Source organism: Protopterus annectens, chromosome 13.part0 (assembly GCF_019279795.1).
Source record: "Protopterus annectens isolate FY-2018-M chromosome 13.part0, PAN1.0, whole genome shotgun sequence".
NCBI lineage: Eukaryota > Metazoa > Chordata > Ceratodontiformes > Protopteridae > Protopterus > Protopterus annectens.
In genome coordinates this window covers 1,025,788,636-1,026,076,993 of record NC_056747.1, presented here as the reverse complement: position 1 = coordinate 1,026,076,993, position 288,358 = coordinate 1,025,788,636, and positions in this window count along the sequence as shown.

Below are 288,358 nucleotides of genomic sequence, written 5' to 3'. Positions count from 1 at the left end.
TTTAGCCTTTCTAGAACAAGACAGATTATTATTTGTCACATTTTTATTATAAAAGCATATCCATACAATCTGTAGCACAGATTCATGCACAACCTGGCTTAGGCAGAAGGTTGAAGTCTAAACTTACCACCTCATTTATATTATTGATCCTGATACTAGGAAACAAGCACTTGAACTCTTGCAGAGAAGCCAACTAAAAGATAAGCTGTTTTGCAAAATCCAAGATGGCCACCAAGTAGCTGCTTCTTTCAGATGCTCTGCATATAATTGAGGAATTTGTCAGGAAGGTTTCCTATCACTCAGCTAAAAAAATAATCACATCATCATAAGAAACTAATCTAACTGAAATATTTGGATCACTGAAATATTTTCCACTGAAATAATGTTGCTTTACAGACTTTTCTTCAATACATCACTCTGTAGCAAATCAAAAAAATGAGTGCTATATTGTCTCATTATAATATGTCTTTAAAAAGGATTTCCAACAGATAACTTCCATTCAGGAATTATCTAAGAAAACAAACTAGTTTTTCATTAAAATTGTTCTTATTTAAGAGCACTGTAATAAGCAAACACAACTCATTAAATCCACAATTTCAAGAATAAGGAATTCATATTAAAGGCATCTGTTTTGACATAGATGGCAAATTTAAAAGAAAGAGGAGGAATTGCATACTAAATTCTTGTCAAAATGCAGTACATAACTAATTGATTAAATGGATGCTTTAGAGAAAAGGGAAAATAAAAAAATCTCAGAATTTTTGGAGTTCCATAAAAAGTTGAGAGTGCAGCTATGGGAAACTTCTTAGCCACCTGGCTTACAAAAAAATATTATATTTTCAGGAAGAACTATATTTTGAAATATAGAGAGCTCATAGTACTAATGAGTATTGTTCACCTCAGAGCAATGGTTAGCTTGTCACATCCAGTTTCAGAATTACTGTGATTTCAGAAGGGAGGATTAGAGCCTCCAAGAGAAGGAAAACTGATATTAGTTTTAAAATTTCTTAGCCTTTTCATATTTTAAATAGTTTATAGTTATCTGTATGTAAAGTAAATGAATGTTAGCCTGTTAATGTGAGTGGATGAAGTATAACAGAGTGTACGTTAATAAGTAAAAGAAAAGTAAAAGAAAACAGTGGATGTTTTATTTTAGTTTCACTCCATCTGTTATATGTTAATAACAGATAGAAGATATATAGTGTTGTTTTAAACACATTTGTTTAAGAAAAATTAACAAGTAATAGATATGCTGCTGAATGTATTTATAAGAATTAACATGTCATGGTGCAGACATCTTTTGTTAAATTGCTTTTTTATGTGGTTTCATTGCAGAGTCTGCTTTTGCTGGACATTATGTGCATGTTGGTTCTTACCCCAGTGAGCAGATGTTATGCTATAAAAAAGAGAGCATTAGGTTATATGTGGGACATTGAACTTTAAATGCAAAAATAAAGGAAGGAAATGCATGTACCTTTTCTTCATAACTGGGAAGGCTGGATATAGTAATGTTCTTTTATTTAACCCCTTTTGGATACCAGCTGGATAAATTTAAACAGTTTGTGTACTGTTCTACTCAGCTTGCAAAGGCAGTTTTGTAGCGCATGAATTGTCATGGTTATACCCCATGATCGGGAAAAAGACAGACTTTTTATGCACCTTTTAGATGTCAGAAAGATGCTTAACAAGGTTGTGTTGAACACTTCTAAGTATTGTTAAATTTAGTTTTACAGTAGAGTGCAAAAGCAATAACTGCTGAGCACTAGTGAACATCAGCAATGGCAGATAAAACAGCTTTGAAAGCTGTTAGATACTTCACTCTGCTGTACTTTTAAACAAAAATTGAGGCAGAGCAAAATGTCTAGTGGCTTTTGAAGTCCTTAGCTCCTCAGAGGGCACATTGCTTCCGCCAACTTTCTGTAAAGTAGTTTTTAGTGTTTCATGGCTTTCAAAACTGTAAAACACTTTGCACGCCTACACTTTATTTGTAACTTGTAATACATGGAACAGATGAACCTCTTGAGCTTTGCTTCACTCCACTGTTACAGAAAATTTCTTGCCATCCATGTCTCAAACATATAATATGTTATGATTATTTATATTTTAATGCAGCTGCTATATTTAAATAAATAGGAAATGGCATGTGTTGTTAATTGGCAATGTAATACTCTGTTCATGAGATTCTATGTAGAACAAGTGAGTTCATTTTTTCTGACAAGATATATGCGATCAGAAACCAGAGTACCTTTACTTCTATTGAATATTTACTGCAGTCTGTCTCTTTTAACATTTACATATAAGAAGTCCTAACTGGAATGAGAAATAATATAGCAGAAAGAAGATTAGAATTTATTTAAAAAAAAAATGAACAACAAATAGCTTGAATAATTAGCTTAAGGGAATGAATATAAAGAAAGAATGAGTGAAACCATTAAACATCTGTTTTACAATTAAAGTATTATTATGAATGCAGATGGGGAGTGGAACAATGGTATTTGTCTTGTATTTATAAATGTTGTATAGGTCCTTGGTTATTGGTAATGGGGAATGTTATTAATAGACTATATAACTCAATTCTAGTAATTAATAAGTGGTTGAACCATGTTTTGTTCAGTGTATTATGTGTATAATAAGGTCACTTATGAGCTATGGTATAGTTTGATTAGTAGTAGTTGTACTAAAGGTGTTTTGAAACTATTACGTGCAAAATGTGTTTTGCATCAACATGTAACTTACATTCTGCATAAAAAGCAAGACAGCATATTGCCATATTTTTACTCACAGTTCACTGGCACTGGTAGCACTAATGAGAACACTTACAGCAGATGAGTCAATAGCATGTATCATATCAGGATTAGGAGAAAGAATGTTAAATAATATTTGCAGCATCATCATGAAATCAAAATATAATATGTCATTATATTTCACCATATGAAATGATTTAAAATAATGTAGTTGTGCTTTGCCCTAGAGGACAAATATGTTATTGAGACTTTTATTCTAGTCATGCCTTTCATAAAATGACTTGTGTTTGTTTTCAGAAGATATAATGTTATGACATAATGATTAGTCACATTATTTCCAACTTCATGTCTCTTTATTTAAAACTAGTATATGTTTAAATGTATAACATCTTGCTTACCTATACTTTTGCTCATAATATACTTCTTTTCAGAATAAGTATTAGTTACAACAGATGAATGATAGTTAAAAGTTAATTAAAACTCCTACATGTATGGTAAAATTTAAAGAATTAAAAATTAGTTTGATATTAAAGAAGATTATTTCCTAATATTTGACAATATGCAGTAGGTGAATTGGGCTCTCTTAATTGGACATAGGTATGAGTGTGCATGTCAGTGTGAGGTATGAAAGAACAGTCATGGCAGAGCTAGCCACCTGGTGGTGTGAACTTTGGCTCTAGATGATTGTCACTGTTGAAGTGACACCTTAACTTCCTGTGCAAAAATGGGAATAGTGTCTATAGATGGATGGATGGATTTGATAATAGGGAATAAATGATACTATACAGTGGAACTCTTTTGGATGTTGTCATAAACTAAAAAAATATTACCAAGAGGACTTAAATTTTGTCAAGTTAAAAATCTTTCTAGACCTGGTTAAGAATTAAATAAAAAATATCAAATAATTTTAAATTATAAAATGATAATAGAAAAGGCAAACCTACAGTTCTATCCAGTTGTATTCGGTGGGTCTATATCATGAGATCGACATCTTAAAATGTCGACTCTCATTTGTTCAATACTAGAATGTTGAACTCCAACTTTCCCAAATGGACCAATTTTAGTTGGCCATTCTGTTACACCTCCCCTTTCCCTGACTGTAGTGCAGTCTCGGAGTTATAATATTTAGTTAGGGGGGTGTGGGAGGCACAGCCCCCCCCATGTTGGGGGTGTGGGGGGCAAAGTCCCCCACTTAAATATGCTTGTTTTTGTGTGGTGCTGGTGTTTGGCCAACCAATTTCTTTCTGTTGGAAATAAATCGGTGATTTGACCATTTAGGAAAGTTGGAGTTCGACATTTTCGTGTCGAACAACTGAGAGGCAATATTTTAAGATGTCGATCTCATGATATAGACCCATATTCGGTAACCACAAAGGGTTTGTAAAGAATACCATCCAAGTCTGGAATTCTAGACAGGTCAAATTAAATAAAATCCATTAAACCCCAGGAAGTAATAATAATGTTATTGATATAAATTATATTTAATGGCATTTAGAAAATATTATGAACAATTTTATAAAAAAGGTAAGGAAGAACCAGATGAAAGTTTACTGCCTTCTTTTTTAAATTGGGCCATAACAAACACATTTTCAAAGAAGAACATTAGGAATCACACAAAGAATGTTACTGACCTAGAAATAGATGAAAATATTAACAAAAATTAAAAGGTACAAAAAGTGATGGTACAGACAGAATCAGTGCCAGGAATTATAACATCCTTCCAAAAATGTTATTCCCCTTTTTTAAAAAAGTATTTATTAAAATTCAATATAAGAATATTTTGTACATTTTCTTTAAAATATACATTAACAGTTCCTTTATAGAAACTGTCTTTTGTTTATCTTATAGGATACCTTATTATTACATGAAGCTTATAAAATAATACTGTTTAATATAGATTAAAACTATTGCTGCCAACCCTTATAGATAAGGTTTAATGCTTACTTATTATTAGAAGAGAAATACATACTAATATTTAAATAATAAAAGTAATTAGGGAAATATGGAAAACATGGATTTGGCAGTCATCAACATAGATATCAAAAAGTTTTGGTTAATTTAATTTGGGAGTACTTTTTAAAGCATTTGAGCAATTCAGTTTTTGAGATTATTATATAAAATTAATAAATACCGTTTACAAAATTAATTAAGGTACAATAAAATAGGATTCTATATCTCCAGATCACTAGCATTAACAAAAATAAGCAAATAGGGCTATCCTCCTCGACATCCTTATTTCTTTTAGTGATGGAATCAATAGCAGACTCCTTCAGACAAAATAGTAGCAAAATCCTCAAAGTAGGGTGTAAATGCAACTCAAAACTATCTTTGTTGCAGATAATGTATTATTATTATTCAGTATTAACTTATCCATAGTACATATAGAGCATGCATTTAGAAGCTATGAAGGTTACATTAAAGTAAACATCTAGTGACTATAAGACAATATGTATTTATTATTTATTTATTGCATTTGTTTACTGGGAAAATCCACTTGGCCTAAAAGAGCCCATTTTCAGTGGAGGGCCGGGAAGAAAAGCTCCAACGAGATACAGAAAAAATATAAACATTAATTAGTACAGAAGTAGAAACAGTGTTACAGACAGTAAATATAGTAACATATACAGAATATATACATAAAAGCAGGAATCTAGTTTGCTTGATTACAGTAATATATACAGAAAATATACATTAAAGTAGAAATCAATGAATTCAATCAGAGTGGTATAAATAGAGATATATTAATCAGTATTATTGCACCAGTATCAACAAGTGAAGATAAAAATAAATATGGAGAAAGTATCATCAGTTACTAGTAGCAAAAGACATGGGAGTTTAGTAATCATATAAGGAGAGTGAAAAGGTTAGGTTATAGAGCAAGAACATAGCCAATAAGAGCTGAGATGATTTTTCAGTATTTGTTTGAAGGTGGTGGTGCTGCCTGTGTTTCTTATAGAAGGTGGAAGTGAGTTCCATAGTTTGCCGATGGTGAAAGAATAGAGGAGTTGACCAGCAGGTGAGGTTGGCTTATCTACTTTTAGAAGTAGTTGATTTTCAGATCATAGATGCCTGCTGGGCTGCTATTTGGCAAGTAGAGTTGAGAGAGCAGGACAGTCTGCGGGTCTGTAAGATTATTTTGTGTACAGTAGTTAGTTGGGTGAATGAGAGATGGTGGGGGAGTTCCAGCCACCCTAATTGTTTCAGTGACTTACAGTGGTGGGATGAGAAATTGGATCTATATATACAGTATAAAAAATCGTAAGGTATATTGTAGACATGTATTGATTGCAAAATAATAAAATATCTGGAAATTCTTTAATTAGTTTTGTTTGGGTTTAGCATGAAAATATTAAAGATTTAAAAGATATAATTTCAAATTAGAATAAGATTTAATTACATTTGAAGATAGCCTAAACATGATCAAAAACGACTGGTTAACCAAAACTAGTGTATATGTGTATATATATATATATATATATATATATATATATATATATATATATATATATATATATTTTTTTTTTTTTTTTTTTATTTCCCAAAAAGCCAAAATATTGATGACCACAAGATCAAGATGAAAATCGCCAAATACAGAATCATGAATAGCGTAAGTATTCTCAGGGCAAGTGAATACTTGTCCAATGGGGGAATTATGCCATTTCTCCACTGTAGTGTGATCTTGGAGTTAGTATATATAGTTAGGAGGGGTGTAGGGGGTATAGCCCCCCACCTAGGTGGGTTTTAGGTGGCGCGCTATTTACTGTTGTTTTGGGCAAGTATTCACTTGCCCTGAGAATACTTACCTGATTAGTGATTCTGTGTTCTGTGATTTTGTTTAATAAAAGTAATATATATATATATATATATATATATATATATATATATGTATATATATATATATATATATATATATATATATATATATATATATATATATATATATATATATATATATATATATATATATATATATATATATATATATATATATATATATATATATATATATATATATATATATATATATATATATATATATATATATATATATATATATATATATATATATATATATATATATATATATATATATATATATATATATATAAATATTTATATATATATAAATATATATATATATATATATATCCACACACACACACATATATATATATATATATATATATATATATATATATATATATATATATATATATATATATATATATATATATACACATATATATATTTGTGTGTGTGTGTTAAATTACATGACTTATGGGTTCATAGGTTCATAGGTAGGTACTAGGCTATTGGCCCAAGAGCCTAAGTAAGCCTAGCCAGCAAGGTTCCCCTGGCTTACACCACCCAAGAAAGTTAATTTCCTGTGCCCCTGTTGAGCAGAGCCACAGAAGTGATCTCCGGGGTGTATTTCATATTTCTCATTCACTCATCAAGATTTTTCTTGAAGAGTGCTAATGAGGAACTTTGCTAGACATAGATGGGTAACTTGTTCCAGAGTATAGGAAGTCTCTGGGACAGGAATCTATCCCTTCAGCATGTCCTGTTTGTTGTGGTGACAAGGTTTAGGTCCCTAGAGCATATATCTTGGAGGGATTGGGATTTCTTTAGGTGTAGCATGTCCAACAGCTCTGGTTTAACATAGCTTTATATGTTAGGCATAAATCTCCTCGGAGTAGGAGATATGCTGCAGAGTAAAGCTGGAGTTTGTTGAGATGGTCAGTGTAGAGCATCTGTTTGAGGCCAGTAATCCTCTTTATGAGGTACTTCCTTTCCAGCTGCTGCAGATGTCTTGTGAGGTACATTCCAAAAGGGGCGTTGTACTCTATAATGGGTATAATGAGTGCTGAGTAGAGGGGAACAATGACCTCTTTTTTACTGGATGAGAACCCTTTTATGATGAGGTGTGCCACATAGAAGGATTTCCTGACTACTGTGGTGATGTGATTATCAAAGGAGAGACTACTGTCCACCTGGGTCCCAAGGTCTCTTATCACACATTCGGTGTTAAGTAGACTGCCGTTTATGTGGTAGTTTATTTATTTATTTATTTTATTTTACATTTGTTGACAGGGAAAGTCCAACTGGACGCAGGTCCATTTTCAGCAGAGGCCCAGGGAGATTAGCTCCAAACAACACATACATAGAATAACAGGCAATTAAATGGAACATTCGTTTCATGTTATGAGCGCTTTCATTGCATACACACAAGGAGATGATACATACAGTATGGAGTACATTAAATTAACAGGTCATACAAAAGTCAAACATTGAGGTATAGAGTAGCAAAAGACATCTACTCAAAAGACCTAAAAAGTGGCAGAATTTCGTATTCATGAAACAGACTGTCTGAGAGTAGTTGGGGTACAGAGGAGTTAACCTTTATAAGAGTTAGCCTGGTGAATGGCATGAGCATAGCCAAATATTCTGAAAATGTTTTTTCAGGAGTTTTTTAAACTGAGTAGTGGAGGTGGTAGAGGTTGTATGGCTTGGTAGGGTTTTCCATGTTTTGGCAATGGTGCTGGCAAAAAGGGATTTGCCAGAATATTTTCTGTGCTTGATGACTTTTATGAGGTTTTGGTTGCTGGATCTAAGAGTTCTAGTGGGGATGTGTGGTTGTATGAGTTCCTGTAGTGCAGGGGTTAGGTTGGGAAAGTAGTACAGTTTGTGAGCAGTAGATAGTTGGATGAGTAGTAGCATATGAGGTAGCTCATGATACAGAGTTTTTACCAAAGGGGATGACAATGCACTTTTTGGCATTGAGCTTGATACCATGTCTCTGACACCAGGCATCTGTCTCAGTGAGGCCTTTCTGTAGGATATCCACATCATTTGGGGACTCTACTATGGCTCCTAGTTTGCAGTCATCTGTGAACTTAGCCAGAGGCCTTCTGTGTTAGCCTATACTTCAGAGAAGTAGATATCAAACAGGAGAGGTCCCAGGACTGAACCCTATGGTACTCCAATTGTCACTTGTTTGAAGTCAGATTTGGAGTCTGCAATTTTTACAGTGTGGGTTATGTCAGTGATCCAGTTGGCAACCCATCTTGTGACATAGGGATTTATATCTAGTTTAGTGAGTTTAGCTATAATTCCAGAATGGAGGATGGTATCAAAAGCCTTGGCAAGGTCAAGATAGGCTGTAGGAACCATCTTACCTTCATCTGCAGCTTTGGTGACTGCTTCAAAGAAGTCGATCAGGTTCAGAAGGCGTGATCTACCTTTCACAAACCCGAATTGGGTGGGGTCCAGAGTTTGGAAGTTACCAATGTCTTTGTTTATGAGTTCCATGATGATACATTCCATGCCCTTGCAGACCAGGCTCATCAGGCTAATAGGGCGATAGTTCCCAGGATCAGTGCTGGCTCCCCCTTTGTGGAATGGGATAACTGTTGTTGTGCGTCATTCAGTGGCCACAAAGACTGATGTGAGACTATGATTGAACATGTTGCTTAGGTGGGGAGCCAGTTCATTCTGAAGTTCATGTAAACGCAGCCTGGGATGTTGTCCAGTCCCATGGATGCTGTGTTTTTGGCTTTAGAGAGTGCATCTTTTACCTGCATAGTTGTTATACAGTGACGATTTAATTTTTGTTACACTAGACATCCAGGATTTGTTCAACGTCATACCACACAATTTAGGACTTGAGTGATTTGAAGAAGTGCTTAGAATCATGAGTAGTATTGACATTGATACCACACTAGTTGTTGCAGAGCTTATGGATATAGTGCTTAAACATAATTTTTTGTTTTTCAAAGGGGAGTTCTACAAGCAAACTAGTGGTGTGGCCATGGGGGCCAGTTGTGCCCCCATGTATGCCAATTTAGTTTTGTCAACATGGGAGGGAAAATATTTATTTCATTCGGAATACTCTCAGTACTGGAGTCATTATAGACGTTATTTGGACAACATCTGCATTTTTTGGAAGGGACTTGAATGAATATTACATGCATTTATTACATATGTGAATAATACCACAGAATTTTTGAAGTTTACCCATGTTATTTCCCATGAGAAGATACAGTATTTAGATGTGGTAATAAAAAAGGTGCCAGGGGCAAAAAATGTTTAAATCAAAAGTGCATAGAAAGGAAACATTCTCGAACTCATACTTAGATTTTACCAGTGCCCAGCCTTTTAGTCAAAAGAAGGGAATAGTGAAAGGGTAGTTTATCAGAAGTTGTAGAATGACTTCATTGGATGATGATTATATGGGAGAAAGTAGTAAATTGAAAAGAATGTTTTTAGAAAGGAAATACCCTTTGGTGTTAGTGGAAGAAATCGAGAATGAAGTTAAGAAGGAGAGGAGAGGTATATTTAGTCCCATTTTAGGATCACCTGAGTTGGTGGATGTCCATGTTAATGGCCTCAAATAAATGCCCTACACTGACCACTTAAAAAAACTCCAGCTTTACTCCGTAGCATATTGCCTACTCCAAGGAGATCTCTGCCTAACATATAAAGCTATGTCAAACCCAGAGCTGTTGGACATGCTACACCTAAAGAAATCCCAATCCCTCCAAGCTACACACTCTAGGGACCTAAACCTTGTCACCACAATAAACAGGACATTCTGGAGGGATAGAATCCTGTCCCAGAGACTTCCCATACTCTGGAACAGGCTACCCATCTATGTCATGCAATGCTCTTCATTAGCACTCTTCAAGAAAAATCTTGATGAGTGGATGAGAATTAGGAAATACACCTCGGGGATCACTTCTGTTTATCTGCTCAACAGTGGCACAGGAAAATAACTTTCTTGGGTGGCGTAAGCCAGGGAACCTTGTTGGCTAGGCTTACATAGGCCCTTGGGCCGATAGCCTAGTACCTACCTATGAACCTATGAACCTATAAATCTCCACTAACACTTCTAAGAAAATCCCAGGAGTCCTTAAGGATGCCCACCTTCTCAGACCACACCTTTTTAAGCCTTAAATCCAAATACTTATCGATGAGGTAGGTTTTGGATCCCGTAGCTGCCACAATTGGTCTGAGAGGTGGGTCGTCCACATCCTTATGGACCTTGGGTATATTGAATATTGAAGAAATTTTAGGTTTGTCTAAGACTAAATATTGGTATACCTTTTGACTGATGATGTCATCCTTAACCATTTCTTTGAGCATAAAATCAATTTTTCGATATGCCACATTAATTTCATTACACAACACTCTGGAGTACCTATCTGTGTTGTTTAACATGTCCAATGTTTTACCTGAGTAAGTAATACTATCCATGATAACCAATCCTCCTCCCTTATTGGGTTTCATAACCCTAATGTTGCCATTGTTCCTCAGGGAATTTAATAATTCTTTTTCTTCTTTGCTTACTTTGTATTTCCTCTTAGAGTTACCAAGGCAATGCCTAAACTCTAACTCAACCTGAGTCTCAACATTTTTTAATTGGGGATGGAGGGGTGGGTTGCAGGTACTCTTTTTCCTGATACCATTTCCATTCAACTCATAATTATGTAACATAAGTTCTAAGTTCTTTTTTCTCAAGCATACTTTCAAATCTATAAGGACATTGGAAATACTACTCACAGTACCGGGTACAAATTTCAAACCTTTACTAAATAAACTGAAATACACAGGTTCAATACCCAAACAGCTATAATTAAATATGCTGAAGTCATTATATGTGTGAATAGGCCCATCTACTACCATGTGTCCTTCATTACTCATGTCTCGTGTTATCCTAGTATTTTGGACCATTGTGTTTAAAACCTCCTCCCTCTCTGTTGTCCCCCCCCCTGGGATACTGGTAATTCACAAGTGTCTGTTGTTTGATTCTCTCTGACCTCCTTGGGGGGGGGGGAGCTAAAGGGTCTTCAAGGACATATTCGCCCTGACTCCCTACACCTTGAAAGTCTGTATATTGACCTTCAGTGTTCTATTCTGTGTTGTCAGTCCTCTCCCAAACTTCATCACCCCTTACATTTTGGATGTTATTCCAGTGTTGCCTCCTAAAGTTAATCTTAGGTTTGGGGTAAGAACGTTCTTCCCTATACTCAGCCAGGTCCCTTTCCAATTTTTTACATTTCCTATCATAAATATATTTACATTTGTCTTTTATCTGATCCTTCACTTTAAAATACTTTAATTTTTCAGCCTCTACTGTAAACAAAAGGTCTGTCACTATGTCATGATTTATTATGTCTATTTTCAGCATGTTCATTTCTCTTACATTGTTGTTAATGATAGCTCTCATAATATTTAGTCCTGCATTATTAAAAATATTAAGCAACTCCTTATGGAATTCACTGCCCTCCCCCACATTATTGGGATACTTGTAAATACGCAACCCTTTAGGCACGATCTCCCTCCCAATACATTCATTTAAACAGCAGTTGTCCATGTACAAAATTTTGTACCTAAGCATTAACTCATATAACAAATTAACTAACTTTTTCATTATTATAAGTCCTGCCGAACTCCAAACAACCATCGGCAAAATTGCAATTAGTTTTCAGCCATTGACCCACAGATTGAATACCTCCCCCCCATTGCACAGTCTCAGAAGCATGACTGGTGTTAAGTACACCACCAGAAACTGAATTTGAACAGTTACCTTGTGTTTCATTGTTGAAAATATCCTTCCTTCCACTCGGACCGCCATTCGTTGTCCCCGACGTGGAGAGCATTTCGCCTCCATCTCCCTGGATCGAGTGACCTGTTTGTGCACTCTTCAAAACAGAATTCTCACGCCTCTGTTCATGGGGCAACTGTGAGATCTGTACTAATGCAGAAATTGTAATACCACGTCCGGATAGTTGAAAAAATACCTCCTGATTTCCAGGCAAGGACTCCTTCCCATTCAGTTCACCTGTAGAAACTACAGCAGCCGATTGGGATTTCTTTTTATAGCTGTTTAAAATCTATAATTGACTTAATTATATGACTAATACCTTGAAATAGTAAGTGTCATGCATATTATTTTTATTGAAAATTTCAATAAATTGTCTAAAAAAATAAAACAGTTGCTGTTCATGACACCACTAGCAGATGTATACCACTTTAATGGAAGGAGGTTTGTGCAACATTGTGATATATGTCACAAAATTTCAGGGCAAACTACTGTAATTGGTCATTCTGGTTATCCTGATTATATGCTGTCAAACAAAATGACATATACTGCAAAATCTACTAGAAATAAACCAGACTTCAGAAAAAAAAGTTTATTGAAGTCAACAGAAGCAACTTCATTTGCATCATCCAGTCTTAAGTCCAGTGAAGACAGGCCAATTTAATTTCCAGAACTATTCAAGCTTCAGATATCGATACTGCTATACTGAGTTGTGATAGCCAGGCCAGCGATCGTTTCAAGATATGTGATGACTGTGGTCACTTTATAAAGACGCTACAGCATACAGAGTTTGTTCATAGTATGTAAGAGTTGAATTTGCTGCACTCATTATTATGTATGTGCACATGATGCTTAGAATGAGAGTTCCCATAATATACTCATTAAATGATATGTGTAACTATATAATGTGCATAATGTTATATGGCAAACACATGACAAGGAATTTCATCTTCAGTAAAAGGAGGATGTCACATTCAGTATAGGAAACTAAGACAGCAGCTGTGTTCTAGTCATGTGACATTGGGAGGCTGAGCCAGACTACAATAAACTGAAGTATAAGCACCTCCTGTGAGTGCCTCTTTATATTACTTAGCCTTCCTACACTGCATATTTTTATCTACCTCATGCAACTCTATCATTCACCTAAAATACTGAGATAATTGTAGATGTTTTAGCTGATCTTTAATACCTATTCACTTTCTCCTTGTATTCAACCGGTGTGTTACAGCAACTTTCCCCTGAAAGCTATTCATCTAGACTTTTTTAGTATGTGCTTACTTTTTGGCCTTATGTATATAGTGAATTTAAAATATGATTGTATGCCTCCATGTCTCTGTGTATATACTGAAATCTGTTTCTCTTTAACTAGGTAATTTGTAATTGTTTGTAATATTCCATTATTGTTTTTTTTTTTTTTACTGTCTGGCTCAGGTACAGCTAAAATAGCCCTTTGGGATTAGTTTATCAGATGGGAAGGTTGGTTAGTGCCTTGAGAAATGCCTTCATTTGACACCTCCCCACGTTTGAAGTTTAGGACACACAAAGGTCCTCTTAGAGTTGCTGACCAAAAAAAAGCTCTTTAGGCTAAGCAAAACGTACTTATGTATATATATAAGAGCTCTTTGTTGTATCAACACCTTTGCTTTTGAAGAGCTTTAAGTTTACTAACTGTCAGAAAAAGTCCTCAGCAAATAGTTGTTGGAGTGATTATGTATGTGCATAATAGCACTTTACAAAACTATATCAAATATCTTTCATTAACTGTAGCAAGGAGCTATGCTTCCCCTTTACTAAAGTTCTAAATGCGCAACTGCTGACTGACTGCTTGCCAGGTTAAGGCTGCTTAAATGATTGTTGGTACTGTTTGCAGGGAGTCTTTGACATCTCTTCTACAATGTTGATCGAGCCCCATAACAGCTTGCATCTGCGAGAACTGTGTCTCCATTTGCCCTTGCATAAATGAGTGGTTTAAATCATGAATAAATATATAAATATAATAAATATGACACTTGTTTTTCTCAAGAAAGCAAAAAAAAGAAAGAATAACAAATGAAACGATGAAACACTAAGTGAAGAACAATCTTGTTATCTAAAGAAAGAAGAGAAACTGATATGTTGTATTAGTGAAGGGTTACAGAAAAGAAAAGAATGTGGTTCTAATTGTTTCCTTATTCAAAGGCAAAGTAAAGATGAAGCATTTGGCTCTATTTGATAAGAAGTTAAATCAACTTCCAAGAAACTCTCATGATTCTTATAGGTTCATAGGGTCATAGATTAGTACTAGACTAACTGCCCTTGCGAGGCATTTTAAGCCTAGCCAATTATCTCTTGTGAGACTCCAACCCTGCACCTTTTGCTTGCAAGGCAAACACCTTAACCATTAGGCCACCCTCCCTATAATAATCTAGAATAATTAAAAGGTAATACACTAGAGATGTTGAGGAGGCTAGAAACCCCAGTGCCAATGCAGTCCCATCATCAGCACACAAGTATAGAAATCTAGCTCTCTGTTATTACACAGTGTGGTCCCATTTGTGGCACACAGATATGTCCTGCTTTACAGTCTTACACTGGCACAAAACCAGGGTACCTTAGACCCCAGCCCTTTAGTGTTTCAGTGTTCATCGCAGAATTACAAAAAACATGTTCTCAATCACATGCTTGTAATTATCACTCCTATAATTCAAGGGTCAGTGACATAAAAGGTAGCACACTGACTTTTGGCACTGGTAGATCAGAAAGCTGTGGGTTCTATTCCCCACAGAAGACTGGATTCATTTTCTATTACTGACACTGTATTGTAGCATCAGGGGATGCTGTACTTCTCAGTGTGTCATCCTTTGGATGAGACATTCAACCAAGTTCCAATCTGCCTGAGTTGGGGGTAGCTTGGGTGGATGTAAAAGATCCCATGGCACTTATGAAAAAGAGTAGTGGAAATTCCTTGGTGCCCTGTCCAACTTTCTCCAAGTCAGTAGGAATGGAAGTTCACGTCTTCCCTGAAAACAGGCATTGTACTAGTGGGACTAACCCAGTCACAAAAAAATAATAATAGTAAAATAAATAAAAAAAATCCCTTTGAGGATTACAGGTCCAACTATAGAGATGGCTAAACCATGTCTGTAACCCCTAGTGCAATTTATTCACCAACAAACATATATACAGTTATTAGTCCAAATACGACCTCTCCACTGCACACAAATTAATAATCACCAGAAAAAACAGACCAGTGAATAACAGCTCTACTTTCCAACCTTAAATATTTATTGTAAAATACAAAACCTCTAGTGCCTCGGCCACAGCCTTTACAGAAATCTGCTTTCTAAAAAACCTTCCTTATATATTATATCTTAACACATTAATTAATCAATTAACCAATAATTACTAAAACACATTCAATTCCCTTAAAGGTAAAAATATATATAAAACTTTGTCAGTTACACTCTTTATTTTTTTGTGTCCCCAAAATTCACAAAGATTTATTACAACCACCAGGACGCCCTATAGTGTCGGCTAGTGGATTTTTTACATATAATCTCAGTTGTTTGCTGCATGAAATTTTATTACAAGAAGTGATTAAGTTACCTTCGTATATAAGGGACTCTTTTGATTTTTTGAGTAAAATAAAGGATGTAGTATGGGCTAGAGATATGTATTTTATAACGGAGGATGTAGTGAGTTTGTACACTAACATTTCTCATGTCTTTGGTCTAGAGGCTATACAATATTTCTTAGGTGATAGCCTCAAAACTCATTATATAAAAGAACTAGTAGAGTTTTGTTTGGTAAATAATATATTTGAATTTGATAGGACACTGTATAAGCAAAATATAGGAACAGCAATGGGAGTGGCTTTCACCCCAGTTTATGCAAATATGTTTATGGGGCTTGTTGAAAATACTTATATTTATAGACATGAGTTCTTTAGGAAATATGTAGTGAAATATTATCAATTTATAGATGATTTAATTTTTGTCTGTAAAGGGGGTGAATATTTGTCATTTAATTTTATTGAATATTTGAATGCCAACAGATATGGGATAAAATTTGATGACATTCAGAAGGGTAGTAAAGTTAATTATTTGGATATAACATTAAGAGGGAAAGTGAAAGAGAGAATTCATACTAATATATATAGAAAATTTAACCAAATAAACTGGAAATTATTTGGCAATAGTTGTCATCCGAGTCACACGATAGAAGCTATTCCCTATGGGGAGTTGCTTAGGATTAAAAGATTAAGTAGTGATATAAAAGAAGCAAAAGAAGAGGCACAGGAAGTAGCCTCTATTTTTATTAACAGAGGCTATAAGCCAGAGAGTGTATATGAAGGTTTTTATAAAATATATGGAAATAATCCAAATAATAGTATGAAAAATGGTATTCAACAAAGGGAGAGAAGACATGAATATGAAAGGAAAGAATTTAATAGAGAAAAAATGTTTTTTGTCACTAAATATACAGTGTTTTCACATAAAATGAATGGGCTGGTTAAGCAGTATTGGAGACAGGTTATTAGAGAAGTCCCTTCTTTATCAAATGTAGAACTAAGAATATCTTACAAGAGAGGAAGAAATCTGAAAGATTTCTTGGTGCATAGTAAATATATAAGGCCAAGAGAAAAGAAATTAGAAAACATGGAAATAAGAGGAACTTTCCCTTGTGGAAAGTGTTCCATCTGTCAACATATTATAACTAAAGTGGATAAGATAGGAACAAAAAATTTTGATACTAAGGGGATGTACTCCTGTTTAAGTAAGGGAGTAATCTATGCTATATTTTGCCCTTGTAACAAATACTATATAGGAGAGACTAAGAGGTCTTTGGCTGAAAGAATAAAAGAGCATGTGAGAGATGTTAAAAATAATAAAGTCATGAGTCCCATAGCGGAACATTTTAATAAGGAACATCAAGGGGATGTAAATAATATGAAGGTAACAGTGTTGGAACAAATATCATTGCAATATGGAAATGTAGAATTGTTAAAGAATATGCTTAGGCAAAAATAATCTGTTCTTATAATGAAATATAATACATTATTTCCTTGTGGATTGAATAAAGAGTGTAACTGGCAAAGTTTTATATAGTTTTTTTTACCTTTAAGGGAATTGAATGTGTTTTAGTAATTATTGGTTAATTGATTAATTAATGTGTTAAGATAGAATATATAAGGAAGGTTTTTTAGAAAGCAGATTTTTTACTCTGTAAAGGCTGTGGCCGAGGCGCTAGAGGTTTTGTATTTTACAATAAATATTTAAGGTTGGAAAGTAGAGCTGTTATTCACTGGTCTGTTTTTTCTGGTGGTTATTAACATATACAGTTATTATTCTTCTGTCTCAGATAGCAATCTACAACACAAAGAAATTAACTAAATTTATGCTCTGCACAATCCAGTGTCCATTACACAGATGTCTTGCCCTGCACTTAGCCTATGTCTCAGCCCTGCAGAACTCCCCACATATATAACCCCTACTCCTTGCATATCATCTAGTGTTTTGTTCAACCGCTAATCTGTAGAAAGTATGCCATGGCAAACAAGCAATTCCTGAAGACTTTAATATTTCATTGTCAGTATAATATTGTGAGGGTAGCATAAGGAACTGTGCAGCATAAATCCTGCAGAACTTCACACAGCCCCATTTTCATATGATTTGCTTTGCAGACAGGACCACAAGTTTGACAGTTATTGTACTACATTGTTACTGTAATGACAGCACCCAATGCCATACCTTTCCATACTGTCATCTTCACCTGGATCCTCTCAATCCAGTATCTAGTAGCATTACAGAGAATATATGCACATCCTGTACACCAAAACATTCAGGCACATGCAGTCATCTCACGTGCTATCCCTACCCCTGTGCTTCTGAATTGCACAAGCATTGAGTGGCGCACTAACTTTCATACATTTCCACTGGCGAGATATGCTTAGCAGCAAATGGTAATAGGAATACTATAGCACTTATAATCTCCAGTGATGCACAATGGTACTCAAGTGAGGTCAGCTATGCAGCTGCACTGCTTTTATTGCCATGACATAGTTATGAATCTATCTCAGCTGCAAGTTACACAAAGTGCAACACTGCTTTTATTGCCATGACATAGTTATGAATCCAGGCTATCTCAACTGTAGCCACTCAAATGAAATCACTATATTCATTTTAATTTTGATATAATTTCAAGATACCTTATTCCAGTTTGTCAGTAATAGCCCAGGGGAAAAAATGTCTATGAATCAGATAGTAGCAAACTCTTACCTGCAAATGTTTTCCTAAATGGCAACCAACTTAATATTTGTTTTTAATATCCGCTCACATTAAGCAGCCAAGGAACACTTTTTGGCAGAGGTTCACATTTTTTTTCCTACACTAGTATTGTTTTCAAAGGAGTCTACCAGCTTAAGACTGGCTGTGGCAATGTACAACAGCTTACAACTGATATGTTGAGGGTTTATACATGAGGGACATGTAATGGTAAGCAATTTTAGGAACTGGAAATTCTACAAATCTGGAACACAGAGGTTAGGTAATTTCTATTACTGTCAAATGCAATTCAGTCAACATATTTACGTATAAAACTTGTATAACTTGTTTAAAATTAAGGTCAACTTATCAGGAAGCAACTTTGACAAATAAATTATAGCTGAAACAATACATGCATTTTTAACTGCATACAACATAACAATTAAATGAACTTGTACATTTTAAATGAGGGGTAATTTGGAGTCAATATTAAGTCAATATAAAGTTGTGAGTAAACAACAAAAATGTCTGGCTACACTCCTTCTAGGCAGCCTCATTGACTTTAGTAAGCTATTAGTGTTGCATACACTTGTAAATCCTGTAGATGTTTTTGACTTGCACTGCCTTGTAGAATACATCCATTGGGGTAAGTAGAGAGGCCTACGGGGGATTCTGTGTGCCTCTTTGTTTGCTCCTTTTCTCCTTTAGCACCTAAATTCAATTTGGTTTTAACTTTCTTTCACCTGTCAATCACGTCTCTCACAGGCACATTTGCCATGGAAAGATTCCAAGAGGTTGGAGGATCTCTCCAGGAAACTTAAGGGATTACATTTAATTATCCCAGGCTAATTAGTTCATTGTGCAGGCTTTCAAAATATGGACAATTATTGAATTTGGTCAGCAATCAGTAGCAATAAACTCAGATTGATGCAGATCAAGATGTTTGCAGTCCTTTCATAATAATCTAGATCATGTTTCTTCAAACAATTAAAAAGAATGTCTGTTTGGGACAAAGGCTCAGGGTTAATACTTACATAAATAAAGGAAGCTATAACTGTAATCCAAGATAACAATATCTTCTAATTAAACTTAGTTTTGCCATTGGTGACTATTTACTTAAACACATTAACCAAATTATTTTCTTTCAACATCTAGGTAACACTGTGATTTTTTTTGCTCTAAAGAGTTTCTACAAACCTTTAGATATTAACAAAATATGTGGCAACTTCTATACCTCATGTGCTTTGATAATTTCTGTCATTCCATTTCTGAAAAGCAATATCAATAATTCTAGATGAGGGCAACAGCAGGAATTACTTCTGTACACTTAGTTCTGATAATTCAAAAAAAAAATAAATCCATTGGTGAAGTGCATTTTAGAAAGACATAATCCTAGATTTCAAAGTTGTAATTGTGTTTATTTCTTAAGAATTATTTTTTTTCTTTATCTATTTTGTGTTTTAAGCACTATGCCCCTACCTTCCTTAAAATATTCACTAAAACCAGGAGTAATGAAAAAGCAGTACCTAGTGTGATTATAACTGACATGTTACTGAAATAGCCGTTATTGACCAAATGATTTCTATATGAAAGATGGAGTAAGTTGCACTTGTTTGTCTTTATTCCCTTTGTATACTCTAACTTGCATCCCAGGACACAACAGATAAGTGAGGTAATACCACTTAAAGTACCTTTTCAAATGAAAATGGATTTACTGAATGAAATAACACTACACAGGGGTTTCTTCATAAATCTGATGCATGCTTTTATTCAGTATAAAACAAAATGGATAGAAAAGCAGTTTGATGGCCTGTTTGTGTTGTTACTTTTATATGCACTATGGCAATAGACATGAACTCTGGTTTAAAATGCTTACAAAATACTGTAGTCCTGGCAAGTTATTTCATCTTTGCAGGGTCTTTGGTGTGAAAATGCACCAGGGAAATCTGGCCCTAATTTACTAATGAAGGCATTTCCATGAAGTGTGCCCTCCATTTTAACAGAAAAAATATATAGTTCAATAAAAAGGTATTCCTACTGCCAAGTCACTGACAAATCCACGTCTGGGATACAGACAGTACTTAGCATACTAGAGTTTAACTGACCTGGGACAAAGTTTGGCTGATGGCAAGACAGAACTTGGCGATCATGGTGTTAAGAGTAATAGAGCACATCTTATAAAGATCACTTGTATCACCAGTGACCTTTATAGAATCACTTCTAGCACAAATCACATTTTGATGACTCAGTACAAGTAATGACAGAAATCTGGAAGTACTAGATGCTATAAACTTAAGTACAGAGTCAAGAACATACTATTATGCATAAAACTAGGGTAGGGAAGCTATAACATGCATGGAAAGAAGTTACAAATCACAGAACAGAGTAAGAATTAGGAAATATTTTACAATTACAGGTGGCAATAGTCAAAACTTTATGCAGTTGAAGGTAATAGCCCAAACTTTATGCAGTTGTAAGGATGGTTCAATCAGAATCAAGGTTTGTATGCTCAAGGTTGTGAAAACAAATCAAGGTGTTAAAGAATGCATATGGACAATGTTAATTAGTTCTGTGGCCATTGCTATTCTTATTACTTTTATTTCTCTCTTTCATTTAGTTGTTTATACACATATCTTTCAGTGGTCATTTGACATCTATACATAGTATAATAGAGTATGTGTTCTCACTTTCTCATTTCGCAGATTTTACTTTTATTTGTTTTTCTTGTTGGTCTGGTGTAATACTAAGGGTATACACTGTGCATCATTTCTGTCCTCCTGTGTTAACTATTTATTTTGTTGTGAAGACATGTTTTGCTTCCTTACTAACTTGATTGTTTCTGGTCATCTAAACCATCACTATGGTACCAAAACCCTTTTTGCCAGTCATTCCATGCTGACTGTGTTACACTCTTGGAATATTTTCATGGTAGAGCTCCCCTGGCTGATGTGTGCACTGTGAAATCAGGTGATATTTGTAGAACAATAACCTAAATCAAGCACTGTGAGTTCAGCAAGTATTTTTAAATCATTTCCTACTCTAGAAAAAAAGGATGGTTTGTATTTTGTTGACTAAATCTCCCTCATCCCACCTGATAGAATGGTCTCATTGGAGTTAAACTGAAATAAGCTGCCCCTATCATTATGTACAGCACTCCTTTCCCCATTCATATGCCAACCTGTACCTCAGAAGCAGTTATAAAGTTATACTGCATCTTTCATCACCTTCCTTACTCTTTCAGTAGGATCTTGTGTTGGATGTTCATCTCTCTCTCTCTCTCTCTCTCTCCTGTCTGTCTAAGCTTGCAGATACTAGAATCGAACCATAGTTCCTAGCACTAAAAGTGGCTCTAACTAAAGTTCTTAAATGGGTCTGCCCTAAGAGTTGCTTTCTTTCAGTGCTGTGGTTTGCTGTTTAGGATCTAAGACTGGGTCTCGTTCAGCAAACAGCACTACAGTGGTTTCTCACCAGTCCGACTCCAGCAGCTGACTTTTGACAGACTGCTCTGAACTTCTCCGCTATCAGCTGTAGTTAAGAATTCCATAAGTAATTCAGTTATTCGTGCTATCACTCATAACTAGTTATACGACTTCAGACAGTCTGAAATCAGAAGTATATACAACTCACAGAAATAAAGTCTGATATAATGGCAGTTCTGGTTGGATATTAAATAAAACAGAAACAATAATATAGCCCTAGCTTCAACGGCCCACACTCACATATGCTGATAACTAGTAGAAAATCAAATGCAGAAAATGTTCTTGTCTTTTCCTTGTTTTGTTATTTTAATTTAGTCAAGCTGGGGTGTTACACTGTTCTGCCCGACTAAGTTGCCTGTCCACTTGTCACCTTAGGCTTACTAGGTTAATCAAGTTATTGTCAAAGATTGTTCCTAATAGTAGGCAAAGGGGCAAGAGTGCTGCTGTCCACTCTATATTGGTGCATGTACACATGTACACACACACACACACACACACACACACACAGACACACACACACACGCACACACGCACACACACACACACACACACACGCACACACGCACACACACACACACACACACACACACACACACACACACACACACTTGATATTCTAAATGTAGCTCCACAGACTGTTTCAACTTATGCACCAGAAGGCTGACTATTTTTGTACAGAGCAGATACAATGTCTGTCTTTTTACTTGGCCTTAGCTGCTAGGAAAAAAATAACATGTTTAAGCTCCCTCATCCAGGATGAAAGAGTTTTCTTGTGGATAGTCACTTCTTTCCCTGCTACCACATCCCAACACATAACTACCTAAATTTCTCCAGCTCTTGTAATAGATATGCAATCAGTAAGGAAACTGATACCTTGACACCTTAACATGGAGGCATTATCCCTAAAAAGAAGTCTCTTTGTTTGCCTATTTACCAATCTTTACATTGTCAAGGGAGAGACAAGTGAACAGACTGGAAGAAATAAGAAGCAGATGGCAGGCTAGCCTGAAAAGGTAAAACTGCATGCTCAAGATTCAGATTCTGTCATTACAATTCCTGTAAAATTGTAGAAGCAGATAAAGATAACTGATTTAATAGCATGTGGTTCCACATAGAAGGCTTGTAGTCTAGATAATCAGACTGGCAGTCGTCCCTGAAGGGATGAGCTGAGTAGGAGACAGTAAGTGGAAACGTGACGAGTGTATCATTCCAGTGTACTTCAATTTATCACTAGGGTATCACAGAAACTGTTGTTAGGAATGATACTCCTCTGTATCTGTGTCATAATACTGCAGGACAGTTCCAAGTGATGTAATACATCAAAAAAGAATAATCTATACCGTGTCATGAGGAGGAGCAGTGAGAGTAACTAACACATTAAAGGTTTACTCGGTCGTGTGGACATTAAATAGGAACAGGCCTCAACATAAGCCTGTCTATAAATTTATCAGATAATAAGTAGTTAAGTGGCGTTGCCAGGCACTATTAGCATATTAGAATGCATTAAGGCAGCAGCATTAACTATTCATTACTCTGGGTTTGGCTCCATTCAGCATGCATCAACATTTTCTCTAGACTGAGCTGTGCTCCTGGCATCCTATCTATTGCCTTTCTCTAGAATATCTTTTCTAATCTATCATAAATTCTTTTTCTGTTTCCCCCTTAGTGGTATGAACTTTCCATCCCCAACTAATCAGCTTATCCCACCCCGTGCTATGTCCTCTGTTATCTGATTAAAGCATATTAGTACAAAATTATGAAACTTCTCCAGTGAAACCCACATTGTAGCGTCTTATTGATTTACACATATTTACAAAAAGAACAAGCAATCAAGGAAACAATTAGCAGTTGTTATAGTTTCTTGTTTCTCTTTACTGGTATACCTTCACTTTCATTATCTCACAAAGGAAAGTGCAGGGCATTAGCAATCACATCACTTCAAATCAATCTGAAGTAGACATTAATAGCAGATCATAAATCAGGCATGTAGGCTATTACTGGTACGCAACAATTCCTTCCACTTAGATACAAAATACTACTTTTTATTATTATTATTGTGATTTTTATTGCATACCATCACATACCCCATCCCCATAAATGTCTCAGTTAGTCTCTGTAGAGGCTTATGAATACATGTCAGTTAATGTTTCTCCTCATGTGGTCCCTTCTCTAGGTTTGCAGATGTGGTACCAGAGTCTACAAAAGGTACAGAGGGTGATGACCATGAACTTTGCAAATCAGTTTCTCTTGTTAATGGCAATGGATCTAGCTGAAAAATAGTAACAGTGGGCAAGGCAGGTTTGAATTCAGCTTTGTGCAGTCTGGAGTTTCTTAACTGATCAAACTGGCACTGAAAAATGATGCCAGAAGCAGCCTCAACTTTGAAGGACATAGTTCTCAAGCACTCCTTAATTGTAGCAGGAACCCATTTACAATCTGGACTGAATTTCCAGTGGTAAAGGTTCCTGTAGCTGTGTTTATGGGCCTTTGGTCTTGCTTGATTTGTCAGTTTCATACAGTCTGTAGAAGGACTGGAAATGATTAAGTCTAGTCTTAGATGACAAGGATGTTCCATGAAGAACATGACAGGGGTCTGATTAGCTGCAGCAAGAACAGCACTTTAGTATTCAAACAAGACATTGGCCAGCTTTTGTTGGAAGCCAAGTCTGTCTTTTGGATGGCTCGAACTGCTCATTTTAGACTTTGCACAGACCTCTCAGAAGGTTCATTAGTTTCTGGATGCCAGGAGTCAAACATAGCTTGTTGAGTGCATTTTTTTGCAATTGAAAGCTAATCTCCCTAGCTAAACTAACTTAACTCCCCTGGAGAGATGGGGACTCAATGCTCATAAGGGGAGGGAGGGAAGGAGATGGCATATTTCTGATAATGAGGAATGTGCACTTGGTTTCAGGTATAAACTTACACCTTAAAGTTTGGAACTAAACCTAATCAAATAAGTTATGTCTTGTCTGGATGTCCTGGTCCCTGTTACCTACCAAAACATCAACATTTCTCTGAAGATATTGTGCCTGTCTGCATTACCTCTCCTTATAATATATTCTAAATTCAGTGACCAAGAAAAGGAAAAAGTGTTGCAGAGTTCAGCTAAACAAATGTATTGCACAAGTAGCTGAGTCCTTTGCTAGATTTTTGACATGTAACCTCATAAGCTCTATACATCTGACCATTCTTGAAATGAACCTTGGAAAAATGTATTGCTTGACTTCTTGGATTCCACGTTTAATCTTGTTTAAATCCAGGGTGCTAATCATTGTCTCAGGTTTATTCCTAACCATGGTGAAAAATTCTTGAGGGTTTCTAATGCTTCCATTAGCATCTCATCTCTTATACATACTCACATTGCCTAATTTATAGGTATTTCCACTACAATACATCTTCCAAAAACTGTTACAAAGAGTTAAGTGGAATGATATTCTCCTGTTTGAATTCTCTCTCATTTACCTAAACTCACTGAAAAAGCAGTATCTTCACAGCTAGAAACCTATTTAGAAAAGAACTACTTTTATTTTTCAGTGTCTATCATGACTCACTGTAGCATTCTGTCCTCACTGTCCCATCACCCCTTTCAGTATTAAAGGACATAATCGAAAATATGTGCAAAATGATTTTTCCAGGAGGCCATGCATCCTATACTCCCCAGTGTGTCAGTCCTGCCTCCAAGCACCGTATCTCTAAATACAATACTACTACGAATAAATCATCTTGTGAAAAATGATATATAGTCATATCCTACTGTTTGTGTTGTTACAAGGCTGAAAACAGAATATTTAATGATCTAGGATAGAGTATCTCCCACATTAGGAGAGGGCAAGTTTCCTGTAAAGAAACTGATTTGTAGAATCCTGTCTCTGCATGCCATAATGGTATAATGGTCAGTGGGATAATGATATTTCAGATACTGGACATTGTAATCCGGGCAACAGGAATTCAAAATAGATCCCTTATACCATCACAAGCCCAAAGCCTTAATGCTACAAACAGCATAGCACCATAACAGCACCATTATCCCTTATAAACCACATTTTCAAGCTGCTGATCAAAGGTCACATCACTAGGGAACTTTTCTTTGACCAAATCCAGCCTTTGTCATTGTTTCTCTTGCTGGCCTCCTAAAGCAGTTTAGTTGCCATGGTTTGGGCAACACCTCTTTGCAGTGGTTTGAGACCTAACTTGACAATAAATCTTTCCACATTGATATTAACAGGTCTAAGTTTTTGCCGACCCTATTGAAATTTTTGTACTTCAAGGTGCACTTTTTGGACAATTACTATTTTTCATAAACACAATTCTACATAAGTTCCATTCACTGTGAGCAGATTATCTTGATCTCTCTCATGCAAACGTATGTTCTGAGTCATTATCTAATCCCTCGCTTATGCTCAACTAGCTATATGGTACTGGTTCTCCAGTCATGACCCTTGCATTAACTGCCTCACACCAGGGTGATTATACTTAGAGTACTTCAGTGCCTGTCACAAATCCCTACTAAAAAAAGGCATTTCTGTCAGTAACAGAACTTTATTACATCAATGCACTCCATTAAATACTACAGGTTTAGGCTTGCTCTATCTTTGACATTCACAAGCCTCATCAGACAAATCACCAATAGGTAAAAAAATTAATCTAAGAACATGCTACAGAGTTTCTGTCTGACAGCACCTGAAACAATGTTGACACTTAGAAAGAGAGCCTTCCTGTGTACATATACTTTTTCTTACATCTACCTCTTCACATGTAAAAATATCAGATTTCTGCAGTGTGTTTGTATGAGCTTATGCATGTTTTAACTCAGTTTCACAGTGCATAACATAGTTACCATAACATAGTTGTCATAGTTACAAAGCAAAATGGCTTCCATGTTATGCAACTAACCAAACTGCTACTAATGCTTCTCTGACTTAAATGCTAAAAAGACTTAGTTTTAAGGAAACATGCAGGTCCCTCCATTCAGTCAGTACAACCCACCTCACTCTTGTCACCCCACATTCGTTCTTGGACAAGAGCTTAAAAGCTATTGCAATGGATTTAGCTTCACTATGGAACACTCTTCTTTGGGATATAGCATGCAGTTCATTCTTTCTAATCTTTTATTCAAAACCAATTGATTAACTTGTAAAAGATGTTCAGTGCTAGTGCTGTTCTAGACTCAGGCAGGCTAACTTTATAACTGTAGGTCAAGTACTGCTAGCACTTACCTGCAGTGCTAATGTCCCTACTCAGACAGGCAACTGCTCACAATAATATCTTTCTTAATTTTGCCTGCATGTTGTAATGTCATTATACATCTGGTTGTTACATTTGTCACATTTTGAATTATTTTAACTGGAATGTGGATATTATCCCAGTTATCTACCTATTAAGTATATAATGCTGAGGTGCTAACTGTTTTTATTCAAACTCTTCAGAAGATAAGTGAAGGAATACTAAAATGAGATTGTAAGATGACTCAAGTATGCTGCATAGATGGATTTAGTATTTTGGACATAGAAGTAAGAAATGACTTACCAAGTTGAGGAACAACAAGGCTCAGGGGATGGGTAAGCTGCCCCTGAAAATGTTAAAAAAGATTGGCCCTGAGTATTGGTATCACTGCTTTTTTAAGACTTCAGCAACTATGGGGAGAGTGCCAGTGGACTAAAAAAAAGGCTACAGTGCCCCTGCCCCCAAGGGATGTTGTAGGACCAGTCATGAGAATTGCATATGTCATACTTACATACACTGAAAGGAAGATGATGCACAAAGTTCTGAGGGAGAGGCTAGTACCATGCCTAGAGAGAAAACTGCACAGTGAGGTGATCAAGTGCTTATGAATCAGATTCTGGACATATCACATTTCAGAGAAAACGTATGCAAGCTGTTTGCAGATAACAAAGTAAGGGCCTTTGTAGAAGAAAAGGAAAATACTGTATGAAGGAACCTGTAGAAACTAAATAGGCAAGTGGCAAGAGGATAAATATGGGAAAAATGCAAGGTGCTGCATCTAAAACACAGCAACCCAGCGGGCAAAGGAAAATCCAACAGATGTGGAACTGATACTGTGACACCAGGAGCAAGTCTGCAACTGTGGCAACAGCAACACTGGATCACCATGACCACAGCAAAAAGATGCAGCCAAGGCTAGCAATATCCTCAAATATATCCTGAGAGAAATATACTCCAGGGACATGAAAGTCATCCAACCTCATTACACTAATCAGACCTCACCAGGAATACTCTGTGCAGTCCTGTAAACCACACAGGAAAGACATATAGCAATCTTAGAGAAGTCACAGAGGAAGACAACAAGGACACTATGGGGTATAGCAAGGCTGTACCTTAAGAAAAAATTGAGGTGGTTCTGACTTGAAGACTAGGGAGAGAAGAGGGGTGCAATCTGAGTCCACAATATCATGAATGATTGGCTAGTGTGACACTGGAATAGGGAGTGGGGGATAGGATAAAAGAGGTATCAACTTCAAATAAAAAGTAGTAGCTGAAGCCTAGACACAAGGAACTATTTCTCCATAGAAAGGGTGGCTGATACTTGGAAATGGTTACTGAAACTTGTTGTGGAATATGACAGTGCTTGGAATGAGTTACTGAAATGCACTCTAGCCATTTCCTGCAACAGGGCATGGAACCAACTGTCCACAGAAGGGGCGATGAGGCTGGAAGTTCCAGTCATGGATTGCTAACTGCAGAAAAAACAAAGCAGATAGGCAAATTGTTTCCTTTTGTCATGAACATGTACATGCCAGACTGTTGTGTAAGATATAAACTTATAAAAATGAGTGAGCCATGAAAAAATGTGGTTTGCATCTGATAACAGTACAATTGAAGTAATAATGATAGCTTTATTGTTTCAAAAGATCAGTTGTCAAGCAGGCTAAATTGTTGTAAACTCATACGAATATTTTCTACTCCCATAATCTTGGAAGTTATTACATAATATGCCTGCCATTTTCACCTGTTGTTAATATTTAATGTTAGTGCCATATTATCAGATCTGGTGTTAGTTTTCTGAATACCTTTTTCCTGGCATAGACTTTCAGACAAGACTGGAAGTGACATTGTCTTATAAACCAGGCAGAAGTAAATTTTAAGTCACCTATAAGAGAAAGAACATAATGTCAACAACTGAAACTATTCCATTTAGTTTAAGTTTTCCAGCCCTGTGATCTTACCAGTTAGGAATCGTTGAACTTTTTATGTTGCTTCAGATGGCTTGTTAAAAGGCTACAGACAGAAGCACTGTATTCTGCAAAGGACTGTATCACTGAAATGTATAGTAACAGTGTTTCCCTGCAGTGACTAGACATGCTGTTTAGACCTAGATGGCTACCAAATATAGTTTTCTGATTTTGCAACTGCACACTAGACACAATTTAAACTGTCTGATGATGGCACCAATTTTTATTAATAAATTTGCTTTATATCCTTTCTGTCAAATCTTATGATGTTGAAGGTGAGAGCATTACATCTGTAACAGATATGTAGTTTTTGTAGAATATGCAGGAAAACTTGTGCATCTTTTACTGAAGTGAATATGTTAACCAGTTTGCAGATATCACCATTTCCAATCATCAAGAGACCATTTGCCAGCAGTATATTTGAGAAGTATACTTGTAAAAAGAAAAGGCCTCAGGGTGTTTCTCTGTGAGACACCACTTGTAACCCCCATTATGGTTTGTATGCAGTTTCTCAACTACTCCTTAATGCAATCAGCCACATATGGACTGGAATTTAATGCATTTGTCAGCTATGAGGAACACTGCTGAATACTTAGCAAAGTCAGGTGAAGTCACATGCCCTTTCAGTCATTCATCAAGTGCTGTGGTTACCTCTAAAGAGAATATCTTATGAGTCAAAAGGCAAGATTTCCTTTAAACAAACCCATATTGCTTCACGTCTAAAAGAATTAGGCTCCTCTGTCAGTTTAGTTAAGCTCTACTGTGACTGAGTGCATGATTTAAATAGAATATTTGAACAAATGATATACTTAAACTTATCTGGCTCTGATGACCCCATTCCCTTGTGAATTGGTAGGACTACATTTTGCCAAAATAGATCAGCAACATGTCCACAAAGTAATATTTGTTTAGTAATGCTAATATGAATTTTGTTTGGTTTTCCTTTAATCTCGATAGAAAACCATCAGATATGTTGGGATCCCATGGAACATGAGTTCAGTGTTACTTATGGCAGCAGGAAGCAGCTATCATGTTTGGAGTTATGTAACACATGGCTCTCCTTAGCTCTACAGCATGCTAATGTATGTCTTTGTTCTAATGTAATTAATGAATAAATTATGATTCCTTTCAGCCTTTGTGATCAACCTAAGAAAATAGACAGATCTTGACATATATTATGTGCAAGCAGTATAAGAGATGGCTACTCTGGCAGTACTGGTATGTCTGCATAGTGGACAAGAGACAGATGGGTGGCAGCTGTCATGCCACATTTTATGTGGTATAACAATCCCTGCCACTGTAATTCTCATTCCATCCTGCCTAGAGTGTCACATCTCACCCTTTGTCTATGCTTACCTAATATGCAGGGTCCATCTGCTAATTACATGGTGAATTGTCCATAGCTCTCTACTGAAGAGATTCACACTATAGCTCATAGGTAAGGGAGAATTTATTGTTACTGAAGAGATATTAGCTAGGATTCACAAACAAGTGATTTATGACTGCCCATCTCCAAATATCAACAACCATCCTGTCCTGCAATGTAGCCCATAGTTGCTCAGATATATAGCAGGTCTCGCATAATCCTGGTAGTCTGAGAAAAGGAATATGTAGCAATTTAGAAATCCCACATTATGGGGAGTAGTAGAGCAAAGTATGTGTAGTGGGGAGCCATAATGTCAACATATATGTAATCACAGAGCTCAGCGTGGTAGGTAAATCATGCAAGCATACCAAAGCATGTCTGTGGCTTTGTACACTCCCACTTACAACAAAGAGACACATTATTATTGCCCACATACCTGCACAGTGACAGATAGCCTAAGGAAGGCCAGCACAATAAAATGCCAGCCCAATTTATCACATAAATAGGAAGGAAAGTGAGTGATAGGGAAGATAGAAAAGGAGAGAGAGAGAAATCAAGCAGAAGAAAAAATACAAGGCTAACCAAAAGGAATGAGGGGATAAAAAGGTCATATTCTTTTTTGGTGGGAATGACTCCTATTTTTATATAAAAAGAATTGTGAATGGAGAAGGTAGTGAGGAATCATTCTGCAAATGATAACAGAGGAAAGAAAAGTTGCAGAGGCAGAAAAACATAAAACACATACACAGACAGATGGAGAGGTAGGGATACAAAAGCTGAGGACAGCAATGAATAAACACAGAAAAGAGAAAGGACACCTGATAATGTGGAGTACTGAACAATGGACAAGGCATGAGGAATGACATATAAAACTAGAGAATAGCTGAATGGAGATAAGGCAGGGTGCATGGTAGATGCCAGCCTGGCTCAGAAGCCAATCCATACAGAAATCAGTCACCTTTGCCATGTGAGTCAACTAGACACGACAAGAGGTGCTCCACTGTGATGAGGCAAGTGTCCAGCTGTCAGCCCACCTCAAAAGACACCAGCCTCCCCAACTGTTGCCCCTGGGATACTCTCTGAGCCGCTATGAGAAGAGAATCTTCTGCTTTGTGAGAAGTGGCCACAGAGGCCACCAGTGAGCATTCCAGGTTGCCTTCAAACAATGACCTCCACCCACCTTCTGACTAAGTGCTATAGACATAGGTTGAGGTGGCTCCTAATGTTCTGTTTTTACAACCACAAATGGACCTGCAGAAAGAGGAGGAAAAGAGAGCACATTAGCACACACCTATGATACACATAATATTGCAACTGCACACTGTAGTATTGTACATGGCATATGCATACCACTACCAGGACAGGCCTGCAATATCCCACTTTGTAGATTTGCTTTTCCTCAGACACTGTAATACAATACATAGGAAGACCTCAGTACACAATGACCCTGTTAAAAAAATAAGAAACACACAAATCAATGCTTATAGTGAAACTCTCCCTCACTGTACCTAACCACTACCTTTTACTGTCTCAGCACGTCAGGGTGGTGGCAGCACATATCACTGTAATAATGCCCTCATTACTCTCTAGAATGGATGAAGCCAGTGGCATCCCTCTCCATAGACAGGCATCCATCTTGTACAATGGGACCATTATTTTATATTAGTCTAGCAGTCCCTGTTAAGGAAGAACACGGAAACCTTGCTCTGATGCAGACACCATGCAAGAGCCTTGCTGATCCAAGCATGTGAGGAAGCATCTCCACTTACAAAGGTTCATTCAAGGAATAAAATATAACCCCATTGTCCACAGACTCACATTCAGAAATCACATGATGCACATCATAGTGCAGTGACATGGTGCTGCTGAAACTTTCTGTAACACAGAAGTGCACTAGGGAATTTATAGGCTGTGTGCATGACAATACTGTGCACATGTATCCCTAGCACTGGCATGAGTGAAGATGAGCAACCACACCAAATTGCCTCATTAACATAAGCTCTATTTTACAACACCATCAGTGGCAAGATTTAAGATGGGGACAGCATATTGCATGATACTGCACCCCTCTGAGCAATTGTAAAATCAGGACTTTAGAAAATAAGACATTAGACATTGAAATATGCTTTGGGAAGAAAGACAATATACCTCGTCACCTCATAATGTAGTCCTTCATTGTAATAAACCATTATGGTGGATAAAAGCAGCACAGCAGCGGCATACTGAAAGTGTTATATGTTAGACTGGGAATACAGCACCATGCCATACCACTGTCATGCCCATTTGTTGGGGAACATTATGGGATATACATCTTGTAGACAGGGCAAGCCACACAGGACAAGACAGCCCCTTTACATAGGGCAAGGAATGGTAATGCATATTTGGGGAACTAGGGTGTCCAGAGAAACACAGGTCATTGATACTTTGATGGAGGAATGTGCATCGTGATAACATGCCTTTTGCTGCATTTTGTAAAGCAATGGTTATAGCACAACAGCAGACATGATGGACCACCAAATGGGAGAGGAAGGCATCACACATGCATTGAGGATCTCAAGAGAAAGCCATGCTGATGGACTGAGTTATGTAATCCACAGGTGTGCATGTCTTACCCTGGGCTCCAAGAAAGGAAACAGATGGAAAGTTCACCACCTCACCACCCATACCTCTCAATCTCTAAGAAATCTGGACAAAGTGACAGAGGCCCAAAAATAGGGACAATTTTTTAAATATTGCTCTTACAAACTTAGAAAGTTAACAGAATAACAAGTTTTGCATTAGCATGAATTTTCTGAAGGCTATGAAGTATGAAATTCAAATGTATGTCATTATTTTTTCACTTCACTTTTCAATGATTTGCAAATAAATTTCCAGAAAATCAAACTTATATGAGGAACCAACTAAAAATATGAGGCAAAAATCTGGACATTCTGCAAAAATCAGGATAGTTGAGTGGTATGTCACCACCCCACTGCAAGCTCTGTCTGCACATATGTGCACCCTGACCAAAGATAACATGGACAAGGTTTCTTGCCTCTACAGTCCATGCTGTCTATGGCCATAGGAAGATCTGGATGCGAGGTGGCTGGTCACAGACCAAACTTGTACAGATAACATAGATCATTTCCGAAACATCACCACTGTTGTCTTTCATTTGTGGTCATTGATGCTACGTCTCCACCTCAGGACACCTCATCAGGCTGCATGCTCTTGATCCTGTACCTTTGCAACTTTATCCCTTGCAGGCAGACAGAGCATCTTGCCTACTTTTGGCCATTGTCCAGGTCATGGACACCATACATCTGTTGGTTCCTAACATGGGATACCCTAAAAAGGTGCAGTCACAAAATACAGTAGTTCTCTGCCACCCCTGTCACTGACCGCATCAAGCTCTGCCACTGTGGGTCACGACAGTACACATCTGTAATGTCTGTATCACAGTAGCAGCAGCTTCAACTCACCACAGGTGGATATGATCCCTGTATTTCACAACCTGCTACCAGACTGAAATATGCCATAGGACAGCATTACTGTCACCTATCACAGTGTTCCCCACCTGTGTAAATGATGATGACTGCACCCTGCTCAGCTAATATCCTGAGTGGGTAAAGTATCATCTAATATACAGTATGTTCAGTCCATGCTCTGTCCTTCATAGCCGCATTGTGATAATGCAGCCATCATTTTATTCTGTGTTGTTAGTATCATGACCCACTTTGCAACATATTGCATTTGCCTCTAAATTCTGACTGGCCACCTTGCTCTTTGTTTTCTGTTGTAACAGGTATAGCAGGCACTGTTGGGAAGTGTCCCTGCTGTTGTGGGTGTTTCCACACAGTCATGCCATGCAACACTGTGCATACTATTTCAGGTAAATACTGCAATGCCCCATTGGATGCATCAAGGCAAAGGAAACAGCCCTTCAGTTGGCCATAAACACATTCCTGTGCCATCTATGCCATTGTCTGGTAGCTGCAGATGATAGTGATCATCCATGGTTCCGGTGTATATCCAACATCATCTGCAACACACACCAGTGACACTATTAAATGTGGCCTGCTTACTGTTTGCATTATAAATGTATATACACACCTCTGTACTGATGTGTATCTTCACACTTAATGGCTCCGTAGGAACCATTAGTATAGTTCTGATGTATGCCATTGATTTGAATCATGGGAATTGGTTTGGTGAAGCATGCTACCACTAAAAATGATACCCTGGCTATTGCATACCATCTGTCAGTTGAGAGAGAGGAAGCCTTTCCTGTTGATGCACCTGACATCCAGTGAACCAAGTAGGGTCATGATGGCAATGTGTGTGTGTGTGTGTGTGTGTGTGTGTGTGTGTGTGTGTGTGTGTGTGTGTGTGTGTGTGTGTGTGTGTGTGTGTGTGTGTGTATGTTCATGTGCACTCAACCACTGGATTCCAAGATCTCAGAGAAATGGACAATGGGGTAAAACTCCCACCTAACAGTGGTTTTCTCCTCTGCTGTTCTTGACAACCATATATGCTGCTCCATATACAGCAGTATACTATTGAGGAACTAGTGTAGGATATGTGAGGTAGACCTCTATGATACTCTAAGCATATTCCTCATGGGTCACTGAAATGTCTCAGTAGTTGAGGTAGTTAAACTGCACATAACTTAGTGTCCATTCAAATGGGCAGTCCCTACATTCCCTTTGATTCTATGTGTGGGTGACACAGTCCAACAAGCTTCTGTTTGGTCTCCCTATCCACATGGAATTGATCCCTGATCTGATGGTCAGTCACATTTGGTAGTTTAGGTGTTGCTGGTACAGTCTGCAGTGCTGTGGAGGGCAGCAGTACACCACTGCACAGACACTAGTTATGAGAGTGGTCAGTAACATGTTGCTGTACTGTAGCTTTCTGTACACTGGTAAATCATAGTGTTCAGAACAGGTGAATGCTGCAGTACCGTGTGTCTGTTTTATATTATCTCTGAATCAGTTTGTCATGTCTTATGTCACCATTTGCAAAATTGCTGCACCTTCTTTGCATGGGACACTTCATTTCCATATCATTATGTCGTCATCTGCTTACACTGCGTGTAACTGCAATTTATGTCTCAGTCAGAGTCATCACCACCCCACCTCGCACATCACCACTTACCATGCTGAACTGCACGGTTTTGTGTAGTAACCGTCTATGTCTTTAAACTGCAGCCCACCATTTCTAAATTATTTTCTATACAGTTCACTTGGAACAGTTACATAATAAGGAATCTCAGATCTATTTCCATCCATCAATACTACATTATATTCTTCTGGAGTCCATACTCAATTTTCATAACTTTCTTTCCCAGAAAATGCCATATTACTTTAACTTTTATATAGTCTAAGATCTTGATGCTGGAGATCATGCTGGAGTTTAGTGTTTGTGTAGAAATCATGCCACTTCTAATCGAGTTTCATGGCCCATGCAAGATTTGCATAATCGATGCATAAGCAGTAAACGTGGAAATAAAACAAAGGTACTGTGTGTACAAGCAAAAGTGTTTTACATGATTTACTAGTGTTTATCTATATGCTTTTCATACATGATCCATGTTAATCTACCTGGCATTTCTTAGCTTTTTATATGTACATTTGTTTTGTTTGGATCATATCAGTCACATGATCATATGTCATTCTCAGAATAATACTGTCACTTCATCACATGCTCATGATGTCTCACTATGGATTGTCAAGTTACATCTCAGCAAAGAATCAAGTCACTGAACACAGCTGGTTGGGAATTCAACCCGACCATAAAATTAAATGTAATTTTTTTTCAGAAGAGTAAGTTGCCTGCAACCCCCTTGTGGAGGGAAGTCCCTACAACTGCAAGACTTATAGGTTCATAGGTTCATAGGTTCATACTAGGCTATCTGCCCTAGGGCATTTATAAGCCTAGCCCAGAGTTTTGTGACTTTCGCCACCCCTTTAGTTTGAAGGATACTATGCCCATTATTTAGCTGTGCCTCTGTCAAGCAGTGACACTGAGGTAATCCCTGGGGTGTACCTGCGATCTCCCATCCATTGGTCAAGATTTCTCTTGAACAAAGCCAGCGAGGTGCTCTGCCTCACATGTACCGGGATTTTGTTCCACAGCATAGGGAGTCTCTGGGTGATGAATCTGTCCCTCCAGCACGTCCTATTTATGACCGTGTCAAGGTTCAAGTCTCGTGCTCTTGTAGATCGGATGGATTTAGATTTTTTGAGGTGAAGCATGTTCATTAATTCCGGGTTGGACATGGCCTTGTATGTCAGGCACAGGTCACCTCTGAGCAGGCGGTAAGCGACTGAGTAGAGCTGGAGCTCCTTCAGTTGGGCAGCATAGGACATATTTTTGAGACCCTTTATCCTTTTGGTGAGGAACTTTTGGGGCCTTTCCAATTGCTGCAGGTGTCGGGTCAGATACATTCCAAATGGGGCGTTGTACTCAATCATCGGTCTAATGAGTGATGAGTACAGGGGAATGATGACCTCCCGTGACCTAGATGTGAATCCCTTCATGATCAGGTGGGCAATGTAGAAGGTCTTCCTAACTACTTTGGCAACGTGGGTGTCAAATGAAAGGTTACTGTCAACCTGGGTCCCCAGATCCCTGATAACCTCTTCTGTGCTTAGTGGATTGCCACCTATATGGTAGCTGGGGGTAACCTTGTTTTTCCCGAAGGGTATGACTATGCACTTTTTAGCGTTTAACTTTAGGCCATGGCTTTGGCACCAGTTATCCGTTTCTATGAGACCCTTCTGAAGGATATCTGTGTCTGATGTGTTTTCAACTATGGCGCCCAGTTTGCAGTTGTCTGCAAACTTTGTCAGCCATAATCCTCCTGTGCTTGCCTGTACTTCTGAAAAGTAGATCCCGAACAAGAGTGGGCCCAGGACCGAGCCCTGTGGGACACCGCTTGTGGCAGGCTTGGAATCAGACATGGCGCCAGCAACTCTGACCCTGTGGGTTCTATCACTTAGCCAGTTTGCAACCCATCTTGTGATGTATGGGTTTACATTTAAGCTGGTGAGTTTCTCTATGATGCCCGAGTGGGGTATTGTGTCGAATGCCTTTGCCAGGTCAAGGTAGGCTGTGTGGACTGCCTTGCCCTCATCAATGGCCTTGGTGACTGTTTTGAAAAAGTCAACCAAGTTTAAAAGGCATGATCTGCCCTTGACAAAGCCAAATTGGGTTTGATCCAATGTCTGCAGGTCCCCTATGTCTTTATTTATGAGTTCCATTATGATCCTCTCCATAGCTTTGCAGACCAGGCTTGTCAAGCTGATGGGACGGTAGTTTCCAGGGTCGGTGGAGGCACCGCCTTTATGTAGTGGGATCACAGTTGCCGTACACCACTCCTTGGGTATGTATCCTGAGGTGAGGCTAAGATTAAACAGCTGCCCTAATTGCAGGTTTAATTCCTCAATGAGTTCGTGGAGCACACAACCGGGGACACCATCTGGTCCCATGGATGCTGTGTTTTTCGCCTTGGAGAGAGCTGTTCTCACCTGAGCATTTGAGATGTTTGGGAGGCTACAATCCTCTGGTATAGATATTTCTCCTTTTGGGGGGGAGGGGGGGGGTTCGCACTGAACCTGTCAGCCAGTATGTTTGCAATGTCTGTAGGTTCAGTGATCTTTACATCATTTTGAACTAGTTCTGAGCATATCTGGGAGTTTCCTCCCAGGTTTCTAACATAACTAAAAAAGGACTTGTGATTGTCTTTTGAGTCCTTGGCGATTTTTCTTTCAAAATTTGCCTTGGATGATTTTATGAGAGATCTTAGTTTTTTACTTATAATGATCAAGGGTGTCTTCCCTTTTAGGGATTTTGCTCTATCTTGTAGTAGCTTTCTCCTCTTGTTGTAGAGCTTGTTTATGGCTGGGGTCCACCAGACTGGACACTTGCCTTTGGTACAAAGAGTCTTTGTTTTGTTTGGGATTGCCTGATCCATGCAGTCCTAGAGGTGCTGTTAGAAGGCATTTGTATGTGATTCAGCGGCTTTAGTGATGGTTTCCGCTGGTTCGGGGGCCTTGAAAGAGACCACACCAGTCCTAAGAAGTGTGAGGTCGGCTTTAGAGAAGTTCTTCACTGTGGTCCTTTTTATCTGGGGTGGGGGCGGGATGTGGACTTCCAGTGATATTAGTTTATGATCTGACCTCACCAATGAGGGGCATACCTCCGGTGTTGAACATTGTGACCCCATGTTCATGATGATGAGATCTAGTATGTTTTTGCCTCTTGTGGGCATGGTGACTAGTTGTTCCATGGCATTTGAGTTTATGAACTCTAGGAACCTTTTGCTAGAGTGTTGGGGCTTGAGTAGTGATCCCAGTCTATATTTGGATAGTTGAAATCACCTAGTATGATGGTGTTTGGGGTTACATTTATCCCCTCCAGAGTTTTCAGGAAAGCTGTGTGAGGTTCCTGAGTTTTTGAGGGTGGCCTGTAACATGCTACAAATTGCAGAGCAGTCTTGCTACGGTTAATTGCACCTGGATGGTCTCTGATGCATTGTGCATTGCCACTAACCTGGAGGTGAGGGTGTCTTTGATGAATATGGACACCCCTCCTCCTTTCTTGGTGTTGTCCGGATTTTGGGGCCGGAATGCATGATATGAGGTAAAACCTGATAGTGCCGGGGTGCTCTCAGGAGCCTTGAACCAGGTTTCAGTCACAGCACAGACATCAATGTTTTCCATACTGAGAAGGGCTTCGAGTGCGTGCATCTTGAGGTTGAGACTTCTGGCATTGAGCAGCATTACCCTTAGTTTTTTTCCTTTGTTTTGTTCTAGGGTGGTAGGTTTAGAATTTGAGCCTTGCCTAAAAAAGGCACTATGAGGGTGGCAAGAGCCTTTGCCAATATCCGGAAGCCCAGGGGTGACAGGTGCAAGCCATCCCTTGCGAAGCAGCGTGGCTTGTCCAGCATGTCATCCCAGGCAGACAGACACTGGATCCCCTTTGAATGACACCAGAGATTAAGCCAATTATTAAAGCTGATCATCTTGTCTCTGCATTGTGGCATCATTCTTGGTGAAGGTAGGATACTGCTCAAGGTCAGGGTCATACCTGCCTGGGCTACATAATCAGAGAGCTCCTCTATGTCTCTTTTCATGTAGTCCAGGGAGGTGCATCTCAGGTCGTTCACACCAGCATGGACAATGACTGAGTCATACTTGTACCTGCTGTCGAGTGACCTGAGTGCTTGCATTATGTGGTGGATTCTAGCACCCAACAGGCAGCTTACTGTGACCTTCTCCTTGCTCAATCTGGTGAGTGGGACATCGGTGTGTCTGACTATGGAGTCACCTATGACAAGAGTGTCTGGCATTGTGTTTGGCCTTAAGGGCTGTGACTGTTTGGCACACTGACTTTGTGGTCTATGTGTTGCATGTGTTTTGGTCTGTGGTGGCAGTTGTTTGGGTGTCTGCTTTGGTGGCCTCTGCTGTTTTGGTAGATTTTTGGTCAGAGCCTCCGAGTATGTCTTTATGTGTTTATGTGTATGATATGAAGTTGTGATAGTGCTATGTGAGACTGGGTTTGTTGTGTGTGTGGTTACCTTCTCCTCCTGTCTGGTCTTGCCAGTCCTATGTTGAGAGAGCTCAGCCTCCAGTTTGGCTATATAGTTGCATCTCTCGCATGTGTTTGTGTTTTGTGGGAGAAGGAGAGGGCTGTCTGTGTACATGAGGCAATTGTAACATTGCCTCAATATTCCCCGATTCATCAGCTGAGCAGGAGAGGACACTAGCAACTGACCCCGCGACATGCTAGAAGGAAAAGTTAAAAACTTTGTGTGGATGGGTTTGAAAAGACTTCGAGGGATGTGGATGATCGAAAAGGGGTATTAGGCTGGTAGGGTGCTATGTATAATAAAAAGTGCTATATCAGAATAAAGAGTACTTTGGGAGCAAGTGCTAGGCTATCCAGATAGAGAATAGTCACTTAGGAATCAAGTAGATCTAAACTTATTAGGTATAGAATAGGGTGGTTAGATTAGCAGTACAGCTTAGGAAGAGCTGTTCTAAGGGAAAAAATGAAGAGTGGACTTTTGGTAGCCTGAATAGTTTAACCTTGATTAACCGCCGCTGCTCTTGTGTGCTCCTGTGGCAACTCCGTGCTAAATCGCGCTAAATCGCGCTAAAGCGCGCTAAAGCGTGCTTTATAGCAGGGGGCTGGAAAAGGCAGGAAATGACCCAAAATGGCCAATGAACTACAAGTTACTGACTTATGTATTTATATATATATATATATATATATATATATATATATATACTAACTTCATGGTCACACCAAAATGATGAATAGGGAAATACATAAAAACATGAATCCCTCCCAGTGCATACTTAGTTTCAGTGTGATTACTGAGTTCAGTATTTGATAGTTGAACACAATCTGATAGAATCTTGTCCAGCTGGCACAGAATGAAGTATAGCGAAGTCATTTATATAACATGTCCTAATTCTTTAGTTTGGGTAGCTCTATAAATCAAGTTATTAATCAAGTCTTTAAGACATAACATACTCTGTCTTTCTTGTATTGTATTTTCTTGTGAGTGCCTATTTCTATAAGATTGCGTTTTATTGACTGAATGAAAAATAGTATTTTTCAAACTTCATTAAAATGATATCATTATGGGCTATCACCATAGATCATAAATGTGGTCACAAACTAATATTTTGTTTAACACAACTGAAAGTCGTTTATCTCAATTTTCCTTAAAACCACTGTAAATGTGTTCTAGTCCCATGGAAATGGAACTATTTACAGCACTGGTTGTTAAGTATTAATTTATCCTATATCACTTCATTGAACTATTATTTTATCAAATAACTAATCATCAAACCCTGATTGTCTAAGTTCCTATTCAGCAAATGACCTAAACATTGAATTTAAACTCAACAAATTGTTTTGCGTGGCCAACACAGTGAATGTTAAATATGCTGTCACACTAAACTGTAAATAATAAAGCCCAATAAAGCCAGTCTGCACAGACTTTTTTCTTCCTTTTTGCAGGGGGAAACCCCCCCTGCATCCCCCACACCCCCCACAAATTAAATATACCAACTCTGAGATCGCGCAACATTGAGAAAAAGGGTAAACTAAGAAAAATAAATGTATTTTATAAATAAGTATCACCTTTTTATGTTAATTTAAAGAAAGTTTTCTTTATTTACCTTTCAGTATTGATATGATTTTGCATACAGCTTCTAAAAATCTGCATACTAATTCTTTACTCAGTGACATCATACACAATGTTTTTTTCAGGATGGCCAACTAAAATAGTTGAATGAGTTTAAATTCGATGTTTAGGTCATTTGCTGAATAGGAACTTCGACAATTACAGTGCGATGATTAGTTATTTGATAAAGTAACAGTTTGACAAAGTGATATTGATCCTTTTACTTCACCCTCAATGGAATGCATGACTGTACTACTTGTGGTGTGTATATAAATAGTCTCCTTCAAGTTATTTCAAGGTTATTATAGTATTTGCTTTTTTCTCCCTCTTTCTTCCAATTTTTGCTGTAGTCTATTTAGGTTCATAGATTCATAGGTCCATATGTATATAATAGGCTAGCAACCACTAGGGCCCTGATAAGCCTAACTATGCAACCCAAATGTGACCCACAAATTTGATTTATATAGATGGTGATTTACTGACTACCTCTGTCCAGCAGTGTTATACTTGTGCTTAAAAAGGAACAGGGAGGAACTCTGCTTCACATGGATGGGGAGCCTGTTGCAGAGAATGGAAATTATCTGAGAAGCATATCTGTCTCCCCAACATGTCCAATTTATGTCACAAGCAAAATTAGGTCTTTTAATCTAGTAGCTTAGATGCTGTTTGTTTTGTGGACATACAAAAGGTTCATCAAGGCAGCATCCTTGTCTACTATATTGCAAGAATTCAGATGTTTCTTTGCTCACTTATCCCTCACCAAGGATGATGCCACAATATGAAGACAAGATGATCAATTTCAACAATTGGCTTAAGTATTGGTGTCATTCAAAGGGGATCCCATGCCTATCTGCCTGGGATGACATGCTCGACAAGCCATGATGCTTCGCTAGGGACGGCTTGCACCTGTCACCCCTGGGCTTTCGGATATTGGCAAAGGCTCTTGCCACCCCCATAGTGCCTTTTTTAGGCAAGGCTCAAAAGACAAACCCACCTCCATAGGTATCACAAGGGATAAGAAACTAAGAGTAATGCTACTCAATGCCAGAAGTCTAAACCTCAAGATGCATGCACTCGAAACTCTCCTTAGCATGGAGAACATCGATATCTGTGCAGTAACAGAAACCTGGTTCAAGGCTCCCAAGAGCACCCTAGCACTACCAGGTTATACCTCATACCATGTTTTTCGGCCCCAAAACTTGGACCGAACCACAAAAGGAGGGGGAGTATCAATATTCGTCAAAGATACCCACACCTTCAGGTTGGTGGCACAGCACGAAGCATCAGAGACTATCCATGTGCAACTAGCAGTGGGTAAAACTGCCTTCCAGTTTATAGCCTGCTACAGACCACCCTCCCAAACCCAGGAACCCCACTTGGCCTTCCTGAGAACACTGGAAAATATGAAGGTCTCTCCAAACACCATTATATTGGGCGACTTCAACTACCCTAACATAGACTGGGAGCATTACTCTAGCTCCAACACCTTAGCCCAAAGGTTCCTAGAATTTATAAACTCAAATGCTATGGAACAACTTGTTGCCACTCCCACAAGAGGGGAAAACATACTGGACCTGATCATCACCAACATGGGGACTCTATGCTCTAGACCAGAAGTGTATCCCTCACTGGTAAGATCAGACCATAAACTAATCTCACTAGATATTCACATCCCGACCCCAGCCCCTGCCCAGAAAACCACAGTGAAAAACTTCTCTAAAGCAAATTTCACACTCCTCAAAACTGAGTTGGAATCCTACAAAACCCCCAGGCCTGTGGAAAATATGGCCCAGACTGCAGAATCTTTTATAAATGCATTCTATGAACACCTTCAGGAATGCATGGATCATGCAATCCCAAATAAAACCAAGACCCAATCCTCCAAAGTTAGGCGTCCTGTCTGGTGGACCCCAGCCACAAACAAACTATACAATAGAAGGAGGAAGCTACTCCATGATAGAGCAAAATCCCAAAAAGGGAAGGCATCTCTGATCAGTATTAGCAAAAAACTACGGGTACTCATAAAATCGTCTAAGGCCAGCTTCGAGAGAAAAATTGCACAGGACACTAAGAATAATCACAAGGCTTTCTTTAGTTATGTTAGGAACCTGGGTGGGAATTCCCAGATATGCTCAGAATTAGTCCAAAATGACAAAAAATACACCGAACCCACAGACATTGCCAACATCCTAGCTGACAGGTTCAGCACAAACTTCTCCCCCCTTCCCCACCAAAAGGGCAAATATCTATCCCAGCAGAGTGCTGCCCCCCTGACATCTCAGATGCTCAGGTAAGAGCCGCCCTCTCCAAAGCAAAAAACACAGCATCAATGGGACCAGACAGTGTCCCAGGCTGCGTCCTACATGAACTCCAAGAAGAACTAAACCCAAACATAAAACTACTGTTCAATCTCAGCCTTACTACAGGATATGTACCCAAAGAGTGGCGTACAACAACAGTGGTCCCTCTCCACAAAGGTGGTGCCTCAATGGATCCTGGAAACTATCAACCCATAAGCTTGACTAGCTTGGTCTGCAAAGCTATGGAAAGGATCATCATGGACCTCATAAATAAAGATATTGGGGACCTACAGACACTGGATCCTACCCAGTTCGGCTTTGTTTAGGGCAGATCCTGCCTCTTAAACCTGGTTGATTTCTGGACCTTGCAAAAGCCTTCGATACAATACCCCACTCAGGCATTATAGATAAGCTCACCAGCTTAAATATAAACCCCTATGTCATTAGACGGGTTGCAAACTGGCTCAAGGACAGAACCCACATGGTTAGAATTGCTGGAGCCATGTCCGACTCCAAACCAGTTACAAGTGGTGTCCCACAAGGCTCAGTTCTGGGACCTCTCTTGTTCGGTATATATTTCTCGGAGGTATAGGCTAACACGGAAGGACTTTGGCTGACCAAGTTCGCAGATGACTGCAAACGGCGCCATAATAGAATCTCCAGCCGACACAAGCATCCTACAAAAGGGCCTCATAGAAAAAGACAACTGGTGCCAGAGCCATGTCCTCAAGCTAAACGCCAAAAAGTGTATAGTCATCCCCTTTGGCAAAAATAAAGTGCCCACAAATTACCACATAGGTGGTAATCCATTAAGTACGGAAGAAGTAATTAGGGACCTGGGGACCCAAGTTGATAGCAATCTCTCATTTGACAACCACGTGGCCAAAGTGGTTAGAAAAACATTTTATATAGCCCACCTAATCATGAAGGGATTCACATCTAGATCAGGGGAGGTCATCGTGCCTCTTTACTCATCCCTCATCAGGCTCATAATTGAGTACAATGCCCCTTTTGGGGTGTACCTTACCAGACACCTGCAGCAACTGGAAAGACCCCAAAAGTACCTCACCAAGAGGATCAAAGGGCTCAAACAGATGCCATATGCTGCCCGGTTAAAGAAACTCCAGCTCTACTCAGTGGCATACTGCCTGCTCAGAGGCGATCTGTATCTGACTTATAAAGCCATGTCCAACCCAGAATTAATGGACATGCTGCACCTCAGAAAATCCAAATCCCATCGAGCTACGCGCTCGAGAAACTTGAACCTCAGCACTGAAATAAATAGGACATGCTGGAGGGACAGATTCATAACCCAGAGGCTCCCTTCACTCTGGAATAAAATCCCAGTCCAGGTTAGGCAGAGTCTCTCATTGACTCTCTTCAAGAGGAATCTTGATGAGTGGATGGGAGATAGTAGGTTTACCCTGGGTATCACCTCTGTGTCACTGTTAGACAGAGGCACAGTATACTAACCTCGAAAAAGGGCATAGCAAAATTCATTTAAAATGGGTGGCGAAAGCCAAACCCACTCTGGCTAGACTTATAAATGCCCTAGGGCAGATAGCCTAGTATGAACCTATGAACCTATAATAAACTACCGAATAATCTGATATCCACTGAACTGCTAGGGTTAGTTCTCAACTTTCTTGCAATGTCTGATGCAGTTTATTTTGCACTTATTTTCCAAAAACCAATATGATCTCATATTTCCACATTACATGGACAGATATGACTTATTCTTGCATTCTGTCCAACTTTCTCTTAAACAATATGTTTTACCAGGTGTGAAAATGTTTACCTTATGCTGAAGTTTTAGATGTTTTCAACTCTTTGATTCATATTGTTATGTGTAAATGTATGCAATATCTGCCTTCTTTCCTCTAAGATATGGCTTTCTAATATTTTAAGTATACATATAGATACTTATTTATTTATTATTTATTATTTATTTTACATTTGTTAACTGGGAAATTCCGACTGGACCAGGTCCATTTTCAGCGGAGGCCCGGGGAGAAAAGCTCCAACATCAAGTTATACAAATACAGTACATCCAGCATAATACACAAAACAGGTTACATCATGTATGCTGAGCATAGTAATATAACAAGAATTAATAAAAACACTCCAGGTAAAAGATATAGAACATGGGTAAAAAGACAATGTCAGTCATTGTCAGTGATACTTCATTCACTTTAAGATACTTGCTGCATCCTTTGTGATTTTTCTTAATATTCTACATGTGAATCTTTTTCAACTATGAAAGGGCTTTACCCTAGTTGTAATCCTGACTAACTTCGGCATTAAGCAATTTATGTTTACCTACTTTTTTTCTTTTATTCCTTCAATTTCAGACTCTATGTCAGTAAAATCCTTAATAAACTTAGTCTTTCTAATTTTAGTAGATAATTAGATTTATCAAAGTCTACTCTTGCTTATATTTTTTTTCTCCTCACAATATATAAACAAGGGTTTTTTTATAATTTCACTACTCCTAGTTCTTCTTTTTCTCTTTCTTTCTTTTTCTTTTCCTTGCTTTATACCTATTTCACGTTTTGAAAAATGGTAAAAAGATTTCTCTTATTTTTTTGTCAATGTTATGCTTAGATGTTTAAGTTAGTATTAACAAATTGTACAATTGGAGCTTATCTCCCCGGGCCTCTACTGAAAATGTATATTCATCCAGTTGGACTAGCCCGGTTAACAAATGTAAAATCAAAAAATAAAAAATAAAAAAATAAGACAGCTATAATGTGCTTTATCATTTTAAATAAATGTACATTTATTTTGGTAAAACAGGTAGTGATTTTACTTCCATTCCCTTCTAAATGTTGCAAACTTATCTGTCACTGTATGCACCAGAGAATAATTTTCTATATAACTATAGTAGGGATTATAAGACATATCCTATTATTCCAAGGAAGCCTAAGAGATATGTCAATTACTGGACTTTTTTCTTCCCCTAATTATTTTCAGGGTACACTTCAGTCTCAGATAAAATTCTGTTTTCTAAGTCTAGATCTGCCACTCCTAGACAAAAAGTTTTTCCATTATTTTTCATGATGTATGTTCACCCATATGGTGGTGCAACATTCTGCCACTGTGTAATACAAAACTTCTCTGCTGCTCATCAGGTGAAAAACTGGACAAGGAACTAACTCCATAACTTTTAGTTTCTAAATCTGATTCCTTTGTTTTGGGATTTTTCTGTCTTTCTGTTTATACAATTGTATTGTGTGCACACGTACATGCAAATGTAAGTGAAAAAGAATAAGCACTCATGCATCCTGGTATCCCTGTCTTATACCTGTTACTTACCCAGCATTATCCTTAATATTGTTTTAACCAACATGAATATTGTATCTGACATGGTTTATCTATGATTCTCATTGGGATCACTGAACTATACAAGTGTACTCTGGCCTATGACACAAGCACAGTGTAGGAAACTGATAAAACGTAACCCTGCGAAAATATTCTATAGGGTCAACTATGCTGAAATCAAACATAACTGACTTTATGAGATGTTGACAATCTTTCATTTGAGGAAAACTGCACTGTTTTATGTTACTGATCTTATTCTTATATACATGTCTCTATAAACAATGATGAGTATAGTGCCAAGAAGAAAGAGCTATGGCAGAATAAGAGCTTGAAGCAATTAGTCAGGAAAAAGTAACACCACTGGGCTATTTGCCAGAAATTCAATTAATTAGCTAATATAGTTATTGTAAATATATAGGAGCCTAATAGGAAAAGTAAGAAAGGTAAAAAACAGTTATGACTACAGGCTAGCTAAGGCGTCAGTGTATAATACGAAATAATTTTACAAATATGTTAGAAGTTTCATGGCTGGAAATACCACCAACATAACCATCAAAGACAGTGATATTGCAATTACCAAGCAAACTATTTCAGCTGAACTCTTTGTAAAATATTTCTTGAAACAGGTCTCTTCTCAAACTCTTAAAGTTGTTCCGGGAACTTCTACAGCTGGGTGTACATGTCTCTTAGTTATAGAATGGGTAACTGAATATTTTAAAAAAGATTGTAGATTCTGCTGCTGATCAAGATAGGCTAACTGGCCATTTTCTAAACCAGTTAAAAGACTGTATGCTGCTATGCCTAACCTACTTATAACCATCTAAATTTGGAACTTGAGTTTGTCCCTAGAAGCTGGAGACAAGGCAATATGACCTCAATATTTAAGAAAGTCAGTGCAGGTGGCCCTGCAAATTATAGACCAATTAGCCTTGCCTCTACTTTGTGAAATGCTTTGAGATAATACTCTTGTGTGATAGAATCAAACTTTTTTTGAGTTGATACGTCAACTAACATTGGTTCAGTAGGAGATGCTCCTGTATCTCAAACTTGATTAGGTTTTATATAATAGTGACTGGCTCAGATGACAGCATCCCAGTAGATATAACTTTTCTGAACTTTGTGAAAGTGCTCAACTCCATGCCCCACTCCACCATAATCAAAATTTTACTGTATTGAACAACTTGCTTTTTTGTATGGATACAGAGCTGGTTAATGGACCATTATTCTCACACTGACAACAAGAACTGTGATTCATGTTCATCCATATTCAACTACCAGGTAGACACCCAATAGGCTGCATTGGATTTCTTTTTAACCTTTTTATGACCACCTTGACAAAATTCAGCATACTTGGATTGGAAAATATGCAAATGGTACAAAGATAGCCATAATGGTAGTATCTGTAAATGAGCAGGCAAACTTTCAAGGTTCAAATACACAACAACACAAAATATACAAAAAAATGCACTTGGGAGGCAGACACTGGAAACAAAATCAAACTTTTAATGGTGCTTTTAGTACCTCGGCAAACAGCCTTCAAGGAATATCATAAGCCACCAGCCATTCCCATTTTACGTTAAACTGCTCCAATTAACCAATCATCTACTACAAAAACCTGCTTAAACAAACATACCCGCAAAAAAGGGTAAAATATCTTTCTATATACAATGAATTACAAAACATTTTATATATATATATATATATATATATATATATATATATATATATATATATATATATATACAGTGTTATAACTTATACATTTAAATTCACTTTCAGATTCATACCTTTAGGTTTTAAAGTATTATAATTTAAAATGAACCTGCTTTACATTTTTAAAAACTAGCTAAAAAATCCCCACCCCCTAGCATGAAAAGGTGTAGCTAACACACTAAAGAAGAAACTAACATCAGAACCTCCATGTGCATTAATAAAGTGTTCAGCTACTGGGCTATCCAAATTCCTATTTCTAATATGTCCCAGATGTTCAAAAATTCTAACTTTTACCATACATTTTGTCTGTCCAACATATCACCTCACAGGAGTATACCCACACCCTACAATATAAACCACCCCACAAGAAACACATGAAAACCTTCCCATAAAACAAAATAATTTACCATTAATTTTTCTACCTGAAATGTTCTTAAACCTAGAACAGAGTTTACATCTTCCACAAGGGAAGGAACTCATGTTAACCCACTAGAAAGAAACCTTCTTAAAACCTAACAATTCCCTTAAACTTATCTTTGATAAGAAAATGTGACATGTAAAGGGAACAAATGCTTTAGTTGCTCATCTTCACATACCACAGGCCACAAATCGTTCACTGACCTCCTCAAAATATGAGAAAATGGGAAAAATCTGGTAACAGAAAACAATACTTTATCCTGCCTATCAGTATCCTGATCAGATTGATGCCTATTTAAACCAACCGTCATAACTATTACAACTCCTACTATAGCTACTACCCCCATCTTTAACACTCTATCCTTAGCTTTTTCAAACTGATACCAGAATAATCCATCTGCAACAGTTTTCAGTCCACCTTCAGAAACTCTTCACCCACCAAATTCTTATCAGAAGTATTCCTATAAATCCTTTGAAATTCACCAATAGGCAATGCTTCCATTAAATGTGGTGGATGCATGCTACTGGCCTTTAAAAATTATTAACTGCAGTGGGCTTCACATGGGGTTTATGTTCTACCTTCAAATCTTCCTTGACATAAAATTCCACATTGAAAAATTATATATTCATTCTATCCACAGTAAAGGTAAATTGCAATCCCAGTTCATTCTGGTTTAACTGATCAATAAATATAGAAAACGCATTCAAATTCCCCTATATACAAAAATTAAATCATCACTGTAACACTTAAAATAACATTCTTTACAAAAAAATCTGTAGAATAAATAAATCTATTCTCAAAAAAGGTCATAAAAATAATAGCATAGCTGAGGGTAAAGGAAGCCCCCATCATTGTGTCTTCTTTTTGCAAAAAGTAATCAACCCAAAATAAAAATAATTATGTCTTAAACAAAATTCCAGTACTTCCATCAGAAAGGCTGTATGTGGTCCCACACCTAACATCCAAAGAACTTGTTATAATCCCCACCTTCTTTTAATATTGGTGTATAAAGAATATATACTGTAGCCTAGTAAAAATCTTTACACCACTAAATTTTCTTCACTTCCTGACAACTAACAGCAGTGTGCTTAACATGGGGAGGAATTTTAGATAGAAAGTTCTTTAAATAAAATTCCAAAAAGATCCCAATATTTTGCATAAATGACCCCACACCCGCCACAACTGATCTACCAGGGGGTCATTTAAATTCTTGTGCACTTTAGGGATGGCATAAAAAAACAGGGTCTTGGGAATATTTAACAAACAACTCACTTATATCCCTCTCTGTGAAAAAACAAGTCTTTCCCCTTTATCCAAAATTTCTCTTAACTGACTGTTATAATGTTTCCTGGGGTTGTTTGCCAATTTTCCATATTCTGGACCAGCTAAATCAAAAACCATTTTATCATACTTCTTGGAAAACAACACCCAGTTACCCCCCCTCATCTGCCTGACAAATTTTAACACCACATTCTGAACCTCTACATGATTTTAGTATCCCATTCACCCCTAGATAAGTTATACACTTTTCTAGATCTAACAAACTTATGGTATTTAAGTTCCACTTTTTAACATAATACCCTTTCAAAACTTTGAACAATGTTAGAACATTTAGGGGGGATGAAAGTACTAGAAATAGGAAAATAAGGCGCCTTTAGTTTCCCATAACCAGTGAAATAACTTACTTCCCCTTCACCTTCATTTTCAGAAAAAATATCTACCAATTAATTTTCCTATATAGACGTCAAGCAACTTCAATATTAAACATTTCAGTATTATCAGTTTCTACAAGTACTTGTTTTCTTTCAAATTACACTCGTAAATACAATTTTCTACAAAACCTTTTAATGTCTAAAATAACATCTGCCAAAGGTGGAAAACAAGTAGGTTCTTGTAGCAGATTATTGCGTGATGAGATTATTGTTTAATTGGAGCAGTTTGATATAAAATGGGAATTGCTGGTGGCTTATGTTATTTCTTGAAGGCTGTTTGCTGAGGTACCAGAAGCACCATTAAAAGTTGGAGTTTGTTTTCAGTCACTGCCTCCTGAGTATATTTTTTAAACTTTGAAGGTTGGCTAGACCAGTTTATTCAAGTGGATGAAAAATAATTCTACCAAATTCAATAGCATAAAATGTAAAACGATGTGGGTAATGAGTAGTATTCAGCTTTATCCTTACACAATTAATAAGGAACTGTCAACACCATCTAGGTAATTTAGAGGATAGGAAGTTATTGAGGCAATAAGTTACATTGTGACATAAAATGCCATCTTAACAGTCAGGAAGTGTTTTTACACCATTTAGACAATTTTAATGACAGTTTCATCTAGGTACTTAAACAATGGAGATTTCATTATAGAAAACCATTAGTTGGAAAATAAAATATTCCACAGTATTTTGTGTTTGCTGTACCAAGGAAATAACTCTCATACCAAGACATTCCCTGGTTCGATTCTTGACTGGGGTGCCTACTGTGTGGAGTCTACATGTCCTCCCTGCATTCGCGCATGTTTCTTCTGGGTACTCCAGCTTCCTCCCAAATTCACATATTTATAAATACTATACCAAATGGGTGACCTCTGTGAGAATATTACCATACCTTAAAAAAAACTCCACCTTAGAACTAAAGCAATCTAAGTTATTTTTAACATCTCAAAATCACTCTGACTGCTTCTTATAGAATTTTAATATGTTTTCTGCAAAACGGCTGTCAATGGAGCTTGACATATCAAAGTGATCTTATTTTTCTTCAAGCCTTTGCCTTTCCCATAATCCATTTCAAGTCTGCTTTATATAACTCATGCTAGACATAACAAAGTAGTGTTGTATTCCCATTCCATTGACATATAATGGGATTAGTGTCAGTCATTGTCATCTTATACACTGTCTGTAACAGGACTCCTTTCTTTATTTTTTGAATGGCCCTCAATTGTGTGCATCTCAGGGTTTGTTTTATAGTATACTAAGGAATTATAAAGCTGCAACCAAAACAGCTGCTAAATTGCAGGCCTTTGTTCAAAGTATCTTTTTGTAGTCCAACAGGAATTGATGGCTCTTCCCCTATACATTGGTAAATGTATTGATAGTTTGCAAGAATTACATATATATATATATATATATATATATATATATATATATATATATATATATATATATATATACACACACACACACACACACACACACACACACACACACACACACACACATATATAGTTCCCTATCAGAAGCCTGAAACACTATAAGCTTGAAAATCAAAATCCTGAAACCAAAAGCCTGAAAATTCAAAATCAAAACCCAAAATCCTGAAACTCAAAATCCTGAAAACACAAATAATGCTAATATGTCACTATAAAGACACTAATATCTACCAACTGACCCTGACCCTAACCCTAACCCTAAGGTCCGTCAATATCGCACACTCACCTGACCCGCGCCCTAACCCTAACTCACTTAAACCGCCCCTAACCCCAATATTTGTCACTATTGCATACATGCCTAACCTGCGCCCTAACCCTAACTCACTTAAACCGCCTAACCCTAACATAAAACCAATCAAGACACTCACCTGAACCCAATGCATGACCTAACACCACAGGGCTAACAATAGCAAAGCCACAATGACGTCAGTATGTCCATTTTGTGTTTTCAGGATTTTGGGTTTTCGGGATTTTGAATTTTCAGGCTTTTGGTTTCAGGATTTTGATTTCAAGCTTATAGTGTTTCAGGCGTCTGATAGGGAACCATATATATATATATATATATATATATATATATATATATATATATATATATATATGGGTCTACTTCATTTGCCCTAACTTCCAATTGACTGACACCCATTTGCCCGAGACCAAATGACCGAAATTTCATTTGACCGACACTTCATTTGACCTACACTTCATTTGACTGACAAGTATTATTGGCAAGAAAATGGAATATGCCCCCTCCCCCACTATAGTGCAAACCTGGAGTTAGAATATATAGTTGGGGGTGTGTGGGGGGCACAGCCCCCCACAATGGGGGGTGTAGGGGGTGAAGCCCCCCACTTAATTCTGTTTTACTAAGCAATATTAAAGCAAAACCAAACAATACATGAAATTAAGTGTGGGGCTTCCACCCCCCACACACCCCCATTGTGGGTGGCTGTGACCCCACACCCCCCTAACTATATATTCTAACTCAAGGGTCGCACTACAGTGGGGAAGGGGGCGTTTTCCATTTACTTGCCAATAATACTTGTCAGTTAAATGAAGTGTTGGTCAAATATTGTAGGGATAAAAGCATCCTAAGAGTTGAGTTAAACTATAGGAGAAGGTGATGTTTTCTTTAATAGGCTTGCATAGCTCAATTTACACTTGCATTCTATTATTTGTCCAGACGTAACTTGATCTGGGCTTATAAAAGGTTTACAGATGAGGCTTTTAGGAACACTATGGGAATCAAAATAATCATTGACCTAGGAAAATCAACCTGAATAAGGTTATAAAAAGACATCAAAGTAATATAAAGAAGATTTTCTTCCAGTTAGGATGGTAAGACACTGTAATAAATTTCCTGCTGACATAAGATCATCAGGTTCTCTCTTAGAAAATTCAGAAAACAAGTAATTTATTTTTTTAGAAAACACGCCCGGTTAAATCAACTTTTTCCAGAATTCTAGGTGACCTCTAAAGAGGCATTGAACCTGGTAATAAAACACTGAAACACAGAAGCTCTGTTAATGGTAATGGGGTGGGGAAACTTGGCACTTTGGCCAGTTCTTCTTTCCCAGGTGAAGGGTTTGATTTCAGTGAAAGGACTCACTATGATTGCAGGATGCTACTAACGTAAGACTAGAGGTGTGTGTGTGTGTGTGTGTGTGTGTGTGTGTGTGTGTGTGTGTGTGTGTGTGTGTGTGTGTGTGTGTGTCTAATGCAATGTGTAATTGGTTGAGTTAGTGCATAAAATATCCAAATCACCATCCACAGCCGGTATGATGATGCTGTACAACAATGTTCTTATGTCTTTTTTGTGCACTGTTTCTCTTACTGCTTACACTAAGAATTTCCCCATTCTAAAAAGAGTGAGGTGGGGCCATTTTTGGAAGTGAGAAGTCAGACAGGTATTAGGTTGAGTGGAACAGATGATTGAGGAAGGGTTCCATTACATGACCAATGTTAAACATCTCAGTTTGGAACTAAAAAAAATGTAAAAAGTTAAATGAATGTATGGATGAATCTATCTAAGACTGAATTGTTTTTCAAGGTATTTTTTTCTCTTTTGCACAACATATTGTGTATTTGTTTTAGTGAAGATCCAGTATGCTTTCCTAAAGGTGTCTGCAATTATACAATTTTCTCAGTAGGCTTTCCATGTAGCTCCTGATAATATTTTACATAAGCTGCATTTATTTATTAATTAGATTGTTTCATGTATTTATTGGCTGTCATTCTTCTGTGCTGTCTAGTCCAGCAGGAACACAAAATGTGATACCCTTAACTTTGGTGGAATACCAGAAAGCTCTGGGTTCTATTCACATTCCAGGTGATTAGATTGCTGATACTACAGTGTGGCATTAAGGGGTGCTGCATTCCTGAGTGTGTCGTCCTTCAGATGAAATGTTAAACCAAGGTCCTGTCTGCTTGAGTTGGTAAAAGCTCAGGTGGATGTAAAAGATCCCATGGTACCTACTGAAAAGAGTAGGGGTCCTTTGTTTGCATTTTATTTACAACCTATTTACATATTCACATATTCCATCACCAACATTTACAATGAACAACTCACAGTATCTTCTTTACTAGAACCCCATGCCTTTTTCCACAAACACCATAGATCCTTTTTTTTTTTATAATTTCTGGAAAACTCTATTTCCTATTAAACATAATTTCACTAAGTATTTCATTCCAAATAACTCATGAAACATATATTTCTTATCTATTCTTGCTTTACTTTTTTAAATATTTTATAATATACATATGCTATCACATCCATATTTATACCTTTTTCTTTTATATTTCCAAATAAATTCTAATTACACAGTTTTTCCATAACTTTCTGACCCTTTTACATATTAAGAACATGAGTTCTACCATTTCCTCCTTACCACAATACAAATTAACTGTTTCACTTTTTTATGGCATGTTGCTTTTAACAGAAAGATTGTTTCTACTTAACCTCTATAAAAATCTTAACATTTTTACACCATTTATTTATTTCTTTAATAGCTTTTACCTTTTCTTCTAGCAGATTTTTCCATGGATTAATACAAAATGATTGATCCATGACATCTTCATAGCATATTTTCCTTTTTTTACATCATCAGTCTTTATCTTCCATATTCTTATTTTTTCTAAATAATTTTGCATTTCATTATGATAAAGTTCTATTTTTTCTTTTATTAGATGTAACTTCTTCCCACAGATCTTTGTACTTACAAGCAAATATCTTTCCCACTAATTTTTCTTTATCCTTTATCCACATTATTATTTTTTTATAAATTCAAAGATGCTCCAAATAGTATTGCATGTATTAATTCTAAACCACCATCTTCTTTATTTCTATACAGTACTCCTCTGTTCACCAGATTCAATCTCGAACCCCATATGAAAGAAAATATTATTTCCATTATTTACTTTTTATACATTTTTGGAATCATGAAAGCACTTATTAAATATGCCATTTTACTTATTAGCACATAATTAACAAATTTTGCTTTTTTATGCAACAACTTATATGTTTTCCATAATGCATTTATTTTATATTTCTTATTACATTGTCTTTTCTTTGTTTCATTAATACCAAATTATGTTCCTAAAATCTTTATTTCTGTTATAGTAGATTGTATACCTATTATCTTATTACTGCTTCCTAATTCTTGACCTTTTTTCTTTATTAAAACCCATCCCTATTACTTTTAATAATGTTATTAAATATTGAATTATTCTTTCCATTCAAACTAGATTTTTTGTTATAAGGGTTATATCATCTGAGCAGTCATTATAACTGGAATTTGTACACATTTTCTATTTCATATTCTGCCTTTCTCATTTTACTCCTATTTTCACTATTAAATTCATAATTAAAACAAAGAAAATATTACTCGCCGGACATCTGTGCCTAATCCTATTATCCATTCCTTGTTCTCTACTTAACCATCCATTTATTAGCATTCTCACTATATTATTTTTAAAAGCAGTCATACATAATCTTTTAATTTTCATACTAATATTATAGTTATCCATAGAGTTCCATAGCTCTTTTGTATCAAAAGCTTAACATCTCCTACCATTAGTTTTACTTCTTGTCCTTCTTTCATAACATCATCTATTACTTCTCTTATAATCATTAAAAGTTCTTGACAACACTTTCTTCTGTTATTCTTTGTATTTTATTTTCCATACTCTTCTGTATAATCTTCATAAATATTTTATAGTCAGTATTGGTTAATACTCTCAGCTTCCATTTTTTTATTTATGCTTTATTTCCTTTTTTATAAGAATTTTAAGATTCTACTACAAATCCCCTTATATTTTAAACCTTCTCCATCTATTCTTTCAGAATCTTTACCAAATAAATTTTTTGTCAGTCCTTGAATTTTTTAAACATTTCATAGCTAATTCCATGTAAACATGCTACTGAATTTATATTAAGTTGTTTTCTCTAATTCTTCAGTTATTTCTTTTTCCAAATCTTTGTTCATTACATCTGTGAATTTTTTAACTTGCCAGTCTCTTTGAATTTAACTACTTCCCTTCTTTTTTATACGTCTTCCATATTTTGTTTCAATCTCCTTAACTTCTCCATTTTAACCCTCATTTGCCTTATTACATAATTTTTCTGTTTTTCTACTTTTCCTAAATATGCTGATACTTCTTTTTTACCTTTAGTAAATGTGTTTGTTTAAATAACAAATTTTTGATTCTTTCTTTATTTTTCTCATCTATTACTTTTTCATTTTCATAGCATTCCATTCTATTGTATTCTAAATTTTAAAACACCATTTCATCTACATCCATGTACTCCTCTTACTTTCTTTCTTTTATTTATTTCTCAAATTAAATGTCTCTCTAAATTTCTTTTTGAATACTATCCACCACTCACATCACTTTTTATAAAATGGTACCATTGCTAAATGATCTTTACATAATTGCGTTATTACATCCTCTCCATTACCTTCTATATTCCATTCATTTTTCTTTATTCTTTACTCCTGTTCCATCTTAACATATTCTTTATTTTCTTCATCTTTTATCCATATTGCTAGATGATCTGAAAATCCAGTCCTTACTATTTCTTCTTCTATTATAATTATTCCTTCTGATAATATAAAATAATCAAACTCTGATTTAAACATATTTCTTTCATATGTACATCCCTTTCCTTTCCATAAATACAATTTCCACATTTTTATTACTTTCTTCACTATTTCTATATCTTTTCCTTTTTCTTTCTTCTTTCTCTCAAATTACAAAGTCTCCTTTTATTATTATATTCATTTTCACTATGACATAGTTTAATATTTGCTGAAATAAACCCTCTCTTTCTTTACCTATTACAAAGGCATGCATTATTATAATTCTATATACTTTTTTCTTTGCATTTAATGCCCAAGATAGTAAATCTACCCATTCTTACTAAGATTTCATATAATATTTCAACTGTTCTCCTACATACAATTGTAATTTCAGATCAACATTCATTTCCTAAAGTCCATATTATATGCTCATTTCATAAATTTTCTGTCTGTAATCTTTCTTCTTTTGTTATAAATCTTATATCTTCTAATATAATTATATCTATATTACAATTTTTACACTTATTGCTATTCACCTTGTTATATTTATAAAACTGTTCCCATTTACAGATAACACTAAAGTTATTCTTTCTATTTTTTTACTTTTTTTATTAGATATTATTTTTCATTTAACTTCCTCTCTTCTCTTATCCATTTCATTTATCTATTCTTTTGAATGTATATTCTTAAACTTTCTTTTTTATCTCTAACTCTTTCACATATAGAAGTTTTTTTAACACAATCTAATTTATATAGTCTTTATCACTAAGTAATGATTTATTTCTACATCTCTGTCTGGTTCTTCCTCACTAACTTCTTTCTCTTCTGTTATTTTTATTTTTACTCTTTCTTTTAACTTATCCTTATATTTTTATACCTCTTATCTTTCTTCAGTTTCATTTTCATTTATTTTTATTTTTATGCATACTCCATTGCTAAATGTCCATTTTTACATTTATAACATTCTAGTTTACATTTTGCTCTATTCTTTTCTTTTTTCAGTTTCATTTTTATTTCTTTTTTTCTTTTTCTGTATACTCCATTGCTAAATGTCCTTTTTTTACATTTGTAACATTCCAGTTCACAGTTTTTTGCTCCATGTCCCAATTTTCCACAAATGTAACATCTTTTGTCATAATTATTCACAGAGTGCCCCTTTTTCCACATAAAAACATGTGCTTACTAGCTCTCAGTATGTTACTAAACCCTGATTTCCCTGCATATTTACAACATTTGGTATATGTATGATTTTTATCATTTTCCATTTTTAAATGACAATGCTGTTCCATCATCCAATCCACAAACCCTTTTCAACATACACTTTTACAATATCTAATACGTCTTTACAAATGTATTCCAAATATCTTTTAAAGTCTCATTTCAATCTATATTTGAAACTCTATATGCACTTTATCTTTGTCTCTCTGAATATAGTCTTTATAATATAGCCATTCCACAGATTTTTGTTTTCCTTTTTCTAAAATGCACTAATATATTTCTCCATTTCTTGCACAGTCTCACCTATAATGTCACAAAAAGGCTCTCTATTTAGAAGAATAAATGCTCTTACTTCTTTAATTGTCACACCCAGTTGTAGAATAACACTGTTCCAAACCTTGTACCTGTCCAATGCAGCCTTGTTTACTTTGCAGCTTTACCACCAATTTTCTTTTATTTATATTTTCCAGTTTACTTATTTTCTCTCTCAGTGCACTTGCCAATATCTCAGTATACATTTTCTCCTTTTCTCTATCTTTATCTCTGTCTGTGATCTATGCTGCCTCCTCTTCCTTTATTTTTTCCATTATCTCTCCCCACGATACTTCACCACTATGCTCAGGTTCATTCTAAGTAATCGTTTCTTGCAATATATCATCCCGCATCCCTCCCAACTAGGGGGTTGTAACAACATATTCTTTATCTTTTTCTTTCAATTCCACAAACAGGTTTTGTTGAAACAAAACCTATGAAGCTACCACAATGCCATCTCCTCAGCCAGTATTCACCTCTGCTTCCTCACTTCTGGTTTCCATGATGTGCCGACATCCTCCCAGCTGTCACTGTGCTAGCACCGGTACTTGGTCTCGTAATTGCTAGTAGCACACATCATAATTATCACAGTGAGTAGTGGATGTTCCTCCATTGTCCTGGCCAAGTTTACCCCAGCAGTATAACTACCGCTACAAGTTTTCCCTGAAAAGAGACCACTAGCCTAGTGGGCTAACCCAGTCAACAAAGGAAGGATAAATACATAAATTAATAAATAAATTATTTGTGTCATTGTGTTCAACATCCTTTGAAGTTTTACTCTGTGAACAGGCTGATTGATTAGAACTTGTTTTTAATTAGTTTGACTCAATAAGGTAGGTATCATTTGAATAGTTAATCTACCATATTTTTCTTGGTCACTTTAATGAATGTTTGAAGTACATTGTTTCCTTCTGTGTGAAGTTCTTTAAAATATTTTCATTGCATTTTCACTCTTTTCAGTCTCTAATATCTTTATTTTCCTTTATTTATAATGTATACATAATAATTCATCTTGCAAGTATAATTGTTATAGTCTTATAAACAGTCCTATTTCAAGAGTAAGACCCATAATTGTGAGTCCTGAAATTTCCAAAACATAAACTGCAACTCAACCATTGAAAGAACACATTGTAAAACTCTTTGATATACCATAAACATCTATTATTCACTAGGTCATATAAATATGGAGAGATCCCTCAAGACTGGAGACATGCACTTACTAAACCTGTCTTTAAGGGAAAGGGGAGTAGGACAAACCCAGAATCAAATAGACCCTTAAGTCTACTTTCATGTTATGGAAAATTAATGGAGATGGTAATATTGGATAAGTTATTGTCAGAACTGGATAGGTTGGGACTAGAAACCATATATCTGCATGCATATGCTGAAAGTAGATCTGTTACCACTTGTAACATGATGTTCTATAACAAAATAATAACAGGCTTCAATGAAAAATTGTGCTGTGATGTAATTTATATAGACTTAACTTCAGCATTTGACAAGCTTATACACAAAGCACTGATCAATAAATTAGTACAACTAAGTTTTGATGTACTGTTGATAAGATGGATAGCTGCATGGCTTACAAATAGGACATGGCAAGTATCACACACCAACTGGACAGGTGAAATCCTTGGTTACAGTCAAGGTGTCCCACAGGGCTCTGTACTAGGCCCTTACTTGTTTAGATTGTATCTTTCAGACCTTACTTTTTCATCTGATGTGTTTTACAGTCTATATGCTGATGACCTGAAATTGGGTAAACTGATTACAAGTGTTACAGATAAGGCATGTCTGCAAAATAATTTGACGAAATTGACCATTTGGGCACAGGAGAATAATAAGTTGATAAATACATCAAAAACTAAGCATATGATATTTAGGAGACATAAACTGAAAGATGAATATTTAATACAGCACACAGCAATTGAAACTGTAGATTCATTTAAGGACCTGGGTATATGGGTAGATTCAGCTATGAGTTTTTCTAATCATATCAACCAATTGGCTAATGATAGTTATAGAACTATAGGTTGTATAAAAAGATTTATAAAGTCTAGGAAATCAAACATAATGAAGTCATTGTTTGTTAGTTACATTAGACCCAAACTTAAGTATGGAATAACAATATGGAAACCCTATAGGAAAACAAGCATGAATAAATTGGAAAGAGTACAGCGGAAATATACTAAGGGCATCCATGGATGTGAAAATCTAAGTTATTATGAAAGACTAAAATATCTGAATTTGTACAGTGTCTCTTACAGATATTTAAGAGGAGATCTTATTCAGGTATATAGGGCATTTAGGGACAACTACCTCTGGGAATGTTTGGGGTTATCAAAAAGTACTAGAGAATTTTCAAATAACCTATGTAGAAGATTCTATAGGAATGAGAAGTGTACTAATTGGGTCTCTGACAGAGTAGCTGATGCTTGGAACAGACTAACAAATTACATTAAAGCAAGTACTAGTTTAGATATTTTTAAGAAGAGCCTGGACATTTATTATGGGAACAAGTGTTTTGGCATATTGGCAAGCTAAAAGGGCTTTAATGCCCATGCTTGAAACATTTGTATGTATGTATGTATGTATAAAAGCATCTGTTTCCCTGTACCCCTCATCCTACTGCCATTTATATATTTTAACTTGGAGATCACTTGGAAAAGAGTAAATATGTCTGTCTTGCTCCAATCTCATACCTAGAATATATTCTGTCATATTTCCTCTTGCAGTTCTGCTATTCTAAGAATTTGAGTGAACAGTCTTTAGAATAGCACCAGGCAACTCCCTTATTACATATGGAGGATGGGTTTCTGCCCTTATATTATTTTCTCTTATTCTTTTAGTTTTAGCATAAATATTTTGGTGTGATTCATTGAGTTTAGTAATTTGTTAAGCTTGCATTGACATTGGCTTTCTTCTTCTGAGCCAATTTTAACTATTTATTTATTTGATTTCCATCATTTCTTTCTGCACCTGCTGACCAACAGAACATCCATCCTTCCTACTGGTCTTTTTGAGGGGCCATCATTCAGGCAGCCATTAGGGGAATCACATATGCCCTACTGTCCCCGGGCTTCCCTCAAGATCTAGCAATTCTGGCACACTGCAATATGCATGTTTTTGCTCATGTGCCAAATCTGGCTACACGGAATTTCCACGATGCTTGCAGATGTGCATATCATTGTTCTGTGCTACTTCATTGCATCAGACATTCAGTAATACCCTCACTTTTACCTTCACTTGCCTGCTTCTCTAGAGCCTAGGTTAAAACTTGGTTTACAGCCAAGGTCTTATTCTCCTGCATCAAGATGCTGCTACCCATATTGATTATGAACTTAATACAAGATATGCTATCATGTTATGTATCATATTGCTTTCCGTAACCTGTGCTGCATATGTTATGGAGATATTTGTATTGACTCTATACACATATGTGCCTAATATATTACAATACTGTATGCATCCTATTTCATCTGAATTTTGGTATTATTGGATAAGCAGTCATCCCATTACTCTAATGTAGTTTGCATCTTTTTGTTCATTTTTTCCCATCTGTTCTATTTCTACTTCTCTTTTCTTGGGGTTACTAATATCTACCTTAGTATATCCCCATGCCTTATATTTTTAATTTTTTGTCTTATTATTCTGTCATAATGTGATAAACTGGCCCTTAAATTTTTCTCATCACTCTGTTCTGTTTCCATTGGTTATTTGTAAAATTGATATTTTGGGAACAAATAATTATTTTTTATATATATTATGCAGTTCATAAATATTTCGACTTTATCATCAGCTGTCTTGATTGCTAGTGCCTATATGTGTTTTGCGGGTCTATATTATATTATCAAAAGTTTTCTTCAGTGAACGCTCACATGAACGAAAATGCTGGAAATAGACCTTCTTATTGTGGGGGGCTGCACCCCCACATGCCCGCTAACTATATATTCTAATTCCGAGATCGCACTACAGTGAGGAAAGGGCAAATATCCCACTCCTCACTGTGCCACAACCCCACATACACCCTTTCAATTTCCAGCGTTTTCACTCATGTGAGCGTTCGCTGAAGAAAACTTTCGATAATATAATATAGGCCTGTGTTTTGCTCTGTATATTTATTTCAGGTTTCAGAGTATATTTATATTATATTATATTATATTATATTATATTATATTATATTATATCATATCATAGTATATTATATTATATTATATTATATTATATTATATTATATTATATTATATTATATTATATTTTTGTTGTTAGACATACAGTCAGAGTCTCTTGGCTTTAAACTTTCCTATATTGAGTTCTTTGCTCCACATTATCATGAATGCATGTGTCTATGCTTTGTTTTATTGTGTCCTTTGTAGAGTATATGCAGCCATATTCTTGCTTCTTTCAAATTTTCATATAGTTTATGATGCAGCATTAATACACCACTACAGCAAGGGTCTTAAGAGCATTATGTCTATGTCCTCAAGTCCTTCAAAAGAGGTAACCTGTGATTTTAACAACTGTTAACATTTTCTGCTGCTAAAGGCCAACCGCATTTCCTAAATATTCAATACCCCATTTTATTACTGTTCTCTCCTTCATCCAAGATTGTTTTCAGATTTGTTTAATGTTCTTATTATGGTGAAATTCTAATGTATTTCTCCCCTGCTCCATCAAATGCAGGAGACATCCACGTATTGTTACTGTGTTTTTTATTTTTTGCTCCATGCACTAAAGAACTATAAACTACTGTGCCATCTGAGGGTTGTCTCCAGCAGGTCAGTAGATTATTGATTCACAAGTGCTGTAACTAATTTATTTAATTTTCTTAACTGGGTTAGAACACAGGCTTAAACTGAATATTTTTAGATTAAGCCATGAATTACAAAAACATCAAGATAATAATCATTGCAATGATGTGGAAAAATGAACAGCAGTAGTCAACAGATAATTATTACACTCGTGAAATATAAAAACAAATTAGCACAACTAATTTGCAAACATATGAAATTAAAACATAAGCAGTAGACTGCATATAAAATAGCTGTAGAAAATAAAAGTATAGAAATGTAGGTAATCTTCTGAAAGAATTATTTACAACAGAAGCAATAAATCTCGGTGTACTAAATGCAATATATAAAGTGTGGTAGTAAACAAAAGAGATTGATCCATAGGGTTAAGCGGATTTTTGAGGAGAAGAGAAAATTCATTTTAGTGGAAGTAAGCATGTGCTCCACTAGTGTTAATGAATTCATTACATAATTTATTGTGGATGTTCATCTCTAAGTTTACTTAGTATTTTGCATTTTCACAACAGTGAAGGTTAGGATTTTATACAGAGTATTACTATGGGATGTGTCTAATACCGCTATGTTTTATGCATTTGTATAGGTCAGGTTTGAAAATGTGTTGTTTAATTGAGTGAAGTTTGGTGAAAGATGAAATGGATTTAAGAGTTGTAGAGATGGTGCGCCATATTTTAGGAACAAGAACTGAATGAGTGTTCGGCTGTCCAGAGGTTATAATGAGCTTCTTGAAGGTTGAGGATTGCAGCTGTTATCAATCTGAGATTGTGGGAAGGTCTCTCAAGTAAAGTCTGCACCAATCAAAGGGAATGAGAAGAAACTAATGCATTTATATACAAAGGAACCTAGTAGTATTGATGAGCAATGTTATATTGGAAGCCATCTATTTCTGTTAGTGCAGATAGAATAATAAATCTGCAGATTTTATTCAGTGTTATTTGGAGGTAAGTATGATTATTTTTTTTATCATATTTTTTATTTTTAATGTAATTATTTATTTATTTTTGATGCAGCTGCAGTTATAGGGAGTCCATTTGTTACTTTGGACAGAACAAGCTTTTACCTATTGCTGTTCTTCTTGGGAAAATGAAGTGTGAGTTATTTTTAACCCATAAAAAGAGTTAATTTATTTTAGCGTTCATAAGTTGGATATGCCTATCAAGTCATGTGCTCAAGTACGTACATTTATCTACTGTTTGTACTGTGTCATTGTTGATTTGTAACCCTATGCAAGTTTTTGACTGATGTTGGGTTTCTTGTGTGTGTGTGTGTGTGTGTGTGTGTGTGTGTGTGTGTGTGTGTGTGTGTGTGTGTGTGTGTGTGTGTGTGTGTCAAGTTTGAGCTTGCAGACAGCTAATCAGTTCATAAGGAGACCTAGGTACCGATCCAGTCATGTTTTATCTTTGGTGAGGAAGAGCTACCTCAGTGTAAAGAATTATAGGAAGTTTGGGGTAGGTTTCCAGATGTCCTTGCAGTACATCTTATGTAAGGAAGTTAAGGGGGATGAAGGAGGGCCAAAACAGACTTTGGAATGCCTACTACCTAGGAAGTATTTTAACCATTCCAGAGCTTTAAGTCTCACCCCTATTCTTAGAAAAGATAATAAGAATGTGATCTATTAAATCAAATGCCTTTGTAAAGTAAATGGAGAGGGAGTCTGTCTCTGTTTACATTCTGTATATATCATGAGTTAAGTGTATACAATCACTGCACACCTGCTTCACCAGAAACCATGCTGATGGTGTGTTAATATTGCATATGTTTGAATATATTCAGAGTTGAAATTAAATTTCGAATGCAGTCTGCCTGTGATTGCTGTTGTAAAAAGTTGATTTTGCCTCATGACTTGAGTCATAGCTAAAAATGTTTTTTTAGTCATTTCACTTACCTGGATAACAGTTGTGTGTTAGTTTTTCTAAACATTCGGCAAGAATGGATAGTATTGAGAATGAGACTGGCTGACAGTCTTTAGAAGAGGTAGGTTTGGGGTTTCGGGGCTAGGATTCATTAAGACTATTGTCCATTTTTGGTGAGGCAAAGGTTATATAGATGTCTGAGGGATTCTGGAGTCTAGTCTTCAAAGAGAGCAATAAAGTGTAAGTGAATGCTATCGTCTATGAGTGTAACATGAGTAAGGACTTTAAGAGTGTTGATGCATCTGTTGATTTTATGGCTTTAGAGTAAAAGGGGACAAACCAGACACCACTTCTGATGTGAGGGTGGAGGGGATTTAAGATGTTGTGGAAGTGGTTGGAAAAGATGAAATTTAATCTAAAAAGTCAAATGTAGTTAGGAATCATAAGGATGTAGGAATACATTCATTACTGGAGGGGTCTTTTGATAAAGAGTACTCTGTTATTTTGATTAACTTCCAGAATTTCTTCTGGTTGTTTTGGAGTCATTATTGGGATGCTTGCTGGAAAATCTCCTTGTAACTCTTAGCTGACTTTTTATTAAATTTCTTACATGTCTGGCTCTTTCTCTATTAAGCAAGATTGGAGAATCTTTCCATTGACCCATTTTAATTTGTAGATTGCATTAAGTTCTTTAGTGACCTTCTGTTTTTTTTTTTTTTTTTGTTTTTTTGATGAGGAGACAAAAGTCTTAGGATTTTTGGAAAATATTGTCTTCTAACTGAAGTGAAATATACATAAAGTGGTAGCTAAGATGACTTAGATGGCTAGAAGGGGAATTTAGTTTGAGTTTAGCTCTACAAACCAGGGGCCATCAATGGCAGATGGAACAGCTACTTCAAGAAGATTCCTAATGAAGAAAACCTCACAGAAGGTGCATGTTGCTTGCAAAGCCTACAATGAAAAAAAGGAGAACCCACCTTAGAAATATAAAGTATACTAAGGAAAATAAAGTCAGGGAATATAAAAGGCTCAAATAAAGTCATAGTAGATATGATCAGGATATTAGATGTTTTAGGGGAGAAATGCCTCATAAGGGTAGTCATCTCAGTATGGAGAGAAATACATATGTGCAATGACTAAAGAATAACCATTCTAATGTGAGTGTATAAGAACAAATTATATATTCACAACTGCAGGCAATACAAAGATATAAAACTCATGTCACATTGCATGAAAATGCTGGTAAAGGGCAACTGATACATGAATACATAGAGTTGTAGAAAGTAAGATGGGAGATGATCAGATTGTAATTCAGTACAATTACCCTGATGTTTGCAGGGAGACAGATAGTAAAGAAAAGGCTGGGGATAAGAAAAAGGTCCATGTGGGTATTGTTAGACTTGGAGAAAGCATATGACAAGGTCCTAAGAAAGCTTATTTGGGCAGTCCTGCAATGGTTCAAAATACTAGAAACGCTGTCAGAATTATGTGGAAAGACTCAATGACACAAATACAAAAAAAGTTCACATTCATAGCAGGGTTTGAAAAGGGAGTGGGCATGCATCAGATTCAGTTGTCAGCTCTGAGTCCATTCCTGTTCATACTGGTAATGAATTACATCATCAGACTTTCTGTAGAGGATGCGTTAACTAAGATGTTGTATGTAAACAATGTAGCACTACAAACAGACTCTAAATATGACCCTTATTAAAATATAGGGGGCAAGAATGCAAAACTGAAGACATGTGGGATGAAACAGAGTACTGACAGGAGAGGGAACAGTAAATGGGAAAATTAAAAGTTTAAAACTGAGATTGAAGGGAAAACATTGGAACAGCTAAACAGCTTCAAGAATCTGGGGGGGGGTGGTCGAGGAAAAGGGAAGTCTGAATGAGCAGGTCACAGCCAGAATCAGACAACTGACATACAGTGTCAGGGGTAGTGTATGACACAAGGAAGACAACAATGAAGAAAATTCTGCTGTGCAAAACAGTGGTGTAACCTGTGCTTCTGTATGATACAAAAACCTGGACAGTGATGGTAGAGCAGATGTGGAAGCTTGAGATGATAGAGCTGCAGCACCTGAGATAGGTAATAGGATACACACTGTGGGACCAACAAAAGTATGAGGTCAAGGCAAAAGTCAAAGTAGCCTTGATTGTAGAGAAGGTCAGGGAGACCAGATTACTGTGATTCAGTCATGTGTTGATATATATAATTTATTTATTTATTATTTTTATTTTACATTTGTTTACCGGGGAGGTCTGACTGGACAGAGCTGTCCGTTTTCAGCAGAGGCCCGGGGAGAAAAGTTCCAGAAACAATTACTAACATATTATACATAAGAGATTTACATAAGCATTGTGGTTTAGACAAACAATTAAAAGTATAGAAGGTAGTAACATGTGAATGTAATTAATTAATGGTTGATAATTAGCAGGTGGTGTATGGGTTGGAGACAGTGGCATTGACAAAAAGGAAGGAGTCAGAGCTTGACGTGGCAGAGTTGAAGATGTTAAGATTTGCACTGGGTGTGACAAGGATAGACAGGATTAGGAATAAGTATATTAGAGGGTCAGCCCAGGTTGGAAGGTTTGGAGACAAAGCCAGAGAGGCAAGATTACGTTGGTTTGGACATGTGCTGAGGAGGGATGCAGAGTATATTGGGAAAAAGATGCTAAGGATGAAGCTGCCAGGTAACAGGAAAAGAGGAAGGCCTAAGATAAGGTTTATGGATGTGGTGAGAGAGGACATGCAGGTGGTTGGTGTGACAGAGCAAGATGCAGAGGACAGGAAGAAATGGAGACAGTTGATCTGCTGTGGCGACCCCTAATGGGAGCAGCCGAAAGAAGAAGAAAAAGAATTATCAGGTGATGTGGAGTGTAGCCTCCCACATGGATGCTGTGGGGGGGGGGGGGTTGCCCCTGAAGAAAACAAGTGTTTTGTGTGTTTTGATATTTTGCTTGCATTCTGTTTGCTATTTCATTCTTTGAGAATTTCAGCTTGATATTGCGACTTACTCTTCACTATATAATAGGAACCCCCATCTGCAAACATATAATATCTAATGTATAAAAAGAGAAAGGCAGAGATAGATAGGTATAGCTATATACATATAGATATATACGTGTGTGTGTATGTGTGTGTGCGTGTGTGTGTGTGTGTGTGTGTGTGTGTATATATATATATATATATATATATATATATATATATATATATATATATATATATATATATATACATTTATATCAACTAATATGTCAGTCTTACTTAGACTAAATTGGTATGATAAATGATTGTACACATACACACACACACACACACACACATATTTGCATAGTTTATGATAAATTATTGCATTGTATTTTATGTACTTTGTGATAAATGACTGGAGATCTTGCTCCATAAGCTCAGGACAGTAGACCAGATCACCTAACCAGGTATCAAATACTACTAGATAAATATTTATACATAAATATATATATATATATATATATATATATATATATATATATATATATAGAGAGAGAGAGAGAGAGTGAGAGGCAGACAGACACAGAGAGGGAAATAAACAAAATGAAGTTGGAAAGATGTAGAAATAAAACGAGAAGGACATATTTCATACAGAGGGTAGTAGATGTCTGAAAGCATTTCCTACAGTGGGTTACAGACTAAACATTGATTGCACTAATAAAAGTGTACCCTGAAAAGCAAATAATATAAAAAATGCAGTTCATCTTCATCCTGATGCATAAGTTTAGGATGAGCAGACAAAATGGCCAGTTGGTCATTATCTGCCAGTAATTTTATGTATCTATGGAGAACTGTTTCACGACATGTTTTCTAAAACTGCAGTCATAAAAATATGTGTAGTACATAACACAACTGTAAAATATTTTATGTGAATCTATACAATGGCTGTGATATTTTCTCCAAGTACGATCCATGCGTGTAGCATGAATGCAAATCGCATTAGTTTATATTATATTTATTATATTGCAATAATGCATGATTATCTGTTTCCTTTTCTCCTGGGATCCAACTTTAAGTCACATTTTTGAGAGATAGATCTTATGTAATTGATAAGTAATTAAGTGAATTCAAAGTAAATCATAGTAGTTTATGTAAAATCATAAAGACAGTTCTGTGTACCTTCTTGTTAGCACTGTTAACCTGAGCTTTCAGCTGACTACCCCAGATCACAGTTCTAGTACAGGGACCCCTTACTGCTAGTTTAATGCTACAATAAACTCCTATAACTTATAAAATGCCTTGTGCTGTTGACCTAGTTGTCTTTTCCCCTCACCAGAGTTCCCTTAAATTAGTCCCATGAATTAATAGAAGGAGCATCAAATACCTTATTTATTTTTTATTTATTTATTGGTATTTGTTTACCTGGATAGTCCACTGGGCCAAACAGAACTCATTTTCAGTGGCGGCCCGGGAAAAAAGTTCCATAAGAAACTCAATTTGCATATAAGACAATACAAAGGATACACTAATTTCAAACTAGAACATTTTGATAAAAAGAGTGAGCAAGATATACTTAATAAATAGAAATTCAGGTACAGTTAACAAAGTAGAAGGTACATTATATGAAATCCATGTCAAAGATATTGGAGTTGACATAGTAGAACAAGTAGACATATCAAATGAATAGCAATCATTTTACAGTGGAGGTTGTAAGCATTAACTATGAGACCATGTTACCACATGAGTTATAGGAGTAATAGGCTATAAGAGGACATATTGATGGTGAAAGAGGGGGTATATTATGATGAGATAGAGAAAGTACTAGATATATAGGACTGGTGAAAGGTTGCTGAGGGAAAAGGGTAAAGAAAGAAAGAAAGAGTATGGAGTAGAAAATATAATTGAAGTGAACGTGTGGTGAATGTTAGGAGGGAAGTAGGGAAACTAGGTTATAGGAGAAGGATGCTGAGTACAATTACAAATTCAGCTACAGTGGAGGTGATTGTGAAGAGCTGCTTTAAAGGAAACAGTGCTTTGGGTGGAGGAAACAGTTAGGAGAAGGCTGTTCCGGGATTTAGCTGCTGACCAGGAGTATAGTAGTTGGCCAGCAGGTAGGTTTATAAACTCATAGTAGGTGTTGGTTTTCTGATCTTAAGGACCTGTTGGGATTATATTGGGAAAACAAGGAATTAAGGGCAGGGCAATCGGGCAGTTTAGTGAGTATTTTGTGAGTGGTAGTTGGAGATAGGTGAGGTAGTGGGGAGGTTTGAGACAGTTTAGAAATTTTAGGGGTGTGCAGTGGTGGGTAGAAAGATGAGTGTTTGTTGCAAATGTGGCTGTTTTGTTTTAGCATATTTCTAATTTTAAAAGAGTAAAAAACATCCGCACAGCTGGGATGAAGTTGTCACACCAGTACACAAAGAACAGCACCAGAATAAAAACTGGGTGACAACAAACACGGCTAAGTAAAGTATACCAAAATGCTTTTATTATAACTTAGTAAGTGCTTTCACATTGTCCTCAACACTTCATCAGACTTCATTTTAATTTTACTGACTGAGTAGTGCTCCTTTTGGTTTTAAGACCATACGCTTGTAAGCAGACACACTCATTTCTACATACAACACTTGAATGATGGTTGATGTTTCTTAGTAACATTTGTTAGCTTATATCCATACAGCTTTTAAATGTCATGTGTACACATGGGCTCTGCCCATTAAGATTGTGATTATAATACCACACCTCATTAGATGTTTACTGTGAAGTAATGTTTTTTAAGAACTTTTTTTTGTTTTTATCAGCTGTTTTATATTGAACCTTTTCTAGTCTTATCAACTGTCATGGCTCATCTACTTGAATGCAGGCACCTAGGCATTTATTCTTCATTGTTTTATCTTTACTTGTTAAACAGGTGACTCACTTATGTTGTCGTGGTAGCACTTTATTTTTAATTGGTTTTCACGGCATGCATTTAGGAATTCTTACATTTCACTGTAATGTTGTACTCTGCTTAAGAATTTTGAAGATTGGAAATATCTAGCAATTCTAAATGCAACAGATAGGAACCGGCAGCTTTTATATGTTTTCTTTACGTAGGGAGCTAAATTAAGCAAGCACACACAATACATTAAATGTTCACTCACCTACTTTATTATGTATTCCTGACTATAAGTCAGGCTGATTTTTTTTTCTTCGGAGTCTCATAGAACTATATTTAATGGTTTTGGACTTGTATAGTTTAATCCACAAAAGCACAAAACGCTAACTGCCACGGATATCCAAAAATGATGCTTCCAAAACTGAATATAACAAACTTTATATTGTAAAAATGATTGTTGTGGTAGTTAAGCGCTTTCACCCATTGTATATAGGCTTCATCAGATCTACTAACGTAAATCAAGCTACTGTTTAAATAAAGAATTTGGTGCCAAATGGCCGTTTTTTTGAAAAAACTTCCTTAAAGGATGCCTTCCTTTAAAGATACACAATTGACAATGATACATTGTTCAGTGTATCATAGAATCACTTACTATAATAATACAAGAACTACAGCTTGTAATAAAAAGCTAATTCTAATATTGCTTGTGTAAGCATAATATTATAATACAAATATGACAGCCCATAGAATAAAAAGGATTTAATATGTAGGGTCCATTATTATTAGGTTGACCCAGTTCAATTTAGGATCACATAATAGTCTCAGCTGCTGGTATTTTAGTATTATATATGTATATTTATATGTATTTTATATATATGTATTTTTATATCATCAGTATTATATATTAGTGTATATACCTTTATTTATATCACATATTTTTGGTGTACATTTTATTTTTTACCTTAGTAGTGTGATTATAACTGTTTTTCCAGTCTTGTTATAGTTTTTATAGTTGTTGTAGGGACAGTCGTGAGTGTGAATTCAGGTAAGGAATTTGTAGTAATGGAGTTTGCATGTGCATTTGGGGGGGTTGAGAGTGTTTTTATTCTGGGAGAGAGGTTTGAGCTAGTATGCTTGTACTGGGGAGTGAGACTGTGACTGAGTATGTTGTGAGGGAGAAGATTAACCAGGGCTGTTTGTTGTTGGGAGAGGTTTGGAGAAATTGGCCATAATATTTGCTATGGTGTCCATGAAATAGGAGTTAAAGAGACTTGCTATTTGGTCTGGGGTTTGGTCAGGGTGGGGGCAAGGGTTACATTTTGTGCCTGGGTTAAGGAGAGTATCAGTGGAGGTCCAAAATATTTTAGGGTTATTTTTCTGGGTTTTTTTTGAAAGCTTTAAGTAGCATTCTTTTTTGTCTTTAGTTATAAGTTTTTTTTTTGCCTGGTTTTGAAGTTGTTTGAACTGTAATAGATTGGAATTGTTTTTTATGTTTATAGCATAATTTCCAGATTTTGTCCCTAGTTAACATAAGCTCCTTTGTAGATTTGGTTAACCATGAGGCGTTGTTGGCTTTTAACCTTTTTATTCGGGGGGGGGGGGTGCAAGGTTGTCTAATACTTTTAGAAAGGTAGTGTTTAAATGTTGTAGAGCGTTGTCTAGGGAGAGAGTTTTTAGGTTATTCCAATTAATGCTTTTCAGGATGAGGTTGAATTGTTGTGGGCTGAAATTGGATAGGTTTCTAACATGTTAAAAGTGATGTTTTTTGTGGAAGTAGAAGTAGCTCGAGTAGCAAAGGCAGGAAGGTGATCACTTAATGTATTTGAGAGGGTACCAGCTGATATAATTTTTGTGGGGTCAGAGACTAGGATCTAGTCTAAGATGGATCCTTCATTATTTCTATTATTATATCTGGTGGGGGAGGTGATAAGAGAAAGACAAAAACACAGGTAACAGATGAACAGCTCAGTCTTCACCTCAAAGCCAGTAGTATGTATAAAAAGTGGAACTGCCTCAGTAGAAGGAAAATTATTTATTGCAAGGACAAAGTGAGCGGTTTCACGACCTTCCAGGTCACTTCAGCAGACTTAATAAAATATCACATGCCTTCTTTGATATTTATACTTTCAAAGTTAAGACAATTAAATATTTATATTGGACTCAATTAATTTAAAAATAGTAGAAAAAAAACATAAATAGACATAAAACTGTTAAAAACAGTTTGCAAGCTCAAATGTGAATGCCTACCGTGTAGAAGGGAATTAGTGCTTTAAGGCTCTAGCCTTTAAAAATGGTTTCAAATAAACAGTTTCATTAAAGCCTGGGGGTTTTCCTGCATTTAGTTGCAGAATCCATTTTTGCTCAGCCTCTTCTGTTCTGTTTCTAATGTCACCTCATCTGTCTTCCAGAACTTCTAAAACTAAAACTTTTAAAAACATGGTGCATCCCTTCAGCTTCTGCATGTTTAGCTAAGGTATGACACTTGTTTTTGTTTACTATGTCCCTCATATGTTCTAAAATGCATTCTTTAAGCGTTCTATTAGTCGTGCACACATAAAAAAACTTTACAATGTTGACAAAAACTAAGATAGACTAAATTTCTAGTCCTGCAGTCTGAATCGAAGTTAAATTCAATTCTAAACTTTTGCTGTGGATATAAAAAAGTGCTACATGAGAAAATGTACTTACAAGCTCTGCAGTTCTTGCACATATATGTCACTATCCTATCTGATGTGTTCAGGAACTTGGGTGTTTGGGTTTTATAACATAGCTGTCTTTTAAGTGATTTTTTTGTTTGTAAATGAGAAGTGAGGTCCAGAGTCTATGACGCCTTCAAGTTCTTTAGTGGCTGACAATATGTACCAGTTATTCCTAAATATATCACAAAATTGACTGACATCACTTGCATATGTAATGGGGAACCTGAGTTTCTCATCCCTGGAGTCGGTTTCAGGGTAATCTCTTGCAGTTTGTTCTGAGAAGTAAGGTCTACCTTCCCTTGATGTTCTTGATAAACTCCTTCTATGGTGATGTCTATTTCTGTCTGGTTATATCCTCTATCAAGTAGTTCTCCTCTTAGCACTTCCATAGACCTCTCCAACTCCTCATTTTTACTATGTAATCTTGAGGCTCTCAGGAACTGCCCTTTCATAACTTTTTGCTAACATGTCTTGGATGCATGCTGTTTTTATGTAATATGGAATTCTTTCTTCTTGGTTTTCTATACAGGCTAGTAGCCATCTTCCCCATTTCTGATTTTTTCACTAGAACATCAATGAATTCCGTTCATTTGAGTACTTACAGGTACATTTTAAAAATGGTGTCATTGTGTGTAGATACTCTAAGAATCTACCCAGCATCTCTAGTGAGTTTTCCCATAGAAAAAATCATGTCATCCACAAAATGTGCATACCACAGAACATATTTGCTAAATTCATTTCCCTGTAGTAGAAATGCTTCTTCCCATTGGACTAAAGTTAGGTTGGCATAGCTATTTGCACAGGCTGTGCCCATAGTTACACCAACCTTTTGTAAGTAAAAGTCTTCTTTAAAGACAAAAACATTATTGTCCAAAATTATTTCAAGCAGACTGCATAACATAAGATGCATAAGATTATTCTCTACATATATTAACATGGCTTCTGTTGCCCAACCTCTACTAGACACTATGGGTCTCACAGGTGGACATACGATATCTTTATGTACCTTGGGAAGGCAATATATAACTGGAATGGTGGGAGTTAAATTAATTGAATCTGATATAAATATTTAATTGTTTGTCTTAACTGACTGGTTACTTTGAAAGTACATATATCAAAAAAGGCATGGGATGTTTTATTAAGTCTGCTGAAGTGACCTGGAAGGTCATGAAAGTGCTCACTTTGTCCTTACAATAAAGAATTTTCCTTCTACTGTGGCAGTTCGACTTTTTATACATACTACTGGGGAAGGTGATAAGTTGGTTGAAGTTAAACAGGTTAATATTAGAGGATAGAACTTTTGAAGTAATGTCTGTCCAGCTGATGTTAAAACATCTCCAAAGTATTATAGTTTCATTTTTTATGGTGTAAGAGACCCAAGATAATATTTCTTCATGAACTGGTATGTTATTATCAAGGGGAATATAAAGGACAATGATACAAAGGTTTTTAATGTTATTTTTAAGGAGATTAGCATTTTTGCACCGGAGAATTGTGAGGTGTTACCATAAAATGGGAGAATATTAAAAGTATTATGGAATAAGATGGCGGCACCAACTCCTTTTTTAGTTATATCTGCCCTGATTGCACAATACTTTGGTGGGAGGAATTCCGAGTTAATTTATGTTTGGTTTTAGCCAGGTCTCAGTAGTGGTAAGGATGTCTGCTTTGTTATGAGCTAGCCAGGTATGCAGATGCCTTCACCTTTTTAACAAAGAAAAGTATTCTGGCATAGGTTCATAGGTTCATAGGTAGGTACTAGGCTATTGGCCCTGGGGCCTATATAAGCCTAGCCAAAAAGGTTCCCTGGCTTTCACCACCCAAGAAAATTATTTTCCTGTGCCCCTGTCAAGCAGTGCCACAGAAGTGATCCCCGGGGTGAATTTTCCATTTCCCATCCAGTCGTCAAGATTTTTCTTAAAGAGGGCCAATGAAGAGCTTTGCTTGACATGAATGGGTAGTTTGTTCCAGAGTATGGGAAGTCTCTGGGTCAGGAATCTATCCCTCCATCATGTTATGTTTATTGTGATGACAAGGTTTAGGTCCCTGGAGCATGTGGTTCAGAGAGATTAGGATATCATTAAGTGTAGCATGTCCAACAGCTCTTGGTTTGACATAGCTTTGCAAGTTTTGCAGAGATCACCTCTGAGTAGGCGATATGCAATTGAGTAGAGCTGGAATTTTTTGAGACGGTCTGCATATGGCATCTGTTTGAGGCTGGTAATCCTCTTAATGAGGCATTTCTGTGGCCCTTCCAATTGTTGTAGGTGTCTTGTGAAATACATGCCAAACGGGGCATTGTACTCTATAATGGGTCTGATGAGGGATGAGTAGAAAGGAACAATGACCTCCTTTTTTCTAGAGGAGAACCCTTTTGTGATGAGGTGTGCCACGTAGAAGGATTTCCTGACTACTGTGGTGATGTGGTTATCAAAAGAGAGACTACTGTCCACCTGTGTCCTGAGGTCTCTTATCACACTTTCAATGTTTAGTGAGCTACTGCCTATGTGGCAGTTCATGGGTACCAAGTTTTTCACAATGGGGATGACAATGCACTTCTTGGCATTGAGCTTGAGGCTATGACTTTGACACCAAGCATCTGTCGCTGTGAGGCCCTTTTGTAGAATGTCTACATCATTAGGTGATTCTATTATGGCTCCCAGTTTGCAGTCATCTGCACATTTTTTTAGCCAAAGACCTTCTGTGTTGGTCTGCACCTCAGAGAAGTAGATGCCCAACAGGAGAGGACCCAGGACCGAACCATGTGGTACTCCACTCATCGCTGGTCTAAAGTCTGACTTGGAGTCGGCTACTTTTACTCTGTGGGTTCTGTCAGTAAGCCAGTTGTCCACCCATCTTGTGACAGATGGATTTATGTCCAGTTTAGTGAGTTTATCTATAATTCCAGAGTGGGGGATGGTATCAAAAGCCTTGACGAGGTCAAGATAGGCTGTGTGCACTCCCTTGCCCTAGTCTACGTCTCTAGTAACTGCTTCATCACTACATAGCTTCTGTCTCCACTCTCTCAACTCATTGTCTCTCATTTCTGATGATGCTTAACTATTCTGTACAAGGATGTTGTTGTCAGATTATACTACACATGTACTGCAAATGTAGGTAACATATCCTTATTAACCTAGAGGAGTATTGTTCCAGGAATTAAGAGAGTCAAGCAGCAGTAGAAAATCTAATTTGCTAATGAAAAAAAGAACGGTACCATAGACAAACCATTACAGCTAAGTACTTCTAAATGCTGATATTAATAATTACAGGCTATGCAGCTCTTCCTTAGTACTTTTTGGGACTCTGTTCTAAACAACTTAAAGGGTAAGAAGAGGCCATCAGATGTAAAAGCCTTGCTTTTGTACTCTTTCACAATACCTGGCAACTGGCCAGGTATGTTACAGGATTTAAAATCATTATAGCAGGCCAGTGTGGTTTTAATCTGTCATGGGCTATTCACAAGCGGATGTCCTTGGATATGTACCCCCAACCCCCCCATCTGTCTCCATCTCCCCACTTTTTCTTCATTTCTGAGACCCACAAACACCTGCCCAGAAGACTAGCTTTAGAAGATGTTACAAGGTATAGGTTGATAAAGCAATTCTATGACTCAGAATTTACATGTAAAATCATACGAGTTTGAGCAGAGGCCAAGAATAAACATAGTAACAGGATAAAAAAGTAGGAAGCAGAAAACTGCCTATCACTTGCTGAATATGTAAATAGTTGATATAACATAAATACTGTTGAATTCAACTATGGAAATCTGCCAAACTGAGCATGGAAATAAACCGATACTTCCCATGAAGCAGCTTTGTACATACTTTAAATTACTCATCTGTTACAAGATGTTGCATCATTCAATAAAAAGGTCAGAGCACTTTTTTTGTGACAGCAGGAATATTACACTTGTTATGTTCTTACACCAGTTTGTTTTTTCAATTTATCGGTCTCCACCCAGAATAGTTCCTTAAATAAGCTTTTCATTCATTTATTCAGTCATTCTCTTTCCAATATTCTTTTTACCCTTTTTAATGATCACAAGCAAGCTGAGGTCTAGCACAGAAAGCAGTGAGTATAAAACAGAGAACCAGTACTGGACAGGATGCCAGTCTATTTGCTCATGCTAACAACCTGGGGTCAACATTCATGTAACAACACTCAAGATAGTCATGAGTTGTTGACACTGTTTCTCAAAATAAGTGCTTTTTGCAATAGAGAACAAATAAATGGTGCAACTGAGAATAAAAAGATGTTTCCTCAGAATCTCAGAATTGTGGGTTTCAGTAAGAAAGATTTTGTTTCAGCTGATAGACTTGGAATATGGCCTAACAATCTTTAGCAAAAGCTACATTGTTAATAATATATATTTACAGCTAATATACATCTAGGCCATTACAGTGGAAGTAGTCTGTGAAAAGACAATTACCAAGCAGGGTTATGTCATTTCCATTAAATCTGGAGATTTTGCATTTGTTACAGTTACCCACCTGGAGGTATACTACCGTCTGCCCTTCAAATCTGGCATTTTGTCTTAGGCTGCTACACATATATTTCTCAGAAGATATATCCTTCTTAGAGATGGATTTGAAACCTTTCCAGCTGATGAAAGACCGAGACTGGAAGAAAACAGGAACATGAGTAACTTGGGGTACAGCACATTATGTTTACAAGAAATAATGCCTCAAGCAATCTGCTCACTTTAAATTGCAGGCATTGATGATGTAGAACAAACAAGTTCATCCACTTCCTGTTAAAACTTCCTAATGACAACTTTAATTAGTAAGTAGAGATGCCCATTGTGGAAGACAGGAAATACTCCACCAACAGTTAAGAACTAGAACATTTTCTGAATATTTTCCTTCTATAAATTTGACAGAAACTCTTCACCTATTAGAAAACTGCAGCATGACACGTTAAGAACATTGGCTCAGTCTGTAGATAAATGGCTTCCAATGAATTGATTGCACACATACTTGTTTCAGCACATGGAAAGACTGTGACTGAAACTACAAAAATAGACGACTCTTTACAGAGGAAGGGATTAAGGTAAGTGATTATTGCTAAAGGCACATGAAGTACTGGATTGTGCAATATATGTATTTTGTTTTTCAAATTTTACAAGCGATAATTGAAAATTTTAGTAAGGAAAATGTGTCTAACAAGTACAGTCATACATGTACTGACTCACTCCTTTGTCATATTTTATATAGGAGTAACAAACAGAAAATGTAAGGTAAGGCTACAGGAACTAATCAGGAATTTGAAATATAATTAAACAGGGCAAAGGTAGGCTAGTTCTGCACACTAGTAGATGACTGAACACTCTTTCAGGTGAATGGACATGTGGGAAGAAACAAAAGGGTAGATTGTTTAATTTGTGGGTCACATTTTAGAGAGTATGACCAAGTGAGATTCTGGAGCTTAGCATAGTCCCATCAATGAGGCATAGGATGTTGCTGACTACAGTTCAGAAAGTAAAAAAAATGCAGTTAAGAAATGTTTGTGGTATAACACTCGTGAATCTTTCAAGACATGTCTGTGTAGTTAGTTGGAAAATGTGTATGTGTGTGTTTGCGTGTGTGTGTGTGTGTGTGTGTGTGTGTGTGTGTGTGTGTGTGTGTGTGTGTGTGTGTGCATGTGTGTGTGTGTGTGTGTGTGTGTGTGTGTGTGTGTGTGTGTGTGTGTGTGTGTCTGCATGTGCACACGTGTCTGTCTGCCTGTCTGACTGTCTATGCCCAGATTTTACATTTTAGCATTTTTTATTTTAAAAGTTTATTAGTCCACTAGGCAGTACTGCTCCAAACAATTAAAAAGGTTTAATGTCAGATTGTGGTGCATAGCCAAATGTTTTCTTTCATTTTTATTTCTTGTCAATATATAATTTTCAAGTATTACTTATCTGTTTGTCTGCTTTGTTTATTTGTATTTTGGTACCAGGCTGTACAAACAAGCTACGACCCATTTTCAGCAGAGGCCTGTAGAGAAGATCTCTTTTACTACCAGTAAAGTAAACACATTATATAAAACGGCAGCTAATATTAGTTTTGCCATCCGGTAACACAAAATAAGCAAGAGAGTGAAATGTAATTAAACATTTAACAAAACAACAAATACTGACAACTCATAGTGAATAACAGGCCACCAAAGGCAACAAGATATATTTTAACTTATACATAATTAATTATATTTAAGAAAGACTGATTCTAATATTTGAGGAAAAGAAAGACTGATTCAAACCATCGTAGTGTATAAACAACTAGATAACCTGCATTAGGTGTAAACAAGAGGATATATACAGGAACATATAAATCAAAGCACTGCACCAGCAATGACATTTCTGGGAAGATGTGAGCTACAGTGATGATGTGAAGACTGACCAGAAGAAAATGAACAAAACAGACTAATACTTCAATCAAAGAGTTTATAATGTTAAAAAAATGCAGTCACTATTGTTATGTGGTGTTCTGGGATTTATACAAAGTCCCTGTGAAAAGTAATAAGTTTTAAATTCTGAAACTCAGGCAACACAAAATGTTGACACCATAATTTCAACATCTAAAATTACATGTACCCAAAATTGAAAAAAGGAACATTTTAACATTTTAAACAGGTTTTTCCTAGGATACTGCAATCACCTGTACATTCTCCCCTATCCAACCACCCACACACGCGCATAAACGTGCACACACACACACACACACACACACACACACACACACACACACACATAGAAGCTTCCCCCATGGCTCTTCTTTTAAATAAACTAGCTCTGAGGTGGTTCCACCTTGAATAAAAGGCAAATCAGAGAACCCCTCTTACAATTTCAGACAGCTGCAATTTTGGCTATCAAAATTACAGCTGACACTCTGTAAAACATAACACAGCTTTTCAACATTACTAATTAAAATCAGAAATAATGCCAGAAAATACTGAGAAGCACAAATTAAGATGAAAACACTAGTTAACAAATTGAACTGCAAAGACCAGCCAATAGCCTGCCTGTCTGTTTCACCTGCATTATCTAATGATAAATTTTAAGACGGACAGAAAAAGAAGATAAAGATTAGATTAATATAGATTTATGACAGCGAACCAGAGTTCGTTACTGCAAATGTAAAATCTGCTTTTGTCTTGTGCAGCATCTATGCTCCAGAAAACGGAGAAATTAGGCAACGAATATATTTTGAGGGCAAGCAGGGAAAGTTTTATAGTTTAAGTCTCCTTTCATTTGTAACATAACTCAGCACTAGTACTGTGTATATCAGTGTCCAGTACGAAAAGGGAAAATTGGGCTGATGTTAGTTTTGTACATAGATCAGAGCTTATTATTGTGAATTTAGACAATTTTAATTTTTTTCAAATGGCTTTAAATTCCCCTTCCAGAATCCATTCCAGTAGTCTGTTCTATGGGTCCACAACTCTGTCTGTGAAGAAGTACATTTGAAGACCAATTGGTCCCTAAACTTTCTGCCTGTCCCCAGCTTCCTTCTCTGTCTTTCCTATACAGAATGACCTCTTCACATCTTCTTAATATGGCCTTGTGCACCAATATCATGTTCTTCTATTTCTTTCAGATTCAAGAAAGAAGAATTCTGGCTCCTCTATGGTCTGGTCATATTCCTTCCCCTTGTTCTTATCATACTTTATGGTGGCTTTCTCCTGGATTTTCTCAAGTAGCAGCTATGGTGGTGCAGCGGTTAGCATTGTCACCTGACCACAAGAGGTTATCCAGTTCGATTCTCAGCTGGGGTGCCTTCTGTACAGACTCTGCATGTCCTCTCTGTGGTCGCGTGGGTTTCCTCCAGGTGCTTCGGTTTCCTCCCAAAGACATGCAGTTAGGTGCTGGGCTGGCATCTTGATACCGTAAAACTCCAATGCCAGTCATGAGCAGACAGATGATTTGCTGTGGCGACCCCTAACTGTGAAAAGCCAAAGGAAGAAGAAGTCTGACATTCTTTTCTTTATATGGCCTCCCAGACTACAAGCATTAGTCAAGGCTTGACCAAGGCACTATGGAGAGGAAGCATGCATTACCTCTTTGCTTCTGGAATCTATCCCCTTAGGATACACCTCAGCTCTCCGTCTGCTACTGGTGGTGTAATACAAATGTGAATAACACCTCCAGATCAATTTCCTGTTCTGCTGCTATCAGCTCTACTCCTTCCAGATGATAATTCCCATCAGGGTTTTGTAGCCTAAGTGCAGCACTTTGCATTTCTTTGTACTGAGCATCAACTGCCAGTTTTCTGACAACTTGTTCTGCCTTTCCAAATCCTTTGCTAACTTCTTCCTCCATCCTCCATTCTTGCACCTATATTTCTGTCATCATCAAAGAGGTTGTTCTTGTTCGCTGCTCAGTCAGACATTTCTGAGGCAAAGACACTAAAAAAATACTGAGCCCAGGACAAATCATTGTGATACTTCACTAGTCACCTCCCAAACTCCTAACATTGCCCCTCTTATCACAACAATTTGTGTCCTACCAATTAACCAAGCGGTTGTCTAGTTCTTTAGCCTTGGCTATGACATCAACCACTTCCAGTTTTTTGTCATCCTCCTTTATAGGGATGAAGTCAAAGGCCTTGGTGAAATTAAGGTAGATAGTACCTATCGGTGTTCTCTGTCATGTTTGGCTGTAAATCAGGGCAAAATTTCACTGACTGTGCCTTCTAGCCATGAGGCCAGTTTGGTTGCTGTGCTGGAGACTGTTGTCCTCTAGAATTGCTACCGATTTTCCCTTCAGGATTATGTGCATGCTTTTATTTGTGAAAACTAAAGCAAAGTATTTATTCAGTAACTTTTTTTCACATTTTTTGTGATTTCCCTTCCATCTTTGCTCAGGCTGGCTGATTATGTCCCTGCCTTCCTTCTTTTTGAGAGGCATTTTAAAAAGTCCTTACTTCCTTCCTTGCTCCCTTCTGCTAACTTCTTTTCAGCTGTAGTCTTGTGTCCTCACCATCGTTAGTGCCTTTTGTCAGTCTCCTTATAGCATGCCTCCCTGATCCCCCCCCCCATATTCACCTCACCACCTCCTGCAAGCCATTTTTTTCTCAATTACTATCCTCACATTACTGTGTAGCCACATTGGACTTCTCTTTCTACCTTTTTACCTCTTCCTCACACTATTGCCCATAGCCCTGAATAATCCTTCCATGATCCTGTGTGATTCTTACCTTGCAATAAGTACCACTGTCTCCTCTATGCTAAGATGAAGTGTGCCCATTGCATAGAGCCTGTCTCTTTGTCAGGCTTCAAAACTCATAATAGTACTAATGGTTCTTTCTTTGTTCACTGCTGCATCCACTCTGCATGGGCTGCTGGCACAGGTAATTCTTCTGAAAATGCAACCTTCAGCCCATTCTTCTGGTATCGCTCTGTCATCTCACTAGCCCTGCCTGTTGCCACCTCCCTTGTCTAAACAAGGGTTAGATTTAATAACAATTATTTAACAAACTGAAGAGAAAACTCCCCTGTCTAATCTGACAGATTATTGGTGCCTGTGTGCATCACAATTTGTTCACACCTTCTTGTTGATCAATGTAGTTACCTTCCACGTGTTTAATTCAGTCTAAACCCTGAGACTAGTTTCATTGAAATTTGGTGCATCCTTTCTCCCTTGTCTAGACTCTTAATCCACTTTGTAACTTAGTCACCAAACACAATAACCCTCTGCTTTTCCCCTCACTGCTTCTCCTTCCTGTGCTTCCTGCCTCATACCTCCACCCACTTCTATCATTCTCATTCCTTCTCCTCGTGTGTGTTGGTTGCCTTGCTCCCTGTGCTATATGTAGGTTCTGTCTCTTTTAGCTGTCACACTCCTGCCTGGATGAGTGTCCTTCCCTGTGCACTTAAATCCCGCTCTTGTAATGTTACCCCCAGCTAGGCTACACTTCTCTCTCTCTCTCTCTCTCTCTCTCTCTCCCCCCCATCACTTGCCAACTCTTTGCATCTTTCCTTCAACACCAGCTTCCTTCTCCTTATTATCACTTTCACAGTTGCATCTTACACTTTCTTTCTTTTCCTTACACCATGCCAACCCTCTTTCCTGCACTCCTCTAACAATTTTGACACATTCTCTCATCTTGTGCTTTTCTCCCCTTGCCTTTTTCCACTTCATTTTGTTTGCAAACATTCTGTTGCTTTCTCCTCCGCTGCAGCCCCACTCTACTCTTTCATCCTTAACTAGTCACTCCACTAACATTTCAAGTTCCCACATTCTACTATGAATCTCCCTCTTTCTCCTGTAGAACTCCACATTCTCAGCCATCCCAAATCTCTCTCTCTTTCAGTCAAACAGCACATAACAAACACCACTGTTCTTGTCCAACCTGTACCACTCCTTTCATTCTGTATTGACATTGATGAGGCTGTACTAGTGGGGAAACTGCAGTCTATGTGGGTCTGATTTATGGTGTTGGGACAATAAAGCTAAATTTATGGTATCTGTGAGTGCTGAAGCCTTTGCTTTTCTTGGACTTTTGTGATTTAACTCTATGCACTACACATTACATGTGCAACCCATTTCTTATTTCGTTTTACGCACACAGACACACACACACACACACACACACACACACACACACACACACACACACACACACACACATACATGTGGAGATATCATCAACCTGCTACATTGGGTGAGTCTAATATATACTACAGATAACTCTTTTAAACAGGAGCTCATGGTCATCACTAGAAATACTTTTGTCTAATGAACATTTGTATGATGTAGTGTGTAAATCAGAACAAATGAGACCCCTCTCCTGTCACTGTACAGTGAGATGGAAGGGCTCGTGTTTGTTTTACTGATACAATGTATGTTAGTGTTTTGATAAGCCTACAGTTGTTTGCAGTACTACAGCCCATTACACCCAAGCTCCTGTTCCTCCAAATCCACCCAAACTCTCACAGATACTACTACCTATACATCTTTACCTATTACCAATAACTCTGAACTTCTCATTACATGCTTTAATCTCAGAAGCCTTGAAAACAAATTACCCGAATTCCATGCCACTCTTGCCTCCTACTCCCCAAACATTGCAGTCATAACTGAAACCTGGTTAAAGCCTCACATCAAAGACTCTGAAATTACTACAAATGGTTGCAATGTTATAAGACAGGACAGGATAAACAAATGTGGTGAGGGTGTAGTAATTATGTTTAAAGAATCATTTAATCTAGAAAAACTAAACTGTTCCCCACCAGACATCTCTCATACTGAACTCCTTGTCACTCGCCTCCAAATTAATCCTCACAAATCCATTAACATTATAGCCATCTAGCAACCACCAGGCAACAACTAGCACAACATAGAATCCCTCCTATCATAGTCATCTAGCCATCTACCTACCACCAGGCAAAAACCTGCACAACATAGAATCCCTCCTATCATGGTCATCTAGCCATCTACCTACCACCAGGCAACAACCTGCACAACATAGAATCCCTCCTATCATGGTCATCTAGCCATCTACCTACCACCAGGCAACAACCTGCACAACATAGAATCCCATCTATCATGATCATCTAGTCAGCTACCTACTAGCAGGCAACAACCTGCACAACATAGAATCCCTCCTATCCTGGTCATCTTTTTCTCTATCCCAAGAAACCATCATTCTAGGTGATTTCAACCTAGACTAGTTCTCCTGCTCCTCCGACTCCCCTATCTCATTTATAAACTTATACAACTTCACCCAAATTATTAACTACCCCACCCGCATCGACAAGCACTCAAATAAAAAATCACTTCTAGACTGGATTACTTACTCTATCTTCAAAAAAACTCTTCACTCTTACCTAGTATCCCATTGGGAATGCTCCAGCTGCCACCCCACATAACTCACACTGCAAAATTTCTTTTTCTCCCCTTTTATCAACATTGCTCCTTCTAACTTCTCTTCAACTCATAAGCTGTTGTTATTTACTTGCAAACTAGATATTATTCTAGTCTACACCTCTTACTTAAACTTTCTATATATTAATGTTCCTGTATATATCTTGTAATCATTCCTTAAAAATCTGCACTACCTGTTCATTTATCTAAAACCTATACTGTTTGCAATGTCTGTTCTTGTCTAATCCAATTGTATATTTTCAATCTAAGTCATATTGTCATATTAATTGGTCTGCACTATATCATAACACATGTAAACTTATTATCTACAAAATTGTGTAACCTTGATTGTTTATGGAGCTTTTCTCCCCAGGACTCCATTGAAAACGGGTTCACTTTGGCCCAATGGACTATCCTGGTAAACCAAGTGCAAATAAATAAATAAATACATTTTAACAAACAAACCAAACCACGGGTACCAGGCAGGCTGTTTACCAGTCATGCTAAGTGACCATGCCCCTACATTTCTAGTTATAAGAAAACACATATCCAAACCAGCATCTCATACAAAGATACCCATAGCAAAAAATATTTCTCCTCTGACACCTTCAATTTACAACTACAAAACTGCAATTGGTCCCCATTAAAAAAATTGCATCTAGACATAACTGTAGATTACTTCAATAACAAATTCCTTGAAATATTAAATAATCTTGCCCCCCTCAGAAAAATTCACCAAAACACCAAACAGCTACCATGGCTTTCTAAAGAAATAAAAACAACTGATGAAACAAAGAGATGAGGCTTGGTCACTATATCATATAACCAAAAATAACAACAATCTTACCCTTTACAAACACCTTAGAAACCATGCTAAGATGAACATCATCAAGGATAAAAGAACCTATTTCCTCACCTCCCAACAAAAATACCAGCACAATCCACAAAAATTCTGGCAGAATATCAACCACCTCATTAACCCTGGTAAAATCCCCACCCCAGCCCCCCTCACTACTAACTTCTCTGTGCCCTTAGCCTCACAATTCAATTCCCACTTCATCAACTCTATCACTTCTCTCCTAGACAACAAAACAATGCCACCACTCACTGTCCCCTCCCCTACCTCTAATGATGCAAACTCCTTCTCCTTTATTCCCATTCCAACTTCCTACATAAAAAAACTCCCATGTAAATTAAAACCCTGCTGCTTATCTGCCGACCAACTTCCAAACGAAAACCTAAAACTATCTGCCCCATCCATTGCCTACTCTATCATTACTAATAAACCCCTCTATCCCTGAACAGTAAGTTCCCAAATTATGGACAATCTCTCATATCATACCACTTCAGAAGGGCGGCCCATCTAGAGACAGAATTAACTTCCATCCCATTGCCATTCTATCCCCCATTGCCAAAATTCTAGAGAAGTGCATCCGCCACCAACTCATAAATCACCTCATTAACAACAACCTACTCTGCAACACCCAGCATGGCTTCAGGCCTAAACACAGTACTAACTCAGTCCTCATAACCTTTACAGAGACCATTTGCCACCTCAAAAATGAAGGACAACTAGTCTCAGCCATTTTCTTAAATATGTCAAAAGCTTTTGACACAGTGTCCCATTAGCTGCTCCTCAACCAACTTGCCATTTACAGTCTCAATACCACACCCCTAACATGGTTTCACAGTCATCTATCTGACAGTCAATAGGCCACTAAATGGGCAAAGACCTTGCCCCATTATTACCTGTCACCAGGGGAGTACCACAAAGATCAATACATGGGCCCCTCCTCTTCATAATATTTAGCAACAATGTATATACTGCCACCCAACACGCCACCATCATCCAATATGCAGATGACTCCTCCCTTATCTGCTCGCCCACTACCTACAAGAACTCCAACACAAAATGCAATCATCATTCCAAGACTTTGAAAAGTACCTCAGCAGCTACCAACTCATCCTAAATCCAAATAAGACCAAGCTCATAATTTTCTCTAATAAATTTTTCAAACCCAGTACCCAATCCCTCTTCATGCTATCTAACAACGGTACAAAAACTGAACCCACCAATCAGATCAAGCTGCTTGGGGTAACCATAGATGACTCACTAAAATCTGATAATCACATCTATCTGACCATCAAAAAAATCCATTCTAAACTAAGCGCTCTATACAGGGTTAAACCTTACCTTACCTTACACAACAAGCTAGATTGGCCACTGCAAGATCCCACTTGCTATTCACCCTTCTATACTGCTCTGAGGTCTTTACTAACCTATCAAAAACCGACCTAAATAAACTAGACTCCTGCTATAACAGAATAGCTTAAGTCTGTCACCAACCAACCCCACAGAACACACAACTGCACTGCTCTCCTACAGGTCATGTGGCTAGAACTTCCCAACCTATTGTTACTAAAACAACTTTCACTTGCCCATAAAATCATATTCAACCCTACCGACTTCCCAGCTCTATCAAACCTAGTCTATCCAAGCACAAACTGCAGAGTCCTCAGGTCATCCAACAAACTACTGCTGAAAGTAACCCAGTCTCACAACTATCATGGAAACTCCCTCTACTCCCATAAAATAGCCAAAGATTGGAACACCCTTTCTCAACAGATGACTAAAACCCCCAACCTGTCCACATTTAAAAGTACCCTGAAAGACTATTTAAATGATAATTGGCTATGCCCCTGTATTACTCCCAACAAATATCCTTCCTATTTTTTCTCCCTCATCTCACACATGTTACCCAGGTAGTGTTCATCTCACATGGGGCTGTCTCATTATCTGCCTTATCTTTATTAATCTTTGTTCCTTCAGATGACCTAACTTGTAAAACTACACGACAAATGTTGGTCTTTCAGAACTGACTCACCTTGTAAAGCTACATGACTTATCTACCTCATATATATTGTAAAAAAATAGTATTCCTGCATGCATGGAACATGCACGTTTATATTGTATTCTGTTATATTTTGTTATGATATTTTTGTTAAGCTCATTTATATATTGTTAGCAATGTACTACTTAAACTAAGTTTACTGCTTGTGCCTTAATAATGTTTTTTTTTTTGTGGAGCTTTTCTCCCCTGGTCTCTGCTGAAAACATTTTTTTTCAATCCAGTCAGACACTACACAGTTAAATGTAAATAAATAAAATAAGTACAGATATCAAATATTCCTGTAACCAGGTGCATATGTAACAGCCAGAATTACTGCTGTGGTTCAAAATCCACTTATTACTTACAGAAACTACCACTTGGGAGTCTTATCCCTAGAATCCTGACTTTTCAGGAGGCTTTTCACAAAAAAAAAAGAGACAACATCAGTCAAAGCATAGCAACAAGCAATCTTTTTTTCATGACTATTTCTTTACATTCTATGAACAATATGACAATGTATTAGACAAAGAAAATGCCGCATTTATTTACTGGGCTCACCAATGACACAGTTTTGTAAAATAATGTAATATTTCCCATCCATTTGAATACTGCAGCATCTGATCTGCTAGAACGTTAGTTACAGTATTAATACTTTGTTGTAGATAGCTTTAATATATAGCCATAGCCCATATAATCCAAGTAAACACCTAACATTTTAATTTTTTTGGTAAAAGAATGCGCATATTGATAGTCTCATCCCCCAAAAAAAAAATCCATATTTCCTTCTTGCTAGATGGAAAAAACATTGTGTCTTTAGTTGGAAAGTTTGTCATTGTCTTTCTCTCTTTTCCTCATTGCGGAACTAAAAACCTTGGATGGCTTGCATTCGATTCGGAAAGGCTGCCCAGTACGGGCTGTGATGTGTTAATAAGACTCCTGAGTTACAAAAGTCAACATAATGGTCTATTTTCAGTTATGCTGTAAATTGCCTCATCTTAGGTGTTAATTATGTCTAGGTGTTGTAACTTGTCTGCTCCACCTGCAGACCAGCACTTATGACACTTTAATATTACTTTCTGCATCTAAAGTGGCTAAGATTATTGCTTTTCCTAGTCACTGTAGCTACAGTGCGTGATTCTGTCTCTCTCTCTCTGTATGTATATAAATAATTATACAACGACCCCCCCATTAATATTCCAAAACGTGCACGCTGATTGGTCAGCATGCAGGTTGTAAATCAAAGACTTATACTAATGGAAAAAGGTCAGGTCGCCCGGACTTTTTCCATTAGTATAAGTCTTTTTTTTTTCTTTTTGGCCAGCAATGGAGAACAGAAGAGCTCCGTTGCTGTTATCTCTCTATGTTAAATGAGTTTAACATAGTGAGATATCTTAAAAAAAGCAACGGAGATCTTCCTTTCTCAGTTGCTTTTTTTTTAAAGCTGTCTCACTATGTTAAACTCTTTTAACATAGCGAGAAAAGTTTTTAAAAGCAACGTCTTCCTTTCTCCATTGCTTCCAAACACACAGTTCTGATGTACTGCGTAACCATACGCATGTGCAGTGCATCAGAACTGACACAGAATACTGGACAGCTGCGGAAGGGCAGCAAGGAGGCATTATACAATCCCATTATTTAAGAAAAGTAAGTATTTTGTTTCTTAAATAATGTCATTGTATAATAGCAATAACCAATGCTGGATTTAACCACGGTTGTCTTTGTTTGGCCACTTGGGCTTCGCACTCATGACCAAACCACACCAACCATGGGTAAATTCAGCATTACCCATACCCAGGCATGGGTTATTGCTTAAATAATACACACACACACAAACACACACACACACACACACACACACACACACACACACACACACACACACACACACACACACACACGGAGCTATATCTATATATAGACATTCATATATATATATATATATATATATATATATATATATATAAATGGGTGTGTGACTGCGAATGTGTACATGGATCTACTTCTAAAGCCAAACTTCAAACAGCTAAGACCAGAAGATCAAAGTTTTGAAATTTGAAAAATGAAATAGAAAAAAATAAAAAGTTTTTTTTTTTACATTTTTGCATGTGGGCAAGTCTTCCTGCACCCTCCACACCCCATGCTAAATAACTATACCAAATCCAAGATCGCACTATAGTCAGCAAAATGGTAAATATGCCATACAGCAATCTCCATTCCAAACGTTCAAAGTTTCAAAACTTTGATCTTATGTTCTCAGCTATTTGAAGTTTGAAGTATTGAAACTTTGAGCTTCTGAAGGGGATTCGTGTGCATATATATATATATATATATATATATATATATATATATATATAGTGTGTAGCACATAATAATGCGTCCCTAATATGTATATATAACATTTTGGGTTTTGTGCATGTGTGTGTGTATGTGTGTTTGTGTGTGTGTGTGTGTGTGTGTGTGTGTGTGTGTGTGTGTGTGTGTGTGTGTAAGTGTGTGTGTGCACGCACGCACGTGTGTCATTTGTGTATATATTACAGTTACAGCTCTGTGTAAGAAGTGGTGGTTACAGCAGTTGATCTTTTCAGATGACTAATAATAATGTGTGGCTATATACAACTATATTTCACTTTGTAGAATTGTGAAACAGCATTTCACAATCCAAGTCAGCAAATTGGTCAGGAATGGCTTCTGACATAATTGACATTGTCAGTAAGTGAAAAGTTCAACTTTACATTATGCCCATGTCATGAGTCTAAGTTAATGGTACTTCAGCGTATCAACTGAAATTTTACATATCACTGGAAAAATTCTCAGAGATCTGGGGCAGGATTCACGAAGGCTTGCACAAAGTCTAAGAGTAGTGTAAGACTCCATGCAGCCCTCGCGATCCAGGAACAGCCCGAAATTCTGTGTAAGAGACCAGCTAAAACGTCTCTTACACGGAGTGGGCGTGGATATGCTAATCACCTCACTTGCAGCCGAAAGGCATGGAAATGAGGTAGATTAGCGATCCAGGAAGCCCAAAGCAGCCCGTGTAAGAGCCGTTTTAGCTGCAGAAATGTACTCAGTTGACAACTGAGTACGTTTCTGTGAAAAACACAATGGAGCCATGTCAGCTCCAAATAAAGGGTGCATATGTGTCAGGCAGCATGCCAATGGCCAAATATGTGGCCATTGGCAAGGTACCCCGATGCAAATATGAGAAATAAATATTTAAACACAGCAAAAAAAATGTTTAAACACAACGCAGCCCCTCACAAATGGGCTGCGCTATATAAAACATAAAAATGAAGGTTATAAACCCACAAATGTAGGTTTTATGCAATACATGGATTTACAATGCAGGGACCAGCAGACCAAAAACATCATGGCCACCGTTTAGTGGTTGCTTAAGCGGGAAGCTGAGTCTAAGACATGTAACTAAGCATTAGTAGGCAATCTGATGTAAATGAGTGTTAGGATACTGAATTCCACTGTCACATAGCAAATGAGCACATTCTGAGTAGTGAAAGAGATACATAAGGGGGAGGAATAGAGTAGGAGACAGGTGACATCACAGGGGGGAATGGCAGAAAGAAATGCAGTTCGTTGGAGGTCAGTGTTACATGACAGATGTCAGACACATATCATGGGAAGAGGAGTGCCACAAGATAAGCATGGGAAAGTCAAGAAATGGAAGGTGTACACTGTTGCTTACACCAAAGTTTCTTGCTGGGCGTGCATGCGCACGTGTGCACGCCATGAGGCGCGAGTAGGGCAGTGTGCGTGCGTGTAAGGCAGACTGAGCATGTGGGAGCCTGTTGGCAGACGTGTAAGACTGTTTGCACTGGTGTGTGCGTTTTAACCTGAATAACAAGATTCTAAACCGTGTAAGCATGTGTGCGTGCGTGTAAGCCACTGTGAGCATGTTTCTGCTGGTATGCATGTTGCTCCCCCCTGAGGAAACAGAAAGGAAACAGGAAGCAACAGAATTAGTAGGAAGCTAGCACTGAATACTGCTGGAGCTAGCAGGTGAAAACAATTAGAAGCAGGCAATTACACAGGCAGAATAGTAGCCTAGCCAAGCACTTAAAACTCTGCAAACAGCAGTGCAGGATGTTTCTCTCAAGAGACACTGCAAGACAGGAGTAAGCTATTAGAAGTGAAAACTGAAAAAGCTGAACTCAGAGCAGAAATGCTAGGGGCTGCCATAGCTGTCATAAGGATACATAGGCTACTTGCTGAGGGTGGTGACAATGCAAATGGTGCCAGACAACCCACAGTGAGGAGACAGAGAAGAGTGTACAGGCCCAGGGTCACCTATCACGGGTTACATGAGCTGAAGATAGTGGAGCACTATAGAGTGGACAGAGACCTCCTGCAGCAAATTGTCGAGCTGTGCAGGCCACGCCTAACACACAGAACCAACAGAGGGGAACCCATCCCAGTGGAAACCAAGGTATGTGTTGGCCTAAGAATACTAGCAACAGGTACCTTCCAGAGACCAACTGGTGATATGATGGGGATATCACAGGCATCAGCCTCCAGGGTACTGCACCAGTTCCTGGATGCCATTTCAGCACATGTCGGTGATCATGTATATTTCCCCAATGCCCGTGAGGTATTGGCCAGCAATATGCATCTCTTCCAGCAAATAGCGGAATACCCTCAGGTAGTGGGTGCAATAGACTGCACGCACATATGCATCAAAGCACCAGCCGGTGAGTGGGGTAGGGCCTACATTAACCGCAAGGGCTTCCCCTCCATCAACTGCCAGGTCGTGTGTGATGCCCAGGGCATAATAATGAATGTGTGTGCTGGCAGCCCTGGGAGCTACCATGATTCCCATATCTGGCATTTGACGCAACTGTACCAGACATTTGCCATTGGGGACATCCCACATGGACACCTAGTGGGGGATGCAGGTTATGCACTGGAGCCGTGGCTGATGACACCCATCAGAAACGCACACACACCTGAACAGGAATGCCATAATGAGGCACACGCACAAACACGTAATGTAATAGAGCATGTGTTTGGGCTGCTCAAGTCATGGTTTTGGTGTCTGGACACATCTGGTGGAGCCTTGCAGTACTCACCAACTAAAGCAAAATGAAAAGTGACAGGACACTGCTGTAAACCAAAAGCATTTAATAAAACACAGTCTTTAAAACACGATCCTTAAAACACAATGTAAGCGCTTTCGGGTTACACCCTTCATCAGACATCTCACAGTTAAACAGACACCATATTTAAATTATACAACATCCAATAAAATTCAATGAAAAACCCGCCTATTCAGAAGGGTGGGTTTTATTGGTATGACATCATTAAGACCTGGTGGTCTATGTGTCATCAGTTCTATTATCCATCTCGTTTCGGCCAACGCTGTATGCAGATTTATATTCCCCCCCCCCTTGTACTCAATCTAATATTGGCAATAACTCTAAATAAAAAACTATGTGTAGGGTGTTCTCGGACATGCTTAAAAAGGGCATTATTTTCATCTCCATTCCTAATACTACCTAGATGTTGCAAAATTCTTACTTTGAACATATTGTTCGTCATCCCTACGTAAAAACTAGGGCAGTTTTTGCACTCAGCCAGGTAGACTACATTATTGGTCCTACAAGTGGCCTTACCCTTGAAGCTGAAAATTTTGCCTGTTACTGGGTGTTCAAAATGAATCTCCTTATTTATACTGGCACATGCCTTACATGCTCCACAAGGGAGTGTGCCTGTGGTAATCCTGAAGGGCCTGTCATTGTGCTGAATCTTCTCATTACATAGAAAATCCTTAAGATTCTTATTTCTTCTATAGTGGAAGCCTGGACTATTACTAATGATGCCTTGAAGATTGGTGTCACTAGTCAGAATGTTCCAATTTTTCCGTACAATATTGCAAATGTCGCCCACATTACTCCCATATGTAAACATAAACTTAAGATCTCCTTGTGTTATACTTCCCTGTCTACTCTCAATAGATGTACCTTCATGATGTTTTCTTAGCCAAGGCTTATATTTAGTTTGCCTATGTGTTTTACCCTCTTCAATAACTTTCTTCACCATATTCTTTCCATACCCTCTTTGCCCAAAATGTCCTGTAAGGTTGGACAATTCCTGCTCAAAGTGTATATCATCTGCATTAACTCCGGATGCCCGACTCACTTGGCCTCTGACAATGTTGGGAAACAAATGTCGGGGGTGCATGCTATCAAATGATAGCAGGGTGTTCTTCCAACATTCTTTTTTATAAAGGTGGGAAGAAAAACCTTCCTGTGTCTGTGTAATACAAACATCTAAAAACTCAATACTACTATAAGAAGTTTTTGCCGTGAACTTAAGAAACGTGGTTGTGGAATGTATATAAGACAAAAAACTTTTAAACATACTGGGATCACCATTCAACAAAATAAAAATATCGTCCACGAAACGTGTGTACATAACAATATGATTCTTCCATGTATCATTATTCAGAATATTGGTGGTTTCCCATTGCGAGAAAGTACCCAGTTTTCGAGTATTAGCACAGGGGTGCCCATGGCTACCCCTGTGCTGCCTTGATAAAACCAGCCCCTAGGAAAACGGTGTTGTCCAAAACAAGTGTTAACAAGGCCTTAATAAGCTTCACTTTACTTTCTATTACACCCAGACTGACCAAAAGTGCTCCAACAGAAGGAATACCATAATCATTGTTAATGACAGTGAACAAACTGTTCACATCCAATGTGGCCATTAACAAGCTGTCTACACCTTCTGGTTTAATGATCCCACCCAAGATATGTAAAAAGTGTCTTGTATCTACCAAAATGTTGCTCATTTGTTCAACATAAGGTTTAAGTAAAAACTCTGTCCATATTGAAATATTCTCGGTGACCCACCCCCTGCCTGATACTATAGGTCTAAGGGGTGGGTCATTCACAGACTTTTGTAACTTTGGCATAGCTTTAAACACGGGGGTCACTGGTTTATCTATCAATAAAAATAGGTACACTTCTTCTGTGATAATCAACTTATCCCTCAAATTCCCCAGGTTCAAATGTACTTTATCTATTATAAGTCTCACTTGTAAGGGATTAATCTCTACATACGCAGGATCATCTTTCAACATTTGTTCTGTTTTCCTATTGTACCAGTCCGTATCCATTACTACGATTGCTCCACCCTTATCTGCCTTTTTAATGGTTATACTATTATTATGAGCCAAATCATGCAATGCTCTGGTCTGCTCTTGTGTTAAATTGAAGTATCTGGTGAAGTGCCCTTCTGTATAATATTCTATTAAATCCCTCTCACATGCACCAACTACATGTACCCAAATTGTCATGGTATGTGCTATGCTACATAATATGATCTTGCAAAAACAGCTGCAGCAGGACCAGCATAGGGCCGGGCCAAACAGCCCCCCACCATTGCCAAGGCCATCACAGGCAGAGCGTGACTCGGAGGAGGAACAACCTCAGCCTGCCCCAGTAGGCAGAAGGAGGCATGCCCAGTATGCCCTGGCCTTGGCAAAGAGGCAGCACATAGCACATACACTGGCTCAGTATGAACCCTGGGAATGATACCCCTCTCTGACTCACTCATATAATAACAGGGATGCCTAAAATGACATAACCTGCTCTCAAACATGTACAGGGAGTGTAGTATGTGCATCCGACAGAGGCAGCCCTGCAGCACTGCCTGAGGCATGAATGCCATGTGTTAAGCAATGTAACACCATGTAGTATATGCAAACTTGATGACCCTGACTAACATCCTACCCTCACCAAACATGATGCCACAATATGACGATGAGATGATCAATTGCAATAATTGGCTGAAGTATTGCTGTTAGTCAAAGGGGATCCAATGTGTGCCAGCCTGGGATGACATGCTGAGCATGACATGATGCTCCACCTGCTAGGGGTGGCATGCACCTATCAGTCCTGGCCATATGGATACTGGCAAAGGCTGTTGTTACCCACAGTGTGCCTTAAATAGGTAAGGCTCAAAACACAAACCCACCTCCATAGGTATCACAAGGGATAAGAACCTAGATGTAATGCCACCCAATGCCAGAAGTCTAAACAGCAAGATGCATGCAGTCTAACCTCCCCCAGTATGGAGAATGTTGATATCTGTCCTGTAACAGAAAACTGGGTCAAGGCTCACAACAGCACCCTAACACTACCAGGTTACACCTCATACTGTACTGTACAGCCTCAAAACATGGAACAAGCTACAAAAGGAGGGTGACTAGCAATAATTGTCAAGGATAACCACACCCCCATGTTGTTACCACAACAAGAAGCAGCATGGACTAGCCATGGTCAAGTAACAGTGGCTAAAACTGCCTCCCAGTTTATAGCCTGCTACAGACTACCATCCTAACACCAGGAACTGCACTTGGCCTATGTTGGAATACATGAATATATCAAGCCCTCTAAACCACATTATATTGGGTGACTGAAAATACCCAAACATAGATTGGGAGCATTATTCTAGCTCCAACACTGTAGAACAAAAGTGCCTAGAATCCATAAACCAAAATGCCCAGGAACAACGTACCACTCCCACAAGAGGGGTAAGCATACTGGATGTGATAATCAGCAACATGGGTGCTGGATGGCAAGATGAGAATTGTATCCCTCACTGGTAAGACCAGACCATAGAGTAATCACACTGGATATACACATCCTGAGCACAATCCCTGGCCAGAAAACCACAGTGAAAAACATGTGTAAAGCAAAAGTTGCACTCCTCCAAACTGATGTGGAATCCATTAAAGGCCCTGTGCAGGTGCAAAATATGGGCCACACCTCAGAACCTGTTATACAGGCATTCCATGAACACTGCCAGGAATGCATGGATTATGCAATCCCAAATAAAACCAAGACACAATGCCATACACGCAGGCATCTGGCATGGTGGACTCCAGCCATTACCAAACCATGCAAGAGAAGGAGGAAGCTACTACATGATAGAGCAAACATAAAAAGGGAAGTAATCACTGATCAGTAGTATGGCAATAAAATATGTCCACTCATACAATCCACTAAGGCCAGCTACAACAAGTTGAATCTGTGAATCTTGAGGCAATGTTACATCTGCCCCATGTACACAGACAACCCTCACCTCCCCCCAAGAAATACAAATATATGTGAGAGATGCAACCATTTATCCAAACCAGAGGCTGAGCTCTCTCAACTCAGTACTGTCAAAACTAGACAGGAGAAGGTAACCACACACACCACAAACCCAGTCTCGCATAGACCTCTCACAACTGCAAACCAAAGACATAAACACAGAAAAACATTCCTGGAGGCCCTAATTACAAACACACCACATCAACAGAGGCCTCCAAAGCAGACACCCAAGCAACCACTACCTCCAAACAAAGCACATGCAACACATAGTACACAAAGCTGGTGTGCCAAACAGTCACAGGCCAGAAGGAGAAACAACATGCCTGATACAGTTGTAATAGGTGACTCCATAGTCAGACACACTGCTGTCCCGCTCACCAGACTGAACAAGGGAAAGGGTACAGTAAGCTGCCTGTAGGCTGCTACAATATGCCACATAACACAAGTATGCAGGTCACCCCAAAGCAAGTAGAAATATGATGCAGTCATTGTCCATGCTGGTGTGAATGACCTGAGATGTACCTCCACAGACTACATGAAAAGAGACATAGATGAGCTTTCCGATTATGTAGTCCAGGGGGTATGACACTGACCGTGTGCAGCATCCTACCCTCACCAAGAATGATGCCACAGTACAAACACAGAATGATCAGCTTTAACAAGTGGCACAATTACTGGTGTCATTCCAAGGGGAATCCAGTGTCTGTCTGCTTGGGATGTCATGCTTGACAAGCCACACTGCTGTGCCAGGGATGGCTTGCACCTGTTACCCCTGGGCGTCTGGATATTGGATAAGGCTCTTGCCACCTCCATAGAGCCTTTTGTAGGCAAGGCTGAAAAGACTAACCTACCTCCCTAGAAAACATAAGTGGAAAGAAACATAAGGGTAATGCTGCCCAATGCAAGACATGCAAACCTCAACATGCATGCTCCCGAGGCCCTCCCCAGTATGGAGAACATCAATGTCCGTGCAGTGACAGAAACCTGCAGCAAGGCTCCTGACAGCACACCAGCACTACCAGGTTATACCTCATATCATGCGTTATGGCCCCAAAACCTGGACCAAAACATAAAAGGAGGGGGAGTATCCATAGTCAGCACAGACACCCACATGTCCAGGTAACTGACATTGCATGAAGCATCGGAGACCACCCATGTGCAACTAACCGTAGGCAAAACTGCTGTACAGTCTGTAGCATGCTACAGACTACACTCTCACACACAGGAACCCCACTCAGCCATCCTGAAGACACTGAATGTCTGAAAGTATGAATGTCTCACCAAATACCAAACAAGGTACTCACAAATTACCACATAGGTGGTAATCCATTATGTATGGAAGGAGTAATCAGGGATCTAGGGACACAAGTGGACAGTAACCTGTCATGTGACACTCATATTGCCAACGTGGCTAGGAAGACTGTCTATATTGGACACCGTATCATGAAAGGATTCACATCTACATCAACAGAGTTCATTGTGCCCCTATACTGTTCTCTTATCAGACCCATAATCCAGTACAATGCCTCATTTGGGATGTACCTTACCCGACACCTGCAGAAGTTAGAAAGAACTCAAAGGTACCTCACCAAGAGGATAAAGGGTCTCAGATATTTGTCATATGCTGCCTGGCTATAGACACCCCAGCTGTGAGCAGTCACATACTGCCTATGCAGAGGCGTTGCATGCCTGTTGTACAAGGCCATGTCCAACACAGGAGTAATGGACATGCTCCATCCCAGAAAACCCAATTCCATTTGAGCTGTGAGAGTGAGAGATGTCAACCACAACACATAATGAAATAGGATGTGCTGGAGGGACAGATACATAACCCAGAGGCTCCCTACACCCTGGAACGGAATCCCACTCCATGTTAGGCAGAGCCCCTCACTGACTCTCTTCAACAGGAATCTTGCCAAGTGGATGGATGATCGTAGATGTATACTGAGGGTCTTCACTGTGTCACACCCAGACAGAGGCACAGTAAAGTAAATCATAAATGGCCATAATATTCACATAGCAAGGGGTGGCGAAAGCCACACACACTCTGGCTAGGCTTAGAAATGCCCTAGGGTGGATAGCCTAGTATGAACCTATGAACCTATGAAGATACAAATTGTACAGGACACTAAGTATAATCACAAGGCTTTCTTAACTGATGGTAGGAACCTTGTTGGGAATTCACATATATGCTCTGAATCACTCAAATATTACAAACAACATACCAAACACACACACATATTGCCAACATCCAACCTGACAGGTGCATTTCAACCCCCCCCCCCCCAAAATGCAAAATATCTATCCCAGCAGAGTGCTGGCCCCCTGACATTGCAGATGCTGAGGTAACAGCCAGCATCTACAAAGCAAAACACACAGCATCAATGGTATAAGATGGTGTCCTGGGCTGAGTCCAACATAGACTCCAAGAAGAATGGAATGTCAAATAACACTACCGCTCAATGTCAGCCTTACCACAGGATATGTACACAAAGAACTGTGTACAACAACAGTGATCCTTCTCCACAAAGGTGTTGCCTCAATGGATACTGCAAACTACCACCCCAGAATGCTGACAAGCTTGGTCTGCAAAGCTATGGAAAGGATCAGCATGTACCTCAGACATAAAGATATTGGGGAACTACTGACACTGGACCCTACCCAGTGTGGCTTTCTTAAGTGCAGATCCTGCCCCTTAAACATGTTTGACTCATTTGAAACAGTCGTTAAGGTAATTGATGAGGGGAATGTGGTCCACACAGCCTAGCTGGACCTTGCAAAAGGCTTCCATACAATACCCCATGTGTTCATTATAGATAAGGTCACCAGCTTAAATATAAACCCCTATGTCAGTAGAGGGGTTGCAAACCAGACCAAGGACAGAACTGACATGGTCAGAAATCCTGCAGACATGTCAGACTACAAACCAGATACAACTGGCATCCCACAAGGCTCGGTGCTGGGACCTCCCTTGTTTGGTATATAGGTACAGGCCAACATGGAAGGACTGTGTCTCAACAAGTTTGCAGAGGACTACAAACTGGCCACCATATCTGACCCTCCAGCTGACACAAGCATTCCACAAAAGGGCCACATAGAAACAGACAACTGGTTCCATAGCCATGTCAGCAAGCTAATTGCAGAAAGTGTATAGTCAACCCCTGTGGATATACAGTAAGTGCCCACCAATTACCACATAGGTGTTAACCCATTAAGTACTTAAGATGTAATAAGAGACCTGGAGACACAAGTTGATAGATATCTTGCATTGGACAAGCATGTGGCTGTAGTGGTTACAGAAACATACCATATACCCACCTAATCATGAAGGTAGTGAGATCTAGATCAGGGGAGGTCATTGTGGCTCTGCAGTCATCCTTCATCAGCGTCACAATTGACTACAATGGCCCCTGTGGGATGTACCTCAGCAGACACCTCCATCAACTGGAAAGACCCCAAAAATACCTCACCAGGAGTATCAAAGAGCTTGAACAGATGCCATGTGTTGCCTGATTAAACAAACTGCAGCTCCACACACTGCTATACTGCCCGCCCAGAGGCAAGCTGTGCCTGATGTATAAAGCCATGTCCAAGCTGGAATCAATGAACATGCTGCACCTTGTACAATCTGAATGGCAGTGAGATATGCACATGAGAGACCTGAACCCCAGCACTGACATACATAGGACAAGCTGTACTGAATGATCCATAACACAGAAGCCACCCCCACTCTTGAGTAAACTCCCAGTACAGGCTAGCCAGAGAGTCACCCATCGACTCTCCTCAAGGGGAATCTTGATGAGTGGATGGGAGATGGTAGGTTTACCCTGGGTATCACTGTTATGTCACAGGTAGACGGAGGCACAGTATACTAACCATGACATGGCAAACTCCAGTTACAATGTGTGTCGAAGGACAAACACACTCTCTGACTAGCATTAGAAATGGCCTAGGGCACATCGCTAGTGCTTGCCAATGTCCACCTATGCTGTGGAATACACTACCAATGTTGGACAAGCCTGGTTTAAGTAGTCCATATCTGAACATAATGCAACATGGTCATATGTGCACAACTGGCCCCTAAACAGTCTGTTGTGCTCACTATGAAAATTTAAAGCAGTGATAGGACTAAAGCCCAGGATACTGTCCACCACAGTGAAAGTACTGAACCAGTACACTATATGGTACTACTGTGTTAGGTCAGTATGAAAGGATGTTGACAACTGTATGCAAAGTATCCCATGCAAACCCTGCAGGCACAGTATAATCCCTGTTGTGTTCAGACACGAAGCAGTTGGCCAGTAAGTACACAACATGACACCCAACACACAACCATAAATGTGAGATATTGTTGAAGTTCACACTCATCCACATATGTGGTGGACTGCAGAGTTCAACATATGGAAAGCTCACACTGGGCATGCTCGCACACTTTGATAAATGAGACATATGTCAGACAACATGCCATGGATAGGCTGAACTGGGCATGCTCACACACTTAGGCCATATCTCAGTTTAGCAGTTGGCCACACATATCTGGTATTTATGCGTGTCATTCCAGGAACCAACCACATTACAGCAATCTGCCCAGTGCACACAGTTAAATGACTACAGAGACATAAGTGATATAGTGGATCCACCTCATATTCAAACATCTTCCACAGATACACAAGTTGTTCATAGAAACAGGGAATGCTATGGCAATAAAGACCTGCAAACAGCCTATCAGCAACAAATATTGTGTATCTGACAATTAAACATATGGGTGTAGAGGTCAATACTAGGCTGTTTGCCCTAGGGAATGAAAGCTTAGCCAGAGTGTGCTTGGCATCTGCATCCCCAGTACAGTAGGCTACTGTGCCACTGTAAAGTAGGTCACATAAGGCACCGTTTGAGGCTAGTGTGCTGTGCCTCCATCAAGCAGGGACACAGTGGAGATCCCAGGGGTTGAATTTGCTATGCCACATCCATGTTGTTGGTGTGTGCTGGAAGAGGGTTGGTGAGGACCTCTAATAGTAAGTGGGTGTCAATAACAGACTGAGGGGAGCCTTATCTGCAGTATCTGGAATATTTCACTGTCAACACGTTGTTGTGATGATTAAGAGAGATTGAAGTGTCGTGCCAGTACTGTTCAGAGATGTCCTCCCTCTGTGGGCTACTGCTCTGCAATGTATTAGCTCACTCCATCTGTTGGACAGCTCATATATGGCTGGTGTACACCTGACAGGGTGTCCTGTTGTGGAGGAGTCATGGGTATATTTTGGATAGCATGATCAATGCAAACCTTCCACATGCTCATAGAATGCAATTGTCAAGGATTATGCAGAGTGGCCTGTATACTCCCCAGCATGGGTCCTTTGAAGTCTTCCACCCCAGTCTTCACAAGTGCAAAGTTTGCTTTTGATAAATACACTTTGTTTGCAGTGACAACCTTGCCTGGGGGTGGGGATGGGATATGGATGTCCAGGGAAAGGTGGGTATGGTCAGATATCAACAATGGTGGTCTACCTCTGGTGTGGAACAGTGAGTACCCATGTTGCAGATGGTCAGGTGCAATATGTATTCCCCCTTGTGGCTGTGGTGAGTGGTCCTGCCATAGTACATGGACTCACAAATTGTAGTGGCTGTAGGGTAATATTGTAGAGGCCTGAGTAGTTCCACCACACAATATACCTGTACCTGACGTTAACAACTGGAATGGTGTATGTGAACACCTTCATATCTTGGCACTGTTCCCAGTGAAGCAAAGTGTGTGTCCCGGATGTGGGAGGGGTGATCTGAACTGGTTGTGTTGTGTGTTACAGGTCCTGTGGTCATGAAGCATGGTATAAAACATAACCTGCCAGTGCTGATGTGCATATCTGACCCTGAAGTAGGTGGCTGCAAATGCATATATATGCTATCCCCCACCTGACAGATAGTAATAGATGTACATACCTCTGTATAAATAATGATGTCAGCACCCTATAAATACTGCAGGTGCAGAGCAGATGCCCAGTAATTCGGATAGTGCACTCTGCTAATGCGTCTCCCTCAAGTGTCATAATATAGTTAGGTAGGGGTTTAAATCCTGCAAATGCTCAGTGGGTGAGCGGGGTTGGTGTGTGTGCAATTCTGTGTGAGAGAAATGTCCCTTTTGGCAACTAGGAGAACACAATACAGGATGCACATTCCCCTTTCTAAACACTGATGATGTCAGCACCCTATAAGTATAGCAGGAGAAGGGAAACCTCCCAGTAATGCAAATAGCGCACTCCACTAATGCGTCCATCTCGAGTGTCATAACATAGTTAGGTAGGGGTTTGAATTCTGCAAGTGCTCAGTGTGTGTGGAGGGGGGTTAGTGTGTGTGCAATTCTGTATGAAAGAAATGTCCCATTTGGCAACTAGGAGAAAACACTACAGGATGCACATTCCCCTTTCTAAACACTGATGATGTCAGCACCCTATAAGTACAGCAGGAGAAAAGAAACCTCCCAGTAATGCGAATAGCGCGCTCTGCTAATGCATCCGTCTCGAGTGTCATAACATAGTTAGGTAGGGGCTTGAATCCTGCAAATGCTCAGTGTGTTTGGGTGAGGGGGGTTAGTGTGTGTATAATTATGTGTGAGAGAAATGTCCCTTTTGGCAACTAGGAGAACACACTACAGGATGCACATTCCTCTTTCTAAACACTGATGATGTCAGCACCCTATAAGTACAGCAGGAGAAGGAAAACTTCCCAGTAATGCGAATAGCGTGCTCCACTAATGTGTCCGTCTTAAGTATCATAACATAGTTAGGTAAGGGTTTGAATCCTGCAAGTGTGTGTGTTTGGGTGAGAGGGGTTAGTGTGTGTGCAATTCTGTGTGAAGGAAATGTCCCTTTTGGCAACTAGGAGAACACACTACAGGATGCACATTCCCCTTTCTAAACACTGATGATGTCAGCACCCTATAAGTACAGCAGAAGAAGGGAAACTTCCCAGTAATGCGAATAACGCACTCTGCTAATGTGTCTTTCTTGAGTTTCATAATATAATTAGGTAGGGATTTGAATCCTGTAAATGGCAAGTGTTTGCATGCGTGGGGTGGAAGTAGGGTGTGTGCAATTACATGTGTAAGAAAACTGACCCTTTTGGCAACCAGTACAACACACCAGCTGCTGCATATTCCAATCTCTACACAGAGATGATGTCAGCATCCTACAAGTACAGCAGAAGAGGGAACATCTCCCAGTAATGCAAATAGCATGCTCAGCTACTGCGTCTCTCACTACTGACATAGCACAGTTAGTTATGGCTTTGAATTCCTCACATGCCACATGTGTTTTTGTCACACAGAATGCCCATGTGTGTGGGTTGTTGTTCACAATAATGCATGACATCGATTAAACCAGTAATGGCAATGGACACAGATGATGTATGTGTGTGCCAAATACACATATGTACCTGTGACCTTCAATAGTTCCCATGTCTGATGCCTGCCACATGTGAATACATGGTATTTGCACTGGATAACATTATGACTGTGGTCTTCTCTGTGGGTGCTGCATGTGGTATGTGTATATACAGTGTGAGTTGTATATGGTATCATCCTAGCAGTGAGGGATACACATCTTGTCTGGGGCATATAGTCTACATGTTGTTGATGAACAGGTGCTGCATGTTTTCACCTGTTGTGGGAGTGGTAACAAGTTGTTCCATAGCAATGCAGTGACTACATGCTAGGAACCTTTCAGCTAGGGTGTTGTAGCTACAGTAATTCATCAGCATTCAGTAATACTTCAGCATTCTTGGTGAGGGTATGATGCCAACCAAGGTCAGGGTCATACCAGCCTGTGATACATGCTCAGAGAGCCCTTCTATGTTCCCTATCATGTAGTCCAGGGAGGTACATCACAGGTCAGCCATAGTGGCATGGACAATGAATGAGTCATATGTGTCCATGCCTCTGACTGACCTGTATGCTTGTGTTATGTGGTGGACCATAGTGCCCCACGGGCATATCACTGTGACCTTCACCTCGTCCAGCCTGGTGAGCGGGACCTCACTGTACCTGACAATAAAGGTACCTAACACAACTGTAGCAGGTGTGTTGTCTAGCCGTACAGGTTGTGACTGTTTGGCACACAGGATTTGTGTGCTATGTGTTGCATGTGCTGTGTTCAGGCTTAACGTATGCCTGTGTGCCAGCTGCAGAGGTGTGTGCTGCTCAGGCAGGATGCTATTCTGAGGCTCCACAAATGCCCCAGAGTGTTCATGTGTTTGGATTGCTGTCAGTGTAGGTCTATATCAGACTGGTATTGTAGTCACTGTAGTATTTCATGCCACCTGACAGGTTATGCCAGTACTGGGTTCAGAGTGCTTAGTCCCCAGTTTGGCTACGTGGTTGCATCTCATACATGTGTTGTACATCCATCTGTAGGGGAGAGGGTTGACTGTGTACATGCGGCAGCTGTGACATTGCCACATGACTCACATATTCCACAACTGTACCATAGAGGTGACTGACAAGTGACCTTTGCACATGCTACCATAGTATTGTGATTGCCATGCTGATTAACAGCACATAGGGCCAATGGGAAACAAGGTACAGAAGGTGAGTATGTGAGGGTGTAGTGCATGTGATTAGTTAGCACTGGCATATATGACTGCACACGTGGTCAAATGCCAGGAAAGTCATATGCAATGTGTCACAGGCAACGTACATGCGAACAGGACAAATAGTGACGTTCTGTCAAGTGAGACATGGACATACATATAGTAAGCTATGCAGATGTCACTAGGAGTCCACAGAAGCTCTGTAAATCTGCATTGCAGGTGGGATCAGTGTTCCAGGGTAACTGCAAGCAAACATGCATGCAAACAAAGCTACAGTAAGCAGGGCTGCATGTAGTCCATTGTACAACAAACAAGCTATACCACTTCCAGTAGGTCACAGTGCAAATATGCAGGCACTATACACATGTACATGGAAATACACAGGTCAGATGGCCAGGGTCCAGTCTCAGCGCACACAAGTGTATAGACCATGTACCGTCAGGATGTACAATAACCGGATGGAAACCCAGGTGCTCATACCTGCAGTAATACACATGTCAAATAACAGACACTGAGCCTTCACTCAGTGGTTCCATACTTAGTAGGATGCATGCTACCTGTCCTGCCACCACAGTATCCCTGACATTTATGGGGACTGTCCCTCCTGTGAAAGTTAGTTTTGTGTGTTGGGGCTGTCTAGCATGGTATGAGATGTGAGCTTGCAGTGCTAGGGTGCTCCTGTGTGTCCTGTACCAGTCGTGTAGTACTGCACACATATCAACATCCTCAAACATCCATATTGCAGAGTCCAGTGTGGGCAAACATGCCACTTGCAGTTTACATGTCCATCATTGTATATCAATGCTTTCATTACCTTATCCCCTGTGCTACCTATGTATGTAGCCTTCTGTTGACATCCTTACCACCAGTATGCCAACATGTGCAGATGATACACTATGGTACTTACCATGGGTGTAGACAACAGTACAAGACAATCATACCCTTACTGCATCAGGCATGCTGGGATATACCCACAATTATATCAGCACACAGTACTGTTAACAACATGATACTATTACTACATGTCTATGTAGTCACCCTGTGCATCAGCAACATCTTAACCTGTGCATCAGCAACATCTTAACCTGTACCTGCACTGATGTTACAGATTGCAGGAGGTGGCACAGTTTCATCATATGCACAGGGTGTGAACTTGGTATGCCTGAGTCTGCCACTGATACCACCCATTGACATGTATGTGTATGTGTATGTGTGTTGGTGAGGGACAGCAGTACAAGGTGGGTCAATGTTGATGCAGTGTATGTGTGTGTGTATGCGGTAGCCCTAGGTGTTGTCAATTCGCATGTGTGTATGGATGCACACAGTTCCACCTCATGGCTGCCATATACTGGTATTTGTGGACAGCCACAGACTGTACCTGCCAGGTCATACAGATCAGTGTCTCTGGCACGGTACCTGTGCCTTGCAGGGGTGCTACGGACCATATCAGGTACCAATCCAGACTTGGTACTGTCAACAGAAGCAGGTGTTCGTTGATTGGACACAGATCCCTGTCGGGCCTGTCCAGAGCCACTTGCACCTGGTCTCCTGGGGCGGTCTGATGACAGCACAGACCCAACATTGCTGGGGCTGCTGCTGCTGGCACTATGGGGGCGGCTGCGGCCCTGTTGTCATCCACAACGACTGCCAGCTGCTGCTGTTGCTGGCATACGCCCACGTCGACGCCTCAACCGTCCACCATTGCCCTGGCTCATGGACATGTAGTTACGGAACCGATCTAATATGTCCCCACAACGTCTGCCTATGACATCGGTGAAATTACGGATGGCAGACGCAATGTCACGCATACTGTCAGTCATGGCTGTGCGACATGCTGTCAGCTCCCTCAGACCCTGTCTGGTGTACCATTCCATACGTGACTGTGCCTGCATGACAGCCCGAAATATAGCGAGGTTGTAAGACCTCTGTGGGCACGTCTGACAGGGGCAGTACGCCCACGGATGCTCCCACGAGAACCCCTGGACATCTGTCTGTGTGGTACCATCTCAGGGCCATGTCCATGGCTGCTGTGTGGGGAAGCATGTGCCACAGATACCACATTAGCCTGGTCAATGCCCACTGTATCCTGTCCATCACCTAGGGACATTGGTGACAAAGGGTGTATTGGCAGGATGGCTGTGCGCATTGATGGGATTGACAGCTGTGTACTGTCAATTGGCTGACCAATGATGAACCCTGGCATACCTTCCTGTGCCATTACACAGATGTCATCATTATCAGTACCCGTGGCACCTGATTCAGGTTCCCTGCTGCATGACACCAGAGCAGCACCAGAACCTGTGGGAGGGAAACAGGAAACACAGTTTACAATGTCTACACAATGTTACCAGTGATGCACACATGCACACATTCACAGGTGCACACATGCACAGGTGCACACATGCACACATGCACAGGTGCACACATGCACACATGCACACATGCACACATGCACAGGTGCACAGGTGCACACATGCACACATGCACACACGCACACATGTACACAGTTGCACACATGCACACATGCACACTTGCACACAGTTGCACACAGTTGCACACTTGCACACTACTCAGTATGCGAGATATCAACACACAGACACAGACACACCTGCATGCATACACAGAGCACTACTAAGTGAGCCTAATATTACTATTACTATCAAGACTATTAAAGGTATTGTTAATACACACTCACCAGCATGCATAGGCTGCATTGCTGTTACACCGGAGGGACCTGCAGAAGTGAGAAAATTAATGTCAGTGGGCACAACTGTGCCATTGTTACTGAGTATGATACAGGTCAGTAGTACAACAGTTGCCTTTCACAGGTCAGCTGCTGATATTGAGAATATCACACTTGCACATTAAATACTATGATGACAGCTACAAACCAAGGACACACCTCACACATGCATTAACTACCAGTGTACACAACAGTCAACTATACATATGGCATATTACCTGCACGCTCGTAGTCTTGCTGCTGTGTGGCTCCAGCCTCCATCATAATGCAGGTCTGCTGCTGTTGTTGTTGTTGGCGGGCTGGAGCCACACCACTTATGAGTAGTCCCTCCAGTCTGGTGAGTGGGGGATGTGTAGCCACCCCACCACCGGTGGCAACCTGTTGCCTGTGGATATCCGATGCACGCTGATGGACATTTCTGATTAAATTACTGCAGTGATGTCGTACCTGCTCATATGTCCTATTATGCATGCCTATGTCATTTACCCAATGGACCAGGTCTTGCCACAGTGCAGCCCTCTCCTGCTGATTCTGGCTGGTGCGGGAAAAGAGTATTGCATAATCCCGCACCAGGCTCTGGTGTATTTCCTCATCCTCAGCTGCAGAGTACGCTGGATTGCGCTGGTGAGCCATGGTCCTGAAAAAGGAAATAACATGATATCAGCAAAATATGTCAGCAGAATTTGGCACATATACTACACATGCTACTCGACTGTTGTGATACAACATATCTCACATATATAGCATCTGTCTGTCTATTGGTGGATAACCAAAAAATTCCAGTAACCTTGAATCATTGGATGTTAAAATAAAGTTTTTATTTCACCACAGGTACTCTGATGATGCCCTAGGACAAGAGGGTGAAAGCGCTTAGTTCCATAGTGAAGTTTTCATTGTTCTTGTGTTGGTCTTGTGGTCCTGTGGTGAAATAAAGACTTTATTTTAACATCCAATGATTCAAAGTTACTGGAATTTTTTGGTTACCAGTTTGTACTTTGTGGTTCATTGTCTATTGGTGGATACACATGTAAATGGCCAGGTATCAGTGCTCAGCCAACAACTGTGCAACAGTACCTGGCACACTCCATACGACATACTACCAAACCCCAGCAGTCAGAACACTGATTCAGGTCCAAAGCACCTCCTCACTCTGGGGGTTTGTATCGAGATACTGTATGGGGTACATCATCAACTACTGTGAGCTGACCACAAACGAATTGCCCTGGATATACATATCCCACCTCCACCACCAGCACAAAAGACTACAGTGAATAACATTTCAAATGCAAACTTTACGCTTCGTAACACTGACATGGTATCCTTTAAGCCCACTGGGCCAGTGGAAGACATAACCCACAATGCTGACCCCTTCACAAATTATTTCTACGGACATCTCTGAGAATGCATGGATCATGCAATCCCATATAAGACCAAGACACTCTCCACAAAGGGAAATCATCCTGTCTGGTGGACCCCAGCCATAGACATATTGTATAACAAAAGATGGAAGCTACTGCAAGACAGAGCATAATTCCATAAAGGGAAGGCATGTCTGATCAGCACTAGTAAGGAGCTATTTTCTCTCATACAAACATCCATGGGCAATTTTGAGAGGGAAATCAATGTGGACACTACAGATAACCACAAGGCCTTCTTCAGTTATGTTAGCAACCTGGTCAGAAACCCTCCAATATGCTCATAGTTAGTACACAACAACAAATAATTCACTGAACCCACAGATATTGGCAACATTGTGGCAGACAGGTTCAGTGCAAGTTTCCCCCCTCTCCCCCCAACTAAGACATACTTATCCCAGCTGACTGTAACCTCCCTGTCATCACAGATGTTCAGGTGAGAGCCGCCCTCAGAAAAGCAGAAAACACAGCATCAATGGGACCTGATGGTATCCCCGGTTGCATGCTACATGAATTCCAAGAGGAGTTAAACACACATATAGAAGTGCTGTGTAACACTAGCCTGACTACAGGATATGTACCTGTACACTGGCGTACAGCAGCAGTGGTTCCACTCCACGAAGGAGGCACCTCTACATACCAATACAATACAACATAATACAATACATTACAATACAATACAATACAATATGCTATTGCCCCTGGGACTACAGCAGCATACTGTTCTGCTACCCTGACCATTGTGACACATGTGATGTGATGGTACCTGCTCCTGTCAAACAGTTACACAGGGTGACTCATATGGCATATTACCTATCTGACTAACATTCAGCGGGAGTATGTGTGACATGTACTCATGGGGAGTCTTGCTTCTTAATGCTGTGTGGTTTATTGCAGGGTATGTCTTATCTGTGGGTAGGAACCTGTACCTCCGCCATGTGCTCTCTACTGCAGTGTCACGGATGACACACAGCAGTCATTTAGGTTGTGGATGGTGTGAGGTGTTACTATGGTTGTTGGACATATGTCATGGGTGTGACTTAAGTATGTAAATCCAGGAGTGGTAACCTCTATGTGGGTAGTATGTGTGTACTCTGTGGTGTTGTCAGTCACTGTGCATTGGTAATGTGTTTGAGTGCATTGTCACAGTGTTGTACATGTCACTGTGTCCTTCTCCATATCTGTAGCTGTCATGTGAGGTACATACCGTGGCAGCCATTGTGTGGTGGGGAGGGGTACACTGACCTACATGTCCATAGCTGACACACCATGTCTGCTGACACATACCATGTGCAGGTATTCCAGGAATAGTGTGCCACTGTGACTATCATTGGGGGGACTATTGTACACATTTATGACCCTGTTCACCCCTGACACATGCAGTGGTGGGCAGCTAATCACATATCTGGTGGTTACTGGTGTAGGTGATTTGAAATGGGGTATAGTACTCCAGTTTTGACACTGGTGTTCACGCCATTCCTTTGTCACCAGGCACCTGTTGCAATACATCTGTACACATGTGCCTCACTCAGCATATATACATACATCTCTCTCTCTTGTGTGTATATATATATATATATATATATATATATATATATATATATCTGTATATATATATATATATATATATATATATATATATATATATGTGTCTGTATACGTATACACACACACATATATATATATATCGATGTACATATATTGCTATAGATATGGAGGGGGGTGTGACAGAGAGGGGGTGAGAGTGACAGATGGGGTGGGACAGGGGGAGTGTGAGATCGTCATATTCAGTCATATCTGTAGATAGTCAGATCTGTCTGTCTATGTATATGTATCTACATACATCTATATATGTATGTGTGTATTACATATATATGTTTCTACATATTCTATCTATCTACATCTGTCTATGTATTCCTACATCCCTCTCTATTTATGTATACATATATGCATATTTTATATATATATATATATATATATATATATATATATATATATATACATACATACATATATTGACATACATACGTATCCATATGATAGATAGGTATATCAACATGTTTGTTTACAAAACTGTATACACACACTAACATACTGCTAAACATACATAACTGTGAAATCTACTTTGTACATTGCACTACAACCTACATTCAACCTACATTGATACGTGCACATAGATGCCCTCACATACATATGTATGTACAGCCTTCACTGATAGTTGCTGTATGTCCCCTGCCCTATGCACATCTTCATATACATATGGATACAGACCAATGACACATATGGAGGGTTCACAGTATGTAGACTTTTAAAGTATTACTTTACATTACCTGTGTTTGTCACAGCTGCTTGCGTTGCCGTTTGGTTTGGTGTCCTGCTGCTCCAGTTGGCAGTTGGCAGCTTTCAGTGGTTTTGATGACTGGTTTTGTTTGTGTATGTTTTTTTTTTCTCTCTCTCTCTCTCTCTGTCTCTCCCTACCTCCACAGGGTGCAATGAAAGTATTGCATGTGTGGACTGGGAGTACAGCATGCTTTTGTAGGTATCTGCATATGTCCATGTGATGGCCTCTGCACCAATTGTTAGCCAGCATTTGCTAATTGCATGCAGCCAGTTGTGTACTGATTGCAGTTCTCACTGTGATTCCAGGACAGAGCTATAAAAAGGTATGTGAGATAGGCATAGCCCTTTCAGAGTTTAAGGGCAGGGACCATGCTGGTATGCTGTGGACACTGTTCTATGAGTGTAAAGGTTAGTATCTCTCTCATATTTCTGGCTGTGTTGTAGATTAACATTTCTCCATTCATTTCTCCAGTTTCCTGTACTAAGTGTGTATGTACACTGACACCTAAGACTACTACTACTGTTAATGTGGGTGTGTGTGCTTTCCTGTGGGACATGTGGTGTAACTGGTATATAGCAGTGGCTCTTGCACTTTGTTGCTATGGCTTCAATATTTGCCCTTTACATTCACTACTTGTATGCCTGCTAGGTGTCTTGACTGTAGTGTGTTGCTGTGGCTTTCCTAATTTCCATGTACATTCACACCTTGGAATGCTTGCTATATCTGCTAGGGTGTTACTGCATGCAGTGTGGTCTGGCCATGGTGTGGGCCTTGACATCTATTAGGGTATTTGAGTATGCTGCTGAGCAGGCCCCCGAGACTCTCATGTGCATCTTTTTTCTGCCTCATGGAATGGTACATATCAGTGGGGTACACCCATTAAATTGTCTGGTATTCTGCAGTTGTGACTGTGGGATAGCATAAGCATATGTATTACTACACTATTTCTGCAGTGCAAGTGGTGCATACTTTCAGTACTTCATTGTTACCATTGCATGTGTTGTAACACCTTTCTGCCTACTGTTTGTACATTTCACAGGGAGTCTGTGGGGCATCCCTGTAACTCAGTCACTGTTGCTATGTCTGGCTCTTAACTATTCAAATATGGCAGTGTCAGACCTCTCAAGTGTACAGATATTTGCAGGTTGTCCACATTTTTGCCTCATATTTTGGTCAATATCTCATAAACAGCTTTTTCTGGCAAATCACTGTGGGCTCAAGTCAGACTATAGTGACAAACATTTCAGTTTCAGACTTCATACCCTTCCAAACATCCAACAAAATGCAGAACCTGTTACTCTCTCAACTGTCTAAGTTTGTTGTAGCATTATTTGGAATATGTCCCTGTTTTTGGCCCTTTGCTCCACATTTTTTATTACTTAGTCCGGATGTGTTCCTGTAAGAGGTTGTGGGTTATGGGCAGTGATTATCCTGCTTTGAGTATGTGTGTGGCTTGCAAGGTGCTACAGTGACATTATTACCTACTAGCTACCAACTAGCATGGCTGTTTCTGTTCACACACTACTATTCTATAAATCCACTACATTTGACAGTAAATATACATGACATGCTTTGTGTACTACACATCCTATATTCCCTTTACATTCATTCCTACTATTACATGATATATTTATTGTAGCACAATGTTCTTATATAACAGTCATGGCTTAGTGGTAAGTCCTGCAGACTACTGTTTCCAAGGTCCTGGGTTCAGAACTGACAGTGGGATTTTATTTTGCTTTTGAGCAGACTACAGGACTTGTCATTCAGAGTGACTAAGGCACTTTTAAGCAGTTGTAACCGGGTTAGTGCTGGTTTGTGCGGAGCTCACGCATGCATACTGGCATTCAGCTCCACGCACACCCGCTTACAACTGCTTAAAAGTGCTTACTCTTGCACACACCCGCACTATTTTCTTTGAAAGAAATGAAAATGGGGAGACAGGAAAGTGGTGAAAAAGGGGTCACAAAGAGGGTAAGACAGTAGGGAAACAAGCTCGGGTTTTGCAGGAGGGATGTAGGTAAGGCCCATAGCTGTCCATTTCTTCATCAGCAACAGCTGTGCATATGTTTGTAATTTGGTGTGACATTTGAAACCTTCCACCCCTGAGAGAGGTGTGAGGACAACAATAATACTTGTTGCACAGCCAATTGTAATTGACAGTTTCCATGTCCAGCAGACATGTGTGCGAAATGGGCAGCTATGTATGGGGCGTAATTTTTGTGGGTACAGAGTGCCCTTTTTTTTTCAGGTGAGAGTGGTATGTCAGGTACAGGAAGTCGGTATAGCTGGGGAGGTAGATTGGGTAGGTTAACAGACAAGACAAACAAGACGCATACAGGGGCGGTGTATGACACATGTGGGGGGGTTACACAACTGATGGGGACGGATGTTTGGATGTATAGAGCCCATGAGCCCACAGATGGCAACAGTGGAACTGATATCCCCACCCATGGGCAGTTGCCACTGTGCCTTCATGGCCCAGGATGGGACTATGCTGGGGGCTGTGTAGGCTGGGCAGCAGGCACGCCCATTAGTTGTGCCACCTGTGCCTCAAGCTGGCGTAGGGGCCTAAGAACAGCTTCCTGGATCTCCCTATGCACCACAGTCCGGACACTATGGAGGGTGAGTGGTTGTTCTCCTCCAGCCACACTTGCAGAGGGGGGACGAGCCCCATCCCCTGCAGCACTTTCACCCGCAGGTGGCACAGGGCCACCGGAGGAGGGTCCGGCCTGGGCACTACTGCCAGGTGCACTCGCTAGCTGAGGAGGGAGAGGTGGGTCTGCTGGAACCCGCCTTCCCTGTCGTCCTATGTTTTGCATTATGTCATGACAGTTTGGGTTAGTAACGTACAATACCATTCACAATTAGTTGTAACAGCATGCATTAGTATTCCCATTAACCAAACACCCAGATATTCAAACCATTGAACAGCAAGCATAACACATGCATATTTTAAACAGCAATACACAGTCCAACAACATGCAGGGTTGATTGATGGCAACAGGCCATCAGGTTTGGATGTATGAACAGGGCAGATGCATCAACATACATGCAAATATGTATGAACCAACAGGACAAATGTCCAGGGGTGTTAATTGTGATTGCACATACCAATTTCACGTGGAATGGATTATATGTGGTTAAAGGGTAGGGTGAAGAAAATTTAATTAACAACTTCAAATACCAATACATATGCTGTACATTTCTAATAGCTCCAGATATATACACACTACAGTTCTGCCTACAGTTTCCTATGTGATAACTACTTCAAGTTGGTGATAGGAATGTTACTGCTACATCAATATACATTTTCATTTTTATTCATACACATTCATATCTGGCTCTGTTCAGCTACATCATCCTGCTACATTTGCTTTATATAGCTATAGACAACTGTGGATGTTTGGTATTTCAGACAACCATACTATCTGCATATTGCAGACTGAGAGCAACATATCCAGATTTTGGGATACACATTCCAGCTGCGGTAACATTTGCAAGACATTTTACTGTTTAGTTCTGCTTGTCACATTCATTTCATTCTGTACTGACTGCAGTATACTTTATTCAGGAGTTATTACTACTTTATTGGTGGATTCATAACTCTTTCTCACACTCTCTCACTTGTTTTATTTTTACAATTCAGGATGGTACTTAATTCTAGGCTTTGTTGGCATGTTTTACATGTAGTTATAACAATCCTTTTCAACAGTCTCACTTCTTTCATGTTTCTGTATTTCAACAGGGATATATTTCACACATGTGTTTTACTCAGCTTCTGCAGCTGTACTTTTCAGCCTGCTGCAGGTTATGTACTATTATATTACAGGTGGGACATCTTTATTTCAGACTTTATTTCAGACTTGTTTCATTTTTCTGTTTGGATTACAGACTGCATCACACTTTTGTAATCAAGCAATACTTGCAAACCCTCTTACACTGTTACTTGCACATTTTATTACTTAGTGACTGCACTGCACTCTTTTGCTAACTGTAATACTTATATATTTATTTACAGTTACAGGGAGAGGATTACTGACCTGCCTGGTGGCGCAACCATGCCAGCCTATCGCCATAGGCTCTATGGTTCGCAGAACGGACACCTGCAGCTGTAATATAAATAAAGTAATATTGGAATACACATCTCCATAATATCAGCTAGGTTAATTTCTTACATAAATAATTAGATGTAACTTAGTAGTGGGGCGTTGGGCATTTGCCAGGCCTCCTGGATCCAACGGTTCAGTTGGTCCTGCTTCCATCTCTTCAGGTCCGCATGGTGGTGATGGACCTGCTCACCAGTCCTTGGTATCCCTGTGGCACTGGTGAGATCATGAGCCAACCGGTCCCACGCCTCAGCCCTGTATGCTCCCCACAGGACCTGGCCCTGCATGAGTTGGGCCTCATGATTGTGGACAAGGAGCCAAACCATATATTTGGACTCCTCAACGCCCCACCTCTGTGCTTGAAAGCAACTATCCTCACCTACACCTGACATTCTGGCTACAAGTTGGTTCTACAATCAGTTATGCTGTGTATTCCCGCCTATGGGGCTTATATATGCCATTTTTCCTGCACTTATCTGTGATTGGCCAATTTGGAATTGTATCAGCTTCACAAAACCTGCTTTGTCATGCTCCTCTTTCTATTCATTCCTATATATATGCTATTACTGCATTTCTAAGTGCAACTGTCATGGCTTAGTAGTTCAGTACCTTGACTATGGTGCATGGTATTCTGGGTTCGAACCTGGCCACTGCTTTTTATATTTTATGACTATCTACACAGGCTAGGAGTTGTGTCTGTGTAAAGGCAGTTTTGTTACAGCTTGCTCAACGTTGCCCATCAGCTTGTTGGCGCGGCGCGCAGCTCCGCGCAAAAGGGTTACGCTGGTTTACGCGTCATTTGGCTGTCAGCACGCATATTATGCTCAGCTCAGCTATGGGCACACAGTTTCAGCGTGTTAAAATGCTGCTCAACCCCGGGCACTCATTTTAAACCTGTTAAACCACTGCTCACCTACGGGCAGATGTACTCAACTTGTTAGACTGTAGCTCAGCTATAGGCACATCTGACATTTTTTTTTTATTTCACATTTCTTCAAAATATATGGCCCATTTCATTACATTTTACATAAAATCTAATTTTATATGTGCACATAAATGTCAGGGACTTGTTTCGTGCTTATTTCACTAAAAAAAAAATTGATGTTGTGGGGGCTCGAACCATGACTGCCTGCTCTTCAGCCGACGTCTCTACCGCTATGCTATTGCTTCTTGGCTTACTTTGCATATTTAGTTCTTATATGCTTTTCCACTGACTGCTAACTGTGGCTAAGCTACGGGCATGCCCGCGCAAATGAGCGCACTCACGGGCAAACATCTTTACAATTTAAAAAAAATTATAAGATGTTCATTTCTACATTTTATGTTCATAGTCTGTGGGGGCATGTGCTGTGTTGTGTTTATTCACATTTACACGGGCTCTGTCGTGGGGGTTTACTTTCGGGACTTTTACTCTTCTGGGGGCGTGTCCGTTTGCAGGGCTTGGCCTATGGATACGTCCCCTACTGTCTTCCACGGACAGTGTAAGCCTTAGGTGTGATTCAGCATGCCCTCATGCATAAGCATGACATGCTGATGTCACACCGTTTAACTGCAGTCTCCGTGTAAGCCTTGTAACTCTTATACAGAGGCTTCATGAATCCTGCCCCTGGTGTCTAATTCCCACTGCTTTGCAAATATTTGTACTGCTTTAGCAATAAAATATGCAGAAATATTATATGTATTCAAATGCATAGGCAGTGTCAGCATAGCATGATTGAAATGCTTTTCACATGACAGTTCAGCATACAGGTCAGGAATATCTGATGCTTGAAATACAGTAGTCAGTAAGAAGTAAAATGTGATTTATTTTTATGCCAGTTTATAAATATGTGCATACTTCTGTTAATAACTCAGATACATATATATATATATATATATATATATATATATATATATATATATATATATATGGGTCTACTTCTTTTGACCTAACTCCCATTTGCCTGACACCCATTTGCCTGAGACCAAATGACTGAAATTTCATTTGCCTGACACTTCATTTGACTGACAAGTATTATTAGCAAGAGAATGGAATATTCCCCCTTCCCCACTGTAGTGCGACCCTGGAGTTAGGATATATAGTTAGGGGGGTGTGGGGCGGCACAGCTCCCCCACAATGGGGAGTGTGGGGGTGAAGCCCCCCCACTTACTTTTCTTTTACTAAGCAATATTACACCCCCCCTAACTATATATTCTAACTCCAAGGTCGCACTACAGTGGGGAAGGGGGCATATTCTATTTTCTTGCTAATAATACTTGTCAGTCAAATGAAGTGTCGGGCAAATGAGTGTCAGGCAAATGAAAGTTAGGTCAAAAGAAGTAGACCATATATATATATATATATATATATATATATATATATATATATATATATATATATATATATGTGCATGTGTGTGTGTGTGTGTGTGTGTGTGTGTGTGTATATATATATATATATATATATATATATATATATATATATATATATATATATATATATATAGTTCCACTTTCAAATCTCAAAATACTGAAATACAAGTTAAAATCCCAAAACAAGTAAATTTTCCTAGGGGAAATACACACTTGCCCATTGTGGGGAGATATATAACCTTTTCCCCATTGTAGTGCAATCCCAAAGTTGGTATATATATCTAAGGAGGGTGTGGGGGCATTGCACCCCACCTAGGTGGGTTTCCAGTGGTGCAGTGTGTACTTTGTAGTTTTGGGCAAGTGTTTACTTGCCCTGGAAAATTTATGTGTTTTGAGATTTTAACTTTTGTTACTTTCGTCTTAAGATACTGAAATCTGATATTTCAGTATTTCAATTTTTGAAAGTGGAACTATATATATAAATATATAGATATATAAATATCATCTCGGTAATGTGTGTGTGAGAGGGAGAGAGAGAGAAGAGGACTGCATAGTATCTAATTAAAGCTCACATAATGCTGCAGAAGTTGTCATCGAAACATGCTGTTTGCCTACAACTGGTTTACAGACATTTAAACTTGTTTAATAATAAAATACACATATATGTATACATATCATATTTTTTAAATATCTTTGGCACTGTGCAACTAGACACATTGTGGAACAGCTTACATAAAGGTACAAATTGTCAATGATACATGCTGTGTGTCTCCTACCAAATAGATACAATGCATGAATATTATATTTCTCCAAATAACCCAGGAAATGTTCACCCCTCCTCCAGGAATGCCCCTCAGACAAATGAGGTGCATGGCAATGGAGATAACGTGAGTTATTTTCCAGAAATATGGTGAATACATGCCATGTGTTAATCATATTAATAAGTTGCACCAGAAGGTGTTTATAAGGTACTCCGTGGTATCAGATGAAAGCACACACAAATATGGTGAAGGTGAATACATGCCATGTGTTAATCATATTAATACGTTGAACCAGAAGGTGTTTATAAGGTTCTCCGTGGTATCAGATGAAAGCACACACAAATATGGTGAAGGTGAATACATGCCATGTGTTAATCATATTAATAATTTGAACCAGAAGGTGTTTATAAGGTACTCCGTGAACTGGAAGTTGATGTCTAACTATCACAGCTTTGCAGAAATTTGTGTCTATTTGCTGTTAAATATCCAAATATGCATACAAATCATAATTATGTAAATATCTCAAGAATGGAGTGACGTCTACAAAATTGGTATAAAGCAAGTTGGAGACCAATCTTCTTTAGCAAAAGTCACACTGATAGTTGGGATCTACCTACCATGGTTATGGAGATATTAATACTTGTTTGCATAATTATAGTAGAAAATGTTACATGTTATTTAATTACTCAATCAATATAAAATTATTGTTAGGTCTGGTTGACATATTAACATTACCATTGTGAAGAGTAGTGTCTGCTGAACAGCTTTCATATTTTTACTTTTTTGTAACTTTTACAGTTTTTAAGATATATAAATTTGTTTCTATGTAGGCTGAAAAACTGCATTCTCAATTTTAGCACAGGTGAAAGCTGTCCAGGAAGGACCACTGCAGGCGTCAGGTGGTGTGAAATTGCACTCAGGCAAGGTGGGAAAGAGTTAAACAACTTAGAGGAATGCATTTTTTAATTAAAGTACTTACCTTGTCTGGATGGAACTAGATGGAAGCAAAACACAGTGAGAACACAGGTGAGGACGCCAAGCATTGTTGAGCTCTGTGCGAATGACTGCTAAGAGTGAATCATAAGCATTGAACATTTCTCTCCCACTTAAAACAACTATATAAGTAGACCTCAGCTACAAAATTGAGATCAAATATCATCTTGGTAATGGTACTGTTAAAGAAAGGATTTTTATTAATTTAATATGTAGATTAGGGCTAGGGGCAGGGGTAGGATTAGGGGCAGGGTTAGAGTTATGTCTAAGGTTAGCACACATGAGTAAAGTAGGCAGGGGGGCTTCCAGTGTATTCCTCAGAGTGAACTCCCCTGAGTTAAGTTCATCCCCATAGTTGACTCATCCTTTATGAGGTCCTTGGCTTCAGTTCACCCTCTCTTTCTCTCTGTTTTAAGGCCACATGCCATAGTAATTTCTCTTTTCCATTCTTTCTTCCTCTTTCTCTCTATACCAAATCTCCCAGCTTCCTCATTTAAAGGAATCTTCTACTCTCTTTTAAAGGAATAAGTATTTGGCTTCCTCCACTTTGGTCATTCATCAACCACTACATCATAAGGCAAGCATATGAGTGTACATTGTGTTTGTAGAACAATATGAGGAGACAAAAAGAAGGTCAGAGATTAAAGCAACCTGGAAAATGTGATTAACACCAGTAAGTAATGCAGTGTTCAACTACTGTGTGGGAAAATATGAAAGGATAGCTAACTAGAGTTTAATCAACCTAATGAAAGGGCCTTGTGAATAAAATCCTGCAGTGGTCACTAGTATGAACAGACGAGATAAGAGTGTGAAGGGCTTGTAAAGTCAAATTTAGATAAGAGGCAAACAAATCACATGCTAATAGTCTTACGATAACAACAGGGGACAAGGCGGGTAGCAAGGGAAAATCAAAAATCAACAGAGAACCGTCTTACCTGGTCTCAGAATTAAATATTGACCCGTTTTCCTTTTCTTTAAATAAAAATGCAATTTTTCATTTGTGTCCACAATTCAGAAATAGTTAATCCATTTGGACTAAAAGAATTCAACACCAATATTTTCTTTCTGACCCTAACCTAGGTTGTTTAAATTTTTAAGAAAGCACATTTAAATTGAAACAATATTACAAAAAAAAAAAAAAAAAAGAAACAAAAAATTAAAGCAAACAAAAAAGTGAAAACAAAGCATACAATCTATAAATCAAAACATCAAAAATAATCACAGAGCAGTAGTATCTGTCTGTACTCATAATTTATAATATGGAGGGCATAAAAGATAGTTCTACATGTATGCATAAATTAAGGCATGTAAACTCATGTTACTGGTGAAGTATTTTGTTATAAACACAAATTTATTTCCTTCTCTGTATTACTGATGACTTTATTCATGTATCTTTGTGTTTGTGAATTGCTAGTTCCTCCACTAAAAGTTTCTGCAAAAAAGGACAACTTTGAGAGTTGATAAACCAAGAAAAATTTACAAAAACTCCACCTGCATGCAATTACCCTTTAAAATATAGTAATGTGCAAAATAAAGATGTAATTAGCCAAAAGCAGCTATGAGCAGTGTTTCCTTTTATAGTGGTTAATACCTCTCTGTTATTCCAAACTACTTGTTTCTAATATCAGTCAATTACTGATGTGTTTCTGTGTACTTCCAGTAGCTCATTCCTATCAAGCAATTGTTTATATAAGAAGAATTTCCATGTTTAATCATGTTTCAAGATATCATTATAATATAGTAAGCCCTATAAGCCTATATTAGTAATATTAGCATCCATGGATTGTCCATAATAGTCACACATAGGAAAATGGAGCAATAATTTAGGGAATATTTGACCAAATATAAAGTGGTGTAAAGTAACGGGTAACCATTTGACAACTGTTTTGTTTCCAGCAGTCTAATTAATTTCTCCTCAGTTTGTTAGACTCTAACATACTGAGAAAGTAATTCAACAGGTTACCTTTCACCTTTGTAGAAGTTCAATAAAACACAACACAGAAGCACGTTAGACAATTCTATTCAGGTGTTTGCTGATATATCAAAGCCATGCTAAGATATTACACTGTTTCATGTTTACTAAACATCAGTGACAACAATTTCACTAGTTTTAAAATGCTGAGTGTTTTTTTTTTTCTCAATTTTTTTTATTTTTCAAATACATTTGAATTAATTCCATAGTATTTATACATAACATCTTAAATAACTATGTACCCTATTTACATTAGCCTGACACTATAACAGATCTTAATGTATGCAGTTACTTTATATGCATGTCCAATCCATTATCAGAGTGTCTGATCAATTATTCTATAGTGTCAATCAATGATAAGACTTTTCCCCAAGGGTTGTTGATAAATGACTTTGGATAAATTCTTAGTTCTTTAATTTTAATTTCCAATAATGCTATGGTCTTCAGTAGGCTATATAAGTCTTCCAAAGTTGGTATTGTGTTTGTATTCCATCTTCTTGTTATACACTTCCTTGAAATTGCAAGCATAGTCCATACTAGATACGTGTGTGACCTGTTCAAATAAGGACCTTTGTTCACATTTAATAATACAAGAGCTTTAGTTCAATAAAATAATTCATTAAATAAAGCCTATAGAAAGTTATTAATACCATTCCAAAATGGCTTAATTTCACCACAATCAAAGAAAATGTGGTTCCAATATGCATTGTGTACTTGCTCACATCTCAAAGATATTCCTTTGATGGAAGAACTAATTTTACTGATTCTGTCTGGGGTTAAGAATGCTATGTGCAAGCATTTCCAATTAAAAACTTTCCAGTATTGTGTAAATGATGTATATTTTATCAATAATAAGATATTTGTTTTAATATCTTCAGTTAACTGTATTGGGTGTCCTTTTGTTATATAGTTCAAATATGAGGTTTTGGGTGTTGTTTTATAGTTTATCAATATTTTGTAAAATTTTGAAATACTGTCTCCCATGTCAAAGTCATTATATATGATTTCATATATGTATTTCATAAATTTAGGAATTTCTTTAAATGAAGAATCATTAATTATACTACTTAAATCTTGCAAATATGACAGAATACTCTATAAAGTTACCAGTCCTGTTCTGGAATTTTGTATGTTGTTTTTATTACTTGCATATCTAAAACCTTTAGTTCTTTGATACATAGGAGCCAACAAACAAATCATTTGTGTTCCCAGGAATTAATAATTTCTCTATATATTTTATGTGGAAAGTTCTTTGTGACTATAAATGGTGTTAAAAGATCAAACTAAAATTACACACTGTTTAGATGGCTCCCACCGTCTAAGTGATGCTCTAATAGTGCAGCGAGTGAACCTGACTCGAACCTGGAAAAAGTTTTTAATAGCAGAGCTTTCCACAAAGTTATAAAACCACAACGTTAAGCGCTTTCATCTGTAAATACAGACTTCTTCAGAACAAACTTTACATATAATACACTTCCTTTTAAAACCTTTATAGCGCCAAAAATTCTATTACTTACATTTAAAGTGCCAATGCCTCAATATTTCATTATGTCATTACAAAATGTAAAATGTAAATACAAAGTATCCGTTCCAACATATCCTAAAATATAATTAAATTCATAACAATCTATCTCTTATGTACATTATATTAATATAATAAAAACTATTAAAAATTACATATTGCTGATTAACATAAAACAATCTAACAGCTTATTTTCTTTAAACTGTTAAATAAAAATGTTTTGGTTTATAACAACTGCAAAAAAGGTTTAATAGTAATATGGTCATTGATCCCAGATTCTCTTGTGGCATTTGTTAAAATCTGCCACATACTCTCTCTTTTACTTAAAAGTACTTTATAATCACCACCCCAGGGATCTATGTTTACTTGATCTAGAATAGCAAATTTAAACTCATGTGTTACTCCCCTATTACTAATATGCCTAAACAATGCATTGTTCATATCTTTCACTCTAATTTTATATAAATGGTCATATATACATTTCCTGAATTGTCTCTCTGTCTTACCTATGTAGAAGGTGGTACATGACATTCACTGAGCCAAATATATAATGTTTTTACTATTATAGGTCCCAGCTCTAAATTTAACATATGTCTTATTTATATCATTCAGTCTACGTCCTGTCTTTTCATTTATAGCAAAACATTGTTTGCAACATCCACATTTCCTTGTAGTTTTAATAATATTCTGGATTTCATTAGTGTCCTTTCCTTTCTCTAAATGTCTCCTAATGTTCATACCCATTTTGTTGACAAACCTAGGTCTTTCACCTATTACATTCCTAACCTCTTCATCAACTAATAGCATATTCCAGTATCTACTAATAATGTTTTTAATTTCATTTACATAGGGTGAATATGTTAGAACGCACATTCTTGTCTGAGATAATTCCTCATATTTCTTCTTATTAAATGCAATGTAATTCAATTCAGTACTCAATATGGGTGGATATTTTTTTACCCCACTGATTAATGACATATGTAGAGATATCATTTAATACTGACAATGGGTACCCTCTGTTAAAAAACATAGTTCTAAAAAAATTGATTTCTTTTTCCATTACTTCAGAATTGGAAGACATTTGGGCTGCTCTTATGCACTGTCCTTTAAATATATATTTTTAACATTTGCCTGGGATGGTTACTTGTATATTCCAGATACCCATTGGAAAGGGTATCTTTCCTATATATCTCAGACTGAAAACCCATATTAGTGTGTCTAATGTAAGTATCTAAATATGTTATCCCTTCAGTACTAACATTATAGGTGAACTTCAAAAAATTACTGGTATTTAACAGTTTAAAGAAAAGAAGCTGTTAGACTATTTTATGTTAATCAGCAATTTGTAATTTTTTATAGTTTTTATTATATTAATATAATGTACATAAGAGATACATTGTTATAAATTGAATTATATTTTAGGATATGTTGGAGCCGATACTTTGTATTTACATTTTACATTTTGTAATGACATAATGAAATATTGATGCATTGGCACTTTAAATGTAAGTAATGGAATTTTTGGTGCCAAAAAGCTTTTAAAAGGAAGTGTATTATATGTAAAGTTTGTTCTGAAGAAGTCTGTATTTACAGATGAAAGCACTTAACGTTGTGGTTTTATAACTTTGTGGAAAGCTCTGCTATTAAAAACTTTTTCCAGGTTCGAGTCGGGTTTACTCACTGCACTATTAGAGCATCACTTAGACGATGGGAGCCGTCTAAACAGTGTGTAATTTAAGGTGTTGTTTTTGGTTTTACTAAAAGATCAAACTAGATTTTTAAATCTATATTTGCATTAACAATTTTCCTAAATGAGTCAATGTAATAATTAATCATACAAGTTTTAGTGGGTTTAGTTGTGTTATATTGCATACTAATACATATGTGCTATGGCAAATAGTTTGTATCTGTTACTTGAAATTTCTTTTGAAAATCAAATTAATTTATTGATATTACAGTTAGTAATTTTTTCCAATTTGCAGAGTAATTTGGACTTATCCAGTCTGAGATTGTTTTAGATATTGATGCTTTTATATATGTTTCTATATCAGGAAAGTTTAATCCTCCCTGTTTCCATGGTCTTATATGATGTATTAAAGCTATTCTGTTTCTTTTGGGAAACCATAAAAATGTTATTAGGCATGAATTTATTTCTTTAAATATATTCCTTTCTAGTAACAGTTGTGTTGCCAAGGCTATATACTATATATAGGATCTTGGGCAATAAAACCATTTTTATTAACGTAGTCTATCTTCAAATGTTAATATTATTTTGTTCCATTTTTCCAGAGATTTTAATTTTATTGATGATATTATTGTAGTTTTTAGAGACTAATTCATTATTATCCTTGTATAACTAAATTCCTACATATTTTAATGTAGATTCTTGTTTCCCTATGATGTGATCCCCCCTTCATCTGCAGTTCTTTTTTTATTTAAAAATAAAAATGTTGATTTTGATTTATTGAAATGGACTCCTGAAGTCATGTGAAATTTGTCAATTAATATATTCTTCTACTGTCTCTTGTATTAGATAATGTTAGTAATATGTCATCATCAAATAACATTACTTTAGAATTGTATTGTTCATAAACAAAATCAAGCTTAGGAGGAAAGCACTCAGATAAACCAATAAACCAAAAGGAGCACTCAACAGCCATTTCCACAGTCGTTTTGGATTAAACACCTATATTTTATACTGTGGAAATGGCTGTTGAGTGCTCCTTTTGGTTTATTGTTCATAAACATCTATTCCTTTGATTTTTATATTATTATGATTTGAATCTGCCAATATTTCAATAGCCAGAGCAAGCAGAATCAGTGACATGGGACATCCTTGTTTAGTGCCTTTTGTTATATCCATAGATTCAGAGGTAAAAGAATCGAACTTGACATATGCAAAATTATTTACATATATATTCTTTAGGAGATGAACATAGGATGCAGGAAATTTAAACATCATTAGGATTTTGAATAAATAGTCCCAATTTAGGGAATCAAAGGCTTTCTCTATATCTAAGTCAATAACGAGTCTTTCTTTATTTTCTTTATTAACATAATCTATAAGAGAAATTATCCTTTTAATATTATGTGTGTGTCTATGATATATAAATCCAGCTTGATCATTATTTATTGTTTTGGATAGTGGTATTTTGATTCTGTTAGTTAATATTGTCATATCGTATAGTCATTATTTAATAATGATACAGGTCTATATGTGGTACAGAGGTTTGGGGATTTGTTTTCCTTTAGGATTGGTGTGATTAAGGAATATTTCCAAAAAGGTGGTATTAAAGCTTGTGACTGAATTTCTAATAGAGTTTTATGGAAGAGGGATAGTATCTTTGAAGGGAAAAGTGTATGTATTTCCATAATTATGCCAACTATACCTGGAGCTTTATTATTTTTAGCCTCTTTTATTGTATCTGTAATTTCTTTGTAGGATATGGGTGTTTGCAGATCTAGTTTTATTTTTTCTGTTTTTTTTATATTAGAACATTTGTCATCTAGATTTAATTGATCAATATGTATATTTTCTTTTTGGAAATGTTCCATATAGTGATTTATATAGGCATCAAAATGTGACCTATATCTGAAAATGTTTTCACTTCCTTTTCATGGAAGATACTTTTAATGTTATTAGCTTTTGATTGTATTTTGATTCTTGTGGATAAATTATGTAGACATTTAGGAGAAGTGGCCATGGTATTAATTTTTAGTTTTTCAAAAGCTAAACTAGTTTTATGTGGAAGAATTTCATTGTATTTATTGTTTAATACTTCTACTTTTTCATCTCCAAATTATTTTGATTTTTTTTTCAGCTTTTACTGATAAAATTTTGGATTGTAGATCTAATAATTCAGAATCCCATTCTATGATTTTTTTTACACCAAGTTAGGGTTTTATCATATATGTAAGCTTTTAATGAGTCCCGTGTCATTATTTTATTTATTTCTGTGGTGTAATTAATATCTAAGAAGAACTGTAATTCAGATAATAACCAGGGTTTGAATTCTTTAATTTTGGTTATATATGCTGGAATTCTGGAATTAAAGATTAATGGTTTGTACCCATTTTGAAGTTTTAGTATTAATGATTTTTGGTCTGAAAAGGGGAAGGGAGTGATTGAGAAATTAATGATTGCAGAGTGTAAGTCATGGACAGCAAATATTTTATCTATTTTAGTTTGGGTACCAAATCTGTGATCATGATGGGAAAACAACAAAGATATATCTTCTTTAAATTTGAAAATATCTACAAGATGAAATTATTCTACTCACTTGTTTAAAGCTTTTGATATAGCAGATGTACACAGTGGACTTTTATTTGTAGTTTCAGAAATATCAAATATACAGTTAAAATATCCTCCTAATATTAAGTTGCCATTATAATTATTGGAAATGAAATCCAAGTGTTTTTTTAACAGTTCCTGCTTCAATGCCTGGGAACCAGTATAAACTGGCTAGGGTCTATATTCTGTTATTATATTTAACTATTACTAATGACATAAGGCCATCTTTATCTTCATACTTATAAATGATTTCTGGGTTAATCACATTTGCTTTCCATAAAGTTGTTACCCTTTGGCCTTTGTCTTATAAGTAGATTGCGCCAATATCATATATTCCTTAGGATTCCATTTGTAATTGGCATTTGCTTTGAAATGAATTTCTTGAAGGAAGACAATTTGTGTTTTGTTCAGTTTTAAATATTTCAGTAGATTTGATCTCTTGCTAGAGTTGTTTGAGCCGTTGGTATTTAAAGATAATAAAGTTAAATCCATCATAGGTTATTTAGACTATGCGTTTTTGTTTTATTGTGACTATTAAATATTTCCTCTGATAACTATAAAGTATATGTTTGAGCTTTTAAAGGAAATTATCAGTTTTATACTTTGAGTGTTTACCAATAAAGTAATGTTTTGGTCAAGCATACTCAAATGTTTTTGTGAAGTAACACATTTAAATTAATAAATGTTAACAAAACTAAGATCCACACTAGCCATGGAATGAAAACCATTCCTAATCTGATGGATAAACCTTAGTACATCAGATTATGCACTAATACCTTGACAATCCAGAAAATCTGAGCTCCTTAAATTGAATTATCATATGGAGAATATTTGTAATAGGAATATGGAATATTTATATTATTTTGAACAGATATAGTACTATTGTAGATTAGACAAAATTCTAATACACTATAAATGTCTACTTATTGTGTAAGCAATTAATATTTACATGAAAGATAGATGACAAGCAATTCAATCATAGTAAAGTAGGATGTATCATATATAAAACCTCAGTAAAAGATTATAGCACACAGTTATTTAGGGTCTATATTATATTCTCAAAAGCTGACAATGTCAATATGCTCAGATCAGATCAGAATATCGTATGCTCAGAATCTCAAGCGTGTAAATGGAAATCTCCGTAAGGAGAGATTTCCATTTACTGCAATGTAGTGCGGTCTTGGAGTTGGTATATTTAAGTAGCGAGGGGTGTGAGGGGTGAAGGGGGGCTTGTCTCCCTGCTTAAACCCGTTAGGGTACTTTTTTTTTTTTTTGTCTTTTTATAAGGTTGACATTTGAAGACATCGACCATATGGTGTCGACTATATGTTGTTGGACGTTTTCAACCATTGACCTTATAATATAGACACGTTATTTAACATATTCACCCTTATTGATGAAGTCTTTCAAAACGCATTACTTAATATAAATAGATGGTAATAATATTTAAAAATAATGTTTATAATACAATGTATTTTACTGGACATATCAGAAGTTATATTTCATTGTTTGCCAGCGTTTAAGTAATCACTTTGTTGCTAACTTACTTAAAGCATCAAGTTTGTTTTATGTGAGCGTTGATGAAAGTTAGTCCATTTTAATTATCAGTGCATCCCTCTTCCCCCATTTCCTACACATATGGATTTTCATATCTGTCATTTCTTAGTATAAAATGAGTGAAATTATAGGTTAAAAACAACAAATTCACTTATTGTTATTAATGATTACAAATTCCCTTTCCATATTCATAAATTGCCATTTTATGGCATATACTGAAACTTTTTAGATTTAAATGGCAACATTCTATTTTGTAAAATCAGCAATGGTTAAACTGAGTCATTATTGTCAATTTAATACTATTTGTTTAAAATGTGATTGCTACATTCTGTGACATTCCTAGTTCAGTCAGGTGTCATGTATAAAACATTAGTTACCTTGGTAACAGCTTAAGTATTATGTATGGTCAAGATGGGTTACAAAACCACAATTCAAGTTAAAGCAATTATATGACTTGTTATGCACATTTAATTATATAAGAAAATGATTATGCTTCCCCTTGATGTTCAATGTAGTGTTATTATACACAAGCCCATGTTATTAAACTGAGTGTCTATTGTCAATTTAATACTATTTGTTCAGAATATGATTGTTACATTCTGTGGCATTTCAGCTTCAGGCTTCTATTGTTTCTCTTGAACAACTTTTTCAGTTTGATGTCATATATAAAACATTAGTTACCTTGGTATCCACTTAAGTATTATATATGGTCAAGATGGGTTACAAAAACTACAATTCAATTAAAGCAATTATACGACTTGTTATGTATATTTACTTATAGAAGAAAATCATCATACTTCCCCTTGATGTTCAATGTAGTGTATGTCATTTATGACAAATTAAGACAGTAATGTTATTATACACAAGCCCATGTTATTAAATCCTGTCCTTAATATCTAAATTCAGCAGACTGCTTCATCTTATATGACGATTATATATTTTATGTCTAGATTTACTAAAATCATACATTACATAACTATTGTGTATGTGGTTTTTTTTTGGCTGTTGCTTAGTTATTTGAGAGACCACAAACTGTAATGCTTATTCTTATTATTAGCGCCTTCCAAGCATGTTTATACAGTCCATAGACTTTAAATTATGAGACCCTTCTAGTTTCTTATTTAAGTATATTTCCATCCTTACATACACACATATCAGTACTTCAAGCACGGGCAACAATACCCATCCAGTTTTGCCAGAATACCATTCACTAGGTCAGGTGGTGTGTTTCCAAGCTGTTCTTAAAATATCCAAACCAATATTTGTCTGTTTCCATTTTACCAGCCTGTTCCATGCAGCGGCCGCTCTGCCAGTGAACCACTCAACACACCTTCCATTCCCACAGATATTTACACAAAGGAAATCTGATGACTCTCTAGTACTTCATGGCAACCCAAACACCCTTAGAATCAACTATCCTCATATGTCCAACACGTCCGAGCAAGCTCACCTCCCAGACCATTGTAAAGGGTACTGCACAAGACCAAGTGCTCTTAGTCTTTCACAATAACTCAGACTTCCACTCTTATGTAAGTCCTTAATGTGTTTGGACCAAAATACATTTTAAATATAAAATTGTGCTTATTATTATTATTTTTTTCTTTTGTCAAGAATCAGCATAATGAGCTAAACGAAGTGTTGGGAGACCATCAATATGTGTACATGTGGTTTAAAACAGCCCTTTTGTATTATATATATATATATATATATATATATATATATATATATATATATATATTTTTTTTTTTTTTTTTTAAACCAAAAACGTCATTGCCGAGAATCATCTCGGAGGCTCCTCAGAGACGTTAAGCATTATTATCACTCTGTCTCCCTTACCATTGCAACCTGGGAGCATCTCTTTCTGTTAGTGTGTCTGCGTACTGCATACTAGAGGCTCGCGATGCATCTGAAGCAAAGCTTCCCTTCACTGCAACTTCAAGCCTAAATTCCCTCCCAGCAGCCAGGAAAAGAACATAGAGTAAACAGATAAAAAAAAAAAAAAACCTCCCAACAAGCCCCCACAACAAGAGATAACACATTCTTCCCGCCTTCCCACCTCTCACTCAGCAGATGTATAAACAAACTATTCTCTTCCAAAATATCCCAAATCAGAATTTTATCCACCCCTTCCTCCTGGATCCAGGCTAAAACACCAAATGTCTCTTCCTAAAACACAAGCATCAGTAAACCTTGATCACAAGCCAAAGCCCATAGCTTCCCGGAGATGAAAACTGCAACATACAACAGCTGCCAGATACAGCTGCATCCACACACACCATGTCAGGTTTAATCAAACAGCACTCGAGGCTATGATACCTGCCATAATTGGTATTAGCTATGTTTAGACATAATAATAAATATCATTTGTACTAGCTGTCAGACACAGCTGCATCCATGCACACCATATCAGGATTAATCAAACAGCACTCATAGCTGTGATACCTGCCATAATTGATATTAGCTATATTTAGACAGAATAATGATGACATTTGTACTTAGAGCTTGCTACTATTATTTAACCAGGATATACATGACATTTCTAGATCATACTTTAACTGAAGAAGGCATTAGTCTCCATAATAGCATTTTTTTTTCAAAACACTCTACTGTTACTGCTATTATATATGATTTTAATTTATTACATTTGAGTCTGAACTCTGATGAATGGTACCTTGTTGAATTAGTTAATTAATTACTTAAATTATTATAAGTAAAAACAATGAAAAATGAACAAGATAAGTATTCATTGAGTTTAAGCAGGGGAATAGAAACATCTGTGTTTGTATTATATGTTGCTTTGGGTTATATATAATGTAAATAGTAACCCATCTTGACCTTTCTTTGTTTGTGAAGAATTATTTGACTCTTTGAACATTCTGAATAAATCATTACTGTTTCTTAGTTGTTTAAGAAATCCTCCTTTTTTTAAATAAAAATAGATGGTAAGTGATGTACCATATCAGTTGATACTTTGAGAGATGTAGTTGTAAGAGTTATTTTTTGGGACAGCTATCTTGGAATCAGATTTTTTTTCTTCTTTCTAGCATCAGTCCAAGGATTTGCTTTTTTATTCTTTTAAGAGTAGGGGGCCATCCATTCCATTTCTTCTGGGATAGACACTATGTTGTTGATTTTGATGAAGATAGTAGCTTCTTCAAAGTCATTAAAGGTTCTTATCATTGCCAAAAAGTATTTTTATCTTGGATGGAAAGGCCAGCTGTGCTTTAATGTTGTTTTGTTTCAGCAGTTTTTTTATTGGCCAGACTTGTTCCTTTGTTCTAGTATTCTGGAAGAATAATCATTGTCAAACCTTATCAGTCTTTGATTGTATTTTAAGGGTGATTTTCTCCAAGCAGATTTTAATATTAGTTCCTTGTCCATAAATGAAAGAAATTTTATAACTATGGATCTAGATGGAGTATTTGTTGAGTTACAAGCAGGTTTCCTCAGTGCTCTATGTGCTCTTTCAATTCCAAATGAAAGTCCTCTTTCAAGTCTAAAAATTCAGGAATCCAAGTTAAGAATGAAATAATGTCTTCACCTTCAGTGTTTTCAGGCAGACCAAAGATCTTTATGTTGTTCTCCTTTCCCTGTTTTCTAAATCATCTATTTTGTTAAGCAGCCATGTATTCTGTTTGGAATTCTTCCTCTTTGAGTCTCCCTTAAATGTCATTTAGAGAAGTCTCTATATTTGTTATTTTTGTAAGGTGTTGCTGTAATAGTTCCTTAAGAATATCAGTCTGTTTTTGAGAATTTAATTTGAGGTTTTCTAAGTCATTTTTAAAGTCATCCATCTTCAGAGATAGTTCCTGTAAGGTAGATGTCATCAATTGCAGTTCTTTTTTCAAAACAGCATCTGGATGAGAATTCCTTGAGTTATTCATATTCAGTGACTCAATATATCTCCCAAGTTACTTGACAGGGACATTTTTGTATATCTCCACCAAAATTGATATTTATGTAGTTTGGTAGTTTATCTATAGATTTCTGACATTTTAAACTTGAAAATAATAACATTTTCCTATATTATTATACTAGTTTATGGAGCTCTCAAAATGCACTGCTCTCAGTTGGCCATCTAGGCTCCACCCCCCCCCCAAAAAAAAATGCTGAGTTTTGAATGACTAGAAATAATCATCTCAAAAAGTATACAGCTTATATGTTGCTGGAAGACAAGTCATTGGTCACTAAATTTTAGAGTGATTTGTAGGTTTGCTTTCTAAGTATGAGTATGTCTTTCCCCATGGTTAACCAACCTGGTGTCATTTCAGGGTATATATAAAAGGTAGCTTTTTATTTAAGATTAAATCATGATTTTAATACCTTTAACCAAAAGTTGACTAAATCATTCTTAACTATATCTCTTTTTCAGGAAAAGTTATGTCATTCCAATCCATATTCACTGAATTAGAAGTTCCTGTTTTATTTTTTTTTTTATTTTTCATAATTTATAATTTCAGCTTCCTTAATGTTGTTTAGCCAGGTCCTCATAGGTAACCTCCCCAGAATTTATTAATTTCCTCTGTTCTTGGTAATATATCAGTTATTGTGGTTCTTCTTCACAGTTCCCTGTGGAACTACTTTGTGTCATTTCCAAACTGATTGTTTTGTGTCTTTATTTACATTTCTGTGTTTTTCCCTTTGCCAAGATTTTTAATTTGTTAGAAATTGTGTAATTTGCATCTCAATATATTTCTGTGCTGTGCTTTTGTTTTAATACATTTACCTTTCTGACATGTTTCAGACTGATTTCTTTTTCTGAATTACTCCATTAATAACAAATACTGTTTCCCACATGTTTCTAACTGGCATCCAATCCATCCAACAGAATAAGCCGCTAAATGGTTAATGAACTTCAACTATTTTTTAATTTATTTGTTTGTTTGTTTGTGTGTTTGTTTGTTTGTTTGTTGGCATTTGCTTACTGGGACAGTCTGACTTAGCAGTGCCCTTTTTCAGTCGAGGCCCTGGGGGAAAAGTTAAGTTTACAGACATCATGGACATCATTTCCATTGTTTCATAATTTACAGTCAGTTTCATTGATGAGCAGCAGTTCCATTATTCAGGTGTCTTTGACATCAGCTACATCATTTACAAACAGTTTTGATTAAAAATAGCAGTTACATGGATTGTATATAAATATATTTTTTAATACAGTGAGGTATATTCAGTGCAATACCATCAGTATGCATAGATTTGTCAGGTTCTTTGTTAAGAATATTTGTTACTATAAATACTTGTTCAAAATCTAGAACACAGGAAGATAAGATAAAAAGCTAGAGCAGCTGAAAGAAAGGAAGGAGGGGAAGGAAACCCAAGGAAGATAAAGGAGATGAGATGATAGAGGATGGTATAGCTGTGATAATAGTATATTGTTTTGTGCAGCAGAGAAGTGTAGCACAAATTAATATGGTTATATTAATGCCATTTTAACCAGGGGTGTTACAGATGCAGGGTCATTTATCTATCAGATTTTACTTTAGCTTGAATGTAAAGTCTTTCAGGTTGCAGGGTGTTTTTAAGTGGAGGGGATGATATTCCATCCATTAGCAATGCAATGTGAATACAGAGAGTATCCTGCATTGTTATTAGGTTTAGTTATGGGGAGTAATGCTTTGTCAGTGAAGCACAGAGGTCTCTTAGAAGAGTAAGAGTGACAGATATGCAAATATGAGCAATAAACAGAAGCCAAGTGGCACTCTGAGAGGGGGCAGATGGTAGTATAATGTGTGGCAACTGCTATGAGTGGATCTCATAGCTTCTTGAGAAGAATGTGAGGTGTAGGTCAGGTAAGGAATGTGAATGCTTGCAATAAAGAGAAAGGCCATCAAAGCCCTTAACGTGGTTAGCTACTCAAGAGTGAGTGCAATGACCCAACAAAAAAGTAGGTAAAATTGAACAGTGACTAGACTAAGAGCTCACATCCATGGAGGATGGTCATTCACTTTTCTCAGTACGGGGGGGGGGGGGGGTTCTGTAGGAGGGTGTCTCTTCCTTAGAGCAAGACAGATTCTTAGGAGATGGCCTATCCATGCTTTAGGTCCAGTACAGGCTGGAACCTGGGTGAAATGGCAACATGAGGCCCAAAGTAGAACAGAACATGCAAGAAAGAGACAGAGGAAGAGAGAGAGAACAGAGAGAAGGGTAGAATGAGAAAGTACATATAGTGCTCATATTTTAAAGGAATAACAGATGCGTAATTTTAAAGTAGGTTGGCATAATCTATAAAAATAAAATTTAAGTTAAAGGAGATAAAGTAACTGCTGAAGTATAGGGAAGGGAACTCGGTGGAAAGGAAATAGGCTTCTTAGGTTAGGCACTTCCTTCGGTATTGCCAGGTCAGATAGCATGAAATGTTATCGTCTACACACAGGAAGCCAGAGTGTGTACAGCAGAGGAATACTTTTATTAGGATTTATAAGAAAGTAAGACATTAGCAAAGTAACACTAGTACTTTTATACAGTGGAGCAAGGTTTGGTATAACACCAGAATTATTACTTTAACATAACCTAATGTGAGGGGTATTTTTTGTATATAGATTGTTGCAGTAGTTTAGATTTTTTAAAAGAAAGTGGGTTTACACAAGCTGTTGACTTCATGTTTTATAATGATATTATGCTACAGCAGAAATGCTGTTTGCAGATGAAGGTATGTAAAATAACATTATTATATTAAAGCAGAAATGCTGTTTGCAGATGAAGGTATGTAAAATAACATTATTACATTAAAGAAAAAAATGCTGTTTGCAGATGAAGGTATGTAAAATATTATTACGTTAAAGTAAAAATGGTGTTTGTAGGTGAAAGTATGTAAGACCAGTTGGATGGCATTCCATGTGCCAGGGTATGTGCCCAAAACAAGGGACACTTCCTTCCCACCCTCCCATAGATTCAAATCCTTTTATAGAACCAAAATAGTAACTCAGAACTATGAAATCCACCTCAACAAATGTCAGTGTCTGGCCAGAGCCAGTTAACAATAGCAAATGCCTCAATTGTATATTACTTTGCAGTAAATTTAAAAGTTCTGTCACACCTTAATTCAGGCAGTAAATAACAGGAATTATTTAAGTATCTAATAGATGATGAAGGCTGAATTTCTTTGTATTTACGAGACATATATAGTGTACAAAATGTACTGAACTTTGCATTTTCATATGGTACGATTATCATATCTAGGAAGGAACAGAATGAGCTGTATGTCCTCAGTTGCTAGAAATTGACAGATGAAGATCTTGGACACATTGGCAGACCATGAAAGATTGCAATCAGTTCTTAAGGGAACCCTGTTTAAGAATTATGCAATTACCAACCTGTACCTTCCTCCAGAAGACACTCACCTGAAGACAAATGTGCCACATGCGAGCTTGGTAAGACTGGGAGAAAAACTGATAGGAATGGATATTGGGGTTCCCATAGGAATGCGACACATGATTGTAAAATATGCAGGTTATAAACTATGGAAAACATATGGCTTCCTATTGAAATGTCAGCACTCGAAATGCCAAGTGCCAAAAAGAAGAAGAAGAAAAAAAAAACGAAAACCCAGAGAAGAGCAAATCTCAAAAATCACTCTGCTCCTTAAAACTTCTTTTTGCAGGGAGGATACCCCTTCACCCCCCACACCCCTCCTGAGCTTATATATACTAATTTCAAAATCACCATACCTCACAGAAAAGGGAATATTCTGTGAAATAGTATCTTAGACTTAGTATATGTAAGTCCAACCTTTTGGCCTTTCAGTCTCCATATTTCGGGACTCTCTCTAATGGGTCCTAACATTTCAAACGGTTACCAAAATATGCAGCAAATTCCTGTAAACAAAAGAAATGAAGGGATCAGCTTTGAGCTTTTTGTTCTCCTTTACATTTGTTTTCCATATTCACTCCTTCATTTCTGAACCCATAACGCGATACAAGCATTCGTTACTAGTCTAATCCGTTAAAACCTTACAAATCTGTTTATGAAATTGTGAGGCTTGATTGCTCATTATACATGACGCAGGTGGTGCTTTCTTCAGGATGGAGGTTTAATGCACAGTATTTCAAGAATTCTGATTTTCAAGATTGCTAAGACACAGGATACTTGTAAGCCAGCCATATGACTTTAAAGTAGTTTTGAAGAGGTTAGTGAAAAACTACACAAGTTTAGAATTGAAAAGCAAAAATAACCATTTTACTTCATGGGATGAATGGTTAAACTTACTGTAGCAACATAAATCTGACCACTTGGATCGGTTAAAGCAATGATAGCACATGCAATGACCAAACTACAAGAAATACTGCAATACTGAATGGAGTTTATTTTGCAATCACTAGAACGAAAGTTCTTTGAGGAGGAGGCTGAGAATTTCTCACTGCCTGACAGTTAGGCTAAGGAAAGAAAGTCCCTGACCAACAGTGCATAAGATGAAAACAGCTTAATCTGTGTGGACATAGACAGCCTGTATTAGCTGTTAGCACACAATTCTATAGTCATCTATATAGAGCTTCAGATATGCATTCTTAGTGAAAAGAAATTCAGAATGTTTTTGGACAACATTTGCATCCCAAGCCTAATGAAGGAATATGACCCTCTGCTGATAGTTCCAGTTTCGGTGTAGGAGGAAAGACCCTACAGATAAAACCCAGATCAGGTGGGTTCTGAATATTTTTTAAATAGTTCTTTATCTTTGTGTCAGCACGTTGCTGCAGGAGATGAATGCTGTATTGCAGAATAAGGCCCTTGGTAGGTCTTCAAAGAGACCCAGATGTCAGTTATTCGGTATATCTCTGCTAACCCACAAAAATTGAACTCTTTTTCAGAACTTAGGCTTAGTGACCCTAAAGGTGATTTCATTCCTAATGTAATAGAGCAAATTATCTAGGACTAACACTACTCACTTCTTAGTTTTAAACCAGAAACAGCCACATAGGAAGGGTCCAGAGCCTTCACTATACCCTGAGCTAAGGCCAATAAATTACTCCTGCCTGGGATAAATGGGACAAGAGAAGACATATGCTTATTTTTTTCTTTTTGACAGGAAAAATCTGAAGAAACAGACTCTTGTGACAGCAAAAACCTCCCTAGGGATGGGCACAGTTTTCTGGCTAAGTGGAGTGGGATTTCCTGCCCTTTCTCCCAGGATGGACAAAAGTCACTCTCCTTTGCTCAGCAAAGATACTGTAATAGCAGTAGAAGATGTGTCTAACATCTGGTCCATGGTAGACATAGGGACAACCATAGCAGGACCCAAGGAAAAAGATTAGTGGCCCAAGAAACCAGCTTTAGCTACATCAGAGTAACCCATCTGTGGCTGAAACATGTTATCAGCCTGTTGTAGTCACAAATGCTGCTTAACAACCTTTTTTTTTTTTTTTTTTTTTGTGTGGCTGGAAGAAGGTGGAATTGAATAACCAGTGTGTTGTTCATAGGCACTTACTAGGCTATTGAGCCAAGAGCCATTTTAAGCCTAGCTAACATCACCGCAAATTTTTCAAAATATTGCTGGCATGTGCCAATATCCCAAGGAATTTTACTGATATAATATAGGCTTGTGCAGCCCTTTCTCAATGAGGCACATTTTTGCCAAAACAGGGTAAATGTACTCTTCCCTATCTACTGATCCAAGTTACATTTGAAGAGGGTTAGGGATGAGATTTGCTTCACATGGAAGGGAAGCCTGTTCCAGAGAAGCTGTAATCTTTGAAACAGATAGCTGCCCCTCCAACATGTCCTGTTGTTGGGCCAAACAAAGTTTATGTGCTTAAAGAGGTATTTCTGATGCTGTTTGTTTCATGGACATGCAATAAATCCATTTGTGTAAGATCAGAGAATACCTCAGAGGCTAGGCATAGACTGCTAAATAGCAGTCTGTAGGAGACTGAGTACAAGGATAGGACATTGAACCAGTCTACATAGGACTTGTTAAAATTAGTAACCATGAAATAAAACAGGCAAAAGGCAAACAGTAGATAATAGTGACTAAAAGATGAGACCAGGATCCACACACCAATGTAAAGCTTTAATAAAAAACCTAACGCCTCGGCGTTAGCCTTCAAAGGAGAATACAAGCAATAAAATTCTGTACAAGCTTATATAATGAAACCAATTATTCAATTAAATACTTAGACTAATTATATCAAATTAAAACTTTACATTTACATTCCACACTAATACTAGAAGGGGTCAGAGTTCCATATTTTAGTATAAAAATTGTTTCTTTATATAAAAGTTTTTTTCTTAATATCCATAACATATCCACTTAAAATTTGCTCTAAAACTGTGTTCTGAGAGAGAATTTTTATTAAAGCTTTCCATTGGTGTGTGGATCCTGGTCTTATCTTTTAGTCGTTATTACATAGGACTTGTTGTTTAATCCCAGTATTCTTTTTGTGAGAAACATATGTAGTTTCTCAAGCTGTTTCAAGTGCCTGGTTAGGTTCATGTAAAAGGATGTGTTGCACTCAGTAACTGGTCTGAATTGAGATGAGTACAGTAGAACAGCAACCTCCTTAGACATGAATGCTATGCCCTACTTTTAAGCTATGCAACATAGAATGATTTTCTCACCACAGCAGACAAGTGGTAGTCAAAGGTCAGGTTACTGTCAACATGCTTTCCCAAAATCTTGACCAGTGGGTCTATTTATAGAGATGCATTATCAATGTGGTAATATCCAGGGGTGGCCATCTGTCTTAAGGATACTATTATGCATTTTTTCTCTTTGAGTTTTATTCCATGGCTCTATCGCTAATTGTTTGCCTAGGAGAAGCCCTCTTAAAGGGTATCTGTGTCTTTAGGGGATTCAATGACCATGCCTAGTTTGACGTCATCTACAATCCTGATCATCCAGAGGCCCTGGATGTTTGCCTTGACTCAGAGAAGTGGATGCCAAAAAGGAGAGAAAAAAAACATGTTCCATGGTTAAGCTGAAAAAATGTGCCTGATTCCCAGGGAGGCCTGGCAGCAATCGTTGGTAAAACAGGTAAGTTGTAAAACATAACATTTTCCCATTAAAATGCAGTAAAAAGCATTTTATAGTAAAAAAAACACAACTTTTACCATAGAAAAAAATTGTTACAGCAAAAGTAAAACAGTAACACTCCCATTTAAAAGTGTACAAAAGTCACATAACAGTTATTAAAAATGCTATCTCCTAGATAAAAAATAATAACTTTTATATAAAAACTATGTTTTCTGTCATAAAAAACTAAAGTGGAACTTTTACCATAGAAAAAAATTGTTACTGCAAAAGTAAAAAAGTAACACTCCCATTTAAAAGTGTACAAAAGTCGCATAACAGTTATTAAAAATGCTATCTCCTAGATAAAAATAATAACTTTTATATAAAAACTATGTTTTCTGTGATAAAAAACTAGAGTGGAAGGTTTTGTTCCAAGGGGAAATTTGAAAGCCCACAGAACCTTTTACATCAGATGCCATTGCTGAGAGTTGTGTGACATTAGCCCTGGGATACAACCACTATCTTAGATATGATACACTCATTAAGAAAATACAGATATAAAATGTGTACATAGTGCTGACATAGCTTATAAAAGATATATATTTTTATTCTAATAAAAGGGAGATGTACCATACATTTAAGAGGTTAGAAGTAAATGGGACATGCACATCATGTGACTCCATCCAGGATCAGTCAGCTGGGAGTAAAGTTTCAATTAGAATAACATCTGTTTCTCTGCATCTTCTGCCACCACAGACATTACGCCTCTGCCTGATGTGCTGTTAAGCCTTCTATTCTACCTATGCAGAATATTAGTATGGAGAATGCTTCCTGTTTCCAGCCTCAGTTGCAGCTGGGCAGATCCTTTTAACACAGAACTTTCAACACTCACACACACACACACACACACACACACACACACACACACACACACACACACACACACACACACACACACACGCACACACACACACACACACACGCACACACACACACACACACACACACACACACACACACATGGCATATCTATACTTTGTTACAACATTAACATGCAAACAGATTTTGTGCTTTTTTTGGCATTTTTTTTTAAATCAGCATGACTTGTATAAGCTGGCTGTGCTGTGCATGCTACTGTTTTTTTTTCCCAGGTGCAGTATTGTAGTATACCCATAGTTTGGTATATATAAAGCCAGGAAAATATAGGGGCAGCCTACAGCATGCAGGTTCCAGGTGGATTGTCCTCTGCAAAAAAAAAAAAAAAAAAATATATATATATATATATATATATATATATATATATATATTTATGTATATATATATATATATATATATATATATATATATATATATATATATATTTATATTTTTTGAGATATGTTTCTCAGTGGTGGAAAGTCTATGAAGCATAACTTGTTCTTACACATCTTAATGAAATCTAGGGAAACAGACACACAAACATACATGCACACACACACACACACACACACACACACACACACACGCAAACATTTTTTGCGACTAAAGACTACACATTCAAGTAAAGTATCTCTGAAATTATTTTAAATATACAAAAATAATAAGAATAAGAGGTGGGAGAACTTCTAACAACAAAGATGTGTCTTATATTGCTGTGCTGGCACCATATTATTAATAGTCTGATTTCATAAAGTCAGTACATTAGATATTATACTGTCAAATGAACAACCAATAAAGAGCAAATTAATGAACTATGAATGATTATATAACAGCATTAAAGTATTAGAAAATAGTACACTGTAAATAAACAGTGGTATTTAACTATCAATACAACCTGTACTTGCACTGCAAGTACACATATAACTCATTCATAGTAGACACGAGTGCAAATAACTTCAGACATGCATCCCTAGACTATATGCAGAAAGACATGATGTAGCTCTTGGAATATGTGTCTGACTCAGGTATTACAGTATCCTTGAGCAGCATTTTACCATCACCAGTACTGATGCCACAATACAAATAAAATATGTTGTAATGGAATAATGAATAATTGGCTTAGCTTCTGGTGTCATTTAAAAGGGGTCCAGTATATATCAGCCTACCTGCATCTATACCCTTCCCTCAAATCTCCCATGAACAAGACTTTAAGGTACTATCTAAAGCCAAGGACTCTGCTTCTATGGGGCCAGCTAATATACCAGGATGCTTCTGAATAGCCTGAAACAGGACCTGTCAGACCTCCCACACAGGCTATTCATTGTCAGCCTCCAAACAGTCTTTGTGCCAGATGAATGGAAGACAGCAAGTGTCATCTTCTTGAACAAAAGTGGGGTGTCAACAGACCCAGGAAATTATAGACTGACAAGTCTGACCAGCCTCATCTGTAAGGCTATGGAAAGGATCATTATGGAACTAGTAAATGAGGACATAGATAACCTACAAACTCAACCCAAGCCAGCTTCAATTTGTCTTGGGCATATCTTGCCTACTTAACCTGGTTGAACTTCTTCATGAAGGTCACCGAAGTAATGGATGAGGGAAAATCACTACCTACTGCATATTTGGATTTAGCAAAGGCATTCACCAACATCCTACACTCAGATATCATAGGTAAACTATCTCAGTTAAATGTTAATCCCTATATAATTCATTTGAGTGCAAACTGGCTCACAAATAGAAACTATGAAATTAGGATGGGCTGTTCTACCTCTCCCAGAAGACCTGTCACTAGTGGTGAACCCCAGGATCCAGTCCTTGGACTACTCCTGTTTGATATTTACTTCAAAGATAAACATGTGTTTGAGACAAATGCCATTTGTCTGACTTATCGATTTGCCAGATTTATCAGTCAAAACCACTTTCAGCAAATGGGAGGTATTGCTTTTTCTTCACTGTTGTGCAACAATGGAGTTGGAATATATAAGTTAGCAATATGGGGTATAAGGGGACTTACCCTAGCAAAAAAAAGCTTAAATTTCTATTCGTTGAAAGTGGGTTTCAGTGATTTTTCTCACCATTTTGTCCATCAGACAAAAAACATTCAGGAAATAATTATGAATCCAATCAAAGCTACTGTTAAGGGTTTGCAACTCACCAAATTTGCAGATGACTGTAAACTCAATGCCATCATAAACTCAAAAAGAAAGCATAAACAGAATGACAGAAACAACTGAAAAATATAAATAAAAAATGTGTTGCCAGGAACACAGTGGAATGCTGTTAATGAAAATAAACTCAGACTTTTAATTTAAGAAAAGAACCAACATAAAAACATTAAAAGTACTGGATCAGGACTGAGCATTTTGTCTTCTCACATTCAAAATGAGACTTTATCAGAATCACAGAAATTACATCATAACAACAAATAAATACACTCCATCTGCAATCTAAGTTGCCACAATAATTCTCTATATTCCAACCTAGTTTCCTAGGCACCCCCTCTAGGACTTAAAGCCACTTTCTCCAAAATCCAAAATTTAAAACACTTGAAAGGTGGACAAATTAAAGAATGTTATGTACACAGCATTGTTCTGGTTTCCCTTTCTAATATTGTATAGATGTTCATAAATACTTTTTCTAAAATCTCTCACTGTTTCCAACTTAGAAAGCTGAATAGTTAGAACAAATGGCTAAACAGATAATCCCTTTTGTCTCACAGGAATCCGAATCAAAGAAAACCTTGCTCCCACAAACATTCTTTAAAATCAAAACATTTTAATAAAGGATAAAATTACATTGGTTACAAAACCCACATTTTAAGTCCCCTTCTTAACTATATCATTACTAGAATTCATTGTTTCAAAATACAGTTTTCAAATTGGCAGCAGTTTTAGTCATACAAACAGGCTTGTTCCCCAACAATTGTAAAAATTCAGTATTGGTTTTAAAAATATTCCAATTACTCAGTATTTCCCTAAATTTATTTAACCCTGAGCTATGCTGGACAATCATGGTCATCTCATATTTGTTATTACCTTCATTCCTAGAAGAATTACTGGCTGTTGGTAAATTGGCTGAAAGCCTACCACTGCCTAACAATGATTTATATTTAAAAGTCCAACTAGAGGCTATCTCAGAAATAATGATCTTAACAAACTTAGGGCAATAACCTCTGTGGATGAACATCAACAACAATTTCTTAATTTCATCTTGTTAAACATCCTGGGTAGACACCATCCTGGCCAACCTAATTAATTGCCCTTTAATCAAACTTCTCTTTTGAGAGAAGAGGTTGTGGCTCTTGAAATGCAAATAGCTATTATTAAATGTGGGTTTCCCTAAAAATATTAGATACAAAACCCACATTAGTCTTAAACAAGAAGTATCCAAATAGTAGATCCATCCATAATTAAATTCATAAGTAAATTTGGAAAAAGATGATGAATTCTGAAGATAATCCACAAACTCTTGCAACTGAAATTCCATACCTGACCAAAAAATAAAAATCCCATCTAGGTACCTGCCACATAATTTACAGAAATGGAATAATGAGCATCAGAAAACACAACTGCTTTCCCAAGTCATTAACACCAAGTTGGCAAAAATAGAGGTGTAGGCCACTGCCATCACAACCTCTATGATTTGCTTATAATATTCCCCTTCAAAAAATGTAATTAATGCCCAAAACAATATTAAAAAAATCCATAATCAAATGTATCTCATTGATAGAAAATAGTTACAAAGATATGCACTTCTCCCCAAGCCTCTGCTGAAAATTGGCTTTGTTCCAAGTTGGACTTTCCTGGTAAACAAATGTTAAATAAATAAATAAAAATAGCTAACAAATTATACCCAATCAAATTTTCATGAAAAATAACCAAGTAAAGAGATCCACAACATCCACAGTGACAAAAATTATGTCAGGACTCCAAAAATCACGGGTCAGTCTACTAAGAAAGTTCCAAGAGTCTATATAATTAAGTGGGAAGAAGTCTGAAGAATCGGTTTTAATTTCCTATCAATAAAGGTTGCAAGGGGGTATGTCTTTGAGTTCTGTGCTGCAAAAACAGGTCTGAGTGGGGGATTTGAAATGTCCTTATGGACTTTAGATAAAACAGAAATGGTGGTATCCATGGCTTTAGTGACATATAAAAAATATAAACATCCAAGGTGATGGTGCCCTGTGATAAACAATCTTCCAAAAATAAATCAATACATCTATAAGCAATATTAACTTGATTAAGGGAAACCTGTAGATAAGTGTCATTATCCTGCAACAGGTTCAGGATCTTCCTGGAATAATTAAAGGAGTTCATAATGACAGTACCCCCCCTATCAAGCTTGAAAACATGAATAGTTTTGTCTGTTACAAGTTCATACAGTATATCATGTTCTTTAATTGTGAGATTACTGCCAAAACCATTATTTTTAAAACATCCAAAATGATGCAGATCACTTTTGCAGGCCTTTTCAAAGATCTGAATAAGAAGATGTAGGGGCAGGTTAAAAGTACTTTTCTTTTTGAAATGGTAATCCTGTTCACACACAACCTGGTTCTGTTAGAAAAATAAACAGCTAAATTCAGTTTCTTTGTAAATAAATGTAACTCTAAAAGTGCATCTGCTAAGGCAAACTTCTTTGAAGGAACAAATGTAAAATATTTTTCCAAGAGAGCAAAATGTTCAGGCATGATGTTCAAATAATTATAGTGGAAAATACTATAGTCATCCAAAATAAAATGAATGTTATCCTGCAAAAAATATAGTAGAAACAGATATAGGCATTAATATCTCTTCCAATCCCTCCCCTCGCCTTTCACCTTGACACCTTTGCCCTTCACTGAGTGATCCTTCCCCCTGGAAAAATCCCCCAGATGATCTATGCGAGGGGGGAAAGGAACAGTCATCCTTATCCACAAGCAAATTAGTGACTACGATATTTAAAAAATCCAAAACTTGAGGGTTTTGTGCAATAAAATTTGTTTGTACACCTTCAAGATGTTTTTTAAGAGCAGAATTTTCTGTTGGTAAGCAACATGTTCCTTGTGTTCTCTGACATCTCTCTTAATTTTGTTCCATTTCCTAACCAACATTTTTTCACACTCTTTATTACTTTTCAAATAAACATTCTGAATGTTTTTTCTCATAATGATCAAAACTTAAATCCCTAGAAATTTTGATAAATAAATCATTCAGTTCTGATGTCAATAAAGTAATAGTCTCAGAATTCTTTCGAGTTAATAAGTTCATTAGTTCAAAACCATGCTTATCATACATGAAGACCAATTCCCTACAAAAACAGATACTAAATTAGAGCCAAAAGAATAACAGATGTCCATAGCCCCTGTGGCACCACTTTAAGTTGCAAACATATCAATTTGCAAGTATCTCAGTTAAAAAAGTTTCTCCTCAAAAGTTAGGATCAATGTCGACAGAGAAGGAAAGTCATGCTGGCTCTTATGTGAAGGGCTTGGTACAGTGACTGAAAAGGAAAAAAACTTAGTTAGCCAAGTTCATAAACCAATATGGGCTAGGCCATCAAAAAACAAATTTTGACATACACCATTACTTGGATGTGGAACAGTACCCGAGGATAAAGACTCCACCAGATTAGAAGGAAGACCAGATCATTCTGTTGTATATCCACATCATGGTGAAATGTAGGCAAAACAGAAACACCCATTGCACCATTCAAGCTCACAAACATACAGGCTACATTACAACCTGACTTAAATGAAATGGTTCTGATCATTCCTCTGTTAAAATTAAGGGAAGCTAAGTTATTATTTTGTGTATGAGCATATTTTAAAATGTTTTATTTTCATTTTTATTCACATCAGTATATGTTTTTTTAAGATCTGTGTTTCTTTAGAAAGATTATTGTTTTTTAATTTGTTAATTACAGTAATTGTATACATTTATTATGGAGTGTATTTATTTGGCATTATGATGCAGTTTCCATGATTCTGATGAAGTCTCATTTTGAATGTGAGGAGATGAAAGTACTCAATCCTGATCCACAGTTTTTAATGTTTTTATGTTGGTGCTTTTTTTTAATTAAAAGTTTGAGTTTATTTTCATTACTGGTGTTCCAATGTACTCCTGGCAATGCATCGTTTACTTATATTTTTTGGTGGCCATCATAAACTCCCCAGAGGAGAAAAAGATCTTCCAAAACAGCCTTTTCCAAACCAATAGCTGGTGTCAAAAACACAAACTAAAACTAAATGCCAAGAAATATATAATAGTATACTTCACCAGCAAAAACTCCCTTGTAACTATCACATTGGCAAAACACCCCGGAAAGTTGATATAGTAGTTAGGGAACTTTCCTTCAATTATCATGCATCTTCTATTGTTAGAAAGTCCTTCTTTATTGCACACCTTCAGGGATGTGATCACACCAGTGTATTCTGTACACATTAGGCCTAGCATTCAATGTTATACTCTCTTTGATATGTAGCTATCTGAATATCTGACACACCCTCAACTCCCACAACATTTTCTCACTAAGAATATCAAGGGCCTAAATCATAAAAAATATGTGGACTGTCTCAAAGCCTTGTCCCTCTTCTTGGTGTCATAAAGGCTACTGAGAGGTGATATTTGCCTCGCGTACAGAGCCTCAACAAGCCATAGGTTGTCAGACAAACTGTACATTTCTAAATCCATTGGGCTATAAACACCTGCTCAAGCAATCCAAATCTGTTTTGCAAAACATAAATAGAACATGTTGGAAAACAGTTGTGCATCACAAACAATACTGCTTCTTTTGAATGGCCTTCTTCTCCACATAAAGCAATTTCTCTTACAGCATTCAAGCATATCCTTGATGAATTAATGGATAGCAGCAAATTCACCCCTGGATTAGTACCCTTGTCCCTCAGAGATAGGGACAACACACAAATATTCTCTTGATAAGGGCTGAAAATTTCATAGGGATGTGTGGTTTGTAGACTTCAAAAGATCCTCACAGATCAATAGCCTAGCAAGTACCTATAAACCTATTACATTTGCTTTCACAGAAGTGCAAGCCTCACTGTATCCTAACCCTCCTGCTTATTTATTCCCAGTGTGTGGTCATGTGATCTCACAGAGGAACACAGTGTTGGTTTTCTACAAAATTCAAATGTTTTCACATTTTCTCCAGTGCATTGAGGCTAAGAGACCTTAGACATGAGCTACATAAATAAGAAAGGCATCAACCCTGCTTGTGTAGTGGCAGAGAGAGGACCGTATTTCTGCATAGTAGAGTCTTTAAGTTTCTGATGCTTTATTTCTATACTTTATACTAATTACTTCAGCATAATATGCTTTTCTATAATTACATCTGTAAATCAGGATCTTTGATTTTAGAATACTCCATTCTGATGTTTGCATGTTCTTTTTTTTTCTTTTTTTTTTTTTTTTTAATTCATGATTTGGTCTTTTGCTTTCAAGAATATAATATTTAGTCTTCTGTCATAGAACAGAAAGTGTTAAAAATAAGGACTGCAGCTGTGCCTAGAGAAAATACTTATCCATTACAATAAGTGAAGCAGGACTATAATCCATTTGGTCTACAGACTTTTAAACACCTTCAAGTAAAATGCTGTTTTAAGATGTTTCTGGATATTACTTGATAATCATAGCCAGACTTACTCCTCATATTGTCCTACATCAAGCAGACTTTGTTAGGGGCCAGCTGAAATCTTCAATAACCTCAAATTATAAGGACATCCAGGCTAGTGTCTGAAGACCACGAGGTAGATGAAGTTAGCTGTTGAACAATGTGGACTCACTGAGTGAAAGTAAGCAACATGACACCAAGTTCCAGAAAAATCTACTTGTTTTTGATGAGGAAGCTTCCAAAGAATCTTTCTCATTCCTGGTCAGATTACAGTTGGAGTTGTCCTCTGCAGTGGTCAGTAGAAGACTTAATGAAGTATGACATTCAGCTAGTACCTTTGTTTATATCAGTAAAAAGAAAATATTATAATGAAAAATGGAAATCGGCAACTAGACCAAATATTGAGCAATTGCATAGCTTGCCAAAAACTTGTTCGCTGAGTCAAAATGCTTCTTGACCTCTTGTCACAATCTCCCAGCCAACAGCTAAATGGATACCATAGTTAGAAATTTGAGATGAAAGATATTTAAAGAATCCTTTCTGACTGCGGGTTTAAAGGGACCTTTGTCTAAAAGCTTTTATCTTCATTGTACAGATATTGAAGAGATCACTGGTCAGGATTGGAGGTTCTCTGTATTCCAACAAAATAAAACAATAGAAAGATGAGTTTGTCAAGCACAGTTTTTATCAATGTACATTTTAATATCACTTCTAAATGATATAATGCCCTGCAAGAGAAGAAGTATTATGTGTTTATTTAATCATTATTGTATGTAGTTGGAATTACTGACATATAATTGGTGGTATTGATATAATTAGTGGTATTTAATACATTTAGTCTCGGAGTCAAAATGCTTCTTATCCTCTTGTCACAATCTCCACTGCCAACAGCTAAATGGATACTATAGTTAAAAATTTCAGATGAAACACATTTAAATGACCCTCTTTGACTGCAGGTTTAACAGGACCTTTGCCTAAGAGCTTTTGCCTTCAGTATACAGATATTGATGAAATCACTGGTCAGGACTAGAGGTACTCCTTATTATAAAACAATAAAACAACAGTAAGATAAGTTTGTCAAGCACAGCTTTTATCACTGTATATTACCTAAATTATATAATGCCCTGCAGAAGAGGAAGCATTATGTGTTTGTTTAATCATTATTGTATGTAGTTGGAATTACTGGCATTTTATTAGTCGTATTTTACAAAGGGTGCTTTTAAAAAGACTTACCATTTTATGGAGAAGTGACACAGTGGTGCACAACTCTTGGCACTCTGTTTTTTTCTTTTTTTCTGGACTTGGATGCCATTTGTGAGTTGCGTGCAGAGACTTTGAATACTGCTTGTCCAATTGACAGCAGCACAAAGGAATTATCTCTGAATGTTGCTTTGCAGAAAACTTTAGGTGTTGACTTTTCTGCTCTGTTGTGTGACCACTGCTCTGCTGCTGGGGGATTGATAAATACAAGCTAGGAAGGATGTAGCCCTCTGCAAAAATAAATAAATAAATAAATAAAAAAGCTTTGATATGTTGTTTTCTTTTTTTTAAAAACAAGTTTATTAGTTTTAACATACAAAATAAATATTATGACAATCTTATGCAAGCAGTTAACATATAAACTATTATAACATTTCATAAAACAACTAAAGTATTTACAAAGACATCCACTCTAAATTAAATCAATTAATTAAACTGTAACACCTTATTAATAAAATTAAGACTGTTTTAACAAGTTTTGTAAGGTATTCCATATACTATAGTAAGATGTTTTCCTAATGGTTCTCGACTTTATTGTCATTAGTTCCATATGACACACTTCAATCATAACATTTTTAAATTCATTAAATGAAGGAGGAGTATCTGAAATCCAGTTTCTGGTTATTATTTTTCTAGCCACTGCTAGAATTGACCATAGTAAAGGAAGTTTAACTTTTTTAACACATTTAGGTACAGGGGTGTTAAATAATATAAGTGACTTAGAGACTATGAAATTATCTGTAAAAAGAGCCTGCAAAAACTCATTAATTAACATCCAATATTCCTTCAGTTTTATACAATCGTAAAACATATGTGCCCAATCAGCATTTATTTCTACAGTACATCTCTTACATATGTTATCTTTTTTGTTAATTTTTTTCATCATTAGGGGTGTATAGAAAGATCTATGTAAACATTTCCAGGTATAAAGTCTCCAATTAATAGATGAAGTAGTTTTATAAGCAGATTCCAATATAAATTGTTTATCTTGTTGTTTTGGTAATTCACCATTAATGGAATTGAAATAATTCCAGTAATTATCTGAACTATAATAAGTTTCATCTCTAATAATTTTATGTATGTATGAGAGCTTACCTTTATCAGAAACCCTTTGCTGTAAATTTAGTATCAAGTAGTCAATCAGTATTGGAACAGATTCTTTAACTGTTAAAGACATTAAGTCAAGTTTATTAGCAAGATGTTATCTAAAAGTCTGAATCTCTAACCAACATGTTTCTCTCAAATCAAATTCTTGCTTTAAGAAGTCTAAATTTTTTACTTTATTGTCTGATAGCATCTGATACCAATACTTTAAATTATTCTCTGTGACTAGAAGAGTTCTTTCAGAGGTGGATGATAAAAGAATACATTGTGTATATATTATGGGAAATAAGATAAAATTCCATTCCTTATACTTAGGATGCATATATATAAAATTACGATATCTAATAATAATATTTAATGGGTAACTAGTTATATATTTTGGTGTAATAGATGAGGTACAAAACTCTTTAAGTAACCATAACATGGGATTGTTTATAATAGTATTTTTGTGTGTTAACGTTATTTTTGTGAAGTGCATGCTAATTAATTCCCAATATTCCTTCCATTTTGCAACATATGACTGATCTATTAGTAACGTTATAACTTTTATAATAGAAGAGATAGCGTATAATTCAAAGTCTGGAAATGCTATACCCCCTTGGGACCAACTATTAGTATGTTTCTTTAATGCAATCCTAGGTCTATTAGGTGCCCATAAGAAATTTAACATTTGTGAATTAAATTTCTTAATAATTATTTTTGTAGGTGGGAGTATTATTGATTGTATTATGTATAATATCTTCGGGAATATTATCATTTTAATAATTGTGAGTCTTTCTTCCATGGTAAAAAGCATATTCTTCCAGCTATTGAAATGAGTTTGTATATTATGAAGACAATTACTATAATTAAGATGTATAATGGATTTAATATCTTTAGTTAATATTATGCCTAAATAAGTTATTTGACCTGAATTGGGTATGTATTTAAGAAAATCACTAGTGAGAACATTTTTCCCTATGTATATTGGTAATATTTTAATTTTTTCTTCATTAAATATCAAACCTGAAATATTCTTGAAGTCTGTCATCTTATCAAATAATGACTGCATAGAAGAATTTGTCCCTGTTGATGTAATTAAAACATCGTCTGCAAAAAGCTGGATTTTAGATATTGTATTTTCATCTATACCAAATCCATCTATATCATTGCTGTTCCTAATCAAATTAGCCCAAGGCTCCATTATTAAAGTAAATAACAATGGTGAAAGTGGACACCCTTGTTTTGTGCCTTTTAATATGGGTATCTTTTGTGAGACATATGTTCCAATTTTAATGTATGCCAACGCTCCTTTATATAAATGTTCAATTAAATTCACAAAAGTATTAGAGAAATTTGTACACTTCAATAAGATAAACAGATAGTCCCAACTTACTGAGTCAAATGCTGAACTTATATCAAGGCTGATGAGTGTCAAATCTTTCTTTTTTCTGTTTGCATAATCAATCAGAGTTAAAGTTCTTCTTATATTATCAAAAGTATTTCTATTTGTAATAAAGCCTGTCTGATCTATATCTATTATACTTGGAATGATTGTCTTTAATCTGTCAGCAAATATATTCATGAACATTTTGTAGTCAACATTAAGTAGTGAAATGGGTCTGTATGATGTGCATCTGGTTGGATCTTTATTGGGTTTCAAGATTGGTGAAATAAATGTGTATTGCCAAGATGGGGGAATTATCAATTTATTTTGAGCTGAAATAAAAACCTTTTGTATTAATGAATAGGTACTCTTAGGAAGGATTTTATAAATCTCAGGAATAATACCATCATTACCTGGTGCTTTGTTTAATTTAAGTTTATTTATTTGTGTGATAACCTCTGTATATGAAATATTTTTATCTATTAATCCAGCCGGTTGTTTATTAAGTTTTTTGTTCATGTTTGTAATTATAAAGTTCTTTATTCTATCTTTAGATTCCATATTAAAGTTATTATGGTTAATGTTATGAAAGTGATTTCTAAATTCATCTAATATTTCTGGTAAACTAGAAACATTCTTCTTTTTCCTTGAAGAAAAAATGTCTTTGATGTGATTTTGTTTATTAAGCCTTTTCGTTTTATTTTTAAGTCTATGTAAGTATTTGGGACTTATTGAGTAAGACAAAAAATTATATTTCTCTAATGTTATTTTGACTTTGTGATTTAAAATTTCTTTGTATTTCTCATTTAATTTATTTATTTCCTCAATGACTTTTTTGTCCATAATATTTTCCTTATTATTATGTTTATATGAGTCTAATTTGTTTTGTATGTCTATTAATTCCTTGTCCCAAGTTTTCCTTTTGTTATTATACCATCTGATACTTTGTCCATATAAATAAGATTTTAGAGCATCCCAAATGTAAATAATGGAGACGTCAGGTGTAGTGTTTAAGTCCAAAAAATGTTGTACCTCTGTAATTATATAATCTTTATAATCTTTTAGTTGACTTAGGTATGCAGGTATTCTTTTGATCTGAACATTATGAGTAATATTTACCATAAATTCAAAGACAATTGAATTATGATCCGATATAGGTCATGAAATGATCTTAGAATTAGTTAGGTCATTTACCATTTGGTTAGAAATAAAGACTTTATCTATTCTTGAATAAGTTCTATGTCTATTAGAAAAAAAGGTGTATGGTAATGATTTAGAATCTGCCTGATTATTAATATCATTCAGATGATATACATTAATGAAATCCTTTAAATGTTTTGCATTAGATGTGATTTTCCTTTTTCCTATAGTAGTAGTATCTTTTTCATGTAGGATACAGTTAAAATCTCCTGCTAAAATAATATCTCCTTTAGAAAATAATGTAATCTTATTGAGATGGTATTTCACTGTATTAGTGCCAATTCTTGGTATCCAATATACATTAATCAATGTATAGATTTTCCCATTAATCTGTATTGTAACCAGGCAGAACATTCCTTTGTCATCTTTATATGACTTAATAATTTTAGGTGTGGGCATATTTTTGTTCCATAAAATAGCCACTCCTCTTTTTTTCTGTGTGTGTTCTGAGCTAACCAAGATTGTATATTTATTAGTGGCTAATTTATCTATATTTTTTTTCAGAAGATGTGTTTCCTGAAGGAATATTAAGTTGGCTCTATGCAGGTTAATATATCTCATTAAACTTCCCCTTTTACATGGGTTATTCAATCCATTAATGTTTAGAGAAATTCCTTTTAAAGTTACCATTTAACTTTTATAAACATATAAAACATATAATCAGAATAGCCTTTACTAAAGTAAGTATTATTATGTCTCCTCCTTTAGGTATTATATTAATTATAGCTGCAATTAGTGAAGATCTTATGAAATTTTGTGAGATTTTAACTTTTATTTGTAGTAACAGAGAGTTTATAAAATGTGATGTGGATGTCAAAACTATGTACACATAACAAAAATCAGGTGAAAATATTGTTTGGATTAAACATTGCATCCAGCCTGGAGTTAAAACTCCAACAGCAAATACCACTCAAGTTATCTCCCTATCCTAAGCAGCAGTACCCCAGCTGCCACCAAAATTAATTAAATATTAACTTTTATTAACTAAAGTTAAGCTCATTATTTTGATTATCTATTATAGCAGGACTTAAACTATTTATATAACAGCTTCTTATTTTACAGTATAATAAATAAAAGAAGATCAATTATACAATTAATGTAATAGTTAGATATGAAAGTTAAGAAATAGGTTATTATAACATTTACACTAACTAATCTTTATGATAATATATAAGAAACTAAAATAGAACTTATAATCAATATCACTAACATGTATTACGTATATCTCATATTTGTTTACTTTAAAACTTATACAATAAATGACTCATTATAAATCATCTTTGAGAAATAGAAGCATTACCAACATTATTTTTGAGAATACTTTTGTATTATCATATAAAACTTTTATAGTCATCTTAACAATGTTATGTATATCAATTCTATATAATGTATACATTATGATAAAAGCATTCTAACAATCTTGAAAGAGAGAGCAGAGGAGAGAGAAAAAAAAAAAAAAGATACCCTTTTAGTTGTTTAATATAAACTTGTAGTGGTAGGTTCTTATTATATGTTTATGTTCATTTGAATTTAATAACATTTATTATCTAAGGCTATTATGACTCAAAATATTATTTACATTAGTGTATTCATATTTTCTGCCATAACAGTATTATTAATAGTTTTAAATCTTTAAACCACATGTACTACAAGCTTCCTTCACTTACTTGTTCTTACCATTTAAATAAAAATGATTATTCTCAGTATATGAGATAAAAAAACAGACTACAAAGCAATGTTGATCTCTAGTTATGCATGGATCATTGTGATGAAAGCCTGCTATATCTCATATATCCACACTGCAGCTTTAGAATGTATCACATGACACTTTCTTCTGAAATAAAATCATAATAATGCACATACTTATTTATCTTTGTTAAAATAAATGTAATATAATGTTATATATCATTAAATTATAAGCACCTATATGCATTGAAGTGCAGCCGCTATATAAGCTTTCAGAGTCATATATGCATGAGTTTAGCTTCTATGCATTCTAAGTTATTTCAGTTGTTTACTATGGCATATTAAGACATTAAAAATCATTATAGCTTTTACATTTTATAAGTTACATCTTAAATAAGTAAATTATTATAAAGAAAAACTCACATTTTGTTGTCATAAAGTTCATTTTTATCACAATACCGCATTTACAGCAGTTCTACTTCCTGAAACTGGTTTACTTCTTGAATTTGTCTATGTGAAATCAGGGGTCAAAGTTCAAAATGGCTGCTTTCAGCTTCTCTGTGCATTTGCTGAATGTTGAAGCTTTTAAATCGGCTCGAGGACACTATTCACGAGGATACCTATAACTAAAATTGTCTCTTATAACATTCTGGCGGGAATTTTAGTAAAAGTAAATGACAAACTTTGATTTTGAATGTAAAAGGATTTATACAGTGTAAAACCTTCTCGAAGCACTCCACAAGTCATTGCAGTTTCTATGGCAGTGAAACCAAGCCTTAAATTATTTAACATAAACATTTCTTATATTTATGTGTCCCATTTCATTTTCTCATTCAAAGTATGTTACAAACACACATCAATATTATCAGAACTGTGTTACTTCTTGAAAGAGAGAAGAAAAAAAAAAAAAAAACTATCTACATATATATTTACTTGCTGTTTCTTTTAGTAAAGTAAAACCTGAATCACATTACTTACAACTGCTTTAGTTCTAATCAACTACAGTTATATCATAACTTATTATTTGATATTATGTGTTTAAGCAATTTCATCATAGTATAATATAAAGCAGTTTTATTTAAACAGCATAAATAATTTTAAAGAGATAATATTTTATTGTTCCCCTTTTTTCCTTCTTTTCATCTTTCCCCCCTCCCTGCCCTCCCTCCCCCTCCCATATGTGTTTAGTTTAAATAGAGTACTATTATTTAAAATAAATAAATAAAGAAAGATATAACATATTACTAACCTTAGGTCTCTTAGTTACAGAAGAGAAACAAGTTGATTTATATCAGGTTATTTGTTCCTCATGAAAGTTTGATTATCCATAAAACAAACTTCAGTTCTTGCACATTAGTATAACTTTGTATAAATCATTAAGATATTTATGGTTTTCTTGTAAATGCAGAAACTGTAATTAAAGAGTTCAAAGAAATATAAAACATGTCATTTATTTTTTAGTCTTTTTTGTTTCTCTGATGTCTTCCAAGATGTTCCTGTTGCCATTCTTTTTAACGAAGGACTTGCCCATTCCATATCCTCTGCTGCTACCCTGTGTTCATCCTTGGCCACGCCCCGATATGTTGTTTTCTGAAAGTGTCTTTCAGTGATTTTTTTTATTGTTCAGTGGGTATTCAAGAATTCCTTTTGTATGGGGTGTGATGTCATTTATCTGTTCTTGTGGTTTTTACCAGGCTCTCCATTTTCTTCCCATATCATAAATACATCACCTAAATCACCTGTAGGTATGCATGTGCTATACGTGAGGTGAGTACATGCATTCTGCAATGAATCAGAGTTCCATTCAGGACTAATTCTTTACCTTGTGCCACTGTATGGCAGGGCAGACCCTAGCTCCCATGTATCCCTGAACAGGATAAATTAGGTATCAAAAAAGAATGAATATAAATGCCTGTATCAAAACAAAGCACAGGAATACTGGCTCTTTTAGACATTAGTTCAAGTTAAATCTCAGAAGTGAATAATACAGTAATACATGGAAAAAACTATATACTGTCTACCTATCAAAATATAACAAACATCCTTTCATTATCCCTTTTACTCCAAAATTTAGGCATGCAACAACAAAAAGTCACATACATGAAAGTGTGTACTTGCCTCTTAAGAATAAAACATAGTCATGGCACATCAAAGTACAGACAAAGATGTTAACTTGCTGTTAAACAGTGTTTATATGCAGTCCTGAACTACCAGCTTGCTATAATCACCAGGGTATTTAAACAAGGAATTACATTTTCCATTGGGGAATTTACTTTTGTTGTCTAAATACTTCAGAATATCATGGTTTCGTGTGCACAACTATTGCATTAATAAATAACACACACACACACACACACACACACACACACACACACACACACACACACACACACACATGCATGGACACAAGAAGTGCATCTTTCTATTATTTACAATATACAATTAATATAATTGTCACTAAGATGTTTCAGTTCCCATAGACTATTATTATTACTTATTCCCCATGTGAGAATCCAGTAAGAAGAAGTCAGTAACATTATATCAAAGTAAGTTCTAAAATCTTCACAATCTTTGGAAAATATCATCTTCTATTCTCTTTTTTTACTGATAGAAATTGTTACTATACTTTCTTGTAGACTTTTTTTCTTACTATTGGATATTCACTTAAGTGTAAGGGCTCAAACAACATTACCCTAAAAGCTTTGCGTATCAGCCAAACACATCTCTTCAGTAAGTAGCATTATATCAAATATATGTATGCAAAGGTTACTAACACCTGCTCAAAGGGAACACTAAAGACTCATGTTACCTTAGTGAGTTAAAAGTATTTGGATGTGTTCCAAAAGCTTCAAATGTTCACTAATATAATGAGAAATGAACTGTCACTCACTGCAAAGCACATCACCAAGGTAAAATAGAAGCAAAAATGAAAAATGTTTTCATCTAATATTCTTAAAAATAATACACAAGAGTGCAAACTTTTTTAAATATATGTGCACATTTATTTTCCAAATTCATCTTCATGTTACATGCCCAGGTATATTGTGTAACTCTCCATCTCTGTTAGGGAATTCCCTGATTTGTATTGCAGAGAGCTCTGTGGTTGTAAGAACTCTGATAAACATATTTACATGTTTAGGCACACTGAATTCAATATGTTCTTCTAATACCACAATGTAGTTTCAGATAAATAACTTTGAAGGTTTAAATTTAGATACAAGTAATATACATTGCAAAATAATTTAAAGTCTTCATTGAAGCTGCATAGCTACATTTCTAATCTAGTTTTCTTCCACATAAATGACAGATTAGAAAGCAGCACACAGCAATGAGCCCCAAGAAATTCCACTCATATCCAGCACCTAGGCAGACATAAGTTAACTCTCTGGAGCCCTTATGTTGATTGTTTTATAGAACATTAAGCACCATGATTACACTCCAATTTCAGGAAGGATACAGCTTTGTTAAGCATGCTTCAGTGCTGTTAAGCTGCAGTATCTGAACATAAACAGCACCCACCACAGAAGAGGACTGGGAATTCAAAAAGCTTTAACAGCTGTAATTACTTTGAGCTGCAAAACTTACATTTGTGTGTGGCAAGTGCAAAGTGCATTACAGCTCTTAAACTTATCGCTGAATCAGATACACTTTACTTCTTCCCATTGTCCATGATGCGGTGCTAAGTGTGCTCCAGCTTTCAAAGCTAAAAATGCTCATGACTACTGGTTTTGCTCTCTATCTTGTAGTAAATCGAAGCAGTTAAAGCTCCATGTACTACAAAGACTTGTATGGCAGCACTAAGTGTGTGACTGCTCTAAATGCTGTAAAACACTAGACTCTACTACACTTTTCTCTCTCTCTTTCTCCACTTTTGAGGTTAATTTCTAGACACCTATTTCCTGAAGATGTACAACTTGGTTATGTTCAGGAAGCTGATCATAATCCTGTATATTCACCATCTAGTAATGCATGAGTTAAGAGTAAGGAGTTAAAGACTACCAAAAAACCCAGCATGAGGAGTGAAAATAAAGCTTCTGCAAAGCCTAAGGACTGAACCTTATTTATGTTCATTGCTACACTCACAATTTAAAAAAAAAGTACAAGATTTGTGAGGACGCACTTACTCCTAGAAAATACATGTCATTTAAAAGCAATGCATTGTATGTGGAATCTCGTATTTTCTAATACAGGTATTGCACACGTTCAAGCAGTTTTCCTAGCATACATTAATCATAGTATATTACATTTTGAACCTTGGTTTAAGTATATTCAGCTCTGTGGTTTGGACAGATAAAGCCCTGACTGCAGCCAAATCAACCTAGGTTCAATTAATCGATCATGGAATTATAGGAGATGGACAGGAAGATGGCAGTCAATAGCCAAGATCAGCTGTTTATTTTATTTTATTTTATTTTATTTTATTTATTTATTTAACATTTTTTTGCCAAGGAAAGTCTGACTTGGAACAAAGACAATTTTCAGTGGAGGCCCGGGGAGAAACGCTCTAGATGCATGTCTTTGAAATGTTTGATTATTAGGGAGGTGACTCCATTTACTACAAAAGTGTAGGTGACAGAACAGCAAAACAAGGGGGTAGCAGTGGTTGGGCAACTGACCTGCCAATCACAACTCTGTACTGTAGCTGGTGATTAGTGCATGTGTGGAACCATACACACCAGCAGACCAGCACTGCATGCTCTGTATTGCTCGTTTGCCTGTCAACAATCAAAAGAGAGTCAGAAATGTTAGAAGCAAAACCACTAACTGCACTGCATGATGGTACAATCCTCATCCATCATCCCTCTCTGGTTCCCACTGATAAAAGAAATAATGGAGGTCTGTGGACAGGCTGACAATCACTGGGGTTGGGGTGAAAAAGATTCAGGAAAAAGTTTTACATATCACACATGGAATCAGGGCACATTTAATATTATGTTTTGTTTAACTGTATTTACAAAGAACTCTGGCATGTCTGACTTAAGGCATCCCTGTGCACTTGTGTTATGGATGATGAAAAGGTTGCAGCTATCAGTCATGGTAAGAAAAACATGATCATTCTCAGACAGGATTCTTTTTTTTTCAAAGAATTTTATTACATGATTATTAAAATAAACAAATATTTCCATGAAATTGTAACAATTTTTTCTTTAAAGTTAAAAATAAAAAATTAAAAAACCTTCTGATATTGTTGTTTGTCTTTTGGCTTTTTCCCGGTAAGGGGTCGCCACAGCGGAACTCCGGTCCACTAATGATTGGCAGTAGATTTTTTTACGAAACGCCGAGGTGCCAGCTTGACGCCCAACCATCAATGAAGGTACGCCCATTTACGCACGCATGTCTTTCAAGCGCTACCCAACCACGGGGAGGACATGCAGACTCCACACAGAAGGCACTCCCAAGCCAAGCTGAGAATCGAATGGGAGAACCTCTTGCTGTGAGGTAACACACCGTACCACAACCTTCTGATATATAAACCAAAATAAAACTATGTACAAAGACATTCATCATGCAAAAACATCTTAATGTTATAGTAGGATTAATAAAAATCATCCGTTTACATAAATTAATAAACCATTTTCCTAGGTGTTCATAAATGATGTTCCATGAATTATATAATGTAGTATTCCTAGATGATCTAGTTTTAATAGTCAACATTTACAAATTACACATTTCAAAGAGTATATTTTTAAATTTCAGAAATGTAGGTGCTGTATTAGATTTCCAGTTCTTAGTGATTGTTTTTCTAGCTATAGATAGTATAGACCAAACCAATGGGTACTTATTCTCCTTTACACAATCAGGAACAGGAGTATTAAATAAAACAAGTGATTTAGATATAAAGAATTTATCAGTAAAAATTGTTTGCAACAAATTATTGATATCATCCCAGAATTTTCTTAAATATATGCAATTATAAAACATATGCGACCAGTCTGCATTCAATTCATTATTACATCTCCAACATGCTATATTCTTTTTAGCAATTATACTTATGTTATATGGGGTAATGAATGATCTATATAAAAATCTCCATGTGAATAATCTACACTATAAAGAAGAAGTAGTCATACTTGCTGATTGTAAAACATTCAATTTGCCTTTCTCAGAGGGGGATTATTATTAATTAAAGAAAATATTTCCAATAATTATCTGACTGTGTGTCTAAATCACATTTAATTGTCCTATAAATGTTTGATAACTTGTTTTTAGCAGGAGATTTATGCAAAACTGATAACATCATATACTGTATTAGTTTAGGAATTGTTTTTCTAGTTATAGGAGACATAGAATCTAGTTTATTTAATACATATTGCCTGGCGTCTTGAAGTTCTAACCAAAAATGTATCAAGTTTATACTCTTCCAAAAGTGAAGTGTTTGATTTTAGCTCATTATTTATCATCATTTGGTGCCAAAATATTAAGTGTTTTTGCTGAAATATAGACATTTTTGTGTAATCTGAAGAGAAAATGGTTCCGTGTGTGTAGGCTATATGGAAAAGTAAAAAAAAAACCCAATCCTTATAGATATTATATTTAAATATATAATTTTTAAATGATTTTAGGAGTAAAATTATATACTTGGATTTAAAAGTAAGAGAAGAAAATTCAGAAAGATAATCTTTTAACCTCCAAATAAAGGAATTACTGATTATATTTAGCTTATAGGAACTGTTCATATATTTCGTATTTTGTGACAATACATATATAAACTCTTTCCACTTAGCAGTGTATTCCACATCAATGAGATGAGAGATTGTATTAAACACTGATGAAATTTCTAAATTTCTAAATTTGGAAAGGCTATACCACCATTATTCCAGTTATTCATATGATATGTTAGTGCAATCCTTGGTTTATTTGATAACCACAAAATTTCTGAATCATTGAATTAAATTTTTTGATTATTTGGTAAGAAGGAGGTATAGATAAATATTGAGTTATATATACAATTTTGGGGAAAAGAATCATCTTTATTATTAAAAGTTTTTCATCCATAGAAAAGGGTAATTTGTTCCATTTATTTATTACATGTTCTATAAGTAATAGACTTTTATTCACATTAATTACTATGCAGATACAACTTCTTTGTTTTACACCTTTTTTTCTCATAGACATAACTAATACTCGAGGATGGATAGAGTTTTAATCTCTAATAATTTAACAGATTCCTTAAACAAATCAGTAGTGATTTCATGTCCTCTATCAGATCATAATTTCATAATTTTTGAATTGGTAGTCAATCCAATTTTTAATATTCATATAAAGAAGATCCCAGCTTATATTACAAAATTAAAATATTTTAATAGATTCATTTTTACAGAAGTACAGAATTTTTTAGAACTTAATACAAATGCTATATCAGAAATTTACATATGGGATGCCCTAAAAGCTTATCAATATGGTAGGATAATTAATTGGTACAACAAAAAAAGGAAAGCTTGGGATAAAGAGCTGCAGGATATACAATGTAAACTAGACACTTTGAAACTTAGTAATATTGGTGATAAAGATATAACAGATAAAAGGAAAGAAATAAACATGTTAAATAATAAATACTTAGAAATATTAAAACACAAAACTATGATTAATATAGAAAAATTCAAGTTTATTAATTTCTCTTCTAACCCTAAATCCTTAAAAGTTCTTGATAATAAAACAAAAAGATTAAATAAATGTAATCATGTTAATGAAATATTCTCCCCTAAAAAGGGAAAAATGGTCTCGGAACTTCATAATTCATTAGCTGAATTTAGAGAATTTTTTCTAAACATCAATCAAACATCTATTGCAATTAACTCTAAAGAGGAAATAAAAACATTTATTAATAAATACACTAAAATAAGCCTTTCAGAGGAACAAGTGATTTCTATTGATAAACAAATATCATTCAAAGAACTACAAACTCACATTACCAAACTAAAGCAAAACAAAGCACCAGGTAATGACGGCATCATTCCTGAAATTTACAAATTATTACCTATAAATGCTCTAAAACTGATTTACAAAGTACTTAACCATGTTCAGGACAAAAAGATAATTCTACCATCTTGGAAATACACTTTTATTTCTCCTATATTAAAAACTAATAAAGACCCCTCTAAGTGTTCCCCCTATAGACCCATCTCCCTATTAAACACTGACTATAAAATATTTATGTTCATTTATGCACAAAGGCTTAAGACATTTTTAACCAAATTAGTTGATAGTGACCAAACAGGGTTTATAGTAAATAGAACTTCATATGATAACATTAAAAGAGTATTAACTTTAATTGATTCAGTGAAAAATCTTAAAAAAATGTAACCCTAGTTAGTTTAGATATAAACTGTGCCTTTGACTCAGTTACTTGGGAATATTTGTTCACTCTCTTAAAGGAATTAAATTTCTCCCATAATTTTATCAACCTTATTACTCAGCTATAAGCTTATAGTAAAACTGGTACTAGTATATCTCAAAATATACCAATAATAAAAGGTACTAAGCAAGGGTGTCCTTTATCCCCTCTTTTATTTACATTAGTTATGGAACCATGGGAAAATTTAATAAGAGATGATACAGATATTAAATGATACAAATTAAGCTCTACTGTGTCATCTACAATACAAATGTTTGCAGACGACATATTGATCACTCTTGGGAGTAGAAGTGAATCTATACAAAAAGTTTTAAAAACAGGGAATATTTTCAAAAAAACTCCGGCCTTACTTTTAATAATAATAAAACACACATTTTTTTAACAGGATCAAAAAATACAATACACCTGATGAGTATAAAGAGCATATAGCTCAATCTCAACAAATCATGTATTTATCAATAATTATTACTAACAATATTAAGGATACCATTCAAATAAATTACAATAAAACTCAGACAGAATTCTGAAAGCCTTACTCTTAGCTACTCCCTAGTGAGGTTATTTTCTATACAGAAATTACAACAGAGAAACATGGAGCTGCTTGAAGAAACTCTTTCAGAAATCTATCTCAAAGCGTAGTGTTATCCCTTTATTTATTTATTTATTTATTTATTGTCAAAGAAGAGAAAATAAAAACTAAAATCAAAATATTCTCAAAGATATCCATCTCTTCCTTGGTGTAAATAAATGCCATTATAAAAGTGAAGTATTTCATTTTAGTGAATTACACTTAACACAGCTGCAAAACAGGTTTGTGTAATTTTCAAATATCTATCAGTTCCAAACTTGAAATCAGACATAATTTTGTTTGCTATTTTAAAGTATTTGTGAGATGAATGATATTCTTTATGATTTAAAATGGTAGGATTTGTCCTATGTATGATGTAATGGTGAATTTTTCTGACAAACTGGTTTGCATTTTTTATTTTCTCTTAACTAGTTTTACCTTATTAGACTTAATTGGAGGTTCACTGGGTGGACACATGTTTTAGGGCATGTTTAGGATTTGTATAAGAGGGGTACATGCATTCCTTGGCGGTTTTGTCAGAAAGGGGTTCTGATGCTAGTTTTGTAGTAAAGTGGGATGAAGCTTGACTTAGCAATGTGTTCAGTGGATTAGCCAAATGGGAGAGTAAGGAATGAGGGGGCATTGTCAGCTTGCCTGTCATGGGAGAGGGTATAGAATGTTTGTCTTGGGGGCACATATGCCATCATGATTCCCAGTGAAGAACAAAGTCCCTACAGCAAGTGTCCACCTGCGATGGAAGTATGGTAGCTTGAAAGATAATGGTAAGTTATAACCTCATGTCATGCACATTGCATGTCCATCCCTTGGGCCATTTGAAGTGAACTAGGTAGGTTTTATTTATTTATTTTACATTTGTTTACTGGGAAAGTCCAACTGGAATGAGGTCCATTTACAGCGGAGGCCCAGGGAGAAAAGCTCCACATCAAATAATATGTACACTGGCAATTTTACAATCAAAAGATAAATCTTACAATCAGCAGAAAATTTACAATGGTTTCTTCCAAGCAAACTTAATTTAAACATAATAGACCCTAGATGGCAGAAATTGGGAGAGAAAACCTCCACATTCACCAATGCTATCAAAAGATATATCGTAGAAGACATAATAATTTACACATAGTAGGCCATGTATGGCAGTGTTTGGTAACTGTATTAAAGAGAAAGTGAGCAGTGAAGAGAGGAATGTAGGAAGAATTGGTGGAGAGCGGGAAAGCATTTATGTGATGCAAGAACAGAGCCAGGATTGCAAGAGGTGTGAGGTGTGTTAAGTAACTTTTTGAACAGTAAGATAGATGATGCAGAAGAGATATTTTGGGGAAGGTTATTCCATTTCATAGCGATTGTATGAGAGAAAAGAGCTTGCCCTGCAGTATTGTTGGCTTTGGATATACAGAGCAGGATTTTGTTGGATGAGCGTAGTGGACGGTTTGCTGAATACTGGTTTAGTAGTTGGTTTAAAGCTGGAGTTTTGTGGGGATTCTTTAGTATGTTGAAGTTGAGCACTAGTTGGTGGTAACTAATTAATTGAGGGAGTTCTAACCACTGTAGCTCCTTTAGGGCAAGACAGTGGTGGCTTCTAAAAGCAGAGTTATTGGCGAATTTTGCAATCTTATTGTAACATGATTCTAGTTTGTCTAGGTCTGTTTTCCTAATGTGGGTTAGGATTGGTGATGCATACAGTAGGTAAGACAAAAAGTGGGTTTGGGCTAGGGTGATTCGTGCTTGGTCTGATAGGAAGTTTTTGTGTTTGTATAAAGTTCCTAGTTTTTTATGTACTTTTTTAATGGTTTGAGAGATATGGACATCAAAATGAAGGTCCTTATCTATTTTAACACCAAGTAGCTTAGTATGGGGGGGGTGGGAAAGATTGTGGTTCCATTTTTGGAGGTGATAGTGAAGGAAGGAGGCATTTTTCTGGATTTGTTGGGGGTGAAAAGAAGTAATTTAGTCTTGTTGGGGTTTAGAATCTGTTGGATATCATTAATCCATTTTTCCACGGAGAAGAAGGACTCTTGTGTTAGCTTTTGTAAAGTGGATATAGATGGGGCTGAGCAGATTAGGGTTGAGTCATCTGCATATTGTATCAGTGATGTATGCAGGGTGGAGGTATGTAGTTTGTTGGTGAAAATGGTGAATAGTAGAGGCCCCAGTATTGATCCTTGTGGAACCCCATGGTAGATGGTAGTAGGGGTTATAGTACACCTTGTCATTTGACTGACTGTTTTCTGTCAGAGAGGTAGTTTTTGAACCAGGCAGTAGTGGAGGGGGCAAAGGACATGGTGAATAGAGTGTCTAAAAGTAGGTTATGTGGGACCATGTCAAATGCCTTAGAGAGAGCTAAGAATATGGCTGATACAAAGTTGTTGTTGTTTCTAAGTTGGTTAACCTGGTTGGTAAAGGAGAGAAGAGCAGTAGTTGTACTATGGTTTGGACGGAAGTCATGCTGTGTGAAGGAGAGGAGATTATGTGAGGTTAAGAAGTGCATTACTTGGGTGTGAATACATTTTGCCAGGAGCTTGGAAAGGGGGGATAAGATAGCAATGGGGGTGGTAGTTTGATAGCTCGTAGGAGTTGACGCCTTTGTGTAGGGGAATAATATATGACACTTTCCATAGTTGGGAGATGTCGGCTTCTTTTATGGAGCAGTTTATAAGAATTGAGACAGGGTAGGCTAGGGACTCTGCAGCTAATTTTAGGAAATTAGTGGGTAGACCATGCGAGAGTGGTAGTTTTCAGTTTTGATAGTAGTTTTTTAACTGTGGAGTTTGGTACAGGTGAGAGTGAAATGGAAGGTATATTATTGTTATCTATAGTAGGGGTGATTGTAGAGTTATTGTTAGATAGCTGGGTGGATAATGACAGAATAGATTCTGTGAAGTGATAGCTAAATTGAGAAGCTATGCTGTCATTATCAGTAAAACCCACTGATGACTGCCTTGAATTTTCACTCCATAGTAAGGGAATAAGAGGACATAGCCTCAATGAGAGATGACGTTTTTGTCAGGTATGGGGAAGGAAAAAAAGCAGGCAAGCAAGTTAGATAGCCATGTATTTGTTCTTATTCAATCTGCTTTAAGAAAACAAAGGAGGAATTGGAACAAAGCCCCGTTTTATTAAACATAAAATAAACATTGACTTAACTAAGAATAAGAATTTCACATTCACTGCAGGGATGACACCACTGCTAATACTATGTCTAATATATTAGTTACTTCTGTCACAATTAAAATGTCTTGCATATGACTGTTATTACTTACATAGTGCAATAAACTTCTGTCATAAACTGATGTGGAGTGTTGTTAAGTCTACTCAATAGTAATACAATGAAATCATCTTTAACAAAATTTGGGGCAATGCTTGTGAGTCTGACCAGATTTTATGGAAAAAATGTATCATTATCCAGTGTAGAGAAAGGTGACAGTTATTATCTTGGCACTTGGTAAAGATTACATTACGTTCATAAAACACATAAAGCCATAGACCTCTTTGTAACTGATAATTGGTAACCAATAATGTTAGACCTAACATAAATATAGGCTGCAGTACCTCTTCCATATTTCCCTAATAATAAAAACATATTTAACCATGAAAATCAAAGGTTAGTTTCTTAGACGTGACTCATGCTTTGGTGATTATTCATAATGAGATGTCTTCCAAAAACATTTTAGACATTAAATTATTAAGTACTGTTATCTGCCTGGGTAAACTTTTAATTTACAGCATCGTTGAACTTATAAAATACTGTGACAGAGTTGATAATTATTTTCCTCAAAAAGTGAGGCCTTTGACAGGAACGCTATAGCCTGTTATTGGTACAATAGCTGATCTAGCTGACTATATATTCACATTACTTATACAAAGGTGAACATAATAAGAATTATCATATACACTGCATACTACACACATAGGGCGATGGTGCTTTGGACCCCATGCTGACATGTGACTCAGAAACACAACTGTGTACATAACAGATGGTGGTCAGTGTGTACTAGGCCAGCAGGAATACTGCACAGCAGAATAACACTGTACATCAGTCATTTCAACAGTGCACATCACATTGACATTAGTAGAAGACAATAAATTGGCATACGGGATTGTTAAGACACATAGGCATACAAATTGGAGGAGCAGTTTGCTCTACATTTACACATTACAGTAGGTGCTTAGAAGGCAGTTTAACACCCTGTGTGTCTATAATGATAACTGATATGGCTCACAACAAAGAATCACAGTGTGTGCCACAATGCACTGATACACTAGGTGCTCAGGTTTTTGACAGGTATGGCAGACAGCAGGACTATGTGCCCCACACTGCAGTAGTATACTAGGTGTTCTGGGTTATGACAAGTATGTGGGACAGGACAGCGCTGTGCCCCTTACACTGTACTGCTATACTACTTGCTCTGGGTTATGACAAATGAGTGTGACACAACAGGTCAGAGCTCTGTGCTTTACACTGTACTACTATACTAGGTGTTCTGGGTTAGGACAAGTGTATGTGACAGGACAGTGCTGTGTGCCTTATACTGTGCTGCTATACTAGGTAATCTGGGTTTAGCAAATGTGTGTAACAGGACAGGAGAATGCTGTGTGCCTTAAACTGTACTGCTATAGTAAATGTTCTAGGTTATGAAAAGTATGTGACACAACAAGACAGACCTGTGTGCCCTACACTGTATGTACTACTATAGTAGGTGCTCTGGGTTATGACAAGTGAGTGTGACTCACCAGGACAGTGCTGTGTGCCTTACACTGTAATACTATAGTAAATGCTCTAGGTTATGACAAGTGTGTGTGGCACAATTACAGCACTGTGTGCCATACCCTGTACTACGGTACTAGATAATCTGGGTTATGACAAGTGAATGTAGCACAATTACAGCACTGTGTGCCCTACCCTGTACTGCTATACTAGGTGCTCTGGGTTATGACAAGTGTGTGACACAACAGGACAGCGGTGTGTGCCTTGCCCTGTATTACTATAGTAAGTGCTCTGGGTTATGGCAAGGATGTGACACAGCAGGGCAGTGCTTTTACCTTACACTGCAGTAAAACATCAGGATAGAACTGTGTGCCCTGCATTGCAATACTATCTATGTGCTCAAAATTATTATTGTCATGGGACAAAGCAGGACAGCAATATGTGCCCTACACTGCACTATTATACTGGGTGCTAATGGTTAAGACAGACATGGGACACTACAGGACAGCACTATGTGCCCTACACTGCACTATTATACTAGGTGCTAATGGTTATAACAGGCATGGGACATAGAAGGACAGCACTGCATGCCCTACACTGCAGTAGTGTCCTAGGTGCTAATGGTTATGACAGACATGGGACACAGTGAATCAGTGCTGTGTGCCTCACACTGCACTATTATACTAGGTGCTAATGGTTATGATAGGCATGGGATACAGCAGGACAGCACTGTTGTCTTGTAGTGTAGTAGCAATCACTAAGTGCACAAGGTTATGACAGCTGTAGTGTAGAAAAGGGTAGTACTGTGTGCCCTACATTGCAGTAGTACACAAGGTGCTCAAGGTTATGCTCAGCATGGTACACAGCAGAACAACACCATATGTCTTACACTGCAATAGTACCTATTATGTGGTCAGAATTATGGTAGGTATGTTTCACACCACTACAGCACAATGTGCCCTACGCCTAGCAGTACTTACTAGGTATCCAGATTATAAAGTTATCGTACATGGCAGGACAGTACTGTGTGCCTTACACTGCAGTCATTCTATTGGTCCTCAGGGTTATGTGTGTGTGTGTGCGTGTGTGTGTGTGTGTGTGTGTGTGTGTGTGTGTGTGTGTGTGTGTGTGTGTGTGTGTGTGTGTGTGTGTGTGTGTGTGTGTGTGTGTGTATATATATATATATATATATATATATATATGGGATCCGTACAAATCCCCAATGGCACTGTCTGCCAAAGCAGACATCACTGTTCACCGAAGCAGCACTTTCAAATAAGTATGCTCATTGTGCCGGTCGCACTATGGTGCGGTTAAGAGAAAATTCCCTTTTCCTCACTGTAGTGCGACCTCAGAGTTAGAATATAAAAGTAGGGGGGTGTGGGGGGCACAGCCTCCCAGACCAGGGGTGCAGGGGCTTGCCCCTGCACAAAAGAAGATTTATCATTTTTTTTAACGCACTTTAAGAAAAGCGCTATTTCAGTGAAAGAGCTGTTGTTAAAGTGCATTCGGTTATTGTGGATTCGGACTATTGAACTTTTGTTCAATAGTCCTAGATCCATATATATATATATATATATATATATATATATATACACATCCCAACTGTGCCAAATTACTCAGTTTGTTTTTAAGTTTTCGCTGACGTCAGCTCTATCAGAATGAAGACTACAAGTAAGGAAACGTGTGTGCATGACAATGCCCCTCATTTAATACACCTGGTGGCTAGAGGTACTCAGACTCAAACCTTGTACCTTGGATACAGGATAAAAGAGGCTAAAGTCCCTAGCCACCACCACTTGTGAGCTTTGCCCAGGTTTTTTGTGCTAAGAGGTTGAGAGCTGTGCTGAGAAATGAATTCACTAAATGATAGCCATTAAGTTTCAGTCTTTCTACTTTTCAGGAAGCTGCTGATTTGGCATAGTAGTATGTTACTCTGACCCTAGTGTATAGGGTTCTGGGTTCACGACTTGCTAGTGAAATGCATGGTGGCAACACAACATTTTATTCTAGCAATTTTACAAAATTATACAAGCAATGTTTAAAATGTGTCCCTGGTAAGTCCCTAGCCACCACCTCTTGTGAGCTTTGTCCAGGGTTTTTTTGTGCTAAGAGGTTGAGAGCTATGGTAAGAAGTGAGAAATTAATCCAGTAAATGATAACCATTAAGTTTCAGTCTTCCTATTTTTCAGGAAGCTGTTGATTTGGCACATTGGTATGTTGCTCTGACTGTAGTGCATAAGGTCCTGGATTCAAGACTTGTCAGTGAAATGCATGCTGGTAGCACAGCATTTTATTCTAGGAACTTTACAAAATTATACAAGCAATATTTAAAATGTGTCCCTGGTTTTGACCTTTTGTCCCCGCCAAAAAAAAAATGAAATTAAAAATAAGTGTGAGAAGCTATGCAAGATGCCTATGGCTTACACTACTGTCATTCTATTTATAGTGTGGGTGTGGAAGTAGACTTTTATAATGGAAATGTTCTGAATTGGGCAGTTTTGTTATTATTGGTTCATGCATTTTGTTTCATTCCCTACAGTACAGCTTACTGGAAAAATGTTCAAATAATAAATTTAAAATGCACTCTGTCTAACAAGTGTGTTGTATTATACAAGGTCACAAGGAATATAATTTAATAAAGTCAGGAAGGTGTATCAAAGAAAAGAACACATGTATGTTTCTTGTTTTGTCTGCAAGGGGACAATGATATGAAATCAGCCCAAAGGTGATCTTTATCCACCACTGGCCAGATGCATTTTCTTTGGATGTGGTGTGGGTTTCAATGCTGTTTCAATGAATGCGAGTGTCAAGGGCAGAGAAGTTTTAATGCCAATTCTATTTTCATTGTGAGACAGTATTGCTTTGTTTACCAGATGTCTATTAATGTTTTGTGCATTTTTGTGCTGTAAAATGTAAAAATAAAATCCAAATAATCATTGTAGAAGTAAAGCAGTATGCACACATTAGTGTTTATGGTAAATGGGGCAAAATAGCCAGGTAATGGGACATTGGAATGGCTGCAGGGGGACTCTGGTGCCATATTTTGGTTGTCTGTTCTTCAGTTTGTGTTAGAAGGTTGGTATCCCACAATTCCATTGGAGTGGGTGGGGTTACATAAGTATGTATGCAAATTATATGTTAATCAGCATACAGGTTTGTATCTATTTTTCATGGGCCTTGTCCAGATGAAATGCCGAGCAAGGATATGCCGGGACACTTACTTGTTACCCCATCTATGAGAGACATGAGTGCTAAACTAAGAATGGATTTATGTTTTCTCAACCATTCATCCAAGTTATGTTTGAATAGAGTAAAGGTAGTGGTGGGCGGCTCAGTGGTGTAGCTTTTAGCATTGTCACCTCACAGCAAGTGGGTCCCCGAATTGATTCTCAGCTGGGGTGCCTTCTGTACAGAGTCTGCATGTCCTCCCTGTGTTTGCATGGGTTTCCTCCCACATTCCAAAGAAATGCAGTAGGTGGACAACTCTCTAAACTGCCCCTAGTTATGAGTGTGTGTGCAAGTGGGTGGTACAGTCTGATAAGAGTTGGATGCCAGGCTAGCAACCCAACCTTATAAAACCATAACCTCTACAGAAAGCTCTACAGAAACAATGAGTACCTAGAACATCACTTGTTATCTGATGTGATGAATGGCATGGATAGAACTGAAAGAGAGAGGGAATAAAAGAAGTACTTCACTTTATGTGGAGTAGATGATTGTTCCATAGAAGAGGTATTCTCTGTGATACCTACATGTCCCTCCAGCATCTTCTTTTTATGTTGCAAAAGAGACTGAAATACCTTAAGCATATGTCAATGCCAACATTAGACTTGTAAATGTGTAATATGTCTGACAGGACAGGGACTGCCACGGCTCTATACAAGAGGCAGAGGTCACCTCTTAGTAGCTTTTATGATACCAAGAAGAAGAATAAGCCTTTGAGATGGTATACATACTTTTTGTGATGCAGACCCTTAACTTTTTAGTGAAAAAGCATGGTGGTTTCTCCAGTTGTGACAAGTGTTTAGACAGGTACATACTGAATGGAGCATTATATTAATTGATCATCTTGATGAGAGATGATTACAGTGGAATGATTACATCCCTGGACTAGGATACCATGCCTTTATGTATAAGCGTTGCAATGAAGGGCTTCCTTACAATAGTGGATATGTGGCATTCAAAGGGCAGTTCATTGTCAAAATAGGTTCCCAAACCCCTGACTACCAGATCAACTTTCAGGAATGTGTTATCAATGTGATATTTACAAGGGAAGTCATGTTTGCCAAAGGATACAACAATACTCCTCTTATTGGCATTTACTTTTAGTCCACGGTTTTGCCACTAGTGATTTGTTTGGGAAGGGCCATCTTGAAGGATTTTGGTGTACTTTGGGAGTTTATAATGACAACATTAGCATTAAACCATTAATATTTCCTTTGATGTTTGAGAGGTGCATGCCAAAGAACAGTAGCCCAAGGAGTAAACCTTGGGGTACACCACTAGTAACGCATTTTGGAGGAGGTAGGGCAGCCCACCCTAATATCCTGGGTTTTATTTAGCAGCCAATATGCTATCCAGTAAGTTACATAAGGATTACATTTAGCTGAGAGAGTTTATCTATGATAAAGGGTTGGGGGTGTTGGCATAATGGGGGGCTGGAGGTTGGCATAATGTTTACAGTGTTTACCTCACAGACCTAAGCTGCAGGGTTTTAGTCTCCCCTTTGGTAGGGAAATAGGCTGGGCTTAAAATGGCTCAAAAGAACAGCTTACCTTGTATTTACCTATGAACCTGAGCATGGGATGGTGCTAAATGCCTTTGCAAGATCCAAATTTGCACTGTGTATTGATCTGCCCTCATCCATTGCTTCAGTAACCTTCTCAAAGATGTCAACTAGGTTAAGTAGGCAGGATCTGCACTTGACAAATATGAACTGGCTTGGCTTGACAGTTTGATGGTTACCAATGTCCTTATTTATTAATTCCATAATGATCCTTTACATAGTCTTACAGATGGGGCTTGTCACACCTATTAGTCTATAATTACCCAAGTTGCTGTCCTCCATTAAACTAGCACAAAGTCTGTTTGGAGGCTGATATTGAATAACATCTGTAGGTAATCTGACAAGTCATGTTTTAGACTGACCAGTAGGTAGCCTGGTATGCTGTACTATCCTGTAGTAGCACAGTAAGTTATCAGCGTTATGACAGGTATGGTATGTAATAAGGAATTTCTAGGCACCTGTTCTATACACTCTAAAATCTGGATGTCTGGCTTCATTAGGCAAACAATCAGAATGGAAGTATATAGTGTGGCTGATTGCAGCCAGACTAGTATATGGAGTGGGAAATATCGTTCCGCAACTGGCAGAAATGTATTGTGCTCTTTGTCCATGCTGCTTACTGGTGCTCACTGGCATCTCGTCTAGACTTTGTATGATATGACCACATTCACATAAGTTCTGCCAGGTATGTGCCAGGAGCTGTGCAGTCCTGCTGCTCATGTCTCTCACCTGCGAATGTTGGTGCATTTATATAGCTGCACAGATGACGCCCTCCTTTCATATCACCTATCTTTGTGGGATATTCTGTGATTTCAGTACAGAGTTTTGGTGTAGAGTATAATTGTCTTTGTTATTCATGATGAGCAGCTTAGCTACATATTTACTGAACACCAGCTGTCTCTTTCATACTTAGAAATATTGCTCTTCCGCAAAAATGCAGGATGGATATCTCTGAAATGAGAACTGGCAGTTTAATTGTATTTTACACAACACATTGGTCTTGAACAAGGAAAACTTGTTTCTGAATCTCAGGTAAAATATCCTGCCTAAGAAAACATCACTGTATGGCAGAAGGGTAGGCCTAACAGGGTCTACAACATAGGTGACATTGTTCTAAAACTGCTGAAGGGAAAAACATAAAGTCATTGGGTAGCAAACAGTACAGAACCTAGTTAAATATAGGTTAAAGCTATAGCTGGGGCAGAGTGTCAGCCTCCACAAATCAGCCTTCATCATCCTCTGGCACCTTCCTTTTTGCTGTGAGGCATGGTAGGTTCTAGGATACCTCTCAATTGTACAGATTTTTGCCCCATATTTTTATTCCATTACCCATAAAATTGTGGTTCTCTGGCAAATCACTGGCAAATCATTGATGGTTAAAGTCAGAAAATAATGACAGACATTTCAGTTTCCGACTTCATACCATTCAGAAAATTCATGCTAATGCAAAACCTGTTAAGTTTGTAAGAGCAATATTTAAAACGTGTCCTTATATTTGGCCTTTGCCCCCCCCCCATTATTGATGGCTTTGTCCAGATTTCCTGCTCTAAGAGGTTAAGAGGTATGAGTTCTAGTTATGCCTATGTATGCCAGTCATTAAATCTAAGAGCTTTCATTGGTGTACTTTACTCAGAGCCATAAAAGGTTTAATTTCCCAGAGGCAGAAATCACATTCATTCAGAGCATTAAACTGTGAAGCCTTCCATATTTTTTGATTTCGGTGAACAGCAACACAGATTAATAGCATCAACATGTATAACACAAAGTCAGCATGACATTTTTGCTGCTACAGTGATATCTTTAATGTTTCCATCTGAAAAATATGACATCAAACAGCATTTTCAAATGTTGTTTACTGTAATAATTTTAGGGTCAAATAAGATGAAAAGTCTCTGCTAGGTCATTCAAGTAGTGCCCAGTGCTTCAGCATATTCCTTGTACCAGAAATCTGCGTCTGTATTTTATTTTTAGTTTACCTGTTTCTTGCCTGGGTGTGCCTATTGGATAAAATGTTCCCTTTTCGGGGGTGACTGACTAGTCCAGAGTAAGAAACAAAAGGGAGTGGAAATAAACCATCGGAACAGAAAGTGTCTTATTAAAAGCTTAAATCTTTAGTACTCAGCATTACCTAACAATCTTCATAGATATAAAGAATAAAATAGTTTTATTCCAAATTCATTCACTTCATTTCTGCTTTTGCCATCCCCCCTCCCCTGAATATCATCAGAAGTACTTTCCTTTATTTATTTATTGTTTATTTAATTGCAGGAAGATTGACTAGTGTAAGAGTATAACAGATCAACAGTGATCTTTCTGATGTAGCGTACCGTTAATTTTATTCTGGATTTGGACAGTGCTGCAATCTAGTTAATTGTTTGTTTGAGAAGTGGGACAAAGGGATTTAATGTTCCCCATCCTTAATGAGTTCTACACTGGCTTTGTATCACTATAAGTATTTGACTTAAGTCACAAGAATTCCTGCACATTAACTTCTTTCACAAATAGAAATGTTATTGTTGATTGTAACAACCACAATTACTCGTAACCACTCAATTTGCCCTTAATGAATCCACCAAATAATTACTAGAGTTAATTTGACCAAGCTGTTTACATAGTGCAATATGAAGAAGGTCAAAGGTCAGCCAACAACAATTTGAGTTAAATCCGTAAATCTCTTAAATTTGTCATTTGTGACAGATTTAAATAAACTGGTTTGTAAAGGAGATTCAAATTACTCTACTATTATCCCTCTGGCATTTATTTTAGAAAGGGAAATGAAGCAATTGGGGGGGGGGTGTATTTGAGCATCTCAAAAACCAGTTCACTGAAAGTGTTACAAAAAATGACTTTTACCTGCTATTATGAATTCAGCTCAAACAGTATCATCCACTGCTACCCCATCCACCACCTCAGACTAATCACTTACTATACTAGAACTGTATGAGGAAGTAGAAGAGCAAGAACAATGTCTGAATTTACAACCCAGAAAATAAATGGAAACCCGGATCTTCCTGAACTTTTTTATACGTGAATCCCATTTATACTCTGCAGTTTGGTAACATAGAATTTGGTGAATTCCCAAAAATATGTATCTATTTGTAACAACAGACTGGAATCACCCATATTCCCAGCTTGCAACCAGACAGGGTACTTTAGAAAATGAAAACTACATTTAAAAAGAATCACTGATTTTTGGCTGTATTTTTGAAGACCTGTTGTTGTTGTTGTTGTGTCTTTCGGCTTTTCCCGGTTAGGGGTCGCCACAGCGGAACTCCGGTCTGCTAATGATTGGCAGTAGATTTTTACGTACCGAGTTGCCAGCTCTGATGCACAACCTTCAACAAAGGTACGCCCATCATGCATATCTCCACGTAAAAGACGCTCTAGCTAAGAATCGAACCTGTATATAATGTAAAACAGTTTTGTTCATCTAAAATTAATTGTGACTTCCTTACCTTGATTAAATATTTGATTGAGGAACTAATTAATAATTAAAGATAATGCAATATTGTATACCTTTGTGAGGATTAATGGAATCCTATCAATGTGCACTTTTACAGATGTTCCCATGTTTTTCTTATTAAACTCACAACGAAAAAATGATAAAAATTAGATACAGTTAGGCTGAATTATACCTTAAAGTGAGGAAAGATAAGCCTAAAGCTAACCAACTAATTCTCAGATATTAAAAATCATAACACAGACCAAATCAAATAATCGACAGTCAGTTTGAACTAAAGGAGAGCAAAAACTGAAAATGGCAATTACAGACACAGATAGAACCTGATTTATTCCAGCTGCCTGCAAAACATCTTATGAGCCTAACAGTGGATTGTCTGGAAATATTCATGTGTGTGTGTGTGTGTGTGTGTGTGTGTGTGTGTGTGTGTGTGTGTGTGTGTACTAATACATTAGTATAAATGTTTTAATGGCATATAAAATCCTGGAAGCATTTAAAACTTAGTGATAACTTTTGGTAACTTAATATCTGGTACTAACCTTCATCCATTTTTTGTGTGTCTCACCTAACTTTTGCAAGGCAATTAGTCAGGCTAAATCAGTCTCACCAAGGCATACAAAACTAAAGTATGATACTAGGTAGGGGTCATTTGTAGTCTTTTAATTTCCCTGCCTACTGCATAAAACCTTGATGTGACTCAGATCACACATTTTTTGTGTGGTAGCTCAAGTGTTGGCGGAACTAGGGTGGGAGAGACAAGACCTTTTGTCAGGGTACCTACCAAGGTAGAAGGTATATGGTATCTCCCTGTGAGTTAGCTTTGCTCTAATACAGAGGCAAGTGGGCATTGACCAAAGCAGGTTGGCATTCAGGGGGAATGTGGGTATAGGCACCCAGATGCTGATGGTAGCCCTTGTAGGGTACACATGTGGGAGCATATGTACTCCTATGGAAGGACATAGGTGGGCCCCAAGGTGTGCAGGTGCTCAAGTCATCACCAGGGGGGAGGGTTAGGGGAACTTAGAAGCCCTTCACATAGCTGCATAGGTTACAGATATGCCTCAGCTAGCTCTTGCTTGATAGGGCAACAACTGCACTCTGGTGGCTGTCACCCCAGAGAGGAAAACATATGCAATAGAACTCCTGCCCCAGTGGGGAAAAATGAGCAACAAATGCAGTGACTCAGTGTTTGGCAGACACAGGAGTACAAATAAGTTACTTGCTATTCTTATAATTACTTTTTTATCCTAGACCCTTATGAGAAATGGTGTATGCTTTTCACATGCAAGTCTTGCATTCCACTGGTGAGTCTGACTGAACTGTTTCATTAGATAAACTTTTTCATTCATACAAAAACTTTTTTGCAAACTAATATTTCTTCATATTTCCCCTTAGTAGCCTATTTTATAGTTCTAAATTATGCAATATTTTTAAAAATATTTTAACTACTTAAACTCAATACTCATCAAATACTTCATCTTTTTTATCATGCCTTGTTTGGCTACTTTCTCTACAACTATGCACTTTTGGTTCTTGAAGACTGTCTTCATATGTTTTCTGTTGCAGACTTTACTTTTTATTGCCCTCCTTGATATGCATCTTCAGAGTATGAAATCTCCAGAAATGCACACATTACTCCAGGTGTGAGTTTAGCAGCAATCTAAAATAGACAATAACTCATTTCTCCTTTTGTGCATCCCAGATTTCTGCCAACCTTCCTTGCTGCTCTGGTGCTTGATTCCAGGGTGTACAAATTCACGCAGGCATCAGATCAGTGACTATTTGCAAGCATACCTGAGCAGTTTAGGTCAGACCGCTAAAGCTGCAGGATGTTAATAAGCTTCATTCTGTAGTCTTAACATTGATTCCTTTAATCTACAAGTGCAAACTGAATGACTCTTAGCAAGTCAGTTAGTACCAGGCAGAAATCTGGAGCCATCCCTGAAAAGGGATGCTAGTGTCCTGTGAACTTATCTGGCTAACAGAAAAAAGACTACTTGGTCCATTCCCAAACCCATTTAGTGCTGCCTCTATTTCTAGGCTCCATATACACATCCTCACTTGTTATCCCCCTCCCCAATTCAAATATAGCCATCTCATTCTTACTTTCTCCCTGAAAACCTGTTTCTTGGCTCCTAAAAACTCCATTACATTTAGGGATTACTCAGAGATCAATTACTAAATATTTACTTCTCTTATTGATAAAGACAAGTGGTATAGCTACCGATCAAACCTTTTATCTGAGGCAGCTGCCTTCTCCTCTGAATGTTACTCCCTCATAGATAGCTGTACTGACACACCTATCAGATCCAAGACAAACATAATGGTAAGCTTAAAACTAAAGCCATGTTGTAGAAAGCCCACATCAACAACCTCCACAACAAAAAGAAACCACTCCTAGCATCTATGAAACATCTCTAATTCATCATTATAAAAGGGATTTAGAACTGGCTGGCCTCTTGACAAAGTAACAGCATGGTCTGCCTGCCCTGCCAGCTCATGACACAGCAGCAACATGATCTGCCTGCCATGCCAGCTCTTGACACAGCAGCAACATGATCTGCCTGCCATGCCAGCTCTTGACACAGCAGCAACATGATCTGCCTGCCATGCCAGCTCTTGTCACAGCAGCAACATGATCTGCCTGCCATGCCAGCTCTTGACACAGAAGCAACATGAACTGCCTGCCATGCCAGCTCTTGACACAGCAGCAACATGATCTGCCTGCCATGCCAGCTCTTGACACAGCAGCAACATGATCTGCCTGAAATGCCAGCTCTTGACACAGCAGCAACATGATCTGCCTGCCGTGCCAGCTCTTGATACAGCAGTAACATGATCTGCCTGCCATACCAGCTCTTGACACAGCAGCAGCATGATCTGCCTGCCATGCCAGCTCTTGACACAGCAGCAACATGATCTGCCTGCTGTGCCAGCTGTTGACACAGCAGCAACATGATCTGCCTGTCATGCCAGCTGTTGACACAGCAGCAACATGATCTGCCTGCCATGCCAGCTCTTGACACAGCAGCAAAATGATCTGCCTGCCATGCCAACTCTTGACACAGCAGCAATATGATCTGCCTGCCATGCCAGTCACTCAGAATTGACTAGTTACTTGGAAAAGCTGGAGGGCAGCAGAGTGGCTAGACTTGAGAGGTCAAGAGCCACCTTGCCTACCTCAGAGGAAGGGTTTGTGTTTTTGTGGCACAATACTGCTACATAACAAATACTGGGGAGTATGCACATGCTCACACTGTTAGGGGGGGATATCACCATATCATTACTGGGCACACCCATGGATACATGCTTTTATCAGTGTATATCCTTCCCTCTGCAGAAGTCTAGGCATATAAAAAATATGTTTCATTTCTCCAACAATTTTGGGTTTCTAATACTATAATGGAAATGGACCCCATTCCTAAATAAAAGTATGATGAAAGTTACTGAAATTAGTATTGTTTCAGTCTTTGATATTAGGCAAAAGTGCTCTTTGCAGTACCAGTAATGTGCCCAGTACTGACTCCTTCTGTAATTCATACAGAGTAACATGTATTGGTAGCATATCTAAGTCAGAATGCAATTTTTTTTCTTAGATCTGTTACTTCTACTATTGGAACTTTCTGGGTATCTTTCTTGCACATCTCTCTCATTTCGGCCTATAAATCCAGGTATTCAATGACTTTGTAAATCTCTGTAAGTATGACACTGTAATCACTGGCTGTAGCAATTACAATGATCAATGCTACTTTTGTAATTTTTTTCCTGGACTACTATATCTGGTTTTCGGGCATCTATTTTTTAAACTGTTGATAATGGGTAATCCCATGTGATATAAACTTCATCATTTCCATCAATGCTTTATGGTGTATATTGCCAATGCTTTTCAGGTACTTCAGTATTGAACATCCCTGCAGTTGTAAGTAAAAGATACAAGGTCAAGATAACATTATTTCCTGTTCTGCTTTTGAAAAAAAGTTGAAAGCTCTTCCAGCTGAATCTTTCCGGTTGCCATCCTTAGCCTAGGGGGTAATTTTGTCAGTCTAGATAGTGGGGATGAGGGAGGAAAGACACTAGGAGGCCAAAAAAAAATAGGCAAAGGAATTCAAATCAGAAAGTACATCCCTTGAGCTTACCATTAGGAAATGTAAGTTTGATAGTGAACTAATGTTTCAAACTAATTTAAAAGACAACAGTAAGACCTTCTTTCAACTTTATTAGGAAGACTAGACATACCTAGATCTCTTGATTTCCCCTACTATGGAGAAACATGCAAAATTTCAAACTTGATTTACCCCTTCAATTTTCTGAATCACCTGCATCATACATGATTTTTGAAGCTGTCTAGTACACAGAAATCCACGCTACATGACCACCATACTAGTGACACCACCAAAGGTTTAAAGAAAGAGGAAACATTTTACATCTCCTTTTTCAGATGTAAAAATAAATGACCTTATATGGTAGAAGTTTGAAATATAGTTCATTAAAGACTATATATTGCATTTTATTATATTTTCCCATCATTTTTGTCACTTGTTTTTTAAACGTGTTTTTGACTAACATCCAACATTCCTATTGGAAATAGGATAAGTTTTATGCTATTTGGTATTCAAATTTTATGCTAATCATTTGTTCATATTTTGTCTGGATGTACCTTATTTTCAAGGGCCTTTGTACATATTTTCAATGTCTGCAGGTGAAGGGGTATGTATGTAACCAACACTTCTACACTGAACTTACTTCTAATGGCACTTCCTTCTCTAACTCCAGGGGTATTGTTAATATTTTGACAAATTCTCTTGTCTGTGTCACTTTCCAAAATTAAAACCACCACCTCAGTGGATCATGAAAATATGCTTTCTTGTCTCCTAAGAAGTATTAAGTCGAAACTGGCAAACTTACTCCATTTGCTGTTCAGCAGTCTTGCCACTAGTTACATCACTGAGGTGTAAAGAACAGGTGTTGTGGCATCCCTGCATTAACGCCATTCCCCCTACTACCCCTTGGTGTTACAGGCCAATTAGTTCATTAGCTTTATTTGCAAAGCTATGGAATGTAGATGCATAACATTTCTGCTTTGTAAAAGACAGTTCTTGTCTGCTCAACGTGTTTGAGCTCTTTGAAAGGGTTACTGAGGCCATAGCAAAATCAGTTTTCATGGATACCATTATTACTAAGAACACTGAAGATTCATTAATCATTAATTTCAAAGACTAAAACTCAGTGCCAAGAAATGCATTATAGTGCCTTTTGTGAAAACTGTTACCCAACCTAATTCATCATCATTATCATCATTATCAACCCCCTTTTCCCATTTTCTACAAGGGGTCAGGTGTTGTGTCAACTGTCACCATCTATCTATATTCAATGCCATTCTCCATCTTTCTTCAACACTCTTGCCTGATTGTCACAGATCTTCTTTCACACAATCCATCCACCTCTTTGCTGGAAGCCCTTGTTTCCGCTTGCTTTCCTCCTGTCTCTCCTAAATCTTCTTCACCAGATTATCTTCTGTTTTTCTACACATGTGCCTGAACCACAATAATCTCTTCTCTTTGACTTTTCCTGCAATTAGAGCTACTTTGGCTTCTGCTCTTATGTCCTCATTTCTTCTTCTTTTGTCCCAAAGTGTGCATCATACCACCCATCTCAGGCACTTCATCTCCATCACCTCTAGCTTCCTCAGCTGCTCTGCCTTTACTGCCCAAGTTTCTGTACTATATAATAGTAGCAAATTACTCCATTGATAGGACACCCCTAAGAAAATCAGGAATCTGGCAACATATGTAGACAATAATTTGGCCTTTGATGAACATGTGGCCAAGGTAGTAGAAAAATCATTCTATATTGCCCATCTTATAAGTAAGGGCATGACATCCAGACCCAAGGAAGTCATAGTGCCACTTTATTTGGCCCTTATCAGACCCATCATTAAGTATAATGGTCCTTTCGGCATGTACTTGACCAGACATATGCAACAGTTGGAACATCCACAGAGGTTCCGTGTTAGGAGAATCCTGTGTATAAACAAATTGCCCTATATGGATCACCTTAAAGTCCTATCCTGATACTCTGTCTCCTACAGGTTATTGAGAGGCACACAAGGCATCCTGGAATCCAGCTCTGATGGACGTTTTGCCCATCTGCATAATGAACAGCATCAGAACCACTAGATCCAAGGATTTAAATTTTGCCTGTTAAGTAAATAAGACATGTTGGTGAGACAAATATGTGTCTCAGAGATTCACCATTTTCTCGAACAGACTCCTCATCCATGTGAAGCAGAGTCCAGCCCTAATCCTATTGAAGTGCAACTTTGACAAATGGATGGGAAATTGGAAATTCACCCCAGGTCTGGCCTCCATGTCTCTGACAGGCAGAGGCAGACATTGATTCCCAAACTAACATACCCCCATATAACCTCTATAAACTTCCTAACATACTCCCTCATAATAAATGCAAATGATACATAGAGACACAATAGGGATGGGTTGCATGCCTATGCTTATAAAGGCCCTGGTGGTAGTTAGCATAGTATATTCCTATGAACAAACTCTCTGGATCCATTACACCATAGCCCAACTAGTATTTTCCAATATGGGATAACTTTGTCACATAACAGTTGTAACTCCATCCCTAGTCAAACCTGACAATAAATTAGTTTCATTCACTCCAAGACTGAAGCCAGAAGCATCTTCCAATATCTCAGTATTCAGAGATTATCATAAGGCTAATCTACTTTAACTGAGTAATGACCTTTCTAAATTCAGTATTCCCCAGGCTTATGACCGCAGTGAGTATGTTAAATCATTTATTGTCAGATTCTATGGTCATGTAAATTGCTGCAAAGATGCATCTATCCCCCTCCAAAGTAAATAGAAATTAAAAAAAATAACTTGTGGTTTAAGCATGTTAGTGCAATGGGCAGCAGTGCTCATTGAATATGCATGCAGGTCATCATGCGTACGTGTTTATAAGCACCTCTTTGTGGCCAGCAGCAGTGAAAGATGCAGGGAAGCACAAGCACACAATGTAAACAAAACAGCTTGCCTGTAAGCAAACATTATGTGAGCATGCATGGACAGCTTATATGAAGTAAGGGCAAGTCAATTACAAGAATTAATGGGACATTAAAATGGGGGAATGTACACAGAATACAATGGTAATAGGGCAGACATAAGTGAGAAGATAAAGTAAATGGAGAAAATGTACTCAGATAATGCAGTCAAATGTGATTATGTCATAAAGAAACATTTTAAACATAAATACTTCCATATTGATCTAATAATTAATCCTGTTCACCATTCTTGACCCATGACCATAACTAAAAATGGACATGCTAACAAAGGATGTGAGAGGGACACAATACAATATTGTAACAAAGAGGAGTAATAGCAATCATGTACAATGTGTTGATAATCATGGACTTGAACACATGTTTTACTAAGGCAACAGCATATAGAGCATTGTTTCATTTTGTCACTCCACAAGAAAAGCCTTACAATTTCTACAAGGAAAACCAAATTTCATCCAGTGGCATCATCATTTTCAAGTAAAGCATATCTGTATTGAAAACAAGTGGATATTCTTTAATAGGTATATCCACCTATACATGTGCACAGCAGATAGCTGGGTAGCAACATTGTTACCTATATGCACATTCACAGTCTTACTGACACAAGTGATTCTAATGTCTAATGGCGAGATTTGATCTGACTACCTAACATTACATGGTACAGAACATTGGCTGAATCACACATGCCACACCAAATGTTGGTTTTCAATTGTGACAGTTCACATTTGAATGGATCACATAACCTTACTGGACATATATCCGCTTTCAGTAGAGGCCCGGGAGAAAAAATAAATACAATATACAATATACAATTATTACAAAAGACCAAAATAAACATAAAAGTAAAGTGTGTGTATTATTATATATTATTTAAAACTAAACTAACAAAAACAAAAAAGTAAAAGTAAAAGTCAGAAAAAAAAAAAAATAAAAGTAAAATAATTGATAAGAAGATATTAAAAAAAAATATACAAATAAAGTACACAGGTCGGAAAAAATGTGACAGTAAACTAGAATGCTAAGTGAAGAGTCAGTATCAAGGATAGGTAACAACAATAAAACCTGTTATTATTACCCCTTATATAAGAGGAGGAGGGAAATTAGTTAACATGGTGATGTTCTTAAAAATTGAAAGACTGTAGTTGAGCACAGTAGCAACACACAACTGCACATACTATATGCATTCAAAGTCTTTTCTACATAGCATGACAGACAAACACACAGTCATAACAGTCAATCATTGCTGGAGTCATACCACCTACCTAGTTAGGTACTCAGTCTAGAGAGCACATTATCAACAGCCAGCACCACAGGATAACTCATACTACAGATGTGATGTATTCATTTCTGAAAGCTCATCATTGTGTTTCCAAAATTGGGTATTGCCTGGGGATACTATAAATTTATAGGGTAGTCCTCTGCCAGTGAAAATATGTTTCCTAACATTAAGTTTAAATAAGGAGTGTTGCCACAGAGCCATTTCTACATGACAGTGCACACAGTCACACTATTTATGCAGTGTTGGATTTGAACCCACAACTTACCCAATTATGGAACCCAGAGACCACAGTACTAACTGCAAGCACCACAAGAAAAGTCTGACTTTTAGAGTGTGTTGCAAAGAAGGTTTTTGTGTTCAACGTGGGATAAAGGGATGAAAGAATCCTTTTCCAAATTAAATTTTTCCTCTGAGTGGGATTAGATACAGCATGTCTGTTCAGGAAGCTAGACATACCTGACATTGAAGCCACACACACACACACACACACACACACACACACACACACACACACACACACACACACACAGGTTCACTACTTTGAGATGTGAAGCTACTACTTATCCAATTGCATGATGTATAGAACACAATATTAACAGGAAGCACCACAGAAGAAATCTGATTTTTAATGTGAGACACTGCACCTATGAAAGGATGACCTCAATAGTGTGTTGGAGAGAAGACGTTTGTGGTAAAGTGGAATAAGTGAATGAAGGAATCCTCTCCTGAGTTAAATTATTCCCCTGACTGGAAATAGATCCAGAATTTCTCTTCAGGATACTTACCTGAGATTGAAGAAATACACACAAGTTCACCACTGTGAAATTTGAGCCTCTTATCTGCTTATGCAATCTATAGAACACAATACTAGCTGCAAGCACCACAGGAGAAGCCTGACTTATATAGTGAGACACTGCACTTGTGAAAAGATGACCTCAGTGTGTTGTAGAGAAGATGTTTGTGTTAAAAGTGGGATAAAGTTTAGTGGGAGCTGTGTCCAAACTTAAAGTTTTTACCTGAGTGGAAATGGACACAGCACATCTGTTACTGAGGCTTTACTTACATGACACTAATACCACACAACTACACAAACACACACACACACACACACATACTCACACACACACACACACACACACACACACACACACACACACACACACACACACACACACACGTGCACCACTGGCAGATTTCAACCACCTACCTAATTAATTACAAAATCTACAGTACACAGCATGAATTGCAAGTGCCACTGGAGAAGACTGACTCTTAAGGAGAGAGAGTGCACTTTTGACAGGATGACCTCATCAGTATGTTGCAGAGAAGATGCATGTGTTAAAAGTGGTTAAAGTGCAGAGGGAGCTGCATCCAAAGTTAAAGTTTTCTCCTGCATGGAAGTAGAGCAAGCATATCTGTTGTTGAGGCTTTACTTACCTGAAACTAGCACCACATACAAACAAGTTGACCAATGTTACATTCAAACCACCTCACTATTTATGCATGCTAGAGAACACAATATGAATCACAAGTGCCACAGCAGAAGTTTGACTTTAATGATGTGAAAATGCACATTTAAGTATTAAACCTTCACCATTTGGAACATCAGCTACTGTGCATCTCATGTTTTTGGACAAATGTATGTGTCTGGACAGGCTTGTCCCATTTAACTCATACTTACCTGCCACATCTATATACTGTTCATAGGATCATAGAATCATAGGATCATAGGAGGTTAATAGACTATTGGCCCTGAGGCCCTTATAAGCCTAGCCAAGAGTTTATCCCATGTTTAGACATGTCAGCACCCAAAGCCCCTGTTCAGCAGGGACACAGGTGGAATCCCAGGAGTGTATTTTCTGTTTCCCTTCCAGTTACCCAGGTTGTGCTTAAAAAGGGATAATGAGGTACTTTGCTTGACATGGAGAGGGAGTCTATTCCACAGATGAGGGAGTCAATGGGACACAAATCTGTCCTAACAAGTCCTACTGATATCACAGACCAGGTTGAGGTCGCACGTATGGGTTGCTCGAGTGGAGCTTGACTTGCGGATATGCAGCAGTCCCATGAAGGTGGGGTCAGAGATTGCTTTTCATGCCAGACAGAGGTCACCTCTGAGGAATCTGTATGAAATTGAGTAGAGGGACAGGGCTTTTAGCCTATCTGTGTAGGGTAGGTATTTGAGGCCCTGATTTCTCCTGGTGAGGAAACTCTGTGGTCTCTCCAGCTGCTGCATGTGCTTTGCAAGGTACATGATGAAGGGGGTATTGTACTCAATAATTGGCCTTATAAGGGGAAGAATACAGGGATCCTATGACCTATTTGTCCCTGGATGACATACCCATACTTAGAAGATGGGCCATGTAGAAAGCTTTCTGTACAAAGGAAGCAACATGGTGGTCAAACGTCAGGTTGCTATCAACCTGGGTGCCCAAATCCCTCACTGCTGATTGTGTACTTAGGACATTGTTATTAATGTGATAATATGTGGGGACATCACTCTCCCCCTGAAGAGGATGATGATGCATTTTTTGGCATTCAGCTTGAGGCCATGTTTCTGGCATCAGTGATTTGTTTGGGTGAGACCCTCTTGGAGGATGTCCACATCACTTGGGGAATTGATGACTGCACCCAGCTTATAGTCATCTGCAAACTTGGTCAGCCATAGCCTACTGGTTTTGGTCTGCCCCTCAGAAAAGTATTTCCTGAATAACAGAGGCCCCAAGATGATCCCTGATGTATGCCACTTGTTATGAGTCTACTGCTTGAGGTGGCTTCCTCTATTTTGATTAGGTGTGTTCTATCAGTGAGCCAGTTTGCTACCCATCTGGTAACATATGGATTGATGCCTAGTTGAGAGAGTTTATTTACTATGCCTGAGTGGGCAATAGTGTCAAAGGCTTTGGCCAGGTCAAGGTAGGTGGTGTGCCCCATCTTCCCCTCATCCATGTCTTTGGTGACTGTCTCAAAGAAGTCAACCAGATTTTTACAGACATGTCCTCCACTTGACAAAGCCACACTGAGTGGGATTGAGTGTTTGGAGGTAGCCAATGTCCCTGTTAATGAGGTCCATGATAATCCATTCCATGGCCTTGCAGATCAGGCTAGTTAGACTGATGGGTCTATAATTTCCTGGATTGGTGGATGCTCCACCTTTGTGTAAAGGGATGACAGTGGCTGTCCTCCACTCAGCTGGGACAAAGCCATACTTAGGCTTTGGTTGAATAGAGTGTCTAATGGTGCTGCAAGTTCCTGCCTGAGTTCATGTAGGATGCAGACTGGGATGTTATTTGTGTACATTATGTTATTGTGAGTGACATGTACATGTTTCACAGCATGGGATGTCAATGACAATCACAACTGTAAAACTATGGATTTTCAAGCATGCATTTATGACAGTTCATACCAGGATGATTGCATGTTAATAGTAACCATTTATTGTGTCAGTGTCAGTTGTTTTGGCTCATGGTTGCACAATGTGCATTGATAATACAAACAGATGCTTCCTATATATGACAGTGCACGTCTGAATAACAGTGATAGATTATGTGTGAAAAGGGTACACACCATTGTAACAAAGTTACAAGTGTAAGCACTGGAGTACAGACATACATTAACAGACTGAATTAACTGAGTCAACACCACCCTGAAAAGCAGATACCTTGGTTTTACAATTCCATCAACACATACAGAAGTTGTACAACTTACTTACATAATTGTTTTGTTTATTTTTTTATTTAACTATTTCCATTAAGTGAACTTCTGGCAAGCTCATTTGCACAGACAATGGCACAGTATTAGTGCATGTATAATCATATCTTCAGGTGTTGAACTTAGAATAGAATTAGCAGTAGTCTGTGGTGCTCTGTAGTGGCCTTCATACAAATAATCAGTATACACATACAACCATGTTTGAATCTGGTGGAATACAGAACAAAAGTGTTATTGTCATGATTCAGGTGCCATGATTTACACATTTGTATGATGGTTTCAGTTCTTCGGTCCTCATATGTATGATACAAGTTAATTATGAAACACATGAGGGAACAAGAATTTTATTACAGGTAGGAACATGACTTATTAGAACAGTTTGAACCAAGGTTCATATGTTCATAACAGTATACTAGACTAATGACCACTAAGGCCCTTATAAGCCTAGCCATGCAACACAAATGTGACCCACAAATTTAATTTATATAGAGGAGGATTTACTGCCTCTGTCCATCACAGACATAAGCACCACACTGAGGGTGAATTTCTGGTTACCCAGCCTTTTGTCCAAGTTGCTTAAATAAGGATTGGGAGGAACTCACATGAATGGGGACCCTGTTCCAGAGAATGGGGGGTATCCTAATCAATTCTAACTAGGTACTATAAGTGAGCAAGCGGGCTATCTAGCATGTTATATAGGGATTTATTCCTAGTTCTGTAAGTTTGTTGATAATGTCTGAGTGGGTTATTGCATCAAATGCCTTAGCCAAATCTAGGTAGGCAGTATGCACCATTTTCCCATCATACATTGCCTTAGAGATCTTTTCAAAGAAGTCCACCAACTTCAGTAAGCATGACCTTCCTTTGACAAAGCCAAACTGGGTTGGCTCCAGTGTCTAGAAGTCTCCTAAGTCCTTGTTGATAATTTCCATAATATTTTTTTCCATGATTTGCAAATTAGATTAGTTAGACTAATACGTCTGTATTTTCCAGGATCTGTTGAAGGTCCTCCCTTATGCAGGGGGATGACCGTCGCACTCCTCATTTCATGTGCACAAAGCTTGTTTTAAGACTATAGTTAAATAATGACTCCAGGAGTCCTGATTTTAGACTGTTCAGGAGGCATCCTGAGATGTTACCGGGCCCACTAAGGCCGCATTCTTGGCTTTAGCAAGCACGGCCAGTACATGGTCCCTAGTTGTAGTTGCAGGGGTTATGTAAGAGGGTATTTTTAGGGGGATGGTTTGGGGTGTGAGAGGGGTAATAGCAGGAAATGAATTTGTCTGCTAACAAATTCACTATATCACCAGGCTCAGTGAATGTAGCACCATTAACTACCAGTTCAGCACATTGCTATGTGCTGCCATTGAGGTTTCTGGCATAGCTGAAGAAGGTCTTGAGGTTATCTTTTACCTGGGAGGCTACCTTAACCTCAAAGTTGGCGTTGCTTGACCTAATTAGCCCTCTTAGTTGCCTATTTAGTTTAATGAAGAAGAGAGTTTTTATCTTTATGAGAATAACCTTTCCTGATTTTTGGCATATTTTTTCCTTTGGTTCAATATCCTGTAGAATATGAGGTGCCACCAGAGTGGTTTGTTTCTGGGGGTAGTCCTGGGCTTAATTATGGTAGGTATTTCAGCCTCTAGTCAGCCACTGACATGGTTGTACAGAGTTTCTGAGAGCAATTCAGCACAGGTTGCCTTATTCTAAGGGTTTGAGGGGCATTTTGACAAACCATCACTTAATAAAAGTTAATATGCCTCGGAATAGTCACAAACTGTTACAAGATTTAATGGGATTACGGAGTTGATTTTGAGTTTGAAGAAGACAGCTTTATCATCAGACCTTACCATGAAACATTTGGGGGAATGCAGTGTTCTCCCACATTTGTGAGCATGAGATACAGTATGTTGGAGCCTCCAGTGAGTGTATTCACTATTTGGTCAAGGGTGTTTGTATTTATGAAGTCCAGGAAATCTCTGTGCCTGTAGATTTCAGATTGTGTGGGATTCCCAGTCTGCAGAGGGGTAATTAAAGTCTCCCATGAGTAGGGTGTTAGGTTGGATAGTAAGTGTCTCCAATAGGTCCAAGTATGCATTGTGAGCCTCTTGGCTTATGGAGGATGGCCTATACCTGGCTAGGATATGGTACAGGATTTTGTCTATGGTGATCTGCATATGGAGGAACTCCAGCATGTCATCCTGTTTGACCACCCTAAAGGTGTACTTCTTATTGCTGTATATCGAGACACCTCCAGCATTAGCCCTTGTCTGTGCAGCTACTTGTCTAAGTGTGGAAGACACTTAAACCTTGCACTACCTGAGTAGTCGCTGCACCTTTAAACTAGGTCTTAGTAATTGCACAGATGTCTATATTCTCAAGTGTGAGGAGGGCTTAGAGGGACTGTAGGTTCATAGGTTTGTACTAGGCTATCAACCCTAGGGCCTATACAAGCCTAGCCATAACAATTCCCTGGCTATTTCTTCCCACACATGATTTACTTCCCTGGACCCCTGTCTAGCAGGGTGACTGACGTGATCCCCGGGGTGAATTTCCTTTCTCCCATCCAATCATCAAGGTTCCTTTTGAAGAGGGCCAAGGAGGCGCTCTGCTTGACATGTATGGGCAGTCTATTCCAGAGTCTGGGGAGTCTCTGGGTCAGGAACCTATCCCTTCAGTATGTTTTGTTTATTGTGATGACAAGGTTTAGATCCCTGGAGCGTGTGGCTCTGAGGGATTGGGATTTCTTTAAGTGTAGCATGTCCAACAGCTCTGGGTTTGACATGGCCTTGTATGTTAAGCAGAGATCTCCTCTGAGTAGACGATAAGCGACAGAGTATAGCTGGAGTTTTTTAAGGCAGTCAGCATAGGGCATCTGCTTTAGGCCTGTGATTCTTTTAGTGAGGTATTTCTGCGACTTTTCCAGTTGTTGCAGATGTCTTGAGAGGTATATACCAAATGGGGCATTGTATTCTATAATGGGTCTAATGAGGGATGAGTACAGTGGGACAATGACCTCCTTTTTACTGGATGAAAAGCCCTTAGTGATGAGGTGTGCCACATAGAAGGATTTCCTGACTGTTGTGGCGATGTGGCTATTGAAGGTGAGACCACTGTCCACCTGTGTCCCTAAGTCTCTTATCACACTTTCGGTGTTTAGTGTACTGCCACCTATGTGGTAATTCATGGGTACATGTTTTTTCCCAAAGGGGATAACTATACATTTCTTGGCATTGAGCTTGAGCCCATGGCTCTGGCACCAAGCATCTGTTTCTGTAAGGCCATTTTGTAAAGTATCCACATAATATGGGGATTCAATAATGGCTCCCAGATTGCAGTCATCTGCAAACTTTGTTAGCCGTGGTCCCTTACTGTTGGCCTGTACTTCAGAGAAGTAGATGCCAAACAAGAGCAGACCCAGGACTGAACCCTGAGGTGCTCCACTTGTCACTTGTCTGGACCTGGATTTGGAGTCATCTACTTTTACAGTGTGGGTTCTGTCAGTAAGTCAGTTGGCAACCCATCGAGTGACATAGGGATTAATGCACAGCTTAGTAAGTTTATCTATGATTCCAGAGTGGGGGATGGTATCAAAGGCCTTGGCAAGATCCAGATAGGCTATGCGGACTGCCTTACCCTCATCCACGGTCTGGAGACTGATTCAAAGAAGTCAATCAGGTTCAGGAGACAAGATCTGCACTTCACAAACCCAAACTGGGTGGGGTTCAGTGTTTGAAGGTTGCCAGTATCTTTGTTTATAAGTTCCATGATAATACGCTCCATGGCCTTACAGAGCAGGCTCATCAGACTGATGGGGCAGTAGTTCCCAGGATCCAAGGTGGATCCCCCCTTGTGGAGTGGGATAACTGTAGCTGTGCACCACTCAGTGGGCACAAAGCCTGAGGTGAGGGTATGATTAAATATGCCACTTAGGTGAGGTGCCAGTTCATTTTGTAGTTCATGTAGTACACAGCCCAGGATGTCATCTGGTCCCATGGGTGCTGTATTCATAGCTATGGAGAGTGTGGTTTTTACCTGTGTGGCCATTATTACTGGAATTTGGCAATCTTCCAGTATTGAGATGGGCCGTTTAGGGGGTGAGAGGGGGGTGAAGTTGGCACTGAATCAATCTGCCAGTATATTGGAACTATCCTTGGGATCAGTATATTTAATGCCATTCTGTTGTACCTCAGAGCAGATCTGAGCATTGCCATTTAGATTCTTGACATAGTTATAGAGTGCCTTGTGGTTGTCTTTGGAATCTTTGGCAATTTTATTTTCGTAACTAGCTTTGGAGGATTTTACGAGGTGTCTCAGCTTCTTACTGAGGCTGGTAAGGGAATTTTTTGCATCGTGGGATTTTCCTCTTTTCTACAATAATTTCTTCCTTTTGTTGTAAAGTTTGTTTATGGCAGGGGACCACCAGATTGGCTTCCTTTTTTTGGAGGAGAGCATCTTCATTCTATTTGGGATGGCACAATTCATGCATGAGTGGATGTGCTGATACAGTGCCTTAGTGTAGGACTCAGCAGTCGAACTTTCAGTTCCCGTCTGCATGGGTGTCATGAAGTTTGTCACTTCTGACTTGAGTAGCATGAAGTTGGCTTTGGAAAATTTTTTATGGAGGTTTCCTTACTGCAGAGTGGGGATGGAATGTGGATGTTTAGGGTGACTAGCTTATGGTCTGACCTGACCAACAAGGGGGTGACCATAGGTGTGGAGCATCAGTTTCCCATGTTGGTAATTACCAGCTCTAGGATATCGGAGCTCCTGGTGGGACTATGGATTAGTTGATCCAGGGCATTGGAATTTATGAATTCCAACAACCGTTGGGCAAAGGTGTTGGTGCATGAGTAGTTTTCCCAATTAATGGCAGGGTAGTTGAAATCACCCAGTATTAGGTTGTTTGGTTGTATCTTAATATTTTCTAGTATATTTAGAAAGGTGTAGTGAGAATCTTGGGGCATGGTGGGGGATCTGTAACAAGCTACAGTTTGGATTGCAGTCTTACCTAGTGTTAGTTGCACCTGGAGAATTTCAGACGCATCGTGTTGGGCAACTAGCCTGGTGTTGTGAATATGGGCACTCCTCCACCTTTAGTGTTTTGATCCTGGTTTGGTGGCTGAAAAGTGTGGTAAGAGTTGTAGCCTGGTATTGCAGGGGTGCTCTCTGGAGCCTTGAACCAGATCTCAGTTACTGCACAGATATCGATGTTCTCCATTTTTAGGAGTGCGTCGAGAGTGTGCATTTTTAGGTTTAGACTTCTAGCATTGAGTAGCATCACCTTCAGATTTTGCATGCTTCTACCTGTTATGGTGGTGGTTTTGTCCTTTGAACTTTGCCTAAAAAGGCACTATAGGGGTGGCAAGAGCCTTAGCCAGTAACATGAATTCCAGGGATGACAGGTGCAGACCATCTCTGGCAAAGCATCATGGTCTGTCGATCATGTTATCCCAGCCAGACAGATACTGGATCCCCACTGAATGACACCAGAAGCTTAGCCGATTGTTGAAGTCAATCATTTTGTCCTTATATTGTGGTATCATTCTGGGTGAAGGCAGGATGCTACTCAGGGCTAGGGTAATACCTGCCTCGGCCACATGATCCAGGAGCTCTTCCATGTCTCTTTTCATGTAGTACAGGGAGGTATGTCTCAAGTCATTCATTCCAGCATGGACAATGATGGAGTCATATTTGTACTTGTTGTGGAGTCACTTGAGTGCATACGTTATGTGGCAGATCCTGACACCCGACAGGCAGCTGACTGTAATTTTCTCCTTGTTCAGCCTGGCGAGTGGGACATCAGTGTGCCTGACTATAGAGTCACCTATGACTAAAGTGTTAGGTACGTAGTCTTGCCTTAGGGGCTGTTGCTGGGTGGCACACCGGTGTTGTGAGCTATGTGACACTTTGGTTGTGATTGGTGTTTGTTTGCGTTTCAGCTTCAGAGGTCCTTGTTGCTTGGGTAAGTTACAGTTAAGGGCCTCTGCATTTGTGGATTTAGTGTTGCTATCAGTGGGTGTTGATGGTGTGAGTTTAGAAGGACTATGTGTTGCCTTGAGGTGTAGTGCAGGTGTTAACCTTCTCCTCTTGACCGTCTAGCACAATCTTGGGTGGAGAGAGATTTGCTTCCAGTTTGGTTATGTAAGTGCATCTCTCACAGGTTTTAGTGTTGTGTGGTAGGAGGAGAGGGTTGTCTGTATACGTGAGGCATTTGCTGCATTGCCCCAGTATGCCCGGATTCACCAGGTGGACAGGAGAAATCACTGGAAGCTGACCCTTGGACATGCCTTGTTTGGTGCTTTTTTGAAAAGTACAGGAGCTGTTTTCCCTTCCCTTAGCAAGGTACTTTGCAATTATAGGTTGTTTAGTGCCTATGATTAATTTCTCCTTAATTAATTATAAATAATGTCTCCTTATTAATAAAGAGAGTTGAGTGCTTGTATCAGTTTAAGGCTTCCTAGTGCTTTCCAGCAAGTATTAGAGCAAGTGCTAGTCACAGGGATGCTTAAACGTAAGATGAAAAAAATGGTTTATCCTAAACACTGCAGTGTGCACTAGAGAAGTTAGATGTGAAAGTAGGTAACTTAAGTTTTACCTGTCTAAAAAGTTAAGTTTTAGTGGAGAATCACTATTTTTAAAACAGCAAGATAGATTGAAAGGGGGTGATCACTTTTGCATTCTGGTACTATGGAATACAGTAGGATGGCCAATAAATTTAAATAGTTAAAGGGGAGTGATTTCACAAAATGATAATTTTCTGCTTACTCACACAAGCCAGTGAAAGCAGAGAGGAAATGAGATATATGGTCAAATTAACATAAGAGGCAGGCAACTAGAAAGACAGTGGTGTTTAAGAACACAACAGTAACCTTCCTGTCTGACTCACAAGATATAGAGCTGTGGTCTCTTTTGAAGTTTTGATATGCAGTTAAAAGCAGAATACAAGTGAAACACAAGGTAAAGAAAACAAATCACAGTATTCAAAATATAAAAAGGAAATTAATACAAAATACAACAAATAAAAAGCAAACTAACCTTTCCTTCACAGCAAAGTGTAGCAGAGTCTGGATGAGCCTTTCTAATAAAGCTCTGAAATGTTTTATTTTACCCCTTAAATAGAAGGTTTAGTTCCTAGCTCCACCCCCTCAGTTCACAAATGATTAACCTTAAGTAGCGTCTTCTATCTTATTGAGTCCTTAATTGATCAGTTCTAATTTCTGCCTGACTCACAAGAGACAGAGCTGTGGTCTCTTTTGAAGTTTTAATATGCAGTTAAAAGCAGAATACAAGTGAAACACAAGGTAAAGAAAACAAATCACAGTATTCAAAATATAAAAAGACAATAAACGAATACAAAATACAACAAATAAAAAGCAGACTAACCTTTCCTTCACAGCAAAGTGTAGCAGAGTCTGGGTGAGCCTGTAGTTTTTATTTAGGTTTCTGGCATTGCCCAGTAACACCTTGAGGTTCAGCTGAGTTGATTTTGCTATGTCTATAGATTTGTCAATTTGGCACTGCCTAAAAAAGGCACTATGGGGAGGGATAAAGTTTTAGCCAGTATTCAAAAGCCTAGAGTGGAAAGGTGTAGACCATCTTTGGCAAAGCAATGTGGTCTTTTAACCATGTCCTCCCAAGCTGCTAAATATTGGTTCCCCTCAGAATGATACCAGAAAGGCAGCCAGTTGTTAAAATCAATCATTTGTTGCTCATGTTGTGGCATCATCCTTGGTGATGGTAATATGCTGCTCAATGCTGGGCTCTTACCATCCTGAGACATAATCTTTCTCGACATACAGACCAGCGATGTGCATCTCAGGTCATTTACACCTCCATGGACTATGATGGAAATCATACTGATACCTGTATCATAATGACTAAAGTGCATGTTTGATTTGGTTTATCCTAGATCCAGATAAGCAACTAACAGTTATCCTCTCCTTGTTCAGCCTGTTTAGAGGAGCATCAGCATATCTTACAATGGAATCTCCTGGGATGAGAGTCCTAGGAAGTATATTTGCTTGCCTTAAGGGTTTAATGTTTGGGGCTCCATTGAGAGTGACAGTATGTGTGGTGTTAGGTGTTGTTTGTTCTGAGTGCCTTTGGGCTTGCAGAAGCATAGCTTTGATAATGGGCAATCTAGGCAATCTTTGTTGTTTAGAAAGATTGCTTTTAAGTGTCTCAACATATGTTGTTTGCTATGCAAAATGGCTGTTGTGTAGGTGGTTTTGACAACCTGATGTGCACTTGTATTTGAGAGTTCAGCCTACAGTCTCATTGTGTAAGTATACCTCTCACATGGTGTGATTGCTTTTTTAAGGATTAAGTGTTTGCCGGTAAACATGTGACAACTGCTACATTGCTACATTGTCTCAAGATACTTATATCCAGCAAACTGGCTACACAGAAGCTAGGAAACTGCATGTCCATACTAGCCAATCCTTTGATTGGTGAGCTACAAGGGGATAGTGTATTGGGGTTCGAAGGCTATTAAGTGTGCTTTGTTGGTGCAGACTAATAATGGTGCTTTATTGACTTTATTGGGGAAAATTATATTAAACAGTACTAAATTCTTTAATATTTACACAATGCTGAACTCTACTAAATCTGTATATATTTCCACTCAATGCCCTGCTGGCTGCTCTAAGATTGTCAGCACACAAGGTATTTGCCCAATATTGCTGTTTTATAGGGTACAGTTTTATGGACCATTCTACAGGGAAATTTTGCTTTCGAAGTATTTGCTACTATACAGGGCACTGCTAACCCATGCAAATGTACATTTATAGCAGCACAGAACAAACAACTAACTACTAAGCCTTCTGGCCATTAAAATGACTACATTATGAGTCATTTTGTGAATTTCCCAAATCAGATCAGGCAAACACCTCCTGCCACAAGACAAATAAATCCAGACCTCGTAATATGAAAACACAGCAGAAGAGACCCACAAGTGCAATGCTACCAAAAAGCAATTAAATAGCTAGCCAGAAATCCCTTGCTGATGGCAATCTCAAGAAAGAAAGCAGCAACAGTGAGATGAAGAGCATTTTTTTTACAAAAAATACAGTGAAATGCAGATATAAAAGCAGAAAATAGTAGCAATCATTCAAAATAACTTAAGCAAGTAAGATTTGGCATATACAATAAAGTACTTGCTATAGGGAGTAAGAAGGGTTAGGAGAATAGAAACAAGATTAAGACAAGTAGGATAATGGTGGCTTACCTAACTTTACCCAGATAGTTGTGGATACAAGTAAACCAATTTTGGAATGCAGGGTATGACTCCAAGCTTTCCTGAGCTCTAGGAAAATAAGCAGGAGACAATATGTAGTAAAGGAGGTTTACTCAAGTTTGCTGAGTGGGCACTCAGTATCATGGCTCTACAAAGAACAACGGGTGGGAAGAGTACATAAATAGCTTATGCAACAGACAATAGCAATGAAAGAAGGGCGAGAGGGGGAGGGAGGGACTTTAGAAATCAGATCACTATAAGGGGTGGAGGCCAGAGACACAGCCTTATAAAACCAGCACAGCAAGCAGATGAGAGGATTAGGAACATTTTCAAGGAACAAGCAGGCTATTTAGAGAGGCATCCAATCAAATAAAGCCAATATCAGAGCTATTTTGTAAACTTTAGCTTAATGTGTTAGTGGGGGATGGGACAGACATAGAATGCAACTTTAAGCAGGTAAATGATAAGCAGAATATAAAAACTTTGAAGCACAAACTGGAGCAGCGGCAATTCTATCACTATTGAACTTCTGCTATATTTGAAGGCACCAGACTATGCAGAAAGTTACCAGTAATACACTGTTTATGGAAAAAGTGCAGTAATAAATGACTAAGGCTCAAATTTGACAGTAGTATACATTCCTACCACAACTGTGAATTAAACTACATGACTGTGGTGCAGCAGTGTTACAAATATAGAGATTTTACAAGTAATTCTACTTGTGGAAATAGAAGTGCAGAATAATGCAGAAACACAGTCTTCCCACGACTGCAAATCTACAAATTAAAATAAGGTCCCAGAACAAACTGAAAAATGCAAACAGGTTTATCTGATGACACAGAAGAGGTGGGAAAAGTTGGGCATTTGCAGACAGTGGTATACTTACCGACATACTAAGATATTAGCTTACAGTTAATTTCTGCACATATTTGTGTTGTGTTACTGTTTTGTGTGTCATCATAATTATGCAGGCAATGTCTGTGCATGACAATGTTCCCAATAGAGAGCAAACACATTAATAGAACAGCAAGAAAATGTGTTGCCAACACGTGCACACAAAGTAGTCATTCAAAACATTCAAGAATATTTTGGCATACATCAGGATTCCAACCTCAACAGTACGCCAGAAGAACATTATCTAACCACTCCATATAAGAACGCCTATGTCACAAAGTTTAAAGCTGGCAGTAGATTGAAGAAAAGATGAAAGCATGTATTAGTCTTCATTGTACTCATGACAATTGTAAATTTTTGGTTTGTTTCTCATAAAATTGCTGTTTTCCAGTAAGTCATCGGTAAGTCATTGGCAAATAATTGAAGATTGAAGTCAGAAAATAATAAAGACAGTTGAGTTTCAAACTTCATACCATTCAGAAAATTCACGCTAATGTGAAACCTGTTGTTCTATTAACCTTCTAAGTTTGTAAGAACAATATTTAAAAATTGTCCCTATTTTTGGGCTTTGTCCAGATTTCTTACTCTAGGAAGTTGAGAGGTATGAGACAGCCAAAGAATGTTATATTTTAATGAACCATTGTTTAACATCTTTGTAATGTGTTACTGTCGTGTTATATCACCCTACAGTCAGTCAAGTGTTTTCAATGGGGAGCAAGCAGGGATCAAAAATTAGAAACATAATTGGGACATAAGTAGGATGATTGTGAGTTACTAAGCTATGTATACAACACTTACACACACAATATAAATATAAATAAAACATTATATATGACTTTCACATATTTATGGATTTGATCCTTTGTCACTATACCAAAAGCCTTTTACAGACAATTGAAGTATGTCAGCCCACCACACAAGAAATATTAGTTTACAACCTTAATTTTACTAGTTAGAAGGGGCAGTCACCAAACAATGAGGCAAGGAAGAATACAGCCATCAGACTTCCTTCACCACAGTAACAATAATGTTAACATTACAAAAGGTGTACATTACAGCCAGCAGCATAATAAATCATCCAAACACAGAACAGAGATGTGTTATTTTAAGGTGTTATGTGTTATGATTTAAATATTTGTCATGAAGCCAGGAAATTTGGGGCAGCATACTTCCTAACAATATTTGCAGCTGGAACATTCTACATGGTGTGCACTCAACTCTTCAACCTGTTCAACAGATTAGCCTGAATGTACGTAGCACAGCAAGGCTAAGTATAGTAGTGGGAAGAGTACCAGATTAATGCAATTGAAGGCAAAAATTCACCAGATTTCGCCAAAAGCTCTGTACTTCCATTAACCCCAAGTTATAAGTACCAGGCATTGCACAAATGCTGAGGAGACAGACTAATGACACAGAAGGGGAAGAGGAAGGCAGAGACACATAGATGTGCCTCTAAATAATATGTAGGCAACAGCTACTCATAAAATAGTGTACTAAAACAGTCAATAACAATTTGCATAACTCTGGATTAGAACCTTTGAACATATGCAGAAAGTGTGTAGAGCTAAATATTATTTTAGCATGCCACAAAGGAACTCCTATGTCACATGGTTTTAATCACACAATTGAAGGGACAGTGTCAACTTACTGAAGCAGAAAGGCTGAAGAGAGAGAGAGAAAGATGGAGAGAAAAATGCCTAGAGTTTTTTTTTTTTTTTGTGATACACTTAGGACCATCATTATGGTGTGTTCCTCTAAGGATTTTGTTCATTATTAATCCATCTTGTCCTGTACAATAAAGTACTTGCTATAGGGAGCAAGAAATACTGCTCAAAGGACTAAGGCAGGTAACTTGTGTGATGGTGTTCAGGATTCTAATCCCAAGGTTTTGGACTGCGCAGTAGTAGTGCAGCGGTTTGTGTTGTTGCCTCACAGCAAGAGGTTCTCTGGTTTGATTGTTGGCTGGGGTGCCTTCTGTGTGGAATCTACATGTCCTCCCTGCATTCATGTTGGTTTCCTCCAGGTGCTCCAGTTTCCTCCCATGTTACAAAAACATGTGTCTGGAGTATTTCTCCCTAGGCCTCCAATGAAAATTGGCTTGTTCCAAGTCAGACCTTCCTGGTAAACAAATGTTAAATAAATAAGAAGGGTTAGGAGAGTAGAAAAAAGATTAAGACAAGCAGGATAATGGTGGCTTACTAAGTCTCCCTATTGGGGATGGAATGTTTTTGTACTATTTAAATGATATGTTAATGAAATATAACTAGACATAAATACAGATGTTTGCAGGTAAACATATGATAGGAATATAAAACGTCATGAAATAATAATTTGACATACAGCTGTAATCGAACCTATGGCACTATACAAAAACAGCAATCTACAGAGAAGGAATTATCTCAACACACCACATACGAACTGCTAGTGCATTACATTCAGCAGCCTAAGAAATGTTAGAGTAACTGTTTCAAATTAGTGACTTTACTTTGCCTTTACTCTTTATTCCCACAGTACAGCAGATTTAAGCATATTTATGTGAAGTGAACCATGCCAGTGCAACTGAAATTAAAATCTTTAGCTCTTGCCATAGGAAGTTAAACACAATTCACCATCACTCAGCATTGGTGTATGACGTCAACCTCCCCACAAGTGCTGATGGCAAAAAGTGAAGGCTGTCTGATGCGCCATTAATGGACATATGTGTTGTGTGTGATTCTGTTTTTTAACCAGATTAAATGTGTGAAGAAGGGGTCGATAGAGCACTGGTAAAAATGGGAGGGGACAAGTAGGGTTTAGGACACAGGGAAAAGAATACAAGAATTTGCAGGATGGTGGTGAGAAAGCACAATAGCTATCCACCTCTTCACCACATAAATGTAGAAATGTACATATAATTACATTACTTTCAAGAGTCACCACACCAGAAATGGGTGACAACAACAGGACAGTATTGTATAGCCAACTGGACAAAATCAAGTGAGTCAAGATGACACAAAGGTGAAGTGAAGATCTATGTACGGGGAATTTTTTTTCCTGAGAGTCAGGAATGTTGGGGAAGATGCTTAATAATGAGATTGTCAGGTAGGGTAGGTTAGGTAGCAGGCACAGATATATAGGACATGCAAGACAGACAGGAATGTTGATGGACACAAAAGGCTGGGGGACATCATGATTTGGGATAGGAAGGGGATATTGGAGATGCATTCATGTCAGCTTGAAAACAGTGATAATTTAGTCCTCTCAAAACTACTATGACTTACTCCTATGTCAATTGCCTGGTATGGGTCAGTGATAGATGTGGCTTTGTTTTGGCAATATGACACAGGACATTTTTAATCCTACTGATTCCAGGCACCAATGCCCCTCTCTATTATGCTTCCACCAGCCCTGTCAGCTCCTGATGGGTGACAAATTCAAAATCTCCATTACTGTTGCTCCTGGAGGTGGCCACTGTACCAACAGCAGGAGCAGAGCTACCTGACACGGGTGAAACAGATAGATCCAGAGTTGTGGAAACAATGCTAACATTTTGAGACCCAGATGTGCTGGGTGTCTGTCCTGCCTGCGGTGGTGGTGCTGCAGCCACCTGTGGAGGTATGAAAGGCTGAACCACAGTGGTTGGCCTATCTCCCTGTGCTGATGGTCATTTTTTTTCAGCAGGAATGTATAAAAATAAAAAAAAAATTAAAAAAGTTATGAATAACCAAAAAAAAAGAGAGAGAGAGAAAGAGAGAGATGGGGGAAAAGACAAAATTAGATCAATGGTATGTCATATATTTTTTTTTTATTTCAGTATATAAAACAATAAGAGAAATAAATGTGTACACTCTTGCACATCAAGATATTATGTAAAGGCATTGATGTGTCATAAAATCAGTCAATCGCAATGGTATGATCTGACAAAAAGAATCATATCCTTGACTATGCCATCTCAGGTATATGTTTTCAAAGTTAATTGCATTTGCAAAAAAATATTTTTAATGTCATGTAGTACTGCAGTTAATATATTATAAATACTATCCTGTAAAAAATGTAATATCTGTTTCTGGATATTGAACCCACACATACAATTAAGCTGATGTACTACTTGTCTAATTCAATAACCAAGAGCTATTGGAGCAGACATGTAGGCTTGATATAAAGGTTAAGGTATGCCTGCTCAAGATGATGCACAGTAATGGCCTGAAAAATACTTCTCTGCCTTGCATTTAGACCTGATCCATACTTACCCCATACCTCCTGATGTGCATCATGGTTTTCTGCTATCTCTGCTGTAGCTGTACAGTACAGAAAAGAAATAAATATACATGAAAGAATACCAGAACTAAGAGCAAAATCCAACCAAGAATAAAAACCACTTGGCACGACAGGACCTGGAAGCACGTAGACAAAGGCTTTCAAAATAAGCAGATGAAGAAATCAAACAGCTGCTAGGTCTCCAAAAAGATCCTTTAATATAACAAGGCAAAGTAAAAATCCACAATATCTTCCAAGCGCTTTCACTCGACCACTTGCGAGCTTTTTCAAGGCAAAAAACATTGCTGGAAGTTCATTCACATTAAATACTTCCAGAATCATCACATGACTTCCTGTGAACCTTTCCCAACAGGAAAATCACCATATAAGGAAATTCTAAAATGCATTCTTATTATCATTAAAAATAATTCATTTTCTAAAAATCTTGGCAACTAAATATCATATTAAACATAAACTCAAATCAAACTGTTAAAATGTGGCAAAAAACAATTCTGCAAAATATTTTTGTAATCACAAATAAATGCAGTGACCCCTTTACCCTCGGGGGTAAAATCAAAACTCCAAATTGAAACCTAGAGTTACTGAATAGCATTGTAAAACATTTCTTTCCTAAGTTTCAAATATATAACATGACATTCCATATATCTTATTATAAGATTTTGTAAATTCAAAAATGAGTAAAACAATAAATGTCATGTTGTACCAAACTGTGTTATAAACGGGCTTGCCTCAATTTCAGAACACTACTAATGTTAAGGGTGTCATTCAGACCTGGGTATCTAGTAGCGTCTAAACGGAGCTGCCAAAATAGCTCATGGTATTCTAATTTTGACTCCCAACTGCCCCCTCTTATATCCAGTTATACCTGTTCCAAAACCATAAACTTTATGTCCATGTCCTTACATGTCAAAGAGTGTTTATAAAAGGCATTACTTTCCTTCCTTACATTGATGTCATTGAAGTGTTCATAAACCCTTCTCCTAAACACCCTTTCAGTTTTCCCAATGTAAAAACCATGGCACGTGCCACAGCATCCAAGATAGACTACCCCCTTAGATCCACAATTAAAATGTTTGATAGCGTGGAACTTGAATCTTCTAGAGGGAAGGTAGAAGGACCCCGAATTCAGCATAGCATGGCATTGCTTGCACATCCCACATGGATAAGTGCCTAATTTCTTTCTATTCTGATTCTGTGGATCCTCTAACCTAATTTCTAAAAGTTCTTTCAAATTATTGCCCCTTTTCCTAACAAAAGAGGGGAAACTGGGCATAGAATCCTTAAGATCTTCCTGAAGTCTGAGAATGGGCCAATATTTTTTAATAATCTTCTCGATCTGATCTGAGTTGTTAGAGAAAGTATGTATAAAACTATTTTTTGACTGTGAAATGTCTTTTGAAGGGTTTGGTAACCTCTCATTAACACCCACCCCCAATAAAGGGGGATATTTATTAGACCTCTTCTCAGAAATTTCCAGTTCCACGCTAACGCTTGTTGAGGGTAGGATGTTAGTCAGGGTCCTCAGGTGTGCATATGGTACTTGGTGTTACATTACTTAACACATAGCATTCATGCCTCAGGTGGTGCTGCAGGGCTGCCTCTGTCGGATGCGCATATTACACTTCCCTGTACATGTTTGAGAGCAGGTTGTGTCATGTTAGGCATCCCTGTTACTATATGAATGAGTCAGAGAGGGGTATCATTCCCAAGGTTCCTACTGAGCCAATGTATGTGCTATGCGTTGCCTCTTTGCCAAGGCCAGGGCATACTGGGCACGCCTCCTTCTGCCTACTGGGGCAGGCTCAGGTTGTTCCTCCTCCGAGTCACGTTGTGCCTGTGGTGGCCTTGGCAATGGTGGGGGGCTGTTTGGCCCAGCCCTATGCTGGTCCTGCTGCAGCTGTTTTCGCAAGATCATATTATGTAGCATAGCACATACCATGACAATTTAGGTACATGTAGTTGGTGTGTACTGCAAGGCTCCACCAGATGTGTCCAGACACCAGAACCGTGACTTGAGCAGCCCAAACACACGCTCTATTACATTATGTGTTTGTGCGTGTGCCTCATTATGGCGTTCCTGTTCAGGTGTGTGTGCGTTTCTGATGGGTGTCATCAGCCACGGCTCCAGTGCATACCCTGCATCCCCCACTAGGTGTCCGTGCGGGATGTCCCCATTGGCAAATGTCTGGTACAGCTGCGTCAAATGCCAGATGTGGTAATCGTGGTAGCTCCCAGGACAGCCAGCACACACATTCATCACACATGACCTGGCAGTTGATGGAGGGGAAGCCCTTGCGGTTGATGTATGCCCTACCCCGCTCACCAGCTGGTGCTTTGATGCGTATGTGCGTGCAGTCTATTGCACCCACTACCTCAGGGTATTCCGCTATTTGCTGGAAGAGACGCATGTTGCTGGCCAATACCTCACGGGCATTGGGGAAGTATACATGATCACCGACATGTGCTGACATGGCATCCAGGAACTGGTGCAGTACCCTGGAAGCTGATGCCTGTGATATCCCCATCATATCGCCAGTTGGTCTCTGGAAGGTACCTGTTGCTAGTATTCTTAGGCCAACACATACCTTGGTTTCCACTGGGATGGGTTCCCCTCTGTTGGTTCTGTGTGTGAGGCGTGGCCTGCACAGCTCCACTATTTGCTGCAGGAGGTCTCTGTCCACTCTATAGCGCTCTACTATCTCCAGCTCATGTAACCCATGGTAGGTGACCCTGGGCCTGTACACTCTTCTCCGTCTCCTCACTGTGGGTTGTCTGGCACCATCTGCATTGTCACCACCCTCAGCAAGTCGCCTATGTCTCATTATGACAGCTATGGCAGCCCCTAACATTTCTGCTCGAAGTTCAGCTTTTCAGTTTTCACTTCTGATAACTTAACTCCTGTCTTGCAGTGTCTCTTGAGAGAAACATTCTGCACTGCTGTTTGCAGAGTTTTAAGTGCTGGGCTGGCCTAGTATTCTGCCTGTGTAATTGCCTGCATCTAATTGTTTTCACAGCTCCAGCAGTATTCCCTGCTAACTTCCTACTACATCTGTTGCTTCCTTTTCCTTTCTGTTTCCTCAGGGTGGGGCCGTGTGCAAACCAGCAGAAACGTGCTCACAGTGGCTTACACGCGCGCACACATACTTACACAGTTCAGAATCTGTTTATTTGGTTTTAAACGCATGCACGCCGTGTTAAACATCTCCCAACACGCTCCCACATGCTGAGTCTGCCTTACCTGCCTTACAGCACACGTGCGCATACACGTCCAGCAAGAAACTTTGGTGTAGATAACAGTGTACACCTTCCATTTCTTGACTTTCTCATGTTTACTTAGTGGCACACCTCTTTCCTTGATATCTGTCTGACATCTGTCATGTAACTCTAACCTCCAATGAACTGCATCTCTTTCTACCATTCCCCCCTGTGATGTCACCTATCTCCTACTCTGTTCCTCCCCCGTAGGTAACTCTTACACTACTCAGAATGTGCTCATTTGCTATGTGACAGTTGAATTCAGTATCCTTACACTCATTTGCATCAGATTGCCTACTAATGCTTAATTACATCTCTTAGACTCAGCTTCCCCCCTTAGCAACCACTACACGGTGGCCATGTTGGTTTTGCTCTGCTGGTCCCTCCATTGACATTCCATGTATTGCATAAAACCTACATTTGTGGGTTTAAAACCTTCTAAAGAAAATTTATATTTTTAATATATTTGCATGGGGTCACCTTGCCAATGGCCACATATTTGGTCATTGGCATGCTGCCTATCACATATGCACCCTTTATTTGGAGCTGACATGGCTCCATTGCCGTGTTTGCAGAAGCGTGCTCAGTTGTCAACTGAGTACATTTCTGCAGCTAAAACGGCTCTTACACGAGCTGTTTTGGGCTTCCTGGATCGCTAGTCAGCCTCATTTGCATGCTATTCGGCTGCAAGTGAGTTGATTATTATCCCAGACATTATATTTCACTTCTTTAGCAAGCATTAATGATGCATTTGCTGCAATCGGGATTTCATGTAATAGCAATTGTTCTGAACGGGGACACACAGGGAGTGACATTTTCACCACAGTATATACAATTACTTATGAAATCAAAGTTTACAATATATTGTATAACTGTCGCAATGAATACTTATGAGATATGAATAAGTTCTCTGGCATATATGACACATGCATCCACATTGCTAATGTTATTACTTTTGTGTTAACACACTCTATAAAATGTCATGTGTTTCAAAATCCATAGCTCATATCATTATCACTAATGAGAAGAGGTGAGTACACCACCAACAATAGTGTTATAACATCAATTCACATGGACTACAGGTAAGATTTATATCATGCACCACAGATGTTAGCATGTTTATTCCATGCACAACATTGGGTATCAATATTTATTTTGAATCCTTTCCTTAAAAGTATCTGTATGTGGCCTCTTTCATTAAGCTTACTTCACTTACAGCCTGTGCCACAAAGTTAGTTAGCTGATAGAAGGAATTTACTCATTCAGTATTATCCAGACTGCTGATGGACATGCACCAGTACCAGACTTGTTTGCAGTACAGAAGACATATAAAATTACATTTTTCACTTTTTACCTTAGGAAGTGGACCCTGTTTGTGATACCAAGCAGATTGGCAGTGCAAAAAGCATTGTAAAAATACTAAAAGAGAAAAAAAGTTGAAAGGAAAATTAATTCAATAAAAAGTATAACTAACAATGATCAGAGAAAGAAGCGCATTACAGTGACACATTCATCCTTCTGACATCTTCTCACCACAGCCAAACTTTAATTTCTGGCATACATTATCAGGACTTTAGGTAATGACAAATAATGTGAAAGTGGGTAGACAACAGCTCACATAATGTTATCAATATTGAGAATAGTTGAGTTTTAAACAACAGCACAATGATATAACAATAGGTATGCCAATATGTATTCAGATCCCCTCTGCAAAAATATTAGTTAACTGGATCTGAATCCTGTATTACCTGTCTCCTTTCTAAAAATCACTTTGCTTACACCTTGTGACAGAGAGCTAGCTGATGGTGAAATTTACTCATGGAGTAATCACTATTTTAGGCAAGGCTCCCACACCCATAGACAGCACAAGGAACAAGAAACTAAGGGTAATGCTGCTTAACCACGTGCCCCCATCCTGGTCTCTACCTGAATACATGCTATACTAGAAAAGCTCGCCTGGCGCCTGCGGCAGCCGGCCTGCACGGCCCTAGTTGGCCTATGCCGTGCCAGAAGTCTTAACCTCAAGATGCACGCACTCGAAGATCTCCTCAGTATGGAGAACATCGATATCTGTGCAGTGACAGAAACCTGGTTCAAGGCTCCAGAGAGCACCCCAGCACTACCAGGCTATACCTCATATCATGCTTTTCGGCCCCAAAACCCGGACCGAACCACAAAAGGAGGGGGAGTTTCCATATTTATCAAGGATATCCACACCTCCAGGTTAGTGGCATTGCACGAAGCATCGGAGACCATCCATGTGCAACTAACAGTGGGCAAGACTGCTTTTCAGTTTATAGCATCCTACAGACCACTCTCTCAAAGTCAGGAATCCCACTCGGCTTTCCTGAAAACATTGGAGAACATGAAGATCTCTCCGAACACCATTATATTGGGTGACTTCAACTACCCAAACATTGACTGGGAGCACTACTCAAGCCCCAGCACCTTAGCCCAAAGGTTCCTGGAAATTATAAACTCAAATGCTATGGAACAACTAGTCACCACTCCCACAAGAGGGGACAACATACTATACCTGATCATTACCAACATGGGGACTCTATGCTCCACACCAGAAGTATATCCCTCATTGGTAAGATCAGACCATAAATTAATTTCACTGGATGTCCACATCCCGACCCCACCCCAGCCCAGAAAACCACAGTGAAAAACTTCTCAAAGGCAAACTTCTCACTTTTCAAAACCGAAGTGTAATCCTTCAATGCCCTGGGCCAGTGGAAACTGCGGCCCAAACTGCAGAATCCTATATAAACACTTTCTACGGACATCTCCAGGAATGCATGGATCATGCTGTCCCAAACAAAACCAAGCCCCAATCATCCAAAGGCAGGTGTCAATTCTGGTGGACCTCTGCCATAAATAAACTGTACAACAGAAGGAGGAAGCTACTACATGATAGAGCAAAATCCCTAATAGGGAAGGCATCTCTGATCAGTACTAGCAAAAAATTATGATCCCTCATAAAATCCTCCAAGGCCAGCTTCGAGAGAAAAATTGCACAGGACACCAAAGACAATCATAAGGCTTTTTTCAGTTATGTTAGGAACCTGGGATGCAACTCCCAGACTTGTTCTGAGTTGATTCTAAACGACAAAAAATACACTGAACCTACAGACATCGCCAATACCCTGGCAGGCAGGTTCAGTGCAAACTTCTCCACCCCCCCCCAAAACAGCAAGTATCTATCCCAGCAGAGGGCTGCCTCCCAAACATCTCTGATGCTCAGGTGAAGGCTGCCCTCTCCAAAGCAAAAACACTGCTTCCATGGGACCAGATGGCATCCCAGGTTGTGTCCTACATGAACTCCAAGAGGAACTAATCCCTCAAATAAAACAGCTATACAATCTCAGCCTCACTACAGGATATGTGCCCACAGAATGGCGTACAGCAACAGTGGTCCCACTCCACAAAGGTGGAGCCTCTACGGACCCTGGAAACTATCACCCCATAAGCCTGACTAGCTTAGTCTGCAAGGCTATGGAGAGGATCATCATGGAGCTCATAAACAAAAACATTGGGGACCTACAGACACTAGATCCTACCCAGTTCAGCTTTGTCTAGGGCAGATCCTGCTTTTGAACCTGGTTGACTTCTTCAAAACAGTCACCAAAGCCATAGATGAAGGGAAGGTAGTCCACACAGCCTATCTGGACCTTGCAAAGGCATTTGACACAATACCCCACTCAGGCATCATAGATAAGCTATCCAGCTTAAATATAAACCCCTATGTCACAAGATGGGTCGCAAACTGGCTCAAAGACAGAACCCACAGAGTGAGAGTTGCTGGAGCCATGTCAGACTTGAAACCGGTCACAAGTGGCATCCCACAGGGTTCTGTCCTGGGACCACTCTTGTTCGGTATATACTTTTCTGAGGTACAGGCAAACATGGGAGGACTATGGCTCACCAAGTTTGCAGATGACTGCAAACTGGGCGCCATAATCGACTCTCCAGCTGACACAAACATCCTTCAAAAAGGTCTCACAGAGACAGATAACTGGTACCAGAGCCATGGTTTAAAGCTAAATGCCAAAAAATGTATAGTCATACCCTTTGGCAAAAACAATGTGCCCACAAATTACCACATAGGCAGAAACCCATTAAGTACAAAGAAAGTTATTAGGGACCTGGGGACCCAAGTTGATAGCAATCTCTCCTTTGAAAACCACATTGCCAAAGTGATTAGAAAGACCTTCTACATAGCCCACCTCATCACGAAGGGTTTCACATGTAGATCAAGAGAGGTAATCGTGCCCCTTTATTCATCCCTCATCAGGCCCATCATAGAATACAATGCCCCTTTTGGGATGTACCTTACCTGACACCTGCAGCAATTAGAAAGACCCCAAAAGTATCTCACCAAGAGGATCAAGGGTCTCAAACAGATGCCATATGCTGCTCGGTTAAAAACTCCAGCTCTACTCAGTTGCATACCGCCTACTTGAGGCGACCTATGCCTGACATACAAAGCTGTGTCAAATCCGGAGTTCATCGACATGCTCCAGCCCGGTAAATCTAAATCCCTTAGAGCCACACGCCGAGGGACTTGAACCTCAGCACAGAAATAAATAGAACTTGCTGGAGGGACAGGTTCATAACCCAGAGGCTCCCTTCGCTCTGGAATAGAATTCCAGTTCATGTGAGGCAGAGCACCTCACTGAATCTCTTCAAGAAGAATCTCGATAGGTGGATGGGGGATCATAGGTTTATCCCAGGGATTACTCCCGTGTCACTATTAGACAGAGGCACAGTAAACTAAACCTTAAAAAGGGCACAGTATACTCAAATCAAGGGGTGGCATAAGCAATACAGAATCAGGCTAGGCTTATAATTGCCCCAGGGCAGATAGCCTAGTATGAACCTATGAACCTATGAACCTATGAGTACTATCCAGAGTCTGATGGTTGTGCACCGGTTCTAGGCTAGGCTTGTTCACACAACAGAAGGTGTCCCAAATTAAATTTGTCACTTTTCTCCTTAGGAAGTGAACTCTTGTTCACTACTAGGGACTGCTGCCAGTCATACGTTTGCAATGTCAAATGGTGTGCAGATGAAAAGAAAAGAAAAAAAGAAAGACAAATAGATGAAACATTATGAAACAAGTACTTGAAATCTACAGTTCTGATGTTTCATCAACTTTGTTATCTTTGAACATGAGCACATGTTCCTTAAAGATCACTAGATTCACACAAACAGTATTTACTCTGGAACCGAACCCCATGATACTGGGACATTCACAACACAAACCTGAGATTATTATCAGTATTTGTCACAGACACATACATATACTTTGAAGAGAAAAGTAGGTTACATTTACTCAAGATATGACATGGTATCAATTGGTACTATAGGTGCAACCGAACCAAGTTCTGAAAGTTGTCCTATGTAATTTGCAGTTAGATATGTGGATGGATGGGAAATTAGCAACAGTTAAGATTTTCTTTCATCACACAATATAACATAAAAATGTTCAATACTGCAGCTTTCTTCTCATTATTTTGTGAACATCATTCCTTACCTATGCTTCCCTAACAAGACTGCTACATGATTTACCTTGTTGTTGATATATGTTTCAATGAGCAATGTCCTTCCTTAAATCACAAACAAAATTTACTCAGTGGCACAACATGTGGCCATAAACAGTTCATACAAGTGTTAGGAATGTTGCTCTCCTAAGTCAGTCAGTGTTCTCACAGACTTTTCTGTAAGTCTCTTCTCCATGACACACACTGGGTAAGTGTACAGCAAAGAGGACTGACTGTGAAACCCTAATTGCTCTTGCAGTCAGACTAATCATTCACACTTACTGAGTAACACTTCTCAATGCTCGTCCTTTCACTGTGCAGGCACACTCAATTGTGTAGGTCCTTACACCATGCTTACCTACCCTGCACTTACTGCAGATTGTAAAATTCATTTACATGCTCACAGTGCTGAAAGGGCTAAATCTGTACTATATATATAGTTAATCACTTAGGTAAAGAATGTGTTTCATACTAGGGAGACTGTTTGGATCCAGAGAGCTCTATAATGTTATTTTCTTTAAAATCATGTTTCTAGTTTAACAACTGCCTTGTTGCAAAGGTATGCTGTTGTTTATTTATTTATTTATTTATTTATTTATTTATTTATTTATTTACAAATTGATATATTTTAACCTTATTGTTGGATTGCATTTTACAAAACAACTATTGATTTATTGTCTGCATGTTTCTCACTAGATGTTGGCATATCCATGTTTATCACTTATTTAGCCATGTTTATCACTTATTTCTTGACCATTAAAATTGTTTCTTAAGACTATCACCTGCCATTTAATGGAACGTTTAATCTCAGAAACTGATCAGTTAGTGCAGAAGTGTGCTGTATTATTTGTTATTAGGGTTGGGTTTTTTGCATTATTGGTACACAAACTTGCGTTAAACCTGTGATATATGGTGCCATGGTATAGCGGTAGTGTTGCCTTACAGAAATAGGTTTTTCAGTTTGATTCTCAGCTGTGTTACCTTTTGTGTGGAGTCTGCTTTTCCTCCCTGTGTTCATGTGGGTTTCTGGGTGCTCTGTTTTCCTCCCATGCCACAAAGACAAGTGTCTGGAGCATTTCTCCCTGGGCCTCTGCTGAAAATTCCAAGTCAGAATTTCCCGGGAAACAAATGTTAAATAAATAAATATATAATTGTCTGTCTTCCACAGAAGTGGATATCCCAAAAAAGTGTTATCCATCCTGGGAACTGTGGTTTTGCCCCTAGCTGTCCTTGTTGAAGCTGTTACCTGAGAATTATATTGTGCAACATGGAAGCAGAGGTTGATGGGTCATACTGCAGGGTACCTCCTGATGTGTGTAGACACTGTAACCTTGATTTGTACAAACCAAACAAAACACACAGTCTATATTTCTAGTTTGAGCATGGCATTGTATTCTTGCTCAGTGGGCTCTGTGGGTTTCTCATAGGTGTCAAGAGCAAAGGTTCCAGTGCATAACCTGCATCCCCCACTACATGCCCTTGAGGAAAGTCACCCCTAACAAACCTCATGTACAATTCACAGATGTACCATATGTATGAGTCAGAAAAACTGCCTGGGTTACCTCCACAGACATTGTAGATGATCCCTTGGGCATTAGACAACCTGACAGTTTTTAGAGTGGTATAATTTGCTGTTAATGTGCCCCTTCTCTGTTCACTGTGTGAGGCTTTTATTTCTATGTGTGTGTGTGTGTGTGTGTGTGTGTGTGTGTGTGTGTGTGTGTGTGTGTGTGTAATCTATGTCCCCCAAACCTTCAAGGAAGTGTGCTATTGCATAAAATTCCTGCATAGTTCTTGCTCTCTCTCCTCTGGGGTGCATGGTAAATAGATATGCTGTCCTGTACATTGTAGCATTGCATTTAGAAATTGATATACTATTATAGAAGTTGAGGCCTGTGACACCCTTAATATATCCCCTGTGGGTCTCTGGAAAGTGCATGTAGCCAGTATAAGTAAAGCTACATACACCTTTGTTTTCACTTGGATGGATTCTTCATTATTTCTCTGAGGCCTTATGTGAGGGCGGCAAAGGTTGAATATTTCCTCTAGTATATCCCTGTCCATGCAGTATTGCTGTAAAATGTCTGTGCCATGCAGTCCATGGTAAGTCAAATCAGGTCTAAGCAACCTACTTTGCCAAGATCTGGCAGCAGTAGCAGCAACTTAAACTAAAGCCTATCGCACATACAGGTTAATGATGGTAGCAGCAACCCCTAACATGTTTTATTCCTAAGTATAATCATGGCTATAATCCAAACAATTTTGGATTTCACTGAAAATGGATGCACTGAGTGTGCATGACTGCTTTACAGTTCCTGAATAGGTCTGCCATTTTGGATTGGTTAATTAGCATGTAATTCTGATACTTATGCTTTTATTAGCATATTCTTCCATTTATGCTTGTTTTGAGGCTCTGCACTAGGTGTAGAGCCATTTAATGAATATGTAATACAGAGCTATAATGTGCTTGGTGTGCCATTGCATGTACACAACAGCTGCACTTAGTGTAGCCATTCATGAATCCAACCCTGGATCTACAACAGGAGAAAAACTCATTGTACAGAAAAATAAATGTAACTCCCAGCATACCAAAAGTGCTCTTGCTAATCTTCTCGGGAAATTCCAGCCCCCATCAATACGACCAAAGCCAGATATTAAGTAAAAATAGCAACCCTGGCTAAAGGCAACCACAAAGCCCTTCTTAATTATGTGAAAAACATCAAAAACAATTCCCAGCACTGAACAGAGCTAATAGTAAATGATACCACCTACCCAGATGCACAAGGTATTACCACTCTACCAGCAGATAAATTTAGCACAGACTTTGCCCCCCTTCCCTCTCAACATTCCCAAATGAAATACCCACATCTACACCGCACCTTCAAATCTCCCCAGTACAAGTTCTCAAGGCTCTATTCAAGGCCAAGAACACTGCTTATTCAGGACCAGATAACATAACAGAATGTCTGCTGGCTGGCCTGAAACAGGACCTCCAAACAGGAATAAAGGACAGCAATAGTTACCACCCATGTAAAAGGGTGGGGCAACAAATGACTGAGGTAATTATAAACCTATAAGTCTGATAAGTCTCATCTGTAAAGCTGTAGAAAGTTTCATTATGGAATTAATAAACAAAGACACAGGCAACCTACAAACCATTAATCCAAGTTAGTTTTCTTTTGTCAAGGGCAGATCCAGTCTACTCAACCTGGTTGACTTCTTTGAGAAGGTTACTGAAGCAATGGTTGAGGTTAAATCAGTGCATGCCACATATCTAGATTTTGCTAAGGCATTCAACACTATTCCACACTCAGGTGTGGTTAATAAACTCTCCCAGCTAAATATCACTCCTAAATTGGGTCACATACAGAACCCAGGAAATTAGAGTGGGTGGCTCCATCTTCTCTAAATGACCTGTTCACTAGCTGTGTACTACAAGGCTCTGTTCTTGGGCTTCTCCTCTTTGGCATTTACTTCTGATATGTCAAAGGCAATGTTAAGGTCTTATGGCTCAACGAGTTTGCAGATTACTGTATACTAGATGCCAGGAGGCCTTTTAGATGCAAATAGCTGGTGTCAAAACCATGAGCAACAACTAAATGCCAAGTAATTTATATTAGTATCCTACAGAAAATACAACATCCATTTTAACTATCACATTGACAACACACCTTTGAAATTTGATCCAGTATTTAGGGACCTGGAAACTTATGAAGACAGTGAACTGTCATTTGATAACCACATATCCACTATTGTAAGAAAGCCCTTTTTCATTGTCCAGCTTATTAGTAAGTGTATGTTTCCCAGGGTCAGAGCTATGATCATTCCACTGTATTTGCACTTATTAGACTGATTATTGAGTGTAATGCCCCTTTTGGCATGTACCTGTCCAGATACTTGAAACAACTTGAATGTCCACAGCATTTTCTCACCAAGAAAATTAAGAGTCTAAATCATAAGAACTACACTGACCATCAGAAAACCTTGCTCCTATTCTTAGTATTATAAAGCTGCTGAGTGGTGACCTATGCCTCACATACAGAGTCTCAACAGATACTATCCTCACAGACCCACTCTACATCCACATGTCAGGATGTGTCATAAACACCTGCTCAACAGATCTTAAACTCTTCTGCAACATAAATAGAACATGTCAGAGGGGTAGATATGTACAACGGAGAATTCCACTTTTTGGAATTATCTTCCTCATGTCCATAAAAAGCAAAGTACTCCCCCTACATTATTTAAACAAAATCTGGATGAATGGATGGGAAACCACAAATTCATCCCCAGAGTGCCACCCTTATCCCTTATGGAAATGGTTAACATGTAAGTGTACTGTCTGCTATGGGTTTTTCATATTTAAATTACAAGAGCTAAAAAATTTCACGAGAGAGGATGGTTACATTTTTAAATATCCTGCAGGGTCAATATTCTACTAAGAAACTGTAAACCATGAAACTATGAAAAGATCTTAACTAAAATTCATAGGAATTCTATAACTATTAATTTATAGTTGGATTTTACTAGACTGCATTCAAAGTCTGTGAAGTTTAATACTGTTAAACTTCAGAAGGTGCATAACAGTAGGCTAACTGTATTATCCTCTATTTTCCATGAAGTGCAAACATAAGGGTACGCTTAAGTTTCTTGTTAGACATCTGTTCGGGTGATTTCATTCTGCAATTTCTGAACTACTTAATCAGCAGGATAATACATTTCATCTAATTATACAGGTACAAGACTGTGGTTTTGATATTGATGGTATTATTATTAGTACTACAGACAAAAGTTTAGGTATGGTTTTAACTTTTAGTTTAGACTCCAGTGATATTTTCATTAATAACTAGTGTGTCCCAACAGCAAAAAATGAATTGCAAAATCTTACTGTTGCAATTCTTCTCTTAATAATTAAGAAAATTTGAACGCAATATTTTTGAACAGGGCTATTTCTGCATGAACAGGGACTGTAATGGCAGTAGACCATTTTTTTGGACAAATATGACCTTAACTTCATTGCACTGGGCTGAGTAAACTTGGACATCCTTGAACACTCATTTCTTTTAGATTAATAGTTTTTAATTGTAACTCCATCATCTAGATTCATTGTAGAATTTTCCATGATACTTATACCTCACGGTGATGACGTTATCAATGTATTTATTTAAAGTGTTACAGAATGTCATAAATAATTCACCACTAACTTATATGGAGGGTCTATTGTAAAAACCAAGCTGACTGAAGCAAGAAGACTGATCAGGATAGCATCTATGCCATTTCAAAAATCCCTAAAGATAGTATAATGCTCATTCACATGGGTTTGGTGTATGTGACAAGTATAACAGCAGAGTGAAAAAGGGGTGAGGCAACACTTAAGCACACATGACAGAGATGCTTGTCAGGACAATACCTAATATGAATTTTCCCTTTGTTAACATTTATTTATTTATTTTTTTATTACATTTGTTAACTGGGTAGTGTCCGACTGGGCCAAAAGCCTGTTTTCAGCGGAGGTCTGGGAAGAAAAGCTCCACATGCAGTAACAAAGCTTACTATAATAATACTACTTTTATAATACAGTAGTCAGTACACAATACAAACAACAGTGTAAACAGTATACAGAGTCTCAAGTGGAAGGACAAGCCATTGTTAAACTTATAGAGAAATACACATCACAAAGACAGTGTGCACAATATAAATTCAGAGACAGTATGTACATATATCATTAGTGAAATAATGACAGGGAGTTATTTACTATTCCAGAAGTATGCACAGTGGGACTCAGCAGAGACTGCAGAGAGATGGAGGGAGTATAGTAGGCGGTTGGAGTAGAGGATAAGCTAATGTACATGGAGGCAGGAAGAATTAGCCTGGTGAACAGCAGGAACAAATCCAGTGTTTGGCTAGGTAGTTCTTTAGGAGTTGTTTGAACTCGTAGTGGTGAGGATTTTGTGTGACAGGCTGTGGAAGAGTATTCCATATTTTCACAATTTTGTGGGAGTAAAGGGAGTCACCACGGTAGTTGTGGAAGCGGGATACCTTTAGCATTAGCTTGTTGGAGGATCTGAGGGACCAGGTTTTAGTACTAGTTTGGACAAGGTTAGACAGAGTGGGGCAGTTACTGGGTTGATAGATCATTTAGTGGGCCATGGTCATTTGGTTGAGGGATAAAATATTAGGGAGTTCTAGCCATTCGAGTTGGGAGAGGGCAGTGCAGTGGTGAGTCCTGTATGGCTTATTGGTGGCAAACTTGGTGATTTTGTTGTAGCAGGATTCCAGGTTATTGACCTCAGTCTTATGTAGGTTTGTGAATATGTGAGATCCATATAGGAGGGTGGAAAGCAGGTGGGACTGAGCAGTGGCTAGTCTGGCACTCTGAGTAAGGTATGGTTTAGTCCTATAGAGGGTGCCAAGTTTGGCATAGACTTTCTTGATAGTCATAGAAATATAATTGTTGAATTTTAGATTCTGGTCAGTTGTGATGCCTAGAAGTTTAGTCTGATTAGTGGTTTCAATTTTTACAGTTTCTGTGAGGTAGCTAAAATGTATAAAGTCTAGTAGTTTTGGGGCTCAATTATCATTTGTGGCATACTTCTCTCACTCAGTGAAGGGGTAACTTAAGTCACCCAACAGAAAGGCATTTTCTGTTGTGGAGAGGATTTATCAAGGAAGGGCTCATGTCCTTGAGGTAAGAAGGAGAAGGTACAATAACATGTTAGACATCTATAGTTTATTATATATATTGCAGCCTGTATGTGGAACACACCATACCCACAATTTGTTTCTAGAACTCTAATTTTGAAGAATTGATATAAAAATGGCTGTACCACCTACTTGACCCTTGGCTGGACTGAGTGGAAAAAGCTGCAACCAGATATTTTTGAAATGGTGGATGTTTTGTTTTCAGTCATGTCTCTGTGACAGCACATACCCTGATTCCTTCAGAAGAAAGGTAATCCCCTAATTAGCTTATTTATTTATTTATTTTATTTTTGACTGTGAACATTGATCAGTCTCACGTCACCTTATTTTTATCTGTAGATTTTAGCTTAGAATGATCATTTGTTTGTCCTTACCTGAAAAAAGGCATTAGGAGAAGGAAAGACTCAATTTAGTACTCCTTTTGTGGAGAGATGTAGTGTAACCTTTACAGATCAAATATATTCCCTAGACATTTCCCCCAAGTGGAAAGGCATTGAATCCTGCTGGATTGACACAATGATCTAAGCAAATAGCTGAGGTCAGTAATCTCTGCTGCATGTTTAGATGCCATTGTCAGTGAAAAAAGGATCTTGCTAACTGCAAAGGATTTACCACACTGGGTGAAGGCATCCATAAGGTCAGTTGTATCTCCTACATCACCAGGAGAGAGAAACATCCAGTGTCACTGATTTTGACTTGCACATTTAGAAATCAAAAGTCATTAGAAGAACCATAGGTGCACTCAGTGGCTTTACAGTTAATCCTAATTTTAAATTCAGAGAGACATGACCCCCTTGACTCTCTCCCTATCCAGTTTTTTGAGAGTAGATTCAATCCATCTGCTCACAGAATCAGTGATTATAAGGGGTTTCTGCTTTTGTTTAAAGAGTGGATTCAACTTGTTTCCTTATGACTTACGCCCCTTGATACTACGTACATAATATGATGTTTCAAGGTATATATCTAATAGAACATGAGGACATGGGAGGTAGGAACATCAGTATTTCAGTGTAAGGTCTGCTGAAGGTACATGAGCACTCACTGGCCATTTCATGTACATCATGTGCCTTTCTTTCAAGGAAACAATAGCAGCCCTTATACTTGGAATCATTGGCTCCAGTTAAAAGGAAACCATCAGTGAGCATAAAGTAATTTAGCAGATGCCTAAGAAGTCACACTACAAGAAGTTTGGAGAAGGAAAGTTAAGGTGTTGCATGAATTTTCTTCATATAATTACATATAATCAGGATGCAGAGGATGGGCTGTACTAAAAATTATACAGAGGTTAAATTATTCACCTATTAATGACCACATGCAAAATAGGTCAAAATTCAGTCAAAATATGAAACTATGAAATACAGATAAACTGCAGACTGGTAACCTAGATTTTTATTTTATTTTATTTATTTATACCTAGCTAGGTCTAGTATACTTCCTTCATAGGACAGCTCTAGCATTAGTTCAGTGATTTAAAAGTCATCTGGAAAAAGAGTATCCTAGGTCTGAGGCACAAAGGGATGAAACCCTGACCATGTCCCAGGCAACAGGGATTCAATTAACAGCCCCAGCACTGGTGGTTCCAGGCAGAGATGGACAGGAGTTAAGGGGCATGACTCATTTGGAAATGTAATTTTCCTGATGGAGACAGGGAAACCAACAATCATACTTTGTGGGGGTGCAGGGCTACTTGAGAAGAAACAACCCTTGTGGAAGTGAGTGGGCACCTTTTCCTTTCAGCCTATTGCATATCTCCTTCCTGGTGCTTCAGCAAGAGTGGGCAGAGATAGTCAGTTACAGAATAAGAATATGTATCCTAATATGGATTTTCTAAACTAATCTTATATTGTAATATTTGTTGTGGCATATTGATTGTAATTCTCACAGTTTTGCCTCATAGCCATAATTTTCACAAGAACCAGAGTGATTTTGCATACAATGAATTTCTGAGGTAAAATCAGGGATGTTCCTGAAAACTGGGAAGAACAGAGACAGGTGCCATCCTGTATACATTGGTTATACTGCTGATTTTATTTATTGGATTGTTTAGGTTGAAAAAATAGTCAAGATGGAGGTGTGTTCATTTTTTTACCTTCTATGACTGATAGCAAACTCTGTAACAAAAGATCCATGCTCCTGAAGAATATTATTGTTTTGTGTGTGTAATATAAATATGTTATTTTTTTGTTTCTTCATTTTCTGTATAAGTCTAGGAATGATTTTTGTTTTATGTGAATTTGAAGAAATAAAAAACAGTATAGGAAGAACAACCTGTATTCTCAATTTTAATGTGATGTTTCATATTAAATGCGATTGTAGGACAAACCTTAGAACAAATATCTTAAAAATGCAACAAATGACATGAGTAAGGTAGTGGAAGCTGCATGAATGCTTTAAAATCTCATGCTTAATGTAAGAAATTGAGAAGCTGGATATGAAACAACATTTTACAAAGATGAACGCTTTCAAGTGCTGGTAGATGTAGGGTCTTCATGAGTCCATAGTCAGGACTGCACACTGTCAAAGTGTACAGATCTCTGTATTATATAAAAAGTAGTTGGCATCACCAAGTAGTAACTTCTCTGATATTTTTTATTCTTACCTTTACTGTTCATTTCAAAGCCTTTAACAGTGCTGGCCATTAAAGCTGTATTTACATTCAACATGATAATCTAAGCCAAATTAATCAAATCTTATTGGAATGAGCAGACATTTTAAACATTTATTGCACTGGCTTAGACTCAGGGAAAGAAGAATGCAACTGAAGGTCTGCTGGCACAAAAGTGTTGACCATTGCCTTCTTATCAGAGATAGGAGAAGCAACCCAAGTTACCAATAGGATGACTAAGAAGGGGGGAGTGGCAGAGATTGGCCAAAGATCTTTTCTGTCTTCTCAATGAGAAAAAGATCTGAAGCAACAAGCCTTCTCTGTAAGAGAGACGCAGGACTGGTATTCAGCTGCCTTTATCCATTAAGTCCATGCAGGCATATTCATCTAGTGATGACTCCCAAATTATTTGCATTTCTGTTTATTAGAAGCAAAGGTCCTATGATATGGAACTCTTTCTTCCATCACAGATTATGAAATGTCCTGCTGTTCCTACATTCCTTACAAATACGAAGGAACACCCCTCAAAGGAAAACATGTCCTACACCTGCCCAAATATTACTTTAACATTCAGCCTACCCCCATATTTCAACTTTCACTAAATGTAAGCACTATAAATCAGTTTTAAATGGTCTTCCATTGCCAATATTCACCATGGATAATATATCCTGCTTTAGTATGTTTTGCATTTTTATTGCACCTATTCTCAAAGAGTCTTCTAGTTTATCTTACTCTGTTGGTGACAGACATACACCTCAACTGTACAGATTTTCATAGAATGTCCAGATTTTTGCCTCATATTTTTGGTGTTTTCCTGCTAAAATCTGTTCCTTTCTGGCAAATAGCTGAGGGTTGAAGTCATTAAATAATGACACACATTTAAGTTTAAGACTACACATCCTTCAGAAAATTCATGCTAATGCAAAACTTATTATTCTATCAACTTTCTAAGTTTGTAAGAGCAATATTTAAAATTGGTACCTATTTGTACCCCCATCATTTTAGGCTTTGCCCATATTTTTTGCTCAAAGAGGTTGAGAAGTATGGTGACAGATACCACTAAAGTCTTAGGTAACATAACTCTCTCAAGTTCTGATACAGCTTTGTTTGTGCTTTAATTAACAATAGTCATTACTGTTATCTACTTTCACTTAATATTTAACCTTACTGCACTCTTTATATAATAATACAATGCATGTTCCATTGTAGGCAGACAAATGCTTTCCTATATGGTTATTAATGTTATGTTTTCTCACAAGTAGGTTGTGTCTGAATTAAGTCCCCTGTAGTCCAGACCTGTTTTACCTACAAGAAATAAGTAATAATGTATGATCATGTATATACCCACCCCCATGATGCATTTGGCCATTAAATGCCATAGTCAGGTAGTAGAGATAAAAGGCAGTAAGACAGCATTATACATGGTCACAGAAAACATAATAATATATACTGTAATATGAAAAAGGGAAAAAAATCACTGACTTTTTTTTTTTTTTTTTTTGAGAGGGGGTGTTTTCATGACTATGGCATTTGATGCTATCAATTCCATACTACTACTAAATAAATGTCACAAAATCAACTTTGGAGGAATTGGAGCTAGTACATTGGATTGGTCAAGCAGTTACCTACAGAACAGAACCACTCACTTCTACAGTAATAATTCATGATCTGATATAAGCACTCTTAATTACTTAGTTCAATGGTCAGTAATATGACCACTCACTCTTTTCCCTTTTTATAAATGAACTAACCTATGACCTCCCATCTCTTAGTGGCCATGTGTGTGCTGACAATTTGTTACTCAGTAAAACAAAGTTGCTGCCAATCTCCAGCTTAAGTGACAGTCTAGCTTTACATCCTACTGTAACTGGACATATTTTAATAGATTGATCATTAATCCCAACAAACTTAATGCTGTGTTGTTTACCAAAAATGAACTTGCTTACCACCACTCTTAATGAAAGATAACTGGTATAATATAATCACACATTACTGAATAAAGATACCTTGGTCAGACAGTGGTTCCTACATTAACCTTTACAGTACATATAGACAGAATTATTAATAAAGCTTTATTACAACTGAAATTATAATACAAGATTTCCCACTCTTCTCACCCAGTGTCTATTAGGCTTTAGCAAGGAATGTTCCTATTCCAAAACTCAAATAGAGCCTTCTAGTAATCTTTCACTCTACCTACAATACTCATAAGATTCAAATTGCAGAGAATAAAATATACAAATGTTCTCCTGTTGTTTGGAGGGTGGCCTAATGGTTAAGGTGTTTGCCTTACAAACACAAGGTGCAGGGTTTGAGTCTCACAAGGGATAATTGGCTAGGCTTACAATGGCTCACAAGGGCACTTAGCCTAGTACTAACCTATGAACATATGATGCAGATACTCATCATTGTGACCTCCTGAAAGGATTCAGTTGGCTATCGGAGTCTAGCTTGGCTGTGCTACCCAGCATTGAAAAGAAAACTCACTGCCAGAAAACAGGCATATTAGTGATAGTGAAGAGGAAATCATCACCATGGTCAAAGTATGCATTAAAACTTCTGTAAGTAGAAGTGCCTTAGCCAGACTGGTGCCATCTACACAGAATCCTCTTCCAACAAAAATAAATAAAAAATGATCATTGAATACCATGAAAAATAACCTGAAGGAATCACTTGCTTTTCTGACAATGTTTAAAACTAGGGCTATTAATCTATACTAACTAAATTTGTAACATCTGTCCATATTTTGTTGATAGTTTTGAAATATAAGGCTATGCTTATATGTACCCTACTTGTTCCAAATGAGGTCAAGTCATGGTCGAAAAGGTTCAATTGACCATCCAACATAACGGGCCATCTAATAGCAAACCAAAAAAATAGTAAATAAGTGAGAACTCCATCTTCCTTCTAAGGATCCCAATAATATGTGTCACTGCAACTATTGTTTGACTATTTGAGAACTCCAACACTACCTCTAAATATGGGGGGATTCTTCTGTGGAGGAAGTAATGCCTTTAATCTCTGCATAAAAAGATGACTAGGACACAAGTCAAACAATTTTAGATAAGTATAAAATAACAAGAGACAAAACGGCAGAAAATCAGATGAGGTGAGATTAAGAGTGTGCAAACATCCCCGTAGAATGCAGATAAACTCTTCACATATATAAAATGATCATCCCCATAAAATGCAGATAAACTCTACACATATATAAAATGATCAACCTCTCCTTGCAGAAATAAAAAAAAATGTCAGACAAATCTAATACATTTCTTTAACTGGGTAGTATATACCAGGGAAGGGCAGTAGGTGTTCCCATCTTGACTTCAGCAAGATATTTTGTTTTGATTGAAAAGTTAGCCAGCAAATAAGCCAGCTAAGGAGTGACTGGAAGACTGGTAGCTTGATTTACAGAGAGTTATTGTAAAAGGTGTGTGCTATAAGGAGAAAAAAGTCTACAGTGAGATATTGTGGGATTCAGCAGCAGGACTGGTCCTTTTTGCTGTTAGTATGGGTGACAATGCAGTGTGCCTGTGGGATTCAGCAGCAGGACTGGTCCTTTTTGCTGTTAGTATGGGTGACAATGCAGTGTGCCTGTGGGATTCAGCAGCAGGACTGGTCCTTTTTGCTGTTAGTATGGGTGACAATGCAGTGTGCCTGTGGGATTCAGCAGCAGGACTGGTCCTTTTTGCTGTTAGTTTGGGTGACAATGCAGTGTGCCAGAGACAAAAACAGGCATCTTAACTGATGGCACCATATTACTACATTTTCTTCTGCAGTATTACTGTTTTGCATACCAGCATGGAAAGGCTTATTAGGGAATTGGCAAGGCTGAAGGAATAATCACCATTGTGTCAGCTAATGTTTAGTGAAATGCAGTGCAGATAATGCTAACATAGTTGGGAAGAAGAGGATGAAGACACAGTGGGAAAAAGAATAAGTACTAACAGCAGTGTAGTTATAAAGGGACCTAGAAATAACTATTTCCAGTGACCTTAAAGCAAGCAAGCCATTTGTTAAACTAACTACGGGAATGGCATCTTGTATTATTAGGTGAAGAAAACTTTAAGGTATTTTCCCAATCCTGAGAAGTAATGAGACCCCATTCATTACTAACTTCCATTCTGAACATCCCCATTTCCCCTATAACTTAGAGATCTAAAAATGGCAATTAAAGTATTATACATTCCATAATAGAAACCATATGAACAGAGATTGCAACAAAGCATTACATGGTATGACTGTGACATTTCAAAAAGGCACAGTAGAAGAGAAGAGAATTCCAGTTTCTCCTCACAACCTACCGATTCCCATTAGTGTGTTTTCAAATTGAGAGATACCGACAATGAAAGCATCTGAAAGACAAGGTAGCACTGTAGAGCAATGAACAGTCTTTCTTGGAAGTTGGTAGTATGAATATAGCAGCAGCATTCCACAATGCCATACACAGACACAACTTGGGTATAAATTAAAGGAGACAGGCTGTAGGTTATTTTGAAGCAACAGTTAAAGCAGTAAACAAGAAGGCAGCTCACACAGAATTAATTTTGTCCATCAGCACCCTCTGCTTCTAAATTTGAAAAACATTTATTTTTAACTCCAGATGTACTTTATCAGTTATTTAGAGATTATCTATTTCTGTAAGATTAAGGCAGACTATGAAAACCGAAGACATAAAACAGTTTCAACAAGCTTATCATGTCCTGCAGCAGGTAATGCTGTGATTTTAATGAAATACTATTAGGAATTTCTGTTTTCTTTTTTTTTTAGAAGGAGGCTACGTGAATTAGAGGTGGTGTATTAGAGTGCTTTGGGCCTAATGCCAGAATATGCAAGGGAACAGGCTCTATCAGGCAAGGCAGTTCCTCCCAGAGGAACCTTAATTTCCAGGAAAGGTTAATTCCAAGAACAAACACTCTTCGCTCTTTGTAGTTCCACAGTCGAATTGTCTCCTTGATATCCCATTAGTTGTTAGTAACATTTTGCATTTGCACAGTGAACATTCTGAAGTATTCACACTTGAATTAAGTTTCAGAACAGAAGAATCATTATTGCATTGACAACCTGATTTTTTTTTCCATTATTGTCTGTGTTCAACCACAATGCTTTTTTTAATCTACAGCTGTATTTATTTATAATTCACCTTTGAAAACTGTACTTGGTATGTACATTCTGAAGGTCATCATATTAAGTGTTCTATGCTCAGCTGTTATAACATTGAATAACTATTATAAAAATGAATGCATTCACACTTTAACAGTAAACATGTATTGTAACTTTCACTTTACTGTATGTACTGTAACATTTTTAATCTGGTTAGAACAGGGTAATGGTCTACTAAATTCTGTAAATTATACAACAGAAAACATAGTATTTATAGCAGCACATTGGACTGTTTTTTTGTAAGATTTCGTGACTTGGCCCTTAGCTGATGCATACCATAGGGAAAGTCAGATTGACGCTGCCCTAAGGTTTCCACAGCTCTTGGATTATATGATATGAAAATGTTATTAAACATTGTGCCACAGCTAACAAAATCATTACTCTGCTGAAATCTTAACTTTAAACATTGTATTTAGTAGCTGGTTGAATAAATAAAATAGCACCATCTGCATCAGATTTTAACAGATACATTTTTACCATGTAGAGGTAACTGTCAAATGTACCTGCATCATTTTTAAAAAAACAAAAATAATAATAAAAAAAGGCTTGCTGCTTTGGAATACTACATGGGGTTGGAAATTATTGTGATCAAGCTCGTCAAAGATGTTTTAAGACTACTAGTTTTTCTTTTTCTTTTTTTGGTCTTAAAAAAAATAAACACTTTATTCAGCATGTCTTCAAGGTCTTCTGTGATATAATCTTTCTCATGAGCAGAATGAAAAGACTCTTCCTCCGGTACACAATAACCTGTAAAACACTGGAATACTAAATCTGTGGGACACAATCACTATTAGGACATTAAAGGACTTGTTGCCCGATGTGGTCACAGAGGTAGAAATACTAAAGCCAGCAAAGTCTGGGGCTGTACTGAGTACTTCTATATAAGGGGTCCTTCCTTGATGGTCCTAGGTTGAGTAGCTCTACCAATCAGAAGATGGCATTTTTTATTTTAAGTCCCATATTCAGAGAAATCCATGTACCCAGATGTTTCATGCTGTGACATTATATTCCAGTTACAGAAGAATGCTCATCCCCAGAGCCCAACAGTTGTTCTTTTGCCATATGTGCAGTCTAGGTCCTAGTCCTAGATATCTTTGTTAAAGCTCTGCTTTCAGATGCCTAAATTGGATCTAATAACTATTATTGTGATTATCAGTTTATCAATAAGTCTCAAACCATTATAGCATGCATTGTCTGTGAGCATGATGCTAACAGCTGTCTCAAACTGCTGCAGGTTCAACTCTGCATCAAAAGAGGAAGAAATTATTGCCTTATTTAAACAAGATGACAGCAATAAAAAATATTCCATGAGGAGACCAGTAGGAGGGTACTTCTCAGAGCCCTGAGTATTCATAACAGCATCTCCACAAGAACAAGTATACAGAATCCAGATCCATGACATAATCTTCTCAATGCATGTTTGGTCTTCAATCAGCTCACCATTCCCTTTATTTATTGACTAACCCTTCACTAGGAGGATTTAAGCCTGAGCTGATCTTCATCTTCAGCTGGGGAATCTGGGAATTTGGAGAGACACTTTCTTGGCTTCTACCCTGTGCATCCCAAGGTTGTTGAAATGCCTTATCTCCAGATGATTGGGTGGAACCTTCAGGTAAACAGTCTAATCTCAAAGATTAATCTTTTGAATCAGCTACATATGGGTCGTAGGTAGTTGGGAGTGGGAACTCTCATCCTATAGGACTTGCCCCAGGTCCACATACCCAGCAGACCCAGTTGAGGATTAGTTTAGACATGTGTTGTGGCTTACTTCTTAACCTATGGACGCTGGAGCAACTTGCAAGCATGCTCTCTCTGTCTGGTCAGCCCCAAAGTAAGATGATACCCTTTACAAACCAATGCCAAAGTGAATAAATTAGCTCACCAAGCATCCCAATGCTAACTCTCTGCAGCCCAGCATTGATCCTAGACACCAAAACATTTTTCATCTACTCACTACAGAATAAATTCAGAGCTTTGGGAGTAAGATGTGAGAGTTTTTACTTCTCTGCCAAGCTGGGCTTGGAGCACTGTAGAGTTCATGTCACCTGTCCTTATTCTAGGTAAGCCAAGTTTTTCAGATGCTGCAAAAGCTCAAAAATATCCATGAATCTGAGATCAAGGAAGATGTTCATGAGTCCTCACCCTTGCCCTCTTCAATGGGATACCATATTTCCTGTTGTAACTCTAATTATGCATATGCTTTGACCATACCCATAGACTCAGGTGTGTGTCTGCACAGAATTGCATGACTAAGGTTGTCCTCCCTTTAAGAGGCATCTGGAACAATTCCTAAATGTTCACTTTTAGGGGACAGGCTAATATGCCAGTCTTCTCTGGGCCAAGTTGATCATCTTTTGAACAGGAAATGGGCCATCATCTCCAGAGAGGCCATCTGTAAACTCTCCTTGCCACCTCTATCTCTTTCTCTACTAAAGCAGCACATGCCCAGAAGAGGAAGAAGTCTTCTTTATATCTGAAGAAGTCCTTGAAACATCATGTATTTTTAACACTTTCAGTCCTGATGAAGTTGTCCACGGTGTCAATTTCACTCACAGACCAATGCCAATACACGGTATGGTCTGAGACTGCATATGAGAGAAAAGCATTCTTCAAGATCCCCCAGTCTGAATATTCATTCCAAAAGATAAGAGGTTTCTGGATATAATCACCATGGGTTATGGCTTAGACCTCTCTGGTCCTCTTCCAGAGAGAGGTCTATTGGCAGGGCGTTTATATTATGCTGTCGAAAACTTAAACTGTCAACAGCGTAATAATCGAAATGAAAATGTCAAAACCCCCAAACATCGAACACACACACAAAAAAAAAAAACCCAAACACAACACAAATTGCTCTATGCAGGGGGGCAAGCCTCCCTGCACCTCCCACACCCCCCGCTACTTAAATATACCAAATCCAAGATCGCACTACATTGCAGTAAATGGAAATCTCCCCTTATGGAGATTTCTGTTTTCACACGCACGATGACTTTCACTTTCAACTTTTTGGTGTCGACAATACCAGCTTCGATATTGGCAGCTTTTGACAAGGTGAAGTAGACCCTTAGCAGGTCATCCCATGTTACTGCAGCTTTTGGGACGGACCCTGATTATACTGCTCTAAACGGATGTCAAAGCTGTCTTGGCACAGGAGGGAGGCTGGGAATTCTAAAGACTTCTTTTTTTGCTCTAAAGAGGCAAATGTGTTTTTCCCATTCTGTACTTCTGTCACTTCAGTTAGCATTTGTGGTACTTGTGGATCCAGAGTGTCATCATGTAGGGAATCATGTCACTGCTCTGGTGGAGTCACTGGATATAAAGAATGCCTTTTAGTACATCAACATCTGCAGTCCACACAGAAGACTCCTCCAGCTCACTCTGAGTTGGTAGAAATTCCAGCAGAAAAGGTATCCATTTTGGATTTACTTAGTTGCCACAATTTCCACCAATGAGTGGACCATAGGAGGAATGAAAACTTTTGGGAAAGGGGGTTTCTGGTGTTCCTTTACTGGACAATTGTCTTCTGTTTGCTCTCTTCAGGGAATCCTGCCCTTTCCATGTGTGCAGTCCCCAGGGGTTACCATTAATTGAAAGAAATCCTCTCTGAGCCCGACTCCGAGAACATTCTTCACTGGAGTGTATTTAGACACTCTCTGATGTCTGTCATTCCTGTCATTAGAGAGCACTTTTGAGTGATAATGTAGTGATGAGTCCAGAAAAACAATAATAAAACTGCTGTATCTATTCAGTCTGATGGAACCAGAGTCTTTATTGTCCTTTTTGCATGTCTGAAGAGACAGATGTTGTAATGAACTGTGGAGTGTCAGTGGCTTCAAGTCCACCACATGTTTATGGACCTTTTTTTGTGTTCAGCTGTTTCTACTTATCTCTGGAGTGATTAATCATTCCCACCAACGTGGTGGTGGTCTGCTCTTTCTACTATCAAACCCACAGCAGACCATGATGATGGATACTTTGCTAATGCACTGGGAAACTATCCTGGACTCCAGTATGATGCAAGGAGTATGGTGCCTCCTATAGACAGGGGTTACTCATCAATCAGCTGGGGCTTGGAAAAGTGTTGCTAGACCTGAAGACCCTAAGAAAATAACTTATTTAATAGCCTTTCCATTTATGTTTAGGCAGCCACTCACTCATGTGATTCCTCAACAAGTAAGGACGGCAAAATGTCATGGTGTGTATGTAGAGAAGTGACATTTGTCTGGCACTAATGTGTAAGTAAAGGTATAATTTTAAACATTCCACATCTTTTGAGATATAAGTGAATTGATGCATGTATGACCAGAATCTTGATTCCTTTTCTGGAACTCCAGATGCAAATAGTATATCCTGCCATGATATTCCAGAGATTAACCTTCTTGCCACATGACAGAATATGACTCTCCATTTTCTCGCTCAGTGCAGCATAGCAAGGAGGGAGCAACAATGGATACGTTTTCTGTCTAATGACATAGGAGATCCTTTTACATCTTCCCACCATTCCTGGTGATTCCACACCAAAACACAGAGTTCAGTGGGAAAAAAAACAAAGCTCATTCCTGATGCCCCATGGTGGATAAGAAGTGCGTGGTTTCAGTCCCTGACAGCTCTAGTCCTATAGGAAACCTCCCAGTCTTGGCTAAGGATAACCACCATGTCAGGGAGGGAGGCAGCTGGTTCTACTTCACAGTTTGATTCCTGATGCACACCTCCTCTTCTGCCAAGTGTACCAGCAGGGATCTCCAAGGATGCTAAATCTGTAAGCTTTCCACTCACAATGTTACACTGCTAAGTGGAATAGTTTTCCATATGAACAGCACAGTACCTTGTGTTTGTTGGCCAGGTGATTCTGACATTACTCAGGTATTTCAAAGGCTTTGCACTCAAGTATTCAATGGCCAGGGTGCATGGATCTTTTATTTCTGTGCATCATGACTTTACAGGGGACAGAGTTGTGGCTCAGCACTGCATGGTTTAGCAGTTCTTTAAAAGAGTGCTGCATCTCTAGCCTCCATTAAAGAGTCCCTCCTCTAAGGGATCTGAAATGTTTAATAGATAGATTTGTCCATCCCTCATTAGCACCTGCTGTACTGGCAGCACTGAAGTTATATTCTTTTTTATTTTATTTTAATTAATTTATTTATTTATTTATTTATTTATTTATTTATTTATTTATTTATTTATTTTACATCACTTCCATGCACTACCCTTTGGATCGTCAAGTAATTATGTATAGGAAACCAGATCTGCTCTTTCACCAGGATATGGTCTCCAATTGGAAAAAAAAAATCACACTTCTTTTCTAGGGAGAAGGACACCTGACATTTTGGATATACACTGGTATCTCAGGTGCTTCCAGAGATGGGTGCAGGTGTTTTGGAATACCAACCTGCTGCTTGTCCCTTTTTTCTCCAGAAAGGAAAGTCCTGCATTTGCAAACAAAAACTTCAAAGTGTATTGTTGAAAGGTTCATCTTTTGTCATCACTTAGCCAGCAGTCTGGTGGCAAATGCAGTCAAAGATCATGTCATTTAAGGAATGAGTGCCTCCAGTGCTTGCTTCAGGAAAATCTCTATTGCAAGCAATTATGCCGTGCCTGCTTGTCCCTCAGTGCACACCCTCACCAAACATTATTCTTTTGACTATAAATCAGGGAGGCAGGCTACTTTTTGGAATTAATTATTATCATCATCAACCCCCCTTTTCCCCATTTTGTACATGGTGTCAGTGTGTCACGTCAGCTGCCACCATGCCTCTCAATTCAGGGACTCTCATGCTTTCTTTCACACAATAAATTTATCTGTTTTCTGGGAGCCTTTGCTTCCTTTTGATTTCTGATTTCCTTGACGTGCTCAAAATGCCATTTTATTTATTTACTATTTGTTTATTGGGGAAATCCAACTGGGCACAAAGGCTCCTTTCCAGTGGAAGCCTGGGGAAAAAAAGCTCCAGCACATGCAGTACAATTAAAACTATAACATTATACAATATAACAATGCCAGGCATAATGCAGTTAAAATAAATTTATAATGTCAAAATAGATAAGGAAGTAACTATACATGCAAAAGTAAGGCTTCTTTACTAAGTATACTCTATAAAGATATAGTTAGATAAATAACTGTGCAAGACAGAGGTCACAATACAGAGTACTGAGTCATTTAGAAAAGGGGGACAGGAAAAGGTTGGTTTAATTTTGGGATATAAATAAAATTAGTTAGAAAATAGACTTAAGGCAAGCATAGGTAGAAGGTGAAGTGGGTGAAGATAGAATGATAGTTGACCAAGTACAGGAGAGCAGAGGTACAGTAGAAGAGAAGGAAGAACGCAGAGATGTCATACTTATCCTGGAGAGATGTTCAGCTACAGAGCCAGGATGTTGAGAGGTGTTCTCTTAGATGTGGATTGAATGCCTGATAGCTTTCAAAAAGTCTGAACACATTTGGGAGGGCATTGCAGAGGGTAGCTTCAGAGTTTGAGCATGAGGAGGCTCCCAATGTATTTTGGGCTTTAGTGAAGGACAGGAGGAGTTTGTCTTTAGAGTGAAGAGCTTTTGTAGGGTGGTATTGTTAAAGCATGTCTTTTACTGCTGGATATTTATCAGGGTAGTATATTAGAGTATAAGCCAATAGTAGATGACTATAGTGGAGGTGATGTGGAATGTTCATAAGCCATAGTCTGTTCTCCCTGACTTTTTATACAGTTGAAGCCACTTTGGCTTTTGCTCCGATATTTTCATTTCTTCATCTGTCCCACAGTGTGCACCCTACCACCCATCTCAAGCACTTCATCTCTATCACTTAAAGCTTTCTCAACTGCTCTGCCTTTACTGCCCAGGTTTCTGTACCATACAGAAGTACTGATCACACCACTGTTTTGTGCACCTTACTTTTCAGCTTCTTTTATGGATTAAATCCAACAGGAATCTACCATTTGGGTTCTGACCTTCAGCAATCCTCATTTCACCTTCTGATACTACTTGGAGTCCAACACAAATTAAGATGCATTCAGGAGGGTCCTGGTAGTTATATATAATGAACATGTTCCTACTATATCAGTTGATCAAATAGATGCCCCCCTTGATAGTTCAAGAATACTCTACCACCAGTGTGTTAGTGGTCTTTCCAGCAGCTGCTACTGTTGAAGTTACCTTTACTAAATAAGTATATATTCTTATACCACTTGTTTTAATGAAGCATTGTCAAATATAGTGTGTTGTTTCTTGATTTGCAAATAAATGCTTGCTAGAGGCCAGATGTGAACCGGGGGTATTCTGGGATAAGTACAATTATGTCACCAGCATATGTCTTTCAGCCAAGCATTCACGCATTGCTGAACTTGTGTTTTTGCTGAAAGAAGGGTGCTGAATCTTGATATTTTTTTCTTTTACAGCTGTCCCACACCTGACTATCAAGCCCCCTTCACTTCATTGGCTTACTTGACCCCTGGGGGAGAGTTGAACAAAGTAGTAGTACCATCCTGCACATTGTGGTCTGATCATGCAGTTGACCCCTGGGCATGCACATTTAATATTTATTGAGTTAGACATGCAGTATAGCAGTTGTATGGGACTGTCACTTCTGCAAGGGTTGTAAGCCCACAAATATTCTATCACGCCCTACGTACCCACTTGAAGCAAACACATCTATGGTTTGTTGATCTCCACCAAGGAGCTTAAATGTAACATATGTTCTCCATATGCACCTCTTCCCTTTCCCTGGTGGAGGTAAACAGGGTCAGCCCCTTCATTCTTCTCTTGCCCCCTAGGTCCATGGTAGTTAAACAATTCCAGGTCATGAAGATTGTGATCAAAGAGATCTATCCATCTATGCATGCACCCATCTCAAAAGGCGCTGGGTTATGATTAGCAGGTTGGAGCCTATCTTGGATGTGTAGCAAATGAACTAATACAGTGAAATTTGCATCCATTGTGTTCTTGTTTTTGCATTTCACTCATATTAAGAATATCAAGACTACTAGGGATTTTTATATTTGTTTGCACATGTTCTAGCATTCCAAATGTCTTGCTAGGGAGTACTCAGTGAGTTAGTACTATTCCTGTATAGGTTTGCTGAGGTGGACAGGTACAAAGATGAATCATCTGAGAAAAATGTCATAGTAACAGCTGCAAAAACAAGAAATGAAAATGGCCAGCTACAATAAAAACAACCAAAAGAAATTCAGATGGATTCAAAGAGATGTCCATAACCATGTGAAACCATCAGGAGAAGAAATTTAAATCAAACACAGATGTACCTCACTGTATATCGAAGAGGGAGATGGTAAAAAGAAGCAGATAAGAAAATGCAGGAAATAAATGGGTTAGAGTCAGAGGGTTAAGGAGATTAAGGAGATCATGTTCAGTGAAAAATAGAACTTAGCAATAAAAAGTCTTTAGAGGTCGCCACAGTGGAACTCCGGTCTGCTCATGACTGGCAGTGGATTTTTTCAGTGCCCAGTTGCCAGCCCGATGCCCAACCTTCCAAAAAGGCATGCCCATTCTTCACGCTCACACCTACCTGCATGTCTTTAATATCACTCCGCCATGGGGAGGACATGCAGACTCCATACAGAAGACGCTCCAGCTGAGAATCAAACGGGAGAACCTCTTGCTGTCCGGTGACAACTCTAACCACTGCACCACCGCATCTCATAAAAAAATTTGGACTTAGCAATGATGTTGAAAAAATAAGGTTTGGGTTGTGGAAATTGGAGTGGGGGGACGTATGTGTTTTATATGATGAAACAAACTGCAAAAGGAGATGTCATTTGTAAATAATGTATATACAAAAATTTAAATAGTAGTAAAATGTATATATAATGTATGGCATTTGTAAATAATGTATATACAAAAATTTAAATAGTAGTAAAATGTATATATAATGTAAATAAGTAGCAATGTAAATAATTAATTGACTGTGTAAATACTTAGGGATTATGTAAATAAAGAACCCCTACTCTTTTTAATAGGTGTTTTGGGATCTTTTACATCCACCTGAGCTACCCTGAACTTAAGCAGATGAGACATTGGTTTAACTCTCATCTGAAGGATGATTTGAAGCTTTTTAAAGCAATTTCTTATGTACTTTAGTGTAGTCTGTGGCTACAGCTATTGTAAATAATTATTCCTTAAGGTGATTATGTATGTCCAGGGGTTATTTGATTGTGGTGAGTACACATTACATTCCAAGGGAAGCTACCATGCAACAGTGGTTTATTCTGTTTTACTGTAGTTGAAAACAGCAATTTGCTCTTGATCTGATATCTGTGAAAGTATTTCCATTTTCCAAAAAAGCTGGAACCAAGGCACTTGATTCATGGCAGAGCCTGCAGAGATGGGATAAAAGTCACAAGTTACATGACATTGTTTTGAAAACGCCTTTGTTCTAGACAGACTCATGTCTGCATAGTTTCCAGTGCTTTACTTTATCTTTCTCAGGGGCTTGAAGAAGCTGGAGCACATGTTGGCAAGCAAAGCATGTAAGGCAGAGTGTCAGTCCTTGGTAAGACACTAGTTCATTACAAGATATATTCACATGCTTACATGTACACCAAACCCAGACCTGCGGGCGATCAAGAGGATCATAAAATAACTTCTGGTAGCTCTTTAGGACATGGGAGAAAATTGCAGACTCTTGAAAACCCAGCATGGACATAGGAAGGCTGTGAGGAATACATATAAAGTACTCTAGTCAAGAATCCAACCAGAATGCTACGTGCTGCAAGGCAACAATTGTTAAGTACTTGCACCATTGCAGAACCCATCTTTGAATATTTCTCAAATTACAGTAAAGTTAAAATTTATAATATGGGTGGTCAAAAACAGATGCACTTTAGAAGCTTGAAATACTGAAATATCAAAATTCAGTATTTCGAGCCCATGAAGTGGAATCCTGAAAACAACAAAACCTCAGAAACGTGAAATTCAAAACCTTGTACACCGGAGATTTTGAATTAGCGCTTCCGGTGTTTCGCTGTGGTTGTGGATTCAGGTAAGTGTTTATTTGTTAAGGGTTTTGGGTAGGGGCTGTGGTGTGGTGTGTGATGTGTGTGCGAGGAGAATGTAGCTTGTGTGGTGGTGTTTTGTATGTGTTTGTGTGTAGTGCGACCTCACAGATAGAATATTTAAGTGGGGGGGGTGGGGGGCACAGCCCCCACATGGGGGGTGCAGGGGTGCTTGTCCCCCTGCTTTTTATGTGGTAGAGAGCTTGTGTTTGTGTGTGGGGAGGAAGGTGTGTGTGTGTGGGGGGGGGGTAGAAGCGCTAATTCAAAATCTCCGGTATGCGAGATTTTGAATTTCTTGCTTCTGAGTTTTCGTTGCTTTCAGGTTTTGACTTTACAGCCTCGAAATACTGAATTTCGATATTTCAGTATTTCGAGGATATAAAGTGAATCTGGTGAAAAACTTACTGAGGTCTTAAATTTGGAATACTTCTCATCCATCACTCCTACAAGAATTTGCTGTGATCTACTCATAAAAAATCTGTCACTTCTTTTCATGTTATATAAAATTTTCTTATTATTTTCATGCATTATATACAATTTAGTATTGCTGATCAGTTTGGTAGAATTTCTGTCTTAAGAGAAATTAAAGCGATGCCTGCATTACATTACATTAAAGAATTATGCGAGCAACAGTTCATAATTGTTTTATATTCTTAGAGCTAAACAATCAAATCATAAGTAAAATGAAAGCACAAGAAATCATAAACTCAGATTTATACTCAGTGTCATGTGCTGGACCCGGCTGCAATTAAGTTTTCATTTTTTTTCGCAGCATAACAGTTAAAGAAAATGGCAGTCTGAAAGTTGTAAACCCTTGCAAAACTGTTAGCTTGTCAAAAATTAAATAAACATAAAAAAAAACTAAATTAAGAATCCAGCTAGTCTATTTGTATTCTAACTATATCTGCAAATCAATGACATTAAATAAGTTTCCTGATGATTTTTTCCATTTTACGACTTTAGCACATATTTTATACATGGGGATTAGTTTATTATTCTGCACAACTCACTGCCTCAGATTTTTCACTGATTGTCTTTGGCATTGTTCTACAGAGTCAATGCTCTTACAAACGGCTTGCCATCACTGCTCAGAATGCTCACATCACAGAATTGTTCTAAGACAACCCCTAATGATTTCAGTGTTTTTCCAGGTTGTTTAGTCAAAACACTCATTATTTTAGAGGGATGCATCAGAGTTTATATTTTGGGATGGTGGAGTCACAGCTTCGACTTGGAAAAAAAGAATAAAAGTCTGGAATTACATACGTGATTACTGTGGAAACAGTAACATGAAGTCATAGGAAGCTGTAGAAACACAAGCTGATGAAAACATCTAGTGGAACAAATGGAGTCTAGTATTGCAGAAACAAGCAAAAGGTGAAAGTCATGGAGGGAACAATCCACCTGGTCACACAAAAGTGCACAAAAGCTGTTTTTAGTTGTAGCAGTGAGTACGGGATGAGCAAAAAGAGAGAGCCAGGGTGAAAGCACTAGTGAAAAGGGAGGGGTGAAGTATTCAGAAGATAAATGGTAACATAAGCACATTTTAAATAAACACTTAAAAAGATGTAAGGAAAGTAAGAAATAACTTACAGTAACAATGGGTGCCAGGCATAAATGCAAGGATTTTACAACTGATATTCTTAATGTGTGATCACAAATGTTTAGTCGATAAACCATACCTGCTAACACTGATAGATTTCCTTATTCTGAATTAGTGTATGTAATTACTGGGTTTGTGTGTGGGAGGGGGTAGATACAGCATCTAAAGTCAGGGGTTTCAGTGGATCTTAGTCTTACAAGTTTTTTTTTTGTTTTTGTTTTTTTGCTGTTTAAATTTGCAGCCCCTGATTTGTGATGGCAGTTTTGAGCATTGATCACAAGATACTATGCCTGCAAAAATAGTTAATAAGGAAGGAGTAAGCACTAGTCTTCCTGGCAATGACAGTACCAGGTGGTGGGATTTATACCCTGACAATGGAAAAATAAAAGAAAAATTTGGCTCATTCAAATGTAGGATGAGGTAGATGATGCACAGCTAAATGGATTCATGGTCTTCTGAGGAGAATTAGTTGCACTTGTGGGAGTCCTGCTATATGGCAGCATAGTCATTAAGGTATCAGGCTGCAAAGGAAAAGGTCAGAGACTGAAATTTGCTACAGGAGATTCAGGGTATTATGTAGTGAAAATGTTAGATTGGCTATGTCTTTCCTGCAGTTTTTACTGAATGGTTTGTCCATGTAACCTTTTTACCCCTTGCTTAAATGCCATTTTGCCATTTGGGATATTTTGCAGGCACTTTAATATTTATGGGCATCAGGCAGGGTGTTAAATCCTGTTTCTAAAATATAGCCAAACAGTCCAATTCTGCTGTACTTACAAGATCACAAAATGTCCAAAACATATGCCTACAGCAAGTGGGGTTTGGCTTTTTAAATAAACTTTAACTGTTCAGGTATTCATAATTAAAAATCTATATTTTCCAACCATTCCAATTTTCATAACTCCTAAATGTCAACAATGTTTTATGTAGGTCTAACTGATATCTCAGCATACAATCAACTTTTTAAATATTTTCTGACTATAGTTTCAGTGTATTTCATTGTATGTTCATTATATTGAAACTTTACATAGGAGGACTTTTGTTGAACTGCCAGTTCATTCAGGATTGTAACGCGTTTTGTTGGATTGTTACACAATGGGGAGTGGAATTTTGCCTTTTCCACACTGTTTTGCAATCTCAGAATTGATATTTATAATTAGCAGGTGGTGTAGGAGTGCAGTGGCTTCTATCTGCATAAAACATGAATTCTTTTTTTCTCAATTGACTGAGTTTCAATCATTTCTAGTCAATGCAGTGTATGCTAAATGAGTGAGTCAGTAATATAGTGAAATATAATCTTAACTATATACTAGTAAATAATGAAAAATGAGTAGAAATGAAGGAAAATGGAATAGATAATAGTAAAGAATGAAGTGAACAGCAGATGTGTTTATTCCTGCTGTTACAGTAAATTTTAAAGTTAATTATTAATAAGAGGTTACGCCTTCATCTACTCTCACTGTCTGGATACTGTTGCTATCAATGAATCCTGGCATAAAAATAGTACTCTAAATTTTTGTCACATACTCTGTGGCTATAATTACACCTTTGATGTCAGACCAGTAACAGAACTGGGAGACACCATTACTCCTAGATACAAATGTATTACTCCTAATAAGATTATTCCTCAAACAAACACTGACTCACATTACTATCCAAATTTGATCATTATAAAGAGTTATTCTGGCAACAATAAACCTCCTCTACTTGCAGTCAAATACACCCCCCCCCCAATTCCTCACTTAAAAAAATCACATCCCTTATTCTTAACATAAGCTAGGGCACTCCCAAGCACAGCAATGTTGTCATGTTTGGTGGCTTTAATCCTAACTTCCTAGGTCATCACTTGACATGTCTGAATTTCTTGCTGGTCTTAATCTTGTTCAACTAACTGTTGAGTCATCTTGGCCAAGCCTATACTCTTTGATCTTGTAATTATCAACAACCTCTCTAGCATTTCTACAGTCACCCACAATTAATAATTACTGCATCATTTGCCTTCAAAATTAACAGCCTATCTCTAAAATATCTAACAAAATTAATCTCAAACAAAAATCCTCAGCTAGCAATAACAACCTTAATTATTACCTTACCACCATAGACTGATCTTCCATAACATCCTCCCAGGACCATACCATCCATTCAAACAACTCAGCAGCACCATACTTCAAATTCAGAATAAATTCTTTCCTTAACTAAAATGCGAGTCAAACTCAACAAAAAATACAGACTTGTCAAGCAACTTAAACACCTTCTATACCTAAGAGATGAATTTTTGTCACAGCTGAAAACAGAAACCACTCCCAAAAACATTTAATTGTAATACATAAGCTATTCAAACAAATTATAAGTAGGCACAGAGCCAATCATCTCACCTCATAACAACTCTCCCTCGTAGATAAGCCTAAATACTTTCCGAATGAAATAAACCTTCCCAGTGGATGTAAAATTCTTTGCAAGAACATCGCACCAGATTTCCCATATTGCTCTCACAGGCAATTCTTGAGCTCCAGCTTTCATAATGGTTTACTAATCTGCCTCATCTCAATCCAGACTTCTCTCATCATTCCACCCATCTATCTATCCCTCTGCCATTCATACTCTCCCTTTACTTTAAGCAAATAAGATCTGAAGACATTGATATCGATCCTCTTTTGGACCAAATTTCCACAGATGCTTCCCCACAGGCAGATAACCCTAACACCCAGTTAATATTCTACTGCAATGATTTTCTTACTATTCCTCTACTTCAAATCTACAATCCCTATCTGAAAAGCAGTATTTGTCAAGCTACTTCTAAACAGCCAGAATATGAAAAAGCACCCTAATTCTGCCCATCTTCTATCTAATTCTGCCCATCCTCTATTTTGCCTTCTTTTGAAAAGATCATCCAAATCCAGCTTTCAAAAATACATTTCACAATACCATCCTTTCTCCTTAAAGCAGCATCATTGTAGGGCTGGCTATATACTGCTACAATGGCTTTATCGACCATCTCCTACAAGATCTTAATAAACATAGATAAAAGCAATCTTACAGGTCTTTGAGTCAAAGACATCACTAAGGCCTTTGACCTCATCAGCCATACCTTCCTTCTTGATCACATGATATAAATCCATGTAAGCCCATATGCCTCCTCTTGGTTCCAAAACTTTTTAACCAACAGACTTTTCAGAGTCAAAATTGATTTATTTATGCTTCCCACTGCTTCATATGTAACGGTCTATGACTAGGATCCATACCTGCTCTTTTACTTCTTTCATTTTTGATAATGAACTTCCACAATATTTAACCAATCTCCCTCTGATAATATGTTATATTTAGATCCTGCTCCTTTCCCTCTGAGATTCAAAACCAACTTGATAAGATATTTTTTCCCTTAAAATGGCTAAACAAGCTCAAACTTCTTCTCAGTCATAAGTAAACAAAAAAGTGCTTTTAGATGGTCACCAAATGCTCACAAAATAATCAAGTTCTCTAGATATTAAAGCTGCACCAAACTATAAACTTCCAAACTCACATAGAAAATAAAGTAAAATGAATAATCTACATTTCTAGTCTCAGAAAAGTTCTCATTTTCTAATTCTACAAACAAGGTACACCATAGGCAAGGGAGTCCATTTAGTTCAGCTTCAATATGATCCTCTCTTATTAATATCAGCCTCTAGCAAAAAATATCCACCTATAAACCTCTCCTCACTCACCTCTTTACCACTCTTCAAAAATAGACAAACTTTACCTTAAAACACACTGGCTATGCCCTTGTACCAAACCTGACTAGTCATCTGTCTTTTCAAACTGGGCTTTCCCTATCCATTACTTTTCACCTACTGTTATACCTTCCTATTATTATTTTTTATCATCTCTCTCTATATTACACTACTTCTATGCTCTGTGGATACTGTTTTTTAAGTTAACACTTTATCAATATCACTACAAAATTAACTTCTTTTTTACTATTGACTTTACCTGTATAATGCATTGTACCTGTGAAATACATTGTTATGATTCTTGCCCTCATTGAATATCCTATGCTAACATGTTAGCTGTACTACATATGTTACTGTTGTATAAATATGTTTTTTCCTATTTGTTATTGTTGTTGTAGTTGTATGTCTTTGTTTATGTCTCGGAGCTTATCTCCCCGGGCCTCTACTGAAAATGGACATATATCCAGTTAGACTAGCCTGGTCAACAAATGTAAAATAAAAAAAATAAATAAATAAACCATCTCAAACAAAACATGTAATTTCACATCAAAAAATTCCATTGATGAGCATCACTATTTTACCCTCATAAAAGCTAAATGACTACCCGTCAATCAAATAGCTGACCTTTTACTTGTCTTACTTTCAATTAAACTACTACACCCTCTCTCCCCTTTGTGCAGAACTTAATAACTGCTCTGCCTCCAATCTACAACAACAAGCCTATTTAGGACCCATAATACAAGCCTCTAAAACTAAACTTTACTGGACAAATCATAACTTTTCCATTCTAGCGCCCCAACTGTAGAAATTTCTTATCACTACCTGAAAAACTTCTTGTCTTATTATAAATTTATATCTCAATTTAAAACACGTCTTCTTAAACACTCCAGTACGGGAGCTTCCATATAGGCCTCACCACTTAACATCTACCCCCACTGCTGATTCATTACCCGATAAGATACCACTGTTCCTAGTGTACCATCTTAACCTAACACTCTCATCTACGTCCCTTTTACCCTTCCAGAACTGTGTACTTCCCTCAGATTTTGACTTATGTTTGTTTATATTGTATATAGATAGTCCTTTTTTGTATATATCTGTGAAAATTGTTACAAAGAACGATGATTGCCATCTATATACTTGCAATAGTATTCATCAGGTCTGAGCCTGAAATTAATCCGTTCTGATCAGTGCACTACCTCGGTAACCAAACCCAAATAAAGAAATAAAATAAACAAGGATATATGTTGATTGATCAACAGCACATTCATTGAATGCTGAATGACTGAAAAAGGTATGAAACACGTTTTGCTGATCCTTACAGATAAGTTTTTTTAGAGGGGGCAAGCCTCCCTGCACCCTCCATGTGGAGGGAAATCTCCCACACCCTGAACTCTTCAAAGTTGCACAACAGTAGAGAAAAAAGTAAACTCTGTCAACAAAAGTTGTCTCATTTTTATTCAGTCCTTCAGTACTTGAAAGTGTTGTCAGTTTTGATAACATGAATCTATAAATAATACAATGTGATGCATTTATTCTACTAATTTTACATGTAGTTTAAGGCAGAAGTTTAATTCAGATAGATCAGAACTAGCTCTTATTTTAACAATATTTATTGCTCTTAAATATACGTTATCCATTTGAATGATATGCTGCATCGAAAATTGGACACCATTTTCTGACTGGCAGACTAAGCTGGTGATCCCCGTTTTCCAAAAAGGGCGTAGCATATTCCAGTTATAGAGGGATCCCATTCTGTATCTTCACTGGGAAAGATTTCAAGGAGACTTCAGCTGGTAGCTGAGCCTCTAATTTGGGAATAGCGACCCAGATTCCATCCTAGCCAGGAAATATTTGATGGACTCTTTGCCCCTCAGTGGAGATGAGCAGGATCATAGGAAGTTGCTAGTATGTTCTGCATTTGTGATTTGTCAACATAGAGAAGGCATATGATTATGTACCCAGGAATGTCTTGTCAGAAGTGGTATGGGGACCAATGGCCACCACTGCATTACATTATGCCCTGCATTTATGGAACAAGAGTTGAACCCCATTCTCAGTTATTTAGAATACATTTAAGGTGGGTATCCTGCTCTCCTTTTCTCCCCTTTTACTCACATTTGTCAATGAAAATATATCAGGGCACTGCTAACATCTGAAAAATATCCACTTTGGAGAAATAAGGGTTACATCTTTATTGTCTGCAAATGATTCTATCCTCTTAACATCAAAAAATGCTCATCTCTGATGTGCACTGGAGCAGTTCAGTGTTGCTTATGAAGTATTTTATTTAAAAATCATCACTTCCAAATCAGAAGTCTGGTTCTCTTCCAGAAGAACATAGTCTGCCCTCTGCAGCTGAGAAAGGAAGAACAAGCCACATGGAAGAGTACAAGTATCTTGTTATTTCCCCAAGTCGGGGTAGAGAGGATCGGGTGACTGACTAGTGGTCTGATGTTGTGGCAGCAGTACAGAAGTGATTGTACTGAACAGTGAGCTGAAATCAAGGCTGAAGCTCTCAGTGTACTACCCAGTCTGCATCCCCATCCTTGACTAAGGAAACAAATACCAGACAGTAGCCGAAACAGATGATATTGTAGATGCAAGGAGTAAAACTTATGCTCCTTCACAAAATTGCTGGGCTACCTGTCCATGAGAAAATAAGAAGGTTGGCAGTGTGGGAAGATCTGAGTAGAGACACTGTCCAGGATTCATAAATACTTACTGGATTGTGTTAAGCGAAATTGCAAGACAAAGCAGAAATGAGCAGGGTGTGTGCTATACAGGAAACTCAGCTACACAACAATGCTGGCTGAAAAACAAGGCACAGCTAATATTTATGCTACTGACCATATAATGACCTGCAGTGTATCCTAATGAAGTTGAGAAATACATTGGAGCAATTTAGAAACGTATAAAGAATTTGAAATCACACTGTACAATCATTAGCAATAAACATGGCTATATGCTCACATTCAAGTAGAGAAAATCTTTAAAAGATGTTAGGGATTGCTCCAGCAATTGTAGACCTGTATCTACAAGAGGGTCTTATAGAAGCAGCTGTTGCTGATGGTGTGTAATATCTCACATGAGGCACATTGTCTTCCAACTATGCTGAACAAGTCCTCCATGACACCAACATAATGGACCACTATTGAGTAGACAGGGACACCATACAACAAATAGTGGACATAGTCAGGCTCATCTGCAGTGGGCCTCGAGGGTACCCATCCCTGTAGAAACTAAGATATCTATGACTTTGCATATATTGTCTACAGGGACCTTTCAGTGACCAACTGATGACACAATGGGATGCCTCAAGAAAACTACACCAGTTCCTTGATGCTATGCTTCAATATGTGAGGGAGCATATATGGGAGCATATATGGTTTCCACATACACCACAGGAGAGAACAAGCACCATGAGGGGCTTCTATGCTATGGCTCAGCCATAAACTATACCCTCATTGAAATAAAGGGCCCCACCAAGTGAACAAGGAAGGAGGAATGTGAACTGCAAGGGGTTGCACACCATCAGTTGCCAGGTGGTATGTAATGCACAGGAAATCATCTACATGTAGGTGTATAAACCACCCAGGCAGTTTCCATGACACACACATATGATACACATTTGACCTTTAACAGCAGTTTCCGAGGGGTGACTTCTCACAAAGATATCTATTCGGAGATGCTGAATATTCCCTTGAATTTTGACTCATGACCCAAAGGAGGACTCCACATATCACAAAAGTGCTCTTCACAGCATCTGCAGTGTGCCAATAAATCACTCCTTCTGCAATATATACCAAGTTAAATGTATTGGCAGCATATCTAAATACAACTGCAAATTCTTTTCATTAGATCCATTGCTGCTGCTACTTTTGGAACTGTCTAGGTAGCTTTCTTCCACACTGATCTCATTTCATATCTACAAATCTTGATATTTTATGATTTTGTATCTCTCTGTATATAAGACATGGTAATAACTAAGTGTAGCAGTTAAAGTGACCATGTTACATTTGTCTTTTTTTTCCTTGAGTACTATATCTGGTTTTCTCGCATCTTTTTTTTGAACTGCTGGTAATGGATGATAGAACCAAAAGAAAATACAGACCCAAATACATGGTGTGGTTTACTGAACCAATAAAAACATTTAAAATCAAACTGATAAGTGCTTTCATCCTACAAGTATACATCACATGGATGATCCCATGTGATATACATGTCATCATTCTCTAGAATGCCTTGTGGTTCATGTTTGCTATGTTTTGCACAATCGTTAGTGCAATAATCTTACCACATAGTTGTGCCTTTCAGTGTATAGGCCTTCTACCATGAGCGTATCACTAAATTCTGGTCCTGTATTCACACATTACTCAATCCTGTCTCAAAAAATGGTCTGTATCCTTCTCAAACCTGCCCCCCCCCCCTTGAAATAACAGCTACATTTAATAAAAACTTTGTAGAGTGCACTGCTGTCATTACTAATGTCATATCACCCTCCCCTACACAAACCCATAACATATTACCAACTGCCCCTCTACTACTACATTAACCTCTGAGAAATACGAATCCAAACAATCCTCAGCCACAGATGCTAACAACTTTACCTTAAAAAAATGTAACAATATCCACTATAAAAAATGCTACTTAAACTTAAGCCTTGCTTCTCAGCTGCTGACAGCCTTCTACCTGAACACCTCAAGATGACAGTAGAAGCCATATGTTACTCAGTAGTTATCTTAATCAGTAGATCTATACAGGAATCTTATGTCCCAGCTATTTGGAAAAAAAACATTTGTCATCCTACTGCACAAGGGAGGAAACTCTAGACAAGTCTTCAACTTTCATCGCATTGCAATTCATTCATCTCTCAAAAATCTTTAAAAAAATGTATCCATGCTCAACTTCTTTAATATCTCCTCTCAGAACAGCTCTTAACCAGTACTCAGCGTTGATTTTGCCCTGGCCCTAGTACAATTACTGCACTATTATCCTTTCTACATAATATAAATAAGAAAACAGACTCTGGCAAACTTATCTCGTCCATATTTCTGGATCTGTCCAAAGCCTTTGATACTGTCTCACAAAGCAAGCTCCTTCATCTGCTCCATCTTGGCCTAGCCCCTCCTTCACTTCAGTGGTTTAAAAGCTATCTATCTGACAAACAGCAAACTGTTAAATGACAACATACTTTCTCCCCTTACCTCCTTGTTATCACTAGTGTACCCCAAGACTTAGTTCTTGGTCCACTGCTCTTTAACATTTTCATTAATGACCTCTGTACCTCTTGTAGGCAAGCATCACTTCATAGGTTCATAGGTTGGTACTAGGCTATCAGTCCTAGGGCCTATACAAGCCTAGCCATAACAATTCCCTGGCTATTTCTTCCCACAGTATTTACTTCCCTGGACCCCTGTCTGGCAGGGGGACTGACATGATACCCAGGGTGAATTTCCTATCTCCCATCCAATCATCAAGGTTCCTTTTGAACAGGGCCAAAGAGGCACTCTGCTTGACATGTATGGGCAATCTATTCCAGAGTCTGGGGAGTCTCTAGATCAGGAACCTATCTCTCCAGCATGTTTTGTTCATTGTGATGACAAGGATTAGATTCCTGGAGCATGTGGCTCTGAGGGATTGAGATTTCTTTAAATATAGCATATCCAACAGCTCTGGGTTTGACATGGCCTTGTATGTTAAGCAGAGATTGCCTCTGAGTAGACCATATGTGACAGAGTATAGGTGGAGTTTTTTTAGATGGTCAGCATAGGGCATCTGCTTTAGGCCTGCGATTCTTTTAGTGAGGTATTTCTGCATCCTTTCCAGTTGTTGCAAATGTCTTGAGAGGTACATACCAAATGGGGCATTGTATTCTATAATGGGTCTAATGAGGGATGAGTACAGTGGGACAATGACCTCCTTTGTTCTGGATGAAAAGACCTTAGTGATGAGGTGTGCCACATAAAAGGATTTCCTGACTGTTGTGGCGATGTGGTTATCGAAGGTGAGACTGTCCACCTGTGTCTCTAAGTCTCTTATTACACTTTCGGTGTTTAGTGTACTGCCACCTATGTCGTAATTCACGGGTACATGTTTTTTCCTAAAGGGGGTAACTATACATTTCTTGGCATTCAGCTTGAGCCCATGGCTTTGGCACCAAGCATTTGTTTCTGTAAGGCTCTTTTGTAGAATATCCACATCATTTGGGGATTCAATAATGGCTCCCAGCTTGCAGTCATCTGCAAACTTTGTTAGCCAGAGTCCCTTAGTATTGGCCTGTACTTCAGAGAAGTAGATGCCAAACAAGAGTGGTCCCAGGGCTGAACCCTGAGGTACTCCACTTGTCACTTGTCTGGAGCTGGATTTGGAGTTGGCTACTTTTCCAGTGTGGGTTCTGTCAGTAAGCCAGTTGGCAACCCATCGAGTGACATACAGATTAATGCCCATCTTAGTAAGTTTATCTATGATTCCAGAGCAGGGGATGGTGTCGAACACCTTGGTGAGGTCCATATAGGCAGTGTGGACCACCTTACCCTTGTTCACGGCTCTGTTGACTGATTTGAAGAAGTCAATCAGGTTCAGGAGACATCATATTGATGATTTGACACTAATATGATCATCTAACAGTCTGGTGTAGCTTCTCAAATTCACACAAAAAGCCTTCACCTCTGTTGAAAACTGGCTTCACATCATCATCATCATCATCATCATCATCATCATCATCATCAAAATTAACTCCCTTTTCCCAATTTTCTATATAGGGTTGAGGTGTTGTGTCACCTGTCACCATCTCTCCCTTTTCAATGCCACTCTCCTACCTTCTTCAGAACTTATGCTTGACTGTCATAGGTCTTCGCCCACACAATGTTCTCAATCACCATAAATCTAAAGGAGTGTGCGGGGGTTATGCTGCATGACATGTTTAGCTAGTGCAGTTGTTTCTATATGTCTGCAAATGCTATACACATGGTCTCTAATATGGTCCCTGAACTTTCTGTCCATTTTGCCAGCATAAAAGAACATACATAACTGGCAGTAGGACAGGTAGACCACATGCATTGAATCACAACAAGTATGTATATTATTAAATTCCATCATCCTACCTATGCCAGGGTGTAAATACCTGCTGCTGGTATCAATCAGATGGCAGAAATTGCATTTGTTACAGGGCAGAGTGCCTACAACACTCAAAGCCATCTCATTACTGTTATCTGACTTTGGATAACACAGCATCCTTTTAAGTGATTTTTGTATTTCTGAAAGCTAATCTTGGTCTATCCCCCACTATAGACTTAATCTGTTGATCTGTACATAGGATGTGCCAATTCTTGTCAAAGATATTCTGTAACTGTTTAATATTACTGGAATACGTGAGGGGTACTTTCATTTTATTATAGTGAGTTTCATCTCTATTACCCCTTACCTGCTTCTCAGAGAAGGAAGGTTTCCCTTGATCTCCCCTCATCAATGGTATCTGACATAGAACTTCATTCACTTCCTTAGGATTATAACCCTGTGATTTAAAATTTTTACTCAGATGTGTCAATTCTTGATGAAAATCGTCATTCTTAGAATTCAAACTTGATACCCATAGACCCTGTCCTTTGATTACATTTTTAAAAATGTGTGACAGATGCATACTCTGCCTCTGCACATATGTATTTCTATGACATTTCTTTCTATATATCGGGGTGTTAAACTCCCCTTTTGTGTTTGGATTATCCTGACATCTAAAAATTCTACTACATTAAGGGAGCTGCAACATGTAAATTTTAAGAAACTAGTGCTGTTATTCATGTATTGATGTAGGGACTCAAAGGACTTATCATCTCCTTTTCAAATTAAAAACAAATCATCCACAAACCTCCAGTAAAACACCAGGTGTCCATGGAATCTGTCATTCAATAGGTGCTGCTTCTCCAAGCTTGCCATAACAATGCTGGTGTAGCTATTGGCACATGATGTGCCTATAGCTACGCCATCCATCTGCTGGTAAATGTTATGCCCAAACACGAAGGCATTGTTTTCTAGTATTACCTCCATAAACATACACAACAAGTCTATAAATTTCACCTCATAATGTCCATCATCCACTAGATAGTCCCTTAATAGTTCTACACCTATGTCATTTGGTATTGTGAAAAGTGACTGTACATCAAATGTGGCTATTCTACAATCTCTGTCTATCTCCTGTGTTTCTGGCTAAATTTAAATAAGTCATTTAAAATGTTCAGAATCCATCAATATATACATATTCCTGTCCAACACAGGTCTTAAATATCTTTCAAGGTACAGGGAGAGCGGCTCAGTACACCACCCACTACCTGCAACTATGGGTCTCATAGGTGGACATGTAGCATGTTTATGGACTTTAGGAAGCCCTTGTATTATAAGAATAACTGGTTCTTCTACCACAAAATAATTAAACAATTCAAAGCTAATCATGCGGCAAAGAAGGCAGTGATAGGGAACATCATATATTCTTTTGACCATATTATCAATATGTGTTCTATCTATTCATTCATATACACCATCATCACACAGCATATTAAACATTGTGTCACAGTAAAACATATGGTCCATATCAGCAATATGTCCCCTTATCAGTAGGTGTGATAGAGATGGAAGTATCTTTTTGTAAGGCTTCCAAAGCTAACCTTTCATATTTACTTAAGTTATAAAAACATTTACTTCTATTTCTTTTACTAAACATATCATATATTTCCTGCTCACACAACTTTTCAAAGGTTTCTACTACAGCATTATTGGCAGGGACATATGTGCTTTTCTTCCGGAAGGTCATAGCCTTCCTGGTTACATCTGTGTTATTCCCAAACTGTACTTTAAGCATAAGGTTGTGAGTAAAAGTTTTTAATTCAATAATGCTATCAGTTAAACTACTTTTCCCTGCGGGTATAAATGTCATACCTTTAGACAGTACCTGCAGTTCACAAATCGACAGTTGCTTGGAGGAAATATTCCAAATGAATGATTCCCCATCTGCTGCCACATCTTTTTGATCGTCCTGTTGCTCCCTTGCTCTGGTGTCACCTTCCTCTTCAGTCTTCAGACTTTATATATGTTTTTATATATATTTTTATTTATGCTTTTTTTATATATGCTGCTTTTTTATACATGCTGCTTCTTATATATGTTACTGTCTTTTATATGTTATCATTGTGTGCATTATTGTTGCTTGCACAGACTATTGATGTATTAGATCTATTTTATAATCTGTAACTTTAAAGGTGAATTGGCCAAGTTATCTCATTGGCTGATTTGTATTTTAAAAATGGTGTCTTTTGTTTTTTTTCTGTAATGTCTGATGAACAAGCAAAGGTACTGCCAAAGCACTCACTATTATTAAAAGTTTATGCCTTGCATTGCTGTGGCTTGGTCCTTCGCTATTTTTTTACTGTGCATTGTGTTTTTTGTGTGTTGGACCATTTATCCTTACTGTCCTTAACTGTTTGCTTTGTAAATAAATAAATCACACTCAGCAAGATGTGCAACCATTTCCATTTCTTTTTACAGTACCTTCAGTTGTTTGTTTCTCCCACATGTTCGATGGACTTTGTAAACCAACATGTACACATATACATTGACCACTGTGCTGGGTTTCCATTGTTAATTTTCTTCTTTAACTTTCAACTCACCTCTTTTTAGCCTTTCCTGTGTCAAATCCTGATCAACTTGAGATTGTTCCAGGAAATCTCCAAACTTGCCACTGTCTTTATGGCTTTTCCATATTTCTTTCCTTCTCATCTGTTCCTTCTCCTTATATTCCTTCTTTTGTTTTTTGGCACATTCAGTTGCTACCTAAGTTTTGTCTACTTCTGCGGTTTCCATTCCCACTCGACATTGTTGAACTAGGCAGAGAGGTCATCTTATATTTTCACTCCTCGTGCTTTAAACCTTTCACTATGTTTGGGTCTGATGAGGTCAGCAGATATGTATACAGTCCGACAACTGCACACCTATAAATGTAATAATTTTCAAGGAGGCCCATACCTTATTCACAGCAAGGAATATATTGGTAGACACTGATTTTTATATCTCATTCGATAGGCGTGAAGCATTTTTCTTGTTTTCCAGTCCAAATGATCCAATAACTCTTGGGGCCAGTCAATCTCACCAAAAATGTAAGTTAGATAAGGAAGAGCAAATTGGTTAATAGCCTGGACTTTATTCCTAGATGTCAAGGCTTTCAAGATTAGTTTTAGTCTTCTGAAGTATTGTTTACTGAGTTTTATTCACATTTGTTCATATGTTTTTCAAACCTTCATCAATTCCTAAATATTTATACACTCCCTCCTGCATAAGTTCCTTTATATCACATTCCTGCCCCAAATCAATATTTTCTTGGTACTGCAACTTCCGTTTTAAACATGACATTTGCACATTTATCAAGACCAAATAACATTTGTATACCATCTGAGAAAGTTTTAACCACTTGCAGTTGTGCTTTAAACTCCTCATCTGATAAACTATACAATTTTAAGTAATCCACAAAAAGTAGATGAGAAGTCTTTAGGTTGTTTTCTGGGAGCCAAATTGCAACCATGACCTAATCTGTTAAGTAAACACCGTAACAGCTTAAGGGCAAAACAAAACAGCAGCAGTGGCAAAGACTCCCCCTGAAATATCCCCCTATGAATTTTTAGGGTCTATATCAGAACATCGAAGTTTGAAAACTTTGAATGACTTAATATCGACCCGTTTTAATTAAACGCTAAAAATCGCGAAGCTGCAGAACACCAAATTCTTTCCTAGAGATAGAATTCAGTTGGCTGGTTCTGTGGCTTCACTATTTTCAGCGCTGTGGTGGAGATTTACGGGTCAGGTTCAGGTAAGTGTGTGATTGAGTGGTTGCTAGGATTAGGGCGGGGGTTAGGTGAGTTAGGGTTAGGGAGCGGGTTAGATGAATTAGGTTTAGGGGTGGATTAAGTGAATTAGGGTTAGGGCGCAGGTTAGGTGAGTGTGCAATAGTGATGGACCTTAGGGTTAGGGTTTGGGTTAAGGTAAGTGGATAGATAGTAGTGTATGTATAGTTTAGTGTAGGGTTAGTTGTAGGATTATAAGTGTATGTGTGTGTATTGATATTTTTTAGGTGTGCTTGTGTTGTGTGTATGTGTTTCGGAATAGCAAATTTTTCCCAAGGAAAAAATTTGCTGTTTTGAATGTTCGATATTATGTGGTTTAGATATTTTAGGTTCGATTAAATAGCGTTTGCTATTTTCATCTTTCGATAACGTGATATAAACACAATTTTTATCCCTGGGATAATAATTTGCCCATTGTCATGGCTTAACTACAAAGTTGTTTGCCATTGTTTCATAGTCATTATAATGTAACTGATCAATGTGGAATGTATATGATAAATCTGTCAGTAGTCCCTTTATCCATGAATGTGGGATGCTGTCAAATGCTTTTTTGTAATCTATGTCATATTTAGATGTTTCCTCCTTTTTACAATTTTCTATCATGGCTTTATTTTGCAACAAATGATCCTTTGTTCCATATGTCTTTCTTTTGTTACCCTTTTGTTCTATTGCCATGATTATGGGGGGGTTTCTAAATGATTATAAACTCTTCATCGATTCCAATATATAGTTTGCACATTGTCAGAAGGCAAGTTATTGATCTACAGTTTTTAGGATGGCTTACAGATTCATTCTTAAGGAGGATTATTGTTTTTCCTTTTGTTAACTAGGTTGGTGTCTGTTCGTGATGTCCATATAAGTAATTTATACACATGGCTAAATCTTTGTTTAAAGATATTAATACTGTTAGCCAGAATTTAGATACGGCACCTGGACCTGAAATTTTCTAGTTAGAAGCTTTTCTTTATTTTGTTTCAACTTCTCTGGCCATGCCTCCATCCCTTTTCATATCCTGTCCATTTGAACTTCTCACTGTTTCTTTTAACTTTTCTGTCCATTCAGCATCTTTGTTATGTTCCATAGGGTCTTCATAAATATTTCTCCAAAATGTGATTATTTCTTCTTTTTTTGGTAGTGTTTCTATTTTTTTGCTTTGGTTCTCCGTTTCTCTATAAAACTTTTTTTGAGTTATCAGCGAATTGCTTATTTTGTACTTTTCCTTTATATTCATCTGCATATCTTCTAAGTTTTTTTCTACCTGTGCTGACCTATTTAGTTTATTATTAGCAATAGTGTCTGACAGATTCTCGTCTGTTTTGATACTGTGGATTGCTCTTACCACATCATTCTTTCTAAGTATTTTTGTTGATCTGTCCCGTTCTATGTTCTTCTAACAATGGCACTTCTTGTCTTAATTGCTTAATAGTTTTCTCAGTTTTATGCTTCTATGATGCATTTTATTTCTTCCCTTCCTTTCCTTTCCTTTCCTTTCTTGCTCTCTGTTTTGTGGTAAGACTTTATCTGTTATTAATTTATCTGCACAGTAAAATATCCTGTTTATTTCTGTTCTAGCACATGAATTTCTGTTAATAGTTTTGATTACTGTGTTCATCTGTTTTATCAGACTCCTAACATTTTGGGTGTTATTTACTTTCTGTAATCTATTTCTTTCATTCATTGATTTTAATATTGCTATCCCTCTCTATTAAATCAAGCAACTCTTCCCTTAGATCATTTTCTTCTAAACTGAGAGGACATTCTTTGTTCTCTGTTTCCTGCAGGCATTCTACAGAAAGTTCCAGAACATCTTCCTGTGACATATCTTCTTTAGCTGCATCCTGCTTCATATGTTGCACCTTCATATGGGAACTCATTGGCCATCACTCCACAACACTGCCTGTGTCTGAGTTGCCACTGTTTCCTGCTCCTTCCCTTGCTGCACAAGTGTAAATTAACTTTTATATTGATTTCTTAAGGAAGGCTCCAGAACATTACCATGTAGGAAGTCATTAGATGTCTCTTGTTCCTCCTGTTTGTACTTAGTTTGGGGACTCATTCCATCGTGCTGTGATATTACTTGTGTTGGACGTTTTTACACAAAATCCTTCACCTCGCAGGTAATCCATAACTTCAGTTTCTATTTCTTTAAATTCTCCATTACTAATCCTCTAGTCTACTTTCATCCTTTGTTTTCTTATTTTTTGTACTCTAAAATCTTCCATATCTGGGTACCTTTAACTGTCATTCCACTTCAAATATCTTTGTTGCTGTTTTTTTTTGTATTGATTAGTTTTTCTTTCTGCTTTGCATAAATACTGCACCATATCAGATAGCAGATCTCTATTTCTTTCCCATGTCCACGATTCTTCATTATACCGTTCAAAAACCTCTAGGTTTTATTCTTTATATTTTTGCACTTCTTCTGTCATTTCTTTTTCCAGGTGGCCCAAAGTATCTCCATCTGTGTAATGTTTTTCATGGCTCTGTTGTATTAATGAGCACATATTTGCACCATATCAAATCCCTTTTTCTTTCCCATGTTTCTTCAGATGTTTCCAGCTCTACCTGTTATCCTTAATTTGGGGATTTATTATTCTATCGTGTTGTGACATTATTTGTGTTAGATTTTCTATATTAAATTCTTTACTTTGCAGGTAGTCCATAACTTCAGTTTCTAGTTGTTTAACTTCTACCTTACTAATCCTCTCTTCTGTGTTCTCCCTTTATTTTTGTTTTGTCTATGTAATGTTTATCATGGATCTGCTGTATTAATGAATGCAAACTTGTTTTTGAAGCCTTTGACAGTTTTTTCTTGTGCAAGTGTTTTTCTTTCCTCTAATTTCTCTCTTAATCTTTCTTAATATCTTCTGTCTGGAAATTCTGAGCTTCTTGCACAATGGTAACAATACAACATTTCTGCTTTATCCACAATAGTCTACTCTGTCATCTTTATGGTTCTATTTTGACCTGTCAGTTTCTGTGATTTTTTTTTTTGTGAACTACTACTTCCTTCTACAACAGGGAGCCATCCTCCCCTTGACCCTGGCCTAACCCCATTGTAGAAATGATTCTGTGTCTTGAGGATTTTATACTGTGATATTTTCCAGTTCTGATACCAGTGAGTACACCAAGATTAGGCACTTTTTTATACGGGGACCTGAGTACCCAGATACTATATCAGTGTCGTCTTGGTGAGATTTTGTCAAAACAAGGTCCACCACATGCAAGTACTCATCAGTATTTGAGGATGAATTCAGTTCCAACAAATACTACTCTCCTTTTCTTGCTGATTACATCATCTCTTCATTTGGATGAATGTGTCATTCATCTTGTCCAGTGATCCACACTCATACTTCAAGCAATCCCTTACATTAGTATGTACTGCCTGGATGACCCCACACTCTCTGCTGAGACCTCTGTGATAATCATGCACATACTTTGGGTGGCAGCTACTAACATAACAACCGCGGAGAAGATGGTTGTAACTACACCTCCTGTGAGCACTGCTACTGACCCCTCTATGTAGAACCTCCTACTCTTGATGACTAGAGGCAGATTCTGACATGTCTATACCTGAGACCACTGCACTTCCCTGATCTACAGTGTCCCCATCAGTCTGTCTACTCTCAGATGGTATGGTGTCATTAGTCAGTACAGGCAGAGTGATTGTGTAAATAGTCTGAGGAGGGATGTGGGGACCAAATTCTGTGTGTTTGACATATGCTTTGTATCCTCGGACTGAGCCTGCTCATTCCTGCCATCTTCACCAAAGGCTAAGAATCCACCAACATTAGACAAGGATAGTGCCACTGTGTAGGACAATGTTTCATCTGTGAATACACTAAAACAAAACTTACATGATGTAAGTATTCCCAAGCACCAAACTGCACATGCAAATGATATGATTGCAACTATCAATAAAAATAACTAAATGTAACTATGCTCATGCCTTGTGCAGATCTCAGTGGATATCAATGCTAGGTGTACCTATACACAATATGTGGATAGGTATTATAAACATTAATTTAACTAACAGCTGCAAATGAGGGTCATAGTAAAGATAGGACTACATACCTGGGGCATCACCTGTAGAAATCTTCATGGCCTAGCCATCTCCTTCCTGACATCCAGCATAGCAGTGTGGAACTCTGAGGAAGTGGTGCTGCTCCTCAGTACTGTCCATACATCAAAATAACATTGTGCCGGGGCAGGGGGGCAGAGCCTAGCTGGCCAACTGACAGCAGTAAATTTTGAGAGCTCCATAAACTAGTACAATAATATAAGAACATTTTATTATTTTCAATTTTAAAATGTCAGCAGTCTATAGATAAACTACAAAACTACATAGATATCAATTTTGGTGGTGATATACAAAAATTTTCCCGTCAAGTAACTTGAAGATATATTGAGTCACTGAATATGAACAATTCAAGGAATTTTCATCCAGATGCTGCTTTGAAAATAAAACTGCAATTGATGACATCTACCTTACAGGAACTATCTTTGAAGATGGATGGCTTTAAAAATTACTTAGAAAACCTCAAATTAAATTCTCAAAAACAGACTGATACTCTTAAGGAACTATTACAGCAACACCATACAAAAATAACAAATATAGAGACTTCTCTAAATGACATTGAAGGGAGACTCAAAGCAGAAGAATTCCAAAAAGAATTTCTGCTTAAACAGAACACATGGCTGCTTAACAAAATAGATGATTTAGAAAACAGGGTAAGGAGAAACAACATAAGGATATTTGGTCTGCCTGAAAACACAAGGAGAAGACATTATTTAATTCTTAACAACTTGGATTCCTGAATTTTTAGACTTGAAAGAGGGACTTTCATTTGGAATTGAAAGGGTGCATAGATCACTGAGGAAACCTGCTTCTAACTCAACAAATAATCCACCTAGATCCATAGTTACAAAATGTCTTTCATTTCTGGACAAGGAACTAACATTAAAATCTGCTTGGAGAAAATCACCCTTAAAATACAATCAAAGCCTGATAAGGTTTGACAATGATTATTCTTACAGAATACTAGAACAAAGGAAAAAAAGTCTGGCCAATAATAAAATTGTTGAAACAAAACAACATTAAAGCACAACTGGCCTTTCCAGCCAAGATAAAAAATACTTTTTGCCAATGAGATGAGACCCTTTAATGACTTAGAAAAAGCTACTATATTCATCAAAAACAACAACATAGTGTATATCCCAGAAGAAATGGAATGGATGGCCCCTACTCTGAAAAGAATAAAAGAAATAAATCATTGGACTGATGCTAGAAAGAAGAAACAAAAAACTGATTCCAAGATAGCAGTCCAAATAAAAAATAACTCTTACAACTACAACTTTCAAAGTATCAACTGATATGGTACATCACTTGTCATCTGTTTTTATTTAAAAAAAGGAGGGTTTCTTAAACAACCGAGAAACAGTAATGATTTATTCAGAATGTTCAAATAGTCCAGTAATTCTTCGCAAACAAAGGTAGGTCAAGCTGGCTTACTATTTACATTATATATAAGCCAAACAAAGCAACATATAATATAAACATATAAGTTTCTATTCCCCTACTTAAACTCAGTGAATACTTATCTTGTTCAATTTTCATTGTTTTTACTTATAATAATTTAAGTAATTAATTAATTCAACAAGGTACCATTCATCAGAGTTCAGTCTCAAATGTTAACAAATTAACATCATATATAACAGCAGTAACAGTAGAGTGTTTTGAAAAAAAAATGCTGTCATGGAGACTAATGTCTTCTTCAGTTAAAGTATGATTTAGAAATGTCATGTATATTCTGATTAAATAATAGTAGCAAGCTCTTAGTACATATGCCATCATTATTCTGTCTAAATATGATTAATATCAATTATGGTAGGTATCACAGCTACGAGTGCTGTTTGATCAATCCTGATATGGTGTGTGTGGATGCAGCTGTGTCTGGCAGCTAATACAAATGTCATTATTATTCTGTCTAAACATAGTTAATATCAATTATGGCAGGCATCATAGCTTTGAGTGTTGTTTGATCAATCCTGATATGGTGTGAGTGGATGCAGCCATGTCTGGCAGCTAGTACAAATGTCATTATTATTCTGTCTAAACATAGTTAATAACAATTATGGCAGGTATCATAGCTTTGAGTGCTGTATGATTAAGCCTGACATGTTGTGTGTGGATGCAACTGTGTCTGACAGCTGTTGTATGTTACCATTTTCATCTCCGGGAAGCTATGGGTTGCGGCTTGTGATCGAGGTTTACTGATGCTTGTGTATTATTAAGAGACATTTGGTGTTTTAGCCTGGATCCAGGGGAAAGGGGTGGATAAAACTGAGATTTGGGATATTTTGGCAGAAAATAGTTTGTTTATACATCTGCTGAGTGAAGATGGGAAGGCTGGAAGAATGTGTTATCTCCTGTTGTGGCAGCTTGTTGGGAGGTTTTTTTTTATCTATTTGCTCTCAGTTCTTTTCATGGCTGCTGTCTCACTGAAAGTGAGGGAATTTAGGCTTGAAGTTGCAATGAAGTGAAGCTTTATTTCAGGTGCATCGTGAGCCTCTGGTATGCAGCACACAGACACACTAACAGAAACTCCCAGGTTGCTATGGTAATGGAGACAGATTGAAGATAATGCTTAAAAGCTCTGAGGAGCCTCCAAGATGATTCTTGGCAATGATTTTGGTTTTAAAAAAATAGATATATAATAAAAAGGCTGTTTTAAACCACATGTACACATACTGATGGTCTCCCAACACTTTGTTTAGCTCATTAAGTTGATTCTTGATAAAAAAAATAATAATAATAAACGCAATTTTATATTTCAAATGTATTTTGGTCCACACACATTAAGGACTTACAAAAGAGTAGAAGTCTGAGTTATTGTGAAAGACTAAGAGCACTTGGCCTTGCGCAGAACCCTTTGCAATGGTCTGGGAGGTGAGCTTGTTCAGATGTGTTGGGCATATGGGGAAAGGTGATTCTAGGGGTGTTTGGGGTTGCTGGGAAGTGGCAGAGAGTCATCATATTTCTTTCATGGAAATATATGTGGGAATGGAAAGTGTGTTGAGTGGTTCACTGGCAGAGTGGCCACTGCATGGAACAGTCTGGTAAAATGGAACAGGACAAATATTGGTTTGGATATTTTAAGAACAGCCTGGAAACATACCACATGAACTAGTGAATGGTATTCTGGCAAAACTGGATGGGTATTGTTGCCTGTGCTTGAAGTACTGATATGTGTGCATGTAAAGATGGCAATATAAAAAATAAGAAACTGGAAAGGTCTCATAATTTAAAGTCTATGGTCTGTATAAACATGCTTGGAAGGAGCTAATAATAAGAATAAGCATTACAGTGTGTGGTCTCTCAAATAACTAAGCAACAGCCAAAAAAAACAGACATACAATAGTTATGTTGTGTCTTTCGGCTTTTTCCCGATTAGGGGTCGCCACAGCGGAACTCCGGTCTGCTAATGATTAGCAGTTGATTTTTACTTGCCAAGTTGCCAGCCCTGATGCACAACCTTGAATGAAGGTACGCCCATTCCCGCATGTCTCCACGCAGAAGATGCTCTAGCTGAGAATCGAACCGGACAGCGTCTTACTGTGAGGCGACAACGTTACCGCAGCACCACCACAGTGGATACAATAGTTATGTAATGTGTGATTTTAGTAAATCTAGACATAAAATATATAATCGTCATATAAGATGAAGCAGTCTGCTGAATTTAGATATTAAAGACAGGATTTAATAACATGGGCTTGTATATAATAACACTACTGTCTTAACTTGTCATAAATGACATACACTACATTGAACATCAAGGGGAAGCATGATGATTTTCTTATATAAGCAAATATGCATAACAAGTTATGCAATTCCTTTAACTTGAATTGTAGTTTTTGTTACCCATCTTGACCATATATAATACTTAAGCGGTTACCAAGATAACTAAAGTTTATACATGACATCAAACTGACAAAGTTGTTCAAGACAAACAATAGAAGCTTGAACTTGAAATGTCACAGAATGTAACAATCATATTCTGAACAAGTAGTATTAAATTGACAATAGACACTCAGTTTAATAACATGGATTTGTGTATAATAACAATACTGTTTTAACTTGTCATAAATCACATACACTATATTGAACATCAAGAGGAAGCATGATGATTTTCTCATATAAGTAAATGTGCATAGCAAGTCATATAATTGCTTTAACTTGAATTGTGGTTTTGTAACCCATCTTGACCATACATAATATTTAAGCTGTTACCAAGGTAACTTATGTTTTATACATGACATCAAACTAACAAAGTTGTTCAAGGGAAACAATAGAAGCCTGAACTAGGAATGTCACAGAATGTAACAATCACATTCTGAACAAATAGTATTAAATTGACAATAATCACTCAGTTTAACCTTTGCTGATTATACAAAATAGAATGTTGCCATTTAAATCTAAAAACATTCAGTATATGCAATAAAAGGGGATTTGTAATCATTAATCACAATAAGTGAATTTATTGTTTGTAACCTATAATTTCACTCATTTTATAATACGAAATGACAGATATGAAAATGCTTATGTGTAGGAAACGGGGGGAAGATGGATGCACTGATAATTAAAATCAATACAATTTCTATAGCTTCTCTCTAAGCTCTCAACAACCCCTACAGCTACCCTCACACAGCCCAACCTTGTAAATATTGTAAATAGCATTCTACTGCTGATGTGTGTATGTAAAGCGTATTTACATTTTCTTAAAAGGTTTGTATGTAAACTGTTTCCACACCTAACACATGCCTACTTTCATCAAATGAAACTGTATGATCCCTATCTTCAAGCTTAATGAATTTGTTAACTATGCGTGATATTGAATGCATTTATGAGTAACTATTCTACATATATTATCTTTAATATTAACTATCAGTTGTATCTAAATTGTATAATGCATTGTGGAGCATTTCTCCTCGGGCCTCCTCTGAAAATGGATCAATTTGGCCCAGTGGACATCCCCGGTAATCAAACTGCAAATAAATAAATAAATGCACTAACTTTCGTCAATATTCACATAAAATAAACTTGATGCTTTAAGTAAGTTAGCAACAAACCAAGTGATTACTTAAATGCTGGCAAACAATGAAATATAACTTCTGATATATCCAGTAAAATACATTGTATTATAAACATTAGATATAAATATTATTACCCTCTATTTATATTAAGTAATATGTTTGAAAAGAGTTCATCAGTAAGGGTGAATATGTTAAATAATGGTGTGCTATAATCTTTTACTGAGGTTTTATATATGATACATCCTACTTTACTATGATTGAATTGCTTGTCATCTATTTTTCATGTAAATATTTATTGCTTATACAATAAGTAGACATTTATATTGTATTAGAATTCTGTCTGATCTACAGTATTACTATATCTGTTCAAAATAATATAAATATTGCTTATTCCTATTACAAATATTCTCCATATGATAATTCAATTTATGGAGCTCAGATGTTCTGGATTGTCAAGGTATGAGTGATAATCTGATGGACTTAGGTTTATCCATCAGATTAGGAATAATTTTCATTCCATGGCTAGCGTGGATCTTACATTTGTTAACATTTATTAATTCAAATTTATTTCACAAAAACATTTTTAGTATGCCTGACCAAAACATTACTTTATTGGTAAACACTCAAAGTATAAAATTGATAATTTCCTTTAAAAGCTCAAACATATACTTTATAGTTGTCAGAGGAAAATGTTTAATAGTCACAATAAAACAAAAATTGCATAGTCTAAATAACCTAAGATGGATTTAACTTTATTATCTTTAAATACCAATGGCTTAAACAATCCTAGCAAGAGATCATATCTACTAAAATATTTAAAATTGAACAAAGCACAAATTGTCTTCCTTTAAGAAACTCATTCCAAAACAAATGACAATTACAAATGTAATCCTAAGGAATATATGTTATTGGTGCAATCCACTTATAAGACAAAGACAAAAGGAATAACAATTTTATGGAAAACAAATGTGATTAACCCAGAAATCATTTATAAGTATGAAGATAAAGAAGGTCTTATGACATTAGTAATAGTTAAATATAATAACAGTATATGGACCCTAGCCAATCTATACTGGTTTCCAGGCATTGGAACAGAAACTGTTAAAATACACTTGGATTTCATTTCCAATAATTATAGAGGCAACTTAATATTAGGAGGAGATTTTAACTGTATATTTGATATTTCTGAAACTACAAATAAAAGACCGCTGTGTACATTTGCTGTATCAAAAGCTTTAAACAAGTGGATAGAATAATTTTATCTTGTAGATACCTTCAAATTTAAAGAAGATACATCTTTGTTATTTTCCCATCAAGATCACGTTTGGTACCCAAACTATAATTGATAAAATATTTGCTGCCCATGACTTGCCCTGTAAAATCCTTAATTTCTCAATCATTCCCTGCCCTTTTTCAGACCACAATTCATTGATACTAAAACATCAAAATGGGTACAAACCATTAATCTTTAACTCCAGAATTCCAGCATATATAACTAAAATTAAAGAGTTCAAACCCTGGTTATTATCTGAATTACAGTTCTTCTTAGATTTTAATTACACCACAGAGGTAAATAAAATAATGATATGGGACTCGTTAAAAACTTACATATATGGTAAAACCATAACTTTGTATAAAAAAAATCAGAGAATGGGATAATGAATTATTAGATCTACAATCCAAACTTTTGTCATTAAAAGCTGAAAAAAATCAAAATTATTTGGAGACGAAAAAGAAAGTAGAAGTATTAAACTATAAATACAATGAAATTCTAACACATAAAACTAGTTCACCTTTAGAAAAACTAAAAATGAATACCTTGGCTACTTCTCCCAAGTATCTACTTAATTTTTCCGCAAGAATCAAAATGCAATCAAAAGGAATATATGTTTATAAACAATACAATTCTAAAGTAATGCTATTTGCTGATGACATATTGCTAACATTATCTAATACAAAAGAGACATTAGAAGAATTAGATATATTAATTGAAAATTTTCACATGACTTCAGGACTCCATTTCAATAAATCAAAATCAATGTTTTTATTTTTAAATTAAAAAAACTGCAGACTAAGGGGGAATCACATCATAGGGAAACAAGAATCTACCTTAAAATATCTAGGAATTGAGTTCTGCAAGGACAATAATGAATTAGTCTAAAAACTACAATGATATCATCAATATAATTAAAATCTCTGTGGAAAAATGGAACAAAATAATATTAACATTTGAAGACAGACTACAGTTAATAAAAATGGTTTTACTGGCCAAGATCCTATATATAACCATGGCAATGCAACTGTTACCAGAAAGAAATATACGTAAAGAAATAAATTTATGCCTAATACAATTTGTATGGTTTCCCAAAAGAAACAGAATAGTTTTAATACATCATATCAGATCATGGAAACAGGGAGGATTAAACTTTCCTGATACAGAAACATATATAAAAGCATCAGTATCTAAAACAATCTCAGATTGGATAAGTCCAAATTACTCTGCAAATTGGAAAGAATTACTAACTGTAATATCAATAAATGAATTTGATTTACAAAAACAATTTCAAATACTAGATAAAACCAATTTGCCATGGCACATATGTATTAGTATGCAATATAACATAACTAAACCCACTAAAACTCATATGATTAATTATTACATTGACAGGAAAATTATTAATGCAAATATAGATTTAAAAATCTGGTTTGATCTTTTAACACCATTTATAGTCACAAAGAATTTTCCACATAAAATATACAGAGAAATTATTAATTCTTGGGAACAGAAAGAATGTGTTTGTTGGTTCTAAAGTTTCAAAGAACTAAAAGTTTTAGATATGCAAGTAATAAAAACAACATACAAAATTCCACAACAGGACTTGCTAACTTTACAGAGTATTCTGTCATATTTGCAAGATTTAAGTAGAATAATTAACAATTCTTCATTTAAAGAAATACCTAAATTTATGAAATACATATATGAAATCATATATAATAACTTTGGCATGGGAAACAGTATTTCAAAATTTTTACAAAAATATTGATAAACTATAAAACAACACCCAAAACCTCATATTGGAAATATATAACAAAAGGACACTCAATACAGTTAACTGCAGATATTAAAACAAATATCTTCTTGTCAATAAAATATACATCCACACAATACTGGAAAGTTTTTAATTGGAAATGCTTGCACAGAGCATTCTTAACCCCAGATAGAATCAGTAAAATTTGTTTTTCCATAAAAGGAATATGTTGGAGATGTGAGCAAGTACACAATGCAGATTGGAACCACATTTTCTTTGATTGTGTTAAAATTAAGCCATTTTGGAATGGTATTAATAACTTTCTGCAAGCTTTATTTAATGAATTATTTTATTTAACTAAAGCTCTTGTATTAATAAATCTGAATGAAGGTCCTTATTTGAATAGGTCAAACGTATCTAATATGGATTATACTTGCAATTTCAAGGAAGTGTATAACAAAAAGATGGAATACAAACACAATACCAACTCTGGAAAACTGCTACAGCCTACTGAAGACTGCAGCATTATTGGAAATTAAAATTAAAGACTAAGAATTTATCCAAAGCCATTTATCAACAACCCTTGGGGGAAAGTCTTATCGTTGATTGACACTATACAATAATTGATCAGACACTCTGATAATCGATTGGACATACTTATAAAGTAATAAAACTATAAAAACTACTACCACTATAAAAGGCTCACTTACTGTGTCCAAAGAAAAAATTCCAGCAACAAACGACTAGGAAGACACAGAGACAGCTGATATATCCAGTTCTAAACTTTTACTGCAGTGCAACAAAACACAAGCACTTTCACCAAACAGGCATCATCAGGTGTATTACAAAAGCACTAACAAACACACCCCTATTTATACATCAAATGTCACATGATACAAATTAAAATTTAAAACCACAAATTTAAAGACACAACACATATAAAAGACATATAAATTTAATTTAAAAACATACATAAATAATGCATACTAAAACTATACTTCAATACTAATAACTGCCTTCTTAGGGGTCTCTTCTTTAATTTGGGTACTAATGGAACTGATTCATTAAGCCCATGTCCTACATCAGCCCTAAACATCACTATCCATGAGGATTCCAAATCCTCGGTCTTAGCACGTATATCACCCTGCCTCACATTCTCATAAACCCTAGCAATTACTGAACATTTAAAACCATGACTAGAGCCAGTACTCAAAACATGCTTTGCCAATGTAATAGCCACATTACCTTTATTCATATGGTAGATATGTTCTCTTATGCATTCTCTGAAGGGATGGTCAGACTTACCTATGTAAAATGTTTTGCATACAACGCAGTGAGCTAAATAAACAATATGTGATGTATCACATGTAGCTGCTGTTGTGAAATTATGACATCTACCTTGGTCAGGATGTTCAAATTTGCAACTGCTGTCAATATATACACACCAGTTGCAATGACCACATGGTTTAGTTCCAACTAAATGAGAATTCCTACTTGCATCCTTTGGGTAACACAATCTACTTTTCAGTGACCTACTGTTCTAATATAAAAAACACGGCAATTCAAGTATGTGCCTAGAGATATCATTATCAGTTCTAAGGACACCCCAGTGTTTTTTTAATGATATCCTTGTAACAATCTACATCACTAGTATAAGTAACTTTAAACCTCAAACCAGTGTTATACTTACTTTCACGTCTCCTAAGAAACTCACTATTACCTGTAGAAAAAGATAGTCTAGCTTCATTCATCCTTTTACCAAAAACTGTAACTGCGCTGTTTTGGATAAGATATTCCTCATACCTCTCTCCTTCAAACTCATCTTCATGTTATCAACTTCACCAATAAAATCACTATCCCTAGCATTTAATCTTGAAGCTCTATAAACCTGGTTAGAAGTCACACTTCTAAAAACATAAGGAGGATGAAGACTGTCCCTATGTAATAAATGATTCACATGACAGTCTTTCCTGTGCAACTTAGTGTAAATAACACCAGTTTCATCCTTAATAACAGAAGCATCCAAGAAATCCACCGCTAATTCTGAGGAGTGAGATGTAAACTTCAAATAACAGGCACTACTATTCACATATTCCATAAAGGAAACAAATCCATTAGTTCCATTAGTACCCAAATTAAAGAAGAGACCCCTAAGAAGGTAGTTATTAGTACTGAAGTATAGTTTTAGTATGCATTATTTATGTATGTTTTTAAATTAAATTTTTGGGCAGGATTCACGAAGGCTTGCACAGAGTGTAAGAGACGTGTAACACTCCATGCAAGCCTCGCGATCCAAGAACAGCCCGAAACTCCGTGTAAGAGCCCAGCTAAAACGTCTCTTACACGGACTGGGCGTGGATATGCTAAATACCTCACTTGCAGCCAAAAGGCATGCAAATGAGGTAGATTAGCGATCCACGAAACAGAAAGCAGCCCGTGTAAGAGCCGTTTTAGCTGCAGAAATGTACTCAGTTGACAACTGAGTAGGTTTCTGCAAAAACCACAATGGATCCATGTCAGCTCCAAATAAAGGGTGCATATGTGTCAGGCAACATGCCAATGGCCAAATATGTGGCCATTGGCAAGGTACCCCGATGCAAATATGAAAAATAAATAAACGGGCTGCGCTGTATAAAACATAAAAATCATGTGGGTTTTATGCAATACATGGAATGACAATGGAGGGACCAGCAGACCAAAAACAACATGGCCACCGTGTAGTGATTGCTAAGGGGGGAAGCTGAGTCTAAGACATGTAACTAAGCATTAGTAGGCAATCTGATGTAAATGAGGGTTAGGATACTGAATCCCACAGTCACATAGCAAATGAGCACATTCTGAGTAGTGTAAGAGATACATAAGGGGGAGGAATAGAGTAGGAGATAGTTGACATCACAGGGGGGAATAGTAAAAAGAAATGCAGTTCATTGGAGGTCAGTGTTACATGACAGATGACAGACACAGATCATGGAAAGAGGAGTGCCACAAGATAAGCATGGGAAAGTCAAGAAATGGAAGGTGTACACTGTTACTTACACCAAAGTTTCTTGCTGGGTGTGTATGTGCACGTGTGCGCACCATGAAGCGTGAGTAGGGCAGTGTGCGCACGTGTAAGGTAGACTGAGCATGTGGGAGCGTGTTGGTAGATTTGTAATACTGTTTGCGCTGGTGTGCACGCATTTTCACCCGAATAGGCAGATCCTGAACCGTGTAAGCATGTGTGCACGCATGTAAGCCACTGTGAGCGTGTTTCTGCTGGTATGCACGCTGCTCCCCCCTGAGGAAACAGAAAGGAAAAAGGAAGCAACAGAATTAGTAGGAAGCTAGCAGGGAATACTGCTGGAGCTAGCAGGTGAAAACAATTAGAAGCAGGCAATTACACAGGCAGAATAGTAGCCCAGCCCAGCACTTAAAACTCTGCAAACAGCAGTGCAGGATGTTTCTCTCAAGAGACACTGCAAGACAGGAGTAAGCTATTAGAAGTGAAAACTGAAAAAGCTGAACTCAGAGCAGAAATGCTAGGGGCTGCCATAGCTGTCATAATGAGACATAGGTGACTTGCTGAGGGTGGTGACAATGCAGATGGTGCCAGACAACCCACAGTGAGGAGATGGAGAAGAGTGTACAGGCCCAGGGTCAACTACCATGGGTTACATGAGCTGGAGATAGTAGAGCACTATAGAGTGGACAGAGAGCTCCTGCAGCAAATAGTCAAGCTGTGCAGGCCACGCCTCACACACAGAACCAACAGAGGGAAACCCATCCCAGTGGAAACCAAGGTATGTGTTGGCCTAAGAATACTAGCAACAGGTACCTTCCAGAGACCAACTGGTGATATGATGGGGATATCACAGGCATCAGCCTCCAGGGTACTGCACCAGTTCCTGGATGCCATGTCAGCACATGTCGGTGATCATGTATATTTCCCCAATGCCCGTGAGGTATTGGCCAGCAATATGCATCTCTTCCAGCAAATAGCAGAATACCCTGAGGTAGTGGGTGCAATAGATTGCACGCACATACGCATCAAAGCACCAGCCGGTGAGTGGGGTAGGGCCTACATTAACCACAAGGGCTTCCCCTCCATCAACTGCCAGGTCATGTGTGATGCCCAGGGCATAATAATGAATGTGTGTGCTGGCTGCCCTGGGAGCTACCATGATTCCCACATCTGGCATTTGATGCAGCTGTACCAGACATTTGCCAATGGGGACATCCCACACGGACACCTAGTGCAAGATGCAGGTTATGCACTGGATCCGTGGCTGATGACACACATCAGAAACGCACACACACCTGAACAAGAATGCCATAATGAGGTACATGCACAAACACGTAATGTAATAGGCCATGTGTTTGGGCTGCTCAAGTCATGGTTCCGGTGTCTGGACACATCTGGTGGAGCCTTGCAGTACTCACCAACTACATGTACCCAAATTGTCATGGTATGTGCTATGCTACATAATATGAGCTTGCGAAAACAGCTGCAGCAGGACCAGTATAGGGCTGGGCCAAACAGCCCCCCACCATTGCCAAGGCCATCACAGGCAGAGCGTGACTCAGAGGAGGAACAACCTGAGCCTGCCCCAGTAGGCAGAAGGAGGTGTGCCCAGTATGCCCTGGCCTTGGCAAAGAGGCAACGCATAGCACATACACTGGCTCAGTAGGAACCCTGGGAATGATACCCCTCTCTGACTCACTCAAATAATAACAGGGATGCCTAAAATGACATGACCTGCTCACAAACATGTACAGGGAGTGTAATATGTGCATCCGACAGAGGCAGCCCTGCAGCACCACCTGAGGCATGGATGCCATGTATTAAGTAATGTAACACCATGTACTATATGCACACTTGAGGACCCTGACTAACATCCACCCTCACCAAGCATGAAGCCACAAAATGACGATGGGATGATCAATTGCAATAATTGGCTGAAGTAATGCTGTAAGTCAAAGGGGAGCCAATGTGTTTCAGCCTGGGAAGACATGCTGAGCATGACATGATGCATCACCTGCTAGGGGTGGCATGCACCTATCAGTCCAGGCCCCATGGATACTGGCAAAGGCTGTCAGTACCCACAGCGTGCCCTGAATAGGTTAGTCTCAAAACACAAACCCACCTTCATAGGTACCACAAGGGATAGGAAGCTAGATGGAATGCTACCCAATGCCAGAAGTCTAAACAGCAAGATGCATGCAGTGTAAACGCACACAGTATGGAGAATGTTGATATCTGTCCTGTAATAGAAAACTGGGTCAAGGCTCACATCAGCACCCTAACACTACCAGGTTACACCTCATACTGTGCTGTACAGCCTCAAAACATGGAAAAAGATACAAAAGGAGGGTGACTAGCAATAATTGTCAAGGATAACCACACCCCCATGTTGGTACCACAACAAGAAGCAGCATGGATTAGGCATGGTCAAGTACCAGTGGCTAAAACCGCCTCCCAGTATATAACCTTCTGCAGACTACTGTCCTAACACCAGGAACTGCACCTGGCCTATGTTGGAATACATGAATACATCAAGCCCCCCAAAACCACATTATATTGGTTGACTGAAAATACCCAGACATACACTGGGAGCATTATACTAACACCAACACAGTAGGAGAAGAGTTCCCAGAATCCATAAACCAAAATGCCCAGGAACAACGTACCACTCCCACAAGAGGGGTAAGCATACTGGATGTGATAATCAGCAACATGCGTACTGGATGGCAAGATGAGAATTGTATCCCTCACTGGTAAGACCAGACCATAGAGTAATCACACCGGATACACACATCCTGACCACAGTCCCTGGCCAGAAAACCACAGTGAAAAACATGTGTAAAGCATAAGTTGCACCCCTCCAAACTGATGTGGAATCCACTAAAGGCCCTGTGCAGGTGCAGAATATGGGACACACCGCAGAACCTGTTATACAGGCATTCCATGAACACAGCCAGGAATGTTTGGATTATGCAATCACAAATAACAACAAGACACAATGCCATACACGCAGGCATCTGGCATGCTGGACTCCAGCCATTACCAAACCATGTAAGAGAATGAGGAAGCTACTGCATGATAGAGCAAACATAAAAAGGGAAGTAATCACTGATCAGTAGTATGGCAATAAAATATGTCCACACATACAATCCACTAAGGCCAGCTACAACAAGTAGAATCTGTGAATCCTGAGGCAATGTTACACCTGCCCCAAGTACACAGACAATCCTCAACTCCCCCCAGTAAATACAAATATATGTGAGAGATGCAACCATTTATCCAAACCGGAGGCTGAGCTCCCCCATCTCAGTACTGTCAAAACTAGTCAGGAGGAGAAGGTAACCACACACACCACAAACCCAGTCCCACATAGACCTATCACAACTGTAAACCAAACATATAAACACAGAAAAACATTCATGGAGGCCCTAATTACAAACACACCACACTAACAGAGTCCTCCAATGCAGACCCCAAGCAACCACAACCTCCAAACATAGCACATGCAACACATAGTACACAAAGCTGGTGTGCCAAACAGTCACAGGCCAGAAGGAGAAACAACATGCCTGATACAGTTGTAATAGGTGTCTGTATAGGCAGACACACTGCTGTCCCACTCACCAGACTGAACAAGAGAAAGGGTACAGTAAGCTGCCTGTAGGCTGCTACAATACGCCACATAACACAAGTATGCAGGTCACCCCAAAGCAAGCAGAAATATGATGCACTCATTGTCCATGCTGGTGTGAATGACCCGAGATGTACCTCCCTAGACTACATGAAAAGAGACATGGATGAGCTCTCTGAGTATGTACTCCAGACTGGTATGACACTGGCCGTTTGCAGCATCCAACCCTCACCAAGAATGATGCCACAGTACAAACACAGAATGATCAGCTTTAACAGGTGGCACAATTACAGCTGTCAGTCCAAGAGGATCTAATGTCTGTCTGCTTGAGATGTCATGCATGACAAACCATGCTGCTGTTCCAGGGATGGTTTGCACCTGTTACCCCTGGGCATCTGGATACTGGATAAGGCCTTTGCCACCTCCATAGAGCCGTACATAGGCAACGTCGAAAAGACTAACCCACCACCCTAGAAATCATAAGTGGTAAGAAACATAAGGGTAATGCTGACCAATGCCAGGTGTGTAAACTGCAATATGCATGTTCCTGAGGCACTTCCCAGTATGGAGAACATCGATGTCTGTGCAGTGACAGAAACCTGCTGCAAGCCTACTGACAGCACACCAGCACTACCAGGTTATACCTCATATCATGCGTTATGGCCCCAACACCTGGACCAAAACATCAAAGGAGGGGGAGTATCCATATGCAGCACAGACACCCATATGGCCAGGTAACTGACAATGCACGAATCAGCGGAGACCACCCATGTGCACCTAACTGTAGTCAAAACTGTTGTACAGTCTGTAGCATGCAACAGACCACACTCTTACACAAAGGAACCCCACCCAGACATCCAGAAGACACTGGACAGTATGAATGTCCCACCAAATACCAAACAAGGTACTCACAAATTACCACATAGGTGGTAAACCATTATGTATGCAAGGAGTAATCAGGGACCTAGGGACACAAGTTGACAGTAACCTGTTGTGACACTCACAATGCCAATGTGGCTAGGAAGACTGTCTGTAGTGGACACCGTATCATGAAAGGATTCACATCTACATCAACAGAGGTCACTGTGCCCCTGTACTGTTCTCTTATCAGACCCATAATCTAGTACAATGACTCATATGGGATGTACCATACCTGACACCTGCAGCGGTTAGGAAGACCTCAAAGGTACCTCACCAAGAGGATAAAGGGTGTCAAATATATGTCATATGCTGCCTGGCTGTAGACACCCCAGCTGAATGCAGTCACAGATTGCCTACACAGAGGCATTGTATGTCTGTTGTACAAGGCCATGTCCAACACAGGAGTAATGGACATGCTCTACCCCAGGAAATCAAAGCCATTGGAGCTGTGAGAGTGACAGATGTCAACCTCAACACATAATGAAATAGGATGTGCTGGAGGGACAGATACATAACCCAGAAGCTCCCCACACCCTGGAACAGGATTCCACTCCATGTTAGGCAGAGCCCCTCACTGACACCCCTCAACAGGAATATTGCCAAGTGGATGGATGATCGTAGATGTACACTGGGGATCTTCACTGTGTCATGTCCAGACAGAGGCACAGTAAAGAAAATCATAAGTGGCCATATTATTCACATAGCAAGGGGAGGGTGAAAGACACACACACTCTGGCTAGGCTTACTAATGCCCTAGGGTGGATAGCCTAGTATGAACCTATGAACTTATGAAGATACAAATTGTACAGGACACTAAGGATAATCACAAGGCTTACTCAACTGATGGTAGGAACCATGTTGGGAATTCACAGATATGCTCCGAATCACACAGATATTACAAACAACATACCAAACACACACACATAATGCCAACATACAACCTGACAGGTGCAGTGCAAACCCCCCCCCCCCAGAATGCAAAATATCTATCCCAGCAGACTGCTGGCCCCCTGCCATTGCAGATGCTGAGGTAACAGCCATCATCTACAAAGCAAAACACACAGCAGCAAAGGTATGAGATGGTGTCCTGGGCTGAGGCCAACATGAACTCCAAGAAGAATGGAATGCCAAATCACACTACTGCTCAATGTCAGACTTACCACAGGATATGTACCCAAAGAGCAGTGTACAACAACAGTGGTCCTTCACAACAAAGGTGTTGCCTCCTGAATGGATACTGCAAACTACCACCCCAGGAGCCTGACAAGCTTGGTCTGCACAGCTATGGAAAGGATCAGCATGTACCGCAGACATAAAGCTATCGGGGACCTACTGACACCGGACCCTACCCAGTGTGGCTGTCGTAAGTTCAGATCCTGCCCCTAAACATGTTTGACCCATTTGAAACAGTCATTAAGGTCATCGATGAGGGCAATGTGGTCCACACAGCGTAGCTGGACCATGCAAATGCTTCCAGACAATACCCTACGTGTTCAGTATGGATATGTTCACCAGCTTAAATATAAACCCCTATGTCAGTAGAGGGGTTGCAAACCAGACCAAGGACAGAACTGACATGGTCAGACATGCTGCATCCATGTCAGACTATAAACCAGATATAAGTGGCATCCCACAAGGCTTGGTCCTGGGACCTCCCCCATTCCATATATATGTCCCATAGGTACAGGCCAACATGGAAGGACTGTGACTGAACATGTATGCAGAGGAGTACAAACTGCCCACCATATCTGACCCCCAGCTGACACAAGCAACCCACAAAAGGGCCACATAGAAACAGAGAACTGGTGCCATAGCCATGTCAGCAAGCTAATTGCAGAAATGTGTATAGACAACCACCGTGGATATACAGTAAGTGCCCACCAATTACCACACAGGTGTTAACCCATTACGTACCTAACATGTAATGAGAGACCTGGGGACACAAGGTGATAGATATCCTGCATTGGACAAACATGTGGCTGTAGTGTTCACAGAAACATACCATATACCCACCCAATCATGAAGGTTGTCAGATCTAGATAAGGGGAGGTCACTGTGGCTCTGCAGTCATCCTTCATCAGCGTCACAATTGACTACAATAGCCCCGGTGGGATGTACCTCAGCAGACACCTCCATCAACTGTAAAGTCCACAACAGTACCTCACCAAGAGTAGCAAAGAGCATGAACAGATGCCATGTGTTGCCTGATTAAACAAACTGCAGCTCCACACAATGCCATACTGCCCACTCAGAGGCAAGCTGTGCCTGATGTATGAAGCCATGTCCAAGCTGGAATCAATGAACATGCTGCACCTTGTACAATCTGAATGGCAGTGAGCTATGCACATGAGAGACCTGAACCCCAGCACTGACATACATAGGACAAACTGTACTGAATGATCCATAACACAGAAGCCACCCCCACTCTTGAGTAAACTCCCAGTACAGGTTAGCCAGAGAGTCACCCATCGACACCCCTTAAGAGGAATCTTGATGAGTGGATGGGAGATGGTAAGTTTACCCTGGGTATCACTGTTATGTCACAGGTAGACGGAGGCACAGTATACTAACCATGACATATGTCATGGCAAACTCCAGTTACAATGTGTGTCAAAGGATAAACACACTCTCCAACTAGCATCAGAAATGGCCTAGGGCACATCGCTAGTGTTTGCCAATGTCCATCTATGTTGTGGAATACACTACCAATGTTGGACAAGCCTGATGTAGGTAGTTCATATCTGAACATAATGCAACATGGTCATATGTGCACAACTGGCCCCTACACAGTCTGTTGTGCTCACTATGAAGATGTCAAGCAGTGATAGGACTAAAGCCCAGGATACTGTCCACCACAGTGAAAGTACTGAACCAGTACACTATGTGGTACTACAGTGTTAGGTCATTATGAAATGATGTTGACAACTGTATGCAAAGTATCCCTGCAGGCACAGTATAATCCCTGTTGTGGTCAGACACAAAGCAGTTGGCCAGTAAGTACACAACATGACACCCAACACGCAACCATAAACGTGAGATATTGTTGAAGTTCACACTCACCCAAATATGTGGTGGACTGCAGAGTTCAACATATGGAAAGCTCACACTGGGCATGCTCGCACACTTTGATAAATGAGGCATATGTCAGACAACATGCAATGGAAAGGCTGAACTGGGCATGCTCACACACTTAGGCCATATCTCCGTTTAGCAGTTGGCCACACATATCTGGTATTTGTACGTGTCATTCCAGGAACCAACCACAACAAAGCAATCTGCCCAGTGCACACAGTAAATGACTACAGAGACATAAGTGATATAGTGGATCGCCCTCATATTCAAACATCTTCCACAGATACACAAGTTGTTCATAGGAACAGGGAATGCAATGGCAATAAAGACCTGCAAACAGTCTAACAGCAACAAATATTGTGCATCTGACAATTAAACATATGGGTGTAGTGGTCAATACTAGGCTGTTTGCCCAAGGGAATGACAGCTTAGCCAGAGTGTGCTTGGCATCTGCATCCCCAGTACAGTAGGCTACTGTGCCACTGTAAAGTAGGTCACATAAGGCAACGTGTGAGGCTAGTGTGCTGTGCCTCTGTCAAGCAGGGACACAGTGGAGATCCCAGGGTTTGAATGTGCTAAGCCACATCCATGTTGTTGGTGTGTGCTGGAAGAGGGTTGCTGAGGACCTCTAACAGTAAGTGGGCATCAATAACAGACTGAGGGGAGCCCTATCTGCATTGTCTGGACAATTCCACTGTCAATACTGTGTTGTGATGATTATGTGGGATTGAAGTGTCATGCCGGTACTGTTCAGAGATGTCCTCCCTCTGTGGGCTACAGCTCTGCAATGTATTAGCTCACTCTGTCTGTTGGACGGCTCATATATGGCTGGTGTACACCTGACAGGTGCCCTGTTGTGGAGCAGTCATGGGTATATGTGGGATAGCATGATCAATGCAAACCTTACACATGCTCATAGAATGCAATTGTCAAGGATTATGCAGAGTGGCCAATATAGTCCCCCAGCATGGGTCCTTTGAAGTCGTCCACCCCAGTCTTCACAAGTGTAGAGTCTGCTTGTGCTAAATACAGTTTGTTTGCAGTGACAACCTTGCCTGGGGGTGGGGATGGGATATGGATGTCCAGGGCCAGGGAAAGGTGGGTATGGTCAGATATCAACAATGGTGGTCTACCTCTGGTGTGGAACAGTGAGTACCCATGTTGCAGATGGACAGGTGCAATATGTATTCCCCCATGTGGCTGTGGTGAGTGGTTCTGCCATAGCACATGGACCCACAAATTGTAGTGGCTGTAGGCTAATGTTGTAGAGGCCTGAGTAGTTCCCACACACAATATGCCTGTACCTGATGTTAGCAACTGGAATGGTGTATGTGAACACCTGCATATCCCGGCACTGTTCCCAGGGAAGCAAAGTGTGTGTCCTGGATGTGGGAGTGGTGTTCTGGACTGGTTGTGTTGTGTGTTACAGGTTCTGTGGTCACGAACCATGGTATAGAACATAACCTGCCAGTGCAATGTGCATATCTGACCCTGAAGTAGGTGGCTGAAAATGCATATATATGCTATCCCCCACCTGACAGGTAGTACTAGATGTACATACCTCTGTAGAAATAAAGATGTCAGCACCCTATAAATACTGCAGGTGCAGAACAGAAGCCCAGTAATTCGGATAGTGCGCTCTGCTAATGTGTCTCCCTCAAGTGCCATAATATAGTTAGGTAGGAGTTTGAACCATGCAAATGCGCAGTGTGTGTGTGTGGGTGAGCGGAGTTGTTGTGTGTGCAAGTCTGTGTGAGGGAAGTGTCCCTTTTGGCAACTGGAAAAACACTCTGCAGGATGCACATTCCCCTTTCTAAACACTGATGATGTCAGCACCCTATAAGTACAGCAGGAGAAGGGAAACCTCCCAGTAACGTGAATAGCGCGCTCTGCTAATGCATCTGTCATGAGTGTCAAAACATAGTTAGGTAGGGGTTTGAATCCTGCAACTGCCCAGTGTGTGTGGAGGGGGGTTAGTGTGTGTGCAAGTCTGTGTGAAGGAAATGTCCCTTTTGGCAACTGGGAAAACACTCTACAGGATGCGCATGCACTGATGATGTCAGTACCCTATAAGTACAGCAGGAGAAGGGAAACCTCCCAGTAATGCAAATAGCGCGCTCTGCTAATGTGTCTGTCACGAGTGTCATAACATAGTTAGGTAGGGTTTGAATCCTGCAACTGCCCAGTGTGTGTGGAGGGGGGTTAGTGTGTGTGCAAGTCTGTGTGAGGGAAATGTCCCTTTTGGCAACTGGGAAAGCACTCTACAGGATGCACATTCCCCTATCTAAGCACTGATGATGTCAGCACCCTATAAGTACAGCTGGAGAAGGGAAACCTCCCTGTAATCCGAATAGTGCACTCCGCTAATGCGTCTCTTTCAAGTGTCATAACATAGTTAGGTAGGAGTTTGAAACCTGCAAGTGTGTGTGTTTAGATGAGGGGAGTTTGTGTGTGTGCATTTCTGTATGACAGACATGTGCTTCCTGGCAATCAGGAGAACACACTACATGATGCACATTACCCTTTCCAAACACTGATGATGTCAGCACCCTATAAGTACAGCTGGAGAAGAAAAACCTCCCAGTAATCCGAATAGCACACTCTGCTAATGTGTGCCTCTCAAGTGTCATAACATAGTTAGGTAGAGGTTTGAAATCTGCAAATGGCAAATATGTGTGCTTGGATGAGGAGAGGTTGTGTGTGTGCATTTCTGTATGACAGACATGTGCTTTTTGGCAATCAGGAGAACACACTACATGATGCACATTACCCTTTCCAAACACTGATGATGTCAGCACCCTATAAGTACAGCTGGAGAAAAGAAGCCTCCCAGTAATCCGAATAGCACACTCTGCTAATGTGTACCTCTCAAGTGTCATAACATAGTTAGGTAGGGGTTTGAAATCTGCAAATGGCAAATATGTGTGTTTGGATGAGGAGAGGTTGTGTGTGTGCATTTCTGTATGACAGATATGTGCTTTTTGGCAATCAGGAGAACACACTACATGATGTACATTACCCTTTCCAAACACTGATGATGTCAGCACCCTATAAGTACACCTGGAGAAGAAAAACCTCCCAGTAATCCAAATAGCGCACTCTGCTAATGCATTCCTTTCAAGTGTCATAACATAATTAGGTAGGGGTTTGAAACCTGCAAGTGTGTGTGTTTGGATGAGGGGAGTTTGTGTGTGTGCATTTCTGTATGAAAGACATGTGCTTTTTTGCAATCAGGAGATCACACTACATGATGCACATTACCCTTTTCGAAACACTGATGATGTCAGCACCCTATAAGTACAGCCGGAGAAGAGGAACTTCCTAGTAATCTGAATAGTGCGCTTTGCTAATGTGTCTCTCTCACGTGTCGTGACATAGTTAAGTAGGGGTATGAATCCTGCAAATGGCAAGTGTGTGTGGGTGGGTTTGGGGTAGTAGGGTGTGTATAATTGCAAGTGTGAGAAAACAGATCCTTTTGGCAAATACTACAATACACCAGATGCTGCATATTCCCCCAGTAAACACAGGGGATGTCACCACTCTATCAGTACAGCCAAACAGGGCTACTTGCCCAGTAATGCCAATAGTGCGCTCCGCTACTGGGTCTCTTACCACTGTCAGAGCACAGATAGGTATGTTTTGGAAACCCACAACTGCCACGTGTGGTTGTGTCACACAATATGACCATGTGTGGGTTGTTGTTCATAACAATGCATGCCATTGCCTAAACCAGCAATGGCAATGTACACATGATGTATGTGTGTGACACATACACATATATACCTGTGACCTTCAGTAGTTACCATGTCTGACACGTGCCTCAAGTGGATAAATGGTATTCACAATGCATAACATTATGACTGTGTCTTACTGTGCAGGGGCCGCACGCGGTATGTGTCTATACAGTGTGGGTTGTATATGGTATAATACCAACAGCAAGGGATACACATCTGGTCTGGGCCATATAGTCTACATGTAATCGATGAACAGGTGCTGCATGTTCCCACCTGTTGTGGGAGTGGTAACATGTTGTTCCACTGCAATTCAGTGACTACATGCTGGGAACCTTTCAGCTAGTGTGTTGTAGCTACAGTAATGCTCATGCACAATGTTTGGCTGGATGCAGTCCAGCCATATAAAGACATTTCTAGAGACTGTCATATTGCCAGTGTTGTTAGGGAGGACAGGTGGGTTTCCTGTGTATGGGAGGGTTGTGTGTGCCAGGCTATGAACCAGAAGGCAGTCCAACACACTGTTAGCTGCTCATGGATAGGCCCTAATGCTTTGTGCTGTGCCAACAACCTGGAGGTGTGTGTATCTGTGGTGCCTTGAGATACCACACCCCTGTCCATGTGTGTTACATGTGTCGGGGACGACAGGCATGGTATGAGGTATAACCTGGCAGTGATGGGTTGCACCTGTGAGCCGTGAATCAGGAATCTGGTATTGCACAGATATTGCAGTTCACCATGCTGAGGACAGTGTCCAGTGCATGCATCTTGCGGTGTACACTGCCGGTGTTGTGTAGCATCACTGTTAGTGTCCTATCCTGTGTGATACCCATGGAGGTGGCTATGTAATCCGTGTCCTGCAGCAAAAGGCACTATGTGTGTATCAAGGGGCTTCGCCAATATACAATGGCCCATGGGTGTCATGTGCAAGCTGCCCCTCACAAATCATTGTGGCTTCCCTAGCATGTAAGCACACATTGACAGCCATTGGATACCCTATGAATGACATTGGAGATTGAGCAGAATGTAGACATAAAACACCCTTCCTACATATTGTGGTAGCATACCAGGTGAGGGTATGATGGCAACCAAGATCAGGCTCATACTGGCCCGTGCAACATGCTGAGAGATCTCTTCTATGTTCCCTATCATGTAGTCCAGGGAGGTATGTCTCAGGTCATCCATAGTGGCATGGACAATGACTGAGTCATATGTGTCCATGCCTCTGACTGACCTGTATGCATGTGTTTTGTGGTGGACCATAGTGCCCCACGGGCATATCACTGTGACTTTCACCATGTACAGCCTGTTGAGCAGGACCCCACTGCAGCGGCCAAGAGAGGTACCTGGCACATCTGTAGCTGGTGTGTTGTGTAGCCCTACAGGCTGTGAGTGTGTGTCACACGGGATGTGTGTGCCATGTGTGGCATGTGCTCTGTTCCGACGTAATGTATGCCTGTGTGCCAGCTGCGGAGGTGTGTGATGCTCAGGCAGGATGCTATTCTGAGTCTCCAAGTATGCCCCAGTGTGTTCAGATTGCTGTCAGTGCGGGTCTATGTCAGACTGGTATTGTAGTCACTGTAGTATGTCATGCCACCTGACAGGGTATGGTAGTACTGGGTTCAGAGTGCTCAGTCCCCAGATTGGCTATGTGGTGGCATCCCACACATGTGTTGTACATTCCTGGCTAGGGGAGAGGGTTGACTGCATACATGTGGCAGCTGTGACATTGCCACATGACTCACATAAACCACAACTGGACCATAGAGGTGATTCTCAGGTTACCTTTGCACATGCTACCATAGTAGTGTGATTGCCATGGTGATTACCAACACATAGGGCCAATGGGGAACAACATACTGAAGGTGAGTATGTGTGGGTGTACTGCTACTGATTTCATAGCACTGGCATATATGACTGCACACATGGGTAAATGCCAGGTAAGTCATGTGCAATGTGTCACAGGCAACGTACATGCGAACAGGACAGACAGTGACGTTCTGTCATGTGGAAACTTGACATACGTATAGTGCGCTATGCAGATGTCACTAGGAGTCCACAGAAGCTCTGTAATTCTGCATTGCAGGTGGAAGCAGTGTTCCAGGGAACCCCAAGCAAACATGCATGCAAACAAAGCGACAGTAAGCAGGGCTGGAAGTAGTCCATTGTACAACAAAGAAGGGGTAACACTTACAGTAGGTAACAGTGCAAACATGTAGGCACTATCAACATGTACCCAGGAATGCACAGCTCAGATGTCCATGGTAGAACTGATTTGTCATAGTTAATTGTGATTTGTATTACATTGGTACTGCACACATATCAACATGCGCAAACATCCACCTTGCATAGTCGTTGTGGGAAACATGCCACCATTACTGTACATGTCCATCATTGTGTATCACTACTTGCATTAGCTTCTCCCCTGTGCTAACTATGTATGTGGCTATCTGTTGACATCCTTACCACTGGTATGCAATAATGTGCAGCTGTTACACTATGGTACTTACTATGGGTGTAGATAACAATTCAGGACAGTCATACAGTTACTGCATCAGGCATGCTGGGATATACACACAGTCATATCAGCACACTGTACTGTTACCAACATGATACTAGTAATACACTTCTATGTAGTCACCCTGTGCATCAGCAATGTGTTTACCTGTTCCTGCACTGATGTTGGAGATTGCAGGAGGTGGCACAGTTTCATCATATGCACAGGGTGTGAATTAGGTAGGCCTGAGTCTGCCACTGATACCACCAATTGACATGTGTGTGTATGTGTGTTGGTGAGGGACAGCAGTACAGGGTGGGGCACTGTTGGTGCAGTGTGTGCGTGTATGTGGTAGCCCTAGGTGTTAACATTTCGCATGTGTGTATGCATGCACACAGTTCCACCTCATGGCTGCCATATACTGGAGTTTGTGGACAGCCACAGACTGCACCTGGCAGGTCATACAGATCAGTGTCTGTGGGCATGGACATGGTACCTGTGCCTGGCAGGGGTGCTACGGACCGTATCCGGTACTAAGCCAGACTGGGTACTGTCATCAGAAGCGGGAGTGTGTTGACTGGACACAGGTCCCTGTTGGGACTGTCCAGAGCCACGTGCATGTGGTCTCCTGGGGTGTTCTGATGACAGCACAGACCCAGCATTGCTGGGGCTGCTGCTGGCACTATGGGGGCATCCGCAGGCCTGTTGTCATCCGCACCAACTGCCAGCTGCTGCTGTTGCTGGCATATGGCCACGTCGACACCGCAACCGTTCACCATTGCCCTGGCTCATGGACATGTGGTTGTGGAACTGCTGTGATATGTCCCCACAACGTCTGTCTATGACATCGGTGAAATTACGGATAGCATCCGCGATGTCACACATACTGTCAGTCATGGCTGTGCGACATGTTCTCAGCTCCCTCAGACCCTGTCTGGTGTATCTTTCCATACGCGACTGTGCCTGCATGACAGCCCGAAACATAGCTGAGGTTGACAGACCTCTTTGGGCACGGCTGCCAGCGGCAGTATGCCCACGGATGCTCCCACGAGAACCCATGGGCAAATGTCTGTGTGGTACCATCGCAGGACCCTGCCCATGGCTGCTGTGTGGGGAAGCATGTGCCACAGATACCACATTACCCTGGTCAATGCCCACTGTATCCTGTCCATCACCTAGGGACAATGGTGACAAAGGATGTAATGGCAGGATGACTGTGTGCAATGATGGGGTTGACAGCTGTATACTGTCAATTGCCTGACCAATGACGGACCCTGACACACCTTCCTGTGCCATTACACAGATATCATCATTATCAGTACCTGTGGCACCAGATTCAGGTTCCCTGCTGCAGGATACCAGAGCAGCACCAGAACCTGTGGGAGGAAGACAGGAAACACAGTTTACAATGTCTACACAATTTTACCAGTGATGCACTAATGCACACATGCACACATGCACACGTGGACACATGCACAGATGCACACATGCACACATGCACACGTGGACGCGTGCACACATGGACATGTGTACACATGGACACATGCACACATGCACACGTGGACACAGGCACACATGCACACATGCACACATGCACACGTGGACAAAGGCACACATGCACACATGCACACATGCACACGTGCACACGTGGACACAGGCACACATGCACACGTGGACACAGGCACACATGCACACATGCACACGTGGACACAGGCACACATGCACACATGCACACCCCACAGTATGCACACAGAGCACTACTGAGTTACACTAGTATTACTAGCACTATCAGGACTATTATAGGTATTGTTAAAACACACTCACCAGCATGGATGGGCTGCCTTGCTCTAACACCGTAAGGACCTGCAGAAATGAGGGGATTAATGTCAGTGGGCACAACTGTGCCATTGATACTGCGTATGATACAGTGCAGTAGTACACCAGTTGCCTTTCACATGTCAGCTGCTGATATTGGCAATATCATACCTGCACAATTACATACTATGTTGACAGCTACATACCACGGACACACCTTACACATGCATAAACTAACAGTGTACAGAACAGTCAAGTGTACATATGGCATATTACCTGCACGCTCCATGTCGTGTTGCTGTGTGGATCCAGCCTCCATCATAATGCAGGTGTGTTGCTGTGGATGTTCCTGGGCTGGAGCCACAACACTTAGGAGTAGCCCCTCCAGTCTGGTGAGGGGGGGATGTGTAGCCACCCCACCTCCTGTGGCGACCTGTTGCCTGTGGATATCCGACGCATGCTGACGGACATTTCTGATTAAATCACTGCAGTGATGTCATACCTGCTCATATGTCCTATTATGCGTGCCAATGTCATTTACCCTACGGACAAGGTCTTGCCACAGTGCAGCCCTCTCCTGCTGATTCTGGCTGGTGTGGGAAAACAGTATGTCATAATCTCGCACCAGGCTCTGGTGTATCTCTTCATCTTCTGCAGCAGAGTAGGCAGGATTTTGCTGACGCGCCATGTCCCTGGAAGAGAACACAAACAGGATATCAGCAGACTATGTCAGCAATATATGGCACACATACTGTACATGATACTCAACTGTAGTGATATACTACTACTCCCATATGTAGCATGTGTATGTCTCTTGGTGGATACACAAGTACATGGCCAGATATCAGTGCTCAGCCAACACCTGTGCAACAATACCTGCCACATTCCATACAACATAGTAGCATGCCCCATCGGTCAGCACACTGAGACAGGTCCAATGTACAACCTCACTCTGGGGGTTCATACCAAGGTACTGTATGTGGAACGCCATCCACTAGTGTGATCTGGACACAAATTACTCGGCCTGGATATACATATCCCACCACCACCACCACCAGCACAGTAGACTACTTTGATATATATGTCATTAGACAGATATTCACTTGTTAGGACTGACATGGTATCCATGCAGCCCACTGAGCCAGTGGAAGCCACAACCCACACTGCTGACCCCTTTGTGAATGCTTCCCACGGACATCCCAAAGAATGTATGGAACACGCACACACATTTCTAACCCAGACCCTATGCACAAAGGTTAGGCATCCTGTCTGGTGGACCCCAGCCAAAGGCAGATTGTATAACGATAGAAGGAGGCTACTGTAGGACAGAGCAGATTCACATAAAGGGAAGGCATCTGTGGTCAGCACTGGTAATAAGCTACGGTCTCTCATAACAACATCCACGGCCTAGTCTGGGAGGGAAATGGCCACGAACACTATAGATAACCACAAGGCCTTCTTCAGTTATGTTAGACATATGGACCAAACGCCTCAGATATGCTCTGAGTTACTACACACCTACTTAACATTCACTGAACACGCAGATATTGGCAACATTCTGGCAGACAGGTTCAGTGCACGGATCCCCCCTCCTTCTCCCCCACACTTAGAAATACTTATCACAGCTGAATGTAACCTCCCTATCATCTCAGATGTCCAGGTGAGGGCCGCCCTCAGCAAAGCAGAACACACAGCATCAATGTGACCTGATGGTATTCCTAGATGTGTGCTACGTGAACTCCAAGAGGAGATACAACCACATATAAGACTGATATTTAACCTTGGCCATACTATGGGATATGTACCTGAACACTGGCATACAGCAACAGTGGTCCCACTCCACTAAGGAGGCACCTCTACTGACCCTGGGAACTACCGCCCCATAAGCTTAACCAGCCTGGTCTGCAAAGCTATGGAATGATTCATTATGGGATGCATATACAGCGATATTGGGTTCCTGCAGACACTTGATCCCACCCAGTTTGCCTTTGTGATGGGCTGATCCTGCTTTTTGAACCTGGTTGACCTTTCAAAACAGTCACTACAGCCATTGATGAGGGCAACGCAGTCCATACAGCCTACCTGGACTTACCTAAGGCCTTCAACACAGTACTCCACTCAGGCATCATAGACAAGCTCATTAGCTTACATGTTACTACATATGTCACATGATGGGTTGCACACTGGTTGACATACAGAATCCATAATATCGATATTGCGGGAGCCATGTCAGACTCAATAGCAGTCACATGTGGTATCCCACAGGGCTCTGTCCTAGGACCCCTCTTGTTTGGCATTTACTTCTCAAATGTGAAAGCAAACATGTGCAGGTTGTGGATGACAAAGTTCCCAGATGACTGCGAACTAAGCGCCATAGTCGTTACACCAGCTGACACACACATCCTACAGACAGGCCTCACTGAAACGGACAACTGGTGCCAGGATCATGGCCTAACACTGAATGACATGTAATGTATAGTCATTCCCTTTGGGTGAAACTACGTGCACACAACTTATCACATGGACATACGTATAGATACAGACCAATGACACATATGGAGGGTTCACAGTATGTAGACTATTAACTTGTTACTTTAC